The 288,358-nt window shown below is 35.8% G+C and overlaps 1 protein-coding gene, 1 long non-coding RNA gene and 1 pseudogene across 3 annotated transcripts; 2 read left to right on the top strand and 1 right to left on the bottom strand.

The window, feature by feature from the left end:
- Nucleotides 1-30,395: 30,395 nt before the first annotated feature.
- ADGRL4 (adhesion G protein-coupled receptor L4) lies at nt 30,396-140,792 on the bottom strand. Its single transcript, XM_042952346.1, has 16 exons — nt 140,582-140,792; nt 139,019-139,168; nt 82,707-82,859; nt 75,846-75,995; nt 75,248-75,318; nt 74,066-74,245; nt 73,767-73,950; nt 72,337-72,453; nt 67,357-67,562; nt 64,987-65,160; nt 63,356-63,559; nt 60,658-60,878; nt 60,469-60,535; nt 34,508-34,599; nt 32,749-32,917; nt 30,396-32,391 (listed from the first exon to the last, which is right to left on the bottom strand). The coding sequence occupies exons 1-16, from the start codon at nt 140,601-140,603 to the stop codon at nt 32,329-32,331; spliced, it is 2,223 nt and encodes a 740-aa protein (XP_042808280.1). The 5' UTR covers nt 140,604-140,792; the 3' UTR covers nt 30,396-32,328.
- Nucleotides 68,928-69,409, top strand: LOC122227672 (annotated as a pseudogene).
- An 8,324-nt stretch (nt 140,793-149,116) lies between the features above and the next one.
- On the top strand, nt 149,117-206,115 carry LOC122227528. 2 transcript variants are annotated; one of them, XR_006206097.1, is made up of 5 exons: nt 149,117-149,284; nt 150,207-150,361; nt 189,141-189,274; nt 198,048-198,173; nt 205,936-206,115. It is a non-coding gene; the product is annotated as an uncharacterized LOC122227528 (long non-coding RNA). The 2 variants fall into 2 exon arrangements; XR_006206098.1 differs by having other exon boundaries at nt 189,141-189,251.
- The last annotated feature ends 82,243 nt before the right edge of the window (nt 206,116-288,358 follow it).

The following is a 288,358-nucleotide window of genomic DNA, read 5'->3' on the forward strand; positions in this document are numbered from 1 at the left end:
ACTCTAACGCCTATTAGTGTTAATGGGAATTATATGTGTAAATCCCTAAGTCCCAGTGCACTGAGATGAAAATCTCCATAAGGATTTTAAAATCGTATTTGTATTGCTTTTGCTTATGAAGAAACTAAAAGTACGGTAGTTGTTCTTGTATCTTTAAACTTAGTAGGGAGAAGTTGCACCTGAAACAACAGACCTTGAAGTGTTATTTATTCGAGTTAAACATTCAGTTTTAGTGTGATGATCAATTCAGAGCCAAAAACTGGAGAGGTTTCTCAGATTGCCAACCCTGAGTTCTGGAATGTAGCCATCCCCAAAGAGCTACCACAGCTGTTCCCATAGTAGCAGAGAGGTTGCTCCTGGGTCTAGCTTCCAAGAAGAAATATCTTCCTTTTGATGCCAGTTCAAGCACATTAAAAACAGCATAGCTTTCTTCTCCCTTCCAACCTTTATCTCGGCAGTATTTCCGCCTCCCCCAATAGGGTTGCACAGTCTCCTGGGCACCTGTTGTTCCTGGGATCTTTGGAACACCACCTGAATTTGAAGCTGCTCCCCAGTGACCCTGTAGAAGTAGGTTCTTTCCAGAATACCTCGGGCCCAGTCAATGAGGAGTAAATGTCAGCTGCACCATGGCAACCAGCTCTTCATGATTGACAGTTCTGGTTTGGCGCTTAACCAGGAAAGTGAAGAGAAGGTTTTGACAGCTGGGAGATCTTCTGCCCTACAGGTCTAGAAGATTCTTGTGCCAAGAAAGAAACCCTTCCATGCGGGAATGCAAGGAGCCAGCCAGTCTTCTTCTCAGCTGACTGTCTTTCCCAGCTCTGCTTTTTTGAGCTTCACCCTGCCTGGATGACTACTAAGTCTGATACCTTGAAGAGTCTGTGTGGCCTCCATCCAGCTGCATTCTGCGCCTCCCCTGGTCCCAAAGGCTTTCTGGCCCTAGTTAAAAGCCCTCCTGTTCTTGCAAATATATTTCCAGTAGCCGGAGTCTTCAGTTTTCTGTCACTGGATAAGTTGATTAGCCAATATTTATTGAGTATCAACAACGTGGCCAGCACTATTTTATGCCAATTATATGAGGGATAGGGGAAAGGATTCCCATTCTTTTTCAATTTTCTCAACCCTCTTGATTCTGATGAACCAGCTCTGAAGTAAAATAGCCTTTTCTTTTCTTTCCTTTCCTTCTTCTAGGTTGGCTATGTCTACCATTTCTGTCTCTGCTTGCTGTATTTGCCGAGGTGATCGCTGTCACGTATTTATCTGACCTCCTGTATCTAATGAGCGGGTTTTTAAATGCATGATTGGAGACAGTGTATATGATAGATAGAGAATTCCCCCTCTGGTTTGAGGAAAAGATGAAAAAGAGTCTTTTATGTTAGCCTGGAAATTCACTCTCCTTTGTATCTTGTCGGATTTTAATTCCTAAAGCAAAAGCAAAAGAAAAAAAAATTTCTTTTCCATTTCATGCTCAAGACAGACTGGAGAAGTGCGACACCAGCACCATGTGGTTAGTAATGATCTGCTTCACTGATAGAGCAAATTGGTTGTTGACAATGGCTGACTGCAACTGACACTGCCTAATAAGGGAAAGAGGCATTTTATTGATTATAAGACAAAAGTGCCCAAACTGGGTTTTGTCCCTTTAAATTTTATGGACTATAAGATGGAGACCTTGTACCTTTTAAATTTGAATGTAGTCTGATATTACAATTACTTTTACTATCATTCTATTCATGATCTCTAAAAGGGTATACATATTTATTCGCAGGAAAAAAAATCCTACTCTTTAGCAGGTATGTTGCTGTGGAATACTTACATACAGTCTCATGCAGAGAAAAATTCAAAGGGAAAGATAAATGTTTAAGGGGAGCTCTGAGGTCATTGCTAAAATTTTTTGATTTGAAGTCATTACTCCAAGTTGAATATGGCAATATTTCTTTAGCACAGGATTCTCAATCCATATCTCATTTACCATATTTAAATCTTTAATCCTCTAACACCAATTCAAATAACAGTCCACTTGCTAGCTTCCAGCTTCAGGTCACTATTCAAAGAGAAGTGACAGGCAGTGAAATCAGAAAGGCTTAGTGGCAGGTAGGTAACGGATGTCAAAGAAAGCCCGCATGACTCATAAACAGCCAGAACTTATAAATTATCTATTAAACAAATATTATCTGAGCACTGTGCAAGGCAATGGGGGCAGTGACCGAAATAATCACCATTTTCAAAAATTGTCACTGTTCCCAAGGGACCCATGGTCCGGCAACAGAGGTTGATAGTGAGGAAACTACAACACCGAATAACCGCCATAAAGCTAGTAATTCTAAATGTCACATACCTGCTAAGCACGTAATATATACCGTCTTGCTAATCTTCACAACCACCTCATGAAATGTATATTATTATCTCTATTGTGTCAATGAGGCAGTGAGGGCTTAGAAGGATTAGGTTACATGGCTAAAATGTACCTCATTAAGTGACAAAGACATCTCTCGAACCCGGGATTGTCAAGCTTTGGAGACAGGTCTCTCTGCACACGTTGCTATTCCATCTCTTGGGAGTGAAATGATCAAGTCAAACTTTCTGCCAGGAACACTGAGGCAAACAGGTACACAGAGAAGGCATTTTTGGGGACTGGGGACTACGTTTTCTTGGCACATTTCATTAGCTAATTTAAAAAGAAGTGTTGGAGTGTTGCTAGGTAGTTTATATTTTATTCCATTTGAAGTTGGAAAACTACCTTGCTTAAAAGCTTTGTTTTTGTATATATTCTTTGTGGGGTGGATCACATTGTAGGCAATTTGGAGAAAATGTTTATAGTTGTACAGGCTGAGAATCTGGTCCTTCCCCAACACATATTTTAATGTATAGCAAAACACAGCCACAATATAGTCCTGCTGTTCATGAAGCAAAGCTTGATTCTGGGACATAAACACGAGTGTAACTATAGAAGACATGAGTTAATCCTTACAGTTCTTAGTGTTTGTAAAGCTTTGGTAAGAGCCTCGTGTTTAGCACTGACCAAAGAAATTTAAAGAGATATGTAGAACCTGGAGAGAATCCAGGGGAGAGAGCAGGAATGATGTTAAAATTCCTCATGTAAAGAAAGTTGCCTTGTGTAAAGAAAATAATTCAGTTCAGCAAACACTCACGTGCAAGATGTCCCTGTGGGAAAGCCACAGCCCAAGCGGGCTGGGCCCACATCTGTTTTTTAAATTAATATTCCCGTAGTTCTTTGCCCAGTTCTGGGTACATAGTAGCACCTCAGTTCTTATGTGATGAATTAGAGCCTTGGAATCTAGTAGGGATGCAAAAAATAAAGGCAGGTCTGCAATCCACGGGACAAGAGGTCAGCAATACAGTACATGCACAGATAAAGAGGGAAGAAAAGGATTCATTCTGGCTGGATTATCATCGAAGGCTTCACGGAGCAGTCTAGTGTTTGAGATGGGCTATGGACGATGGGGAAACTTGCACAAGATGAAGAGAATGTACATTTGTGGATATGGGGTCAGTCTGAAGACAGTTTATGCTGACCTTGGAATGCAGAATAGAAGAGCTGTGCTCTGAAGTTTATGGGGGAAACTGAAACAGAGAAACGAGACTGGAAATTAGGTGGATTTCAGGTTACAGAGGCTGGAACCTCATGTTAGGAATTTTGTGCTTTATTCTTTAGGTAGTGGAGAAGATGAGCACGACAATCGAGCTATGGTAATACCACGTTTTATAGTGAGTAAATACGCAATTTACAAACACTATCTTACTTAATCCTCAAAACCAAGCTGAGGCTTAGAGAGTTGAAGTAATATTCCCAAAGTCACATATGTGGCTAATAGCATATCTGTCTGAATCAAGATCTATCTGACTCCAGAGCCAGGCTATTAACCATTATACTAAACTGCTTTGTTATCAAAAGCTTTTGGAGGAGGAAGTGGTGTGATTGGAACCATGTCATCAGTGTAAAGAATGCAGTGGAAATAATGAAACCAGTAAGATGATGGCAAGAGTCTAAGCAAAGTGTAATTTAAAGCCTAGCTCTAGGAATGACAGTGGAAGAGAATTTAGGGAGCACGAACTATGTGATATTTACTACTCATGAAGTTTCTTATTTAGTTCTAAGAATCTATTACGTAGATACCATTATTCTGTCTATATTTTGGTAAGGATCTGAGCTACGATTTTGTAAGAGAGCTCAGCTGATGATTTCTTAGGTAAATAAGATAGGATATGAGTCTAGGCAATTGTCCCCTAGTGACAAGATTTTTATACATCATGTTACCCCTTTCATCATGTTTTCTGGTCAGAAAAGCTGGCATAATGGTTCTGCAACATTGGTTGAAGAGGGAGTCGGTTCCTTGAATATATGTTCAGAGATTATTATCTTTAAAAATATTTTTAGGAAGACTTGGAACTTTCAGAAGCAAACATTGGGAAGTTTCATGTAACACTTGTGAGAAATGTCAAAGCTAGTGTGGTAGGCAGAATAATGCCCCTCTTCTCCAAAGATGTCCATGTCATAATCCTCAGAATGAGCAAATATGCCATCTTATAATCAAAGGATTTTGCAGGTGGCTCAGTCGGTTAAACATCTGACTTCAGTTTAAGTCATGATCTCGTGGTTTGTGAGTTCGAGCCCTGCGTCAGGCTCTGTGCTGACAGCTGGGTGTTTGGACCCTGCTGCAGATTCTGTGTCTCCCTCTCTCTTTGCCCCTCCCCCACTCGTGCACACACTCCTTCTCTCTGTCTTCTCTCAAAAATAAATAAACATTACAAAAATATAAAAATCTTGAGATAGGAGATTATCCTGGATTTTTTGAATGTGCTCAAGGTAATCACAAGTGATTCTATAAGGAAAAGAAAGAAGGTGAGGTCTTAGAGATCTTAGAGTCAGAGAAAGACAGGAATATGTTGGATTGTCAGCTTCCAAGGTAGAGGAAGGGGTAGTGAGCCAAGAAAGCAGGTGGCCTCTCTTAGCTGGAAAAGGCAGGGAAACCAATTCTCCCCCAGACCATACGGAAGGAATGCAGCCCTGTCCAGCTATTTTAAACTGCTGACTCTAGAGCTGCAAGGTAATACATTTCTGTTGCTTGAAGTCACTACTTTTGTGGTAACTTATTATAGCAGCGATAGGAAACTGATACAGCAGTAAAGGTGTACATGGGATTTATCTAAAGCAGCTTCATAGCTGGGGGACTGGTGAGGGTGTTCGGAAGGGGAAGGTAAAGCGAAATGAGAAGGGCTCAGATACTGAGCTCAGGACAATTATAAGTTGTCCTCAGGAGGAACTCAAGGTAAGAGGACACAGTCAATGACAAATAGAAAATAGGCAGCTCTACAGGAGAAGAGCTAGAAGTGGGATGCAGGATGGTTACAGGTCTGCTGTGAGCTTGGTGCTGCTTTCTCTGGAAGAAATGGTGAAATTGACTCATATGCCAATCACAGCAATAGAAACTTAAGAAAAATAGGGCATACATATATGGAGCTTTGGCCCAGCCAGTTCAGTAATGATACAACAACAATATTTTATTATTGATAGTTTACCATATACTGGGTACTGTTCCAAGGAGTTTACATTTGTTAATATTTTTAAACATTGCAACAACCCACTAAGGCATGCACTATTATTAGCTTAGTTTTGTAAGTGAGGAAATGATTTGTGACAGCAGACTTTTAAGTGGAAAAGCTAAGAATCCAGGCAGTCTGCCACAGAGTCTATATTCCTAACCCCAATGTGATAAATATTTAAGAGAAATAGAAAAGAATAAGACCATTGTAAATGGGATCGATTCTTTGATTTCTCTTTCTGTTGCTTCATTATTTGTGTATAGGAATGCAACCAGAGGGTATTATGCTAAGCGAAATTAGTCAGTCAGAGAAAGACAAATATCATATGACTTCACTCATATGAGAACTTTAAGACACAGAACAGATGAACACAAGGGAAGGGAAGCAAAGATAATATAAAAACAGGGAAGGGGACAAAACATAAGAGACTCTTAAATATGGAGAACAAACAGAGGGTTACTACTGGAGGGGTTATGGGAGGGGGGGTGGGCTAAATGGGTAAGGGGCATTAAGGTATCTACTCCTGAAATCATTGTTGCACTATATGCTAACTTGGATGTAAATTAGAAAACAAATTAAATAAAAATACAGAAAAAAACCCCCAAAGAATAAGACCATTGTAAGTTCAATTCTGTTAGTCCATTTAGTAGATATATAACCTTGGAGATTTTTAATTGTTTTGCACTTTATTTCCCTTGTTTTTAAAATAAGTGCAATGATAGCAGTACCTATTTCATATGGCTGCTAGGAGGTTCACTATACCAGACCCAATTGGTTGCAGATAGTAGAAACCCAGCTCGGGCAAGCTTAAACCACCCTCGCTTCCCATTGAATACGAAAGGTGGACATATTGGAAGTGTTCTGAGGTGGTTCTGAGACGGAAAGAGGATCAGGGACTCTCAGAAAGGAGAGAAACGAAACTCTCTGTGTGGATCCCAGCAATTCAAATGACATCAAAGCTTTTTTTCCTGCTTGTGTCTCCTCCTTACCTCTCTCTGCGTGGGCAATTTATCTCTCTCCTACAGAAGAATGCTTTCCTCCATTCTGTGAGGAACATGAGATTTTGGACTTCTCAGGCTCTTCCCTGTCACCTTCAAGAGCACAGGCCCGAGATTTGGCCCATGGATATTTCTCAGATCTTTCCTTCCACTCTTCTGGTTCCCCCAGCCAGCGATACTAAGTTTCCTTTTGTCCCTTGAAACTGCCAGACATGCTACCATTGCAAGTCCTCTCCTGGAATTCTCCACCCCAACAACAATAGATAACACTCAACTGTAGAGTATTTATTATGTTCAGGTACGGTGCTGTGCACTTTATGTAGAGAGTAATTCATTGAATACTCCGCATCAAACCTCTGAAAAAGATACAATGTTATCCCCATTATACAGATGAAAGAAACGAATTCACTGAAAAGTGTTTTACTCAATGTCACACAGTCAGTAGCACAGTCAGATTCAAGCCCGGGCAACTTGGCTTCCGAGTCTGTGTGTTTACATTTTCATTTTTACTTCCTTTAGGATGCAGTTCAAATACTACCACCTCAAAGACCTGACCATCCTATCAGCTAAAATAATGTTTTTGGTACTCTCTTTTTTCCATGCTTTATTTTCTTCTAAGCATTTTAGCAGTACTTGGGCATTATATTATATATTTGTTGGTTGTTATCCGTATGCTCCATAGTCACATAAGTTCAATGAGAACAGTTTTTTTTAATTAATTTTTTTTCATTTTAAATGATTTCTAGTTAACCTACAGTGTTATATTAACTTCAGGTGTACAATATAGTGATTCAAAATTCTATACATCACCCGGTACCCATCACGACGAGTGCAGTTCTTAATCTCCGTCACCTATTTTATCCATCCCCTCACCCAGAAGAAAGTCTTGATCTGTTTGCTTGGCCACCTGACACATAGAAACATTCAAATATTGGTTGGATGAATTGAATGAATGAGTTATTGTGCGCTTACTATATGCCAAACACTATTCTAGATATTTGGAATGCATCAAAAATCCTTACTTTTGAGCAATTCATATTAGATGGGGACTTGGGGGAGAGAAAACAAATTAATTATAAAAGTACATTTTTTTTTTGTAGTTTGAAGGTGACAGAGTCAATGAAATGGGAAACAAGTAGAGCAGGGAAACAGGAGATTGGGAATGGTACTGAGGAAGGCCGTTGCTAATTCTACACAAAGGTTTAAAGGTAACGGAGTAAACCATACGGGAGAGCATTTCTGGCAGAGAATATAGCCAGTGCAAAGGCCCTCAGGCTGGAGTTTGACTGAAAGTTGTCCATAATGTGGCCAAATTGAGTGAGGAAGAAATCAGAGTGAGGAGTTGAGGTGAAGGAGATCAGAGGCAGGGGAGAAAGAAAGGGGCCAGTTGACCAAGAGACTTGAAACTGACTGTCAGTACTTGAAAAGAAATGATACAGTTTTGCTGAATGAATAAATAAATGAGTGATTATTTAAAAAAGGAAAAACTATAACATGCTGGTTCTACTTTAAAAAAAAAATCCTTGGGGGTGCCTGGGTGGCTCAGTTAAGCGACCAACTTTGGCTCAGGTCATGATCTCATGGTTGGTGAGTTCAAGTCCTGCATCAGGCTCTGTGCTGATAGCTCAGAGCCTGGAGCCTGCTTTGGATTCTGTGTCTCCCTCTCTCTCTGTCCCTCCCCCACTTGCCCTCTCTCTCTCTCTCTCTCTCTCTCTCTCTATCTGTCTTTCAAAAAATAAGTAAGTGTTAAAAAAAAAATCCTTGGAATACCTGAGCCACTCTGCTTTGGCCTTGGGTCTATTTCTTTCTTTCTTTTTTTAATGTTTACTTATTTATTTTGAGAGAGAGAGTGAGAGCATGCACGTGTGTGGAAGGGGCAAAGAGAGCTGGAGAGAGAGAATCCCAAGCAGGCTCCTCATTGTCAACACAGAGCCTGATGCAGGGCTTGATCCTACAAACTGTGACATCATGACCTGACCTAAAATCAAGAGTCCTATGCCTAGCCAACTGAGTCACTCAGGCGCCCCACCCTGTGTCTATTTCTGAATAAATTCCATGACCATGACTAGGAACGGAAGTAGCAAGGTTAGCTCACATTTGGTCAGTTGCCCACTCCTCAGAAAAGAAAAATGAAAACAAAAGTACTTTTTGGATAGAAAGGTGAATTAATATGAGAAAGTGGTGATTCAGTTTAAGGACATTTACTTAGATTGGAAGAAAAAGATAGTTCCCCAAAAAGTCAGAGTGGGATCCTAGATATTAGCTGGGGAATAACCTGGCAAACAGTAAATTTTAATTAAATGGAAATGTTCTTTTATCTCTTTTGGTCATTGAGAACCATTCTGTTTGCACTTGCGGTATCAACTTTAGATTATCTTTCATTAAACCCACTGTTCCAGGCACTGGGGACATAAAATTAATTGACCAAGATGTGCCCTCAAGAAGCTCACAGTCTAGCGATACAAAATGTAAACAAATCACATTAATATGATGTGCTCCCTGACATAATGGAGAATGCACTGCCTGCTATGAGGACATGCTGGATGGAGCACTTACCTTATAATTTTCACAGATCAGAGTGTCACAAAGTGTCCTCCATGGGCTGCCTGCATCAGAATCACCCGGGGAGTCCTTATTAAAATGCAGATCTCTGGGCCCATCCCAGACTGATAGAATCAGAATCTCTAGGGATAGAGCTTAGGAATCTGTTTTTTATAACAAGGCTCCTAATGACTCTTACCCACACTAAAATTTAGGAATGATTGCCATATATTCTTTCTTTCCTCCCATGCTGCCTGGTAACAGTGCTGAGCACAAAACCAGCTGCAACGAGCTGGTTTACAGCTTCACAGAGTCACAGGGGAATTTGCATGGTAGTCATTCTGCCACAAGGCGCACAGATCTGAAAATTCAGAACTGAAAATAGAACAGCACAGGCCCCCAAGCTACGCTTCAGATTTGTAAGCCAATGCTGTGGTTGCCTGTATTTAGAAACTAAATATTACTGTGGGTGATAGGCTTCATTATTTTTTTATTGTCCATTGTGACTTAATTATTTTTAAAAACACTAGGCTTTTGAGAAAGTCATTCTTTGACCACTGATAAGCCAGTTGTAGTTTTCCTCAGGGTCAAATAGACATAGTTATCCAAGTTAACCTGATTGCCTGATTGGGGGCCTGGTGGTTCAACCAAACTGTTCTTTACATAGAAAGAAAGAAAGAAAGAAAGAAAGAAAGAAAGAAAGAAAGAAAGAAAGAAAGAAAGAAAGAAAGAAAGAAGAAAGAAAAAAAGAAAGAAGAGGAAGGAAGGAAGGAAGGAAGGAAGGAAGGAAAGAAGGGAGAAAGAAACTCTCTTTTTCTGTTTAACTCTCTTCTGTTAAAATTTTGGATGTAGGTGTTATTTATTGTCCTTACAAAGAATTTATTTGTTATCTATGAGTTCAATTAGGGAATCAGTTCTGATGATGTTCAACTCAGTAATCCAGACCTCTCGAGCTTTGTTTCTCAGGATCACACAATAGTGTCTCTTTTTTTCAACATTCATTTCCATTATTGTAGTCTATGGCTCTTATGTTCCCAAATCTAGCTTGCTTCAATATATTCCTTGTGGTTCCCTTTGCTTGTCTTTTACCTAGCTGTAAGATTCAGCAGTACTGCCTAATAAATATGCCCTAATGTATCACTTTCATAATGCCAGTGTACTACTTAGGGTTATTATTATTTTTTTTTTCAATTCTTGCAATGAAAGAACAGACTTCTCTTTATTTGGTATCTTTATTTGGTGTGTTTTTTATATAATACTTTGTTGTCTAGTTGGCTTCTGTGGGTCAGTATTGGCCTTGCACTGGGGTTTGTGGGTATTTGGACCATATATTACTGTGCTTGTGTGGTATAGTGCTCAGTCCAGTTCTAGACATGTAGCACTCAAGTAACCATTGTATAGACAGCGTGAAACAGTATAAGCAATTGGTAAACAGGAAATTACCCAAATTACTGCCACAAGGGTGATGATCAGCAATACTATCCAGAAAGTATCATGTTAATTCGTCAGCCGGAAAGTTATTTTCAATATGAATCCCCATCAGTGAGAATGATTCTTTTTACTAAAGAAAGAGGATTTTTTTTCCCTCCTTCATCAATGCACCTCAAAAAGGTCAATCTTGATTTGTAAAAGCACAAAAACTAGAAAGAAAGTCCCCGGAATGGAGTAGAGGATTTAATTCTAGTGCCAGATGCTGTAGGGGTGAGGTTACTATTGGGCATACAGAACAGTTACAGTGGATCTATGACATGAGTAAGTAAAGAGAAACCCAGATTCAATTGATTCAAAAATTCAAAAATTTTCTTTTAGTCTTCATTTCCAAGGTTTCTTACCAGTTCTTAAGTGAGCAAATTAACATCATAACTTCTGTTGTAGTATCCAAAGTTGCTTTATTAATGTGTACCTGGGATATCTGTATGAGAATTTCTGTCCTTCTATATTCCTTCTCATATAAACCATTTTGATTGAAAGTTATTTCTTGTTAAAGATTTTCTTTCAAGTATTCTTAATCATAGGTGACAGAACTAGGTAAACTTTACTCAGATCAGAAGGACTTTTCAGCATAGGTGTTGGAAATTCAATTTAAATCACTGTGAGCACAAAAGGAAACTTATTGGGTTGTATAAACTGGAAATCAAGGGTAGATCTAGTTTCATGGACATTAGAATCTAGGACTCTAATGATGTTATCAAGCTTTTCTCTTCATCCCTCGACTCTGCTTCTAACTATGTATCAGTTTGAATTTTTTATACACCAGATGAGCTTTTCGCATGCGGTTAGCTAAGGAGGCTACCAGAGGGCACAATTATCTGTTTCTAGCTTAATAACACTAGAGGAAATAGATATTCTCTCTCTAACCTTTGTCTTCAGAAAAGACTGATTGGTCCTGCAAGACATTCAGTTCCTAAGAACTAATTACAAAGGCACTGGGTTTTATGATTAGTCAGGTTGGCTGTGTCCCTCCCCTCTCACTTCCAGTAGCCAGGGTATGCTGGGCCCCACATGTAACAGCACCGTACGATTACACGAATTCTTAGACCAAAAAAAAAAAAAAAAGTTATGTTGGCCATTCAAACTATGTCTACAATTATGATCTGATAGTGGAGATTATGCTGTCCGTATTGGGAACACTGAGGGAAGCAGGACGCACCCTGACAAAATTTATTTTTGCCTTATGGTACTTTGTAAGACAGTATGGTGTAAAGATGGCTACAACAAATCTTCTATCTCATGTATTTTCTTCAGTGTGATCTGACCACATCCTAATCAAGACATGTCGTCTAACTCCTTCCTGCTGCCACCTAAGTCTGGACTGTCAGCCATAGAATGTGGCAGAACTGGTGCTGCAGAGGCTTCTGGAGCCAGGCTAGAAGGCTTGCAGCCTCTGCCATCATCTCTTGGAAAGCTTGTGCTTGGAACATTCCCTCCTGGAACCCAGAATCCACACTGTGAGAAGCCCAAGTCACACGGTTTGGCCACAAGTACATGTTCTGATCGACAGAGCTAGCTAAGCCAAGCCTTTGAGTGATTCCAGCCCAAACACCACCCATGTGAATGAAATAACTGTCTTGGAAGTGTCTGCATCAGTGCCAGCCTTTTCCGCTGCTGGTCATTTGTGTCCCTCTCAGCCGAGACTCCAGACAAGAGTCTGGAGAAGGTAAATGACACCATTGTGTCCCGGTAAATTTGTGAGCCTCCAAATTAGTGAGCCTAATAAAAAAGCAGTTGTTTTATGCCATTAAGTTTGGGTTGGATTGTTCTGAAGCAACAGATAAGAAAAGCATATTTCATGTTTTAAGTGCCCAGCATGGGTTTTGGCAGAGGACAGAGAATGTATTTCCCTCTGGACATCTGAAACACAATTATTCCAGATGAGAAACATATATTCTGGAAATAGCATTATCAGAGAGGAATTTACAGATAGTAGAAGAGACAATCAGATATATTATTTTAAAAGGGTGAGATCTGAATTTTGTGATCATAATTCAGTGAAGGATATTAATTATTGGAGAGAAATGTAAAATAAAATCCAGGATAGGGCAATCAGTGATCAGCACGTACTTGGGAGAACAATGCGATGCTGACTTGATTGAAATGTATGGATGGGAGTAGAGATGAATTTCAAAACAGGATAATTTATTGGGGTCTTAAATGCTCTGCTAAGAAGTTTAGATTTAGATAAAGACTAATAGGAGAGTGTGAAAATGCATTCTATTTGAAAGTTATATACCAACTATGGTAAAAGAGATTGCTATAACCATGTTTAAATGACATAGAGTGAGGAGTAAGAGAAGCAGTAAAGGTAACAATTTCATCATGCAGTGAGTGACAAGAGTCTGCAAAAAATATTAGCATTGAATACATGTAGAAATGGTGGAAGGAAAATAGGATTATTGTGTGGCTGATTGTAATTGGAGGTTAATCATAAATTCTTGCTTCCTATAGATAATTAATCTCCACAGTAATTCTAGAGTCTGGCTACGGTTGGTGGTAGGGAGAACTGGGGAAAAAAGCTACTTTTAAGGGAATTTTAAGCATAAGTGGTTAGTATGGAGATGTAGTTTTCAAAAATAGCAGAGGAAACAAAAATGTTCTCACTTGACATATTTGTGATCTTAGGTTTTTCACACCAGTCTTATCAATTGTGGTTCCCAAACCAGACTAACAGAATACGTTGCACTTGATAGACTGTAGTTTTGGTTTAGGATTTTGAAATCTCTCCACTAGCTATGGGATCTAGAGCAAGTAACATTCTTAGAACTTAGTTTTAACATTGGGAAAATACTAGTTGACTACTTCATTGATTTTGTGGGAGAATTAGATAAATACATAGATGTGAAATGTTTTTGCACACTAACAAGTGGTATACAGTTAGGATTCTGAAGATGAACCTATTTTAGGAGGACTCACAAGAATAAATTAGAATATTTCAGTTATATCAAAGAGTACATTATAGAGATAAAATCTCTGAGAGATATACAAACTAGGGTGGTGTCCTGGATTCTATGTGGTGCTATCAAGAAGGGTGGGTTGGGTGGCTCAGTCGGTTAAGCATCCTACTCTTGGTTTGGGCTCAGGTCATGATCTCATGGTTTGTGAGATTGAGCCCTGCATCAGCTCATGCTGATAGCGTGGAGGTTACTTGGGCTTCTTTCTCTCTCCCTCTCCCTCTCTCTCATTGCCCTTCCCCTGCTCATGCTCTCTCTTTCTCTCTCAAAGTAAATAATTAAACATTAAAAAAAAAAGAAGGGTGGATCAGCCCAGACTGAAGGTTGGGGAACACGACTGGATGTTGGATTAGACTTGACCCATTTTATGGGACAAGGAGCCAGAAGTGGGTGCAGAAGTAACAAAGCATAGGTACCAAAAGGTAAGAAATGAGGAATCAAATAAGGTCAGTCAGAGAAACAGATTTAGATAGACTGAACGACGTCATAAAGATATCATTGGGTATCAGTAGGAGAGACAGAGACACTGGTATGACCAGTTTGTTCTATTCATTGGTCCTCTTGGTTTGGGGCTTTCCCCCAAGGGGTTAATGGGGATTTTCTCATATGTGTGTACTTTGTTATGACCTGTATCCTCTTCATTCTTAACAGTTATCAAAACTGGTGTACCTGAAAGTTTGAGTAAAAGAATTCCTGTTCATGTCTCGAGCTTCAACTCTGAGAGGTAAGGAATATAAAAGCTCTTGTCCTATTTGGCTCAGGCTCAGCATCACTGACAGAACACTTCAATTATGAGGGCAGGGGATACCATAGGCACCATATATAAAGTCTCTGCTTTGTGTCATGAATCCCAAAGCTGCTACTATAGTTTCCTTTATCCCTTTTACAATTCTGTTGCCTCAGAAGTCACTCTACCACCTTGCTGTCTTCTTTGGATTATTCATTTTACCAGCTTGGGTCTTCACCCTTCTTTTGAGCCTAGAGAATGTCCATCGTCTTTTGATTCCATGCCTCACACAGCCACAGACCACCCTTGCTCCACTCAAATATTTTAATTTGGTTCCTGTTGTCAGGGTCAAAACCTTGAAGAGATTAGTCAGCTATGGCAATTACATATACTGGTAGGTAGGCGTTAATGTGGTCAGTTATATTTCAGGTCAAATGCTGAGGTTATCTCCTGTTTCCATATGTTATTTGAGTGATGGAGAAGAATTTTATCATTACCAAGTAATGCTGTGTATCTGAAATAAACAGAGATTGGACAGTGGGTACAGTTTACAAATAAAAAATGTAAGACATATCTTTTACACTTGCAAATATTTTTTCACTTTCTGGCATAGGATTTCAATTACATTTCAAGGTAAAATTGAAGGAAAGATTCATTGAATTAAAAAAAGTCTTTTCTATTTCAGAATAAAAATCCTATATTTACATAAAAATTGTGCAGATAGTACAGAGTTCCTACGTAACCCCAAACCCAGTACATTTGTCACACCCAATGAATAAGTACAGATACATTATTATTATATGAAGTCTAAAACCTAAATAGGTTTTTTGAGTTTTCATCTAATGTCCCTTTTCTGTTTCAGAATTCCACTGAGGACACCATGCTACATTTAGTCTTAGTCTTTTTAGGCTCTTTGTGATAATTTCTCAGATTTTCCACGTTTTGGATGCCTTTGATAGTTTTGAAGAGTACTGGTCAGGATTTTTGTAGAATGTCATTCAACTGGAATGTGTTTAGGTTTTTCTCTTTATGATACTGGGATTATGGGCTTTGAAGAAGACAATCACAGAGATAAATTACCATTCTTACTGTATCAAGATTACAATCTAGCAACATGACTTATCACTGTAGATGTTGACCTAGATTACCTGACTGAGGTAGTGTTTCTCAGGTTTCTCCACTTTTCTTTTTTCCTTTTTTCCATAATGTAATCTTTGGAAGGAAGTTTCTATGCACATTCCACAATTAATATGTGGGGAGTTAAGTTCCAACTACTTTAGTGGTCATATGTATATGAATTTTTTTGAATTATATTGATGGAAGATTTGTTTACTCTCTTCTATTTAATCTTCTTTTATATCAGTATGAACTCATGGGTATCTATTTTACACTTTGGGCTATAATTTAATACTTTATTTAATAAATTTCATTTTAGAGAAGTTTCAGGTGCCAAACAAAATTGAGTGGAAGATGCAGAAAGTTTCCATATACCTTCTGCCCGTACACATGCACAGCCTCTCCCCCATCAATATCACACACCAGCGTATTATATGTGTTACCATAAATGAACCTAAATTGACATGATTATCACCAAAAGTCCATACTTTACATTAATGTTCACTTCTGGTGTTGTACATGCTATGAGTTTTGACAACTGTATTAGAACATGTACTCGCCATTATGATATCATACAGAATTACTTCACTGACCTAATAGTTCTCTCCACTCTACCTACTCATCCCTCCCTCCTGCTAATCCCTGTCAACCACTGATCTTTTTACTGCCTCCATAGTTTTGCTTTTGCCAGAATGTCATATAGTTGGAATCAAACAGTATGAGACCCCATCAGATTTTTTTTTCACTTTAATAATGTGTGTCTAAATTCTCTCTGTGTGTTTTCACACATTGACAGCTTACTTCTCTTTAGTGCTGAATAATACTTCATTGTTTGTATGGCACCACAGTTTATTTATCCATTCACCTACTGAAGGATGTCTCGGTTGTTTGCCAATTATGAATATAGCTACTATAAACATCTGTGTGCAACTTTTTGGTGGATAGAAATTTTCAGCTCCTTTGAGCAAATGCCAAGAAGTGTGATTGCTGGATCATTTGGTAGGCACATGTTTAGTTTTGCAAGAAACTGCCAAACTGTCTTTTGAAGTGGTTCTACTATTTTGCATTCTCACAGCAATGGATGAGAGTTGCTGTGGCTGCACATCCTTGCAAGCATTTGGTGTTGTAGTGTTCAGGATTTTGGCCATTCTAATAGTGATATCTTGTTTTAATTTGCATTTCCTTAATGACACATGCTGCTGAGCTTTTTCCATATGCTTATTTTCCATATGTATAATCTTTTGGTAAGGTGTCTGTTTAGGCCTTTTGCCCATTTTTATATCAGGTCGTTTTATATCAGGTCCTTATTGTTGAGTTGTATGAGTATTTTTAATACTTTGGATAACAGTCCTCTATCAGATACGCCTTTCGCAGATAATTTCTGCCACTCTGTGGCTTATCTTTTTATTCTTTTGATAGTGTCTTTCACATAATAAGATTTTAAAATTTTAAAATTTTAATGAAGTTCAACTTATCAATTATTTCTTTCATAGATTATGCTTTTGGTATTGAGTTTAAAAGTCATTGCCACACTCAGGGCCCCCTAGATTTTCTCCTACTTTATCATCCAGGAGTTTTATAGATTAGCACCTCACATTTAGGTCTTTGTTCCATTTTAGAATAATTTTTGTGAAGAGTGTAAGCTCTGTGCTTAGATTTATTTATTTATTTATTTATTTATTTATTTATTTACATACATATGGGCATGCAGTTGTTATAGAACCATTTTTGAAAAGACTGACTCTTTCTCCAATGTGTTGTCTTTACTCATTCATCAAAGATCAGTTGTGTTCTTGCTTTTACCAACGGGAACTCTTTCCATTGACCAAGTGTCCCCCTTTGACATATTGCCACCATTTCAAATTTTTTTTTTTTTTTTTTGAGCACTTCCTTACCTTCTGGCACTACAAGATACTCCAGCCTCATTTTATATATTTCCTGCCCCACTCCTAGAACAGCTATTTATTCAAGACTGTGCTTCTTTTTATTGTAGAGTGGTATTTGAAACCAAGATCTGACTATGAGATATGCTCATTGTTCTTGGGTATCGTTGTTTTAGTTTACATGAAACTATCTGTATCTGTGTATGATATCTCCAACCCTAATGCACCACATATATCATTCTAGCCTTCTCCCCTTGCCTAACTGTGACTTCTCACTCCAAAGAGAAACTTGGCTACCACCATCCATCTTACTATTACTTAATTTTTCAATTCTGGTAAACATATATAATGATTTCAGAATTATTAACCCATACCTCTACAGAAACCAACATATATAGGATACAATGTTATACACATTTCTTTTTTTCCACTTTAGTTTTACAGATTCTACTCGCTTTCAAAATTCCTTTATGTGGCACCCTTTGCCCTCATCTTCTTTCACCTTCTTTTATACATTTGTAATAGAGTTATATTCTTTCATGGCATTTTGCATTACATCACGGAATCCCTCAACTTTCTAAATGATTTAATATGCATGTGTTAATGTTCACTCTTTGTGCTATAGATGTCTATGGATTTGGACAACTGCATAATATCATGTATCCACCTTTATAGGATCATACATAACAATTTTACTGCATGAAAAGTAATCAATTTTTCCCCTCTCCATAGACCCACCTGCCACTTCTCCCTGGCAACTACTGATCTGTTTATTGTCTTTAAAGTTTTGACCTTTCCATGTCATTTCTGTGGAATTATACAATATGTAGACTTTTCAGTCTGGATTCTTTTACTTAGTAATTAATATGTATTCAAGGTGCATCCATATCTTTTCATGGCTTCATAGCACATTACTTTTAATCACCAAATAGCATTCCATTGTATGGATATCCCACAGTTTGTTATCTGTTCACCTATTGAAGACCATCTTGGTTGTTTACAGTTTTTAGTAACAATCAACAAATCTTCTATAATATTTATGGGCAGGTTTATGTTGACATTAATTTTCAAATGAATTGGATGAATATCTAGGCACACAATTACTGGACTATATGGTAAACTATGTTTAGCTTATAAGAACTGCCAAACTGTGTCCTAGAGTGGTGGCCTAGCATTCCTACCAGCAATGAATGAGAGTTCCTATTGCTCTGCATTCTTGCCAGAGACAGATATTGTCAGTTTTCTGGATGCTAGCCATTTGAATCAGCATGTGATGCTATCTCATTGTTGCTTTAATTTGCATTTACTTAATGCCAAATGATGTTGAGTATCTTTTCCTAGGCCCATTTGCCATATGTATAACTTCTTTGGTTAAGTGTCCAGGTCTTTTGCCCATTTTTAAATTGTGTTCGGCTTTTATTGTTGAGTTTTAGAGTTCTTTGTATGTTTTGGATACAAATACTTTATCAGATGTGTGATCTGCAAATATTTTCTCCCAGTGCGTAGCTTGTCTTTTTATTTTCTTAACAGTTCTTTGCAGTTCAAAAGCGTTTAGTTTTTTTTTTTTAAGTCCAATTTATCATTTTTTTCTTTCATGGTTGTGTTTTTGTTGTTGTATCTAAAAGCTCATCACCAAATTCAAGGTTACATAGATTCCCACTCTCACCCTGTTTCCTTCCAAAAATGTTATAGTTTAAAATTTTATATTCGGGTCTATGATCCACTCTCAGTTATCTCTTTGTGTAAGATGTAAAGTCTGTTTCTAGTTTTTGTTTTTGTTTTTCTTTTAATACAGATACCCAATTGTTCTGGCACCATTTATTGAAAATACTATTCTTTCTCTATTGAATTACCTTTGTATCTTTGTCAAAAATCAATTGACTATATTTGTATGAGCCTGTTTTTGGAAATTAGCCAAATATACAGTCAGAGGACACAGTCCCCACAAGACTACTCTCATTTCAGACACCAGCCATAAGGTCAGGGGTTCCCTAGGATTACCCTCACTTGAGACCAGTTGGCCACTGTTATTGCTAGTCTTATGTGTCAATTAAGCGAGGCTATAGTGCCCAGATATTTATTCAAACGCTAGTATGGATGTTGCTGTAAGAATATTTTGTAGATATTGTTGACATCTGCAATCAATTTACTTTAAGGAAAAGAAATTACCCTCTATAATGTAGATGAGTCTAATCCAATCAGTTGAAGTCCTTAAGAGTAAACACTGAGGTTCCCCAGGAAGAGAATTCTGCCTCAAGACTGCAACATCAACTCTTGTGTGAGTTTCCAAACTGCCAGTCTGCCCTACAAATTTTGGACTTGCCAGCCACTATGAAATTTCATAAGCCAATTTCTTATAAAAAAATTCTTTCTCTCTTAATGATTAGTCAGGGTTCCCAAGAGAAACAGGGTTTATGTATGTAATATAGCTACTATACATGATACAACTACAAATTCAAGGGGTCCCCTTGATCACTCACACGTTTGATAAGCCACTAGAACAACTAATCCAGGAACGCACTATGCTTAGGATCCAAGTTTTTATTACAGTGAAAAAATACAAATTAAAATAAGCCAAAGGAAGAGATGCATGGGGCAGAGTCCAGGAAGGGTCCAAATGTGGAGCTTCTGGTTGTCCTCTCCCATGGAATCATAGGCGACTTTACCTTCTTTTGGCCACAGTGTGAGACAATGCATACAGAGGATTGCCAGAGAGGGAAACTTACGAAAGCCTTGGGTGTACAGAGTCTTTACCTGGGCCTGACTTTATACTTCTTGTACAGCTGACCTTTGGTCTCCAGCCCCTCCTAGAGATTGAGCTAATGCCATTAGTCCCTAGTTCCTCAGGGGTTCAGAACCAATATGGTGTGACTCAAAGCTTCTGTTAGAAATCACACTGTTGGGCTGTCTGGTGGCCAAAGTCTCTGAGCCAACAAAAGCACTCCTATCAGGCAGGTCATTTCAGAGATCTGGAGATAACCTTCCAGAAATTGAAGGCAAAGCTCGTACCTCTCTTCGAGCAAAGTTTATTCTTCATTACAGATCACGTAACAGAAGAAAAAATAAGGATTTTAGATATCATGAAACAGAATTTATATATGCATGGTAGTGACAGTATTTACCAGTGCTGAAAGAATACACACTCTGAGATTTTTAAAGAGCTTACAAATTTTCCTTGTCTAAGTTGATTATAAGTTATAATATGTTTCAGTATTTTGTAACACAAACTTTTTAATAAGAAAGGTGCTTCAAATGGTCAATTTTTATATTTGGACATTTTAGTTGTTGAAGTCTTTCTATAATATCACACGCCAGTCTTTATAGGCTGTTGTTTAGCTCTAACATTGTACGAAAGAGAATAGCCCCACCGGTGGTCTTTCCCTCATGGGTGTATTCTTCCAAGGGTCATAATCCTTTTAAGTTAGCTTACCATTTCTTGCTTATAAAATGATATTTTTTGTGTGTTTTGGTTTTTCAGTGATTGGGTTATTACATAAAGCTCTCTTCATTGGTTTTCATTAGCTTACAGTACTTTCAAAATGCCACCTCTTGAAAACAAATTTAACTAAAAGCAAAATAGCTGTATCTTCATTTCAAGCATATTTTGTGCCTGTAGTGCCACCAAAAGGCAATGGCCACCTACTTGGGGATACAGCTTATTAGAGACAGAATGCTAAAGGAAGACAGGCTAACTTTTGGTGGCGGCTATTTTCCCTTTAACAATGAAAGGCATAAGCTATGGTTAAGGCCACACGATGATGTGTGCGGTGTTCAGAGACTGTGTTGCTTGGGTGGTTTCAGAGGAAAATACTTTCTGAATGTAGGATTTTTCACTCTCCCCCTATTATCTCAGGCTGCCCCTGCTGGGTCTATAGGATGATTATGTCTGATTCAGTAGTCTGTAATACTCTCATCTCACTTGGAAGTGTTGCATACAAATCATCCATTAAAAGGGCAGACTAGAAGATAACACTGAATGCGGTTTTAAGATTCGGTAGATGCCTTTTCAATTTTGTGTAGCTTCAGGGGAGGCATCCCTGAAAACTGCTTTCATTTAAAGCTTCTTTCATTTCCTCACTAATTCATAAGTTCATTTTCCATTAAACACAACTTCATTATTTCCCTTTTCCTTTTGTGCCTTGTCAGAGTGAAGCAAGGACCTGAAAGTTCTTTATTTTCACGGGCAGCACACACTTCATTTTTGAATCAGTCATTTTGTCTTGAAAAAGTTCCTCAACTAGATCTAGGCTAGATGAAATCTAGTGTTAGCAGACCATCTGTTTTAGGTCCTAACCTTTTGACTCAGGTTGTCATGGAATAAGAAAACATGACACAGTTGAAGTTTGGGGTTACTAAATATATCAAACTTTTGAAATAGATTTCTTATATTTATAAATGTTTCTTTCTAATTTTTTTGTATTAAATATTTGTCTTCCCTTATCTCTGGTCAGAAATATTATTCTGTAAATGGCGTCTACTGCCTAGAGCATTGAATTAACTAACATTAGGTCATTCACATTAATTTAGAAAATGTTACCTTGTCACTAATCTTACAATGGTTTGATTTAAAATAATGTATTATGGGTAACATAAGATAATTTATATGCCATTTTATAAAAAGTAAATATTTTCATCTTAATTTTAGAATTGTAGTTTTTTTAAGAACTAATTTTTTGCAAATATGTTCTAAACTTGAAACTATTTTGAAAGGTATCAAGCAAGTGACAGAAAGACATTTATAGATTTTTACACTGACTTCAGATTTAAAATATTTTTTTATGTTTATTTTTGACAGAGAGAGAGAGAGAGAGAGAGAGAGAGAGAGAGAGGATGAGTGGGGGAGGGGCAGAGAGCGAGGGAGACACAGAATCCGAAGCAGGCTCCAGGCTCTGAGCTGTAAGCACAGAGCCCGACACGGGGCTCGAACCCACAGACCGCGAGATCATGACCTGAGCTGAAGTCGGACGCTCAACCGACTGAGCCACCCAGGCGCCCCGACTTCAGATTTTATACTATAACCCGGAATTTAGTATTAGGATTACTTTATTTATAAAAGTTCACCTTGCTTGATATTTGCCTGTATACTGACCAGTGAGGATTTTAACTAAACTATTCTCAAGGTGCTACATATATGGTACAACTCTGGGCTCTCAATCACCCAATCATTTGTTATATTCTCTGGTTATATGCCCATGGTTTGCCTCTTTATAAACTCCTGAGTACTCTTATGTTGTTAATTTTACAAAGAATGCCGACTATATTCTTGGATTGATTGAATGCAAAGAAACATTATTTCGTATGTAACAGGTGCTTAGAGTTTACTCTCAAATAGAGTACTACTCAGTATTTCTGAATGTGATAGAGTCAATAACTGTGGATGAATGACGGTAGAAGGATATGAAAACTGTATTGTATCATATCAGCACCCTCTAGTCCATGTTCTGTGCAGTTTCCCAAATCTTAATTGGTTATCCTGAGTTTAAAAAGGTATGGAAAAGCTATGTTAGACTAGCATCAACATTTTGGTTTGTGTGAGTGTGTGTGTTTAAAAAACAACAGTACTTCTCAAAACATTTTCTATATTAAAAGAATTGACAGACTGATGCCCAGGGTCAGTGGCAGAATTGGATAATGGTCTGGGCAAACTACACAAGTTTTTCAAAAATGTTCACTTGTGGAATACCTTTATTGTCTTATTTTTTCAAATAAGGCCCTATTACCATTAATCAGAATACTGGTGTTCAGAATACTAGGCTATAGTATGGGAAATACTGATATAGACCTGGATTTTTGAATCTACGTTTGGATTAAGATACGATAGCAAACAATAGTTACCTGGGTCATATTACTTGGAACTTTTATAGCTTTATTGCTTTTACTGAATTGTTCTTTAGTGTGATTTCATTGGCTTACACTCAAGGACACTTGAGGAAAACAGTCCTATGAAATTCATTGCTTGGTCTAATGTAAGAATATTATGATATATAGATATTAGCAAGAATATAAAACTTACGACAGATTGTATTTTCCTAAAATGACCTCAATAAGTATTTTCCATTTCCATATACTCTTATGCAATGTGACCTTGCCACTCCACCATTAAAACATGGATCTCTTTCTTCAACCCCTTATATATGGGTGGGCTTTGCAACTGGCCGCTTTGGCAGAGGTCAACTGTATGACTTCAGAGGTTAGGTGATAAGAAGGCTTTCAGTCTCTACCAGGGTCTCTTGGAATGCTTGCTTTGGGATGCTTCCTCAAGGACCCCAGAACCCATGTTGTGTGAAACCCAAATGATGTGCAGAGACCACTAATGGATGCTTGGCTGGCAGCCCCTTTGGAGATGGTAGTGGACAGTTGTATAAGACAGCTGCAGCCCCGGAGAGCATCAGTCTGCAGCTTCATGAGATCCAGGGTGGGAGCTGTCTCACTGAGCCCCATCAACCAACAGAAATGTGAGAAACAGTAATAAATCCTTTTTTTTTAAGGCACGTTTTAGAGTGGTGTTGTTATATGGCAAGGGATTATAGGACAGAACTTGAATGAATAAAGCACTCATGTTTAAAGTTCTTACCTCCATTTTATGACTGTAACTTTGTTTTTCCTTTGACACAACTCTAGTATGTGTTTCACATTTATGCCATCTAGCTTCTATTTTATCCATCTTTGTAAAGTGCCTTAAATTCATTTTGTAAGAGGTTTCAATGGACATAATTCTTCGTGTATAAAATTCACATCATGTCCAAGTCAAAATTATATATATTAATCTACTTACCTTTTTGAATTTTATAAAGAAAATGGAAGCATGCTAAGAAACAACACTGTACTCATAGTCTCAAGGAAATTGAGATTTGGTGAGCAAAAGAGAGCTTCATATTCAACTTGTCTCTACAAGTAGAAAACATGTTTGGCTATGTATTTCACTTATTCAAGCAAGCTCTGCATGCAAATCTACTTGGTAAAAAAAAAAATCACACAATACTAAACATGTCTTATGCTTTAGCACATAGAAGAATAAAAACTATGTTTCTGAACTCTGAGGCTCTGTTTATCAGAACGATGAGGTACGCAGATGAGGGTGACAGATAAAACAAAATGTCTGAATCCCTAAATTTACTAATAGAATTCTTAATTCCTTTATCTCAAAATTTTCAAAATCTGGTTTACTAAATATGGAAACTAGAAATCACCTTTATGTAAAAACAAATACATCTTATTTTTTCAGGAAACAATAATGAATAATATGTAAAAACAAATGCATCTTATCTATGACTAACAGACATTTATTAAAGAACATTTCTCCTTTCCCACTGAAAATTCCTGTATTATTGTTTTTCTCAAGTATTAAAATAGCTCATTTGCTTTTGCCTCTAAAGAAATCAAGACTGTGTTTTAAGGAACATGGTTTCTATGGTTTTACGTTCAGCAAGAGCAAACGAAATGACTACAAAAGTGTCCTGAACAAAGAACACGAAGTATCCAAATAATGCCAAAATTTTTTCTCTCTCATCTGAAGGGATATATGGAAAGCTGAGAATACCAAATTATCTTTGCTTATGTGCACTGTTTTTTTTTTTTTAATTTTTTTTTAACGTTTATTTATTTTTGAGACAGAGAGAGACAGAGCATGAACAGGGGAGGGTCAGAAAGAGAGAGAGAGACAGAATCTGAAACAGGCTCCAGGCTCTGAGCGGTCGGCACAGAGCCGGACGCGGGGCTCGAACTCACGGACAGCGAGATCGTGACCTGAGCGGAAGTCAGAAGCTTAACCGACTGAGCCACCCAGGCGCCCCAGCTTATGTGCACTGTTTAAAGAGATTATACTTTTCAAGTTCACGTAAATGCTAATAGTATTTATATTTAAGTAAAAATATATTGATGTACCTTTGCACAGGAAAGCTATTTTAATCCAACTGTAAGACATTAGCCCCAGAGGGGCAGAGATTTTACATGTAGAGAGCAGTGTGAGGCCTGGGCTGCACCCCTACTTCAAAGATACGGGTCAATAACATTAAGCCTTAGAAATTCTCTCCGCCATCCTACCAGCCTCACAGAGCATGGCAGTAAAATTCGAGGTTGGAGGTTTTGAATGGGGCAGGGTGGGAGTTGAGAAGGCAAATAAGGAGGTGGTAGAAACTAGAGACAGTAACTTTATCATTACCGATTTTTATTTTTACTGTTTCCTTGCTGTTTCAGATGCAACTGGCTGATCAATCAGTACTGTAGAAATCCGCCCGCTGAACAAGAGATTTAGGTCTATTTTTTATTAGTTGGGTTTTACCAGTGAATTCTACCACACACCTAGAACCGCTGCTGGCACCTAGTAGGTGCACAATCAAGAGCTGTTCATCCAGGTTATAATACTAATAGCTAATCCTTCAATGTCACTTGCTATATGCCAAACACTGTAGTCATTATCTTCCATATATTAAGCGATACAATTCTCACAACGGCGTTATAAGACAGGTACTGTCCTTATCTCCATTTCTGAGATGAAAAACTAAAACACATGGCTGTAACTTGCCCAAGATCCTATGTCACCGGAGGTAGAAATAGAACTCTAGCCCTGGCAACCAGCCCGTGGAGTCTGGTGCCAGTATCGGCGACACTGCCGTGCCTCTCTGCACGTTAAGTCCTGGGACGTGAAGGTGGCTGTTTACTTATGCATTCCTTTAGCGGAATCTGAGAAATTGATCTGAGTGGGAAGATCAAATTGGGGAGCACTGAGGTGGTTCTACAGAGGAGACGGGTGGAACAAGAAACAGTGTTGCTTTGTATAATTACCTTCCCCACTCAGGTCGCATAAGGTCTGGCAGAAAAGCCTCCTACATAAGATTGAGTGAAAGATGTAGTTGTCATGATAGCCGAGCAGGCTGAAGTGACAGAGTAAATGACCTCGCTGGAACAGTGCCGCTCTCCAGGAGCCAGGATGCACAGAAAACCAGAAGAATTTTAGGGTAATTTGAACAATATTTTCAGGGATGGCAGCACAGGTTGCTTTCTTCGCAGCAGGCAGGGAGTCCTTTTTAGGGCTCTGTTCTTATCACCTAAAACTTCCAAAGCTTAACTGACTGCCAGGATAATTAGCCCCCCTGCATACTGGAGGTTCTTTTAGATCCACTTCCGATACATTAACGAAAAGAAAGAAAATAATCATTTTCAGGTTGAACAGCCTGGCCCTTGGATTCTGATATATGGCAAATTGCAGCCCAACAGGAAACGAAACCACGTTTCTTTAGGACAATTTTGAAAGAAACCTATGATTTTTTTCCCTTATGTTTGAGTGCGTAAAATGGTAATATACATTATAGATTTTAGTATTTACGATGCTTCCAAATGGGGGGTTGGAATCAGAATCACGGCACATTGGTACCGGAACAGATCGACTGCCGCCAAACCAACCCTCTCATTTTATATTAATCACAACCACCACACGCACCTGTGGTGCGTCACGTCTGAATGAAACACCAAGTAGAATGCCCCGTACTTTCAGATTGCCTACTCATCTTAACGCTTGCTCAAGCCTTCAGTCTAGGGTAAATGATTCAAATCCTTTTCGCTTATAATGCTCAAGGAGATTTGTGGATCTCAAATCCATGGTACGGTTTCACTGAATACTTACAAGAAATAACAAGGAACCTCTACATCAAAGAAAGGGTTACAGTGTTTTGTCTTATCAACACAAGCCCACATCTATCAGAGGAAAAAAGATGGCTGTTGGCATTTGGTATTTTCGTCAACAAAACCAAGGCATACAGCATAGAGAACATTACTTCTGAAAGATACTGAAGTCTTCTAATGTATTACTGTATTAGTCCAAATTGCACATCAGCTGTACAATTTATGGTCCATCCTCAATACTGAATATTATTTAGTCACCCAAAAAGAGTGAGCTATACCTGTTAGCTTCCCAAGTGAGAAAAATAGGTAGAAGAGATGTTTTTATAATGTAATCTCATATTAATGATTTGAATATGATGATATAAACAGGAAGAACAATATGGAAGAGTATGTAACAGGTAATTAAAGTGAATTGCCTAGCTGAGGGTGTGAGTGGGGATGAGAGATAGAAATAAACGTGCAAGGAAGTGGCAATCAAGCAAAGAGAAAAGAAGAAAAGCATTTCACCTTAAAATGTGTGCTGTGTGCATTTCAAATTGCACATGCATATAGAAAAGACATATCAAAATGCCATGTTAAAAAAGCATGTCGTCACCCAAGAGAACATAATTATAAACAGGAATACAGTCCTCATACTATATGAGTTTATGGCCATGGAATGGTGGACCCTCCTATCCGAGAATATGAGCAAGTTCCTGAGTTCACACGAGGGAGCAGAACGAGCTGGGCTTTCAGTTTGAACGTGAACTTTGCAAGTTCCCAGCTCTGTGATATCAAGTACTGTTCACATTGAAAAATGAAGATAGAATTGCATATGTTACTGTGAAAATTAAATGAGATCATGCAATGCAATAATTGAAAACTGTAGCAAGTTTTGGGGAGAAATAATTTTTTCCTCCTTTAAATGCCTTTTCTAAGTGATTTCTCTCCTAGCTGTCTTTTAAAACCTAGAAGTTTTAAGTTTGAACACTGCGTGACAATTTCACAATGACTCCTATCAAGTATTATGTTATCTTGTACACTCTCTATGTGGTATAGCTGTAGTAGATTGGGGAAATCGACAAGGACCAAATTGATCAGAGAGGCTTCGTGGAGGGAGATTTTGAATGACGTGTGGAATTCTCATGGGAGTAGACATTCCAGGTAAAGTAAAAACCTGAACAAGGGTACTCTTTCTGGAACCATAATTTGTGTTTTCTTCAAAGATTTCATGTTGGAGAAATTAGAGAATGATGTTGGTAATGCAGAGTTATTGTCTAACTTTAGGGAAGTGGCATTGAATTGAAAGGGACTAAAGAGATGATGTTATCAAATTATTAAGTACTCTTTGTTGGTTATGTCTAGCGTGTAGATTGTGGAGTACTTGCTGATAGATTTTTTTAAAACACTTTTCCTAATTGTTATATTGTGTATAGATACATTTATATAAATATATTTCTATTGTGTGTAAATATATTTATTTATATACAGTGTAATCAGTCAAGCAACTTTTTTTTTTTTTTTTTTTTTTACAATTGGGACATTATTATATCCAGTTAATAGCAAATTTTCATGGGGAATTTATCTTATACTTCTTTGGTGTCCATTCTTCTCATTGTTTGAAGCCAACCTTAAAGTATCAAATTCTTTGACTGAATCCTATAACCTTGTCTCATTCCCGTATATTTATCAAGTAAAGAAGAGTTTGTAAATTAATATGACAAAACTTGTGATGCGTTTTAGAGGTTGAGGAAATTGAATCTAAAATCCTAATATTTACCTCACTCACCATCAAACAAGGAAGTGAGTGTTACATGAGGAATAACAGCCAAATGGAAAATAAATCACTACTTTATTAGCAGTTTGGCAAGCTCCTTACAAATCCCCAAAGAAGATCTTTCCTGGAAAAACTGAGGTAAAGCCATATTCTGAGCTCACGTCTACACTGGTAGCCTAATCCTTCTGCCTGCTGTACCTCACCAATTTGAGATTGCTGGGCCATATCTTCCCCTGAACACTCTAACAGAGACAAGCATCGAGGGCTTTACCTGAGAAAGCCAGTTCACTGAATGGGCTTCCAGTGTGGAATACTAAAGCAAAAGGCCAGACTATTCAGAGGGTCCAGACTCTCTTATATCAGTCATATGATCACAAGGCAGCAGAGGGCAGTAACACTGATTCATGAAGCAAAAAGGAGAAAAGGTTCCTGTCCTCAATGAAGAACAAAAGTAGGCACAATGAATGTCCTGAGTTTGGTCTAAACAATTGCAATACAATGTAATGAATATTAAAATAGGATAAGTACTAGAGAAAGTGCTGACACAAAAGTGGAAGTGATTAATTCCTCGCATGAATCCAGGAAGGCTTCATAGAGAAGATACGTTCAAGATACATGTAAAGATACATTAGGGATAAATAATGTTTGTCAGAGTAATGATGTTCACAAGGAGGAAATTCTAGGAATTGGGAATTTGGTAACTCATGGTAAGTTTTGGGAAAAAGAAACAGTTTGGTGTGACTAAAGAAATTTTCAGAGGGAAAAAAGTAAAAACTGAAAGGTCTGAAATCTTATTGTTGGAGGAGGTCATCAAGAAGACTTGACATGTGGTTGACCTGCAAGCTGGACATGGGCACTTGGAGGCTCCTCACCCCTTCACTGTCCTTGGAATGTACATCCTGCTTGTCTTCAGTGCTCCAAGAAGATACCCCAACAATGCAATCTTGAGATTGGAATGTGGCATTGAGACCATCTGGATGGTATATGTGACAGTCTCTATATAAACTTTTTTTTTTTAACTTTTTTTTAATGTTTATTTTTGAGACAGAGAGAGACAGAGCATGAATAGGGGAGGGTCAGAGAGAGGGAGACACAGAATCTGAAACAGGTTCCAGGCTCTGAGCTGTCAGCACAGAGCCCGACGCGGGGCTCGAACTCACGGACCGCGAGATCATGACCTGAGCCGAAGTCGGCCGCTTAACCGACTGAGCCACCCAGGCGCCACTCTATATAAACTTTTAAGATTTGATGGGTGGGTGTAAAGATCTACTTATTTGTGGCAACCTAAGACAAATCCCATAAGACAAATTTTCTTGCTTATTGAACCTGCCTTGTACCAATCTGGAGTGGCCTGCCTCTTTCTTCGGTCTCACCCTGTCCTCCACATATGGGGGCTGTTTCAGAAGCCACCCAGGAGGCTCCTAAGGAGGTTTGAACAGTATGCTAAAGAATACAAGCTTTATCCAATAATATCTAAGGGACGGTTGATAAAAACAAGACACTAGAGTCAAGGTTTGTCCTAATGATATGAATAGTTGATTATCTCTAAAGATGTTATACATATTTCCATAATATTCCCTATGGTAGCTATAACAAATTATCAAAAATTATCAATAAACTTGTGACAAATTTTCAACAAACTTGGTGGCTTAAACAATATACCTTTATTATCTTACAGTTCTGGAGGTTAGAAGTCCAAAATAGGTCAGCCTGGGCTAAAATAAGCTAAAAGGTATCAGCACATCTACTTCCTTTTAGAGGCTCTAGGGAAGAATCTGTTTCCTTGTCTTTTTCAGCTTCTAGAGGCTGTGAAGTTTCCTTCATTTGTAGACTTCAGAAGTCTTCAAAGCCAGCAACGGCTGGTCAAGCCATCTCGGGCTGTGTCACTCTCTCGTGCTCTCCTTTCTCCCTTTCTCATTCACAAGGACGCTTGTGGTGACATTGGGCCCACCTAGATAATCCAGGATGATGTCCCCATGTCAAGGTCAGCTGATTAGCGATCTTAATTCTTCTCTCCATGTAACCTAACATAGTGGCCACAGATTCTGAAGATTAGGGTGTGAGAGTATTGGGAGAGCTATTATTCTGCCTGCCATACATCATTCGTATGTATCGATTGAACAGATTAGTTTTTCAATATCACATGCTTATAACCCTGTTCTATAATGACAATGGTAATAATAGGTCACAGGCTTAGCATATAAGAGATCAGAAGATATAATGAAAATTTATCATGGATTCTCTAAAAATGTGTAGGGACATATTGGCAGGTAGCTCATCTTTCTTGAGAAAATGACTCAGCAAACAGTAGCTGTATTCATTTAGATAACATTTTATTTGTTAGAGCAAGTTTTGACAGACTTCATTTTAAAAGCTGGAGAAATTAAAATCACAACATTTAGTGTGTTGGCATACTTCTACAGGCAGGTGCAGACAATTACATATTTTTGAAATAAAATCCCTGCTTCCACATTTTAATGAGAAGATTTGAGGATAGATAGAAACCATACATTTAAGCAGATATGCTTTAATAGATAGTAGAAAACTGTCAGAAAATATATCCACTGTGAACATTTCTACAGTTCTCAGTGATTCCTTTGTTATAAATAACATTTTTAAATGTGTACTTTTCTGAACAGAAAAAAATGGCAATTCACTTTCTGAATACTTTCATATTTACAATGCCCTTTTAAAAATAGTAAGTTAAAAGGGAATATTGTCATGTGAACTATAATATTTCCAAAATTAAAAGAAATAAAGAACTCAAATATACTAGCCTAATGAGATCCAATATTATTCACTACACTGAAAGGTTATAGAAGAGAATACTTCAATTTTTATATACACTATTTTTACATTTACAGCCATGAAAAATATTATAGTTTGACACATTTATGTATTTCTGATTAAAGATTTGAAGTTATAATCTATGAAATTAGTATGGAAACAGCACATACCTCCTTATGATGTTAACCCAAAAACCAGAACATAATTGCCTGCCTTTTCATTTGTAAAGTTTTATGGGGTTTTTTCAAATATTAGGAAAGAAAATAAATATAGAAAAGGTCTAAGTTGTCTTAGTCTAAATTTAAGTTCAGAAAAATTCGTGCAATGGTAAGAAGTGTTTATTCAATTATTTCATCTATAATTTCTCATTTAGTTTACAAAAAAACAAGCTTACTCAAAATACATCTCATTGTTATAATAGCCATTTCCCTTTTACTGCTTTACATTCTGCCCCTTCATTCTCTCATATTCCACTTTCTGTAACAGAGCTCATTACTAAGGTGATAGGGGACTAGTTTCAAAGGCAACATGAGTCACAAAAATATCAATCCAGTGGTTTCCTTCAGGACATTCATATATTTCTTGTGTTAGAAAGAAAGTCTTTCCTTGGGCGCAGTGATATCACTCCTGAGAAACCAATTACTTTTCAAATATTTGCAATACTATTTTGACATAACTAACTATGTCATGTGGGAAAGCAAACTATAGCTATATGGTACATAATTATGGTATCTTATCTACAGTTTCTACACTGTAAACAGAAAAATGGATTTAAAATACTTATCTAGTAATTAATAATTAGATCATTGATTCAAGTCATTTTTATACATTGGCCATCCACAGCTTGGTTTTCTTATGTAGAGCAAAAATTATCCATAGTTCTCTATTTTTACCTTAAACATCCAAAACAACAAGGGACATTTTTGAACAATCTATAATATTCTTCTTGGATCTAAAAAGAAGAAAAAAAAAGAAATGTTAAACATAATTGCAATGGTCACATCAAATTATTTTCAAATCACATTAAATTGTTATATTTCGTTTTCTAAAGTATGATTTTCTCATTATTTGTCAGAATATGCTTAAATTAATATAAGCTATGTTTACATTCCTAAGAGCAAGTTTTTTTTAAAGCATATTTCCATATGAACAGATAGATGTTCCAATTATTTTGATACTAAAATGGACTGCATTAGGCAATAAAGACAGCACAAATCCATGAGAATAAGAATTTTTATCAATTTGGTAGCCGATGCTACATGAATATGCTATAGGGTTGACCGCAATTATAATAAAAGAAACGGCTTACTTTTCTAGATAAGACACACAGGAATAAGAAGATGAACATCCCCTGGAAAGCATTGCTGACGGTGAAGAGGTAAGCTGTTACCACTGATGCGTGCACGACATGGAGAACCCCGAAGATCCAGGTGGTGCCGAGAAGGAACAGGAGAGCAAGGGCTCCTCTGGCACAAGACCTGTAACACATTTGAAATGTTTCGGTTAAGAAAATGACATAGACTCAACACATCCCTAAACTCCTCAAATTATGTGGGAAATGGCTTTTCGGTACAATTAAGAAATCTTCTGCAAAGACCAATAAGGATTTTGAAACTGATACATCATGCTAGTTACGTGGGACAGCCTTTAGGGTATGTTACTGCACCATGACAGGGATGCACTTCCAAAATGAAGGCAACGCTATTAAAATATGGTATTTTTCAAGGAATTTCCTTAATCTTTAAAAAATTTTTTTTTTAAAGTTTACTTACTTTAGAGAGAGAGAGAGAAAGAGAAGGGGAGGGGCAGAGAGAGAGGAAGACACAGAATGTGTAGCAGGCTCCAGGCTCTGAGCTGTCAGCACAGAGCCCGAGGCGGGGCTTGAACTCAAGAACTGTGAGATCATGACCTGAGCTGAAGTTGGCCACTTAACCGAGAGAGCCACCCAAGCGTCCTGGAATTCCCTTAATCTTAAAATATTTTTATCTAGTATACTGCAGCGTATGTGCTTTGATTTCAAATCAAATGTTGTAATAATTCCTGAAGGTAAGACATCTATCTGTTAGGGAGCATTTTCCCTAAGAAACCTTGCAAAGTATACCGGGTGGACTTGGGTGAGTACATGTGCATGACATCAAAGGAAGGTTCTGCTTTCCTTTCAGGTTTAGTAAAGAAGAAAGCATAAGATATAAAACTAGATTCTTTTTTCTGCTGTTACAATACAGTTACCTCAAAATAAATTCATGTCAGAATACCGCTTTCTTAAAAATTAAAAAAAAATACATGCACATACTCTTACATATTTTCAACTTACTGCCTATGACTTCTGGTAAAACAACATTCAATCCTGCTCACTGAGGACATTGCTTTGAAAATGAGGCAACTAATGATTATTTTCTTATTCATTCTTTGTCCAATCATTCTCTCCTGCAGAAGATGTTTTAGCAGTATACCTCAGAAAATGAGTCATTTTCAACTTTATTAAAACCAGCACACTACATGAAGCTATGAATGGAGAGGAGTAAAAGAAAGTAATCGATCAAACGTTTGCTAAATCCTAACTATAAATCTTGTGTAAGGTATTGAAACTACAGGAGTGTTTCCAAGCAACACAAACGTTAGTCGTTTCTAATGTTCCCTATAGTACACTTCAGTTTTTCCTGAACAAACCATTTTCGAGGTCTCAATAAATCAGTTTTAAAGAGAGGGTTGAAGGAAAAATCATGGCAGCATGCAAAGTAGGAGTCACAAGAAAGAAACACAGTTACTAAGCTCTGAGGAGTGTTTTCCAAAGAAAATCGCTAAGGCCAATTTTTGCCTTAAAACACAGCCATCATCTTTTCTTTCAAAGGGGATTATGTTAGAAAAGATGGCTTTACTTACCATTTAATCTGTGGTGATTATAGTCTTATTAAACATATTTAAAATGCTATTTGACAATAAGTTTTTTTAATATGGCAGAAGAAAGTTATAAAAAAAATTAAAAAATAGCCTTTCCAAGAGTTATTTGTGCCTTAAGGTACTCAATCTTTTAACTACTAAAGAAATAGAGTGAAAGAGACATTTACCTTATGTTCTCATAGCAACTAACTTCTGGTTTCAACCCTGCAGTGTGACGAAAAACTTTGTATATGATAAATCCAAAAGCCAAGAGATTAACCTGAGAAAATAAATGAATTTCAAAGAAAAGACCATTTTCATAGTAAATTAGATACATATAAAAGGAATAAATAAATAGTAAAGATTTCAAATAAGATGGAAACTAGAAAATCTTAGAACTTTTATGTATATTACAAAGTACAAACCCTCTGGTAGAAACAGATCTGGGGTTGATCTTTATAATATCACTGAAAATTGTTGGTACAAATGGTAATACAATTTGCCAGACTGTATTAAAAACAACATGTTCAAGAAACTTCTTCAGATGTATGATCACATCTACAGATTGATGATTATCAGCTGCTGCCAATAATAAGATTAATATGCACATTAAGTAAAATTTTGGTTTGAAAAACTTTGTGAACATTTGAGAAATCAAATTTTTCTTCATTCAATTGTGTGCTGTTTCTTCGATGAGAAGTGTTAGTGATAATTCTGTCAGCTTTTAAAAATTTAAACTGGAAAAAGATATCAGAGGGATTAGAAAACCCAACAAAACACCTTCAAATACCTAGAAAATGTTTGAATGTACTTTCTTTTGTATGGTTCATCTAGCAATGTCGCCTAATATTTATGCTGAAATTTCCTTCCCTTAGATTTAACCTCAGAATCTTTCAAAATATCAATCAATGAAAGAAATGTTTCTGAAGGCATATGTATTTTATTAATAAACATTTATCATTCTATTATTTATATTTCTTATTATGGGCTACAAGGAATACACACAATTTTTACTCCTTTTAAAGTGACTGCTTATGAAAAGTTTCCTCTTTCCCGTATTTTTGGAAACCTTTAGGTCATATTTGTGGTCCCAGAAGACTAAATTAAGGGTACTTTTTAGTGTATGTCCACTTTAATATGAGAATACTAACAATTAAAAATATTAAATATTATAAAAATAATTTGTAGATTAATCATTTATTGAATATATTTTATTAATCCAAACATTTTTTCAAAAGCCATTTTGTAAAAATAGCAAAATGCAGTATTTTAATCTAATTCTTATACTAGTATTTCAAGAGCTTATAGCTATGGAAAAAATTGGCTTTTTTCCCCTATATTCTAAGAAGTTTTGTATAACTTCTCAAAATTTACTAATTACTATTATAAATAGCAGTATGAAATAATGGGTCAGATAATTTCATATAGTCACTTCTCCATGGAGAAGTCCTTGAGAGAAAATCTTAGAGGGATGAGGGTCTATTCTGTTCTTTCTGCTTCCAAATGTCTATTACTTCTAATTATATGATTAATTAATTCCAAGTACAATAATTCTTTGATAGAAAGAAAAGAATTCAGCAACTGTAGAGGGGGAGAGAAAGCATATTAAAATTGATTGAATTGATAGTTTCACCCTATCTTAGCTCAAATAACTAACTGAAATGATAATTTAATAATATTTAAGTTTGTAAGGAGACTATACTTATGAAGGAGGGATGCATCATATTTTCTAGGGTTTTATAGCTATAGCTTCTTTAAGTAAATTTGGAAACAACTGTATTTAATACTATAATTATATGCATATGTTTTTAAATAATAAAAAGTATTATAATTTGGCTAGTATAAATAGTATATGTCAAACCACTGTTGGTTTGAGTATTTCCGAAGAATTTTTATGAAGTATTTATATTGAATATGTCATCTCAGCAAAGAGTTGTGAGATAGCTTTAACAAAAAAATTGTTTTCTAGTTGCATACATTTTCCATGTGACTAATTTATAATATTAACTAAAGTTTCTTAAACTGTTTTCAATAAAACAGGCTTGAAAAATAGTTGCTCATACTGCTATGTCTTCTCAGAAATACGTATATATTTGAAATGTTGTTCCACATCATTTTATAAGTATGTAAACTTATTCCCTATGGGTGATCCAGTTCTGGAAAGTACATTTTTGTGTCTAATAGGGAGAATGTTTACATACTTATAAAAACCAGGTGTTGCTGGACAAGCAGGAGACTAATTCCTATTCCATAATTTTATACTTTCCCAATTATAAGAGAACACAGATTAAAATATATTTATCAAATGGTGTTACAGTTTTACGTAATGAATAAAATCACAAACATGTTGATTATATTATCCACATTCATTGGTACTAATTCAAATATATGAAGCTTTTTACATGTATTCTAAACATTTTATAAAGGGCTCAAGTCTCTGGGATAGTGGTGAGAGGTGGGTATATTAATGAACAAAACAGACATTGTCCTTTGTTTTCATAAATGTATTAAGACAATTCTATAGTAAATTATCACATAAATACTTATAAATCTACAAACTGTGATAAATGCTATCAAGTGACAAATGTGGGTTATTAGGAGAGACAAAACGAGGGTGGATTAAGATAAAGGTTCAGGAAGTACTTCTCTTAGGATTTAGTATTTAAACCAAGACTTAATAAGTTATAATACATTAGCAGATCAAAGAACCCATGAGGCTTGAGAGAGTTGAGGATATGGTATACGCTGAAGGAATTAGCAAAGGGGACTGGGGTGTAGTAAATAAAGGGAAGGGTAGTATGAAAAGAGGTGAGTGAAGTAGACAAGGCTGAATGTTACTTAGATTTTATGTTAAATGCAAAGGATTTTAATTTATTCTTCCACTTCCCTTAAAAGAACACTTTTAAGCCTTTTCCGTAAGAAACTTACAGTATAATGGAAGAGATGACCAGTCAATTGATAGGTACAACACTATTCAGTAAGTGCCCAGTGACTGTTTGCATAGTAGTGTAAAAGAACACAGGTAATGGCACACTAACATACGATTTCTAAGCCAATCTTGAATGACCAGTGAAGCCAAAGGAGGCAACGCAGAGAAAATAAGAGATTACTCAGTGTCTCAGTCATCAGATCTATCTATACATACTCATTTCCTTGGGTTATCAGACCCAATGGCTCAAAATATTATCCTTTTTTTGTTAATGTTTATTTTTTTTGAAGGAGACAGAGTGTGAGTGGGGCAAGAGGCAGAGAGAGAGAGAGAGAGGGAGAGAATCCCAAGCAGGCTCTGTGCTGTCAGAGCCTGACGTGGGGCTCTGTCTCACGGTTAGTGAGATCATGACCTGAGCCGAGATCAAGAGTTGGATGCTTGACTCACTGAGCCACCCAGGTGCCCCTCAAAATATTATCCTTAACATCCTACCCAACTGCTTCAGTAGGTCTAGTGGCATCAGGAGTTGAACATGTCAAAAACCAAGCTGCCTTTCTTCCCCCAAAGAACCTAGTTTTGCTTCAATCTCCTCACCTCAGAAAAAAAAAAAAAAGTTACCTCATCCTTCTAGAAGATCAGGCTTCTTCATGAGCAAACCCTTCTCCTCTACCTTTACAGCATATTCAGAATATGACTACCACTTACTGTCTTTGCAGTGCCTCTCCTGGGAGAGGCCACACTGTGTCTCATCTGGACTATTGCAAAAGCCCCCTGATTGGTCTCCCAGCTTCTGTCTTCGCCTTCTATTCTCACATTACAGCAGTCAGACTGATCCCTTTAAAATGTAAGTCAGACCATGTCTCTATTTAGAGCCTTCTGATGGCTTCTCATCTCACTCAGAGTTAGATCTAAGGAGTTCACAATGGCCTCTAGATTTGTCTCACTATACTTCTTCTCTCACGTCCTACATCTCTATCCTTTGATCTCGTCACTACATTCACATTGGATTCTCTGTCCTTCCTCCAGCCCACCAGCGTGCCCTAGGGTGGTTGTATTTGCCGGGCTTTCAGGAATTGCCAGGGCAAATTCCTTCACCACTCCTGTTTAAATGCCACCTTGTTACATACTGCCTCCCAGTGTATGTTTATTGAAAACTGAAACCCAAATGATAAAATCAGGCTTGAGTTCAATTCGATGGCAGTGTAAACCGTGACAGTATTCTCTACTGTTCTGGACAATGAAAATTCTGTATGCAAACACGTTCTTCCCTTGCCTTAGTCATTAGAACACTGACGAAATTCTTGACCAAACTTCAGTGAGCCTCCTCTGAGCTCTCTTCTCAACTAGGCCTCAGCATTTGGCTTCAGTGTCCATCTTTGTAGAGTTCAGTTTTATCAAGAATCCTGCTAAATCAGCCTAGAGAGAATCCTACCACCCTTGATATCTGGTCACTCTCAATATCTAATTAAATTCCTCACCACCCCCAACCTTGGTATCTGATCACACTGGCCTGCCTTTTAGCAAGAGTCCTGTTAAGTAAATTTAGCAAGAATTCTCCCTACCCTTGCTATCTGCTCTTAGTAATTTCCCACGCATCTCCTTTCCCCAACACACAACCTGATCCTTGGCTATAAATCTCCAGCTATATTTATTGTATTCAGAATTGAGCTGACTCTCTCTCCCCTATTGCAATAGTTTTGACACCTATCACAGTAGTCCTGAAAAAGTCTTCCTTACCAAATATAAGAATAGTTTTTTCCTTAACAAAATTCAGAGACAAATCCACCATCATATTATAATATTCAGCAAATTTGGGGTAACGAAAAACTTACATTTGCTGCTTTTACACTGCCTGCATTCTCTCTTAATCCATAAATATATAAGCTACTTTAGATCCATGTTTAAATAGAGTGAAAAAACCATAACTAAAGAATCAGTGTCACCCAAAGGCACATGACTTTATTTACTTAGAGGTGGAAATTAAGTTGAAATTCTGCATTCTACATGGCAAGGAAAAATATTTTCAGGAGGGAATGTTTTATGAAATAAGTACAAATAGTCTGAGAAGATAAAAACAAAAGCCAAAACCAAGATTATATAGAATTAAAAGTTATTTCTGATCATGAGGAATGGTTTGCAATTATTCCAGAAGTAACGACTTTGAGGCTAGATAAATAACTGCATTTTAGGTTAAATAATTGGAAAGGTACTACTAGCACTGTGTTTATGGGCAATTCTGGCTCCATGATAATGGACTTGAATACTTGAGCGATTCTCTAAAATACAAGGAACATCATTAATATGAACCTTAATTAAGAAAATGGTGCCTTTCAAATGATTCACACTCTTGATCATTAATGTTTACCAATGTGTGCTGATTTTATCAGCTGTGGTTCCCTTTTTATTTATCACTAAATATGAGTTCCATGAAAGCACAGGGGCTAATTAATGACCTACAATTGAACAGAGTCATTCATTATCCTTTTTGTTTCAATTAAAAAAAAAAAAAACAGTTTTAGCTTGTCAATTAGGAGTCCTTAATACTTTTCTGGGAATAATAAGCAAGACAAGCACGTTAGGTGGCAAACAAGAACTCTGAAATTCATTGCCGCACTTGAGAATATAGAGAGAATGAAAATAGCTGCGAAAAAAAAATCACTCAAAATCATGAAAACTTAACCCTTGAGAGAAAGCAGTATTTTAAATTTAAAGTCATTCCCCTAGCTTCATCTTAAGGAATATTTATCTATACGGAGGTCTATTTCTTACCTTCGTTGATACGCGCAGTGGCTTCAAAGCCCGGCACACATGCTCTGATGTTTGATGGAGTGCATTAAAAATGTTTAAGTACCTTATTTTTTTTTAAACAAAAAATTTACATAGATAAGCTGGGGAGAGAGCATGAGCTAATTCTGAAAGATTTAAACCTACAGGTACATTCAACCCAAGGGCTTCAAATTCAGACATCAAAATGAAGCATCCCAATCAGTCATTTTTCTTTTCTTAGTCTTTTTCTCAATAATTGATGAAGCCATCTATATGCTGATGTCAGATCTCACCAAAAAGAATGAGAAAATTTCTCTTACAGCACTTTTAGACCTATGCTTTAATTTTTCATATACATCAAATGGAATCTGGTTCATTTAAGAATGTGTCATGATTACAACTGCTATGTCCTTTCAAATAGTTTTATTACCTTTAAATTAACTGGCCAGTTAATCTGCTTCTGCCATGGACAAAGGGTGGGTTTCTACTAGCCTACTGAGAGGGCACTAAAAGCAAAAACAAAACTCACAAAAAACAATGACTCATTTTCAGTCCCTAGATCACTGCTGAGATGGCTCAGTAGTTTGCAGTTGAAGCTTTAAAATGAGAAGATATCATCTCTTACCTAAAAAAAAATTTACTAGCTACACTGGAATCAAGTAGTCAGAGTTTTGTCTTCATTCAGATTTTATTCCTTAATTGGAATCACCCCTTACTTACTTACTATGCTAATTACAGAGTATCAGAAAAAATTAGAATATGTGGTAAGCAAAAAATGTACCCCTCTTCTGAGAAAATTGGCACAGCTAATGTCCGGAGCCTGTGAATACAGCAGAAAGGATTGTGCAGATAGAATAAAGTTATGGGCTTTAAGTTATCCTGAATTATCCTGTTGGTTCCAATGTAAGCACGTGAGTCCTTAGAAATGAAAGAGAAAGGCAGGAGGGATTTAGCAGCGAGGTGCTACGGAAGAGAGGTGGGAGAGAGGAGGCAGAAGTGGAGGTCAGAGAGAACTGAAGACAAAGGAGGTCGTCAGTCAGGAAATGTGGGAGGCCCCTACAAATTGAGACTGACCTCTGTCCGACAGCCAGCAAGGAAATCAATTGCATGAAACTGAAAATGGCCAACAACCTGAAGAAGCGTGGAAACAAATTCTTCCCCCAGAGCCTCTAGAATGGCTGAGGCCTTAATTTTAGCCCGAGTGGGACTCTCAGAAGAAGAAACAGCTGAGCCATGCTGTACCCAGACTTTTGACATCCAGAACTGTGAAACAGTAGATTTGTTGTTTTGCCACCAAATTTGTGGTAATTTGTTTTGACAGCAACAGAAATCTATGCAAGGTAAAAGACATGTAAATATAAAATATAAAGTACATATATATATATGAAATACCCTAGAAATACTGTGTTTCCTATATTTTAAATAAAAATTTAAAATCCAGTTTAAAAAAATACGAACTTATCAATAACTCGTATTTATTATTGATGTTCTAGATATGTGGTGAATAATCAATTATACAAAAACCTATTTGTGGATTCTGTTTCTATGTTTCTTAGAAGATCAACACAAATTATAACTAGTACACAACTTCCTTTTCAGTAAGTCAGAAATACAGTTTATACCTTCAAGCCCCTGTCACATTTTCTTCTGTATAACACACACTTTGATAAGCCCTTCTCATAGGGTTGTCTCATTAGTAAATAAAAGGACAAGATGCCTGTTAAATTTGAATTGCAGTTAGATGACAAAAACTTTTTTAGTATAAGTATCTCCCATACAATATTTGGGGCATGCTTAAAAAATAATTTGTTGTTCATCTGAAATTCCAATTAATTGGGCACCCTGTGTTTTGTACGGCCACCACAACTCCATAGCTTTAAAAAATTATTTTCACATCTGATCTTTTTTGTAACCTGATGACACTAGCTTCTTAGTAGAAACCCCCAAGGACATCACCCTCTCCACATATGACAGCTTGAAAAGAGATCTCAAAGGAAGAGGGGGTAAATTTTCAGATGCTGCAATTGTTGTGGAACCAGAACATGTGTGTATGTGCGGAGACTGATAAAATATATAGTATACAGTGGACGAAAGCACATACAAAAGGTTTGAGCCCAGTAAAGAACACATCCTGGCCAGGCAGAACTTCCCATTAGAAATCCCTTGATGTGCACGGTGACAGTTATGCTGAGAAGTGATGGATTAGGCCAGCACCTGTTAACAAACTTGTGTTAAGGAAATAATGGCTAGAAATAAATTTTCTAAAGCTTAGATGTAAAATTGCATTAGTACAAATTTAGTGAAAACTTGGGGCGCCTGGGTGGCTCAGTCGGTTATGCGTCTGACTTCGGCCTAGGTCATGATCTTGCGGTTCATGAGTTTGAGCCCCGCGTTAGGCTCTGTGCTGACAGCTCAGAGCCTGGATCCCACTTCAGATTCTATGTCTTCCTCTCTCTCCCTCTGCCCCTCCCCTGCTTGTTCTCTCTCTCTCTCTCTCTCTCTCAAAAATAAATAAACATTAAAAAAATTCAAATTTGGTGAAAACTCACAGAAATTATGATGGTACAGTATTTGAAACAGTTGAAGCAATCTGAAAACATACTAAATATTTTTAAACAGGTTCTAAGTATTATAAGAGGAGAGTATCCTTCACAGAACATCTGAGATATTAACAGTATTCATGGTATAAATACCCTGAGGTTCATTCTTTAGAAGATAGCAATGCTCTCCCATCAAGCATGCGCTGCTGGGATTTACAATTGGGTGAACAGTTGTTCTGGGATAAAAAGCATTTTGCAGGTAGTTATAAATTGCTGTAACATTGAAACTTGGGTCCATAACAAAAACAATATTTATGAGCATATCTGTGTGCTAGACATTATTGTTAGTGTTATTTTTAATTCATTTCACCCTCACTCCAACTTTTATGGGGGTAATTCTTAATATTCTTAATATTATCACTATCATTACATTTATTTCACAATTAGGGCAACAGAGGCACAGAGAGGTTAAATAATGTGCCCAAGGTGACACAAGTAGGAAGTACCAGGGCAAAGATTCGTACCTAGTAGACAGGGTAGGGAAGATAATGGCCTTAAGCTCTTTACAAAACTACCAAACCACAGATGAAGGGCCAGTAAAGAAAAATTAAATTGGCATTGAAAATTTCACAAACTTAAATGTTTAAACATTTATTATATTAACTGCTAATAGTTACTTAATTTTAAAAATGGTCAAAAGTAGAAGAGTGAAACAGTAATGAGTAGTGACATGGTCAGCTGTCTGGCATTAGTGTTCATTGAACTTAGTCAAGACATCAGTGGTGAAGGTCTTGTAAACATGAGTAGGATTTAGTGCGTTATGCCAGTGATCCCCTAGTGGAGACGCCTGTCTTCACTGTTCTCTGTGATCAAAGAATCTAGGAATGTGATAGTCTTCAAATGTGGTCCATGTTGGTGGTCAAGTAGAATGCCTTAAAATAATCTACTGGGACATAGGAGAAACACATTAGAATTGCCGTTGATACTTTTCCAAGGAAAATAAAGGTTTATTATTATTATTTTTTAATGTTTATTTATTATTTTTGAAAGAGAGAGTAGGGGAGGGGCAGAGAGAGAGACAGGGAATCTGAAGCAGGCTCCAGGCTCTGAGCTGTCAGCACAGAGCCCTACCCCACGAACCGTGAGATCGTGACTTGAGCCGAAGTCAGACGTTTAACCGACTGAGCCACTTAGGCTCCCCAGGATTTACTATTTAAAATATATATGACACTCATGCTCTCAAACCATTCAGCAAGATGAGTGTTTGTTCCTAAAGGTAGAGAGGTTTGCCCCTGTTGTTATGTAGTTATGTAGTTTTAACAAAGTAACACGAATATGTTTTTAAACTTTATGTAGTTTTAACAAAGTAACACGAACAAAGTAAAAAATTAGGACCTAAAGTGTCTCCAAGTATACTATAGGTTAAAATTAATCCTGATATGGGGCGCCTGGGTGGCGCAGTCGGTTAAGCGACCGACTTCAGCCAGGTCACGATCTCGTGGTCCGTGGGCTCGAGCCTGGTGTTGGGCTCTGGGCCGATGGCTCGGAGCCTGGAGCCTGTTTCCGATTCTGTGTCTCCCTCTCTCTCTGCCCCTCCCCCGTTCATGCTCTGTCTCTCTCTGTCCCAAAAATAAATAAATTAAAAAAAAAAAAAAAGTTGGAAAAAAGAAGAAAAAGAAAAAAAAATCTTTAAAAAATATACACATGGGACAATGACAGAACTATTTTTCTACTTATATGGTAAGTTGCTATCCAAGCTCTAAGTCCATGTAAGTCAACCAAATTAAAATACATAAAGTTCTACTCAGATTTGATAAAATGTCATTTAAAAATTCAAATTATTAAGAGGGCTATTTGAAATATGCATTTAGATCCACAATTTTCAATCATATTTAAAGTAATAATCAATTCAACACATAATTTCTCTAAAGTCAATAATACATGTTTAGCAGTTTCTTAATGTTTTCTACTTCGAGTTTTAAAAAGTCATGCACCATTGGAAAACAGCTTTGCTCTCCATGATGAGGTACGTTAATTGAAATAATATCTGGAAAATAATATGGCACAAACTTAAATGCATTCATTTATACATTTAAATACACATTCCTTTTAGTAATATTATTTCAAAGTGCAATTAGAAAGCATTACTGAAGATGTGAAGAAATGAATGTTAGAACAGAGCACTCAGTGTGATCTATTGGCTATACATTCACACAAAAGTACAGATTTAATGTCTCTTGGTGAAGTATCAGTTCTGATAACCATTAAAACCAAGTGTTAAACTGAACTTAGATCTACACTTTTGGATTGCTGTATTAAAAGTGTAATCAATATTCCATTTAAAAATATAATAATATTTTAGTGAGAATTATTAAATTGAAGCATTGTTATCTTCAAAATTTTGAATTTATATTTTCAGAATGTGTAATAATATATATTGTATATATCATATAATGTGACAGATCATATTAGGCAACTACTAAGTATATACAATTTTTCTTTTTTTTTTTTTTAACGTTTATTTATTTTTGAGATAGAGAGAGAGACAGAGCATGAACGGGGGAGGAGCAGAGAGAGAGGGAGACACAGAACCGGAAGCAGGCTCCAGGCTCTGAGCTGTCAGCCCAGAGCCCGACGCGGGGCTCGAACTCACGGACCGCGAGATCGTGACCTGAGCTGAAGTAGGACACTCAACTGACTGAGCCACCCAGGCGCCCCTATATACAATTTTTCAAGATGTAAACTATTTATTAAGGTACATATATTTTACTGATGGGCTCTTGAGTTGAAAAATTTGGAGATCATTACCTTACATATAATTTGACAGTATGAAAAGAACAACAGATGTGGAGCACCTGGGTGGTTCAATTGGTTAAGCGTTGGACCCTTGATTTCAGCTCACATCATGATCTCAAGGTTTGTGGGATCAAGCCCCACACTGGGCTCTGTGCTGACAGTGTTGAACCTGCTTGGGATTCTCTCTTTCCCTCTCTCTGCCCCACATTCACTTGCATGCTCTCTGCCTCAAAATAAATAAATAAACACTTAAAAAAAGTAACAGAAGCAACTTCAAAATAAATAGGATAAATGGACTCAGAGCCACACTTCATGGGTTTGAGTTTTAGTTCTGATACTTATTTACTGGTCAATTTATTTAACTTTTTGTATTTCATTTTGTCCTATGTAAAATATGGATACTATTACTATTTATCATAAAGGGTTATGTATAGTAAGTTAAATAATATAAAGTACTTAGAATAGTGCTCAATATATAAATTCTCAAGGAACATCAATTATTATCACTAATGGAAATTATGTTTATATAGAAATGTGTTCTTCCAAATTATCTCAACATTTGATGTGCCCAATGATAAATATAACATATTTACTCCACACTTGGATAAGAATTGTTTTGTGATATAGTCTCACTGGACCTATAAAAAGCACCTTATATCAGACTTATACCTTTCAGTCTTTATTTTGGGCAATATGACCTCAATAGAAAACAGATGATCTTTTTCCACTTTCAGGACTTTCCCCTAAAACAATGTTAGCAAAATAAATACTTTAACAATATGTAGTATAATTCAACAATAAGTCAAACATTTATTGTTCATATAAACAATTTCTTATTTTTTGTTGAAACTCCTCTAGGGTAGAACTGAAGTTTCCAGGTCAAAAATCTGGGTATCTTCAAAGGTTTATAGAAAAGGTAGGAGTAATTCAAAAGGCAATCTATAGCTAAAATTACCAGATAACTTAAATATAAGAAACATATTCTTCAGGAACCCAATATTATATTCTGGGATATTTTATGGGAGAGGATAGCTATCTTTTCTTAAATCACTCAAGTGTAGAACAGAGGTCAGGAATTTTTTTTTCTGCAAAGGGACAGGTTGTAAATAGCTTAAGTTTTGAGGACCATATGGTTTCTCTTACAAACACTGAACTTTGCCATGCCATTAAAGCAGACTTAGACAATACACAAATAAGTGAATGTGTTTCAGTAAAAAATAAAATAAAATAAATAAATAAATTTATAACAACAGACTGTGGACTGTGGCCATTGCTGACTCCTGGTCTAGAATTCAGGATCCATAAGGGTAAGGACTTTTCTCTATTTTATTCACTGACATATTCCCTAGGCCTAGAACTATGTCTGGTACATAAAAGATGCTCAATAAACATTTGCTGAATGAATAAAAGGATGAAGGATGGAATACCTAAATCTCAGTTATCCTTTATGATCCATGTGAAGAAGCATTCAACCATTAATTTGATTAAACATTTAAAAAATTTGTTTTGTTTCACTTCATGCAGATTTTGACAAAACAATATCTTATTAGAAATCTATTATCCATAAATAGATATAGCAATAGAAACTGAGGGATATATTATACATTATTAAAATGTAATGACCCTCAAGGAATAATTTTGCATAGAGAAATGATGAAGTTGCACCTCCTTTATTTTATGTGTGGATACCTTGGAGTATATGCAATATTTTGCCTCTAACAGAAAGGTCAGACCCTTGGATTTTATGATGTATATTCATTATTCACAGTCTTGGGCACGTAAGTCACAACAACAGTCTTAATCACAAGTAGGAAGCATATGGCCTCATTCGGAAAATATCTTCCCACATCCTCTCAAGTAATTGCTGAATAATTGCTCCATTTTATTATGGCTAAAAATCCTTTTTTTTTTTTTTTTTAGTGTTTATTTTTGATAGAGAAAGCATGATCGGGGGAGGATCAGAGACAGATCTGAAGCAGTCTCCATGCTCCAAGCTGACAGCACAGAGCCCGATGTGGGGCTCAAACTCATGAACCACAAGATCATGACCTGAGCCGAAGTTGGACCCTTAACCAACTGAGCCACCCAAGGCACTCCTAAAAATCCCATCTTGATATACAATCATCTTAGACATTAAAAAATTCACACTCTGTATTTTTAACATGTTTCCATTAGGAATATTTCAATAGCCGAACTTGTTTTCAGTGTTTGAAAGAGTAATTTACTGTCTTCAAAATGGAATCAAAAGGTGGAGAGAACTAGAAATGTATAAACATGAAGAATAAAGTGATTCCGTGGGTGTAAGTGAATTCCATGGGCTTATTTTTGTAGCTGGTTTCAACTGTAGATGGTTATGAGCTGTAGCAAGATATTAGAAAAGGAACAAAAGCAAATGAGAAAAACTATATGTGAAGAACATTTATAACAGTTCCATTTAATGTGACAATGAAAAGCCGGTGATGAAATCTCCCTTGTTAAGATACAAGCAAGGAAATAATTTCCTTATGTATACTTACTGTGGAAAAAGAAGATAGAGGTTAGTTAAAAAAAAAAAAAAGTGTGTGTTTACACACACATACACACACAATACACACACACACACACAAACTTTATATACACACACCACACACACACACATAAACTTATATATAGATCATTTGACTGTAACTTATATTTAAAATATCTTACCCAATTAAATTCAAAGATGTATCTGATGTTATTGCCAATTTTAAAGGTAAAAATGGAAAAGTCATAAGAATGTCTCCTAAATTATTAAAAATTTTCCTTTTTTAACTTTTGAAGGATGCTTTTATTCTTTTAATTTCATTTCTTTTCTTATAGTAACTCTGTATATAGAATTGGCATCAATATCTTCATGTCAATGTTAGAAATCCAGGGCACAGAAAGAACCCACGTTGTATACTTTTTACCAGTTGGCTTCTGAAATCTGTCACATGATTTGGCCAGGACCTCACTTTATTCAGCTAAACATAAAATGCCAATGTTAGAATTCTGAGTGAAAGCATACCCTAAATAGAGAGATCAATGCAGACAGATACATATAACAGTCATTTCTAAGGAGAAAAGAAATGAAGGAAAAGTGATGTGCTCTAAGGAATGCTTCAGGTATTATCTCTTTGGAGAAGTCCTCTCAAAATAATCCCATTTCTGCGGTGGTGATGATTTCTTTAAATTTCCTTTTGGGGTAAAGGAATGAACATTTTTGACTAAATACTGTGCTTGCTGCATCATTTATTTATTTACCCAGCATTATTGCCTGAGTGATAACTACCTGGTAAACCTCAAGGATAATACAGTGAGAGAAAATCCATAAAGCTGTTTTACTCTCAAAGAGTTTATGGTCTCCTGGAGGAAACATATGAATCAATTACTAATCAGTTATTCACACTAATACATGGGTAATTATAAATTAAGGAAAACAATTTTTAAAAAAGTGAGTTTCTGTGAAGTCATATAACACAAAAAAGTACACTACGGATCAATGAGTCAGGAAGGACTTTCCTCAGAAAGTGTTTTTTGAGTTGATATCTGAAAGACAAACAGGAATTACCTAGATGAAGGGATGGCGGGAGGGAAGTGACAGGGAGCCATTTTACTGCAGAGGTGCTGAGATGGGAAGGTATGAAGCCCTGCTCAGAAAATGTAAAGCAGGAAGTGTGATTAAAACACAAAATCCCATGGGAGGGTCATGTGGCTGACAGGGGCCAGAACATGCAGTGCCCCCAAAGTAAAGTGTCCACTTTATCCCTGTTAGCTGGGCACGGTATTTTTAACGCCTGTTGCCCAGTGTTCTGTTCAGATTAGCATTTGTCTGAGTTTTTTTGTTTACATCTTATTAAGATAAGCCCAGTATGTTTGGTAATCTCCACTTCTACCCTGTCATGTCTCTTGGGGCACTGTGTGTGAGTCACATGTGCTCAAACATGGAAGATAACCAGTAATATCCCACCTCCTTCTCCAGACTCTGTCCAGATATAGCATAAACAGCCCCTTCTGCTCAAATAGGCTCAGGCATGAGTGGTTAGGGACAGCTTTCTCCTTTGTCATCAGGGAGTAGTGGAAGAAGGTTTCAAAATGGCCATCACTGTCAGTCACACGGTGCTCTATTCAAAATCACTGTTGTTGTGTCAAAAAAATTACTTTTGAAAATAGATTTTTGATTGGAGCTCTTTTATGGGTCCATCAATAAAATGAACCCAATCTGAATGATTTTTCATTACCTACTTTCACTAAAAGTGAACCTAAAAAGGTACAGATTTTGGTGATAAGTAAGTGAATATGGTCACCTTACTGTAGGCTTTGTTAAAGATTTTAGATTTGACTCCAAGAGCAATAAAGCCAAGAAAGAGGTAAACAAGGGGTGGAAAGATGTTCAGCTTTGCCTTTCCAAAATATTACCTCAAGTACACTAATGTGTGTTGTCTTAGAATTGTTTATACATGTCAACCTGATACACTTTTTTTATTAAAAAAAATTTTTTAATGTTCATTTGTTTTTGAGAGAGAGAGAGAGAGATAGAGTGCGAGCAGGGGAGGGGAAGAGAGAGAGGGAGACACAGAATCTGAAGCAAGCTCCAGGCTCTGAGCTGTCAGCACAGAGCCCAACATGGGGCTCAACCCACAAACCACGAGTTCACCACCTGAGCCAAAGTTGGATGCCTAACTGCTGAACTGATTGAGCCACCCAGGCACCCCAACCTGATGCACTTTTTGAGAGCAACTGTCTCCATTTACATCCCCTTAGTTTTTCTAGCACAACCTCACCTGGGGATTTGATACTTGATAAAGTTTTGACCTATTCTGAAATATTCAAAGTGTTGTACCTATTTTTTCCCAGGTTTTTTCTTTTCATACTACCTGTACTTTTATTTTGATTTAATACTACCTATATTGGTAGAGTAATGTTAGTTAAATAAAATCATAATAATTTTTCAAAGAACACCAAAGGCTTTTTTTCTAAAAAAATAAATCTTCTAACTAGAAATATGAAATTGAGGACAATTAAAAATGGGTGAAGCATTAAACTCACCTTTTAGCTTCTTCTCAATGACAGAAAATGGAAAAAGGAATTTGAGCAATTAGATGTCAAACAGGGCATTGGAAATTACTTATTGATGAATATGAATTAGTGAAACAGTAAATCTCTATACTATCTGTATTCCACATTCTGATCTGTAGTCTGATATAGTCAGGATTTTAGGTAGGGTATTTTGGTTAGTTGTTGGATATTCTTGGCAAGATTTAGATAAAGCAAAACAAAATGAGGGAAGAGATATTTATAAGGGCCAAGATTTCCCTCATTTTCAACAATATGGAAAATAATTTATTTTGACACCTTCACAAGCAAAATAAAGAACTGAAATTTTGTGAATGATTTTCTGAAACTCTGTAGTTGCTAGATCTTTCACAACTCAACCCTAAGACAGTTTGCCAGAATCTGGAAGAGAGAACAAGATCTTCATGGACCTAACAAAAATCTGCCACCTTCAGAAGGGAAGGACATGTGGTAGTGAAAAGGTGCAGAACATGACTCTGGAAAACATGAGCTTGTCTCTACCACTCAGTAGCTGGGTAATCCTGAGTAAATTGCCTAAGCTTGCTAAACCTTAGTTCTCACTTATTTAAAGTACAGACAAAATGGTGCCTGTTACCCAAATAAGTGTGAATTAAGCTCTAATGACTAAAGGCTGCACCCTAATAGTGAACAACTTGGGGTTTCTTTTTGATCAGATGTCATTGGGAGGCATGCTTTCTTCATCAGAAGGAATTTTAAATGTTCCTTTCTTGGAAAAATCTGAAACTAGACATGACAACATTTACATATGAGAAACAGAAATCAAGACACAGCCACACAGATAGTCCATGGTCTCAGAATGAGTCATTTGTATTTTGCAGAGAATATTGAAGGAGATGGAGGGTTATAATAAATACTTACAAGAAAGATTAAATATTTTCTCATGTGTGGAATAAGATTTCTGCAAATGCTAATAAAGACTGATTGAAAGAAGGGCTCATTTTTGTTGCAGACCAACCAACAATGTCAGCAAGGACATTGTATTATGCTCAGAGTTAGATCAGAGGTACAAGAATGATCAGAACAAGTACTGAACTTTTGGCCAAGTTTAAGGATTTTTAAGTGAGTAGAAGCTTTTATCTGTTGTAGAAGGTTTTATCTGTTGCCCACATAAGAATGTACATAATTTGCTTTAGTATAACCAGTTCTCAAGGAATTGGTATACTTGAAAAAGTTATAAATAGCAGAACCCCCATAGGGATTTATAAATAAGTCAAGGTTATAGTTAATAGATTTAGTGAAAATCTAGTAACACATTATCTCTTACTAAATGCTATTACTATTTACATTTTGTTGTACTACCAAAACTTTTTGTGAGGATTAACTGAGGTGTTAAAAGGGTTTTGTAAAGATTAAAAGACTATACAAATGTGAAGTGAATAATAATTCTAATGATACCTTGCTTTACCAACTCACTTTCACTATATCATGATGTAACATCCCTCACTGTAAAGCTATATTTATAAAACAAAATACCAGTGATGAGCTTCACCTTGGCCAGTGTTTTCTAATTGGCCTTGAGAGACCCAAGGGATATTTTTTCCAGTATTCTTTTTGGATCTCTAATTTCTATAAAGTTATTCAATTTTTATGAAACTTTGTTAGTACAAATCCCAAGGAGATTATCTGAGAAGGTATGAATATAACTTCCACGTATGAGAATGCATTGAAAACTACAAATGTATTATTTATGTTAAGTATTGTTTTAAAACTCCACTTTTTCTTTTTTAAACTCTAGCTATTATTGTTCCAAGAAGGTTGGAATAATACAAAAGAAAGTAACAAAATGTTACAGGCACTGAAATGCTTATTAATATGTAATATGAAGAAAAGGTTAGAATTGTAAAATGCCTTGAACCACAGAGGTCACTAAAAGATGCATCTAACAAACACGATGGTATTAAATTAAAAGATGTAATGAAAATGTCTGTGTTGTTATCCATAACATGTAAAATATACAAGGGCTAGTGTTTCCAGTATAGCTTCAGCGGGGTTATCTAGAGGACATTGCCCAAGTTATGATTTTAATTCTTTTTTTTTTTTTTTTAAATATTTTTGTTGTTTAAAGAAAGCTGCCAAACGCACTCCTATAGAAGATGATTAATGTCCAAGTCTAGACTAGTGGTTCCTAATGGAGAGGATCAGGGATGTCATTCCCCCTGGGATGTTTGGCTGTACTGGAGCCATTTTTGGTTGTCATGTCCAGGCAGCTGTGGTAGCAGTGCTATTGGCATCTGGTGAGTAGAAGCCAGAGATGCTGCTACGCTTCCTATAACGCAGAGGATAGGTCTTCCCACAAGATTTGGTCCAAAGTGTCAGCAGTGCCATTGTTGCAGAACCCCAGTCTATCATAATCCTTCCCTTGGGTTTATATATTCCAGGGTAGCTATACAGACACTATAGTAAATAGTAATATCTAGTGTTGGCAAAAATGTCAGAAAAGGGACATCCTCAAATATTGTTGGTATAAGTATCTACTGAAGTAAATATTTTGGAGACCATTCGTAAATTTAGAACATTGTGTTTTGTTGCATTTCTACTCCTAAGAAGCATTTCTTAACAATTTTATGTAATGGATGTATGTAACTATATTGGAACAAGAATTCCCTGTGCATGCAGTATTATTTATAATAAGAAAATATTAGGTACAAATTAGATGTTCATCAATAAGTGGTAAAATTAATTAGAGCATAATATACACAATATGTAATGATAAAATGGGAGAATTGCATATCATAACAAAGAACGATGAATATGACGTATTGTGGGTTATAAACGATTCAGGGTTTTTTTATTTGTAATCAAATTTTTTGCTTAAGTTTGTATAAATGTGTATGTGAAATGTGTGTGCACATATACACGCACATGCCAAAGGTCTGGAAGGAAGCAGAGCAAATATTAAGAAAAAGAGTGGTTATGAAAAATATTGAGTGTGGGATAAAATATCCACTTTTTACTTTATATTGTTTTATAATATTTGCATTTCTTTCAAGATTGGGCAGTCTGTGAAATTAAAAAATGTAGTATGAATAGCTCACACAATAATAAACATACATGGACATTGTCCCTTGTGTAAAGGTTATGTGAGGAATTCACTTTTGAGGAGGTTTTAATAGGCATTTCCTGGTGAAAGGGAATTAAGAGATTGCAGACATAGAAAGAACAATTAGAGGAGGCCACTACAAAGAACTGAGTGGAAATCTGGGCAAACCTAAAAGGAAGGCGCTAGGAGTAGTAATATAGAAACACTCAATTATAAGGGTTGTGATTTAAATTCAAATGGAAGCTCCCATTTTTAAAAGAAAATGCCTTATTTGGACACAGCTTAATTAGTATTTGCCTCAATCAAGCAAATTCTATTCTTCAATACTGAACATGTCTATGGGAAACTTCAATTTCTACTTAAAAGTTAAATTATTTTCACCAACTCTTTTTTTATATTTGTGTATTTGAATCTAATCGCTTGTGCAGTTTTAGTTGAAAGGATTCAGCATTAAAGATTAAAAATATTGAAGAAAGAAATGAATTATGGAAATTATCTTCAGTTTGCAGCTTGCTTTACAAAGATTTAGAAGCCTCTTTCTTGTACAGCTCCATCTTTCAAAAGCATGGCTAGGGCTTTTTATGTATAGTTACAATCTTAACATTTTAAATGTAGCGATTCCTAGATAGAATCCGAGGGGTCACTGGTTTATACTTCCAATTTCTAAGAGATCCTTAATATTAATGAGTCAACACCTGAGGAAATACTTTCATTTGATCAATGCAGAAAATGTTGCTCCTCAAATACCCAAATCGTTAACACTTATCAGAGGAGATTAAAAGCTTGAGTATTCCTTTGAAGCAACATACCTGGGGGTAGAAAAAGCCACCAATGCTGATTCGAATTCAGTTCTTACTCATTTACATATTGTCTTAAGGGCATTTTACATTATAATCCCAAACCTGAGTACTTCAGGGTTTCATTCATAAAAACAAGCAAACACCATTTGCAGGACTTAGTCCCTCCTCTACAGAAGAAATGCAAGATTCCATGTATGAATGAAAAGTACTGCCATTGCTCTACAGAGATGTCTACTCCAGAGTGCAAGTCCTCCCAGATTTGTTTAGAGTAAGTCACGAAATTAATCATATAACTCGTTTAAAAGGCGAAGCATAACAGAATCAACACTAATTTATCTATTTACATTTGAAGTTTGCGCTTACATTTTGTCTTTATCCTGTCTTTTTATTCTATGTAATTTTGATTGCTTTTAAGATATTTTACACTTTGTTTCAATTTCAGTTAAACTTTGTCTGGCAGAGTGTTCTAGAGACTTTTAACACATTCCAAAAAGTAACAGGCACGTATGTTAAATCTTATCTTGCCATAATTAAATGCTGCCACATCTTCACCAATATTTTAAAAATTAGGATTTATGCTTATATATGTATATATATGTATATATATATACACACACACACACACACACACACATATATATGTATTATATATATATACACACAAATACACAGTATTGGCCAAACATACCTTTCCTTGCATACATTTTTTTTTATTACTGTGCAAACCATGGCTTTAAAATTAGTCTTTATTTTCTAATACAAAACGTATAAATAAGAGAGCCAAAAATTATCCTCCAAATTATTGTGCATTTTCGCATTTTAAGTTTAAAGAATGGATGCCTTTCCTAAAACATTTCTTTTTGCTTTACCGTAGCCTTATTGTATAGGGTGGGCACTGATACCTTCATTTTAGGTGTTGGGCATCCAGGACACGGAGCAGTCACGCAGCTTTAGAAGGATCTCATGGTGTTTCTTCCTGCCCCATTTATTACTGTGGTCTTTATTAATGGATTAATTGAAATATACAGATAATTATTAAGGACTTACTAAATACTCCTATATTCTGGGTGGCCAAAAGAGCCTGTTTGATAGTCTTGGGTTTATAGAAAACGCAATGTGAGTGTTGCTCTGTTAACAGTGATTGTAATTTACTGACCGGAGGCGGCCCCTAAGGTTGTGCAACAAAATAACACTGATTATTGAGCAACATATGGTCAGCAAGTCAAGAAACTCATAGCTCTGTTTGGGCATTTGGATGTAGGGGATGGGTAGCATAACGCATAAAGAAAATTACTGTGTGCAACAAAACAGAGCATTAAAAGTACTATAGAGAGTTTGAATAAAAATTCTATGGTATGTATGTTGGAGAGAGAGATTGGTTGCAAATCTGGAAAGGTTTCCATCACGTCCTGTGTTAATTAATGATAAGATTTCAGGCAGAACTGCAAGGTGGTAGGATTACTGGAGTGCAAAGGAACAAGAAAATATCCAAGAATATCTAACAAGGATGAAGTTTTTGAAGGAGTTGTTTTGTGGGAATATGCAGTGTGAAAACAGGCTGGAAATAGGCGGGATTCAGCTAAATTACTGAGAACTTCACATTCCGGCTTCTAGAATTTGGGCGATAGACAAAGGGAAATATCAGCCCTGGAATTAAGAAGGCAGGCCATGGGTTCAACTTCATGAATGTGAGTTTCAGCTCAGGTGCTTACTAGCTGTTAAGCAAGTTGTGTAATCACTTTATGTCTCAATTTCTCCAACTTCAAAATAAAATACATACATACAGTCATATTTGAGTTGTTTGGAGGATTAGATTAAATGTGCTAAAACATGGAGAATGATTAGGTTAATATCAGGAATATAATGAGGTTTAACATCAATGTTATTTTTTTAATAGTTGCTATTGTTTGAGCTGAGTTGGGGGCAGTTTATTATGGGAAGGTTAAAATGAAATTGATAATGGCAGCAGAAATGTAGGTTGATAAGGCAACTGCAAAAGAGGCAAGATAAAATGGAAAGGTAGTTTCTAGTTTCAAGTTTTCGTATCAATATTTATTTGTAGACTTAGAGCCTTGAGCCAATCACTTAACATTTTGAATCAAATCCTATTTTTTGTTAGTTATAACATGGGATAGATGGTAACAATGTGACTGATTTAAGGAGACTGAGTATTAGCTATGAATGATAGTTGTTTAATAAACTGTAAATTTAAAAAAATCCCATTATTAATACTAGAATCTTAGGAAGGGATAGCAATAGTTTGATTCTGAAAGTAGAGGAGAAATGGATAAGTTTATGGAGGAAAATCTGATAAATAATTAATGGCATCCAGACTAGGAAGTGATGAAGCCGTGAAATGACAATAATCGAATATTCTTAGTAACAGCCAGATGATAATAATTTTGTTATTTCTGGCATTGTCTTATACACAGTGATGACCATTTGTCTGTGTTCTTTGTTTACCTTCAAAGGAAATCTGGCAAATTTATGGGGCCTCTTGTTAGAAACTTAAATTCACATTAAAAATCTGGTGTATGTAAAGCAGAATTTGCTTCTTTCCCCTTCTACAAACAATTCATTCATCTCAATGAAGATCTGTTGAATGATTACCTTGGCCCATATTAATCTCTCCCACATCTTATCCGTCATTTCTATTTTATTATATATTGGTTTTTGTCATTTGTTTTGTCTTGCTTTATCCTCATTGGTACTGTAGTGAGCAGGGGATAATTCTTCTATTTCCTTTTCTCCCCTCATGCCCATACCACCTAATTAACATGGAGAACTTAACTGTATGGCTTGGCATCCTTACCTACCAGAATATACCCAAACATAGGATAATGACTTTCCATTCAGTACATCAATGTAGATGAGTGTGGGGCAGCATAGTTGCTTCTCTCATGCTGTCCCTTCACTGATAAAGCTCAATTCCTCTGCTTCATGACATCACTTTGGTTTAGTTTAGTTTTTATTATTGCTGGTAACCTTGGCTTATGTGATGGCCACCACTTAGAGGTATATGTGATTTTCTTAGTGTTTATAGTATTTCTTTTCCATTTTGGCCCCTTCTATTCTTCAGAGAAGGGCAGTCATGCCACCATTTAACCTCACCTTTCTTCAACCGATTCTCTGAGTTGTGCATAACTTCACTTTGACCTGGCAACCTTCTAGGCAACCCTACAACTTTTGTCCACTTCTCTAAGTTTCCTGTGTTTATAGGAGAGCTGAAGTTGTGTATGTTCTTTCATCATTTTATTCCTAGGCATGCTATATAATGATCCCTTCCATCCCTGATGTCAAAGGATACTCTGGTAAACATGCAGCTTGCAAGAAACTCTGAAAAAAGCAGGTCTAGTCTCTATGTTCAGATTTGGCCCAAAGTCAGGGGACATATATCAAGCTCTCATAGATACTGGATCATTTTTTTTTAATATTTACTTATTTTTGGTAGACAAAGAGACAGAATGCAAGCAGGGGTGGGGCAGAGAGAGAGGGAGACACAGAATCTGAAGCAGGCTCCAGGCTCTGAGCTGTCAGCACAGAGCCTGATGGGGGGCTTGAACCCACGAAGCACGTGGTTTCAATGACCTGGGCCAAAGTTGGACGCTTAACTGACTGAGCCACCCAGGCATGCCAATACTGGATCATTATACTCTGCTCTTATATATCAAGGAGACATGAAAATCCAGTCATGCTGGCATTCAATCTGGAATCAGAATGATAATTTTATTCTTACTATATTTCTTTTTCTTTTAATTATTTTTTTAATGATTATTTTTGAGAAGAGAGAGACAGAGCATGAGCTGGGGAGGAGAGAGAAAGAGGGAGACACAGAATCCAAAACAGGCTCCAGGCTCTGAGCTGTCAGCACAGAGGCAGACGTGGGGCTTGAAGTCACAGACAGTGAGATCATGACCTGAGCCAAAGTCGGATGCCTAACTGACTGAGCCACCCAGGCGCCCCTATTCTTACTATATTTCTGATTCCATTCTGCAAACCTTTTGGAGTACTCATCCACAACTTGTCTTCAAAATATAGGGGAGCACTTAACGTTTTTTTATTGGCAGCAAAAAGAAAAGCTTTTCAAAAAGAACATCGAACTCCTGCAAAGGCCAAGGACTCCCAGTTCTAAGACACTACTCCTGAGGCCCCCATCTCCAGTCCTCTTACTAGGCTACAGCTGGTCCTACTGTCTCTTTAACAGACCCATGGGAAGTGTCAGGCCCAAACTGTTAGGGGCTCTTTTTTCAGATGTTTGGTTCCCAATATTTCTTTTACTTCATCTCTGAACTAGAGATGTATACTATTCTGGGATGACAGGATGTGTTTCACTTAACAGTGTGTCATAGAGCAGAATAATAACAATTACGACAACATATAGCTGAATATAAAATTATAACAAACAACAACAACAACAACAACAACAACAACAAAGATAATAATAAGCCAGTGTTAGCCAGAAAAACTGGGAATAACAACAATAAATGACTTCACTTCAATCTGATAATTATTTAAGGAATTTCTGCTGTTTTTAAAGATACTGAAGAAGATAAACATTGTTCAGTTTTAGAATAAAACTGAGGTGCCTCATCTATTTCTTAAGTAGCCTGACCGTCTGGTTAAATGGAATGATTATCATACTGAAACTATGGAAGATAAATTGCTTCATTAATTCCAGCCTAGGACAGTGTGACGTTATTCATTTAGGCATCTAGGAAAGTTTGTAGGACTCATTTTTAGATAAGCCCATCTAAAGTCTGTGGACTTTACTATAAGATAATCCAAAGTTATCTTTTCCCTTACATAAGCAAAAGTAAAAAAAAAAAAAAAACAATTTCAGGGAACACTTTCCATTTCTTACTTAAGAGCAGAATACTCCTATTTTTCTTGTTTCCACTATAATTTCTAGCTCACTACTTCTTATCTTAGTTATAAGAATTACTGATCCAAAAAACTTTCACTTGTACAAAACAGTACCAGAGATGGCCCATTCTGTAGAGAAGGAATCAGTAAAATCAGAATATACAGGGAGTGTGTTTATACAAAATGCTCCTATCAGGGCAATGCACAAAAATACAGGAAAGGAACAACATGCAGTCTATCTTCTCACGTGGGTTGAAAATTTTGGAATTACAATAAACTATGAAATTATTTTAGCTGAAATCTAGCTAATGATTTCTTGTTATATTACTAGATTCACTGTGAAAATTAGAAATAATTTTCTGTGATGATTAGGAAATACTGCCTCTGAATGCACTCTGTTTCCCCAACACCATTAAAAAATAAACCCTGATGAAACTCTCTGCTTTACATTTCAAGTCTTTCACCCTTTAGCAGCTTCCTTACAACCATAAAAACACAAGGGGAAAGAGTGAGAGAAAAAAACAGTTCAAAAAGGATGGCTAGCTTATGGTCAAAACACAGGTGACAGAGTTGTCCAAAATACTGTTACAGCTTCTCCACTGACAATTCACTCCATTCTAGAGCCTTGTCAGCCCTCCCAGATTCATTGACCGACTATTATATTCAGAATGGCTCTGAAAACTTAACAGCACTTAGAAATGCTCTTGAGATATCTAAAAATGTCTTTCTTTAGAAAGGAAAACATAACACCCGCCAAATTTGTAGGTTTGAAAAACCACTTCCAATAAGAATTAAAAGGCCCTCTTCCTCACTGAAATGGGACTATCAATATATGACTTGTCTGTTCATGAAAAATAGTGGGTTCTTGTCTCTGACGTCGCACTTTAGTTTAAAATCACTTTCTTGATGACAGGGTACATACAGATGATGAAACTATAAAGATGACAGTCTAATCTTCAGAGATCACTGATCATTGATAAAAGATTAAATAACGTAAACATCTGAAACGCCAGATTATCAGCTGGTTGGCAAACTCTCAGTATTGAAGTGTGCTGAGACATTACTGATAAGTGAAAAATGCTTTTCCTGTATGTTATGCAGAAATATATCCTCCTCCAGGAGAGGCAGATGAGTTTTAGTACCTCTGAATTTAATGTGTATACATGTATTTTTTCTCAATAATGATGCAATATGTGTAAAATGTTAAAAAATGATATACTGTAAAGTGCTGAAAATTATTGTTTTCCCTCAGAGTAATGCCTGATTGCTGAGAATTTTGATCATCACTGGAATTTGAACCAATTTTAAATATACGTACAAGAATGATTAGACATGCTGGTCCTATAAAACTCCAAATAAAGTTGTTTTCTGTGCTAAGCCAACATCTGAAAAGTAAATAATAAATCTATAAATATGTTTGTACGTACTTCACAAAGCAACATTTTCAATGATACACAAGCATATTCAGAATTGCATTTCGAATACTTACGAGATCATCTTAACTTACACTTTAGTGGTGCCATAATATCTATATCCTAGTGATGCTGAAAATCCAACTACCACAGCTGGGCTGAGATAGCCAAAGATATAAAAATTCTTGTGCAAAAATCCCTTGTTGTAGATGACACCCACAACAATGAGATAGAGGTGTATGCCTTCAATGCACATCCATGCAAAGGCAGCTAAAAAGAAATAATGCAGCAGCCCAGCAATGATTGAACAGAAGAGCTAGAAACCAAAGAAAGAAAGGAACCATAAGCAGGGTTTGCTTTAACATTAGCATAACATAACATCCTGACTTTCTCCATAAATTATGCCACTTGATACAATGCTTGCTCATATTAAAATATCCTCATCAAGTGCCAGTTTTTTAAGATGTACCACTTCCAGGTGAACTTCTTCAATGTGAAGCACCAGTTGCGAAGCAATCCCGTGACAGAACTAAGTGACTGTTCTTGTCCAGAGAGAGTTACAGTTTTATACATTTATATTATGGGATCGGTTGTGGATTCGTCACAGGTAAAACGTGATCTCTGTGTTATGATTTAAGTTGATTTCTGTTTTGGAGATGCCTTTACCCTCCTCAATTTTATTCATGCTCAAAGAATGAAAATTATTGCTAATACCATGCTAAATGAAATATAATAAATATCTTGATTATCATGACAAACATTAATTTACAAAACGGACGATGGATAATATATTTTACAAAAAGAATTCATTATGGAAGCACTGTAAGCTGTAAGATTATCAGGTAAGTTCAAGATGGATTTCAGTTAAATATTACTTATTAGTGTTTACTTCACAAATAGAATTGGAGTTAGGCTTAGAAGAAATAATATAAAAAGAAGTAGTTACACACTTCTGTATTAATAGAACTAACAGTATCTATTGCTGGAAAAGGAATATAATTCACACTTACATACCTATTGCACTTAATAAAAAGGAGTATAATCCAAGCATAATGAGATTATATACAAAATATATTAGGGGGTACTATATAAAGTTGGGAACAAAGAGGTCACTGGTAATCAAAATTTGGGAGCTACTTTAGTGAGGAATTGAGATTAAACTATGGCTTGGTAAGGAGAAAAACTTGATAAGTGAAACAGAATTGAAAATACTCTAAGGAATAGTTTTAGGGAAAGGATAATGGGGGGATGAAACTGAAGAAAAATAAGGCATTGGAGGATAGTGGGTGGTATATAAAATTGGCAGGTGTTGGGAGCACCACTGCAAAACAACAACAACAAAAACAGTTATGAAGTTTATAGTCTAGTGTATACTATTTAAAATAGATGTTTGGTGGCATCTACTTCTGAAGAAAACCTTGATATCTAGGGGTTAGTGTCAATACTTGAAAGATTTCTACAAGGACGGCGATGTGGAGACAATTGAATGTTTTGTGGCTATGAGAATGCACTTCTCCAATCTCCACCTGCAGGGAGGGCAATTGACCTAGAGCTCCAGAAGCTGCACTAGGAAAGACATTGCCCTGTTCATGTTTCCCATAGGCTGCTGCTACTAAGACCTTCCTCTTCTTGAGATGAGAGACTAAGAGAAAAATTACCAGGTGTACTCACAACTGCAAAGAAAAGACCCCCCCCCCCCCCCGCGCCCCCCCACCATTCCCAAAACCAGCCAGGTCGTGCCCGGTTGTGGTTTGAAATAAAGGCGGGAACCAATCAAGTTCTGCTGAGCGTTCAAATTTAAATGTCAACCAATAACAGCTCTGTAAGCTCAAAAAAATCCCTAACTTGTTGTGCCTGTCTATAAAAGAAGCTGTAAGATCCTTGCTCGGGGCCTCTTAGCGTCACCGGCAACGAGTGCAAGGAGGACCGGGTTCGAACCTGCAATAAACGACCCTTGCCGCTTGGCTTTGATTCTGGACTCTTGAAACCACTCTGGTGGTTTGTTTTCGGGGGGTCTCTCGAATCGGGGCATATTCAGAGACACAGATTTGACTCAAGGTCTTCTCAAAGGACTCCTTGACAACCGTGCTGAACTTTCCTGAAAAGTGCACTGCTGTGTCAAACACTTCCACCTACTTGTCCTTCCTTCCTTCCTTCTTTCCTTTACACATCTTCTCATGCAAATACTCACTTGTGTCTTGGTCTGATGACTCTCCAGTCTCTCTCTTCCCATCATCTCTCAGCCATTCTGCCTAATTAATTTACTGCATGTTTAATCCCATTTTAATGCCTGCTCCTAGGAGGACTCAGACTAATACAATATAGAAACTGGTAAGGCCCTAGATCAATAATGGTGGGGAAGAGGTTGTTAGGAAAGTGTAATGACTAGGTGGAGCCTATTTGTCATAGCTCAACCTATGAACCCAGCTGCTTTTATGTTAAGATAAACTTTTAATTTCCAATTCTCGCTCTGTCCCTTCTGCCTTTGTTTAATGCCCAGGTAAAAACACAGCAAAACAAACAAACCAAAAAACAAACCAAAAGGTTATTTCTTCAGTTTGTAGCAAAGTTTTCACTTGTCCCAATGGTTCATCCTAACAAGGGACACTGTGCCTAATGAAATTCACAGGCAGGTTTTAGTTATGTTAACATTAGCAAACTTAGAAAACACTTAGGAACAAAATATATACTATGTTTGCTCATTAAGCTCTTAATTACAATTCATGATTTTATGACATGTATATTTAGGGAAAAAAATTAGAAAATAAAATAGATTGAGAGAGATCTACATACCTTATTAGTATTTGTATTGATCCCAACCAGAAAAACAAGTTCAGCAAGGAATAGGTTACAGCAGAGATTTTTGTGAATTGTCGTTCTGGTGCTTTGAATTTCACTGAAGAACCAGAAGGTAAAAATGCATATGGCAAGGCAAATCAGTGAAATAATTATTCCTAGTTGAGTGATCCTTGTAAGAATATTATAATCTTTAATACCCTAAGGGAAAATAATAATAAAGCTGTTAAGAGAATAACTCAGTAACTTGTCAAAGGAACTACAACATATAATGAACTTCCTTTTTGGTGTAACATTAATCAAAATGTTCATAAAATGTAAAAATACAAATGTGCATTTAGATGAGAAAAATTTTGTACCTTTGAAAATGCTCAATATTCAGAGAAATATGATATAAATCATGTAGCACTTTAAAAGTTCTGTAATTAGTGATTTTTTTCTGGGCACAGTGTATATTAGTACATGGTTTAACAATGTTATCGTCATCAGTTTCATGATATTAGAAAGGCAATTCATTATTGTAATGTGAAAATGGTTAATTAAAACAGATTTATCAATGGTAATAACAAGTCTTATTTCTATGCAGCAATTCATCTAAAACACATTAAACAAAGGTATCAGAAATACTGAATATATAGAACATCAAAATAGTAAAGCTGAAAGACTTTGAAATGAGAAAAGTTGGTTTTATTCTAACCAGATGAATATTTATATTTTATATACAGAGTAGAGGCTTCTTTTCTCACTTAACATTCAGGAAAAAAAGTCTTTATAACTGACATGGTGAGGTAGATCTATCTGGCCACTTTATATATTTGATGGATTCTCGATAGACATAGAAACTAACCTGATATTTAATGATAATTATGATACAGAGATATAAAATAAGAAATTATATAATGTAAAAGAAAGATATTAATGATATGAAATACATAGCATGAAGCTATTCACTGTAGAGAGATTTTCATGTTTAAAAATCTTGTAGGCTTCTACATTATTAAAACATTGCATTAGTTATAAATATGCTAATACTTATTGACCAGATGTCAAATATTTTTACCTAATTTGTACTCGGTAAAAATAAACTTTCAAGACAAAAGCAAAGGCCCTTAAAAACCGTGATACATTTAAATATGTAAATGGTTTTTTTTCATGTCTTTCTTATTTATTTATTTATTTATTTAGTTATTTATTTATTTATATAATTTATTGTCAAATTGGCTAACATGCAGTGTGTAAAGTGTGCTCTTGGTTTTTGGGGGTAGATTCCGTGGTTCATTGCTTACATACAACACCCAGTGCTCATCCCAACAAGTGCCCTCCTCAAAGCCCATCACCCATTTTCCCCTTTCCCTGACACCCCATCAAAAGCAACATAAGAGTCAATGGAGAGATATTTAACATACAGTCTACTAGCTATTATAGACTGGATAAGTCCTAGACTTTTTTAGGTTATGGTAGGTAAGAAAGCAAAGATTAAAAAAAGATAATGTTGGGGCTTTATCAATTAACTAAATATGATATTTACACTCAAAGAAACACAAAAAATCAATTCTCTTTCCTGAAATAACCAAGAAAAAAGAAGGAAATAGGCAGGTTTGTAAATATGAATTGGAAAATTATCTTACAATGGAAGGACCAGAAGACATCAAAATTGCAAAATGTGTCAGGTGGTTACAGCGGCATGAGGTATGGGTCTCATTTGAGTATGTCAGCTCACAACCCACTGAAGACCAGCTGCCATTCATGGTGTCAGGTGAGTAGTTCCAAAATGCACACTGACTCCTATACTTATCTGTAGTCTGAAAAAGAGAAATTTTACTGATGGAAAAAAGAGAAAAAATTATACATCTAGAATCACATTTGTCATATTTAATATACCATTTTGTATGTCAATATAATTAACACCTTGCCTAAAAGTAAAGTATAAAATCAATGCTAATAAATGAATGCCATTGTTATGTGGAAGGATTGAAGTTACTGCAACAGTGCTACATTTTATCAATTCCTGTGTCACAAAAGTTGTTGTGAGAATTACTTATTATCCAAAGAGATCATTTAGAATAGTGCATGACACATAATTATCATGCAATCTTTATTTAATAAAAGTTTATTGGGTACGTACTAGATATTAGTCACTGACCCAAGTACTAAAAATAAAGTATTGAACAAAACAGTAAAAGTATTTGTGTTGTTGATTTTATATTCTCATGAGATGAGAAATGATTAAACAAGAAAAATAAACCAAACAAAGGAAAAAAAAAAAGTAGTTGAGGTTGGTCTGAGGAGGTCTTAGGAGATGATGTTAAAGCAAATACCTCAATGAAGTTAGAGAGAGTAAACCCCGAAGACTTGGGAACACAGGGTTCCAGCTGGAATGGAAAATGAAAAAGCTCTGAGTTAAGACTGAATAGGAATCTTCCAGAAGCATCTAGATGACAGGGTAGTTAGGGTATAGTGAATGAGATAAGGATCAGTTGAAGATAAGATCAGAGATTGGGTCTGATCACATAGACTACAGGATGGTTGTTTAGTAAATAGAGTTTTCTTTACCATATACTTATATTAAGTAAGCATAACATAATACTATTATGACAACTACTTTTAATATTCCTTTGAGGTAATGGAAAAGTGTATACTAATTGGTGAAATTGCAAATAAATTCTCAGGGAATCAGGAAAGTGAAGCTGTTTTACAGGAGATAGCTTCTATTTTTTTTGGGGGGGGGGGGAAGATAGGATCCAAATTTTATTCTAAGAAAGAGGGAAACCATGAATTAGTGAATGTGTTGTCCAAAGAAAGTGATAAAATTTCAAAGTGGTCATTAATTTGAATGGATAAAAGATTTGAACACAGAGGAAGATTAAGGGCAATCAATTTTCCCATTGGTTTTGGTGAAGAATTTTTATTTAAATGTGTGTTGTGTTTTATTTTGTCATTGTATCAGAGATTGGTGAACTGAGTTGTCCTTGGCATCTCTTCAGCTGCCAAAACATTCTACTAGTAAAAACTGCAGAAAAACCATCAGACAATGTGAAAGAACAATGTTTTGTTTCTAGTGTCTAAAGGTCATTTAGCATCTGAAAATATCTAAGTTTCGTTTCCATTCTTAAAACATTTCACATCTTCTTTTGCACTGAACATAATGCCTACCAATGTTTAGGTTTGAGCTACTATTTTCTTGTATTTTCTATACATTTAGTTTCTTTCTACATTAGATGTCTTTACTTATAGTGACACATTTGTATTGTATGTAAGCATATATGTTCTTTTATTATATGCCAATACAACTGTCTAGCTTCAAGACTCTTCAAATGGAGCATTAAAGGTACCTTATTCAGGTACTAGGACTGAAATTCTATTGAAAGTCCAAGAAACCATCAACTGTAAAAAAGCAGTGAGTAATCTATAATCTTTAGTTTCCTCATTCATTTTTAGGTATATAAAAAAAACTATTTACTTCTTTCTAATGTTTATTATGGTATAATTTTAATTTTTTGGAGCTTCAAAAAGATTTAGAATAACAATTAAAGAGCAAAGTGGTCTCAGCTAATTTCTTTATGAAATATTGTAAACTTCTCTGTGGTTTTATTGTAATCAGCATCTAAATCCCTGCAGCAAATATTATTTCAAATGGCAATTACTAATCAAACATCTTTGTCATTGCACAAATGACATTTATCTCTTTGATACGTTTTTTATAACTCATTCATAAAAGGTACAGACACTTCCAAAGTGAATGATGTAATTAAAAATAAAAATAAAATATAGCTTAATTTCAGAGAATCACATGTGTAAAATTCCTTGATATTTATTAGAAAGTTTAGAGAGCACTGAAAGTAAAAACCTATTTTATAGAAAAATGAGTTGAAATTACTTTACTCTTTTATTTCAATTTTTCAACTGAAGAATTCACATATAATTAAAGTGACACAATAAAAACGTTCACTTCGAATGTTTCACAGTCATAACCAGAAGTCACCAGAAAAACAGCTTACCTTTATGTGACTTAATGTAAATGTTATTTTTTCAAGTTCATACAGTGTGGGTGGGTTCGAGCTAATAGAGACTGAAATCACTGAAGAAACAACTCTTTCTTCCTCTTCAGAATTATCATAACTTTGAGGTTCCAATAAGAATTTGTCAGATGATGAAAACAAGGGACCAATACTCTTATAATATAAAAATGTAACTGCAACATTGCCTAGCAATCAAATAAGTGGATTTAGTTAAATTCTTATAAATATATACATATATATATATATATATTTAAGCTCTCAAACATAAAAATTTAACAGTCAAAATGTTTACTCTAAGGCAGTTGTACAAATACCTAGACACCAATACATTGGTCATAATAAGTCCATGTCTATATAATCAAATCCTATTAAGACATATTCTCTGACCTCTATGATTCTGAAACTGATCATGGACTATAACATCCCCTTTGCACAAGCTATATTTAGGAGAAAAACAGTCTTAGATAAATGTATATCCAACTCCTAAGAACAAAGATGTGAGATGCATTCACTTAAAAGGTAAATTTTTTTATCTTTGCTATGCAAATATAGGAATTAGAAAGACAGTGGAAAAAAGTTATCACTGATTTAAGAGTATTCAGGAACTTTAGAATTAAACAAGTTGTCACATGCCACTGAGTTCCACCTCATGCCCTCTGAAATGTTTCCTATTTAATATTGATGACATACAGTTATGCAGTCTCAAGGCAGGAAATTTATTGCCTTGCCAGGCAGCCATTTATCTGTGCCCCTTGACACTCTCCAAATGCATAGGAGACCCGCATATAACCCAGTACTAAAAATGTAACCTTATCAGTACAGATTACCATGTGACTATCTTCCCCTTAGCTTAGACAGTACACCTATATTAATGGATCTCACATTGTCTTGGTTTTTGAAACAGCTCATTATTACTGATATTAAGTGTGTGAACAACTCAAAATCTAGATCTATTATCTTTTCAAAATTCCTCTTGCCACTTAGATCATACACCTCCTCTATTTGTTGCACAGAATTATGGATACTAAATTTAGAACTTTGCATTCTGAACTTACTCTTGGAATCAAAAGTTCTGGTTTCAGTCATGGCTCCTACTTGTGTGGCTATGGATGAACTGCTTTGAACTTCAGCTTCCTCACTTATAAAATGATGATAGTAATACTCACCCTAGCTACTTACTAGGCTAAGGTGGAGACAAATCAAATGACACATGAGGCTTCTGTAAAATTTAACACACTATAGTAATATGATTATTGTTATATTTATTAACTAGGGACATTATGTTTTGGCTTTAGATTACTGGGACAATTTACAAAGAACTCTGTATTTGTTCCCTCAAATTTGTGACACCAGCAAATAATGTGACAGGCATCAATCAATCAAAACCATAAATACAAATGTTGGTTACATCGCCAAAAAACCCACAGAACTGTGCCCTCTAGCTGCCATCTTGGATCCCCATGTATGTGCACCTAATCTCAGGTGGTCTTCCCGAGACCCCCGAGTGTCAACCCTAGACCCCCATGCTGTGCCATTTCCACTCCAACAAGATGAAAGAAAGTATCATGAACCAGGAGACACTCGCCAAACTGTCCAACTGTGCACTGGGAGAGGAACTGCTTGCTTAAAGAAGGTGGTTCACAGAAGGGCAACAGCAGATGATAAAACACTTCAGTTCTCCTTAAAGAAGTTAGGGGTAAACAATGCCTCTGGTACCGAAGAAGTGAAAATGTTCACAAACCAAGGAACAGAGATCCACTTTAACAAGCCTAAAGTTCAGGCATCCCTGGCAGCAAACACTTTCACCATCACAGGCCACAGTGAGACGAAGCAGCTGACAGAAATCCAACCCAGTGTGTTAAACCAACTTGGTGCAGACAGTCTGACTAGTTTAAGAAGACTGGCTGAAGCTCTGCCCACACAGTCTGTGGCTGGAGAAGTACCATTTGCTACTGGAGAGGATGAGGAGGAGAATAAATTTCCAGATCTTGTGGAGAACTTTCATGAAGCTTCCAAGAATGAAGCAAACTGAACTGAGTCAACTTCTGAAGAAGATAAAACTTGAAGAAGTTATTAGGAGCTGCCTTTTCAATCTTTTTTCTTTAAGTTTATTTTTATTTTGGGAGAGAGCAAGTTGGGAAGGGGCAGAGAGAGAGGGAGACAGAATCCCAAGCAGGCTCTGTGCTGACGCAGCCTAATGTGGGGCTCGGACTCACAAACCTCGAGATTATGACCTGAGCCAAAATCAAGTCAGACGCTTAACCGACTGAGCCACCCAGGTGCCCTGGGAGCTATTTTATATTATGACTGCTTTTTAAAATTTTGTTCACGGATCTGATAAAATCTAGATCTCTAATATATTTAAGCCTGAGCCCCTTGGATACCACAACTATTTTCAGTGTTTGTTTATACACAATTCACTCTTTGCAGCTAATGAAGCTGAAGACGCCTGGGAATAGAGTTTGAAACGAGGTTAATTAAAAACAAAAAACAAAAAACAAAAAACAAAGAACCATGATACAAACCTGAGTCCTTCCACATCACAATATCACATTAATGAATAATATTTTTGGACATTGCTATGGGTATGTGAGCTAGACATTGCCAAAGTATATCATGATTCATGTTTTCTATCTTATCTAAAAAGGTATCACAAGAGAAGAAACATTGCTAAGAGGTTGCTGAAATCTACGTGTATTAGGTAAGAGTATTTTCTTGAACTGTCAGCTTAAGAAAACTTATATGAAAGAAAGAAATGAAGTAGTCTCACATGGTTGGGCTAGTGACATCATGAGGACTCCGAGTGATGGCAACTAGTCCAGCCTTTGCTGTAGACCGACCAGGGCCTGAAGCAGGATCTGAAAACCTCTGAGGTCAACTTGACCCTGTCTGGTGGATGACCCTTTCATGTTGCAGTGACTTCTCAGAAGTTGCAGTAGGAGGTGGTCCAAAACCAAATGAAGCCCCGAAAAGGTAAGATGGGTTTTTAAAGTCTGTTAATCACTCCTTTCCTTTCTCAAGGAAAATATTTAACATTAATTTTTGACTTTGGGTAAAATGTGATTCTTGCTGCATAGAATGCTTCCAAATCCCTTGTTACCTCTGTTCTGAGTACTGTTTCAGTATCTGTCCATTCTCCTCATCTGAACCTCTTCTAATTCTTAGAGGTTTCACACTAAATCTCGGCCTGATCTAGCTTTTAAGTCCTTTATCAGGTATGTACCTTCATTCAGTAAATGAGGAGTTTATTTACTAATGACAGGAACTAAAATTCAGCCTATAAAAAAGACTAAAAATCTACCTGTTTCTCCATAAACCTTCCTTATTTTCCTATGAATGACACTATGCAGATTTTAACTTGAAGCCTGTGTTTTACTAATGGGTTTTTATCGGTAAATGAATCATCACATGCAGACATCATAAAGCAGGTTTTATCAGTTTGTTAGACTTGCCCTTATTTTTAAGATACAGCCCTTAAGGAGATCAAATTTTCTCCTCGTGTTTTGTTGAGAGCTGATATTATGGTCTCTTTCAAGTGTCAGAGTTTGCATGTGTGATCTTCAAATATAACAAAGCTATCATACATTCAGACAGGATCTCTTCGAGATATTAATTCCATGACAATTTCATCATCTGTCACTATAATAAGTATTGTCAATGGCTTTATTCTTAACTTTTAAACATTACTCAAATTGTTTTTGAAATTTCAACAGTTTAACACAGTCTTTGGATTTGCTCCTAAAAATTTTATGTGTGCTTGGTGAATTAGAATATGATGTAATAGGGTAAGAGCCTTGAGTTCAATGGTAGCATGGCCTAGTTATTTTTTCTTTGTTTTGTGGCCTTCCGTGTCTTACTATTGTATAAAAATGACAAGAAAAAAAAAGAGGATAATATCAACAGATTAGGAAAAAATCCCATATTAGTGTCATACAAATTTTTTTAAAAGATATTCTTCTGAGAATGAATGTGCAGGATGTTAAAAAAAAAAAGACACATCCATTTATGAAATGACATCTATAAAAAACCATATGTGTGTAATTAAATATGCTTTTCATTTATATTTATGACCACCCACATATTCTTTGAGAAGCTATTATAATTCATGTCTTTTCTAGGTACTATATTTTGACCTATATGAAAACAAAAACAATTCTTCTATTGGCAGAGATTTTTTTTTTTCCTAAGGGCGTTGCATTAAGAGAGCAGATAAATGGTTAAAATAGCTGCTTGTTTGCCTTTGGTTAGGTGACAAAGACAAGCTGGTCAGGGTTGATTTCTTTGTTAACTTCCTCCCTACTAGTACTGGTTCTGTATTGTTTGTTGATGTGCATGGAGACAAATCCATTAACTTCATTGTGCCTTTGCTCTAGTAACCATAAAATGAGGAAATTAAGTTAGATAATCATCAAGTCACCTGCTGGTACTGGCATTTTCTGATTCCATTTCCTAAGAAAGCCTGCCAGTTGAAAAGTTTACTGTACAAAGACCAAGAAATGACAAGTGGGAAAGAAATCCAAGCCTAAACAATAACTTTCTGTCTTTCTGAACATTATTTGTCTTCCTCACACACTCACAAATTCAGTCTCCCAATGAGGAATATGAAGGATTGCTGAAGAAGAAATATTAAAAGAATTCTATGCAAATTATAGCACCTATGACTGATGAGAAACAAGGAATGAAATGACAGTTCCTTTATATATTTCATTAGAATTTCAACAATATCAGACAGTTTCAGAGATTGGGCATAACACAAGACGGATACAGATACTGGCAGCTAAAATTCTCACCACGTATTTATATCAGAATGAAAATCTCAAGTACAAATACAGAAATTCTGTATAGAAACATCAAATATTTGCTATAAGAAATCACATGGGTATATATGATATAATCAAAGGCATGATAAGTATTTATTGCAAATCACTGACATTGAATATAAGACTATCAAAGTCTTACCATATGAATCATATGCAGCTTTTCTCTTTGGAAATATCTTTATATAATCTCCATCCACATTCATATGGGGATGAATATATTTCATGTGATTTGAATCAAAACAGAAAGCTTTGAGAGCTGAAACAAAATCATGAAAATCATAAATTCTCTGAAATTAGTTTAATCAGTGTATTCATTTAGTTAGGAACATTGTTATCCATCATTATTGTATTTCAACTTTTTTATGGTAGGTAGAATGAACACATTCTGAACATGCCTGGACCTTATAGTTTATATCTAAAAATCTAACTCAAGTTTTAACTTTCTAATTTCACCATAGCACTCATGGTTTAATTTAATCTTTATTGAGTTAAATGAAAGACAAAATATGTATGTACACCAGGGAGCTATAAACTATAATTACTAAATCAAAGATAAGCAACCACAATGGTATAGAGGATGGTGTCTATAATTTACTATACGGAGAGTGATTGAGTTAAATTCTCGAGTGATAATTTCTTTACCTGGGGTAGTTCACCTTTTTTATGCAAGAACATCACAGAAATGCAAGGCTCCTATATATTAGTCATAAAGCTTGCTACTTTAATTTGGAGTAAGTGGTAAGTATATATAACACTCTGATATAACAGAGTGATTTTTGCTTACCTGCTGTTGCACAGCAAGATGTCTCCCAGACAATACAATATAGATGAATGCAATGATTATCAGAAAATATACTTTGTTTCCTCAGAACAACTTTATAGGCATCTTCACTTTGATTCAAGATTCTGAATGTTCTAAGTACGAGATTGCATGAAGGAGGAAACGTTCTAGTTTGCTATGTTGATTGTTTCATATCAGAAAATCTGTCTAGAACTGTCTTTGGTCAAGGTAGACCCTAAGAAGTCCTGAGATGACTAACTCAAAATGACAAGGGAGTATTGTACTCTTAGCATTTAAATGCTAAATAGCTCAGGAATAGGATAAGGTGCAGAAGGTACGAAGGAGGCAATGGTTAGGTACCCATCCTTTTGATTCATACTTCATTCATATTACTCTTGCAATGTGCATTGCCATTAGCTTCTGCATTGATCAAACAGCTGCCAATTCAATTAGCAGTATTCTATTTTTTTTATTTTTATTTTTTTATAATTTCTTTTAAGGTTTATTTATTTTTGAGACAGAGTGAGACAGAGCATGAATGGGGGAGGGTCAGAGAGAGAGGGAGACACAGAATCTGAAACAGGCTCCAGGCTCTGAGCTGTCAGCCCAGAGCCCCGACGTGGGGCTCGAACTCACGGACCACGAGATCATGACCTGAGCCAAAGTCGGCCGCTTAACCGACTGAGCCACCCAGGCGCCCCCAATTAGCAGTATTTTAAATACATTCCCTTTTTAGAATGGCTTGTTTGGGAAACACTATTGTTTTGAAATTGACCTTGGCTTCTTACCTATATCACTTGAATTAGTATCGAACTGAGTGGTCTTTTGGAAGTTCTGAGCTATCCTTAAAGTAGCCTGTTCAGTAGCATGCATCAGTTTTGTAAGATGAGTTCTTCTACGATTCGTAGGTAACTTGTCCCAAACGATAAATGTGTCCTTTTGAACAAAATTATTCACAGTTTTTACAAATTCCTGTTAGAAAAAAAATAGTGTGTCTTTTAAAAAAATGTTGGAATCTTACATGAATCACAGATGTAAGGGAAAGTTTAAAGCTCAGTTATATTGAGTTAAAGCTCAATATACTTACAGTAAGAGTTGAATTAGAAGGAGTGTCCTTGGTTGAATTAGTGCTATTCATGTCACCCAGTAATGGGGATGATTCAGCTAATATTTCTATATATGTAATTATATCCATTGGTGAAAGATCTTTCACGGAATTTCTATAGACTTCTTGTAGCAGAGCCACAGGTTCTTTTATGTGTCTAATCTGTACAAAAATGAGTCCAGAGAAAAGAAACCAAATTAGAGTAGTACTGGAGCTTTTCAAGAATGTCAAATTTATTCTAAGTTTATTTTTCTTGTGCTATGTATTAGTAAGTTATCAGACTACACCTAAACCATAACATGCAGCACTAAAATTTGAAACTATTTACAAAGGGTGACCAAATAAAAAGCACAAAAATTACTTTAGAAAAGAAACTGCATGCTTGAATTAATAACCTTTAAACATTAGCTTTTAAAAGTTCTGAAAAATTATAACTTAATTTGAATTAGATTTTAATCAACCCGAGAAAATTCTTTACAATGTGATATATTGGAAATTTGCTTTTAGTTGATTGTTAATCATGTTGAGAGTCACACTTTCAATCACATGACAATAATTTTGTGAATGTCCTACTTTATTTACTCTTTGAAATATTTCCTTTGAAGTACAAAACCTAGTTGCATTCATTATGTCTTCTTAGAATGTGGGAATGGGCCTGGGGTCAAAATGTGTTTTTACTATTTTATTCATCAACTTTTTTTGTATGTTAAAAATTTTTTCCAGTATACTAATAGTGAAAAAGTAATATATGTTAAATATCTAAAAGTCTTCAATGCTTTGGGGATTTTCGAATTGCTCCTTTCTATGACTCAAACAAATTATTTAAATCTCTATACGTAAATACAAGAAGATCAACTGGTTGTTACTTTTTTTTAATGTTTATTTATTTGATAGAGAGTGCTAGTGCAGGGAAGGGAAAGAGAGAGACGGACAGAGAGAGCCCCAAGCAGGCTCCACACTGTCCGCATGGATCCTGATACAGGATTTGATCTCACGAAATGTGAGATCATGACCTGAGCTGAAATCAAGAGTTGGATGCTTAACTGACTGAGCCACCCAGGTGCCCCTGATTGTTAGTCTTTTTTACATGTGATGCAGGAAGGATTTTAACTGGAACCAAAATGTCAAAATATAATAAATTCTTAATACAACTAGTTTACTTACTTTTGTTAACCTCTTATCAATATTTGCAGCAATACAGGCATTATCTAGATGGCAGTCTGCACTCACATTTTCTGTAGAAGAAAAAAGAGTATATAGTAAATGTTTAAAAATACTTTTTTCCTAAGATGACTATATTAATTCTAATAACTTTGCTCCCTTATTTAAATATTAAAAACACATTCTTAACACTTGAGTTTTGTTTTCATTTTTTGTTTTTTTCATTAACATTTATTTACTTTTCATTATTTAAAGAATCTTACTCATAATAAAATACAGTGTTTATTTTCATTGCATTCATTTATTTTTCCTTATTTATTTCTATCTATTCTTTATTTTTACTCAATAAAATACACAATATTTTATGGCAAAATGGAAGATTGTAGTCACCCTACAGAACAAAGTATGTTAACTATGTGAAACATATGGTGTACCTCTTCCATTAAATAAAGCAATAGCTTTTCTTATTTCATTTTATAGACAATACAAGAATACTGGAATATTTCTTAGAAGATGCAGTTCTTTGTATACTTCACTACTGTGCAGTATTATATTTTATACAGTTCTTCGATAATACATAAAATTTCATCGTATAATTTACCTTGGCAGTAAGTGCCATCATTAGGCGTGAACTGAGATTTTCCTGTGGATGTCTGATAACCTTCCTTGCAGGAGCAATTATACCCACCGTCCACGTTTTCACATACCGCATGATCACCACAGGCAGCTGATCCACTGCACTCATCTATATCTGGAAATATTTAAAAAATTAAATTTTTATTTAGTACTTACACAGTTGCTACCTTGCTGATACAATATTAGGTATGGTTAATGATTTCATATCAAATTTTACAGGAAAGCAATGAAAATCCCATCATTTGCAGAATGACAGAGCAAAGAGCCGCATATCATTTTTTTAAACCCTGATTTGGCCAATCCATTTTGAAAGTGTATTAAAAACTGCCTTTCATGGAACAACCAAACTCTTGAATTATTTTCTGAAAAGAATGAGTCATCCCCAAAGCCATTAAATGAATTTCTATCATTGACAATTTTAACATTGTCCTAATTTAATAAAGAACCAATTTTTAAAATACATCAAAAATTCTTTGTTTTCTAGTATTATGCTAAACTCAGTTTAGGGTAATCTGGAGGATAAAAAAGAATAGCCCACTTTCTTTCCAAAGCTTCTTGTTTGCAACTAAGTTATCCTAAAAATTAGCAGAATGTGTGATGTGACTCCTTTAAAATTTTACCACAACTTATTTATTAATTTTGTCCAAGTTATATTTTACTATGATTCTTAATACACAGTCATCATAGATAAAGTAACAAATTGTGCAGAATTAAGTCTTAGATTTTCAGTAGCCATATATCAAAGTCACAATAAAAATGTTAGGTTTTAAGCTCACATAATTTATATTCTTAATTTAAAATTTTACATACTGCAGTGAAATATGTCTTGAAGTTATAAATGCAGTATAAATACTCTGCCAGTAGGCAGAGTTCCAATAAGGAATGCTTCCAAGGAACGGAAGAGTCCAAATCATTACCTTAAACTAATGCAAAGATTTTTGAGTTCTCAGCCTGGCTCTGACATCTTAGAGATACTCTGTGTTAGATTAATGAATAAGCCTGTAATCTTACGTATAAAATTTGATTAAAAAAAAAACTAATAGAGTGCCACAATACTGTTTGTCATAAAAAAAGGGGGGGTAGTAATCACAGTCCAATTTAAAAAGCCATCTAGCTGGTTATCTTAAAAGTAGCTAATCCTAACTTCTCACTTCCAAAATGTAATGAAGGGACAGGATACCATTAAAAATTGAACCACCCAAAACTGGAACTGACAGTGAGCCTCCCGGCAGTTCTTGAAGAAACTTCCATTAGCCAGAAAGGCAATGGTCTTAGAATTAAGACAATTCACAGGCCTGAAAAAAAAAGGATGAGAAACTCCTAATTCTTCTGTCAAGTCTGTATATTCATAATCTGTATGACCCAGGAATCCAAGTATACTACCTTTAAAGAAACAGGAATATCGTCCTGGTACCCTCAAGCTCTTCCTCTCATTTCTGCTTATGTGTGTTTAAAGACTGCCGCTCTACACACACACATACACACACACAAAGACAGAACATAAAGTAGGAGATGAGCAAAAGCAGGTTGACTCTTAAAATTTAGTGAACCATCCACTAAAGGATTCCAGGTTAGGGTAAAGAAAAGAAGCCAGGTGGAAGTGCAGACTAGCGTTATTATTTTTAATGACATCAATGAAGTGAAAAAAATATGTATAAGAAAACTAAAGAGTAGTTCTTTCTGGATCATGGCTGAAGAAGTAGCATGTACTGTATCCAAATAGGATAACACCCCAATGAAGATGTGACAGACCCATGTGACATCATAGATAGAATCATTTATTTCATGAATAAGAAACTAAGGTTCTCTGAATGCCCATGTTATATATTTTTATTTTATTTTATGTTTTTAATTTTTTTAATGTTTACTTACTTTCAAGAGAGACAGAGAGACAGAGAGAGAGACAGAGAGAGAGTGTGAGCAGGGGAGGGGCAGAGAGAGAGAAGGAGACGAATCCGAAGCAAGCTCCAGGCTCTGAACTGTCAGCACATAGCCCGAAGTGGGACTCTGACTCACAAGCCATGAGATCATGACCTGAGCTGAAGTCAAACACTTAACCGACTGAGCCACCCAGGCACCCCATGCCCATGTTTCATATTTTTAGATGCCTTATATGGCTAACAGGAAATGAGGTATTGATTTCTCTTAATTTTAAAATTATTTAAAGGTGCAACTCTTCTTGGCAACTTTGTCCCAAACCCAATGTCTAAGCAACATAGAAATCTTTGCAAACTCAATTTCCACCCTCTCTTGTGCATTTTGGACACAGGTATATATAACGTTGGTGTTCGTAACTGACGGTGTTTCAGTTTTTCCTTGTGCATCCTCCATGCCTGTGGTGCTTCTTGGGGTCTCCGCTCTAGTTCAAGCCTTTCTACCACCACTCACTTTGCTAGTTATCATCCCAGAATGTCAGCCTTGGATCATGTAGGGTATTTCAAGCTCTAAGTTCACCAAGTGACAAAACAGTAATCAAAAATAATAAGGAGGTAGTAGCTTGGGAGACCAGCATTCAAGATTAACATTATGAAAATTTTCATATTCTGACTCCAAATGTTATACAAGAATATTAATTAACCTACCAAAGTAATCCTTTAAAAATCTTAATCATCCCATTAAAGGACTGTTTTCCAGATTATTTATACTTTTCTTGCTTATACTTTTTGTTTTTATAACTTATTTACTCAAATGTGTAAGTGCAGTTGGCTGAATTTGATATCCTTCTCACTCTGTGCCTTGGTAGTAGAGTTTATTGAATCTAACCTAATAATGGAGTGTGTGACAACTGGCTATGTACCAGACTAGTCAAAAAGCTTCTACTAGTGTCAGGATATCCCTCTACACCCCTTGCAACCGAGTAATGTAGACAGAATCATCAGATATTGAAAGAGTATGCCATGCCCAAATAAGATGCAACTGGTTTACCAAAATGAACGTGATATTTTGCAGTAAGACCTACACTAACTTCTCTAGCATTCTCTTGCAGGGCCTCATTAGCTGAGATCTAATCAAATCACTATGTGTCCTTCTTACAGGTAAAGGCCCTGTAGAGGATCTTAACTCAAATTCTAGCTGTAATACTCATTAGTTTTGTGACTTTGGGTAATACTCTAAAAAATACCTTTTACTTCAAAAGAGTTCTTTTTTAAAACAAATGAGGAAATGTACATGAAGGTGTTTTGAACTAGTGCCCAAGATATAATAGGCCCAGTGATTCTATTCAGACTGCATGTTTTCTTAATAGCAGGAGCCCTGTGAATATGTAAGTTTGGAGAAAACAGACTGATAATGAGTGTCTCATTAGACTGCCATGTCTTGGTACTCCCCAGAGATGTAAAAGAGGAAAAGAACCCCCACCTCAGCTTAATAAAAGTTAAATTGCTACTCTGGAATTATTTCAGTCAGGCTAGAATTGGCATACCATATTTAATAACTGATCCACTTTTTCTACCACCAACCTAACACTGGGCTTAATACTAATAAGGTGATTTTGCCAAACGTAAGCACATCATAACAATTGTTTGCTTGGTTTGCACATCAAAAAATTCACTTGGTACTTTTTCATTAGTGAGGTTGTGCTTGTTTTTCATGTCTACAATGAGCCAACCCAACAGTGTTTTATCATAATCTTCTTTCAAAACATGATCATATGATTGTTTTGATTCTTACAATTTTCATCAATAACTGATTTGTCTAACGTTTAACTCACACACTGCGAAGAAAAGATAAAATGTTCAATTACTGAAAGTAATTTGTGAAGACAAACTGGATGTTAATATTATCCAAAGCCATAAAAAAATCTGAAATTATCAGCATACCCAAGGCAATGCGGCATAAAAAATTACAAGCAGTAAACGCTTGGTCTTAAGCACTTAGTAAATGTGAAGCTTTTAGGTTCTACTCATTTGGCCTTGAGAGAACCACTTTCCTATTGGATGCCTCTTTTTTCCCATTTGTGAAATGCAAGTCTGGAACCAGGTCTCTTGGGAGGAAGCTAGGTATCTGAAATTCTGTTTTACTGTAATTACAGGGGAAGGCAAACACACAGGACACTAAATCTGCCTCAAATCCTTTTGCAACAAAATGATCTTATCTGTGGCCAATAGTATTTGAATATAGACTAAAGGCAAAGAATTTTGCTTGGGTCTTTTCTTGCCCTGAATTGGAGTTTTTCATTATTTATTTTTAGAGATTCCTAATGACTATAATTACCAGACATGTCAAATTTAAGGATCAGGTAAACTTTCAAATCAGAGGCAACACAGTACAAGGTGATACACTAATGTAAAAGGAAACAGAATTATAGTTCTCTGTTCAAGTTCTCCTGAAGATTATCATAGTGCACAATGAAAATTACTATAGGACTAGAGAAAAAAAAAGATACAACTGTTCTAATTCTCAAAAAGCTTAATCCTTAAGGACAACAAAATTGGTGAGAAATAACAATGTTCCAGAGAACAAGTTTTTCAGTGAATAATCCATCAAATGAAACAGGTAGAAACTGAAGGACTCAATATTGGGTACTGGGTTTTAATATAGTTCTTGTGTTTACTGATTGCTTAAAATAGCTAAAAAGGGAATTAGCCAAAACTTAGGGGCATTCTATAGTATCTCAATAATAAATGAGTGTTGGGAGAAAGAGTCATAAATTACAAATATGTTATACCTCCATGAAACGTTGGCATTCAATCATCTTTGTGTGTATGTGTTTTTTCTGTGTCTGTGATTCAATTTTTTTCTAATATAGGAATTCTCTACTTGTAAGAAACACAGAGAAATACAGCGTTTTGTGAATTGAAGCATATTAAAAGTAAAAATGATCAGATGAAAAGACTGATGTCTTCCAGAGACAAGAGGGAATGGAGAACATAGTTAAAATTAAGTGATTAAGATGTTGTGAGTTATATTTCTTCACTAACTGGAACATTTCTAGTAAAGCTTACAGAGCTACGTAATTAGAACTTAACTACTAAAGCTAAAACACACATATGCATAACATTCTAAGAAGACAAGCAACAAGAGCAGAGGTTTGAGAATATCAAATGGTGAGGTATTACAAGTTTTCTGGGGAGCTTCATAGACTAGATCCTGAATATACTGTAAAGCTATATTCCAATAAAATTTTTTGCTGCAAACACTAAAAGTGAAGTTATCGTTCAATTGTCTCATATTTTAAGTCTTTTATGCCCTTGCAAAACTTGATCCTCTGCACTTGCAAGATTCAGATCAATGCATAAGATGTAGATGGCCACCTGCTTTAGCCTCCTGTAGCTTTCTGGATACAAGACTGTGATTCTAATCCTCCTTTTACCTAAACATGTGAATCAGAAGTAGCCCTCACTTATCTTAGAGGTCAAATGAGGAGAACAAACTCTTTTCTGTTTATATAGCGGAGTAAATGTTATGAACCACAGGTACACGAGACAGGATAATTTCTTTGATGAAGACATTTCACTGATGAAGTTTCTTTGAACACTGTCTCCTAACTTCTCATGTGTTAATAAGAACATAGCTAGACTTCTCCTTAGCTCACTAAGGAGAATCTCAGTAGGGAACTAAGCAAAGCTTTAGTGTGATGTAGATTAGCCTGGGTGTCTCTCTTTTAGCTAACTGTGTAAAGTGAAAGCAGCACATTACCTTAGCCACGTTGCATATAGAGTCATGAGTTCTAATAAAATATCTTCTCTTGGCCATGTGATTTCACTCGCAGGGTCTCAGTTCATGTATTCATTTTGCAGATTAGTATCAACCATAATTAATTATACTAGTTGTTGGTAAATTGGACAGTGTTGTATAAACCGTGATTAAGATGATTTATAACTTACTTTCAAAGTTAAAAGTCTTTGGCCCCAGAGAATTTGCCCCTGAAAATTGTTCAACTTTTTGAATTTCCGAAACAATCTTTTTTTTCTCAGACTTTAATCCAAATTCTATAGGATCTGATATATCAAATGCATGACCAAATTACAACAGAAGGACATTAAAAAAACTTCTAGATACTCTCTTCAGACTCAGAATAATATTTCACTTAGGGATTTAACTGAAATTATTATCATCATTCCAGAAAACATTTTAGTAAACCTGAAATGATTTTCTAAATAGGACTCAAGTGTTCAGAAAAACTTAATGCAGATCTTAAGTGTAACTACCTTTCAGCTGACAATACTAAAAGCAGTAGAACAATTCTTTTATTTATTTATTTAAAAAAATGTTTATTTATTTATTTTGAGAGAGACAGAAAGCGAGAGCAGAGGAGGGGCAGAGAAAGGGAGAGAATCCCAAGCCGGCTCCATTCTGTCAGCATAGAGCTGGATCTGACAACCATGAGACCTGAGCTGAAACCAAGACTCCGATGCTTAACTGACTGAACCACCCAGGCGCCCCTAGAACAAGTCTTTTAGAAGTAATGCCTTTCTGAACATTTTCTGAGAAAATGTAGAGCCCATCTCAGAGTGCATATTTATAAAAGCATCAATATCTTGCCATGCAAATCATAGTTTTCTTGAATTAACATATTATTCTCAAGTGTAAATATTTATCCTGTGGTTTGCCACCACACTAGATTTCATACTTTCATGATTTTTTTTTCTTATGAACTGCTTGATTTTCTCCCCTGATTTTTTTTCTTACATCCTTAGATAAATATTCCATAGTAACTGACTAAACAGTGTTAGAAGACTAAAAGAATTAATGAAATTTCTAAAAGTACTGCACATCTAGGGTACGCTCAAAGACTGGCAGAATTTGGTTCAAATATTATTTAATCTCTGGAGGTAATAAGCAATAAGTGAGAGGTACCGATTTTAAGTTAGGTAGTCAAACTTACCTATGCAGAGGGTTCCATCATTTGTGATAAACCTGTCCTGGTTACTGCTGGATCTGAAACCAGGTGCACACATACAGTAGTAACTTCCCTCTGTGTTAGTGCAGTTGGCATTTTCACCACAGGACTGGGTCAAATTTCCACACTCATTATCATCTGTGGACATATCAATTTAAAACATTATTTTTATATAATTGAAATTGATTTCTAATATTTCCTACCAGGATTTGGGAATTGTGACTGTTAAACAGTATAAGGTAATGCGATGTCAATTTCTAGGAAAAATTAATGGTCCGATCGACATTCCACCCTGTGTTATTCTTATTTACAGTGGGAAGCCTTCTTTGTTGTTGCAAAGCAAAATAGAATCTCTTATTTCTGAAACACGGAACATAGTTATCGGATGTATACTGGGACATTTTCCAGATTTTATATGAAATTTAATTATAATAATGTCAATACATATATACTCATTTGTAAGTTTATAATTCTCTTTATAATTAGTCAAAAGCATATCGTAAGTTAAAAAATCAGAGATTACAAATTGACATGTTCTAATCATGTACCATTTGTCTTTATTACTTATTCCCTAGAAGAATTTCGCATTACTAGGTTTCTTCACTTATTCATTAATATTTTTATTCATTACTATGTGCATTTTATTGTCCTATAGAAGAGTACACAAATACAAAAAAATTATATCATCGTCCAAGGTTTTGCCTAATAGTATTGTAATACAACTTATCAGAAAATATATAGGTTCATAAGCCCTTTGTAAAAATTAGAAAGCAAATTGATATAATCTGTCAAGTAAATAAAACCAAAAGTACGTGCTTTTCCATAGTGATCATGAGGGACTGGAAGAGACAGAAAATATTTTCAGGTGGCACTAAATCTTGCTGTAGGTTGAACTATGTCTCGCAAAAAGATATGTTCAAGTCTTAAGCCTGTGTCTTGTTGACTATAACTTTATAAACAGGGCATTTGCAGATGTAATCAAGTTGAGGTTATACTGAATTAGGTGGACCCTAATCCAGTGACTGGTATCCTTAAAATAAATTATATGGGAAATGTGGACATGAAGACACAGAAGAGAAAGCTATGTGAAAACAGAGAAAGAGCTTGAAGTGAATGTAGGATAGATAAGTATTGGGTAGAGAGCAGGAAGGTCACTAACAGGAAGGCAGAATGTTGGGCAAAGATGCAAGCAGAAGGTCATTGAAACATTTCTGAAGGTACAGGGAAGCCTAATTGGGGAACACAGAGAGAAATCATGAGGGAATTGTAAAAACAAAGTTGGAAAAATGCCTTTGATTTTTACCCCCCGTTTTTATCAAACCAAATTTAATTTCTCTTTAAAGAATGAATTGTTTAACATTTAATTCACACACAGGCTATTGCAGACATCTAGTGATGACTAAGAGTTGGAGAATTTTCCAACTGTTTTATAAATATGAATTCACTGAATCCTTACATAAGCTCTAGGAAGTAGCTGCCATTGTTATGCTAACTGCTGAAGAAAATAAGGACTAGAGAGAAAAGTAACTTGCCAACATCACACAGCTATTTAGTTGCAGAGCCAGGTAGTCTGGTTCCAAAGCCTGTTCTCTTAACTGTTGCATCCTGCTGCCTCTATGAGAATTATTTAAAAATGCCAAAATGTATAATAAGAATTCATCAAATGAATTATGGGTCTGTTTTGCAAGATGGAAAGATATCGAGGTAGTGATTTCAGAAGGAAAATGGAAACTTTATTCAAATTCTATTTTTTAAAGTTTATTTATTTTGAGAGAGAGAGAGAGAGAGAGAGCAGAGGAGGGGCAGAGAGAGAGGGAAAGAGAGAATCCCAAGCAGGCTCCACACTGCCAGTGTGTAGCTGGATGTGGGGCTCAAAGTCACAAACAGTGAGATCATGACCTGAGCTGAGATCAAGCATCGGAGGCTTAACCGAATGAACCACCCAGGCACCCCTGCATTTCATCTTTAACTTACATTTTATTTCCACTTCCTCATTTTCAAACATTAAGAATATAAGTATAGAAGTTAACATATGGCAGACAACTAAAGATGAATTCCTCTCTTTTTTCAAAAATGACTACTATGGACAGGTCAGGTAGGATTTGCAAATCCCATTTATATGCTTTGTCACTTTGAATTATTATATTAATTATAATAGACTAACTGCTATAAATGTATCTAAACATGTAATGGCTCAGTACAATAAAAAGATTATTGACTGCTCTAGACAGACATCACGGTTAGTGTTCAGGTAATTTTTCCACAATCAATGGTTCAGGGACACAGGGTGTCCTGTGTAATGTAATGACTCCACCACCCCAGAGGCCTTCCAAACTCTCTGTATTGATCCAGGTAGGGAGCTAGGGTTGAACAGAGCATAAGAGAGTCATGGGTCATGTCTGTAAAAGTCATCTATCACTCAAACCCATGAACCTGAGACTGATCTGAGCCAAGATCAAGAGTTGGATGCTTAACTGGCTGAGGCACCCAGGTGCCCCCATATTATGGAACTATTAAAAGATGTTATGGAAAGAGAAGGAAATAATGTCATTGATGTCTTTTCAACTCCCACCTAACTGCAGGGCAGTTTCCTACCTTGTAGTTTTCAGGAGAACACTTTTTTTATGATTTATTTTTTATTTTATAGAGACAGAGTGTAGTGTGAGTGGAGGAGAGAGAGAGAGGCAGACAGACAGACAGAGAAAGAGAGAATCTAAACAGGCTCCACACTCAGTGCAGAGCCCGAGGTGGGACTTGATCTCACAACCCTGAGATCATGACCTGAGCTGAAATGAAGTTGGAAGCTTAACTGACTGAGGCACCCAGGAGCCTCCAGGGGAACACCTTATAAAACAGGGTTGTATGACTAACATTACTGCCATTCACTGAAGGCTCCCAACGAACCAGGGCACCATACTAAACACATCATATACATTATCTGACACACATTTTTAATCCTCACATAAACCTTATGATGCAGACTTTATTCCTATTTTACAAACAAAACTGAAATATAAAAAGTTGGATTACCTTGCCCAAAGGCACACAAACAATAAGTGGCAAAGTCTGATTCAAGCCTGGACCATTCTGAATGTTGAAATGATCTCATCTTTCTTAAATACATTATAAAAAGAGTTCATAGTGGTAACAAGCTCCCATTTATTGAGTGTTTATTATGTGCTAGTCACTGTGATAGAAAGATTACTGTAAAATGGAAAATACATTGTGACTAACTCAGAAGACTGTCAAGAGGATTAAAGAAATTGATGTTCAGACAATGCTCAGAATAGAGCCTAGCATGTTTTAAGCAGTATATACAGGCTGCTAATGTCTTTATTATTTGAAAAATAATACTCCTACCATTTTAATTGCTAGAAATTTGTTTGCACTCTGCTTAAGATTCTTAACAGCTACTTGGCCACTAGCATGTAATGTCATCCCTTCTCTGTGTAGAGGAAGCTTCCAAACTGTGGGAACCAGTTTAAATCACTTATCTTTATCCATCTGTAACAATAAAGATATTTGTAGGGGCACCTGGGTGGCTCAGTCAGTTGAGCATCTGACTTTTTATTTCAGTTCAGGTCATGATCTCACGGTTTGTGAATTTAAGCCCTGCACTGGACTCTGCCTTGACAGTGAGGAGCCTGCTTAAGATTCTCTCTCTCTTTCCCTCTCTGCCTCTCTCTCTCAATCTCGCACAGACTCTGTCTCTCAAAAATAAATAAATAATTTACAAAAAGAGAATCTCTAAGTTCTCAAAATTAGTTTTCCCATAATTCAGTTTTTAAAAATTTCAGTAATTTAATGCTGCTCATTATAATTCTTTGGAAGAACGCTGAGAAGAAAGAAAGAAAAGAAAAATCATTTGTAACTCCATTACACAAAGATAACCACTCATCTCTTGAGGCATTTTTATTTGAAACATAATTCAGATGCAAAATATCTAGTTTTGTATATGGCTTTACACAGTACCATTATATTAACATTTTCCCCCCTAGGAATTACATGTTATTTAAGTTAGCTGAAATATCAACAAGATGGTGTTATTTCACTTTATGATGTGGAAATATACAGTTTCCTTAAAAAAAAGATCTCTGTGAACAGACTTTTGAATATTTGAGACCTGATCTTGACTGTTAACGATGAGGTCCAAAGCTCAACAAATATAAGATCTTAATGACTAGTAAGATGTCCTACAATTCAGATCTATTTCATGGTAAGACTTGTAGGACTCTGTGTTAGACTCCTTTCCTAGGCCCAAGGGAGGCCTGTTCCTAAAACAAAGGAAGCACTTTGGAGTGTCTTTTGCTCTGAGCACACACCTAAATTTCTACAATGGGCATACTACCATTTCAACTGCTTAAAAAAAATCAGTTCAAGAGAAAAACCAGTCAGCCTTCGAGAAGCAAGAACATTGTCTCTAATATCTAGAGCAGGGCTAGGCCAGGCCTTGCACCTAGATTTGTGTGTGTGTGTGTGTGTGTGTGTGTGTGTGTGTGTGTGTATGTGTGTGTGTGTATTTGCATCAGGCCTCTTTCTACCTTACCTTAATAGACACCTCTCTCTAATCCCTTGTTCACTGAAAGCTCTAAACCCCAGCATAATACCTGATTTATTCTTGTATAAATAGGACAGAGCAGCAAGAGAAGAGTTTTGAATTCCCCTGAGAGGCCAACAACTCAGAGATAGATAAGAACAAAGATTGAGCTCTCAAAACTCTATGCTCTATAGGCCAGGTAGGTGACTCCACCAAGTGTCAGATAACAGAAGGCAGTATGGCTTGTGATACTGGGAAGTACATACTTTACCTAAAGGATTAACATTTTTAAAAATTCAAAAAGCATATTTAAAACACTTAGTTCATGTGTAGCATTTGGCTAGACATTTGTCAACCCTTAGCTAAAACACATGGAGGCTGGAGGAGTTGAGAAAAATTGCTGAGAATCTGACAGTAAAGTCAGAGAAATTTTGAATGGCTTTATATAAAGTGGGCTGAAGAGTTAATACTTTATTAACATGTATGTATTTAATTATTAATTTATTCTGTAAACAGAGATATCTTACACAACTCTAATGACAATATGTACATATACGCTCACAGAGCAAGCATTTGTTTATGTACACATACAAAAAACCTAGTTTATTAAAATTAACTGAGAGTAGCTCACAGATTGAACACAATCATCTAAATCAAGTAAAAGAAAAATATCTCATAACACTAGGTTTGATTCAATCATTTAGTTACTCAAATATTTATGGAGTTTCCTAGTTCCCAAATGTGAATATGGTCTATACTGGGAAATAAGTAAAAATTAATCAAAAAGTCAGGATATGTGCCCTGCTGTCAGAGTTCACATTCTAAAGCAAGTTAACACAGGAGCATATAATTGAGTTCTTATTAAAATAAAAGTTTCAATTTTTATCTCAAAATTTGACTCCTTTTACAGCATACTGGGAGAAGTTTATATTAACTTTAAAAGAAATTGTGCTCTCAGATCAGTTATTGGTAATATAGAGAACGATGAAGATTTTATCCCTTGTGGCCTATAGCTGAAAAATGATATGCAAAAATACAGAGAAAAAGGACTCACTAGGTCTGAGGTATTGGTAAGAGTCCAAGAAAATGAGACACTATATCAACTGATTATGTTTCTAAAAGTAAATTAAACATGGCAATATGTTATTGGACCTCAACACATTTTTAAAAGTCTTGGGTGACATTATGAATAGGCAGAAAAAAAGAGATTAACAATGAGTTTTGTGTCTTTCTCTACTGTGTGGTTTTGAGCACTTGACCTTTTAGCTTTCTTATCAAGAATTGGGAAATAAAATATTTTGTTATCTCTCGCCCAATCTTCTGGACTGGATATACAATAAGGACTAATTCCCTAATGGTCCCAGTCAAATCTTGTTTCATAAAATAGCACTTATCTGGAAGTAACCTCCTCACTTCCCCCAAGATAGTGGAGATAGGCAAGAAATTATCTTTGTGAAGTAATATACAAATGTGAAATATTTAAATAGACTTAAGCTTTCCAGTGTCCAGCCTCATAATAATTAATTCTCAAGGAGAAAGTTTCTTTGGGTGGATATCATATAGGAAAACAGAAGGCTGCTTCTTTTGTGCTCTTATTTCCATTGTTCAAATCAACTTACCAGTTATGCTACCCACTCTCTGGAACTCTATACTGAATCCTTTGTGTGGCATAATAAAATAAATATTTAGATTAGAGTATCACTTGAAAAGTTCATTGTAACACCATTAAGTGGGAAATAAAATTTTTAAAAGTTATAAAAACTGTTAAGGAGAAATAGTAACATTTTTTCAGCCAAAATTTTCAGTGGTTCATGTCTAACACACTGAGTTGAGCACTCCATGCACAAAGGAGTGCTCATAGCCTGTTACGTAACAGGATCCACGGCTACTGGAGAGAAGATGTACAAAGGCCCAAATTATTAGAATGTAGTGTGTGTAACAAATACAAGAGGTATTTAGCAGTGCAGTGGTAACTCAGGGGAATGGTTTCCTGGGCAAATTTTCAGGATAGAAGGGTGAAGGTTATTTGTAGGGAAGGTTTAGAAGAGGAGGGGATGCTGGAAACGGCAATGAAGTATAAGAAATTAGACAAACTAGGGTGCCTGGGTGGCTCAGTTGGTCTGACTTCAGCTCAGGTCATGATCTCACGGTACATGAGTTCGAGCCCCACACTGGACTCGCTGCTGTCAGCACAGAGCCTGTTTCGATCCTCTGTCCCTTTCTCTCTCTGCCCCTCCCCCACTCATTCTCTCTCTCTCTCTCTCTCTCTCTCTCTCAAAACTAAAAAAAACTTAAAAAAAAAAAGAATTTAAATGAAAGGAGCCCCCAATAATCCTTTCAAAGGAAAGAGCTTCCCCAAATGTCTGGAGGCCTGTAGGAACAGCATATTTTATAGGAGAGCTATATTGTTGAACACTGGGTATGAGGGTAGAGATGAAGAGCAAGAAACTGCACAGGTAGGCGTGGCCTGAACTGAGAAAACACTTGCTAAGAATTTGGGACTACATTCAGTGGGTAAGAAAATAGCCATCATCAGGTTTATGTAGTAGAGAAATCGGATTAGATTTGGATTTCAAAACAGTTTTGGAAATATAAGGAAAAATAGCTAAGATCCAAGTAGACCCAACAGAACACTACAAGACATGAAGAACTAACTTAGGGGCACCTGGGTGGCTCAGTGGGTTAAACGTATGACTCTTGGTTTTGGCTTAGGTCACGATCCCGCAGTTCATGAGATTGAATCCCATATCAAGCTCTGCACTGACAGCATGGAACCGGCTTGGGATTCTCTCTTTCTTTCTCCTTCCACCCCTCTCCTGCTCATGCTTTCTTTCCCTCTCTCACAATAAATGAATAAACTTAAAAATTAAAAAAAAAATTGTATCAGCTGGATAATGGTTACATGTGGTTCTTTATATTATTATTATTATTTTTACTTTTGTGTGTTTGGATTTTTCATAATAAAATAATTTCTAAAACATTGGTGAGGATTGGAGACTAATAGGACACGAGTTAATTGGAGATAGAGGAAGTAGGGATGACTCCCAGGTTCCAAATTGGAGGAATTTCACTGACAAAATGATCCACTTACCAGGACAGGGGGAGGCAGAGGAGGAGCTTCCTTAGGGGCTAAGGAGAGAGTTTCCTTTTGGACACGGAAAGACTGAGGTGCCTTTAGGACATTTAGAAAGGAGTATTAACAGTTGGGCAGTCAACTATATAGCCATAGATTGTTTAATCGCCAGGTAAAACACAAGGCTTCCTCCTCTTCCAGGGGATGCATCAGAATCAAGAGCCTGGCATTTACTCAGCTCTAGTGCAAGAAACAAGCCTGCTGTCTTTGTACTTCTCTTTGGGTAGGCCCACTCTCCTGACTCAACCTGCTTTGATCTTCATGGTTTTCATGAGTGTTGCTGTCACCTTACTGCACTCTTGTTTTTCCTTTTGTTGTTGCTGTTGTTTCTTATATGTTTTTACTTGGGTTTGATCTTCCTACCAACTGAGTGATACAGCCCAGAGGTTAGGATGTGAGAGTAGAGGACAAGGACCAAGGAAGCCTTTTAATTTATATTTGTTCCCAGTGCTGGCCAGAAAAATCTTTGGGGTTCCACATGGTTCAATCCAGCTTACCCGAAAACCACACAGGAGTTTAAAATAATACACAGATGCATATGCCAGAAAAATCCTCTTTTAGCATATTTTTGGTCAACTTGTTCCTGTGGTTGGTGGTTAGCTTCTCATTTTGTTACCATGGGCTTACATTAAAAATTAGATCAGCATGATTTATATCTTAATAATCTGAAAGAAGAGAGGAAACATTTCTCATGCATCCTGCTGGATGGCTCATTTTATTTAATTGTTACAATAACACAATGATCGGTATTATTTCTATTTTATGTATGATGAAACTAAACCCCTGATAGCTAAATCATGCAGTTTAAAAAGAAATTCTGTTGTACACAGTTTTTATACTAAAGACTACCTGGCTCTACCTTACATCTCTGCAGTGTAGAGTGACGGGTACTTTGTCATAAAGTGTTCTTTTTTTTTTTTTAATTTTTTAAATTGATTTATTTTTTTATGTTTATTCATTTTTGAAAGACAGAGAGAGACAGAGCACAAGCAGGGGTGGGGTGGAGAGAGAGGGGGACACAGAATCTGAAGCACGCTCCAGGCTCTGAGCTGTCAGCACAGAGCCCGACGCGGGGCTCGAACTCACCAACCGCGAGGTGGTGACCGGAGCCAAAGTCGGACGCTCAACGGACTGAGCCACCCAGGCGCCCCATAAAGTGTTCTTCCAAACAAGGCACAATTAATGGGCATCTAATTCTCCAAACTTAAGAGTGCTGTGGAGTATCCAGGTAATGACACATTTTTGGCAACAAACCACATAATTGTATTACTTTCTGTATAATGAAGTTTTACTGGGTTTGTAAGACACTGGCTTTCTAGCAGTTGAGCATGATTTTAGTTTCTATTCCATTTTTTAATCCATTGATCTCAGTCAGGAATAAAAATAATTAAAGAAGAAAAAATATTGTTCTCTTTTCCAAGCACTTGAGATATTGGCGGGACTCAAATGGATTCTAACAATGTGAAAGCCACAGAACCTTAAGAGCGCATCACTCTTACACACATTTTCCCTCTGGTAATGATCTCCAGTATTGTTCCGTAAATTTGAACACTAAAATGACTATAACTATTATGTGATTCCTTGTGAAACAGGGCCTCTATGTCAAAGGTGAAGCAATGGGAGAGGTTTTTTTTTTTTGTTTTTTGTTTTGTTTTTTTCTCTTTTCTATTTCTCCCCATGGCAGGCTGCCGGGCTTGTGTGTGTCCAGTGGCATTGGCAATTAATACTCTTCTCATCCCAATGCTCTAATGAACCGAGAAAAATCATCATTATCAGCCTCCTCAATTATGGACTTTCTTCGGTTTGTACTTATCTTGGGAATATTAAGGTTTGAAGCAACAAGTATAATTTCAAGGTTTTTGAAAGGAAAAGTATGCCTTCGAATACGGATTGGGAATTTTGCCAAGGATATGCATCCCCCTTCCAATGTATAGAATGGTTTTTGTTGCTGTTTTTGCATTTACTTATTTTCTGAAGGAAATGTAGCACTTACGAAAATGTTCCCATTTTATGCTATGATCATTTTTTGGCCCTTTGTCAGAGCTATTAAAACACACATTTTAGAGCAAATAAGCAAAACCAAGTCTAAGCAGAGTAGGCAAACAGAAAGAAAACAAGCCATCTTATTTCTCTAGACACTGGAAACCACTTCTCTTGCTCATTGGCCGCAGAGGGTGGGATAAAAATCCTCATGCATTTATTTCAGATTATGAATCAATGATTCTAATTTTTTTTCATTCTGTTGTATCTATTAACTATAATAGTAAAGATGAATAATACTCGTATAATCTTTCTGGTACTTAAGTGATGGTTATGAAATACGTTTTGAGAAACTAGTTTTATTGATTTTTGTTTCTAATCATTAAAGTAATACATATTCAAGGGGAAAATCAAATCAATGATAGAAAAATCTTACAAGCTCTCAGTTACAAAAAAAGTCACCAGTTAACAAAGGAAAAATGATTAGAATAGTATCAGATCCTCACCAACATAACTGAGAGACAGTGGGGTAGCATGTGTAAGTTACTGGGATAAAATAACTGATCCTATTGTTCTCTCTCTAAGCAGCTAAAGAAATCTTTCGCTCATGGGAGTGCAAAGCATTTGTAGAAATGCATGGATTCAGATATTAGATCACCCACCCATGTACTCTGTGTTAAGTAAACATTCAACATAGTGTTCTAATCAAATAATAATGTATTTTGTATACAGGCCTCAATACAGAGGAAGATTAGACTGAGGTATAATAATGGTGGACAATCATCCTTACAATATATAAATGCAATTGGATGATGACTGTATGATTATGAATGTGTAAATTAAGAGATAATTAGGGTTCTTATATTTACTGAAATGAAAAACTAATAATACTAGGGACATAATAGGGTTCATAGAGTTGATATTACTTTGATCAAGGTGAGAATAGGGTACAGTGGGCAAGTAAAACACACTGCAGAAAAGAAATGTGGTTACCTAATTTTATTTTTTTTAATTTTTAATTTTTAAAAATTAAAAAAAAAATTTTTTTAACGTTTATTTATTTTTGACACAGAGAGAGACAGAGCATGAACGGGGGAGGGTCAGAGAGAGGGAGACACAGAATCTGAAACAGGCTCCAGGCTCTGAGCTGTCAGCACAGTGCCCAACGCGGGGCTTGAACTCACGGACAGCGAGATCATGACCTGAGCTGAAGTCGGCCGCTTAACCGACTGAGCCACCCAGGCGCCCCTGTGGTTAGCTAATTTTAGTCAAGCACAAAAATATGTATTTGATGATGAGTACCAGGAATAGGTATAGAGGAGCAAGAATTTCCTGTCCTGACAAAATTTATTTTTGTCATCCACCTGTACATAGTATAATGATGATATGCTGCCTTCCATAACTTGTGATTGTAACTGTGACCTCAATATTTACCACATTTAGGCGTGACAAATGGTACTGACATGAGAAAACTATCAGTTTTGTCTGTATTTTCTTTTCTTTTTTTTTTTTTTTTAGTTAAACTAAGATTTTGCTTGTCCTGTGTCTGAGTAATATTCTTTCCTGATGCCTACATTGATGATCCCAACTTCACCTATTCTTGTACATTTTATTATCCATTCCTAGATATATGACTGTATTAATAGCTGAGAAAAAAGTGGCAAAAAACTCAAAACTTATTTCTCTACCAGCCAATAGGTGCATCTTGATGTCGGACTGGTTGATATTAAAAAATAGTATTTGTTTAATGCTCAAACCTAACTTATTTTTTAATTTTTGGTAGGTCAAAGCCTAACACTCATTTTTTAAATCCCTTGATCATAGTACAAGGCCCTGAGAGCAAAGCATGTGCAGGATTGCAGGCTATCTGCAATAAACATTTAATGCATCCCTAAAATGCCTCAGTTAGCAGCCCTTTGTCCTTCTCAGAGATTACATTCACTTTGTGTTTTCATCTTTTACCCCTGGGGACACTCCTACTTTTTTTTTTTTTTCCCTCCACGCTTGATCTCTCTGCATTTTAATTCAATAGCTACTAGATATTCCTAAAGTCTCCCAACAATTCCCTAAATTAACTATGTAAACTTTAAATTTATTACCTTCCTCTGCAAAGATGACAACCATTTTGCCTCCCTCAAGTTCTTTTTATCTACACCATTATTTCACAAGTCCTTGTGCAGAACCATGTTGAAGATACTGTTGATTCTTTCTCTCCCTGTCTTGTCCATCCAAGCATAAACTTTATCTTGACAATGTCAGAATGACACCTTTTTCTTTAGATATTTGCCATAAATCATATCAAACATTCTTCAAAAATTATACTAAAATGTCATTTATGTATTTTTGCTTTAAAACTAATGTATCTATACATATATGTACAGGTGTGTGTAAATGTAACATACATAGTTTTTATTTGTTGAAAGAAAAGAATACAGAAATTTAATTTCAATGATTTTTCCATCTTTTTGGTGACATATCCTTGCAAATCTCACAGATATCTCAATATGTACAAAATAAAGTACAATAGTGGTGAGGGCATATTTAAAAATCTATGGCCACATAAAACTAATCAAATAGCAAATTTTAGTTAATGCAAAATATGGTACTAATCTACTTGAGAAAAGTTGCCACAGAAGCTTACCATCCCTTAAGAAAACTTGACATGCAAAACTATGGTATACAGAAAAGCTTGTCTCATATTTTATGAATATTAAAATAAGATTCCCAGTTTTGCTATTATAAGTTGATGGATTCTCTACAAATAGGTCCTTCATTTTAAACTGTGAGATTATCAAGGAAAAAGACCATAAATTATTGATATTTGTATATTTGGACATTTGTATATATTTGGTACATAAGAGATACACAACAAATGCTTGTTCAATGAGGAGATCGCAGTATGGAATCTTCTTGTTTGCACTCATACCTGAGCATGTCACACACCTTTTATTGTCAAACTGTTTAAAAATTTTAATGTCTATTTATTTTTGAGAGAGAGAGAGAGAGATAGAGAGAGAAAGAGAGAAAGAGAGAGTAAGCAGGGGAGGGGCAGAGAGAGAGGGAGACACAGAAGCTGAAGCTGGCTCCAGGTTCTGAGCTGTCAGCACAGATCCTGACGTGGGGCTTGAACTTGTGAGCTACAAAATCATGACCTGAGCTGAAGTTGGACACTCAACCTACTGAGCCACCCAGGTGCCCCTATTGACAAACTGTTTAAAACTTGGTATGGTGCTTGTAAGAGGTATAAATCATACTAGTGTTCAAACCACAACAGAGGCTGCTCAGTGGACAATTTCCTTCATATTTCCTCCATATTTCCTTTGCCCTAACCCCACTCTGCTCCTTTGTGTACCTGTCCTTCCTACCTGATCCCAAATTCCTCTGATCCTGCCTATTTAGGAGTAGGCTCACTTCCAGAGTGCTGCCAAGATTATCTTTCTTTGCCTTCTGAAGTTTCTTTAGCAAGAGAGAACCCTCTAATTGGATTTGGATATTTGAGATCTACTTTGGGACTGTGAAAAATAAATCCTGTATTCATAGTTTTCATATCATCAGGATTAAATATGACATTGGTTTAAATTTAAATTAAATATGACATCTGCGTTAATCATACAGCATATCACAAAACTATTATTTTATCATTTATGTCTGGCTGGTCTCAAATCATCGGTCACTTGACTGTTTTATGGGATCTCTTCATAAGAAAAAATAAAAATAAATTTACACATAATAAAATCACGGCCCCAAGAAATAATTAAAGCATTTAAAGAAACGCTGTTTTATGGGGCATATAATAAACATATGGACATTTCTTCAATTCTCAGAAGAGTTCATTGACTTAAAACTTGTTGCTATTCAAAAAAAGGTGTGAGTAATTTATAGCTATTTAAATTGAAAATGATACTAGGTGTAATCAAATATCACGCTTCTAGCCCTAAAATAATTGCCTTAAGGGTCAGTTAGAAATTGCTTTCCTCCATAAGTTTTGTAGCCTCATACCACTGGTTAGGTACACTGAGCAGTAAGATGATTTAGCTAATAGTACCGACTCTGGGAAAAGACCTGATGCCTTATTTTCTGGACCAGTGATCTGACCCAATATGGGATGGTAAAACTGATTATATAACTTGAGATACGAATACTTAAGAGCAAGGGAGACTGATTCAAAAACTTTGTCCAACTTGAAAATGAATGTTCAAGATCAGAGTGATCCTGATATTACTGTATAATGTACATTTCCTTATCACTCTAGTGCTTTTCTAGCTCAGAGTATGCAGTTACCGCATTTTTTTTTTATGTTTAATAGCATCCTTTTATGACAAGCCACTGAAGTCTTAGAGGTTTCTCATTTTTATTTCAGACACTATTTCTGATCAAAGTACAAAGCAGAAAAGGTTGCAACAATAACCTTAGAATTAAGTTGTTTACATCCCCGTATATGATGCAAAAGTAAGTGAAAACAGCAAGGACATTCTAGGCAGTTTGGATTGGGCTGCATTCCTGCTATCTACTTAAAATGTTTTCATGTTTATTTTTCCCCAGCACTATTGTTAGCAGTGTCATTTTAAAACCTAATAAAATTCTTCCATTTAAGCCCTTTTTTCCCCCCTAAAATGTTTCATCAATCATAGTAAAACTGTGTTCTGTCATGGGATAATTGCAAATTGGCAAGCCAAAAAGGGCATCTACATGTCCTCGTCCCCCTTATCTCTATACTGGGCAGGAATGACAGCCAATTTATTAGTTGAGATATAGTTAAACTCATCAAATAAAATACTGTTTTCTGCCTCTGTGATGTTTTCTGTTACAGTATCAAAGTTGTTTCTTTCAAAGCCCATTTACAGATGGCTGTGATAGCAGTTAGTTATGCCTAATGACTTTGTTGTGCAGACTTACTGAAAATGAGAACATCTTGGTTCTGGCTAAACGACTCATACTAGATATTCTGGTAGCAGAAGGACATATAATCAGAATAGAATTCTGCTTATTGCTGTGTTAAAAAATTTTACAAAAGCTTTGAGTCGAGAAGATAAGCCCCAGCCCTGGATTTATTTACAAACAGTTGTGTTATTTCAGGCAAGTCACTTAGTTCTATTTTGTCTGTGTTTTTTTCATCCACAAAGTGCTGATATTAATAATATACTGTCTAAATTTCTGCAGAAATGTTCTCAGCAATAAATAAGATGGTGAATATAACTGTACTTAAATAAATAAAACTTTGAAGCTATTTTATTCCTAAGTATTTTAATCTTTAAAATAAGAATTCGCCTACTCATAATAAAAAATATAATTGCTGCTTATGATTACTTAGTCCAGAGTTCTGAAAAAATCCAAGTATATATTTGGGGAGATTCCTGTTTTAATGTGAAATCTATAATTGTTGTATTTTTAAAAATCTTTATAACCAGGGGTGCCTGGGTGGCTCAGTAGGTTAAATGTCCAACTTCAGCTCAGGTCATGATCTTGCAGTTGTGGGTTCCAGCCCTGCATCGGGCTCTGTGCTGGCAGCTCAGAGCCTGGGGCCTGCTTTGGATTCTGTGTCTTCCTCTCTCTCTGCCCCTCCCCCACCTGCTCTCTCCCCAAAATAAATAAATATTTTAAAAAAATCTTCATAACCATCACAGTTAACTATGATTCAAAAAGCCATAACCTGTATAATACTTTGTGATAAAAATAAAACATAAGTGAAAAATTAACTGAGGATTTAATTTTAACTGTGCTAGAAAAGGAATATCTCCTTTGGAGCCCTAACTCCTTGTACTTGCTTGTTTATAGCAGGCAAACCTTGCAGGCTGACATAAAAATATAAATAATATAGACTAACATGCCAACATTTCAGCTTTTATAGTACTCCCAGAGATACCTAAACAATCAGTGTTAATTTAATGGGAAAAAAATGGAACATTTCCTTATCTCATGTCCCAACAATTTTGTAGCAAACAATAAAATGATTTTCCAAGATCAAGTATAACTAGAATCTTCTTTTAAATAACCTACTAAGGCACCTGGGTGGCTCATTCGGCTAAGCATCTGACAGTTGGTTTCAGCTCAGGTCATGATCTCAGGGCTCATGAGTTTGAACCCTGCATTGCGTTCTGTGCTGATGGTGTGGAGCGGAGCCTGCTTCAGATCCTCTGTCTCCTTCTCTCCCTTACCCTGCTCTCACGCTCTCAGCCTCTCAAAAATAAACATTTAAAAAATATATTAAAAAAATAAATAACCTACTCCAAAGACCAATACCTGGAAAGAACAAGAGATTATAAGTATTAAACTACTGGGCCCATTTACATCTATCTTTTTTTTTTTTTTTTAATTTTAGAGTGAGAGTATGTGTGAGTTGGGAGAGAGGCGGGGGGAGGGGGGGAGGGAAGAAAAAGATGGAGAATCTTAAGCAGGCTCCATGGTCAGAGTAGAGCCTGATGTGGGGCTCGATCTCACCACCATGAGATCATGATCTGAACCAAAATCAAGAGTCAGATGCTTAACCGACTGAGCCACCCAGATGCCCCTATCTATCTCTTATAAGAAGAAGAAAGTAATTGCTAACATTTATTGAACATTTATTATGTGCTAGGCAGTCACATTACTGTGTCATTTAAATACTAAAACAAAACTCTGAAGTAATATTGCCCCATTTTATAGATGAAAACACAGAAGGCACAGAGATGTTAGCACACAGCAGGACAGAGCATTAGACTGTCAGAGCTGGATTTTAAATCTGACAGCTGAGCTGATGCTATAAAATATTAAGCAAGACTTATATCATCTCCAATGAACATGGTGACAAAAGAACTATTTTCCAATGAGAAAGGAAAGTTTATTTTATCTTGACAGTAATGACAGCATAGAACGCCCCCCACCAAAAAAACAAAAAAACAAAAAAAAAGAAAGAAAGAAAAAAAGAAAAAAAAACCAGTAATTTGAATCCTGGTTGAAAAGAGCCATCATGAAATTGGGAAAAACACATATTGAAGAGTCACATAGGTCAAACTTTGAATCTTATATGACATGTCCAAAGTTTAATTTCCCCACCAGCAAAATGGAATCAAGGATGTCCACTGGAGGGTTATTGTGAAGATTAAGAATCCATTAAAGAGGAGAGAGGGAAGAACAGGCGGAATAAAGAGGATTTCCAGGACAGTAAAAATGGTCTGTATGATTCTATACTGGTGGATACATTTCATTATACATTTTTTCCAAACCTGCAGAATATACCCCAACAGTGAACCCTACTGTAAACTGTGGTCTTTAGGTGATAATGTGTCCAGATAAGTTCATCAGTTGTAACAAATGTACCACTCTAGTGGGGATGTTGTTGATAATGGAAAAGGCTGTGCATTTTGCCTTAGGGGGTGTATGGACAATTCTATACCTTCCTCTCAATTTGCTGTGAATCTAAAATTGCTTTAAAAAATAAAGACAAAAAGAAAAAAAAAAAACATTAAATATCTTCAGGTAGTACTTGGCACACTGGAGGTGTTACACAAATATTAAGAATAATAAAACATACTAACTTTTGATTTTTTAATGTTTTTTATGTATTTTTCAGACAGAGAGAGAGCATGAGCAAGAGAGGGGCAGAGAGAGAGGGAGACACAGAATCCGAAGCAGGCCCCAGGCTTTGAGTTGTCAGCACAGAGCCCAATTCAGGGCTCGAACTCAAGGACTGTGAGTTCATGACCTGAGACGAAGTCAGACACTCAACCGACTAAGCCACCCAGGCGCCCCAAAACATACTAACTTTTGAATAAATACGAAGGAATGAAAACAATTACTTTTAACCCACTGCTTAGGTTATGCAAAGCCCATATTTATCTTTTTTTTTTAATGTAAAGTCCATATTTATCATCATACTGTATGGTCTCTTTTATGTAAAGCCCATATTTATCATCATACTGTATGGTCATGATGAAAAAGTTTGAATTTTCTATCAGTATGAATTTTAGATTTAATATTTATAGTCAAATCTTCATTAAGACAGGAAATAAAAACTTATAAATTATTGCCTAATTTTAAAAGTAGAATTAATAGATTTAACTATAGATTTTATTGACTTCCAAGTTTTCTGGTGTAGCAAATTTAGAACAAATGGAAATTACAAATATGTTAAAAAGAATAAAGTCTAACACATGAGGAACTTACATTAAAAAAAAAGCTTCATTCCTATAGCAAAGCTTTATAATTTAAGGACTGTATAATTTCACATTAGTACATTGATATGAGTTTGTTAAATTAGAAAAGGAACACGCTGGAAATAAAATTTATTATTTAGAAAATGAAGAGAAGGGTGGTGGCTATTTGGTTTTACAAATATAACTGCTTACTGCCAAAACTTTCTCAAATTCTGCACAACAGTTCTGTTTTCTAATTAATTTCTCGAATTGTAAGACCTTTCACATAGTTTCATGGCCAAAATACATCTGCACATGTTTCCCCTCAAATGTTTCTTATACCACAGCGATACTCCATCTGTTGTCGCCGCCTTGCCTGTGCGGCACCAAAAGTGTGGGAAGTCTGCTTGGGAAATAAGATTGCCAGTGGACCCTGCTCCCACCGGGTGGGGGCCTCTCAGCTATGAACATCAGACTGGATTCAGTTGCAAAGCACATATTTCTGTGGTTTTAAAGGAAGCCAGACAGGTGGCACCCTTAGGTTGTTAGCATTTGCATTTTCTCTCAAATATCAAGTTCTCTCCACTTTATTCCAGATTTAGTTTCTTCTTCTTCTTCTTTTTTTTTCCCTTTGAGTTAGTTTCAAAGCATTTTTAAAAACAAGTTCCTGGTTTTGGTTCAGATTTTAAGAGTTAAACCAAGAACTTTTGTTATCCATTTTATATCTTTAAAATGAATTTAGTTTTGCTTCATGTAACAGAGCAAATATCTAGTAACTCGTTTCTGTATTCACATAAGCATTATACATAAGCTATGTATATATAGAGATTACCTTCAGTTATAAGGAAACAAAGGATTCTGAGTGACTCTTCTGATTATAATTAAAGATATTACTTAAAGGGGCCCCTGGGTGGCTAAGTCAGTTAAGCATCTGACTTCAGCTCAGGTCATGATCTCACAGTTTGTGGGTTTGAGCCCTGCATCAGGCTCTGTGCTGACAGCTCAGAGTTTTGACCCTGCTTCAGATGTCTGTGTCTCCCTCTCTCTCTGCCCCTCCCCTGTGCGTGCTCTGTCTCTCCCTCTGTCTCAAAAATAAATAGACATTAAAAAATTAAAAAAATATTATTTAAAAATACTCACATAAACATTTATAGTTTTAAAGGTATTCGTATTGGAGAACCTGGGTAGCCCAGGAGGTTAAGCATCCCACTTTGGCTCAGGTCATGATCTCATGGCTCTGCTTGTGGGGCTGAGCCCTTGGTCTGGCTCTGTGCTGACAGCTCAGAGCCTGGAGCCTGCTTCGGATTCTGTGTCTCCCTCTCTCTCTGCCCCTCTCCCACTCATGCACTGTCTCTCTCTCTCTCTCTCTTTCTCAAATACAAATAAACATTTAAAAACTTTAATAAAAAATAAAAAAAGACATTCCTATGACTATACTTAAAGTTTCAAATAAGGCATATTTTATGAGCAAGTACAATATATTGTACTTGAATATAATGTATATTTGAATAAAATGTAACATATATCAATTTCTCCTAAGTAATGTGGGATGTAGCATGCATGGCAATAGTTCAGTGACAACAAAAATAAGAAGGAAGTCTATTTATATAATGTTAATTTAAACACATAAAACACATTTTTCAATGAGTTTTGCCACCTAAAATCTTTACAATAAATTGCCCAGGTTATTATCTTTCTCCACTTGTAAACTGTGCTAAAATATCCATTATTGCTACAGGGTTTTTGTTTCATGTCATTTACTCATATGTATGCATATTCTATAGTTTTCCTCTTCAAAACTCTAAGAAGAGTTTTGACTAGTTTAACAAATTGTTTGGAGCAACTGAGGAAATCTTTGGGTATTCATGAACATTAACTTCGATTTCATTATTGGATTATTGAGCCTTTTGTGATAATCTTTAAAGAAAAGTATATTCTCTTTTCTTTGCTTGATCAGTATACTGAACACACACACACACACACACACACACACATACACACCCATTTCTTTCAAGCACCCCTTACTAGAGTGCACAACCACAGACCTTCTCCCCCTGTGATGCTACCTCTCCTAATATTCTCTCAAATATATACACAAACACAAGTATCTTTATTATATTCTAGTTCATCTTTACTGAAAAGTATTCTACTGGATTTCTAATTTGGCAGCAATTAGTCTGATTTTAAATTATTATTTAATTATTACCTATAAAATTACAGGGAAAATCACAACCCTCTGTTTTATCTTCTTGTGGATACAGGTGAATTTTAGTGCCTATTAATTTTAGATTTATTTTCTTCTACTTTTTCAGGTATTTACTGGCAACTTATTCATGCCATTTGGCTTTACAATTTTTTTATACTGTCTCTTTTAAACATATGACTCCAAAATTTTAGGAGGTAAAAAATAATAAAAAGAATGGAAATACATCCATGATGCCTTTCACTTTTATACTGTATTATACCCAAGGAAACAGTATTGCCGTATTAATTTCCTTTTACTGCTATAACAAATTACCACAAACTTGGTGGCTATAAGCAACACAGATTTATTATCTTGCAATTTTAGAGGTTGGAGATTGAAGTGAGTTCAAGGGGGCTAAAATGTGTCAGTGGGACTGAGTTTTCTCCAAGAAGCTCCAGGGAAGAATCCATTTTCTTGCCTTTCTGGCTTCTAGAAAGAGCCTCACTTCCATTGTCAAAGCTAGGAATGGCTAGTTGAGTCTTTCTCAAATCTCTTCACTCTGAAACTGATACATTCTGCCACCTTCTTCCATACTTTAGAATACTTGAGAGATACAATGGGCTCACCCAATCTAAGATAATTGCTCTATTTTAAGGTCACATGATTAGCAACCTTAATTTCATCTGCAAACGTAGTTTCTTCTTTCCATGTAACATGACATTCTTAGAAGTTCTGAGAATTAGGGCATGGATATCCATGGGGGCCATTATTCTGCCTACCACCTATTTCACATGGTGAAGAAACATTAACAAAAGAAACAAATAGACTGCAGCGGGCAGGTGATAACATTTGTCTCTCAGATCCTATTACAATCACAAAGAAAAAAATAAATTAATTAACTTTTTTTTCCTCCTACAGAATTAAAATTGGGAATTTATGTGATTATTAAGCAATCCTCAGTCTTGACCATTGTTTGTTTCTGGATATAACTCTGAAAAGTAGATATGAAATGGTTTCTGAGTTGCAACTCTGATGGAGGAAATGTTAATTATTACTTAGAAAGAATATCCAATGATAAATTAATGATATGACAATTATAACACAAAACCAATGGTGGTGAAAATCTATGGTTAAAACACCAATATAATGAGCAAATAAAGTAGTCAAGTTTCATAGCAGGAAGAAGATAATCCTACACTAATATCGCATTCTTGTTTTACAAATAAAAAATCTGATATGCCTTATGTCACCCAGATGGCTAGTGAGAGAAGCCTAGATGTAGAAAATGAGTCAGAACAACCTGATGTTTGAGTGTGAAAAGAATATGTTTATAGAAATATAAGGTTTTAAAACTTTTTTGGCACAAAAAGTTATTATACCCACATGTAGAAAGGTGAACAAAATAAAGATGCATAGGTCAGTGGTTTTTCACAAAGGAAATATTTATGTAATAAACATTCAGGTTAAAAAATAGAACATTAGCAGCATCTCATAAGAACCCCCGTACCTCCTGCTAATCACTGTGCTAATTCACTCCCAGAGGTAACAACTATCTTGACTTTTATGAAATCTCACATTGCTGCTTATCTTTGTAATTTCATTGCACAAGTATGGTTACCTCAACACTACATACATTTGTCAGGTCCTGAGGTTTATAACACAATGTATATTCTATTATGTCTGATTTTTATTCCATTTGTTTATTTTTACTCAAAAGTATATTTGTGAGAGTCACTCATATGGCTTTATATATATACCTTTGCTCTATTTATTTTTATGATTCTATTTTTTTAATGTTTATTTATTTTTGAGACAGAGAGAGACAGAGCATGAACGGGGGAGGGTCAGAGAGAGAGGGAGACACAGAATCCAAAGCAGGCTCCAGGCTCTGAGCTGTCAGCACAGAGCCCAATGCGGGGCTCGAACTCACGGACCGTGAGATCATGACCTGAGCTGAAGTCGGACGCTCAACCGACTGATCCACCCAAGCACCCCTTTATGATTCTATTTGATAATTATTCCATTATATGACTAGACTCCAATTGGCTTAACATTCTACTGATAACGGTCAATTGAACTGTTTGCATTTTTGAATATTAGAAATATATTTTTTTTTATAAAATTTTTTTTTAATGTTTATTTTTGAGACAGAGAGAGAGAGAGCATGAACGGGGGAGGGTCAGAGAGAGGGAGACACAGAATCTGAAACAGGCTCCAGGCTCCGAGCTGTCAGCACAGAGCCCGACGCGGGGTTCGAACTCACGGACCCCGAGATTGTGACCTGAGCTGAAGTCGGCCGCCCAACAAACTGAGCCACCCAGGCGCCCCGAATATTAGAAATATTGATACAAATATTTTTATGTTTTTTGATGTCTGTGTGGTAGAATTGATGGGTTATAGTGCATGCATATCTTCAAATATACTAGATAATACCAAACTGTTTTCCAAGGTGGTTATATCAACCTATATTCATATTAGCAGTGTCCCACTATTCCCAAATTTCATTTGTATTGACAATCTTTAAAAATTTTACCCATCCTGGTAAGTATGTATATTACCTGGTAAGTAAGTATATTAACTCATTGTTGTTTACTTTTAATCTCTGTAATTATTAACAAATGTGAGCATTTTTCTTATGTTTTCAGGACATTTATCTCTTTTCATGGCTTGCTTATTCAAGTCTGTTACCCATTTTCTATTGGGCTCTTTGCCTTATTATTATCTTTTTATAAGTTATTTATCTATTCTATATAAAAGTCATTGATTATATGTGTTGCATTTATCTTCTCCCACTATATAGCTGGCTTTTTCTTTTTCTTTTGTATTTTTAAGTTTATTTATTTATTTTGAGAAGGAGAGAGAGTGAGAGAGAGAGACAGAGAATGGGGTAGGGGCAGAGACAGAGGAAGAGAAAGAATCTCAGAGCCTGCTTGAGATTCTGCAGAGTCAGTGCAGAGTCTGGACACAGGGCTGGAACCCACAAACCTTGAGATCATGACCTGAGCTGAAATCAAGAGTCAGACACTTAATGGAATGAGCCACCCAGGTGCCCCTGGCTTGCCTTTTCATTAATGATATAGTTCGATGAAAAAAATTAATCTAGTTACATTTATATTTCCTTTTATGGTTACTACTATTCTTTCCTATAAAAGAAATCATTTCTTAACCTCCCAATCTTCTTACCTCCTAACCTCCTAATCTTTTACAAGCTGTTCTGATTTTAATGTCATCTAAAGATGTACAATTCACCTGAAACTGTTATATATGTTGTAAACAGCAGACATGCTTTTCATTTTTCTATATGGATATCTAATTGTTTTATCACCACTTGCTGAGAAGACCATTCTTTCTCCAGAGATTTCTGCAAAATCTCTCTTATTATAAATAAAAACAAGCATGGAAAAGAAATAGAAAATTAACTATTAAAGAAATTGAATCTATAATTAAATATTTCCACAAAAACAAAACACCAGGCCCTATGTGGTATACCATTTGGATGATATAAAGAAATAATGTCATTTCAAAAATTCTTTCAAAGAACAGAAAAAATGGAATTCTATATAACTAATTATAATAAACCAGAAAAATCTAAAAATCTAGAAGCCTGAACAAGGATATTATGAAAAAGAAAAATTACAGTTCAACTTCATTCATAAACATTGATGCAAAATATCAAAACAGATAGCAGTAAATCTAATCTAGTCAAACACAAAAATGGGTAATGCATGATAGCTAATGATTTACTCTGGCAATATAAAGATTGTTGAACAATTGAAAATCAATTAAATTTACCGCACTAGTAGTATAAAGAAAAAAATGGCATGAACATCTTAAAAAAGAAGGACTTCACAAAATTTAACATCTATCCCTAATGAAAATTTTTATACGTTAGAAATAAAAGAGATAATACAATAAATACAATATTTAATGTTAAAAGAAAGTTTTTTCTTTGAGATTAGATATAAGAATGTCTGTTTTTATTACTTCTATTCATCACTGTACTGGAGGTCCAGTGAGGCAATAAAAAGAAATAAAAGGGATAAGTATTAAAAGGAAAAGAGTAATACTGTAGATGACTTAATAAATTATCAGAAATATAAATAAATGTAACACGCTCACTAGATATAAAGTCAAAATAAGAAAAATATCAGTTCCATTCCTTTTATACAGCAATAAAAGCAATAAGCTTTTTAACAATAAGAAATAAGCAATGAAGTTCAAATATCAGTTAAAACACCAAAAAGTCACAGGGATCTGCAAATAAGCTAAAAAAAAAAACTAAACAAAACAAACAAACAAAAAACAAACACACAAATAAAAACTGTGCAAGCTGTCTACAGAGATGATTAACCACTGTTGAGAAATGTCAAATTATTGTAAAGCAGGAATATACCATGTTCATGGATTGGTTACCTCACTATTTTACAGATATCCATTTCAAACTATTTTTATATATAATGCTTGCATTTTGAAATAAAATCCCAGCCCCCCAAATCAAGCATTTATATGGAGCTATTCATGCTATTTTTTTCAATTTACATAACAATACAGAGTGATGAAAATGAATAAAAGAGATCAGATTTACTCTCTTGTCAGAAACAATCAACCTTAATGACAATAACAAAACAAGAAAAATATGTGAAACAATGGTTTTCAAGACCTTGGACAAGATATAAAAAGACACTAATCTCTGGAGATGATTAAAAAAAAAAATGAGGTAAGCTTCCTGCCTTGAGAGAATTTCTTGCCCATGACCCAGATGGAGCCTAATGAACCCTTTGAGTTGAACAGATGGAGCTAATATTCCCGAAGACCAGGGTATCTAGGGTTCACAGGACAGGAAAGAAAGGGAGGGAGGGAGGGAGGGAGGAAGGCAGGAAGGCTGGAAGGCAGGAAGGCAGGAAGGCAGGAAGGCAGGAAGGAAGGAAGGAAGGAAGGAAGGCTGCAGAGAGAAAAACTCCTAGAGGACTGCAAAGGTTCATCTGAGGATTCGGCAAAGTACTGATTAGTGCTGCATGTGAAGAAAGAATCATCTGAAAGGATAAGAGCACAGCACCTCTTGCTCATACAGAAAGTTTCTGCTCCCATAGGCAGATGGAAAACAAGAAATTAGGTAGAATGTTTAAATGTTAAGTTTCAGCAGTTTCTCCCACATGTTCAAAAATTACATATAGACATGGAGGGGCACCTGGGTGGCTCAGTCAGTTAAGCGGCTGATTCTTGATTTTGGTTCAGGTCACGATTTCATAGTTTGTGGGTTCAAGCCCCACACCGGACTCTGTGCTCATAGTGTGGAGCCTGCTTCCGATTCTCTGTCTCTCTCTCTTTCTGCCCCTCTCCCACTCTCACAATCTCTTAAAAATAAAAAAAAAGTTAAAAAATAATAACATAAAAAATACATATAAGCATGGAATATATATATAAAACAAAACAACCTAGAGATAAAATCTCCAATTCTGGTGTAAAAAATAACCTGCATGTCTGTTTTTGTTTTAATCTGAGTTTTGTTTTAATGTATTAAGTTCGGAAAGGAAGAAGTAAAACTGTTTTTATTGGAAAATTATACCATCATCTATTTGGAAAGAATAGTCTTTTAGCAAATAGTGATAAAATATTTGTATATTCATATGTTATAGAAACAAAAACAAAACACTTTAATCCATACCTTATACCATGTGTAAATACTAATTCAAATGGATCATAGACCACAATGTAAAACCAAATGCAGGATGAATCTGTGACTTATGTTATAAAAATGTTTTTTAGATATAGCACAAAAAGCAGAATCCATAAAAGATCAAACTGATAAACTAAACTTAATCAAAATTTAAAAATGTAAAGTCATAGACTGGGAGAAAGTTTTTGCAAAGCATGTATCTCAAGAAAGACATATCCATAATATATTGGAAAAAACTCTAAAAATTCAATAGTAAAAAAGCAACTTGGGGCCCCTGCGTGGCTCAGTAGGTTGATAGTCTGAGTCTTGATTTTGCCTCAGGTCATGATCTCACAGTTTGGGAGTTTGAGCCTGGCACTGGGCTCCACACTGATGAGGAGGAGACTGCTTGGGATTCTGTCTCTTCCGATCTCTCTACCTCTGTCTTTCTCTCAATAATAAATAAATCAACTTAAAAAAATATGAGATAATTTAAGAAAAAAAAAAAGCAACTCAATAATTTTGGGCAAAATATTTGAACACATACTGCACCAAAGATAGGGAATGCAAAGAAGCACATGAAAGATGTTCAACATCATCAGTAACTTGGGAACTGCAGATTAAAGCCACAATGAGAAACCATTCAATATCTACAGAAAAAGCTAAATTTAAATGATGGCCCATACCAAATGACCATGAGGAAGTAGAGCACCTGTATCTCTCATACATTATCTATGGGAAAATAAAAGTCGTTCAACCATTTTGCAAGGCATTTTGTCAGTTTCTGATAGACTTAAACATACACTTACCAAATGAACTAGGAATTCTATTTCTAGGTGCTTACTCAAGAGAAATTTTCCACTCTAATGCTTGTATATGAATATTCATAGTTTTATTCATAATGGCCCCAAACAATAAATAACTCAAATGTCCATCAACAGTGAATAATTAATAAATTGTGAATGTTTCTCAGGAAAAAAAAAAATGGAATAAATTACTGACACATTCCACAACATGGATGAATCTCAAAATTATTATGCTGAGAGAAAGAAGCCATATGCAAAAAAAAGGATATATTTAATGATTGCACACATTTGAGATAAATCTAGTCTAGGATGACAGAAATTTGAGCAGGGTTTGTCTCAGACCTGGCTTGGGGCTAGGGACAAGATTGACTGTGATGGATTAAATGAAAGCTCTCTGGAGTGATGGAAATGTTCTATATATCGACTTAGCACTGGTTACATGGCTTTATAAATTTATCAAAACTCAACAGATACATTTAAAGTGGATGAATATTGTTGTATGCAAACTACGCCACAATAAAGTTGATTAAAACTGCAAATAGCTAAATACTTCTAAGATACTCTTGAAGAAAATAAGGTGAGATGAGTCTAACAGTAGAGACCTAATATAAAGCTACAGTATTTAAGACCATGTGGTACTGATGCAACGATAGACAAATGGACCAATGAAATCAAACACAGAACTCGGAAACAGATCCATATGCAAATATACGTGTGTATAGAAGCAGTAGTGATAACAGTAGTCCTAGTATGTGTGTATACTGGTAAGTAGTTGGGAGAGTAAGTGCTATTTTTCTGGCACTACTGGAATCTAGCTATGGACTATTTATGCTAATGAATACAGTGTATACCTAGGTGTGAACTTCACCTGGAATTAATCAAAATACCAGTCACCCCTATTACTTATTGGTAGTAGAAAATACTAGCAAAGAAATATAAGCCACTAGGCCAGAAAAGAAACTCATTAAATAAAAAAGAATTCAACAAATAATTAACATTTTACCAAGTTAATACTCAAATTAACAGCATTCTCCCCACCAATTTTTGCGACCTTGTAAATTTCCATAGCCATTTCTCCCTTCGGCTCTGTCCTTCCATTTACCATGACTAGGTAGAAAAGCTTTGGGGTTCAGCTTCTTTGGCATCTAAAATAACAAGACTTTGGGGCACCTGGGTGGCTCAGATGCTTAAGCCTCCGACTTCAGCTCAGGTCATGATCTCACAGTTCCTGAGTTCAAGCCTGGTGTTGGGCTCTGTGCTGATGGCTCGGAGCCTGGACCCTGCTTCGGATTCTGTGTCCCCTTTTCTTTCTGCTCCACCCCCAGGCACGCTGTGTCTCTCTCCCTCTCTCTCAAAAATAAACATTAAAAAAACAAAACGAAAACAAAAACAAACACAAAATAACAAGACTTCTATCTGGCTCTCAGACCCTAAGTCATGTGTCAAATCTTCAGTATCCCATTTTCTTCCAGTTTAAGAGTACCCATTGTGATCTTCATTCCTGACTCTACTCTCTGTGCCTATTGTCAGGCCCCAGATTTCTGGAGCTTGGGGGACTGACTTCTGGTGGGTTTTCTTGCCCTCTACAAAGCATCTATTAGACCATCTATTGGCGTAACTGATCCTTTCATCCATACAACTATTTTTGCATTAAAAATGTACTGCCTACTTTATAGCTGACAATCTAAAAGTGAGAGGCAGTATCTTTGCCTACAAGAACATGGGGATGAAAAGCTACAATTTCCAAGTAGAAAATTGCCTGAATAATCAATGTTTCAATTCCTCTCTCGTGTAATTACTTAGGCCATTGTTGCCAGACATTTCTGTTTTTATTATCATTTTTTTTCTCATAACCTTACTCTTAAGTGTATATGAAATATACTTCCCTTTGAGAAGGATTCCCTGAGAAACCTTACAGTATTTTTACAAATATGCACAAGACCAGACTAACATTTATCAAGTACATTCCAGGTGCTGAAATCTGTAAGTGCTTTACATGTGTTGTTTCAATTGATCCTTACAAAAACTCCCATGGGTTGGATTTTATTAGTTCTATTTCACCAGTTAGAAATTAGAATCAAAGAGGTTGATTTTTCATTGTTTACCAAGCTGGAAAGCTTGGAGTCAAGACTCAAATACAAGTTAATGTAATGCCAAAGATCTTATCCATTTTTCTTCTCTATTTTAACATCTATATAATAGTATAGTATTAGTAAAGTATAGTTTAGTATAGCACAGCATATATATTAGATTGATAACTAATATCATTGTTTTATATTTTAATACTTTTGGACTGTTAATACTTACCATTTACCACTAGCAGCAGCAATATTTAGAATTAGTTATGAGTTAAATTTAATGAAAACCCATCTCCAAATGTGCCTAACTTAAATCCAGAAAACATCACAACCTCCTCTAGACCCTGCATAGTTATTTCTCTAATGGGGCTGGCCTTTCTAAGAAAATAAAACACAGTTTCAAGATAATTTGTAAATGGTTAACCTGACCCTCAAAATATAATAAACACTGTTCACAGTCATGACAGATACAGACCCCAAACTTAAATGTCATTTCCTTTCACAATTTAAAAAGCCTTTGTTTTCAAAATTAACTTCAAATCTTCTAGTTGGCTATTTAAGTCCATTGGCCACAGCTTGGTACTGAAACTCCTTCACAAGCCAGCCCTTGGTTGTATCTGCCTGTTCACCGCTCACCCCTTTGTACCCAGTGTTGCAGATCTATAAAGTGCTTGAAGATTTTCAGACAACTCACACTCTCATTTTCAGAGCCATTAAACATATGCTTCCAACATAGCATGTTTTCTTAACCTCACTTGAATAAAGAATACTAATGTTTTAGGACACACTCAGATTTCGTCATTTGCCGGCAGCCTTCCTCCTTACTCATCTGCTCATGCATGGGGTTGGGGGGTAGGGGGCACACATGCGTGCATGGAAGACTGGAAGGCTTCCCTCCCATCGTGTGCTACGTCTTTGCAGTGTTCATATTCACCCCGAGTTCTGATCTTTTGTATTTACTGTATGACTTGTTCATTTGGCGTCCTTCTAAAGAGTAAGGACACCTTTGCTTCTTTCCAGTACTTCATACTTTTTCCAGCTAATTTAGTTAAAACAAAACAAAACACTGCTTCTTACAATATAACATTGTCTTCAGGAGAGACCTATAAATCAAGTCCTTTTGAGTGTTTCATTGAAAACCAGTGCTAACTTCTACAATTAAAATACTTTACTTAATATTCTTAAAACAGAAGATTTTACAGTCACCGAGGAGTTAAAGCTTTATTTATATAGTAAGGTCAGAAAATTCAGAAGAAATCTTTAGTAACTAGTTTACCATTGAGAATACTAACTGAAGCCTAATGAAATTTATGAGCAGCTCTGAAGAAATATTTTATTTCTTCACGGAATTACAAGGCTGGGAATGAACCAGAGAGGTCGCTGAGTTCATCTCTCATGTTTAAATCATCCTGGAGAAATAAAAAGCGACACTGTAAAAGTAGATATGACAACTTCTCTTTGTACTCCTTCCAGTACTTAACACTTTTCACCCTAAGCACCTCTCCTTAAACGTAACCTAAATTTCTATTGCTAGAGTTTAAACCCATTTCCTCTTGTACCATCACTATTCAAGCCTGAGAATAGCAGGTTAATTTCCAGCAGGTGAGCAGCAGCTTGAACAGTATCGTCTATTACTGGAGCCCTGAGCACCTCCTTTGTCTCAGTTTGAATAGTCATTTTCCAGAATTGTGTTACTCTTTATGACAATTCTCGCAATTCCTGCCGAAGGCACCAGCCTCTCTCTATAGCGGCCTTCTCATTTTTACTTCTGTCCCCTCCAAAAGCAGTCCCGTTATCATGCAAACTTCAAAGAGGACAGAATAAAAAACATCTGCTGAAAGTAAAACAAATTAATTAATACGAAGTGACTAATATAGACAAATTGGTCGTAATGAAGCCATGATTATATTATTGCCATTCCCTTCATGATGTCTCCAATTATTTTGTGTCAATTTATCCCAGTGCTGATTCAGGTATAAAATTTAAATTGTAACATTTTTTTTTTTTTTTGCCTATGAAATGGCTACAATGAAACCCCCTACTTCATAGGATTCATAAGGATATTACGAGTGAATTATTGCATTTAGTAGGTGCTCAGTAAATGTTAGTTGTTAGTAGCAGTATTTGCAGTAGTACTGATGATCTTTCATTCTTTTTAAATATATGAATAATTGTGTATATAAACCACAATTTCTTTATCCATTCATCAGTTGATGGACATTTAGGCTTTTTCCATAATTTGGCTATTGTTGAGAGTGCTGCTATAAACATTGGGGTACAAGTGCCCCTATGCATCAGTACTCCTGTATCCCTTGGGTAAATTCCTAGCAGTGCTATTGCTGGGTCATAGGGTAGGTCTATTTTTAATTTTCTGAGGAACCTCCACACTGTTTTCCATAGTGGCTGCACCAATTTGCATTCCCACCAACAGTGCAAGAGGGTTCCCGTTTCTCCACATCCTCTCCAGCATCTATAGTCTCCTGATTTGTTCATTTTGGCCACTCTGACTGGCTAAGTGATAAGTCATACAGAGAAAGACAGGTACCATATATTTTCACTCTTATGTGGATCCTGAGAAACTTAACAGAAGACCATGGGGGAGGGGAAGGGAAAAAAAGAGTTAGAGAGGGAGGGAGCTAAACCATAAGAGACTCTTAAAAACTGAGAATAAACTGAGGGTTGATGGGGTTGGGAGGGAGGGGAAAGTGCGTGATGGGAATTGAGGAGGGCACCTGCTGGGATGAGCACTGGGTGTTTTATGGAAACCAATTTGACAATAAATTCCATTTATTTATTTATTTATTTCATTTCCCATTCAGTCATTCGTTAGCTGGCAGATGCCTTGCAATACATCAGTTTCCGCATCTGAAAGCCAGGTGGTATGAGGATTATATGAGTTAATATAATTCAAGATCCTAAGACAGTTCCTGGCACAAAGTAAGCATGTTATAGCTCTTATTATTTCTATTATGATTACTTCTATTATTGCAAAATAATAAGGACTAATGAAAGGAGCAAAAATAATACCAAACTAAAATACTAGACTATAAAAACAACTCAGACTAGGGATGGACGATTGGTATTGAAATATTTAAGTTCTCATATTTTGAGGGGGATGCAGAGATACTGATTATCTTTGGCTTGTTTAGTTAATTACACAAACTGAAAATTAAAGATACTACTAAAAGAAAAGAAACGGAAAAGGAAAATGTCTGCTGGGCCCACCTGAATAAACTGTGAATGTAGCCATCTAGGGAGAAAAGGCAGGTCATTTGTGAGAGGTCAAAGTTAAACTAGCCTGAATCTTTGATATGTCTGCAGTCAGCACCAGAAGACAGAGAGTGGTGTAGGGAGTTCTAATGAAAAGACAGTTTGACTTAGAAATAGTATGTTCATACAAAATTTTTAAGTATAAAAGGGGTTGTTAGACATCTTCAATGTAGAGGACTGAAAACAGCAGTGGTCAGAAACCCTTCTTGAAAAAACATCTTCAATGATTAAACTCAGTTAATTAGAGATATTCTTAAATCACCTGAAATGGAGAATCGATAGTGAAAATTACTCAAGGGAAGCACTAAAACCTTTTAAACATAAAATCAAGACTAAACTTCTATGGGAATTGTGGTCGAACAGAATATCAATAGTACAAGCTTTGACAAAGTAAAAATAGTATAAACAAAAAATAAGCAGGTAAAAAAGAAAGAGAAGGGAGAAGAAAGTGTTATTATGATAAATGATTCATCTTTTAGTTTTTTCACTTTATTTAATTTGAGAGAGTGAATGAAGGGGGAGGGGCAGAGAGAGACAGGATCCCAAGCAGGCTCTGAGCTATCAGCTCAGAGTCCAAGGGGCTTGAACCCATGAACTATGAGATCAAGACCTGAGTCAAAAGCAAGAGTCGGATGCTCAATCGACTGAGCCACCCAGGAACCCCAACTGATTCATCTTTTATAGCAGTGGACAAATCAGTACTATCTGAAATTAAAACAAATGGTTAAAAAATTATCTCAGCACTCGGATTCTATTTACACATTTTTTTTTTCTTACATTAACAGTTCTTTTAAAGTTTATTATCTTGCAGCTAAAATTAGAAATCTGCAATGAGCAATTCTTTCAGTTTTATTTCATTTTGTTACTTCCAGTAAAATGAGAGTGGGTACCTTTTAGTAACATAATAATCAGTTATAATTATCACACCTATATCTCTCTATCTATCTATCTATCTATCTATCCATCTATCTATCTAATGTATCAACTATTTCCCTTAACTATAGTATCTTTTACAGGTACACATAAAAGGGCCACAGAATAATGTTTATTAAATACATAAAAGCTGATTTGGTGGGGGTATGGAGATTTGAGTGATGTTTTGCTTTGTCCTTCATAATTTTCAAATGGCTTAAAATTTTAATAATGAGTATATATCACACACAAAACAAAAATTTATCTTATTTTATTTTATTTTATTATTTTTTTAATTTATTTTAATTTAATGAGGAAGAGACTGCACAAGCAGGGGAGAGGGGCAAAGGGAGAAGGAAAGAATCCATGACCCTGGGATCATGACCTGAGGTGAAATCAAGAGTCAGATGCTCAACTGACTGAGCTACCCAGGCACCCCACAAAAAATGTTATTCTAAAATAATATTTATAAACAAATACTTATAAATAAAAGAAGTACAGAATTTATTCCTTGTGTGATAAATTTAAAAACAGTATCTAAATCTTTAATTGTCTCACACAACTAACATAATATGCTTCCTGAAGTAGTAATTTCAGGTTTGTTGAGGGCTATTATAGAATCTCTCATTTCCCATCTAAATAAAGACAAGGATAAAAATTACACATAAGAAACCCTCTTAGGTTGTGGAAAATATGAGTGGCCAGACTTAAGCAATATATGAAAAATATGATTCATATTTAAGTTTTTATACAGCAGAATAATAACTAATTGACTGTTTTTTGGCAATGAAATCTACAAAAAATGTTAATTTTTTAAAAAGCAGTATGCATTATTTTTCTTCTCAAACTGTCAAAAGAGGAGAAATAAAATAATATTTTGCAACTAATAAAATAAAATTGAGATCCAAATGCAAACTATGTTTCTACTCAAATTCAAATATTTTCCAAGTTGTTGACTCATCATAACTAAAAGCAGCTGGTGTCCTATTCAAAATGACTGCAAACAATCTGAGTTAACACCTCAAAAGATTATCAAGAATAGAAAAAATGTATCTTGGCAAAGAGATTGGATAAAGTGTCTAAAAATGAATTTGACCATAAGGGAGGTGTTTTGTAGCAATAAGATGCTTTGAAGACACTTTAATCTCAATACATGTGTCAGGGAACAAAATTAGATAAATTATGGCACTATGGTATCATTTAAAAATGATATTTTGGAAGGAGCTGTCAGTGCTATTTTTAATAGCAAATTTTCAATTTCACATGAATTTTCTTAACGTTAGTTAAAAGTAACTTCAACTCTCAATATCTAAATCAATATAACAGCACAATAACCGAATTTTCCATGCATGATTTGAGATAGCCCCATAGTATACATATGACATGCTACCATGGTATACTTGTCAAAGAGGATCTCATTAGTACCAGCTGTTTTCAAATTACCATGGGGGAAATGCACTCCAAAGCGTGTACAAAAAGATCCATGGATACACAGGAAATGTTATTAACGTTTCTTCATTTATTTACATCTTTTCTTTTCTACAATTCAATTTTGGGGTGTTGCAAAATGTAGAGTAGTATAAATATAATTAATAAATGTACATATATTGGATGTGCAGTCTATAAAATTCTAATTTACAGCATAAATACAGAATCCCCCCAAATTTACTATCAATTTAAGTGGAATTGATTTTCTGACAATTCTAATCATTTGATAGTTATTGCACAATATACTGTTCTGAGACAATTGTAAGGCAATGTTCAGTCAATATTGATTAGGGATACTCTATGAATTAAATATTTATGTCCCCATAAAATGTATATGTTAATCCCCATTGTGATTGTATTTGGAGGCGGGGCTTTTGAGAGATAAGTAGGTTATGAGGGAGGAAACCTAATAAATGGGATAGGTGCCCTTTTAGGAAGATGAAGGGGTTGGAGTTTTCCCTCTCTTCCCTGTGAAGGTGCAAAGAAAAAATGGCCATCTGCAAATCAGGAAGTGTTCTCATCAGACATCTAATATGTGGGCATATTGATCTTGGACTTCCCATTCTTCAGAACTGTGTGACAGAAATGTTTGTTGTTTATAATCCACTCAATGATATTTTTTTATAGCAGCTTGGACTGATTAAGACAGAAATGATGATAATTATCTATGGGAGAAGATAAGAAACATGGCCTCATTGGAACCATCTACTGGCATGCTGCTCTAGGTGCTGGCAGATACTGTTTGATTATTTTATGTGGATAATGTTTTTGTTGCTATCCTTTTCTTTTCAATATTGCAAGACTCCTGTCATTTTTTCTAGACAAGCCACATTTATTCCCTCTTTGATCCCCACCACTCAAGAATTTGAAATAGCATGTTAGGATTCTCTAGACGCCAAACTTGTGCCTGTGCTTTTGAGTAAGGCAGAATCTTTTCCTGCTCTATACCCTCACTTAGCTTGGGTGTGCTTTCCTGAGTCTGAGACCCCAACTACTTTTGTCTTCATTGAATCTGTTTCCTCTAGTCTTTTTTTCATCTTCTACTTTTTCTCAATTCTTTCCAATAGCCTTTACATTTGGTCAATTTCCATACTGGGTTTTCTGTTTGCTTTCATAGCCAAACTACCTAAAAGACTGACATTATTTCTCATGCACTGCTCAGCCCATTCTAGATTGGATTCCGTCACCAAAATTGCACCAAAGTAGCTCCTGCTAATGTCATCACTGATCTCTGTATTAAAAGGGTTACTCAGTGATTTTCCATTTTTATTGGACCTCTCAGTAGTGTCTGAAATTGTGAACTCTACTTCTCTCCTGAAATACTCATTCCCTTGGATTTAGTGGTAACATACACACTCTCTCCACATTTAAAGCCATATTTCTAAATACTCTATGCCAATTTTTATTTTCCTACTGATTAAAGATTTGAGTCTCAGAAATTGTGCTTAGTTCCTCTTTATTTTCATTCTATGGTATCTTTATCTATAGGTAATCATATCTGCTTCCATGGCTTCCATTATTACCAACATTCTATTAAGGATTCCAAAAATTTTCTGTCTATTCAAGAATTTTCTAAGTTTTAGACAAATATATACTATTGTCTGCAACTTAGATATATGAAGAGCATGTCAGTCATACCATGTCCAAAACAGAACGAATCATTTTTCTCCATATATATTTCCTTTTAACATCAAATTCATCAACATCTACCCAATTGTTCATACTACAAATCTAAGACATATCGTTCACATCTGTCTCTCACTTAGAACATCCAGTTCATCATTAAGACCTATATATCTCTACATTTTATATATTACTCCTGCCTGTTTTCTTTCATTAATCTTAACTAAGCCAATATTCTCTCTCCAACCAATGTAACAGCCCTACATTACAAGCTTGCATCCACACTTTGATGGCCTCCAACTTATTTCCTTTGTAGAAATTAATGTGATCTTCAGAAATGCAAATATCTAAAAATATAATCAAAATTTTTCTATGGATAAATCAGTACCCTACACCATATGGACACTGACCAACTTTTTAGATACATCTTCTACAATTCCAGCATTTTACTAACTTGTAACTTATTTTTATTCTTGGCCCTTGCATCTCTTTACCATTCATCACACCTTTCATGAGTGCATGCAATAATCATTCTTATCCCCCATTCCCATCCTTAAACACATTTTCATCAACTTCATTCCCAGCTCAATCCTCAGCTTAGACATTGTCTCCTTATGAAGGTCACTCAGGTCACTCAAATGATTAAGTAATCATTTGTGTGATTTTGTTTTTAATGTTTCTTTATCCTTCTAGAATCCAAAAGGGCCACATGTTTGCTCACTGCTTTACATTTAACCCTGTAAAGTGTCTAATAAATCACAAATGCTCAACTGTATATTTTGAGTGAGCAAATGCATGAATTTGTGAATAGTAATTATAAATATATTATAAATTATAAGTAAATATAAATAAATTAAAAATTAGCATCCAATTTGATTCAATATGACTGCTCTGTTGTTAAAAATTATGCTAATTATAAAATGGAATTTTAGATTTAGATTTATTGTTAGGTACTATTTATCCTATCATTTAAAATAGTTTTTCTCAGGGGCGTCTAGGTGGTTCAGTAGGTTAAGTGTCTGACTTCGGCTCAGGTCATGATCTCACAGTTTGTGGGTTGTGTCAGGCCCTGTGCTGACAGTTCGGAGCCTGGAGCCTGCTTTTGATTTTGTGCCTCCCTCCCTCTCTGTCCCTCACCTGCTTGCTCTCTCTCTCTTTCTGAAAAATAAATTAAAAAATTCTTTAAATAGTTTTTTTAACGGCAACTGCATTTTTTGTGTGTGTCTGTAATTCAGGAAAATTGACAAATTAGAATGAAAGTTGCAAAATATATTAGAATTAAAAATAACAAATTTAAAAGTGCAGAAATTTAAGATATAACCTGGTACTTTTTTTCTAAATTATAAAATGAAAGGTAATGGAAAACAAAGAAATGTTATTATATCAAGGGTTTAAACACTCTATTTCAGGACACTTTTTAAAACTTATATTGGTCACGAGTTCCTTGATAATAATTTTAAACAGTTTAAAAAAAGTGAGAAGAGTAAATTTAGACTTAAGAGAGCCTAATGGGAGTTTTCACCACTGGTCAAGTGCTTAAAAGTCTGTTTTGACATTTAAAAAAATATTTAGTTGAGATTTAATCTCAAAAGGATGCCTTTTCATTCTTAATCAATTGAATTTGTATTTGGCCTCCTTACATTTCTACTGGAAAAATTTCCAAGAAATTACAGAGGGTTCAAATGCAGTGAATAAATATTTGATCATCCCAGGTTGACATAAGTTAAATTGTAACTCAGAAATATTGTTGAATTGAATAAGGGTGTCTAGACATATTTCCATTCAAATCTATCCTGATTCAGGATGAGATATATTACACTGATGAATGCTTGGACAACCACAGAACAGCAGAATCATGATAGAGTAATTCCAATCATTCCTCTCAACTAGTTTCTGTCAGTGAACGCACCTCACTTCTCCCAGGCACTGAGAATACCGGTAAGTGCTGTCCTGTGAGGTAACTATGGATCCGTGATTTCCCTCAGAGTTGAAGAATCTACGTGGAGATTATATTGAAAGGTAAGACACCAAATTCCCATCTTTGAAACAAAGTTGTGCCAAATATGAAAAATTACTTTCCCTTATACTTTTCTTAGAGTGATCCTACTCAATGAAAAGTAAATCTTGTTGTTATATTTGATGATTTTATTACATATATAGTGATCTTATATATATATTATTATATATATTATGTTATATATATTATATATATTATTATATATATTATGATCTTATTATATATAATGTTATATATGTACACACAAACATGTATATTATGTATTTCTCTATTCTAATAAGTTTTATAACAAAGCATCCAGCCAGTCTTTTTAAACGTTGCGTAATAATAATTAAAAGCAACTATGTATGTATACATATCATCTATTTTTCTGTTTCTATTTATCTTCATATACTTTGAAATAGCTAACTTTAGTTAGAGAGTTGTTAAACAAAAAATATATAGAATTTCATAACAGAGAGAAATGTTCACATTTTTAGGTAAACCTTATTGTTTTCAAGCTGTAAAAAATGATATTAATATATTTGTTAATCAATAATGATACATAGTCATAGTAAACAAAATAAACTGTTTTCTGAGAATTTATGCTTCTTAAATCTATTTCCTACTATATTTTATATCATTCATTAGATACTATGCTTTCAAAGCTAAACATTTCAAAATAATTTTCTTTAGGTATGTGTGTGTGTGTTTGTGTGTGTTTTAAAGTTTTTCTTCAGACAAAACAAGCTTAAGATATAAGTTAAAGATTAATAAACTGTTACTAGGTCGGGAGTAATATGCCTGTATTCCAGATATATGCTGAAGTGCACATATGCATTGTTTGTTCATGGAGTCTCAGAAAAGCAGAAGAGTGTTTTGGTATTATAGGTGTAACATCATCCTCAGACCTAGCTACCTAGATGATCTTAACCTGGTTTCCCAAATGGTTTGGGAAAGTAGAAAGAGAATGAACCTACCATAAACAATTTGGCAAGAGGTGACTGACAGATTTATGTTAATAACCGTTATCACTTATGGCCAGCGTCATAATTAAGTGCTGTATTTGTATTACCTTCTATAATCCTCAAAAAGTACTTTGACATTGATAAAACTATTTATACGGCAAAGATGTAGAATCTGATCCAAATCTGATAGTGAGTAGTAAATGACAGAACCAGGATTTAAGCCCAGGAAAGTCTTCCTCAGAGGCTGTGCTTCTTTCATGGCCCTTCATCTCCTAACAAGCTGTAATTCTACTTTTGAGGTATTTTGGTTGAAATTGTCAATAGTGTCTGAATCTAAAAAGTTGAGGCCCGTAGTTTCAAAGTGGGTCTCCATTACAACATTTCGTCATCTGAAACCAACTTCAAAATAAATTAAAGTCATTCCTTTTCTCTTCTATATTTATTATCTGTACTTGATATCCTAGTTTTGAATACTACCATATGTCAAAATTTTATTTTAAATTCTACTCTCTAAGTGTATCATACTTACATTGATTATAAGTGTTGTTATAAGGATAATTTCTTTTCCCTTAATAAAGGAAAAGATCTGCAAATATTAAGGCATTAGTAGTAGTAAGTTCTTGGATCACAATTTATGAATCACTGTAATCTTTTATTAAAATTGTATCACCAGTAATTAACAAGTCATAAGTTTTCTTATCATAATAGTGGAATTATACTATGGGTTATAATCTAAAGCCTTACTTAAAGTCAGATTAACTCTATACTTATTTATTCTTAAAGCAACCATGTGATTTTTTTTCAAAGGATAAGTATCAAGAGATCATTGACTATAAAACAACAATTAATGCCTCTACCGAAAATTTTCTGACATATTTGTCTACTAATAAACTGAAATTCAAAGTGCAAAACACATTTAAAAAACCATTCTTCTCCACATGGTATTCCATTATGAAACTGCAGCAATGAACATGACATTAGTTGAACAAACATAACACTATAATCAAGCATCTGCTTGACTTCCTGCATTGCATACACAACAGAGATTTGTTATAGCTTTTTTTTTTTTAGTATTCTCAAAAGGTTTCTGTGTTTATAAACGTCCAGGAATTATCTTTGGAACTTATCCTCCATATGGCACTAGGAAATGTGGCACAAGAACCTTTCTGACACAAAGGATACACAATTCTTTTTTTTCAAAAAATTGCTTTAAATACAAAACTATCAAACGACTGTTAGGACGACGTCAACTTCTGTTCAATCTCATCAAAATTGATTTAGTTGTCTGTATATGTGAACTTTAATTCTCAAAAATGCGCAAAGGCCAGCACATTTCTTTCCTCAAGTTCTAAATGTTAAACACAATTATATTTTTAATAGCAAATTATTTCAGACTTAGGATGTGTTCTTGTTCAGCACAGGGCCAACAGCATGACATTACTGAATCAACATGACCCAAATTTTGGTTCTTTTATTCACAAAAGAGAAATAAAATACAGATATCCCCTTTGCTGGATAATTCTTGTGTAGATAAGTGACCTGGATAGTTAAGTTTAAAAAATCTCATGGAAATTATATATTTGGGCATTCTTTGGGAAGATTTGCCAAATTGCATGATTTAACTCTTGTCTGCAATCTATTTTTCCTGAGTAAGCACAACCTGAGTCAATAATTGTTAAATAAGCTTATATTTAAAACATATTAAAGACACTTACAATGTAACCACCTTCATTCTATTTTAACTTCTTACAAACTGCATTCTAAAATGCATTGAATAATATCAATAACAAATAACATTTATGTTTTAATGGGCTTATGTGCACACACATTCTTATTTTTGATTTTAGAAATATAGCCTTTAAAATATTAGAAAATATAAATTATTGCATTTAATTTGTACATAATATCACTCCTAAATAACTTAAAGGTCTCCACCTTCAATATATTGAAACCAACTAAATACAATGTCAATTACGTAAAACCCACTTGTTATGCAATACAGGGAGATTATTCAGACACCACACCAGCAAAAAGTAGTTTCTTCCTTACATGGGTAACAAAGTGATTAACTTGCTAGTTCAACGTGAAGGAATATATATGGTTCCAAGTACGTATGGTTTCTTAAATCTAGGCAAGACACATGGCCAGATATTTCAATTAATGTGTAGCAAGCTCACAAAATCAATTTCTTATCAGTCAAAAACACTCATACAGTAAATTTTATTTTCAAACCATAATCTCTAAATTAAATCTGTGTACCTAAAAAATACAGTACAGAAACTCAGTCATTGGGTTTTCTCCCTGATAGCATTTTCACAAATGGCACAAGGCTTTGTATGCTATATATAGCCTACACTGTTTGGTTAGATTCTAATCTTCCTAGAGAACGTCATTATCTCTTTCCATGGCAAATAAAGGACCAAAGTGTTAATTTCCTCCTTAAAGTAAGTACTAGGTTTGAACAGTTTTGACATTCTATCTTCCAGCAATTTATCTGGGAACTTTTAAACAATTATAAAGAGAATCTCTGAATCTGTATACTTATCCAGACTTCTTGGTAAAGAAATTAATTATCTAAGAATATAAAATTGTGGGGAAAATCACGTTATTATAGAAAATAGTGGCACTTTTCAGTAAATCCGTATAAAGGGACTTTGTAGGAATTGAGCTTGTCTGACCAATGACACTCAAGATAATCACATTTTCAATGAAAGCTCTTTGACTTGAATATAAAATACAATCTGTTATATTCAGGTTGAAGTTCTTTCTGTATATTCCAATTTCTTTACACTGAATCTTTTTTCTCCTAATATCCTCATTCTTACCTTACTCACACTACACACAAGACTATAGTAATTTAAGTGTTAGTACCTTTTCTCTATACTCAATGGTAATGGACCAAAATAGTTAAAGGAACTGAAATACTTCAATAGCCTTGCCTTAATATTTTAATATTCAGAAAATTACAATTTCCATGCCAGATAAATGTGCTGTGTTCGCTGTTTTTTAACATTGCAAATGTTTGAGATAGTTATATAAATGCTATATACACTATCCAGTGGTGTTCTCTCTTGCAACTGGCTAATAAATTATACAAATCTATTGTAAATTCAGATTGTTGGGACCAAGATGATGTTTGATGGTTGATACAGGATATAAAATTGTATCTTAAGCAGACAGGAAATAGAAAATTATCTGAGATAATACATTTAGAGTTGTTAAAATCATTTTCCCACAGCCTTCTAAACACGTAATCTTTTTAGTTGATTCCAGCACTGTCAAACGGGATAAGAATCTTTTCTAGAGCAAGAAAGTGAGTCAGTCTAGGGAAGGGTTAAAATGCATTAAAAAAAATTTTTTTTGTAGATGGAGACAATAGTTTCTTGATAATCTTTATATTTTGGAAATATCAACATTCTAAGGAAATGATTTAAAGATACAGAGAGTTAAGAATATTTCTTCCCTTTTCATGTGATCATTTATTCTATTTTAATCAAATTTAAAGTTTGATAAAAAAAATGAAACAACAGTGCCTCACCTTAAACACATTAATGCAAACCAGATAAAACTTCATCTTAAATGGTTAACTAAATAATAAACACAGTTTCATATAAAGTTGTGTTTAAAAAGGTCAGTTCATTAGAAGGAGCAATAAATGAGGCAGGTGTTTTCAGTAACACATAAACTAAAATTCTTTTTTTGCAATTTAAGAAAGAACTATCAAAGTACTCTTATGATTAAAAGTAAAAATATCAGTTTTTTTAAAGTTTATTTAAAATTTTTTTTAACACTTATTTATTTTTGAAAGACAGAGTGAATCAGAGCATGAGCAAAGGAGGGGCAGAGAGAGAGGGAGACACAGAATCCAAAGCAGGCTCCAGGCTCTGAGCTATCAGCACAGAGCCTAACGTGGGGCTTGAACACACGGACTGTGAGATCACGACCTGAGCTGAAGTCAGATGCTTAACGAACTGAGCCACCCAGGTGCCCCAAAAATATCAGTTTTAAAAAAAAATTTTTTTTTAATGTTTATGTTTATTTTTGAGACAGAGAAAGAGCATGAACGGGGGAGGGGCAGAGAGAGAGGGAGACACAGAATCGGAAGTGGGCTCCAGGCTCTGAGCCATCAGCCCAGAGCCTGACGTGGGGCTCCAACTCACGGACCGCGAGATCGTGACCTGAGCCAAAGTCGGACGCTCAACGACTGAGCCACCCAGGCGCCCCAAAATATCAGTTTTTAAGTGCCAGTATTTTCATACTTCCTAGGATTTTTGTAAAAAAGGCATTTTTGATAACATAAGACACAAAAGGAAATACCACAGTCAACATAAATAACTCCTGGGACTTAAACATGAATACCAGGGGATCGTCCTCAAAACTAGGGGATGATCATGAAGGATTAGTGCCAAAATTGCAAATGACCCTGCCTAACACATGCTGCTTCCTAACTCATGAAAATTCTCAAAAGTGCAATAAATAACTTAATGAACATTCAGTATTGTATGGATGATCCTCAAAATAAAGTAGGAAAACAAAGATGTTATGGAAAGAAGTATGTGAAGTTTATGATGTTCACTGATCACACAAATCTTCCATATGGCTACATTGGACACTATGTATAGCAAAATATTTGTGATGGGATCATACCTAAGGTAACCTTGCTATATCAGCGTTTTACAATGCGTAAAATTCAATGAAATCTAAGCACAGATTCGTACAAGTAGAGATATCATTCATTGCAATATCTTAATACATTCAGCATAGGGAAGGAACAATAAAAATAGTGCACCAACCTGTCAGAGTAGCACCTGAAAAATAGTTCATGATATTTTATATATTGGATCCAATTTTGGTAGTTTTCAAGGGTACAATCAAGAATAAGGACTAGTCACTGTCCTCAAGCAGCCATCACTGTCCCCAAACAGCCATTCCCTCAGGTACTATTAAAAAGCAGTTAGACCCCATCCAAACTTACTCCAACATTATGTATTAGTGCAAAATAAAAAGGAATTATGAAGAGAACATGAAAACATGAGCAATTATTCTTAATAGATAGAAATGAAAAAATCTTCCAAAGAGAATGACATGTACTGTGTCTTACACAATGAGTCTCAGTTTATAGTATTTCCAACATGGAAAGTGCCCAATTTCTCCCCTGAGCACAAACACAGTTGATTATCCCATCCCATTTATTGGGCATGACACAAAGCTACTTTGATGCCTATAAACACAGGTAATCCTCAGAAAGGAGAAATTTGGTCCAGGTTTCCAGCTGAGAGGATTGCTCTGGTCAATTCCATTCTCACTGTCCCTGGCTCATCACATATTCATAAACACACAATCATCAATGTACTTTTGGAATTGCAACACAAAGACAAGTTCCATTTGTAGCATTTTGTTCCAGATGTCAGTTAAATGGTGATTATAAAAGCACATGAATCACAACCCTCTTACCCACAAAATGGATATGCACACCATCTTATTCAAAGGGAGGTAGTCTCAATAACATATAAAAGTAGCTAAACCTCTCCAATAGGAAAGCAAATATAAAAATCAAGATTTTATAGCCTTCTTGATTGTTTTTAATGGTTCAAATCACTCCGCTACAGTACTTAACTTTCTGGTTGCATTATATTTAATAGCTTAGCTTCCAGCACTGCAATAGTGCAGTGCTCCTGAAGACTGGTCCAGAAATTCCTTCCAAGAGTGGAAGGTACCAGAGAAAACATGGAAAATAAGTTTCACCTATGTGCCAATCCCTATTCATTTGTAGCACCTGTCTTGAGAGGAAATTTGAGGTCACATCCTGGCTCAGCAAGAAAGAGTATCAGGATGTGTTATGGCCATGAGTCAGAGGGAATGGAGCAGAAAGAGGAGATGAAAGCATTGCTTGCCTAGGTCATGCCAGCTCCAGAGATCAGAGTTAAAAAGCAAACAAACAAAAACAACAATGAAAAGTGTACTGAGTTCAGAGGCAAGAGACCAAAATCTCTGTTTCACTTTCAGGTTTCAAATAAAGCCCCAAATCCAGGCTATTTACCTCAAAAGCGATTGAACTGGAAATTAACTACAGTTCAAATACATGTCTCACAATAATAGACCCAAATAATTTTAAAACCGGAATAGACATTGATAGTGATCCTGGTGAAATCTGCTCATTTCACAGAGAAACAGGCTCAGATGCACTTTGTGACTTATCATGAGAATCCCAGATGAACAAGACTAGAATATTGAAAACAAGTTTGGAAACCCTGCACAGCAATATTAGAATTTATATCAGAGAATCTAGTTACTAGGCCATGGCATAACAGGAAGGCTCCAATTTATAGGGCTGGGTCTTAGCTACTGCAATATAAGGATATAAGGGATGGATCTAACAATGGGAACTTGAAAAATAAGACCTTGATTTAGAAATTACTTTTCATGCCAATTACTTTTCTTGATTTAGAATTACTTGATTTAGAAATTACATGCCTGGGTGGCCCAGTCAGTTAAGCCTCCGACTCTTAATTTCAGCTCAGGTCATGATCTCAAGGTTGTGGGATCAGGCCCTGAGCGGAGTGTTGAGCATGGAGGCTGCTTGGGATTCTCTCTCTCTGCCCCTCCCCCACTTGTTCTCTCTCTCTCTCTCTCTCTCTCTCTCTCTCTCTCTGAAAATAATAAATACACTTAAAAATTAGTTTTAAGATAACGATTAAAATCACAGGACTTTTAAATATACTCTCCCTCCCTTCTTAGGGCTACAATTAGTCTCAGAAAAGTGATGAAATGAAGTAGGGGTTAAATGAAAGTAGACTAACGAAGAAATGAGGCTCAAGAGTTTGACAAAAACTTCTCCTGTAGTAGGCATCTACATTTTTAGGCTGCTCGGCTCATCTATTCACTCTCCTGATGGCCACAGCCACCCTAAAGTCCTTTCTCTCTCTGTCCCTATGATCTGAAGAGGTCCTCACCCTAGGCTCCAGGAATGGAGTAGCCCGATAGCCAGTATTTCCATTATTATTTAAGGACATGAAGGTAACAACTTGAATGTATGAATAAAAGTGACAATGTGAAGTAAATGATACTCCTCTTTTATAGCAGGATATCAATCAACAGACATTGAAGCTGAGAAGGCTTCAATAGGCAATAAACTGAGAAGTGAAGGCATAAACATATTTTGTAGAAGATAGGTTGGATTAGAGGGCTCTTTTTATTAAAGACTCATGTCTGTCTTAAGCTCTGGGAAATTGTCAGACCTTTTATTATTTCCTTTGCTAAAGTTTGTCTTATCCTTTCTTCAGTAAGACTTCTATTACATGGATGTTAGGTTCTCCATGTCTAGTCCTGTTTCTCTGTTTTGTTCTCATAATTTTCGTCTTAACTTTTAGTTTTGCAATTCCTGGGTTATTTTTTTTACCACTTTTTTACTACTATATATTATCAATTCAACTTGGGACTAATATTGATTCAATGATAAATATATTTTATTGGAGGAGAAAAATACATTAGGTGTGTCTGGCAGGAACCATCAAAAGTATGAGCAGGTGAATTCAGGAAATCACTTGGGAAAACAGACAATATAGTGAGACTGCATAGGGGTTCCATCGCTGTATTAATGACATTATAATGTGAAAACCACAGATAAATCAGGCAATTAGGATCAGAAAACACATCGGCTACCTAGTTTCACGTTGAGATAAAGCATGGAAAGAATTTGGGAGAGGTTTTGGCACAGATGAAGGAAAAGATCACAAAAGGGTGAAACTGTGTTATAAAAAGGATGATTGTGTTGAGCTGATCGGCTCAGAATATCTTCACTTCTTGAGTCCTGATGTATCTTCCACTGATTTGTTAATAAATTTGATATTTATAACCTCCCTGTTCCTTGTGTGACCATCTTGGTAGGGGTGGAAACCCAGGAATGGAGACTATGCTCTCAATCTTCTGGTGACTTTGAAACATTGGCTTTCATTCCTGAGAATTACAGCTATTGTCTTGATGCCTCTTGCTACAAAATGAGAGCAAAAACAGGGGATAAAGGTACGAGGAATTGAGCAGCACAAAGGTTTAAAGACATATTGAAGAAGAAAATTTTTTGTGGTATGATAATTTTTCTGTACATAGAAGCCTATTCTACTTGTTTTTGTTTGTTTGAATGCAAACTTTTTCAGAATCTCTTTGAAGATATAAGCTAGACTTTTCCCTTCAACTTCTTTTCTCTTCCTAACAGTATCATTTTCCAGGCCGATTGTTCTATTTATTCAACTTTGTGCTTTGTATTATTGGCTCTTCTCCAATGACTGATTATTCTTAAATGATCCTCATGTTTTTAAAGAGCAATGTTGATTATCTCAGGTAGCTTGGCCCAGGTTTTGCCTGCCAGCCATTACAACCTCCTTAGTACATACAAGACAGTTCAGAATTCCCTACATCTGAGGGTGGAGGGGCAGAGCAATCTCCAAGAATTATTCCTGGTGGCATAGATGGGGTATAGGCAGAAAGGTGACATCAATTTTTACTCTCAACAATTCCTTTCAGGCAGATGCCAGAGTTCCCTTTAAGAGTCTTTTTTCTTGTCTTTATTTGGGCTCAAATGCCAATGGGGAATAAGGAGCCCAATCAGGGTAACCTTTGGAAAATCACATCTAACTAAACCAGTCACCGAGACTGACACTTCCTTTCTGGGAAGGGTATAGGATATCACCACAAGGAAGAGCTGCCATTTTTGCAGAAGCCTTCTCTGATTCTGCTTTGAGAAGTTCACTCCTAATTTATAGAATTCCCGTGCCCATCCCCCTCACCCCAATCTCACTGGTTGTATTGTCAATACACTGGGTTTTAAGGAGGTCGATGAACAGGAGTTAAACAACTTTATCTGATCTATGAGTTTCATCAAGATATTGAAACTTGTAAATAGTTTTAACTTGCTTGCACTTATTCCTAAGGTATCTTAAGTATATACACCTCATACTTTTTTGTTTTTAATCAATTTCTTTGATAACGTAGTAATCAGATAAATCAGGTAAAAAGCAGATTCAAGGTGGGGGCAACAACCAAAATAATTCATTTATGTCTCAGGGAGATTCAGTTTTCTTATTTGCAGACTTACTTCACAGAGTAGCTTGAGAATTATATAAAGCAATAGTTTGAATGTGCTTTCACTGGAAAATTATTTAATCTATAAATTGAGGGTAATACTAGCCCTCATTTCAAAGAGTTGTTATGAGGATTAAATTTATAAATTCATGTAAAGTGCTTAGAGCAGCATTTAGCTCACAGAAAGCACTAAAATCAACATCAATATTATTACTCTTTTTGTAAATAAACTGTAAATATGCAAGTTACTTCTTTAAGCATGAAAAAAGCCTAAATAAGGAAAAAGAAATAATGGAAAAATGGATAATCAGGAGACTGGATAATTTGCTTCTGAAATAAGCAGGAGTTGGCTGTAAAGTATGCTGATGTCCTATAAAGCTGGGGCTGTAGATAACTGACACGCCCCGGGACACAGGAAGTATCAATTTAGCAACATAAAGTTTGCGATCTTAAAATGCTGACAAAAGATCAGAGCTACAGTAAACAAAGCAGAAAAACAGGAACTCGGTGAGTTACTTCGTGGAATTGAAAGTGCTATCCCTATGATCCTTTTGTTCTTATTGCTACCAGTAGTTGTCTTGAAAAGCACAGAGGATTAAAATGTATGAAAATTCCACATTGAGAGCACAATTTCCATGTAATTTTAATTTCCTAGCAGTTCCTAAAGATATGGCTGAACAGAGAGTATAAGATGGTGTAGCTGCCATGTTCACTCTGCATGCAAAATGAACACTAATTCTAGAAAAACAATATCCATTTCCATTTTTATTGATGCCTTAGCATCAGCACATATCATAGGGCGCACACACACACACACACACACACACACACACTTATACATAGATATATACATACTTTGTGAACTGATGTTTTAGCCTGGAACAAAAAACAAAAATGGCAGTCTTAACTTAGAAAAAAAAATCAGGACACTAATAATGTCAAATCAGATGGTAAGTCTTATTTAGAATTGATTTAACTCAGAATTTTGAACAACTCTTTGTGATTGTTTAAAACAACTCAGAAGCAATGTGTTTATTGCTAAATCTCTATGCTGATATTACTTTTCTGATTCTAAATATGCAATAAATCCACCTAGATAATACTGATTTAAAAAGATTACAGGGCGTCTGGGTGACTCAGTTAGTTAAGTGTCCACCTCTCGATTTTGGCTCAGGTTATGATCTCATGGTTCATGGGACCTAGCCCTGTATCAAGCTGTGCCCTGTCAGTGAGGAACCTGCTTGGGATTCTCTCTCCCTTCCCCTCTGCCCCTCCCCAACTCATGCCCATGTGCTCTCTCTCTCTCTCTCTCTCAAAAATAAATAAATAAATAAATAAATAAATAAATAAATAAAAGATTAAAATGATTACAAATAAAAGAGATTTTTACATGAAGAAAACTTGTCATGATATTTCAGTATAAATTACTTGAAAAAACCCAAAATCATATGTTCATATTAAAACCTCTTTTAAGATCTCAAAATATTTCTTAGTTTGTTATCTCATTAATTCTTATAATTATCCTGTGCAATAAACATGAAAACAGGATGATTTAAAAAAATGATTTCTGAAACAGCCTGCAAAAATGACATTGTCAAGTCAGATGAGATAAGTGTTTATTTATAAAATTGTGCAGCTTATCAACAAAACTCAAATGGCACAAGTAGTAGCCAGGACCAGAACTTTCTTTCATTTTCCCTGCCTTCATTTCCCTCCCTCTCCCTCTTTCTCTCCTTCTTATTGCAATCCCTAGAGGGAGGTGGCTCCTGATTTATACATAATATTTAAATAATATTTGAACAATCAACTGGAGGTTCTAGATGGAAGAAAGTTAGATAACTCCAAGATTCATTTTCCTTCATATGTGATATACTAATAAAAAGTATTGAGGAAGCAAAGTTTTTATTTTTTGGTAAAACAAATGCATTTTTACATACTCCAGATGATCTTCTTAGGTACATGAATACAAATACAAACTTGAAAAAGTAGGAACTCTAGGGGCGCCTGGGTGGCTTGGTCGGTTAAGCGTCCGACTTCGGCTCAGGTCATGATCTCACGGTCCGTGAGTTCGAGCCCTGCGTCAGGCTCTGTGCTGATGGCTCAGAGCCTGGAGCCCGTTTCAGATTATGTGTCTCCCTCTCTCTCTGCCCCTCCCCTGTTCATGCTCTGTCTCTCTCTGTCTCAAAAATAAATAAACATTAAAACAAAAAAATTAAAAAAAGAAAAAGAAAAAGTAGGAACTCTAATGTGCTTTTAGATAGTCATGTATCAGATGTATTTAAAGTGAAGTACATATTTCCTTGGGATGTCTTGTACTGAATGGAAATGTAACCTATTTAAGAAATGACAGTCTAAATTAACCCAAGGCTTACATTCCAGGATGCATGATTTTCATGAACTTCCTCCAAATAAATAAAGTGCCTTTGCCAATTCCAGAAATCCTTTTCCTTGTACTAGAAGTATGACCTCTTTCGTGTGTTGACAAGAAGAGGTTACACATTAGAGAGAACAAACTCTACCACAATAATTAGGTGGAATTTCCTCAAAAATATCCACTTCATAAGATGACAAATACCTTCAACATATAGGAAGAAAAAAATAAAAGCATAAACCATTTTAACACTTTCCTTAAGCTTATATTCTATTTTAATTTTTAATTCTTTAATTTATTTTGAGAGAGCCTGCAGTGTGCATGCACCCCCTCCTGAGTGGGGGAGGGGCAGAGAGGGAGAAGAATCCCAAGCAGACTCCATGCTGTCAGATGTGGGGATTGATCTCACAAAACCTGAGACCATGACCTGAGCCAAAATCAAGAGGCAGATGCTTAATTGACAGAGCCACCCAGGTGCCCCACTAAAAATAGAATTATTTTTAAAAGGAAAAGGAAAAAGAGGACTTGCATCATTTAAGTTTTGCTGATCACGTGTCTATTATGGAAATTACCAAACTGTTTTTTTGTTAAATATTTAAAACTGCAGTTATTTTTTGTAGGAGATAGTTTAGATAGTATATCTGTGGCAACTGGTGATACATGATGTACAAACACATGCACACATTTTGTATGCTTTGCATCTGTTCTGATGACATTCGGTTTGCCCATTTTGATAAGCATCCTTTCATTACTAAAAAACAAGCTATTATGGAAGAAAATTACATGTCCTTGGTACTTATATTGTAGCCTGGGCAGAATGATGCTAGCAGATTATTCTAATGAATATTTCTCCCACATTCTGAACGCGCAGACCATTTCTTCTTCCAAACTCTTAGATAACTATTGCGACATTGTTCTCTCTACATTTACTATTGTCACAATGCTCTTTAGTTTATTATGATATTCTCCCAGCTGAATTTTGCAAGCATATATATGGCTATTAGATAATGAAGAAAACTGTTTTTTAAGCATAGAGTATGTCTCCCTGAGTGCAGGCACTGAGACTTCTTTATTTCTTATAAAGTGCTTGCGATGTTATTCATAACAAGCATGTCCCAAGCTATGAAAGATTTTTATACATGCATACAAGCTGTCAATTATATCTTTCCTGACCTTTCTTATCCTCATCTGGGACAACTTTTTTCTTACCCATTCTGACTCCATGAAATTTTCCCAAACACAGCACCACTTACTGAGTTCAGATGTGAGTAGGAAGAGAAAGTCTACTACCTTCTTCCTGACGCCCACACCCAATCAGGCACTGTACTGCATCCTTCCCCTTGTTCTTGCTTCTTACCTCTCCCAGCTCAGTTTATTTCAAATCAAGCAATATCATGTTTTGTACGTACACAAAGATTCTTTCAACTTTTCCAACCTTCCAAATTACTGAGGGGAGATGGGATGTCTCACTTTTTAGATTTATAACTGTGTTCCAGAGAGTAACCAACACTGTGCTGAGAAGCAAAACATATAGCAACAATATTTGTTTAAAAGACTAAAATAATCCTAAATTTTAGGAAAATATCATCAACAATTTCAAAAGCCATTAAATATATCCCCAAATTTCTACACTTCTCCAGCTTCTGCCTTAAAATACACTCATTGTCAGCATAAAGATAAGTGTGTAAATAAATTCATGTTAATACCTCAGTAAGGTTGTCGAAAATAAACAATTCCTATTCAAATGATACTGTTTTACCTATTTGATTTAAAAAGCTGTACTACACTAATCTAATTACATCAGCTGATTAGTAATACTAGTGACATTTTTGGTAATCTAGAGAAGGTTGAGATCCCCAGGGTTTGAGTCCTAGTTTTGTCACTGTAGCCTTGGGACACTGGGAAACTCACTTAAGCTTCAGAGTCCTGCTTCTCTCATATGCAAAAAGCTATAGCATTGAGCTTAACAAACTAGTTATAACCATTCAAAATGGTGTTTGTAAATAAAAGACAGCATCCATACATTTTATTTCAAAAGCTTATGAAAATTAAGATATATTGGATAGAAGTGACATAAACTATAAGAATTGTACAAAGTACTATTGGATTTTTTTCTTTTTTCTTTTCTTTTTCTTTTATTATTATTTTTATTATTATTATTTTTTTTTTTTGAGAAAGAGAGAGAACAAGCAGGAGCAGGGAACCCAACTCGGGGCTCAATCCCATGACCCTGGGATCTTGACCTGGGCTGAAATCAAGAGTTGGAGGCTTAACCAACTGAGCCACTCAGGCACCCCAGTGCTACTGTTTGTATAGGTTGGGTTGACTTTTGCTAATTCATTCTTATTCTACCGAATGGGGTCATCTTTCTAATATACACTATTTATCATGTAACTGAGCTACTTAATATTTGTCAATGGCTCTTTTTTTGTTAGGAGGAAAAAGTCCATATCTTGACACCCAAACTTAATTCCCACTGACCCCCTCAGTTAATATGCCCTGTGATATATACATCCAGAATGAAATACTTGGGGCTCCCTAAAACATACTACACATGTTCAACTTCTAGGCCTTTGTTACTGCTGATTCATTTTGCCTGGCTTTGTCACTTTGTCAGTCTTAATGAATCCTATTTATTCTTTGATTCTCAGCTTAAATGTCACCCCCACTTGGAAAGCTACCCTGCAGTTGATTACATATCTCAAATTTACCTGTATTTGCATATTTTATAACATTGCATCAAGTCGTTAATATAGTTCTGAAGCTGTCCCTAGATATCCTGGAAATCAAGGCCAATTCCTTATTTATTACTTTAACCAAGGGCATAGCAGTATTTGTTAAGTGGAGGTCTTATGGCAAACATAGTGAGTAAGAGTACAGGCTCTGGAAACAGACTTAGGCTGAAATCTCAGCTCTATTACTTATTTGTTGTTATCACTTGTGATATTCACTTAACTTTTCTAAGATTCTACTTTTTTATAGATAAAATGAGAATAACAACCGATGAAGGTGTTGTGCTAATTAATATCTTAGATATTAGCTATCTTGATGTGATGGTGATAATGATAATGATGACAATGAAAATATTCAATAAATATTTGTTCAATAAAAAGATGATTAAATGAAATAAAGTCACTAGTATTAAAACTTGTTTCAGGGCACCTGGGTGGCTCAGTCGGTTGAGCGTCCGACTTTGGCTCAGGTCATGATCTCAACGTTCGTGAGTTTGAGCCCCGTGTCAGGCTCTGTGCTGACAGCTTAGAGCCTGGAGCCTGCTTCGGATTCTGTGTCACCCTCTCTCTCTGCCCCTTCCACTCATGCTCTGTCTCTCTCAGGTTCTCAAAAATGAATAAACATCAAAAAAAAAAAAAACAAAAAAAAAACACTTGTTTCTACGGGACTAGGTTACCCAAATTCTAAATGACTTGTATAAAACTAGTTCTTGGAACAGAGTTCATTTAAGTGAGGTCTGGTTACTACCATAACATTTATTTGACAGGTCTCTGAGGGAGTCAAATTGGATGGAGATGAGGAAGATGATGGTAATGATACCAAAAAGAAATTTACTTTCACTCTTCAAGAAGTAGCCATCCTTTATAACAAAACTGTCATCTGGTCATTTCTTATTGACCTAATACCAATTTTAGAGAAAGATAGGAAAAGTGGGAAATCTCTTCACAGATGAAGAAAGCCAACTGTTCAAACCCAATATATAATCTAGACAATTCAGCGGTTGAGAACATAGTGTTTTAACTCTAAAACGCATGTTAAATATACTTACTGACATAAATTTCAAAAATCTACCAATGAATTAATAAAAGGTGCAAACCACTGTTTGAACAGTTTTAAGAGGACATTATAAACCTCACATAGTGAATATTAAGACAAGTAAATTTATTTATTTATTTTTTTAATTTTAATTTTTATTTTTTTTTCAATATATGAAGTTTATTGTCAAATTGGTTTCCATACAACACCCAGTGCTCATCCCAACAGGTACCCTCCTCAATACCCATCACCCACCCTCCCCTCCCTCCCACCCCCCATCAACCCTCAGTTTGTTCTCAGTTTTTAAGAGTCTCTTATGCTTTGGCTCTCTTCCACTCTAACCTCTTTTTTTCCTTCCCCTCCCCCATGGGTTTCTGTTAAGTTTCTCAGGATCCACATAAGAGTGAAACCATATGGTATCTTTCTCTGTATGGCTTATTTCACTTAGCATCACACTCTCCAGTTCCATCCATGTTGCTACAAAGGGCCATATTTCATTCTTTCTCATTGCCACGTAGTACTCCATTGTGTATATAAACCACAATTTTTTTATCCATTCATCAGTTGATGGACATTTAGGCTCTTTCCATAATTTGGCTATTGTTGAGAGTGTTGCTATAAACATTGGGGTACAAGTGCCCCTATGCATCAGTACTCCTGTATCCCTAAGACAAGTGAATTTATAACATTCTTTAAATGAGGGATCTGTTAAAAAGAACTTGAAAAAAAAAGTGCCATTACAAATTCTGTTCTGTGTGAAAAGAAATTACAGGCCAAAAGACCTTGCAGTATTTGTTTTTTTTTTCCAACAGAAAGTTTTTTCTGCCCTTCAGCTGGCTATTGACTGAGGCAGCAGGGCAGGGGGGGGGGGGTGTTGTGGGGGAAGAGTGCATTGGATAATGGAAGATGTGTTAAAAAAAACATTAAAAAGATGATTATGATCTGGTTAGCTGCTGAAGGTCCAAATTGTGAAAAATTATTGATGTTAATGATGGTAATCATGACAGTTGAAAAGAATCTAAATAACAAAAAGGCAACACCACTTATGAAGTATCATAGTGCAATTTGTAATGATTAGTGGAAAAGCACACTAATATATTCGATGCAATATTTTGAAGGTCACTCGACTATCAACTTGCTATAATGCCATTCAATTAAATACACAGTAAAAATCTAAGATTATTTATAGAAAGAATTTCGTAGTGCTTGTGGAATAGTATATTACAAATTCTGGCTGTATGTACAAGCAGAAATGCCTGATCTAATGCACCATTAAGCAACTGTAGCTTTGCTCTACATTTTTTAAACATTAAACTAATTATGATGAGGTCTGGTCTTACTAAGAACTGCATATTTAATCTTTTTTAAGAGCCTATCAAATTGAATCACGAGATACAACTTGTTTACGCTATAAGCAAACACATGCAATATTAACAATGTACAATATCCTGGCTTAATTAGAAAAAGTCCATGTTATCTTAAATACATTTAGGAGTATAATACCACATAGTTCTAATTTGAAGTTGTCATTTAATTATATTTTAAAACTAATTTATATGACTTGGAACTGCTTCTCTCTCTAATACACAGAATGTTTTTCCATTGACCCAGTTAAAACTAGATTCTACTAAAAATGAAAGAGAGAGGAAGGATAGAGTGAGGCTTGAAGGAAGAGAAAGAGTGGCGGTTGAAACCACAGACAAGAAGTCACTGAAATATGATTTTCGGACAAGGTCCTGTTTATCAAATCAGTGGGCTGAATTGCACCCTGCTAGGACCTTTTCTACCATTCTTGCTCTGGATTGTAGCCTCAAGTTCTATAAGTGAGATCTACTTTTTCAGAAAAGAATACATTTTCAAAATTCTCTCTCTCTCTCCAGGGTATCATGCAGGATATACAGGCAAAACACTTGAATCTCTTAATATTATCCTCAAATTTAAGTAGTCAGGTAGTAAAGAAGGTACCCGAAGGCAACACATATCCATATAGCCTGGACTTCATGAACTCTGTGTTCTTTCGTTTCCAAAGGTATTGACTCTGCTCTCTGCAACTTAGTTTTCCAGCTTAAGTTCAAGGACAATGTTCAATAGTTACACCAAAAATAAGATATACATGGACTCCTCAAAAATCAATAATCAAGTATACATTTTCAAGTGGGACCTTCAAACTTGTTTAGTTAACTAAGCTTTTTTTTTTTTTTTTTTTTTTTTTTTTTAACCAATAGCTTGAAATCATACAGCTTAATGTAAACACTTAATTTCTGGACAAGGGAAAAACAATCATATCAGAATTTAATCTTACCAAAAAACCCAAAAGAGGTAATAAAGGTTGTTTACCTTCACAAATTGTGACACCATTTCCTGAAAATCCCATGTTGCAGTAACAGGCTTCAATTCCATTTCGTATTTCACATTTTGCATTTGGAAGACAAGGTGTCTTGGTGCAGTTCTGAGTGTAGGAACAATTCAGCAAAGTGGAAAAACCCACTACGGAAAATAGAGAAATATACCTTTTCAAAAAAAGGAAGAAAGAAAAGAAAGAGAAAGAAAAGTTTCTCCCCTGCCCCCCCCCATTGTTGAGTCATACTATAGTAAACACAAAAACCCTTCTTTCTTTCCATCTAGATAAATGGATTATGAGAATTTCCCAAGAGAGTATTTAGCTAACTAACAGCACAAGAGCAAGTAAGCAAAAAGATGAGCACTTTCTTCAATGTCAGTATTTATTGAGTAAATCTCAACAAAGCTATAATGTAGTAAACAACCCAGCTCTATACAGAAAAGAGTATTCCTAGATCACTGGACTCTTGGTTCTGAGACGAAATATTGTTAAAGGGGATTGCATGATTGTAAAGCAATTTCTTGCCTCTGGGAACGATTCTGTGCAGAGATCAAGGTGACTTGATGGTCTGGGTCTTGTCAAATTCAAATCTCTGTAATTTTTAAGATGAAGAGCAACATATCATAACATCAGGAGGACAAATGCAATTATTGTTTTTTTTCTGTAGTCTAATTTTCTTTTAAATACTGCCTTTTCCATAGTAAAATTTATGCTACATGTTCCCCCAGTAGGAGAATTTAAGATAAACTCAACATATTGGTCAAAGATTGATCTTCTGGGAACGGACACCATACAAACACAACCAATAAAATGAAGCAGAAAAGAGAACGAGGCTTTATTTTGGAGTAATTGAAAACAAAGTTGGAAATGGTATTTTGTGGGCTGTTCGGAAATGATAAGGCAAAGCATGGGCCCGTCCTTTTTTATTGTTGTCCCAGGTCTTCTGAAGTCACACCTGCTTGAGGATGGACAGTCAGGAGCCATGCAAATCATTGTTCTTAGAACAGTCATCTGAGATAAACTGTCCTTATCTGGTAACAAGAGAGTGTTAACATTTGATTCTAAATCTCGGCCTCACATAGGGCTGGATATACTGTCTAAACCAGAATTAATTCAGCTGCAAAGATGTGATTTATAACCCTTCTGCACAGCATCATCCAAATGGTATTTTAAATGAACCCAAAGTCTGGGCTGGCAGTTCCCTTAAAATGCCGGGAAGCCTCCCTCAAGCGTTACCGGGTTGGATTTCCCAAATTTTTTGAGGGGATATCGGAAAAAAAAAAAAAAAAAAAAAAAAAAAAAAAAAAAAAAAAAAAGGTCAAAGGAGACGTTGGGGATTTTGCGGACTTTGTATTCAGGAATAAAAAGGTGACTTGGTCCCTGGGCCCTGCATATCCAATTCCAGAGTTGAAAGGCCAAGGAGAAAAAACATCCTGAGAAGTACCGCCGTCCACTCTTCTTGGAACCCGGGCCAAATCCACTTGGCACGCGAGTTCCACCTCGGAAAAATCCCCTTCCCTGCAAGCCCCGGACCCTCCGCGACCTCGCTGGGCACTCACCTAGGAGCGGGAGGAGTTTCATTGGCGGCGGCCGCGGTGCAGGCGGTGGCGGCAGTGCGGCTGGGTGTGCGGGCCGTGTCCCCGGGACGCAGCTGGGCGGCCGCGGCAGGGTCCCGGCTCCGTCCCCCGTGACGCGCCGCTTCCTCCGGACACTTTCCGGCCTCTTTTGTGTGAGCCTGTGGGTCAAGCCCTGAGTCTGCCGGTCACGTCCGGCCCCCGGCCGGTTGCTCCACGCCACCCTGACCTCCATCCCCGGCCTCTTGACCGCCGAGCACTCTTGCTGACCCTTGGAGGGATCATTGTGCCCCCGGACTCAGCGTCCAGAGGGCCGCCCTCAAACCCCCAGCTCGGTAGCCAAAACAAGGGGGCCGCCCACGGAGTGTCCCTCCCGGGAGAGCATCCAGCACCGCAAAGGTCGAAGGGGTACTTCCGAAGTTCCCGGACACAGCGTTCTTTTGTTCACGAGCACATTTCCATGAAGCCTTCGCAGGTAGGCTGAGCCCTGGCTCCCGACAATGGGACACTCCTGGCCAGTGCCGAGTCCTCACCTTGTTGGGACTCAGGGTTTCAGAGGGCAGAAGGATACCTTGTCTACAGGTGAAGATTGGGCTTCGGATGACTGAGCAAAGAACAAGCAGACAAACAAAAAAAAACAGTTTCAAAAGTCCACGCATTTGTCGGAACTCATCAAGTTGGTGCATCTTATTGTGTGTAAATTATACCTCAATAGCTTTGATTTAAAGAAAAGAAGTGACTGAAATTTGTGCCATCAAGACAAGCTATTTTTCCTTTACACAGCTGGGCACCCCCTTGTTGTTTCATTTACATTCTGTTGGATTTAACAAACATCTACTGAGAACTGACTTTGTATACAGAGTACAATCACCAAGAGGAGCAAGCCCTGCCTCCCACACCCCCCCCCCCCGTGGGGCAACAACTAAAACCGGTCACAATGACACAAGTCACAACGACCTAAGTACTTAGGTATAAATATATTTCCCTGGCTCTCTACTGCATTTGCTTAGACCCTTTCTAGCTTAACTTAACTCCCACCAGGGGCTCCTGAGAGTGGGTCTGCAATAGATGAGGGAAATGAGGAACAGAGGTAGTGTGTGAGTTGCCCGGTCACACAACTAGTCTTCAGCGGCTGGTTTGATTCAAACCCAGGCTGTTTTGCTCCTGAGTTAGTGCTCTTAGCACCTCAGAAGGCTGTTGGAAAAATGAGGGGTCACCAGTTATCCATTATCGCTATTCAGGGAGTTTGTAAAGGTGATTTAAATGCCCCAAATGCCACGAAACATAAGTTTGGGATTTTGTTCTGTTAATTGGTTTTCTTTTAATGATTACTCCCCCCCCCCCTTTTTTTTAAACTAGACAGTGATTCAGTGAAAAAGTCTGGCAGCAGTCTAAATGAAGGATATTAAGGAGACATCAAAGGCAGGGAAGCCAGAATAGTTCAGGAAATAGACTACAAATGTTTCAACAAAGGTAGAGGTATTTGGATGAAAAAAAAAAAAAAAAAAGGGAGGGGTGGGGGGTGGGGGGCGGACAGAGTCCTGAAAGGATTAAAGAAGGACAGATTGATGTCTGATTGACTAGTTCAGGCTGAGAGATATGTTTGAGACACAGAGAGTAGAAAGGTTTTCAAGTTGTATGACTAGAGGAAGGTTGGAACCATTCACAAAAATTGGAAAAGTAGGAGGAGTGGCTTTGTAGGGAAATAAATAGCGAGCTCAGTCTCTTAATTTAAAATTTGAGGTGTTCCAATGGCCTGATTCGTTTATGAAGAGTTTTCCCACAGTCATGGTATAGATTCATCATAAGGAGTCATTGAACATACTCATCATTCAGAAGGCATAATAAATATAGAAATACATTGTTTTCTGAGACAACTTATAAACTGAAAGACAGTACCTACTTTTAAAATCATTGCCTTAAAATGGTTTGCTTCCTATGTCAGCCACACATGCTTACTCTTTACCCTTAAGATAACAGAAGATGAGCAAATAAAAATGATATATTACTCTTCTCTATACATTGTTTTAAAATTAACAAAAGTAAGTTAAAATTCAGTTTAAAAAATATTTTCCAAGCTTTCTTTTTTCACATGTGTATTTTTATAAAAAGTAAAATTGTATTTATATATCTTTATCAAGAAAATGTAGGAGAACATAAGGGTGAACATGAACTTTTAATGATGCTTACAGTTTAAGATTGCTCTGGTAAAAATCAAAATTACTTAAAAATTTATTTGAAGTAGTCTATTTTCTTAAGGAATAGATATAAGATAGTAACTGAATAATTTTGGACCCACTGTCTTTACATTACTAAAAAAGAAGCATTGAGAATTTTCAATCCAAGAAAATATTTCAATTGTGAGAGAAAAGTGTATTTTAAAGAAGTATTCTCAAAGGGATATAGTTTTAAGTTTTACATTTTATCGGTCATCTTCACTTGGGTACCACTGAGACATGTCTAACTTTTAAAAATATAGCAATCACTTAGAGCTTGACTTTAGACTAAGTATAACACATGGAAGTTAAGTCATTCTAAGCTGCCTACCCAGTTGTGGTCATAATACATTAGTTTGAACCCTCATTCTGCAATGTGGGGTCTTAGCAAATTAATGGTTAGTTCTATCTTGGGTCTGTCTATAAGATTCGAAATCAAACAGGCTTTCCTTGAAAAGTTCTTAGTCAAGTTAAAGTTTGCATTGAAAAGTATTCACCGTGAAGATCTGGGTGTAGCTCAAACTTTTATCATGAATAGATTTTTTTAACCTCTTTGGGAAACAGCTCACCCATTATAACATGGAAATAACAATGCATGCCACATTAGATCACAATTGTTATGGTCATTAATATACATGTCAGAACTCTCAGGCATTCCATACCTTTAGTACTCAGCACATCAAAATATAGGAAATTCGTGCACAGTTGAAATAAAGACCTTCTCCAAAGATGTATTTATCATGTGCAAAACGTATGCTGCTTCTGGACCTCCCTCATGAGGCCTCTGTGGGATTTTCTAATTCCTATCCATATATATTAATAGTGTGATTGGATTCTAAGTGTTTGACCAGCTCTGTGACTATATTCTAAATATTGTCATTACACATCATTTGATTTTTCTTGACTTAAGGAAACTTTATTACCAGTTTGTTAATTTAGGTGGTTCCTCATTCTTTTATATTATCTCTCTTCCCATAGGATTCTCAATAGGATTACAATTTACTAAACAGATTTTTCCACCACAGGTTAATTTTTAGTCAATCCCAGCATTAACAACATATGCTTGGCAAAAGGGCTATAAAAAAAAAAAAAAAGTAAAAACAAGAAAAAAGGAATTATGTGTAAGGATGGGAAGAATAATCTGATGGCAACATGCAACACTCAAACAAAGAAAAGCTTTACCAAAGTGGAACATCAGCCACTCAATGTAAGACAACCTCTAGGAATGGGTACCGATTGGGTTTCCACAAGGTGGACTTCTCTGATGAGGATTCCTAACCTGGTATCTTAGAACTTGAAGGTAAGAAACTTAGTTTTGCTTCTTTGTTTTCCCCTCCATGATACCTCACACAGTAACTTGAGAAGGATAGGTATACAATAAAAGTTTGTGCTGATTAGATGAGTTAATAAATTAATAAATATCTAGAACAATGAATAGTAAAATTTATCACAAATGGAAATCTTTATTTTGGGAGATCAGCTAGAAATTGTTTGCCTCAAATGTCTTTTAGGCTTCCAGATACATTTCATGTTATTGCAATATAGCAGATGTAAATATTTTGAATTTAAATTTGAAGAGAAGTCCAGGAAAATCTTTAGTTATTTGTAGAGTAATTAATGATTCTCAAACAATAGGGAACTATGTCTTTTTGTCTACTGTTAAACTAATGGTCTTAAATAATCAATATAGAAATGCTACAATTTTGGGGGTGTCTGAGTGGCTCAGTCAGAAAAGCCTTTGACACTTGACTTTGGCTCAGGTCATGATCTCACAGTTTGTGAGTTTGAGCCCCCTGTTGGGCTTTGTGCTGACAGCACAGAGCCTGCTTATGATTCTCTCTCTTTCCTTCTCTCTGCCCCTCCTTGCTCATGTGTGCTCTCTCTCTCTCTCAAAATAAATAAGTAAACTTTAAAAAAATAATATTAAAAAACAAAGAAGTGCTATGATTTTCAAACTTAGCTATCTGGAAACTTGTGTCTCTCTAATCTGTATTGAATCTATTTAATGTCTGTCAATATTTTGTATGAAAATTAATTTTAATATTGTAATAAACATTTCTACTTAGGCATTTTTAATAACCCATAACTATAAAACTCTAGTATTTTAAAAATGATTTAAAAATTGACTGTCTGAGGCTATGAATAGCAACACTTGACTAGTTTTAGGCTAATTTTTTTTTTAGTGGAAGCGAGTGCAAAAAGCATCTGGTAATTTTGGATGTTGACTGGAAAGGAGATCTGAGTTCCTTCCCAGCCTGGTCATTCAATTGTTTTGTGACCTTCAGAAAACTCACTAAATCTTTCCATTATTCTGTTTAACATTTTTGCAAATGTCCCTGTTTTTTTTATGATTTTTTCTCTCCTATGACTTCTGTTCTTAAAGATTTATAAATTAGCACCAATGCTTAGGAACTGATATTTTTAAGCCAGGCATTGATTTAAAAAGAAAGAAAGAAAGAAAGAAAGAAAGAAAGAAAGAACGAAAGAAAGAAAGCATGTGTATTATACTAATTGTTTGCATTATAACTGACCTCTAAATACTTTATTAATGTATCTTCCTTTGTTTGGACTTTTTCCATGTTATAAAAATATTAAACTTAGCTATTTTTTTAAAAAGTGTGGCACTTCTAAAATAGAAATCATGCTAAAATCATCTTCTACTTAATATTGTTACACTTTTTAGCTATGCTTTTAATTAACATGTTGTAATATTGATTTAATCATAGTTGGTTCCTCTGCTTCACTGGATTGTGCAGAAGAATATCCTAAGAAGTTACAGAATCCATCAGGATGTACAAATAATTTAAATTATTTCTTTAGTATGTAATACAATGTACTTTACATTACATTTCATCTACTTTGTGTTCTTTGATCATTAGTTTATTATACCTTTTTACAATTCTCCATAATTGCTCAAAATTTTTAAGGAAAATTAAATATTGTAATTACATATTGTCAGCATATTTCAGCTGCTTGTTATTCACAATCATCCATTATTATTAACATGCATATTGAAAATACAAGTCTCTTGTTCAGATCTCTAGGGAGCATCATTATTAACTTCCTACTACTTAGAGAATTACCTTTTTATTCATACTCTTTACTTTTGACTTTGTCACAAATCTTTATTTCAGACAAGATTTAATTTTCCTATTGTAATCTGTTATTAATAGCCTTCTATGAGAAAGGATTAGCTTAAAAATATAAAGTTATTTTGAACTCTAAATAAAATTCATTAGCTTATAATCATTTGTAATTTATCTCATTTTTAAAACTTTTTTTATGAAGGTGCATATCAGGTGGTCATAAGTTTTCCTCATATTTCTATGTATAACCATAAATGAATATAAATAGTATAAATAGTACTGTCTTCAACCAACTGCTAATATGATTTTGCCTAAACAGAAATAATAAGATAAATTTGAAGGTAACCATTACTCCCCTAAAAGTTATGGTGACAAAAAGGCATCATTGACACATAACTTATAAATTAGCATTGCAAAGCAAGGGCTAAGATATAGAGTTTAGTTCTCATATGTGTCTTAAAAATTATTCACAAACTAGTTGCACTACTTTCTCTTTCAAAATTCCTTTTTTTTACCATTTTTTTTTTTTATTTTTTAAAGTAATCTCTACACCCAATATGGGGCTGAAGCCCGAGATCAAGAGTCACATGCTCTACCAACTGAGCCAGCCAGGCACCCCAAAAAATTCTTAAATAGCAATTTTCCAAATGTAATTATACCAAATTCCACTACAACTTTTCTTATAATATAATGGAAATTTTTAAATGATAAATAAAAATTGATTTATTTGTCATATGAAATTACACACTTTTATTCAATGACTTATAAGAAAATGATGAAAATCTAGAATGATGATCAGTTTTGGTGATAATTCTGAAAATAATTCTTTGTCTGAATTAACTTCTAGAGAGGGAAAATATTTAAAATAATGTCTTTTGAAAGTGAATCTTATCTGTGAAATGTAAGCAAAGTTATGTAAGGTACAAAGAATAATTTTGTGGAAAAATAGTCATATCATTTTATTTTTGTGACAAATACAATTACTGAGCCCAGTACATAGGACAAATGAAGAGGTTTTTCTTTCATTAGGTGACATTCAGGTACTTATAAGCAATTTTGCTAATGTAAATATGTATGTTTAAAATGAAAAGAATTCTAAACTATAATAGTATAACATTGTTTAGGTGTGAAATTGCTTAGCTCTGAAAGATAGAGGCTGTGGTTAAATTATTGTCAACATAGCTGACCCTTTAATCTTGAGGTTGAGATTTTATTTCAAACTATTTCCTCACTTTGTCTAATTAGATCAGGAGGTACAAATAAGGTTCTAATATAAGCAGTTAACATTTTCCTTGATCTGGGCACTTCCTCTCTTTACAGAAAAAAAAAGAACAACAAAACTACATATAGAACATTTTCTTAAGTAGCTTTTATTTTATTTCTATTATTTTATAGTATTGGGCAGATTTTTTAAATAGTTATTTTTCACTTTATTTTTAATAATTTCAGTATTCTGTCATTAGCAGTGTGTCTTCTAAATATGTCCCTCATTGCTCTCATATTTGTGAGAATAAAAAAAATATTTATACTTGTAAGAAAGTACTTTTGAAAACTTAATACAATGCATAACACTTTTTAAAATTGTGAGTCCTCTGTTGACTGTTTTCTTTTGGTTTTTGAAGGCTGAAATTAATATTATGCATTGTTTATTCCTTCAGTGCTAAGACTGCTAAGGTTGATGTGCACAATTTTTAAGTGATATGTCTTGTTTACAGTGTTCTGTGGTCCATTACTGTAGCATTTGAGAGGAACCATATGATTATGGTCTTAGAGGTTGTCCTGTAAATACACTAATTTTGTTCCATTTCCTTACTATCCTTGTCAATAGAATGTATTTTTCTTTTTGTTTTATTTTTTCCTAAAGGATTTATAAGGCTGTCAACAAAATGGATTAATTTTATACCTCTGCATCATAAAATGTTTGACCCTAACAAAGAGTTATCCTTGAATTTCAAGTGTACCTCATATTTTCACTGTGCAAAAAGTTTACTGGGAGAAAAGGGGTCAAAATAATTATCTATTCTTATCAGAATCTTTAAAACCTAGCTTCTTGGTTCATGTTGAGTGCTACACAGAACTGAAGAAATACGACTATGGTAAAATAACTTGCCCAGAGGTAACTTTTCTCATCCCAGTAATGTTACTGGAAAATCAAATCACTCTAGCACTGAATCATCTCCAAATATTATCCAGTAAAAACAATAGTTTACACAATGTGTCTAATAATTAACTAAGATACTGGGAACAATAGAGTAGAATTTACTTCTGAGGCGCCCTGTTGTATCTGGAGAACTGTGTTGCAGTTCATTTTTATCACAGCTACTATTACATCCTTACTGCCTCTAGTGGCTTCGTATGCCAGGGGATATCAAACTTCTTCATCTTCTAAAGCCAAAGACATCGCTTCATCTACTTGGCCTGATATTCACGTGAGAACAGGAGGCTCAGCAGGGTCCATGTGTGGCTTTCCCACTTTTGTATGTGCCTGCAAACCAGTTGCAATGGCTTCTTTATCTCTCCAGTCCTCAGAGAAATTGTTTTACAGAGAATAGTTTTTCCTTTAAGATTAGAAAACACTATTCCAATTAGATGTTTAGAATCAGATTGAAAGAAATATATAGTAAGTTAAAAAGGAACAGCATGGAACAAGCTTCCATTCTGATGAGAAATACCTAAGACAAAGGCTCTTAGCATTACTCCAGGAGAGCTCACTCTGTACTTCCCTTGGTAGTGTCATAGAAAGCTTAGATCTTTCATGAGAAAACACCCACTGACAGATTAGGATATCTACATAAAGGTGGCTTTTTCTTTCATTTAAAGGAAATAACGAATAATTCAGATATTAATGTATTTCCCAATGTTGCTATCAGGTGTAACATTAGATATCCTCTATTCATTCATTAATTCTCCAGCCAACATTACTGAGTGTCTACTATTTGCATATTCTCTGTGACACTGGAGATTCAAAATTACACATGACAAGCAGAAATATCCCTAACTCATCCTATAGGCTGATTCTGGGTTTCCTGGACAATGAGCTAGCTGGTAGTTGAAGATGCTCCTCTACTTTCTTCATCAGAAGGGGCCGTATCTAATCTGGCTTCCCATGGGGCCACAGGGTGCCCAAGTACTTTCCCAAACAACTCTTGTCAATAGTTGATATCAGAATTCTGACCTCTGTCAACCAAATTAATTGAAAATTCCTTCCTCTACAACTGACAAGGTTATTGTCCTACTCCTCACCACCAAAAGGGAAAGCAGGGCCCTCCCTACTGGGTCTGTACTTCATGCATAGCAGAGAGACCGGGACCAGCCGTCCCCTCTTGGAGGGGATGTGTGCCTTCTTGGTTATTGCTGAGCATGGGCTTGTGAGTTTACCTAAATAGGTACTGTTCAGGACACGCTGTGTGGGTTTGGATTCCAGTGAAGGGGATTTGGCCCTCCATTCTCCCTTATGTTTTTTTAAAGTTTATTTGTTTGTTTGTTTATTTATTTATTTAGTGAGAGAGAGAGAGCTTGAGCAGGGAGTGGCAGAGAGAGGAGAGAGAGAGAGAGAGAGAGAGAGGGAGAGAGAGAGAGAGAGAGAGAGTCCCAAGTAGGCTCCTCACAGTTCAGCATCAACCCTAATGCAGGGCTCAAACCTATGAACCACGAGATCATGACCTGAGCTGAAACCAAGAGTCAGATAACCTGAAGAAAATAGCTTTTTCACAGAGAGGAAGACTCCTGGAAGCCAAGTAATCTGAATTTAGGTACTAGCTGCCTAACATCGGGGATTGTAGGGCTTTTCGGAGGTTGTTAACTCCTCTAGGTGGCTGGGGTGGGAGAGAAAACTGCCTTCTGATGGGAGAAGAAGAATCCTTAATTCAAAGTCGCTTGCTAGGTATCCCAAAATGAATCCTCAGGGTAACTTTCAGGCAGTCCTGATCTTCTTACCACAAAACTAGACATGACATGTTACTGACCTCAGTAATTCATTAAGCAAGGATAAACCAACCATTTTAATACAAATAAATGTCAGTATGGTACAAAGAATGTAGACTGCCATGAGGGTGTGGCAGGGACTGCTGGTTGCTTCCCTAACAAATATATTTTCCATCTTTCCTAATAATAGTAGCCTATACTTGAAGCTGTGAACTTAGCCTACCAACATAAAAATTGCATTTTCTGATCGACCTTACAAGTGGTTCTGCTGAGACTAAGTTCTGGCTATTGGGGTATAAGCAGAGCTCTGGATTTTGCTTTTAAAGCCTTGTTTAAATAGCCTATTTTTTTTTTCTCCCTGCTTCTTCTTTCCTGTTACTTAAGACACTGTGCTCAAATCGGAACTCTAGCAGTTATCCACCAGGAGAAAAAGTTGCAGCCTGGGGATGCTGGAGTGATAAAACAGAGTCATCCCTGAGGACCGTAAAGCCAAAGCCACCTGCGAGAACTGGCAAAATTGGCCATGCCTAGTCTTTAAGGTGAGAACAATTACCTCCTATCTTATGTGAGCAATTGTTGTTTGGGGGATTTACTCTTAAGCATAATGTTTTTAGAACTATTGATGTTGGATTTGAGGGAGCTGAACATGAAGACAGTTTTGGCACATCAGATTAAAGGCATGGCTACCAGGGCATCTGCAAGTGTATTCTTTGTACCTACGTAATGCTGGGCCTCCCCCTAATTTGCTTTTGGCATCTAGTTGGTAATGATCAGAGACTGCCAACAAAGGAAGTCAGAGGCTCAGGTAGGAGTTAACATTAGGATAAGACAGGGGGCCCTGAACCGCAGTTTAGGGAATTAAATACCATACCACACACACACACACACACACACACACACACACACACATGAATATATACATATATATGTATATGTGTATATGTATGTGTGTGTGCATATATATTTCTATAGACACAAATAAAGCAAATTTTGAAAGTATAACTTCTTTTCATAGCTAAATACAACAAAAATATTTAAAATTACAATCTTTACTTTCATGTTATTTTGTTTTCCACTAATTTATTGAGTCCAGAAATTAAAACAAAGTTAGGGTACATATGTATTTTTTCAATATTTATTATGAGATAATAACTTCAATATTAGATGTCTCTTTATCTTAATTCTTTGAGTATGTTGGGTTTATTATAATAGATCTTCAAGTTGTAAATTAAACTAAAGAGATCCTCCTTGATTAAAATATGAATGCTACACAAAAGTACCTCATTGTGGCAAGTGCAAATCCAAGTGATTTAACTGCTTGTGACTCTATCCTTTGAGTGCTTCGCTTAGTCTATTAAAAATAATGACAAACCTTCAAGATTTCAAAGAAATCCTTAAGGATTTTGTTTAATCAAAGGGTTACTGAAACATTTCTGGAGAGTCGACATGGTGGCTTTTATAGATTATGAAGACAGTCATTAAAAAATAAGATGGTATTTATCAGAGTAACATGAAAAAAAGCATCCCAGCATGCTGTAAGTGATAATGGGAATTTTTATTAATTTGTAACTATCACACGGTGTTTTGTAACACAATCCTGGGCTTTGAGTGAAGCAAATGTGGCTTATTGATAAAGTCTTTTGGTTTCTAAGTGGTTGACATCTTAAGTGAAATACTTAGAACTAATAGCTTTATTAGTAAAATTGTCAGTTCTGGTTTTCCTCTCAAACGCAATTATTAGATAATATTAGCTTACTGATATTAATAGATTTTTATACAAAAGTAAAAAAAATGGTAACATTTAGATATTGATAAGAGGTCTCTGCAGTTTTTATCAAGTACATTAAATCTTTTGTTATACTTAACATTTATTTTGCGTTATCATAATGAGCTTTTTTAAACAATTTTTTTAATGTTTATTTACTTTTGAGAGAAAGAGACAGAGCACAAGTGGGAGAGGGGCAGAGAGAGAAAGACAGACACAGAAGCTGAAACAGGCTCCAATCTCTGAGCTGTCAGCACAGAGCCCTATGTGGGGCTCGAACTCAAACCATAAGATCATGACCCGAGCCACAGTCAGACACCCAGGCGCCCCATAATGAGCTTTAAAAAAATTCACGTTAGAAATGTGTTGATATTGATAAGGTTGATCAAAAATTAAATTTAGGGGACAACATGAAGAAAAATCTGAGGTATACTTTTCAGTTATAAACAAACTAGAGACTCAGTATAGTGGTTTAATAGGAAACATGGTAAGAATAATCTAAAAGTCCTGGGGCACCTGCGTGGCTCAGTTGGTTGAGCGTCCGACTTCAGCCTAGGTCATGATCTCACAGCTCGTGAGTTCAAGCCCTGCGTCGGGCTCTGTGTTGACAGCTCAGAGCCTGGAGCCTGCTTTGGATTCTCTGTCTCCCTTTCTCTCTGCCCCCAACCCACTCGCATCCTGTCTCTGTCTCTCTCAAAAATAAATAAACATTAAAAAAAAATTAAAAGTCTTTCCACATTATGAGTGCACATTTGTGATGAGGGATACCATTTCTTATGTGCTTTCTGATTGTTTATGGAATTTAATTTCTTCATTCTCTATGTCTTGACTTTATTTCTCTACTTTGATTCTTACTCTACTTTGATTCTTTATTTCTTATATAGAATGTGCCACATTAGACACTAAGTTCCCTCCAGGACAAACCCTGTCTTGTGCAGCTATAGATAAGTAACTTTGAGTCCTATTGTATGCATACTCGTTGTTGCCCATTATTAAAATCTATTATGGGAATATTGCTACAGCAACAATGCTTAGGATGCCTTGACACAGGTGGCCTAGTACTACAATTAGTTCAACAAACAAACAAAAACAAAACACAACACTTAGGCTGATATGGACAGCAATCTCTCAGTGTTTATAAGCAGCTTTAAAAGCATTCTCATTTTTTGACTAAGTAGTTCCCATTCTTGACATAGATTCTAAAATAAAAATAAACACCCTTAGATTTTGACAAGGTTTACACACTGAGGAATTTACACCCACTTTGTAGCTTTCAAATATTGCAAACAATTTAAATACTCGACAGCAAGGAAATAATTAAAGAAATCACACCACAACTAGTCAATGTTATTTTATACATTCATATAAAATTGGTGATAGTAATAGAGTAAAATGGATATTTTGGGTTTTTTTTTTTTTTGGTTATTTCGAGATGCTGATATACGTGCTAGTTTTTATTAAAACACAGTTTTGAATTCTTAAAAAAATGAGAGTAAATATGTGATACATTTCAAATACAATAAATTATAGCTATATTGTAAGTCAGCTATATTATTAAAACACAGTTTTGAATTCTTAAAAAAATGAGAGTAAATATGTGATACATTTCAAATACAATAAATTATAGCTATATTGTAAGTCAGGGAGTAGAATTGTAAATTTAAATTTCCCACTCAAATATTAATTAACATAATAAAATATTTTTGGTGAGCCAAAAAAGAATATAAACAAAAGATTTAATTCTAAAATATTTAAAGGAAAATGATATTGGATCTCTTTTTTTTTTTAATTTTTTTTTTAACGTTTATTTTTTTTTTTTTTTTTTTTTTTATTTATTTATTTTTTTTTTTTTTTAATTTTTTAATATATGAAATTTACTGTCAAATTGGTTTCCATACAACACCCAGTGCTTATCCCAAAAGGTGCCCTCCTCAATACCCATCACCTACCCTGCCCTCCCTCCCACCCTGCCCTCCCTCCCACCCCCCATCAACCCTCAGTTTGTTCTCAGTTTTTAACAGTCTCTATGCTTTGGCTCTCTCCCACTCTAACCTCTTTTTTTTTTTTTTTTTTTTTTTTTTTTCCTTTCCCTCCCCCATGGGTTTCTGTTATGTTTCTCAGGATCCACATAAGAGTGAAACCATATGGTATCTGTCTTTCTCTGTATGGCTTATTTCACTTAGCATCACACTCTCCAGTTCCATCCATGTTGCTACAAAAGGCCATATTTCATTTTTTCTCATTGCCACGTAGTATTCCATTGTGTATATAAACCACAATTTCTTTATCCATTCATCAGTTGATGGACATTTAGGCTCTTTCCATAATTTGGCTATTGTTGAGAGTGCCGCTATAAACATTGGGGTACAGGTGCCCCTATGCATCAGTACTCCTGTATCCCTTGGATAAATTCCTAGCAGTGCTATTGCTGGGTCATAGGGTAGTTCTATTTTTAATTTTCTGAGGAACCTCCACACTGCTTTCCAGAGCGGCTGCACCAATTTGCATTCCCACCAACAGTGCAAGAGGGTTCCTGTTTCTCCACATCCTCTCCAGCATCTATAGTCTCCTGATTTCTTCATTTTGGCCACTCTGACTGGCGTGAGGTGGTATCTGAGTGTGGTTTTGATTTGTATTTCCCTGATAAGGAGCGATGTTGAACATCTTTTCATGTGCCTGTTGGCCATCCGGATGTCTTCTTTAGAGAAGTGTCTATTCATGTTTTCTGCCCATTTCTTCACTGGGTTATTTGTTTTTCGGGTGTGGAGTTTGATGAGCTCTTTATAGATTTTGGATACTAGCCCTTTGTCCGATGTGTCATTTGCAAATATCTTTTCCCATTCCGTTGGTTGCCTTTTAGTTTTGTTGGTTGTTTCCTTTGCTGTGCAGAAGCTTTTTATCTTCATAAGGTCCCAGTAATTCACTTTTGCTTTTAATTCCCTTGCCTTTGGGGATGTGCCGAGTAAGAGGTTGCTACGGCTGAGGTCAGAGAGGTCTTTTCCTGCTTTCTCCTCTAAGGTTTTGATGGTTTCCTGTCTCACATTCAGGTCCTTTATCCATTTTGAGTTTATTTTTGTGAATGGTGTGAGAAAGTGGTCTAGTTTCAACCTTCTGCATGTTGCTGTCCAGTTCTCCCAGCACCATTTGTTAAAGAGACTGTCTTTTTTCCATTGGATGTTCTTTCCTGCTTTGTCAAAGATGAGTTGGCCATACGTTTGTGGGTCTAGTTCTGGGGTTTCTATTCTATTCCATTGGTCTATGTGTCTGTTTTTATGCCAATACCATGCTGTCTTGATGATGACAGCTTTGTAGTAGAGGCTAAAGTCTGGGATTGTGATGCCTCCTGCTTTGGTCTTCTTCTTCAAAATTACTTTGGCTATTCGGGGCCTTTTGTGGTTCCATATGAATTTTAGGATTGCTTGTTCTAGTTTCGAGAAGAATGCTGGTGCAATTTTGATTGGGATTGCATTGAATGTGTAGATAGCTTTGGGTAGTATTGACATTTTGACAATATTTATTCTTCCAATCCATGAGCAGGGAATGTCTTTCCATTTCTTTATATCTTCTTCAATTACCTGCATAAGCTTTCTATAGTTTTCAGCATACAGATCTTTTACATCTTTGGTTAGATTTATTCCTAGGTATTTTATGCTTCTTGGTGCCACTGTGAATGGGATCAGTTTCTTCATTTGTCTTTCTGTTGCTTCATTGTTAGTGTATAAGAATGCAACTGATTTCTGCACATTGATTTTGTATCCTGCAACTTTGCTGAATTCATGTATCAGTTCTAGCAGACTTCTGGTGGAGTCTATCGGATTTTCCATGTATAATATCATGTCATCTGCAAAAAGCGAAAGCTTGACTTCATCTTTGCCAATTTTGATGCCTTTGATTTCCTTTTGTTGTCTGATTGCTGATGCTAGAACTTCCAGCACTATATTAAACAGCAGCGGTGACAGTGGGCATCCCTGTCGTGTTCCTGATCTCAGGGAAAAAGCTCTCAGTTTTTCCCCGTTGAGGATGATGTTAGCTGTGGGCTTTTCATAAATGGCCTTTATGATCTTTAAGTATGTTCCTTCTATCCCGACTTTCTCAAGGGTTTTTATTAAGAAAGGGTGCTGGATTTTGTCAAAGGCCTTTTCTGCATCGATTGACAGGATCATATGATTCTTCTCTTTTTTTTTGTTAATGTGATGTATCACGTTGATCGATTTGCGAATGTTGAACCAGCCCTGCATCCCAGGAATGAATCCCACTTGATCATGGTGAATAATTCTTTTTATATGCTGTTGGATTCGATTTGCTAGTATCTTATTAAGAATTTTTGCATCCATATTCATCAGGGATATTGGCCTGTAGTTCTCTTTTTTTACTGGGTCTCTGTCTGGTTTAGGAATCAAAGTAATACTGGCTTCATAGAATGAGCCTGGAAGTTTTCCTTCCCTTTCTATTTCTTGGAATAGCTTGAGAAGGATAGGTATTATCTCTGCTTTAAATGTCTGGTAGAACTCCCCTGGGAAGCCATCTGGACCTGGACTCTTATTTGTTGGGAGATTTTTGATAACCGATTCAATTTCTTCGCTGGTTATGGGTCTGTTCAAGCTTTCTATTTCCTCCTGATTGAGTTTTGGAAGAGTGTGGGTGTTTAGAAATTTGTCCATTTCTTCCAGGTTGTCCAATTTGCTGGCATATAATTTTTCATAGTATTCCCTGATAATTGTTTGTATCTCTGAGGGATTGGTTGTAATCATTCCATTTTCATTCATGATTTTATCTATTTGGGTCATCTCCCTTTTCTTTTTGAGAAGCCTGGCTAGAGGTTTGTCAATTTTGTTTATTTTTTCAAAAAACCAACTCTTGGTTTCGTTGATCTGCTCTACAGTTTTTTTAGATTCTATATTGTTTATTTCTGCTCTGATCTTTATTATTTCTCTTCTTCTGCTGGGTTTAGGCTGCCTTTGCTGTTCTGCTTCTATTTCCTTTAGGTGTGCTGTTAGATTTTGTATTTGGGATTTTTCTTGTTTCTTGAGATAGGCCTGGATTGCAATGTATTTTCCTCTCAGGACTGCCTTCGCTGCATCCCAAAGCGTTTGGATTGTTGTATTTTCATTTTCGTTTGTTTCCATATATGTTTTAATTTCTTCTCTAATTGCCTGGTTGACCCACTCATTCGTTAGTAGGGTGTTCTTTAACCTCCATGCTTTTGGAGGTTTTCCAGACTTTTTCCTGTGGTTGATTTCAAGCTTCATAGCATTGTGGTCTGAAAGTATGCATGGTATAATTTCAATTCTTGTAAACTTATGAAGGGCTGTTTTGTGACCCAGTATATGATCTATCTTGGAGAATGTTCCATGTGCACTCGAGAAGAAAGTATATTCTGTTGCTTTGGGATGCAGAGTTCTAAATATATCTGTCAAGTCCATCTGATCCAATGTATCATTCAGGGCCCTTGTTTCTTTATTGACTGTGTGTCTAGATGATCTATCCATTTCTGTAAGTGGGGTGTTAAAGTCCCCTGCGATGACCACATTCTTATCAATAAGGTTGCTTATGTTTATGAGTAATTGTTTTATATATCTGGGGGCTCGGGTATTTGGCGCATAGACATTTATAATAGTTAGCTCTTCCTGGTGGATAGACCCTGTGATTATTATATAATGCCCTTCTTCATCTCTTGTTACAGCCTTTAATTTAAAGTCTAGTTTGTCTGATATAAGTATGGCTACTCCAGCTTTCTTTTGGCTTCCAGGAGCATGATAAATAGTTCTCCATCCCCTCACTCTCAATCTAAAGGTGTCCTCAGATCTAAAATGAGTCTCTTGTAGACAGCAAATAGATGGGTCTTGTTTTTTTATCCATTCTGATACCCTATGTCTTTTAGTTGGCGCATTTAATCCATTTACATTCAGTGTTATTATAGAAAGATATGGGTTTAGAGTCATTGTGATGTCTGTATGTTTTATGCTTGTAGTGATGTCTCTGGTACTTTGTCTCACAGGATCCCCCTTAGGATCTCTTGTAGGGCTGGTTTCGTGGTGACAAATTCCTTCAGTTTTTGTTTGTTTGGGAAGACCTTTATCTCTCCTTCTATTCTAAATGACAGACTTGCTGGATAAAGGATTCTCGGCTGCATATTTTTTCTGTTTAGCACACTGTAGATATCGTGCCAAGCCTTTCTGGCCTGCCAAGTTTCAAAGGAGAGATCAGTCACGAGTCTTATAGGTCTCCCTTTATATGTGAGGGCACGTTTATCCCTTGCTGCTTTCAGAATTTTCTCTTTATCCTTGTATTTTGCCAGTTTCACTATGATATGTCGTGCAGAAGATCGATTCAAGTTACGTCTGAAGGGAGTTCTCTGTGCTTCTTGGATTTCAATGCCTTTTTCCTTCCCCAGTTCAGGGAAGTTCTCAGCTATAATTTGTTCAAGTACCCCTTCAGCACCCTTCCCTCTCTCTTCCTCCTCTGGGATACCAATTATGCGTATATTATTTTTTTTTAGTGTATCACTTAGTTCTCTAATTTTCCCCTCATACTCCTGGATTTTTTTATCTCTCTTTCTTTCAGCTTCCTCTTTCTCCATAACTTTATCTTCTAGTTCACCTATTCTCTCCTCTGCCTCTTCAAGCCGAGCCATCGTGGAATCCATTTTGTTTTGCAATTCGTTTAAAGCGTTTTTCAACTCCTCGTGACTGTTCCTTAGTCCCTCGATCTTTGTGGCAAGAGATTCTCTGCTGTCCTGTATACTGTTTTCAAGCCCAGCGATTAATTTTATGACTATTATTCTAAATTCACTTTCTGTTATATTATTTAAATCCTTTTTGATCAGTTCATTAGCTGTTGTTATTTCCTGGAGATTCTTCTGCGGGGAATTCTTCCGTTTGGTCATTTTGGAGAGTCCCTGGCGTGGTGAGGACCTGCAGTGCACTTCCCCTGTGCTGTGGTGTATAACTGGAGTTAGTGGGCGGGGCCGCAGTCCGACCCGATGTCTGCCCCCAGCCCACTGCTGGGGCCACAGTCAGACTGGTGTGTGCCTTCTCTTCCCCTCTCCTAGGGGCGGGATTCACTGTGGGGTGGCGTGTCCCGTCTGGGCTACTTGCACACTGCCAGGCTTGTGTTGCTGGGGATCTGGCGTATTAGCTGGGGTGGGTAGGCAAGGTGCACGGGGGCTGGAGGGGCAGGCTTAGCTCGCTTCTCCTTAGGTGATCCACTTCAGGAGGAGCCCTGTGGCAGCGGGAGGGAGTCAGATCCGCTGCCGGAGGTTTGGCTCCGCAGAAGCACAGAGTTGGGTGTTTGCGCGGAGCGAGCAAGTTCCCTGGCAGGAACTGGTTCCCTTTGGGATTTTGGCTGGGGGATGGGCGGGGGAGATGGCGCTGGTGAGCGCCTTTGTTCCCCGCCAAGCTGAGCTCTGCCGTCCGGGGGCTCAGCAGCTCTCCCTCCCTTTGTCCTCCAGCCTTCCCGCTTTCCGAGCGGAGCTGTTAACTTCTGACCTCTCAGACGCTAAGTCGCGCTTTTAACGTTTATTTTTGAGACAGAGAGACAGAGGATGAACGGGGGAGGGTCAGAGAGAGGGAGACACAGAATCTGACACAGGCTCCAGGCTCTGAGCCATCAGCACAGAGCCCGACGCGGGGCTCGAACCCACGGACAGTGAGATCGTGACCTGAGCTGAAGTCGGACGCTTAACCGACTGAGCCACCCAGGTGCCCCTTGGATCTCTTTTTTAAAAGCACTATTCTAAAAAAAGTGTAATATCATCAATGTTAACTCACGAGTATATTTTTGTGTAGATTGTTCCCTGTTGCTGTAAATGTGCATTTTGACTTTATACAAGTCAAGAGAATGATGCAGAGATAGGCTATAAAATAACTCCAAATACTTTATTCTAAATCTTTCATCTTTACGTAATAGATCCCTTAGTTGATAACTTTGAAAAAATCATTTAAAATAAGATTTTAAAGGGTCTTTTTTTTTTCTGGCTCTGCAAACTTTTTACTGATGGCAAGCTGTATATTTTGTTTTTGTTACATGAACAGTTTCCTGATTTGTCTTTTTATACATTTTATCATGAATAAATGGAAGTTTTGAAGCAGCCTTAACTATATAACAATTTCCATATTGTTATGTTTGTATTCCATTTATTTGGAATGTTTTTGAAGTAGAGTAAAAATTATTTTTGAAAAGAGTTGCAAAACATAATACATTTGCCTATTTAGATTCATGGGCACAGAACTGGCTAGGCTTATAGAATAGTAATTGATTTGTCTTTTCACATCAGTAGTATAATAAAGTCAGTAATTTTCACCAGAATAAAATAATGATACAGATTTCAGATTTTTAAAATGCTAGCATGATGACATAATGCTAAAAAACAGACCGGTGTTTAATTTTTAAAAATAGCCTTGAATACTGAAATAACTGAACACAAGAGTATGCAAACCGTATTTTAAATGTTATCTATAAAGACTGTTCAATGACATAGAGGATTAATATGATATAATTACAAGTAAAGAACAGAAGGATACAAAATTTGCAAACACAATAGTATTAACAATAATAAGTACTATGTAGTAAATGTTTCTCATGCACCAGCCATTCGAAAGCACTTAGTGGATATAAATTCATGTACATTTTGAGATAACTCCATGAGCCAAATGCATTACCATTTTAGAAATAAAGATCTGAGGCTTAGCAAAAAATAGAATGTGTCCAATTTCATCTATTGGTGATTGGTGGAGTCTGGATCACATCTGATAGCCCATGGTTTCACCTGTCATTATCAGTGTTGTTTTGCAGGCAACCCCTAAGAGATTCATTTAGCATTGCAAACTCAGTATGTGGACACACACTTGTAAACGCTCACATAACTTTGTATATCTCAATATGTAGTTTTCAAGAGTGCTATATACTAACTTAAGTCATCATTTTTAGCCTGTGTCCTAATTGGGTATTGCATTTTGGAGAAGTAGATCCTCCTCTTCCTGTCAGAGCAACAGGAAAACAAACTTCCTCTTGTCAGAAGTGGCCTTAAGAACTAGCCAAATATCTTAGTCAGTTTTTGTCAGAAAAACATGAATGCCAATTATGGAAAAATTAGAGTTGTTTTTATGCAAAATCACCTGGTATTCTAACATAAAACTAAACTGTGTTCAACTTAACTTTTTACTTACTCGGAGGTCTGTTTTCTGACTAACATCCTAGCTGACTCACAAGAATATCACTGTTGAAAATCAAACATGTTACAGGAAACAAATTGCTTAGTGGACAGAGGTCAGAAATGAGTGAGTATATCTGGAGTTGCATTCTAAGGAAATTCCTGGCCCTATCCTCAATACTATTACTGCACAACCCCATAGAGGCAAAATCATGGCAGAATTTTAGATATTCATAGTAAAACATTTGCTTCTTCATGTCTTGAATATTTATTGAACACCTATGCAAGGAAATAATGATATAACGGCAAACAAGACGATGAAGCTTATCTATGTCTTTGTTGTTTATTCTTTCCATGTTTAGACTGTATCACCAGCACCTAGAACTACTTTCTTAGATATGCCATTTGAATGTCTAAAAAAAACTTCCTCTCTTCTCCTCCTCTGTCTCTCAAACAAAAAAAAAAATCCAAAACTGTTTCTGCTTCCACATTTGATTTAAGGACAATTCCATCCTAACTGTTTCTTGAGACACAAGCCTTAAGATCACCCTTGACTCCTCTCTCTCTCACCCAGCATATAACCCGTCAGCAAATTCTGTGAGCTCTACATTCAGAATCCATTTAGAATTATTTTACTTCTGACTGCCACCACCAACTTGATTGTGGTCCAAGCCACCATCATCTCTTTCCTGGACTTCTCCATAAAAATGGGCTTTCTTTACTGGACTTTCAATTCTCACCTTTTGTGCTCGCATAATCTGTACCCAATACAGCATACAGAGTGATCTTTTAAAAATGTTACTTGTGTAATGACACTCCTCAACTCAAAGCCATCTAATGGCAATCTGTGTTCATTCAGAATCAAAGCCAAAGTCCTTCTACTGACCCACAGGCCTTATATAATCTGCTCTCCTTTTTATCTAATGTTACCTTCTATCATTTCTTTCTCCCTCTTCACTATTCATTTCAACTGTAGTAGCACTGGCCCCATTGGGGAATTTATTCTGACAGTCTCCCATCTGAAAATGTTTTCCTCCTGGTTTTCACATGGCTTTGTCTATCTCTGAGCACTGACATATTGCTTTTGCACTTCAGGTTATTTGCTGAAATGTTACCTTATAAATGATACCCTTCTCTGAACCGCAGTCCTAAATTTACCACTCGTTTCTCCCCATTCTCCTCTTTATTTTTTCTCAACAGCATTTGCACCCATTTGAGAAACTTTATATTTAATTATTTATTTTGTTTATATATTATTTTCCTGATATATTTTAGGAGCCATGGGAATAGAAACTTTGGTCTAATTGGAACTCTTGACTAATTGGACCCACTGCATGTAGGACAGCACCTGGTCTTTAACCAACGTTCAGTAATATTAATTGAATGGTTGAATCAATTAACCAATCATTAAATCCATCAAATCTGAATAGTAAATGAATATAGACCCTGCGAATGAATAAGAGAGACAAGATTATTGCTTTCTGGAGTTCACAGTCTAGGAGAAGAGATCATTAAACAAGCATCTATATGTAGTATATGTATACAGACTCACATATATAGAAGCATGAAGCAGATCCATAGAAAATTGAGCATGTTAGGGGCGCCTGGGTGGCTCGGTCGGTTAAGCGTCCGACTTCGGCTCACGTCATGATCTCGCGGTCCGTGAGTTCGAGCCCCGCGTCGGGCTCTGTGCTGACAGCTGAGAGCCTGGAGCCTGTTTCAGATTCTGTGTCTCTCTCTCTCTGACCCTACCCCGTTCATGCTCTGTCTCTCTCTGTCTCAAAAATAAATAAACGTTAAAAAAAAAAAAAAAAAGAAAATTGAGCATGTTAGTTGCCCTGCCAGGGCTGCCTGCTACAGATTTCTTTGTATTAGGGACCAAGGCACTTTCTGAAAGAGCACCTCACCTAAAAGAGCAGGGCATCAGGCAGATAAATACTCGTCATTAAGAAAGTTATGAAACAGTCCCCAAGACCACTCTCATTTCTGACATCACCTGCAGATTTCAGGGGTTCCCTAGATCACCCTCAGATTTGATAATTCACTAAAAAGATTCACAGAACTCACTGAAATCTGTTAAACTCACAGTTAGAGTTTGCGAAGGATACAGATTAGAATCAGCCAATGGGAAGAGAGATGTGAAGTTGAGTCTAGGAGAGATTTCTAGTTGTCTTCTCCCAATGCAGTCATGGATAGTGTCAACCCTTCCTAGCAATGGTATGAAGATATGCAGAGTATCACCAAACAGGAAAGTTCCCACAAGCCTTAGTGTCCAGAAGATTTATTGATGTTCAGTCATGTAGAGATGGTTGGCTACCTGCGTGACTGAATTTACTCTCCAGTCTCTTTGGTTGTCACACTGATTCCGCATAACCCGAAGTCCATACCATACATCACATTGTTATCATAGACTGTTTGATGTGGTTGAAAGCCTTCACATAAAAAACACAACACAACACAACACAAGAAAACAAAATGAAACAAAACAAAATTTCATCACACAAGAAATTCCAAGATCTAGGGGTCTACCTCTTTGGAACCAAGGACAAAGGCCAGACTTCTCTTTCAGCCAGGTAAAAAATCTTTACATATACACAAAGCTCCACTTGTATAAGGGAAATTTTCTTCTGAGTATAGCATTGTTTTCTGTTTTTCAGATATTTTTCCTAGTCCAGTGCTTGTGTATACCCAGAACCTCGACCATTTTCTATAAATGCAACTCTCTTTATCTTGGCAGCTTCTTTTAATATCACTATATTCTCATGTAAGAATGGGAGCAGTCATGTTGCTATAAACCCTGTCATCCTGACCATAGTTGAGTGGAGGGTAATATCCAATTAAAGACCTTTCTCAGGACTTTTAAAATTGGAATAAAAAGGAAAGATTGAAACTCCCCAAGTTTCAAGGCAAAAGATATAAACCATAGGACTTCTGGTCAACAGACAATTCTAGTGGACATAGGCTCTGGAGCAAAGTTATGTAGATATAACTTATGACTTTGCTATTATAAGCTAAGCAATTGTTCCCATGCCTCATTTTTTCATCTTTAAAATGAAATAATGATAATATATTGCTTCTAAGATTGTAACAAGTATTATATGTATTATATACAGGAGAATTAGCACTTTCAACAAGTACTTTGTGTTAGCTATTGTTATTGTTGCCAGGAAAGATATGTGTTTGCTAGAGGAAAATAAAAGCAGCATTCTCTCACAGAAAAAATGAAATACAAATCATTTTACAGATGAGTTTTATCAAATTTTCAAGAAATATATCATTTTAAGTAATCTTATAAAAGATTTAGAGAATAGAGAATAAAGAGGCAGCCTAGTCTATAAGCCCTATATAACATTAGTACCAAAATTAAGCAAGGATAGTACGAAAATATGGTAACAGTCTAATACATCAATATATATCAAAAAAAAAAAAAAAAAGACCAGTTTGGGTTTAGCCCAAGAATAAAACTTCAGAAAATCTTTAAGTAAATTTACCATATTAGCTGGCTAGAGAAAGAAAATAACATAGTGTAGTCAATAGATATAGAAAATAGCCATTTGCTAAAACTCAATACTCATTCCTGTTTTCTTTAAAAAATGTATAATAGAATAAAATATTTATATTATAGCAAATATCATTGTTGTGGCAAAAAGTATAAAATCAGGGGGAAAAAAAGACAAAAAATGACTTATTATCACTTCTTCCAAACATTATACTGAAAGCCTGGCCAACAAAATAAGAAAAAGAAATGTAATGTATTAGGACTGAAAAGAATAGGCAAAGCTGCTATTATACACATTATTTTATAACATATACATTATTAGAAATAGTAAGAAAGATTGACAAAGTGGCTAAATATGGGATCAATATATAAAAATTGATGCAGTTTGCTCCAATTAAAAATACCATTTACACTATCAACAAAAAAACCCAATCCACTTTAAAATATATCATAAATTATGAAATTTTAATGTAAGTAAAAATTTTAATGTAATGTAAGTCTTTATGGAAAATTTAAATAGAATGATGTAATTCTGTCACTTCTCCTTAAAAATGATCTATACGTGTCTCCTGCGTGGCTCTGTCGGGTGAATGTTGGACTTCAGCTCAGGTCATGATCTTGGGGTTTGTGAGTTCAAGCCCTGCATAGGGCTTTGTGTTGACAGCTCAGAGCCTGGAGCCTGCTTCGCATTCTGAGTCTTCCTCTCTCTTTGCTCCTATTCCACTCTTGCTCTCTCTCTCTCCCTCTCTCTCTAAAATAAACATTAAAAAATGGACTATAGATTCAATTAAATTGGACACAAAATCTCAAGAGAGTTTTCAAAAACCAAAAATAAAATAGTCTCAGCTCTACTGGAACGCAATATAGATTAGCAGCAAGTAAGCTTAGCAATATCAAGTATTCGTGGGGTGTAGATCAAGTTACATTTTATATTTTAGTGTATCCACTTAGGAAGAAAAAAATCTACCCTTTATCAATTGTATTCCTAGATGTATAATTAGAGAAACTCTTGTAAATAAACCCTGGGAGACAGAAACAAAAATGTACATAGTTTGTAATACTAAAAACAAGCAAAAAACAAAATACTAGAAACAACCTACCTGAATATAGGGAAGATAACTGATAACTAAGATGAAGTTTATCCCCATAATGGAATATTTTTCAGTAATAAAAATTAATGAAACAAAAAGTGAAATACATTGATAAGTTTTAGAAATGTAATGAGGAGAGGAAAAAAAAGAAGTCACGGTAAATGACATAAAGTATGATGCCATTTTTTTGTAAATACCCCCCAAACGTGAACTTCCTGTGCAAGGATAGTGCTAAAAACATAAAAAACGAGGGAATCATACTAAAAAATCCAGGATAGTGTTTACTTCCAAATGAGAGATAAAAATAAGACATGCAGAAGGAACGGACAATATATATGTGGTAGTAGCTAGTTTATTCTTATGCTTTATAGCTTGTATATGCTTACACATGGTCTTTCATCTGTTTCAAATATTTCTTATTTAAAATAATGAATAAAAATTAAACAAAAAGAATGAAGTAGTATGTGAATAATGCTTGCTACAAATAAAACAGAGTCTATACTCTAGAACTATTAAAATCGTATCATGTAACTTATTTTTCCTATGCTGTTGACCCATGATGTTCTCCCTCTCTTTAAAACTCTTAAAAGCATTTATCATAGTTATATCCACTTAGCAGGCAGCCAGTGAATATTAAATGGTGGCAATTATGACATTTATGCTTATGTTAGTTTCTGTTGTATTCTTTGGGCTGATGTTACCTGAACAATTTGTTCCCTCATTTAACTATCCTGGTGAGGTTGAATTGCAATGAGCCACACTGTTTTTCAGTCCATGTCAATACAAGTTCCATGATTAATTACACATAAAGAAGAACTTGCTTTTAGTTCAATAAATTACACATCTGACCTTTTTATTAAGAGTCCATATATTCTTTAAATTAAGCACCTTTAAACTAAGAATTACAGTGTGCTTTATGAGTATTAACTCATTGGTTCCCATAACATTTCAAGAGAGGTTGTTAAAATTACGATCCTGAAATAACTTTAAAAATGTTCATTTTTATGAATGTGTATAACGGAAGGAGATTAGTGGTCAGTTGTTACAGGTGTATTTTCAGGTATTTTTAAAAATGTATTATTAACCCTTACAAATACTTTGTATTCAGTTAAACAAAGCAGTCTTAACATTTCTTGACAAACCTTGAAATTTTATGAGTTTATGATAAGAAACGTTAGAAAACACCATCACAGTTTACTTCAATACTCAAAAATAAAATACTGAAATACTTACCTCTACAGGCAAGAGGGACCACACTCCTAGGCTAATTACCAACATGATTCTTCCTCTGTGTCATACATTCACACTTACTGTTTAAAAGTATGGGCTTTGTATTCAGAAAGCATGAGTTTGAATCTCACTTTTGCTACTTACAAATAATTGATCTTGGGTAGCTGGGTCTGGGTTTTATTGGGAAGTACAAAGATCAGCTTCAGAGTTCTGTATTAGCCTCATAGTTTTGCTATGATGATTAAATGAGATAATACATATCAAGCACACTTACTGCATGTAGCAATTTTCAATAAATGGGAGCAATTTGCAATCATTATTTTATAATAGACTGGCAAATATTATTGTGAAATTCTTCCAGCTGGCCTTCTGTTGATAATTGTTTTGATTAATAAGAAAATGGAGAAGTAATTTTAGATATAAAAATCTATCCTCCAGAATGAAATAAAATTTATCTCTAAGATTGTATTTAGGACCAACACTAGATAAAATTGTGAAATAGGCAAATTGGGTCTCTATTCTAACTTTGCTTTCAGTCTTGCCATTCTTTTGATTTGTACCATTGACCAGGCCTTTGCTTCTAGTCCTCTTCCAAACATCAGCTACCCTTCTCTACATTTGGCACATTGTTACATCGTGCAATAATGCACATAGCATGTATTCTTACATTAGCTAATAATAGCTGAGCCTGTTCAAGTATATTTAAGCTTTTGTATCAAGACATAAAGGAGTGAATCACTTAGGGTAAAATTATAGGACTAAATAGATCAGTAAAGGATAGATTCTCACTTTGAGCTGCCTGTTCTATTTCTATTTCCTGACTTTGGTGAGTAGCTAGGGTATATTTATCTGTACCTATGTTTGATGTTTGGAATCTCTTGGCCACTTAGTAAAGCTGTCAAAGTTATTCTGTCTACAAATGCAAATGTAACTGAGTAAGCTTTGGACTGTGTTCAGTTCCACTGACCCCCAATTTTTTTCCTATTTCTTCTTTTTACAAAAATTTAAAAACGTTTTATTTATTCTTGAGAGAGAGACAGAGAGAGACAGAGAAAGAGAGGGAGAGAATGAGCAGGGGAGGAGCAGAGAGAGAGAGAGAGAGAGAGAGAGAGAGAGAGAGAGAATCCAAAGCCGGTTCCAGGCTCTGAGCTGTCACAGAGAGCCCAACATAGGGTTCAATCTCACAAGCCATGAGATCATGACCTGAGCCAAAGTTGGAGGCTCAACTGACTGAGCCACCCTGGTGCCCCTTTTCCTATTTCTTGTTAAAATGGCACCAAAACCGTGGCGACTCATAGCACTGGATCTTCTCAAAGTAACATGAGCCGCAGACTAGAAGAGGAAATGTCTGTCTTTGTGTGCCCATTTTTGTGTTTCTCCTAAACTTTTCCAGAACCTTGCTGCGTATGGATTCCCCCTTAATGTTGTACAGAATCGCTTCACACAGCCATTCCTGAAGGGATGCTGTTCAGAGGAATGGAAGTCTCCCTTCCAGCTTGGGCAGAGGCAGGGCTGGCTACCACTAGGGGGAGCCTTTTATGCCCACCTTCTTGTCTCCCCATTCCCCGCCCTTGGCAGTATTCTCAAAGGATTTCTCACAGACTCAGGTGCTTAATTCATGTTTCTGTCATGGCATGTTAAACATATTTTTATCATACCATGTCTACGTTGTATTCAAATTGAATATTAACAGTCTTGTCAACACAGCATGGGCTCCTGAGAGCATGGGCTGTGTCTTTCTTATTACTGCACCCCCAGAGGAGGCTTTTCATGTCTAATGAAGTGAATGAAAGACTGAGGGAGTGAATGTTTCCCCCCGACCAAAGCATGTTTCCATTCTGGAATTTTGTCATTTATCAGAGTTTTTTGTGCATATTTATCTCTAGAGCTCCTCTTGAACACATGCAGCCTTAAAATAACTCTTTCTGAACGTCAACAGCTTCTGATAAGAACAATGAAATGAAATAAAATTGAATTAGTAGAAAATTCTCTGCTGTTTAAGCATTTGGATCTTGAATTCAGACTTGTATTTATTTGTAAAACATTTGAGCAGAACCCACTAGTGACACAGGCAGTCGGAGAGAATCAGTACTTCCCAGAAAATCAGCCAAGTACTCCCCCAAAATGTAGATGTATAAATGCAGAACGAAAAATGCAGGCGATTACTGACTAAATCAGAGTTAAATTTCCTTCTTCCCTAAGTTTTACCCGATGTATTCTGATAACTGTGTATTTTTTCACTTCTTCATCTTTTAAGTGATATTTTAATTTCAAAATATTAAAATCCGTAATGAAATGCTTACTAGTTTTGTAGTCATAATTTCAAACTTGCTGACTTCCTTTGCGATATATACTGTAGTTCAAATGTTTCCTCTTAAATTGCTATCTAGTTCCTGATAAATTGCTGTGATAAAAGTGCTTGGTCTGGTGGGAAGAAGTGACTATTCGTTTTGCTAATGTACCTCACATCTGTCATTTTCACTCCTAAAATACTTTGTTACACTACAGAATATAAAGCTTATAGAGTAGGCCTATGAAGTATATTTTCATTTGAAGAGTCACTATCTATGATGTAATTTGGAATACTGGAATGATTAGATCAGTCTTTTTGCTTTTCTATCACCACTAAGGAATAAGCTTGCTAAGTATAGAAATGTCAACTTTCATATTCCTTGATAAAATGAGCACTATTTCCAGGATTTATTTTAGACCCAGATTGCAAGGGTGGGGATTGATTCTTAGTGCCCATTTATATACAGTTCAGTAATTCTTTGTGGTTGATAAGCACTACTTATTTTCTATGAACTTAGAAAAAGTGCATTTGCAGAAGGAAAAAATGTCAGGAAATGTGGGTGGTACCCTGTTAATTCAATTAATTTAAGACTGAGAGTATATAAAAGAAGGAAGCAGATATCAACTTTTGAAAAAGGAATCTACAGTACTTGGCATGGTGCTCATAAATAATAGGTATTCAAGTACCTTTTTAGTAAGTGAATGTTGAGAAATGGATGGTATAAAATGTTTTTTTTTTTTCCAAAAGAAAGCTTTGCTCAGCATATTAAAAATATTTGGCAGGGAAATTCAGAAAAGAATATCTTTGTTAACAAAATATATTCTCTTTTAATCTTTCTTTTTATCAAATGACTCAGCCAAAGGAAAAGATATAAATAAGATGTCAAGTGAGTATAGAGACATGAGTACAGTAAATCATCTTAATACTTTCAGCAAAGTATATGTTTATAGTACTTAACCTAGGAAATATAAATAAATCAAGATGGAAGCATTTTAGAAATTATGTGAAGGTTGACTGGGACTAAAGAAATTGAAATATATATCTATTTAAATATACATGTAAAAGTATTTTTGTCTTTATATCCCACTGAGAAATTGTGATTTAGGCTAGATTCTACCCAGTCCGAAGTTTGAATGGTTGATGAGCCATCTTCATGAGGTACATAATAATAACCCAATATGTATGTATGTAGGTGTGGGTGTTTTATAATATATAGACTGCTGGTTTTGAAAGTGGGATGTCGATACTTGTACTATGAGGCATTTTAGGAAATAAAAACAGGGACTAATCAGTCCAAAATGTTTGGCTAAAACAAACATTTAGCCAAGAAACAAAAGTAATCAAGAATTCATTCTGAAACAAGATTTTACATAATATATCATCGTTAATTATAAATCACACCCAACCATATAGATACTCTGAAGTCACATCAATAAGGAAACAGTAAGATATTATTCTTTACATCTTTGTTTTGTCTTTATTTTATTTTATTTTATTTTTAAGTAAAAGAGAAGAGAGAGTGAGACAGAATCACAAGCAGGCTTGTGCTGTCAGCACAGAACCTGACACAGGGCTCAAACCCACGAACCACGAGATCATGACCTGAGCTGAAATCAAGAGTCAAAAGCTTAACCCACTGAGTCACCCAGGTGCCCCTGTTTAGTCTTTTAAAGTCCACTTTTGTACATGTTTATGTTATATTTAAGAGATTAATCCTGCATGGTATTATATACAAATATACATATATGGCAGAATACTAAAAAATGTAACGGATATGTGACTCTAATGACAGAATTTTGGAGGCAACTGATAGACTATAGAGGTTTGATGGAGCTTCAGAACCTGGGAGGGTTTAAGAAGAGACATCAGGGAGCTTCAAAACTTCCTGAAATTGTATGCAAATCTAAGCGCATGTGCTGACCCATAAAGAGAGCCTGCAGAGCTGTCGTGACATTATCATGGAAAACAGTGACTCATTTTCACTTAAAAACAACCACATGTTATCAATCCCTTATAGATTCGGAGTGAAAAATATTTAAATATATTGGGAACTAATATTTGGTATATATTAAGATGTTTGAATAAATTTTTAATAAATTGGATTCATTGCAAAATAAATAAGGCTTCATAGAATGATATAGGTTGCAAATATATATAATTATACCAACTGGCGGAAATGCATCAAATAACAGGTGTGACAACTGATAGCTAAAATGATATTTAATAGAAATTCATATGGTAGAATTTCATTTTTTCTTTTCCATTTAGTCATCAAAAATACATGATAGACAGTATAAAATGAAAACAGATGAAATGAATTTCCACATGGGTTCTGCCAAGTTTCATCTTCTCAGTGAGTCCTGAGGAAGTCCAGAATCCATTCCCGCAAGTATGACTGGAATCTGCAGAATCTGTGAATTACTTCTTCATTCTGCCAACTGACAAACTGCTCAATGTGCAGGAACACGAGGCAATGGAAGGCAAGTTAGTTTATTAGGGTATCAGGATTGTTTTCCTTCCTCACCTCTCCCCTGCCTTTCCATTTCCCTTCCTTATCTCCTTGCAGGTCGCCCACTCTCCCTCCCTTTCAGTTTGCTTTGTAGTTTAAAAAGTTATAGTACTTTCAAAAGCTATGACCATGATATTTTATTTTCACAAATTGTGTAAGAAACGGAGACATTAAAATGCAATACATTGCTCACTATGTTCTGAGTTAAGACAATTTCACTGTACTAAAATAAAGAATGGAGTCCACCCAGGATAAAGTGTTAAAGTTGCACTGGAAAAAATGAATTCTTAGCCAGTCATAGTATCTCCTCAGTCTATAAGCTAATAACCTTTGGCAGTTATATACTGTTACTTCCTGTCACTCAATCAAAAAAAAATCTACAAGTTATCATAAACTTTCTAATTGAGCTTATTGAAAGAAGCAAGTAGTTTTCACTGTGTCTTAATTTGTGGGACCCATTAGCTACCTGCATTACATTGTAATATATTATTTTTCACAGGAAATCAGTAATAGGGCTTAAAGAAAATTTTCAAGAGTTAGCATTCAAATGTCTTTGACATATAAATGATACACAGTTGCTATCACTGTATTTCAAGTTTTATAAACTGCATCAAAACTAATGACATATTATAAAACATGGAAATTTAGAAATAGAACTATCATGATTATAAAATATTATACATTTATCTTAAAGCAACCTCAAGAAATGATTACTTTTTTGAATCAAGTAAATACTAATGTGAGATATCTAAAGGCAATTGATATTAATAGTATTGACAGCATAAGTTCCTTTCTATTAAGTGAACTGATTGGCTTTAAAATAAAATATGAATATAATTAAAGCTGATTCTAATCAACTCTAGAGGTTTTATAATTAGAACATGATTTACAAATATTTGAACTCAGAGAAAAATGAATACTTTTGAATATTATAATAATTATATGTATTTTTCAATTCTGACATACTTTTAAAATGCAATACAATGTACTAAAGAGAAGTGTCTAATACCTAAAAATTGAAACAATCATTTCCCCACTATTTGCTAAAATATTTAATGAAGAATAAACAAACAAGATTAGTCTTCCTGCTTTTATGTATTAATTTTAGAGATTAGAATATTTCAACCTTTGTGTATTTTAGTCTATCCCTTAACTCATGGGAAATTTTATTTTTAATAGATACCAAAATGCTCTATGATCAATGATTTTTTTTTCATTTTTGAGAGAATCTTTTCTAAGAATCCTGAAAGACTCCTTCTCTTGCAATGAGAAAAAATCTGTATTCTAGCCCCAGTTGGGCATCTTATGTTTCTATCCACGGCACATTATGCAACTTCACTCAGCCTTTGTTTTCTTACCTGTAAAATGGGGATTGTACAGTCTGTCTTGGCTCCCTCATAGCTTCTTTTTGAGGAGGTGGAAGGTAGGGATCATTTGCAATGATGGATATGAAACAATGTTTGACTTAAAAAGTACAATCTACCATCTGCATTGCTATGTTATTAGTGATTTATAAAACTATGGATTTCTGATTGTGACAGCTAATGTGGAAGTTTATTGTTGGATGGATATTTGGGGACCTAAAATCCAATCCATTTATTTTCCAGACCAAGAGAAACTGACTCCATGATTTGTTGAGTGACTAGATCTTAAAATTCTTTACTTCACTCACTTTATTATGACATATCAACTTTGTTAATTCCTTATTTTATTATTATCAACAGATTTCCATTAAGGTTCAGTTATCTGATAAATCTAGGCATTTTATCTGGCTTATGCAGGGTGGTTTAACTACCAAAAATGCATTAAGATGGGATGAAAGTGTATCTGTTAAATCGGGGTTAAATTTGGGGTTAAATGGGGTTAAATTACCCACAAACACTAATCATCACCATCCGCAGAATAATCTATTATATTCATATAGAGCTTTATTTGGCAGTGTACTTTACAACTTGAGTCAATCCTCACAAAAATGGTACAAGATAGAAATGTTGGAGAGTGCCAATGTTTTGTCCAAAATTCTTCATGCAGCAAAATTGTTTTTTGTTTGTTTGTTTGATGTTAAATTTACTGATCTCCAACAACACAATAAATTAGAAGCTGAGTAGTTTCAAAGTAAATTAATTTAAAATATTGAAATATCATTTTATAGGTATACTGCAGTATAATTAAAATATGACTTATTCCTGTCCAGAATCTAATAGTGTCTTGTCTAAATGAATTTCCTAGAAGTTGTTCTTAGATGTGCTTAGCTCCTGCATATTCTTAGTTCTATCATGCCATGTTGGACCTTAAATTAGGTAGTTCCTAAAGAAAATTTTGGCACAGACATGACACTATAAAAATGAAGGTACTGTTTGGACACCAGAGAAACTTAATTTTGGAAAAGGCTAAGAACTTGACTCTTTGTGCTTTTATTCTTTTATTAAATTTACTACAAATTTCATCCTATCAGATAGGCTGGGTGGACTTCTCTACTATTACATTTGAATTAAAAAAATTTTTTTTAATGTTTATTATTTTTGAAAGACAGAGAAAAAGAGAGAGACAGAGACAGAGACCAAGCAGGGAAGGGGCAGAGAGAGAGGGAGACACAGAATCTGAAGCAGGCTCCAGGCTCTGAGCTGTCAGCACAGAGCCTGACACGGGGCTCAAACCCAGGAACCCTGAGATCATGACTGAGCTGAAGTCAGATGCTTAATCGACTGAGCCATCCAGGAGCCCCATCTACTGTTGCATTTGAATGATGTTTTATGAAATGTTAGCTTGAGAGCAAGTGGAGTGTTGTTATGGGAATTATATTAGTTCTTTTTGTGATTTATTAGAACAACTGAAAATTTTTCCTGCCCACTTTAAGGTACACAGCATTTGTGGATTTTTGCTACCAGGAATGGTTTTGACTGTGTAATAAGAGATATACAGTTGCTCTCCTCTATCCATGGGGAAAAGTGCCAAACAAATGACAGGTATGACACTAAATAAATATTCACAGCATTTGAATCCTAAATGATTTATTTTTGAGTAGCAATCGAGTTATGTTGTCAAAAGAAATGTCATTCTGCAATGATGAATTCTTAATCTTTGAGTTTTTCCTAAACCCTTTCCTTTTCAATCTGAATTTTAACTTAAAGAGATTTTTGAATGCGAATAAAAATGTGTCCAAATTTATTATCGGGGTCTACGTTTTACACATGATTTTCTGAGCATAAGTTGTTTTTAGAGATCAAAATGATGGTGGAAAATAATTTTCTCTTACCTATTGCATAGCGAAGTAAAAATAAGATTATTTGTTATGACAAAATGCCAGCAAGTGTAATCTCATAACATTGCATTATATTTAACTGCTTTGTTTAACTGTGAGTAAGTTTTGGGGCTATGTATAAAATAATTGCTTAATTAATTCTTTAAAAGGCAAAGCAATCTTTTTGTAAAAACTGCCCTTTCTAGATTTTTTACATGAATTTGATCATGACTCTAATCATTTCATAAAAAACTTTTTAAATTTTTTTTAATGCTTACTTATTTTTGAGAGAGAGAGAGAGAGAGAGAGAGAGACAGAGAGACAGCGTGCACAAGTCGGGGAGGGGCAGAGAGAGGGAGACACAGAATCTGAAGCAGCCTCCAGGCTCTGAGCTGTCTGTCAGCACAGAGCCTGAGGCAGGGCTCCAACCTCTGGACCAGGAGATCCTGACCTGAGCCGAAGTCGGACATTTAACAGACTGAGCCACCAGGCATCCCCATAAAAAACTATTTGATGTAGTGGACATTTTAAAAATCGAGTGTGATAATTTTATGAGGAACTATTTCATATTTATCTGTTTAAGGAATCAGATATATTTCTGATAATAAGTGATTTGCTTTCATGCTGTATGCGGTAAAAACAAAATACTATGTTTTTATCATGTGCCTTGGTTATAGACTATGAGTTTGCTTTGTTTTGCTTTAATAATACCGAGTTTCCTATCAGCTGCTGAAGAATAAAACGAAACATTTTTAGAGTAGTATAACATTTAGGTGTTCTTTATTAAAAGACACTGCTGTTCCTCAAAGTTTCAATACTTTCAAAAGAAATCAACACAATATATTTTTGTAGACATTAAATACAATCTCTGAGTGAGCAAGAAAATGCTGCATATGGCAGTGTCTTAAATGGGAAACTCTCTTGCTGTCGTGTTTCTAAAAAGGAGTCACAGCTTGCATTTAAAAGTCTCTTCAGACAGCTGAGGATATTTTCAGAAATATATCATTCTTACAGTTCTGAGAAAGTGTTGTTACTAGTTCTTTGGAAGAGCTACCATCCCAAATCTAAATGACTCGTGTAGAACACACACACATACACACACACACACAAAATTTAAAATCTTTAAATGATGATTATCATCAAAAAGTATGTTCAGGAAAAGCTATTGTCGGGTTATAAAAAACTCATGATCTTTTCTCTGGAATAAAGTCTAGAAAGATAAAAAACGATCTAACAACTTTAAAACATTTCAAGAAGCAGCAAGGGCAGACTATGTTACAACTTTTGTTAAAGTTTATAACAAGAACAAAGACAGATGGTGTAATTTACTATATAATTATAATAACTTATGCTTATATGATCCATTATGGTTTCCCTGCTTTGTTTCCCAATTAGGCATCTCATAGCAGTGCTGTAAAACAGTGCAGGGAATTTTTTGCCTTTTTCAGATGAGGAAACTATGTTCAAAACTTTGCCTAAGGGTTAAGCTGGAACTTAAACCCAAATCAGAGCTGAGTATTTTTTTTTTTTTCCTCATAGTACACTCACACACATTATTCTGTTCTTAATTTTCCTTTCAAGTTCCTTTCATGGAGAATGAGCATGCGCAATGGCCGGAGGTCCAGCTGGTATTCTGTTCATTGAACACACCTGTGCTTGATCTCAGGGTCCTCATTTGTAAAAGAGAGGCTTGAATTTCACGCTCTTCTTTAGCTACTCCCCACTCTCCCATCTAAATGTGAAAATGATTTTCAACCCAGAAGGCACACAACATTTATGATCAAGGGACATTGTAGATATGAGATATAGAGGAGTCTCTGAGATTTTCTAAGGGCCTTACGTAAATAACGGAATAACAGAGGTGCAAAGTCATGACTGCCTGATAATTCTTTCAAAACTCTTGGAGAATGAGAGTTTCAAAATACTGAGGAAAAATGACCTCATGACCAAAAGGAGATTTAGAAAACTCTAATTTGGTTGATTCTGAGAAAAATTGCTAGAGAGTTAATGTTTGTGAGCGTTTAGAAAATAAGGTAGTGATAAGAGGGGCAAGCATGGTCTTTACCAGTAGGCATGTTAAATTAACTTTTAAAAATTACAATATGAGACTGGCAGATTGGTTTATGTGTGTGTGTGTGTCACCATGGAATAACTTGCTTGATGTTCTGTGGTCAAGATGAAGAAATCAATGCAGGCTAGATCAAATTCAGGTTAGGTTGACTTTTAGGAGAATAAGCAGCCCTAAAGTGTATTGACTGACAGTTCAACTTAGCCTGGTAAGAGATCTCTAATCTAATTGACCATATGCTATGGTTAACTTTTGTTTGTTTGTTTGTTTGTTTTTAGTATATATTTTTACCTGTTACTTAGAGATCTGTTTTAATATTGGTATTACGTCTTTCAAAAATTCAGTCTTATATTTGACCTTCTGTTTAATGAAGAAACAATCTTTTAAAATATTGGTCTATACACCTTGGACATCCCAATGAGTAGTTTTCGTTATTGAATCAGTATTTTCTCTTTAAAACATCCAACAAATTGGGCCTCCTACATTTATTGCCTTGATGTGGCTTGGTGTCAGAAGATCTCTGAGAGATCTTTGATGAATATTGCTAAATCTTTCTAGGGTGTAAATGTGTTGTCACAGCCATGACTTTAATTTGGTAGTAAATTTACTGTTCCTCTCCAAAGCAAACAGACAAAACATTCCATTTATTTGACTAAATGGAGATAATTTCCTTTCTCTTCTCTCAAAATACCTGCTTTTGATTTTTTCCATTAAATAGTTACTTAATTTTTTTAATGTTTATTTATTTTTGAGAGGGGAGAGGGGCAGAGAGAGGGGGACACAGAATCTGAAGCAGACTTCAGGCTCCAGGCTGTCAGCACAGTGCCTGACCCAGGGCCCAAACCCACAAGCCATGAAATCATGACATGAGCTGAAGTCGGATGCTTAACCGACTGAACCACCTACGTGCCCCTAAATAGTTCTTTAATTTTAACAGCCTTTCCATATGGAGTTGTATTTTACATATTTTAATTGCATGACTGAAGGATTAAAATTTGGGCGTAGACTTTCAGAAGAAAAGTAGTATGCACAGGCTATCTGGAGTGTTTCAGGAGAGCAGTATTAGATGTACCCCAAAACAAAAGTTTTCAACCGACGGAGAATTTGACTTTTGCAATATTATACCTGGCATTGGAAACTTTATTTCTCACCAAGCCAGCGTATATTACTTTTAAAGATATTTGTATGAATGTTTTACTGATGTGTCTTTATGAAGAAAAGAGTCAATAGCTACATTAATGCTAAGCTCACTTGAATGTCCCATTGCCTACCCTACTTTGTAATTTGTAGTATGGAGCCCAAACAACAGTAATCTGCAGTGAAGACAGTCGTTTAGGATATTTTTAAAAGTAATAAATAACAAAGAAACTAATTTTAAAAGTGAAACGTGAAGTTTACTAATCTAGCAAAACTTGTGCAACCTAGAGATTTCAATCTGACATCAACTTTGTCGCTGGGGATTAACCATGCATCTTTAAGTAAGTTAATACGAAGTGTATGTTGTTTGTGAAATATCCTTTATGTGCAAAGGTATAAAAGCACAAAATAAGTATTACTTCTAGTTTATATTACCATATCTTTCGTTGTATGAGCTTCTATTTTAAGTGGCTGATCAAAATTAATGTGGTTCTTCTACCCAATGGCATTTATTTTGGTTATAAGATTAGAAATGTAAATTTGCAATAAAAGAAGAAAATAGGAAGCTGGTTTTAATGAATATTTTACACATGACTAATTAACAGAATCCCCTACAGGAATTTGGAAGTAATAAGGAATTGACTGAAAATAAATTAAAAATTAATAAAGGAGTCTCCAAACAACTTTGTTTATGAACATTTAACAGTTGCTTTCTTAGTTATGAATATTTCAAGCTGTTTTGTTATTCAGCATGTATTATTCTTGTAGAGTTCATAATTTTAGAGGTGATTAGACAAAAAGGGAGTAACACACAAAACAAAATGTCTTAAAATGATAAAAACCCACCTTGGGAAAACTTGCTAATGGAAAAATAATGGCTTAATATTCATGATTTTTGTCTAACAATACCTGCAAAATGGGAGTCTGATTCCATATAAGGATCATAAACCTTGAAAGGAGTAAAGGAAAACCCAGCAGTTGAGTTCCATGAACAATGTAATTGCTTTTGGAGAAGAAACTTTTGAGCAGAAGAAAATGCTTCTTTTTGCCAAACATGTTGAAAATTAGTTTAAATGATAGTGATTCATTCTTGCGTGTAAATTGTTGAGAACGTCTTTCAAGAAGGTATATAATCAAATCATCTTTCTTTAGGTATATTTAGTCTGAATTTATTAGGTAGCTAAATATTTATGGACACCTCCTCTCAGTGTTGGCAAACTAAAGGCATAAATTGAAGAACTTTAGCTACAATATATCAAAAGACACATTTTTAAGCAACTTCAATTTATTCCCAAAATTGAAAGGGAAGAATCAAACAGAATAAGTGGCAATGATTCCTTCTACTTATCGTCTCTTGATGGAAACAACACTGAAGGACTTTCAATTGTGCTCTGTACGTAAAGGGTGGAATATGTTTGGAAAACATGCTGCGTAAAATAAATGTGAAATACACCTTTCAGATATACACAAATTATCAGTTGTATTCAGATGAACAGATAACATTTTGAATGGTTGAATTAACACACATGATAATAGATTCAAGTATTGAGTAAAAAAGAAGCAGTTATAAAGTTACCTCAAGGATAAGTCATCAATCTCTTGCAATATTAAAATCTCTTAATATAGTTTAAAAATTAGTAGATGTACTAGAAATATTTCATAGGAGAAAATAGACATATGAGACTGTTGTAGCCCTGAGAGCATTTCAAGAGAAAAGAAAATTCTATTACTAAAGTTAGATATATCAATATTCTTTAACATTCTTCCAACCCTGAAATTCAGTAATAAAAAATACCTTTTTTGGTTATAATATTACTTTTAACAAGAAAAAAATGTTTCCTACATCTACAAATTCCAGAACCAAATTTCATTATAAATGCTCTTATGTAAAGTGTTCTCATTACCATTAGTTCAACTATCAATCTATCTACAAGATAAACATTTCAGTTCAAAGAGAAAAAAGAAAGCTTTCTCCTTCGTATTGGTGATCAAAATCTGAACCACTGATACCTTGCGTATTTCTTACTGTAATTTGGGATTTCAACTATAGAGTGATTTTCTTCTGAAAGATAAAGAAGCAGAAAGACTTAAGTCAGCATGATGTTGTGCTTCACATGAATAGATTGCATTTGATCAGAAATGGAAATGTTGAAGGGACAGAGAGGAGAAAACCAAGAGAAACAAAAAAAGTGGTATGAGAGAGGAAGGGAAGCAGGAAGGAATCCTGCCTTTACCTACTGGGAATTAGATGTTGTATGTATTATATGCCAAGATCCTTGGAAATAAATTCCGTAATACTACATAATTGTACTTTGCTTAGCCTTCTTCCTTTAGCCAAAACAGAATACAGCAGGAGGAGCGCTGTGTTTTCCCTGGTGATCTCCTCATTGTACTCCTTTACTTCTCCTTCTTTTCTTTTTTTCCTCTTTCACTCCTCCCCTTCTTCCTGCATTTTTCCTTTCCCTCCCCCCTCTCCTCCCTCCTCTTCCTCCACACCTTTCTCCTTCTTCTTCCTCTTCTTTCTCTCTCATTCTTTTCCTTTCCCCTCTCACCGTCATTCTCCTTATATTTTCTCTGGCATATTCCTCAAACTCAGAGAAGTAGAATTTATGATTAAAACTCTAGAATAAATTTTGTATTTTGAAATTAGCAGGCAACAATTATAGGCTCTAAATAATATTACTATTAAGAATTGTTTTTCTCTCCATCTTTAAATAAAAGGCCAAGACATCTTACTTTAGTTTTGATCTTGTCATATGCAAAAAATTTAACTTTATCAGAATATCAGTTACCCATGAATGAAATTCACTAAATAAAATTTGCTTCAAGAATATAGATGGTTGCAACCGAGTCATTTAAATACTTGTACTAAATTTGAGTTCAGATATTCATTTTGTTGCAAAAACAATTAATGATATAAGAATGTATTCACCTGCCAACTTTTTTATTAGCTATAGGACCAGACATTCCAATTTTATCATTTATGAAGTTTGGGATATTGAAAGAAGCCTAGTCTTCAGTAGCAGATACATAATGTAATTTAAAGTAGAAAAGAAAACAACTTGAAACTCTGGAATTGCAATTTTATTTGTCATTGCTGTCACTTTCATGTTATTCCTTCCTTGAAAATGTATACAGCTCAGTGGGAGAGGGAATGGAACACGCAGGTTTATGATTTTCTGAACTCCTAAGCCAACAACAAGCAAATACAGACATGCAATTAAAGTTATATTTATTTCAAAAGATGAAAATTAATGATAACTTCTGATTCTAGAATGAGCCAAGGTCTATACAATACCTTGTGGGTGTAACTCTTCTTTCTTGTAACTGTTTCAGGGAGTCAGTATCATGGTGGGCAAGTAGCTTCTTCCTGAGTGTTTTAATGATACCCTCATGCCCTGAAAGAATTAATGATCCTTTTCAGTTAACAATATATCAGGGACTCTAGTGAAAGAATGGTCCAAACACGGGCTCAGTAGTCAGGAAACCTGATTTAGTTTTAACACCACTTGTAATGCAATTCTCCAACTCTGAGTAGCTCAGTTAAGTGATAGTATCTTAGTTCCTTAGTACTCTCACAGGAAAAACAGTTGCCTGGATGATTTAAAATAATATCATTCATGGGGCACCTGAGTGTCTCAGTCACTAAACATCTGCTTTTGGCTTAGGTCATGATCTCACAGTTCATGGGTTCGAGCCCCCAGCCAGGCTCAGCACAGAGCCTGCTTTGGATCCTCTCTCTCTCTCTCTCTCTCTCTCTCTCTCTCTCTCTCTCTCTCTTTCTCTCTCTCTCTCCCTCCCTCTGCCCCTCCCCTGCTCTCTCTCTTTCTCTCTTTCAAAACAAAAATAATATCCTTCAATAATTATTGTTTACTAAGGAGACATAAAAAGGATTGTGTCAATTTTGTGTGATTTTTCTGTAAAGAAACTACTGGAGAATTCCCCGTGAACCAATGGGAACTGCTCTGTTTATTGACTTGAAATTTCCTTTCTAGGTGGTGAGAATTGGGTACGTGACCGTGACTGCTTATGCTAGTGTCAAATGGACTGATAAAGAGTTGAACAATGAATGATTTTACTTTGCTTCCAACAATATCAAAGGCCAAGAAATACAAAACCAATTATTTTCCAGGCAGCATACGTCCGGAAGGATGGCATTTGATAACAGGTGCTAGAAATGATTGGAGATCATCATGTGGAAACTTGCCCATTCTGCTTGTAGGTGCCTGTTCCTAAAAAGCCACTACATTCCTCACCTATACTTGTTTATGATAGTCTTTTCAAAAGTATTTGAACACCTTCCAACTAATCTATTTATAGGCAGATATTTACTATATTTAGCAGGTATTTACCCACTTATTTCATTTTAAAGCCCAGTAAAGAAGTAGCCTAGTCTTCTTAATTTGCATATAACAGAGAGCCATTTATGAAATGCCGTATTTTAGAAATTAAAGTATGAGGCTTTAGAAAGCCAATAACAATCATCTTTCATTCATGTATAGTATTACAGAAGCTAAGTAAACAAATGACTTTCCTCATCCCAAAAATACTTATGTATGTGATACATAGTGGAATTTTTGGCATATGGGACGTGTTCAAAATTATGTTGCTTCTTGCATTTTTGTTTTTTGTGAGGGTTGGGGGTAGTAAGAAGAAAATGGTGCTGTGATTGGAATTATTAGCTCTACAGAAAAGATGGTGGACTTCAAGTATTAGAATTCTTTCAAACCAAAACAAAGTGATGACAGGAAATCCTTCCAGTCTGATTCTACATGGTACTTCTTGGGATTAAAAAATTTAAATAATCATTGACACAGTTAGCTGAAAATAGCACAGTCATTTTGTGACAATTTCAGACAGGAAGTATTTGCGCTGGATAAGTCAAAGTTACTATTTAATCCAACTTCTTTCACTAAGAAATTACCAGATTAATCTAACATCCTTTCACTAAGAAAATATTTATAACTTATGCTATGGCCATGCAGGAGTGAACAAGACAGTCAGAACTTCTGCTCCCCTGGAGCTCATTGTCTAGTAAGAGAGACAGTAGATAAATAAACCAATAAATCCATTAATAAAGGCAGCGAAGAAAATAAAGCACAAGGTGTGCATGGAAGTTTGACAGGTGCTGCTAGTTGCTTATTCACTCTTCCTTCATTGCTAACACAATATCACTGCTCTTCAAGGTGGCAAGAATTTTACCTGTTTAGGCATCCTTTGCAGCTAACGGTAGTCATGACACCATTCTGAATAATAAAATTTAGAAAGACTTCTGAAATTTCTGGGACATTTTTGCTTTCCATATTCAGGTGTGCGCCCTCCTCTGCCATTTACTTCTTCGCTGGAATGCAAAAGTGATGGCTGGCACTAGAGAAGCCACACTGTGACCATGTGAGAAAGACAGGACAGTGTCCTGAATTAAATTTACCAATTGCCTACCTGTTTCTTATGCATGAGAAAAATAAAGTATTAATTCAATTAAGCTACTCTTTGAATTTTCTGTTGGTTGTGGACAAATGTGAATCATACTTTACACAGAAATGATGGGGGATGATTAATATATACTGGATAGTTTAGGGAGGCATCACTGATACATTAACATGACAAGAAGTGGCGATGGCCATAAAAAAATGAAATATATGAAAAAACATTCTAGGCAGAGGGAAGACCGAGCATTAGATCACGTGTCAATCTTGAGCTTGACCAGTGTTGCCACAGTGTCATGAATTATGATGAAATTCTCTGTGACTATGAGGTAAGTGGTTAAAGGACACTGTCTAGTAAGTGCTTGGATAGAAATCGGGTTTGAGAAGGAGGTATGTAAAGCAATGCTATGGAGAGGGAAGATGCATGGAAAAAGAGAGGAGTTATTTCTTTAGAGAAATATTGCCTTGAGTGGTCAGCCAAGCCACAGATCCGAAGCTGATAAGCTTATCCTTTACCACATGCATAAGGAGTGTAAATTACCAATTATTCTTCTAGTTATGAACTGGTGATGTATTTCTTTTAATGTAAGCAGGCAGACAATATTTAATTTATTTTCTTTCTTCCAGAAATATATTATTTCCTATTTGAAAGTGGCCTACATATTAAGAATTTTATGTTTAAAAGCATATTATATTTATGTCCATTTATGAATACAAACAAATCTTATATCAAAAATCTAAAAATGAAGGTTAATATCTGAAATTCAAAAATCAAACCGGTATCTAAAAATCTACTTGCAAGTGAAGCTACTGATACTACCTTGTCCAGGTTTAAACTCTTACACTTTATACTCGTGTGACTATATTCTTATTAAACTGGGTCTATATATTTTGGATCCAGAGAAACGTGAATGTACAGAAAGACAAACACGAGTACTGGAGGGAATACCCAATTTGATGTCAAGAAATCTAGATCTGCTAATGTGGAAAAAATGGCAAACTTCTGTTGAGGGGATTCATGGATTACAGCAGTTAACCCGATCTTATTGAAACTTTGGAGCTACAAAACAAAATATAATTGGGGCGCCTGAGTGGCTCAGTCTGTTAAGCATCCAACTGCAGCTCAGGTCATGATCTTACAGTCTGTGGGTTCAAGCCCCACGTCAGGCTCTGTGCTCACAGCTCAGAGCCTGGAACCCGCTTCAGATTCTGTGTCTCCCTCTCTCTCTGCCCCTCCCCCACTCACACTCTGTCTCTCCGTCTCTCAAAAATAAATAAATGTTTAAAAATTAAAACAAAAACAAAAACATCATCAAAGAGATCTAGATTTTAAAACAAGTCATTGTATGCTTTTTCAGGAACACTTGTGAAACTGTTGAATTGCTAAACCTCGTAACCATTCATTTACTATAATTATTAGTTGGTGTCTTTGCAAATTTAAATGTTATATATTATTGTTCTGCTTTTAATATGAAAGTCTACTCCTTTTCCATTTCCTGAAGTAAAGCCGTTAAATACCCTTTCCCAAATGATTTATAAATGCAATTTGTTTTTAAATAAAAGTACCGTGGTACAATGATACAAATTATTATCACTAAAGCTTTTAATTAAAACCTAAAATATGTGTGTCACTGTTAAAGAAATTAAAATTTCCAGAGCCTTAATAAGAAAAGCTATTTGTTAAGGGGTCCTGAAGCAATTGTGCTTTTGAAGATAAGACCTAAAACGGCTTCAGCCTGGCTTTTTTTTTTTTTTTTTCTTTTCTTTTTCTATTTAGCTTCTGAATCTTGCTTCCATGGAAATTTTTTCTATTCTTTGTGTGGAAAAGCACCAAGGATGTATCTGCCTGGAAGGGAGGACCTTTTACAAAAACTTAGGAAAAAGGGTTCAGATGAAAATGTGGAGAGTTGCCCCAGAAACTCTGGCAGCAATTCCAAAAAGACATGATTTTTTTTAAAAAAAGAATCTTAAGGGATTTATCTTGAGGGATTTCATGCATTAAACTGTAGTATAAGAGGAACGATTTTGTACAAACTCATCAGGGTGCAGTGTAACCAGCAGTATTAATAGGGACTTGATGCTACAAGAACCTGCAGGTAGTGGATGAACAGCTGGGGAACAGTTTGACTCACAGATGCTTCCACGTTGGTAGGGGCCTGTGGTGAAATTCATGGATGTTTTACAAATAACAAATCCATTGCCATTCCAGCTGTGCGTTCTCAAGCTGCAGATAATGGTGGAGGGTCCTTATGCCAAGTGCCCCAGAACTAAAACAGAATGGCTTGTATAACACAGAGCCCGTACCGGATAATAACTTTTCCTCAAGAGTCAGATCATTCATCTGTCAATATTGAAAGCCAAGGTTCTCATTTAACATCATAGTGAAATGGCAGACTACCTGGGATGCAAATAGGAACCTTTTCCTTTACTTGAGTTTCTGCCTTACCCTTCGTATTTATCAGGTGTGATTCCTGAATATTTAAATATACAGAGATCCCCAGTCCTCTCTAGGCTCATCCCTTGGCAATTTGTTAAGGCTTAGGGTCTCAGCATAGATTTTCTTCACTGAATAAAGCTGTGTAGAAACGTGGACTATGCCAGTTAAGTGAGTCCGGCAAGAAATAACCAAGCAGTATGAAAACCATTATAATGTTAGGTTCTGGCGGCAATTTTGAATTATTCATTACCCTTCCCCCCTTTACCCAGCCGACATATGGTGCTGTGTGGGTGTTACTTTTATTAAGAACCGGAAAATTTTACTAAAATACAAAGCTTGCTTTTGGTTTTAAATCCTTTGCAAATATCTAATCTAACTTTAAAAATATGCCTAGTACATTATCAAAAGTTTAAGATATCTCATTGCTATATATCATTAGGAAATTTTGGATTATTTCTTCTATAGAAAGGCAAGAAAAAGAAGAAGTTGGATATCTGGAAAGGTTGGGTTGAGTCAGTGACTTGTAAAGCAAAATGCTTCTACAAAATATCATTAATTTTGAAAGACTAATGTTTGTGTTCATTCTCATGAAGAATATTCAAATGTGACAAACTATAAAGGTGATGATGGCTTTTAAATGCCATGAATAATTTTAAGAGCATATCCTATTGTTTCCTGCAAGTGAACTTGCAAAAATTTATTTCTTGTTGAAGCATTTATTACTTTAGTTTTACCCATGTACTTACAGGTGCGTTAATCAATGGATGTTATTACATGTATCCAGGAAGGCGATTCAATCATTTGAGGGTGACTTATTTTACTTGGGGTTAATTTGTAGGCAGCTCTGGAGCTATATGGCTTTAAGGAGTTACTGAAGGTGACAAAATGAAAATTAACAGCTTTAGCCCTGTATGGCTATGTTACACAGCTGAAATGGAACAAAGTGGAAATAAGAGGTTATTGCAATCCCCAAGATGGACTTGGCTTGAGGCATGTCAATGTGCTTTGGGTTTTAGTGTCACTGCTGGCGGCTACTTTTATGCAAGCAGATCACAGAAAACCTGTGAACCTAAAACATGTGAGTAAAATGATTTTCTTGGAAGGAATTGTTGATGATTGGCTGCATCTAGCAATTAATTATGCATTAGCATTTTAAAGTGCAAGTGCTTTGCCCATTTCAGGGGAGATATAGATATAAATACCGATGATATAGATGTAGGTATATAGATTAGATATACATATAGATATAGATACAGATGTAATTTGTCTCTCACTGTCATTTTGTAGTTATTCCCATTTTACAGTTGAGGACGTTTGTGGTTCAGAAGAGTTAAGGGACCTACTTACATTCCTTGTTTCTTCTCAGGCATAGAAATAGAATGATGAATGTCAGGGCCATTGCGATGATCCAAGCTAGAAGTAACGAGACCTTGAGCAGTGAGTGTGTTGCAGAAGACAAAAGATAGTGCCCACATTGGAGGAGTGGAGTGGAATTAAGGATGAAAAAGACTCTGATATTTCAACATTGACTATGGCTATAGAAACATAGGGAACTTTTTTAGCTTAACTGTTTGCTTTGGAATGAATTAGACTTACGGAGGAATTGCAAAATAGTGCCGAGTTTCTGTATTCCCTTCACTTTGCTTCCTCTAATTAACATCTCACATAGTGCATTATCAAAATTAAGAAATTTTTATTGTTGCAATACTACTAAGGAAACTATAAATACCATTCACAAATGTACATAAGTGATAATCACAGTTAATTATTTGAATAAGTATTTATCCCCATTTTATTATTTTTTTTTTGCATTAAAATAAAACACAAACGAATGCTTAGCAGACTGTAGACATAAGACATCAGTTTGCTATTGATTGGATCTTACCGAGGAACACTCCATTTTTAAAATCTGAAGTCATTATGGAGAGAATACCATGGTGACTCATTTTCTGGTCCTGTGATCTGATGTATTCAGCTTATTACATTTGATTGCAATGTTGGATACTGTGACCAGTACAGCTCTGCTCAAGTCCATCTTTTCAAAAAGTTTGACAATTCGTTTAGAAGAATTATTTCAGACTTCTGCTTCCAGCCGAGATTCAGTAACAGTGGCTAGGTTTACCCTTTTGCCTGAAATAACCGAAAATGGGATAAAATATATGAAACGTTGCTTTTCAAGACACTGTGTTTCAGGAGAAGACGTGTTGATCTTGCCATAGAACTGATTGCAGTATGGGCCGGCCAAGCAGGGAGCTCAGCTTTCATCATCTGCCTGGCGAATGCAGTGGTGTTCCAGTTTCCCTACGAGGATAGTGTTAGGGGGTCTAGAGGTCAGCTGAGCCTCCATGGCACACCCAGAAGCAAAGAGCCTGAAGGAGGTGGTGTTTGTATAACTGGTCACCATTAGAATTTACATCCTTCTCCTCCATAGTAATGGGAAGAAGAGCCTCCACCCTACATGGCATCAATAAAATGAAACAAAGTGGTGGAAGTAGGTGCTAAGAAGTGGCTCACATTTTCCCCGATCCTGGTGTCATTAAGGCCCACGGGGAGCTGAACTTCCATGTCCAGCAGGCAATGGTGGGATACCATGAGAAAGTGGTTTGAAGCAGGGTGGGCCACACTCCTGATTTGACACACAGCTCCCCCATCTCCAGCATGGTTGCTGAGCACCCGCCTCAGGAGGTGCCAGGAGGTAGTGGGGGCAAGACTGGTTGACATTCCACTCGCCCCGCTTCCCCTCTCCTGGTTTCTGGTGGTGGGGGTGATGGTGGGGAGGGCCAGTAAAGAGTTGAGCTTCTCCAAATCATACCAAGAAAGAAGGTTTTGGGCTTGAGTCCTTCACTTCCCACTTCCTTGGTGACAGCTGAGATCAGGGGAAAGCTGATCTACCCCTCTGCTCAGAGGTAATGAGGTGGTGTGAACGGATGTTCTATATTTAATGGGAACGTAGGGCAGGGTCAAGGGGAGGCTAACCTTACACCCTAGCTGTCTGCAATGAGCAGTGGGAGTCAGCGCCCAGCTGGCACAGGAGGAATGCCAACCAGGCATGTGAGAAGATGGTCATACACACCCAATTGGCCTAGTGTGACACCTCACCTGGGGACTGCCTACTAAAGAAAGTTAAATAAGATTCATAGTCTCATAGCGTAATATCGAATGTATCTAGACAATAGTAAAACTATAACTCTTCTTCATAGTAAGAACGAGGAAAATCCCCCCACGAGAAAGCATAATCAACAGATGCCAACACAGAGATAAATCAGATGTTGATATTATCTGACAGGATTTTTAAAGCAGCCATTGAAAGTTGCTTCAGCAAGCAATTACAAATTCTTATGAGCAAATGAAAAAATGTGAAAAATATCAGCCAAGGCATCATCTCTAGGTATTTATTCAAGCATATATCCATAGGAAGGTTTGTTCAAGAATGTTTATAGCAGCTTTTTTATTTTTATTTTATTTTTGTAGGTTCAGATGTCCTACAACAAGTGAAAAGATAACAGATTTTGGAATATTCATACAAAGGAATACTGCTTAACAATAAAAGAGAACGAGCTATCGACGTGTGCAGTAACACAGGTGAATCAAATTGATGCAACCAAGTGAGTGAAAAAAGAATACATATTGTATGACTACTTTCTTTTGAGAGAGAGAGAAAGAGAGACAGAGAATTTCTAGCAGACTCCATGCTCCGCATGGAGCCTGACACAGGGCTCGATCCCACAACCCTGGGATCATGAGCTGAGTCAAGATCAAGAGTCAGATGCTGAACCGATTGGGCCAACCAGGCACCACTGTATTATTACTTTTATATAAGACTTGAGGAGATGCGAAGTAACGTGTGGTGTCAAAAAGCAGGTTAGTGATTGCGTGAGGACTGGAAGGGGCAGGAGATAGGAGGGAGTGGTGACAAAAGAGCAGGAAGAAACCTGGGTGCTGATATGCTGAACATTCAGTATCTTGGTGGTTTCTCAGGAATATATATATACATATATGGAGAGAGAGAGAGAGAGAGAGAGAGAGAGAGAGATTAAATTGTAACTTTAAGTATGCTCACTGTTTATTTCAAATTTACCTCAATAAAACTTTTTATTATGGAAACAACTCTGCAAACTTCTTGCTTTGGGTTACTTATAAGTAAAAAGTAAAACGAGAAAAAAAGAAAGAAAGGAAGTTAACCAGATTGTATGTTATTATCTCCCTGTACAGGTTAGAATCAGTAGGATCACTGAATCCTGCAAAGAAAAACTGCATATCAACTTTGCAAAGGTCACAAGAAATAGCATCTGTTAGGGAACCAGAGCACCTCCTTCTCTTCCTGTGGGTCACATGTATCACACTGTGCCCCAGATAACATATCTATAATATTAACAAACAAGACAGTAATTTTATGCTCTGTTACCATCTGCCATGTTAAATAGTGGGTGGATTGCCTTAAAAGATGTGTTCTGGGCATCTGAAACATTGTATCCAAATAAGCACATGACTTCAGTTGAAGAGTTAAATTTTCCTTTTTGATAATTTAAAATATTACATGACAAAAAACATAAAACAACTATTAAACATGTAGAACATTTAGGATTTAAAATGTCGAAGGGAGAATACTTAGCATTTATTGAGGGTTTTCTTTGTGCTGAGTTTGTGCCAAGAACTTCATATATATCATTTTATTTGTCTCACACAGAAATATAAAGTAGATAATATTATTGCTTACTGCAAAAAGCTGAGAACAAGACAGATGAATACTTCAGTCAAATTAATAGCGGTAGATTAAAAAAATTTTTTTTTCAAGTCCTTTTTTTTTTCAGAATTTATTCTCCTCATAGATTTCCATTTTGTCAAGTTTCTGTGAATGGTGCATATAAAGAAATATTTCACAGAATATATATGTATTTCAATATATATATATTCCATAGTCAATTTAAATATTTATTTTATAATAATATCTGTGAATTTTCTTTATTTAACCACATTTAATATACACTCAAGCTTATCTAATCACCTCTTATATATAAAAAGTAAACTGATAGGTTTAATAGAAATTTTACCTATAATCCTGTCGAAAACATTTAAATGATTCAGAGGTTGAGCTGAAAACAAAACAAAAAGCAAAACCCCGCATATCTTCCTTTCATATTCCAAACATTTAACTTTATAAATAACAAAAATGCAGAGGATAAATAGGAAATCATGCAGATGGAAGGAAGCATCTAACTCCCTCTCTTCCTCCTTTCCTTTCTTTCCCTCTCTTTAAAACACAAGCAAGTGGGGTGCCTGTGTGGCTCAGTCTGTTGAGCATGACATCTTCAGCCTAAGTGGTGATCTCATGGTTTCTGAGTTTGTGAGTTTGGGACATGGAGCCCTCCGTCGGGCTCTCTATCAGAGCGAAGCCTGCTCGGGATCCTCTTTCTCTCTCCTCTCCTCCTCCAATTGCGCTCTCTCAAAAATAAATTAAAAAAAAAAAAAATAAAACACAAGCAAGTGGACAGGAGAGAAAAGGAAACCAATTCCTCAAAATCACCACAATTTCTGAGAAAGTCTGAAGGATCAAGATTAGTGTCTCATAAACCACAGCTCACATTTATGGAGATTCCTTTGAGATTCTCTTAATGTAGAAAAACACACTTTGGTTGGAATATTGTCTTTGTAGTGCTAAAACACAGGAAGTACCCCAAATCATTTTTGAAGCTTTTAAAGTTTTTATCTCAAAAATCAACTATTTAAAGCTATAAAAAAAAGAAAACAAAAACCAAAACAAACAAATGAATACTAGCCCCAGGGAGATGAGAGTTTTTACAGTTCCTATAGGCTTCATGATAGCATTAGAAAGGTTTCATTATGAATGTTGGATTATGAAACTAAAACAAAACTAAAAACCTTATGGGTTCTTGTGGTGTCTGGATTTTCTCTTAAGTCGAAATTGGGATAGGAATGAAATATTTACTGTGAAACAAAACAGAAACAATAAAAAATATATTCTTTTTAACCAATTTGAATTTTGGAATTGTTTTAACCAAATTTGGTATTTCTTATTTCAGGTTTAATAAGCAATGAATATACAATGTGAAACTTTTATATTTGATTATAGGACACTATGGAAATATCAAACCCTAGAGAACAGAGTGAGAGGGTAAGAATGAGGAAGAAAAGATTCCTAGAGTAATTATCGGGTGATTCTTAAATAAGAGTTAGCTATGTTCCCCAAGGAGGAAAGGAATCCAAGTGCGGGGCGGCCGGTGGGGGGAAGGCACATGAAATGGAAGGTATTTGTACGAATATTTGTGTAGCATGGTTGAAGGGGAGGATGAAAGTGGAGAATAGGGGAGGACAACAAAAATATAGGACAATATTTTGAAGACAGTTAAATCGTTCGTTGAAAAGCTTTTGGCAGAACCTTAATTTGACCAGCTGTGTGTTTGGGGGGAAAATATCTATTTGAGGGGCAGATTTGAGACAAAAAGACCAGACAAGTTCTGAAAATACTTCAAGACAGATTGAGTGCGTTGGGTTTTGCAAATAGAGAGGAGGAAAAGTGTTTAAGAAGCAGAATCTGCATAACCTGATGACTGTGGATAAGCAGAGGGAGAGAAGGGGGCAGTGTAGAATAATTCCCTGAATGACTGAGTATAAGTAGATAGACAGTCATTGCCCAGATTCTCAAGAAGGTTTTGGGGAGAGATGAAAAAGCTGAGTCTTGGACATTTTAAGTTTGATGTGCCTATATGAATATAAGCAAGTATCTGGAAGGCCCTGAATACAGTTTATGGTATGATAGGAAATAGGATAAAAGGGGTGAAACAAGAAAACAAAGTGAAGCAGACATATTCTTACTTTCATGCAATTCCCAATCTATGGGAAAATACAGGGCAAACAATTATGAAAATTAGTACAAATGCCATGCTATTGTTACAGAAGGAAGTGGGCTATGTAATAGAGGTTCTATTGGGTAGAGTTAACTTAGCCTGAGGCACGGGTCTCAGGACTCTTCACTGTAAAAGTTATACTGAATTTGGCCCTGGAAGTGAATGGAGGTTGACAAGGTAATGAAGGATATGGGGATAGCGTTGCACAGAGGTAGAAGAAACTTTGACATGTTGTGTACAAAATAAAGATGGATGGACTGACTAATCACTCTGGTCTCATAGAAACATGGACTAAGTTCTATGAACTAGTAGAGAACTTTGAGGGAATTCAAGAAGAAAGTGACATAATATAGAGGTTTAGAGCTCAAAAATATTAATTAACAGTCCAAAGTCATGTGTAGATGGGTGAGATTAGATTGCTAGAAAATATTTCCAGAACAGTAGGGTAAGAATCCCTTTTTTTATGTGAAAAGGAGAGGGTTATCTAATTTGCTTTGAGATGTAATGCTATGAGATGATAAAATCCAAGATGAATATCAATAATAAACATATTAAATATTAATATATAAAATATCAATATTAATAACTACATGTGTTAATAGTGATAATTAATATTTATTGAATATAGAAAATTATGTTTAGATCTTGGTCCCATTATTTAATGATGATAACTTAGGTAAATTCTTTAAGCTGCTAAAGTTTAGTTATTTTGGGGCGCCTGGGTGGCTCAGTCGGTTGGGCGTCTGACCTCAGCTCAGGTCATGATCCCATAGTCTGTGAATTCGAGTCCTGCATCGGGCTCTGTGGTGACAGCTCAGAGCCTGGAGCCTGCTTCAGATTCTGTGTCTGCCCCTCCCCTGCTCATGCTCTGTCTCTCTCTGTCTCAAAAATAAATAAAAACATTAAAAAAAATTTTTTTAAGTTTAGTTATTTTTATTTTCAAAATGGGGATATTAAAAGTAGCTTTGCCATGTGGTTGTGTGAAGTTAAACTCTGTATATAATACTTAAAAAGTTCTTAGAAAGTGCCTGTTAACACAGGCAGTGCTCAGTATATGTTCTCTACTATTATTGTTAATATACACATATCCCTCAGAGAAGTTTACACATTAAACTATCATTCAATATCACCTTAATGTAAACCAGTGTATCAGATGACTTCCCACCCTGAAATAAGATGAGAAGCAGAATCTTATGTATTGCTAAGAAGATGGAGTTATTTAGCATTTGCTTCCTGTGTTGTCACCAGACTCAACACATTAGTCCCACCCAGTTCAGTGTTACAGTGAAATCCACACCATACATAGGCATGAAGAGCTTACACACGGAAGGAGTCTATATACCATGGAATCAAAGTTACCACCTGCTTCTCTGCAGCAGGGTACTTAACTTTTTTTTCTGGAAATATCCTCATTGATACCTGAGAAAATCAAAGAGGGAGGGGTGGAGTTTAATATTTATCTAACTCAGAGTTCGGAAAGATTTAAGGAGACTAGAGTCCATGGAGTATATCCATAGAGCCTATTATTGGTCACATAGATATTTTTTCATATATAATCTAGACAACAATCCCTAAAGGTGGATATTATCGTCCTCAATTATTCCCAATGAATCAGTGTCTCAGAAAGGAAAAAGTAGTTTCCCAGTATCACACCACTTAATTATTCCAAGATACTGGATTTAAATCCAGTTTCTAAGGCCTCCTAGTAAAGTGCACATGTATACCTTTCATGTCTGCTTTCTTCTGGTTCCCATGCTGTCTAGTCTCCTTTTCCATGCCACATTAACATATACCTGATGCTGTCTTGATTCTTAATCCCTCCCAGGAGTACTACCACCATTAGAGTGTGTTTATGTGCATGTGTGGGGCGGGGAGGGGGGTTGTAAGGGGCAGGATTTACCAAGGTTCAAAGGTTTGCAGGTGTTTCAATAAAGTATGCTAAAATAATACCATTTTCAAATGTTCCTCAGCCATTTCCCCAACCAGCAACTTGTCACGAATGTGCCTTGACTTGGTTCCTGGCTCTTCTTTTTCAGTCTCACTTTTCAGCACCTTCCCTGGTCCTGATTTTCCAATGTTTTTACCAACAGAGCAATTCAGCTTTGATTTTTCTTTTTCTTCTCTCTCCCCACCCCCAGAATATTGAAGCCATGTCCATCATGGTTTTTTAGAAAAGTTATATTCTCAAGAGGGATTTGTCTTTTTCTCTTTCAGACATATATAAAACATTTAACTGAGCACAGAATAAGAGCTTGATTCTCTGTAGCTTTAAAAATTGCAGGGAAGGAGCTTAAGAATATTGACTACCCTAATAATGTGTAATTCTAATCCTTCTACCCCTACCTCAACCACTTTTTCTCCTACATAAGAATACATGAAAAAGTGACAGTGACCTTGTTATAGGGAAAAGTTTTAAGGGGCTCTAATTTACTCTTTAAAAAGTTAATTATGTGAAAAATTGAAGGTAGTCTTTTGGGCACTTTCTCGAGAGATTATAATATCTGATACTTGAATAAGTACTTTGAAATGTAAAGACAATTTTCACATCTATTGCCATCTGTGAACTTTAGCCATTATTATCTCCAGTTGATTTTAATACCAAGGTAGAATGAGGTGCTCATGATTGAACAGCTGGTAAGCAATGGAGAAGGGTCAGGACCCATGCCTCTGCCTCCGGGTTAGGTATTCTTTCTTCCCCATAATGTGGACCCAGTCGATGTTGGATGAAGTAGATTGTTGCAAATTTTCAATAAAATAATTTGTAGAAGTGTATAGCATAGTCTTTAATCCAAGAAGAATTTAATATATGAGATTTTTACTCCATTTCTTTGAGGCTCTGTATTTAAAGGGTAAGATTGATGTTGTGTTGACTACATACGTGGGTGTTTGAGAAAACTGCTGCTAACTGATTGATCAAAAGCTGGACTCAACGTTTCAAATTTTCAAGGGATTACCATGAGGAAAGTTCGTAAAGAAAGAGTGTCACCCTTAGAAACAAAACAGATGTTTAACAGCACTTTCAGCACAAAGCCAGAAGGAAAAAGGGAGAAAAGCAAAAGGGAAAGGAGGCAGACAGTCAGGGAGACGAAGGAAGGGCCAGGGAATCTTTTGGACAGGATATGGAAGCAAGAGGAATAAGACTGAAGGTATGAATGCTGAAGTTAACAGGGATATTCAGCAGGCAAATGGAAGCCACGTGGAACACTTGTTAGGTAAATGTAAACAAAATGAAGCGTAGACAGTTGCGAGGCTCTTGATCCATATTTACCTTGTGCTCTCTGTTGTATCCAGTATCTGTTTTCCCCCTATGGCTCCACAGATAATGTGGCATGATTACCATGGGTAATTCATTATCTATACTTCAGTAACTTCTGAGATAGTTTTGAGAAGTGACTTTCCAAGTGGAACTGATTTTAAAACAATTTAAATAAATCTCCTAGGATTCCACTTTTCAACAGTCACAAATACTTAGAGGTTTCATCTGTTATTCTGTAAATTCATTGCAACCCAACCTTTCCCTTCCAAGAGAGTTCCTAAACACTGACACTGTACAGTAATGACTACTTATGAAATTCTGATTGAGAGATAAAATTGCCATCAGAAGCATACTACTTGGTTACCAGACTTAAGGGTATTTAAAATGTTTTCATTTATGTTGCTCACCCAACCAAATACATTCGCATGGGTTCTAGAAAGACTCTCTGTAGCTGAAAGAATACCCAGGCAGGGTTTTGCTGCTAATAAAATATGTAGGGAATATCCCAGAAAGACTAACATTAAAGAGGTATAAAATGTAGGCTTTTCTAATATAATGACCTAATATGTTCCTATTACAAGTCTTCCTATTATTTAAACAGCTGAACTGGCAGCTTTAAGACCCTTTAAAAGTTAATAGTGGAATTTCAGTGAGACTCTTAAGTCCATATGTGTTTTAATGGATGTTTTAATTACAGAATTTTATACTTGTTCTTATATGTGTCTAGAATTATATGTTTATAACTGATCATATAAGTTACATTATTGTAAATTCTTATGTTTAACTTTTTGTGATTGAAATAGCATTATATTTCACCTTTGTTATTTTTCAGGATGTCTGTAATCTTTCCAGTTGTACAATATACAATATTTTCACAGCTTTCTGAACTCACATAAAGAGTCCTTCCGAACACTATGAGGAAAGTGACTTGCCAACAAATCGTTTTAAATTAAAATGGTTACTTCTCTTTCTTTTATGGACTCATGCTTTCCTTTTAGTGTATTTTGGCTTGAAAGAGAAAAGAAAGAAATCTCTTTTAGAAATGCCTCAGCCACTTTATCTGAGTTTCTGAGCAAATATTCATGTGATATCTACTGAGCATAAAGCTATGTTTTCATATCCTATTGACTTTAACAAAGTTGTTTTAGATTAGTTACAGTTTCTGAACTTTTCATTTTCTAATTTTGTTTTTTAGGGTTAGATTTAAATAGCATACATAATCATACTATTAGAGGTATATGAAAAATCTACAAGTAATTTTTTTTATTTTTCCCTCTCTCTCCCTTTCTTCCTTCCTTTCTCCCTTCTTTCCTTCCTCTACTCCTTTCTTCCTTTCTGCTTAGCTTAAAATAACAGTTAATAACATCAACCCTATTAGCTGAAGTTTTATTTATCCAAATATCTGCAGTTTGAATCAGGCACTTAATGGCACCATCTCCGACCAATCTCCGGAAAACCTGAACCCTATAACTGCCACAGAATAATAGATAAAAAAGGGAATTTTAGCATCAAAAACTGTAAAATAAATATTCCTTTTGAAAAGATAGGCTCAGTCTATGAATTCTGATTATGATGCTTATTATGAAAGACATTTAATAAGCCATGATCTGGTGTCAATATAATTATAGGCATCATGCATCGGAAAAGCTGTGGTAAAAAGCCTTTTCAAGTATTTTAACTACATAAAAACAAGTACTGTAAGTGCATGTGGTCAGTTGCTGTATTTTGAAACTGTACAAAATGCATTTTAACATATGTATGAAATACAAACTATGTCTTTTTAATCATACAGGTCAAGGGCTAGAAACAATCTCTCATATAAGGGGAGACCAAAAGCTGTGATGATGAAGTACTTACATGTTTAAAACCTCATTTTACAGTATGAAACTGTGAAAAATTAAGAATATGTCCAAATCACCTTAAGTAAACTTGAAATCTAGTAATGGAGATTTAAGGCTTGATATACTTGAAGCCAGAGATGCATCTAGTTGGATTGATCATCCTCCAACGGAAAAAAAAATTAAAAGAAACAACTCAGACTTCCAATCACGAACATGCCAGCAATAATGATAATTCCACAGAGATCACTGGGCTATGGGTTCCATTTCCTGAGAAATGATGTAACTGTTATACATCAGTGTGCCAAGGAAAAGGAGTCAGTGGAGGGGTCTGGGAGATGTTGATGAAGAAGGTGCTGACTTAAACCTTATCAGCTTCTAAAGATTGTTTGGCCTGTTGTTCTGGTTCCTTCCTCAGGAAGCTGAGATGTGCATGGCTGCTTCTTAGATGAGTCATCACCAAACTGTGTTGTCCTGTGGTAAGGAAGAAGCCTATGTCAGGAAATCTGGGACATTCAATAACACTCTTGCATGTCTATGGCTGGTAAGCACAGTTGATTCGGTTCTATGCATAATGAGGCCGAGGTCAGGGGCTTGAGCCCCATATAGGCCAGTTAACTTTTTTTTTTTCTGTACAGTGATCACAGACTGCATACTGAACCATGGCCAGCCAGGTGTCTTACACGTATAAACCACTCATAAGAGGCTGGAAAAGTTACTATATTCACAATAATAAAAAAATTCCTCTTAGTTCTGGAAAAACAACTCAAGCACATTTGTCATCACTTTGTTAGCACCAATTTCATTTATTAGGTCAATCTGATCAGGCTGCTTAGAAAATTAAAGTCATTTTTCAAATGGAATTATCATTTCAATAAAATAAATATTCTTAAAATCATGCTGTTAAACTTGTTCTCAAAATAGTGACTTGTGGCCCTAAATTTCAGGGAAAGTTATGATAATAACTAATGCTTTCTCCACATAAACTACTCCTTTAAATTGGATACAATTAATTACTAAAAGACTAAAATATTGACATCAAAACCACCAATGACCATTAGAAATAGTTGAGACACCCCTGGCAGGATTGCAATGCTGGTAAAATTCCATTATTGAAATGTACTAAAATGTTGGATTTATCTCAGGTGAGATTATGTAGTAGACACATGTTATGTAAATAATGCTTATATTTTACTTTGGGACATCACTCCTTCACTCTTAGTCCATGTCTTTATGAAGGATGACTTCACTTCTGAAATCTAGGAGAAGCCACAGGATTCATGCCTGGCCATTGAAGTACCACCAGTAATGTTTTTTGAGAATTATTGGAAAAGAGGGATTTTCCACTGCCTTGCTTACTAAGTAGCAGCATGGAATTTGGGAACTTCCGGGGCCACTAGAAAGAAAGTACCTACCTGATGAAGGTAACATGGAGCAAAGAAAGCATGGCCATGGTGGGGGACAGGTAGGGTGGGGCAAAAACAAAAACAAAAGAGTCCTGATGAGTTTTGAGTCCCTGAATACAACCATACCTGAAGGTAAACTGTAGGACTTCAGAGTTTTATGAAGTCAATAATTCCTATTCTCTTTTTGTGCTCGACTCTATTTGATTATATTTCTACAACTTTCCAACTTCAAATAGCTAATTAATAGAAATAAGAATTCAGAAATTTTAGCTAATCTAATAGATGTTTATTGAACTCCTACTTAGGGCTTTAGACTTAATCGCTCAGCTCTGATTTTATATAATCTAATAGAATACTGTTTTCATGTTCTATATGATGTAAATTATAGTGATGCATAAAAAAAGTGTACTTTCGTAAAAAATGATAAAATTTACGTTTGTTTAAATCGCATAAAAAGTAACATCTCCAGGCAAAAGGAACATGCACATTAGTTTTCCTTCTGTTCTTGCAACAATAGTTGTGTCATTTTTGTTTACAGACCTAAAATGCTAATAAAGGCAAATCGGTTTCTTAAAATTAAAATGTAAAATTACACATGAATATTGGAATGATGCGGCTGGAGGGCTGGATGCTTTGTAGAAAAGATCTTTTGTAGCATTTAGTAGCATTTAGTCTGCCATGTCAGCCAAGCTTGAATGAAGCAGCAAGTTCAGCGAACTCAGTCACATGCAATATCATCTTTTGCAACCATATTATGTACCATTACTGATACCTTTTATATTCTACTGATGTTTATTATGTTGCATGAATGGATTGGCTAGTTCATAGAGACAGAGGGTCACACTGTAGAAAATAACATTCTTATTTAAAAACAAATAACAAATAACATAATGTCCTCAGTGTGGTTAAATCACACAATGTCAACATTATCTGTAAATTATAATGGCTCACTAATGTTGAAGACATCAGGATGAGATATCAAAGCCATCTCACATTTGAACCAGGAATACAACTATTTTCATTATGAAGCATTAACATCCAAATAACTTTGAAAAAAGAAGCATCCATTCTAGTTTCTCTCCCCTTTCTACACTGACTTTCTAAAACACATCAAATTTGTTGAAATCCACAAAAAATTTGAGAGATGAGGTACAGAGCAAAAGGGTGAATGGCTAGAATAAAAGTGAGAATTGAGCATACTTTTGATATTGCCCTTTGCATTGTTATTCTTTCCTCAATTTCTCCTATGAATGAGAACTCTTAATAGAAAATAAAGTGACTTTTTTTGGTCTCTTCCTTCCATCTTTCACATTATGACATTATGTCACATTTCCTTTCAAACTTTCCCTGTCAACTTGAATAGTTAGTAATTCAGAAGGTTCTTTTATGTGACGGCTGGTGGGGGGAGTGAGGTCATAATTCAGATGTTATATTTTCCTTTGGGTCAGTGCACAAATTTCTTTCCTATCTAACAAACAAATGATGACTCTAGATCAGAAGGATCAAGATCAAACTCAAACACCCTAAATGGATGGGTTTCCTTTTTCATCTAACGAAAGAGGAAATGCCACTTCCCCACCCCTTCCTCTGAAAATGCATGGCCCACTCCTTTCCTCCCAGGAGCTGGAGAGAACAGGGGGACAGAACAGATAGCTCATCTATTTGGTCGTGGTGTTTTATGCACCTAAATTAACATGCTTCTTGGGTTCACTGATAACCCTTCAAGGAAGATGTAAATCTATTTCCTCAAGGTCCTAATCGGGAGTTTTTTGTCTAGAATAAATCTGGAAGTCCTAATGACAAGAAGAAATTCCTCATGTACAAACAAATAAAACACTACCACCACAACAAAATCTTAGAAATAGAATGAACTTGTGTCCAATTATCAAGACAAAAAAAATGTGTGTGTGTTTGTGTGTGTGTGTGTATGTGTGTGTGTGTGTGTGTGTGTGTGTGAGAGAGAGAGAGAGAGAGAGAGAGGGAAACAGAGAGAGAGAGAGAGAGAGAGAGAGAGAGAGAAAGTCTTGATTCTTTGTATCTCTTGATAGATGGATGACGTTTGCCTAGGACAACCATCATGGTATTACAAAACTGTCTCAGCAATGTCATATATTGCTAAGTTCTTGTTTCTTTTTGTTTAGACACAGTAACAATTAGCTTAAATACAAACTCTAGTCCTCATGTTGAATTTTCTCTGCTTTGTTTCAGGATAGTATGAGCATGACTGTAAGAATGACAGCTCATTATTTCATGTGAAAGCCTTCTTATTTCTTTAAACACCAACCATCATCCCCACAAAAATAAAAACTAAACTACACTGAAAGCAATTCAATGAACAAAGGGTAGACATCTCTGATGCATGGTTTAGAAGTAGAAACCAATTTGAAATTAGGCAAATCTGAAGTTGGCTCATAGTTTCTCCATTTATTGAATGTGTGAAGTTCTTCATTTCTAGGAAGGAAGAAAAGACACCATGGGTATTCAATGAGGTGCAGTTATTAAACCCTGTGGCTCATATTGCATGCATACAAAATATGTTAGTTCTTTCCAATTTAATTTGAAAAGATTTTTGAAAGTCTTCTGCATGCCAGACACAAAGCCGAGCCGTGTGGATAAGATGGGTGGGAATGTGGTCCACTCTGAGTGACAGGTCTCTGCAGAGCCTGACCAGGAGGGCACCACCAGCTCCCTGGACACAACAGGCCCGTTCTTTCTCAGAGCCCTCTTTCTCTTCTAAGTGAAGACTTTCCTCAAGCCTCTGTCCTCTACCCTATTCTCTCTCACATTTTTTCCTTCTGTGGTAAACTTACTCATTCTAATCTCAGCTCTGTGAAGCTAATTTCCAAACCCAAACTGGAGTTTTCTCCAACTCTCAAAACCAACTCCATGAGATTACAGATCTGTAATTGGAAATATAGAAATAGGAATTCATCTTCTTTTCTGCCCAGAGCAGTTCCTCCTGATATCGAGGTTTTTGTTAATGACTATCGCTTGCAGGCCACTCTCCCAATTAGGAGGTTATAAGAAGTGAGAGAAGTATGGTGCAGTGATTAAGAGCAAGGTTTATGGGGGAAGGCTGCCCAGGTCCAACCCAGCTCTGTCATTGGAATAATAAAGTGTCTTAACACCTTAGCCTCATGTTGCTGCTGTACAGATGAAATTTTATAGTTAATAATACTGTGTCGTATATTTGAAAGTGGCTAAGAGAGTGGATCTTAAAAGTCTCATTGCATACAAAAAATTAAGACCGTTTATGGTGATGGGTGTTATTACGATGCGCATTTTGCAACACATACAAATATTTAATCATTATGCTCTACACCTGAAACTATACGACGGTAACTGTCAAGTATATCTCAATAAAAATAAGAACATTTTATAACACGCGTAAGGTTCTTAGGATAGTGCGTGGCATATAGCTAGCACTGTAAAGGTAGTTTATATTGCAGCAAACGCTTTTATTTGCTGCTGTATAAGTATACACTCAGGATTTGTGCCAGGATGGAATTAGGCTCCTTTCCCCTGTGTTTCTGCCTGTCTGATCACCTGATAATCATGAAACTCTAATCATCATTCTCCAAAATCTACCAATCTGCTGACAACTATTTCTAATAGATAAGATAGATAAGGCTTTTCCTTCTTTACCCTTAACATATTTAATAATTTCTGTGCTTTCTGCTTCATAGTAACACTGTTTGTATGCTAATCTTATCCATTTTAATTAGTAAGATATTAAGATCAATAAACTCTTCTTTACCCAGTTTTGAATCATCAAAATATATATTTTTTGAATCTTCAGAACAAAAGATCCTTCACTGCAGGGATTGGATTGTAAAATTACTTTGAACTGAATGAAAAATATTACTCTACAAAATGTTAGAATGGAATCACATGTCACTAAGTTGTATACTGGATGTCCTGCAACTTCTTTCAGTTGTAGCTGCATAATTTATATGAAAAAAAAGCTATTTGGGATTTTACTATGTTATTGTGAGCAAATTCCACTTACCTGAGAACGTATTGTGAATGGACACAATGAATAATTGAGGTAAAGTCCCAGGGCACTCATGTGGAGGAGTTGATGAATTACTTAACCCATCAATTTTACAGCCCTTCACCCCCCTCTCCCCCCCAGAATAAGACTACTAATAACAACTGGTGACTGGACTTTATTGATTAAGGAATTTAAGTGCATATTTAAGAGAGAGATCTTAAGATGACTGATGTTCTTTGCTTGGTATGACCTTTATAATGTGAAGTTTTTTCTTCTTAAAAGTTAATACAGGATTGTTAGGGCAGGGGACATTGCAGGATATGTTCTGCACTCAGTGTAACATTAGGAAGGATGAGAGAGTCGCCGATAGGAGGAGACAGAGACATGAACCCAAATCTGGCAGAGAAACAACTTTTCTGGGGTTGGGACATAGGGTATGAGCTCTAAGCTTTCACTAACACTTCCACTTGGGCTTGTATGTCATAAGAGATCTTAGTAGGCAAATTGGGAGGAAAAAGCTACTGATTTTGTAGTCTTCTGAACTTCCTTCTCAGTTTCCAACCGTTCCTTATCCTATGTTGGAAGCATGTGGTGTTTTCTGCCTGGGGCCACAGCTAAGTTCTCCATTTATTATTTCACTAATTCCTTTTCCCAATATATTTTAAGCACCCACATCGTTCATACATAACAGTAGGTACTAGGGGTAGAATGATTAATGAGAAAGGGTCCCTGCCCTCACAGACTCAGAGACAGGATTAATTTTAATTAATTAATTAAAGACAAGATTAATTTCAATACTCTGAGATAGTCTCCCTCCTATTTCCAAAGTAATTATACTTTTCATTCATCCAGAAATGTGAAAACTGACAAGTCTTGCTTTATGAGTGAGATTCATGGTTCTGCAGATGTTGTGCTGGCCTTTAGCTCTAGACTTCACGAATATTGTTTAGTTTTGTTGGATTTTGGAAAATGTCTTATATCGTCTCATTTTCCATTAACGGTTTTTAAACCCGATAGCTTCTGCAAACCAATAATATCATGTCAGCATTCAAATATTTACTCAAAAACTCTATTTAATCACAAGAGCACTGAATCGTTTCTTTTTCTTCTACTTTGGGTATATCTCGGGATCTACCTGTGAAAATGAGATATTGGTGAAAGCACTGGCAAATTTTGAAAGCATATTTAGTCTCAACTTTTGTGGAGATGCCCCTCCTTTGATAAGAGGCAGCTGTTTGGGTACAGGAACTGATTATTCTTGAAGTGGTTCTTAATAGCTTCCTAGTTATTTTGCTGACATTTGTCAAAGGCTATACAAATTTAGCTTTCTTGGAACAGGTATGGAAGAAATGTTATAATAGTAGATTTCCTGAAAGCCCCATGGAATTTATCTTGATGCTATCATGGACACTTGGTAGCCACAGATGTGGTCACACAAATCTTTTGTACCAATGATTCAATCTGTATCTTTGTTTGAGCAATAATATCCAGAAATCCAGAAGATGAAGCAGAGAAGTTATACTTCAACAAAATGGAAGAAGCAGAAAAAATCAAAAGTATAGTTGCTGAGCTGTTTAGAGGGAAGTTGAAAAAAACGCCTAGCCTTATTTACCACACCTTCAAAACAAACAGTTGAAAAAGACCATAATTTAGCCAAAATAGTCATGTCTGATACAGTATCTGCACAGTGTAATGTAAATAGTATAAAAATTAAAGTGGAACAGAATCAGGTTTAAATTCCTGTTTTGCCATAGCGCTACTTTTGTGGGACATTACTTACCAACCTTCACTTTCCTCAGCTGTAAAGTTAGAATATATAATACTTACTTGTTACAAGACTTAAGTAAAACTAAGTATGTAATATATGGATCATAGCATCAGATGCACTCGATAAACAAATGTAGTCTTCCCTCTCCCAACAAAGGAAAAAGAAAAAAAATAGAAACCAATTACAAAGAAAATTTTCCAAAATATTTTTTTTCTATTAAGTACAATTGTTGTTTGTGAGGAAATAGTTTTTAAAAACTCTGCCAAATAATTGAGGAGAATGGTCTTTCTAATTCATTTCTAACTCTGTTCACAATTGGATTTCTGAGCAGCAACATGACATTTATTCTATTTTCCTCCACATTGGAATAAGCACACTTTAAAATGTATCTTATTGATCAGGAATTGTCTTGACTCCCATGAGCAATCTTTTCACAGCTGTGTCTATGTAAGTAAACAACACAGAGAATTATGAAATTCCTTCAGTTATTAGAGTACATGCAAGAGTTCCCTGGCTTCCATTTTGAACTAATATGCATCAATGGTGGATACAGGAAGAGCATCCAGGTTAAATATGGCTGTCTGTTAAACAGCTCTCCTGAAGAATTGAACACTTGTGGTTAATGGTGACCCTCCTTGCACTTTGCTATTGGGTGTGAATTTCAGTGAAACTTCATATCCAATAAGATCTCCCTGGGGAAATCAGTTCTGAACATTGGAACTCTGCCCTCAGCTAGATGGGGCCATGTTTACAGATACACTCTATCAAGGCTCTCCCAATGGTAACCCCTATTTGATAAAGTTGAAGAGATATGCCCTTAGATTGCTCAGTCTAGAGAGCAAAAGAAGAAAATTATAGTCTGTATTTGTTATATTGGGGAAAAGTACACATATGTGCCTCATGTCATGCAATCTTGGCAAGAAATCTTTTACAAAGGCTTCACTAGAGATATATAAATATATGTCAATTCACATTTGTCATGTTAGAATAGTTTTGAAATTGCATCATGTACCTCTGGGTTGAAGAATCATTATTGGAATCTTCATGACGGTAAGTGTTTATATAGCCCTTACTATATGACAGACACTGAATATACAAAGCTCTTTACAAATGTTAATTCATTTAATTCTCTCTCCAGCTTTATGATCAGTTTCATCAATTATGAAGGAAATGTCAGCTGGGACCCAGAGGAGGAGCCATCTCAAGGTCATTGAACAAGTGTGGTTCCGCCTTGTCCTTGTTTTTCTACATCAAACCATCTTTTCAAAAAGTGACTTGATTCTAAAGTTGAAAATAAAAATGTTAAATAAAACCTTCTCCTAATGTAGCAGAAAAATGTTGTACCCAGAAAGTTCCTTTTGCATTTATTCCACTATTTTATCGGACATGTTGAAAGACCAGACAGCTGGGTTTTTTAGCGGGGGAGAATTAGAGAAAGGGCATATTTGTCACCTTCCTACTTACATACAGTTTGCAGATTGGTTGCCAACATTTTAAATCTTCCCCAAATTACTTAAAAGTAAAGAAGGAATTTTATCGAATATTAGGACATGGCAGCATCTGTAGACACAGTGTTGTTGTTGTTGTTGTTGTTTTCTGTTCAGGACATAGTGATTCAGTTTGTTTTCCATATATACATGAAATAACGGATCACATAGGTGGGAACTTAACCCAGAAGTGCTATAAGAAAATACACTGTCAACTAATAGAAAATATGTCTGCAATCCTTGAAGGAAGTGATGACAAACTGGAAGCATCTGTGGACATAGCAGTATCTATTTATTCTATTTTAATAATAGAACAGGGTCTTTTGGCTTAGAGTACACTTTAAGAGGTAAGGAGAGAATATATTTTGGAAGGAGAATGGATGTAAATGTTTTCAGAGAACACGAAGAAAGAGAAAATGACTCGCAATGTGACAAAGCAGGTATGGGAGAATTTTAGACAGTATCAACCAAAGGTTAGCGTCTCTCAAAGTCTTTCTACCGGGGCACAGATCCAAATACATGTTTTATGTTGTAATTTTGAGTTTGATGAAGGTCAGAGCTATGTTGTAGCCATGGTCTACAATGGTAAAATGACGTCTCTATTATTTTCCTCCTCATGTTACCTTTGAAAAATATTCTTGCAAATACCTAAAAGTCATACACGTCATCTACATTTTTTTCATTGTTAAATACTTATTTCTCCCTAACATTTTAGGCATTCTGGTCTCCTGCTCCATATGCCATTCTGAGACTCCCCACACCAGAACCAATTTTTGGTTTTACTTTATTTCCTCTGATGGGAATATTTTTATGCATTTTTTATGTTGGAAATTGTAATTCATTTTCACTTCCATTAACGATTTTCAGAGAATTAATTTAGGGTCTGTTCCTAGGTGGGACTTTCAACTGGTCTTTGCAGTTAATTTGAGTTATTTTTTTTTCTTGCAAAATTGGGATTTCCCTTTAAAAAGATAAAATGTAGTAACAGAACTGGGGGAAAAGCGAGTTTCACCGAAGACGTGTTCCTGTTTGTGCATACCCTTCAGGACAGTATTTCAAATATTGCATTTCTAAGCATATTTCATATTTTTAAGGAATTGCTCTTTCTAATAAATAAAAGATTAATTCATTTAATTTTACTGTTGTATGTACATGTTTCAGAACCAGTTTTTTTGTCATTCTAAATCTTTCTGCTTTCCAACAAATTACATGCCATGGAGTATAATTTCTGCTGCTGCCGTATACCACATCATGCCACACTGACATATCACTGCAATGAAAGGTAAACCTTACAAACGCATGCTAATTTAAAGATGCAATGAATGTTTTATAGACTCTTAAGTGTTTTCTCTCTGGTTTTCATATAAAAATTATATAAATGAAGGAAATAATTTTTGAATACTTGGCTTACAATTTTCATCTTTATGTGTATAAATGTTCCCTTTTTATTTTTTTTTCTTTCAGTGGTTGGAGAATAACTTCTCCAAATGCACAATCTTATTATTATTATTTACTATTATTTACTTATTATTTACTATTATTATTATTTACTATTATTATAGTAAAAAAGATATGCTTAAAATACAACATGATTATTATGTAGTTTGATCTCCATGATAAATATGCAGCAGGTAATTAAGTATAATAAAAATAATTTTGGAGAATTTTAAAAGGCAATTTCCATACAAATTTGATGGTCCATTTAATTTAAGGAGCTGTGGGTTATGAGAAGTTCCATCATGTATGACACAGGGCCATAGAATATTGACCAGTTTGAACAATAATAATGGTAAAAAGTGAAAGAATTTGATTCCGATGAGAGTGTGGCCATAATAATAGTATCAGGATGAGTAAATTCAAACCAAGTTATTTTCTTAAAACTTACCTACAATTCATTTTTTTTTTAAAGTTTATTTATTTAAGTAATCTCTGTGCTCACCATGGTACTTGAACTCATGACCCTGAGGTCAAAAGCTGCACGTTGTACCAACTGAGGCAGTCACGAGCCCCTACAATTCATTTTTAAATTCATTTATTTAACAATCATTATTGAACCCCTGCTAGGTTTTAAACACTGTGCTAAGAGACAAAGTGCTAACTAGAACAAACACATTATCTGCCCTCATAGAACTTATAACCTGGACTACTATAATTTCTGAGCCATGATATTTCTGGACTTCTTAAATACCTATAAATTCACTGTGCTAGAGTGCATCAGGGAAATAAAAATGTTCCTGGGACAATTTAATTAAAGCTGGGAAAGTAGAGAGCCAAGATTTATGAGCAGAAACCCAATGTGCCAATGCATATTCTGGAAGACTCCGTAAGTCTAAAATCAGCCATCTCTGGGACAAGCAAACTCAGAGTAATTTCCACAGGACCTATGTGTTAGGAGCTTCTGATATTATCTTAAAACAACAGTCATAATTTGAAGAGGCAGCTGAAAGAAAAGAGAGTAGTTGAATAATGTGACATAAAAAAAAGGAAAGAACAACAAGAATAAAGCTCTAAAACTTGTAGACAACCAGTTCATAACTATCCATTTCACTCCTTTATGCATGTGCATGAGAAAGAGTATAACACTACTAGGTATTTACCCAAGGGATACAGGTGTGCTGTTTCGAAGGGGTACATGCACCCCAATGTTTATAGCAATGCTACTGACAGTAGCCAAAGTATGGAAAGAGCCCAAATGTCCATCGACGGATGAATGGATAAAGAAGATGTGGTATGTATACATAATGGAGTAATACTCAGCAATCAAAAAGAATGAAATCTTGCCATTTGCAACTATGTGGATGTAATTAGAAAGTATGACGCTAAGCAAAATTAGAGAAAATTAGATATCATATGATTTCACTCATGTGAGGAATTTAAGATATAAAACAGATGAACATAAGGGAAGGGAAGCAAAAATAATGTAAAAACTGGGAGGGGGACAAAACATAACAGACACTTAAATATAGAGAACAGAGGGTTGCTGGAGGGGTTGTGGGAGGGGGGATGGGCTAAGTGGGTAAGAGGAATAAAAGAATCTACTCCTGAAACCATCGTTGCACTATATGTGAATTAACTTGGATGTAAATTTAAAAAAAAATTAAATAAAAAAAAAAGAAGATGAACTTGGGAAAAAAAAAGAAAGAGTGTAACAGTTCAGAGATGCTCTTTTACAATGATTTAACTTTGTTGTTGTAATCGTTTAGAATGATGCTTTGGCCATAGTAGCCAAAATCACGCACAAGTAATGTGACTGACTCAGAGTAGTGGTTCTTAACTGGATGTACAATTCCTTAGAGGTCCTTTGAGAAGTGTGTTAGGACATTTTGATGTTACGGTAAGTGGACAGACTCTACTATCACTTGGTAGGTAATTGTCAGGGATGCCAGATGCTCTGGATATGTATGGAAAAGTCCTGTAAAATGACTGGTTGAATGTCCCTGTCTGACTTTCTTTAATGCCCTCTGAGTATCCATGTAAGTGAAAGACCTGTTTATAAATAACCAAGCCTGGTAAAATCAAGTGTTTTTATGAATAGTTTTTGTCCCAGATTTTTCCAGTATTGCCAGCGTTGTTTAAATTGAGGAAAGATTGTACTTTGTTTTGCTAAGAATTATGCCAAGAGTGGTTCTCTGTTTCTCAAAATCACATCACTGATGGCATTGTGTTTCTCTGGTTTTTGAGGCAACAATACAACAAAACGAATCGATTTGTATTTTCATCTGTAGCATTTGAAGTGATGATACCTATAGGAAGGAGCATTTACCTATTCTATTGTGGTTGCTTGCATAGTCATGTCTAAAATTTACATATTGAATGTATATTTTGTTATAAATTAATTTACTTTTCTTCACTGTTATACTTAATGATTGATGTTTTTGAATTGTGTGCTGATAGATTATATTAACTGTGAATTTTTTATTGGGAGAATTAAAGTGACATTATAAAAATATTTGTTATATAAAAGAAGTATTGAATTGATCAGATAGAGAACCAATGGCCTGTAGTCTTGCTAGTTCTGGATAATAGAATTTTCTAAGAACAATTCTGTCTGTAAATATTTTTTTTCTGCAGCATCATATGTTCCAGACTTTTCTTGTCTCTAATTTTCAGTTGTGTGTTTGTGTGTGTGTGTGTGTTTCCAATGATAAAAGTCAGTGAGGCAATGACTTGAAGATTTCAATAATTTAATTTATTGTATTCACTAGTTGTTTTGACTTTGTTGTCTTTAAAAATAAATGGATAAAAATACCAAAGTACATTAGATGAAATATAGAACATTTTATTGATTGATATATTCTTAATCTTTTAGATAATTTAAGAACACCATTAGATACTTAGGTTTGTTGACTAGTTCCATCAGGAAATGATGATGCCAGGAAAATCAGAAACCTGATTATTAACCAGAAATATGATCACTCAGGTCATTCAGTAAGTAGCCATTTAAAGTTTGCTTTATAAAAACAATACTCCATCCGAAAATCACCATCCTTTAACTCTCTGATTATATTGTCATGTTGTTATAAACAGCTCTGCAAAAATTCTAAATTTAAATGTTTGCAGTGATATGAAAAACTCTACACATGCATTTATGTTTTCAATTCCTGTAATAGTTTTACAAATGAAAACAGAGGCAATAAAACCAGCCATAGGTTGTTGTGAAGCAATCATTACAGAACTATGGAAAATTGATTATATAGAACATCAAAACATTTTAGAATTGACTTTATAAGAAAAATCTTATTAAAAACCACTATTGACAAAAAGGGAAATGTGAAAACAATGGAAATATATGTGACTACTAGTGAAATAGAAAATGGAATATAAATGTCATATTAAAATGTGAACAAATAAAATGCAATATTACTTGTTTATATTACTATGAGTGTCTTAATGGAGAGAAAAATCTTGAAATGGCAAGGAGATGAACTGGACGCCTCAGATTCATTTTCGGTGACTATTAATGAATAATTACGTTCCGTTTCAGAACCACATCTTTCCCAATACTTGCACGTGATGTGCCCTTTCTCCAGTAAGTTATTTCCCAGCAACACTGTGTGTTCATCAAGCCTCAAGAAAAGATCTCAAGAATAACAGACTTCAAATCCATAGACATCAGTCTGACAAACCACAGAATCTAGCAAAAACCCAAATTGCTTGAAAAACCAGTCCTAAAGTCAAGAGAGAGCTCCTTTATTTTCAGACATCTTCAGTCTTTGCCCTTAGAGTGTTTTATTTGTCCTTATATGAATCTTTGTGTAATGTTCTTGACCATTTTTAATCAATAGTTGTTACCTTCAGTGTTTAACCAATATTATTGAAGCCCCTGTCTAGAATTTAGCCTTTAAGAAAAAAAGGAAATTCTGCAATATACAACTACATGGATGAATCTTGAAGACATGATGCTGAGTGAAACAAGCCAGTCACAAAAGGACAAATACAGAATGATTCCACTTATATGCTTTATCTGCAATAGCTAAACTCTTAGAAGCAAAGAATTGAAAGTGATTGCCGGGTGCTGGGGTAAGGGCAAACTGTGGAATCACTTTTATAATCTACGGTTATAAAATTTCAGTTATGCAAGATGAATAAGTTCTAAAGTTTTGCTATTCAACATGGTGTCTATAGATCACAATACTGTATCATACACTGAAAAATCTGTTAAAAGGGTAAATCTCATGTTAAGTGTTATTACTACAATAAAAAATAAAATTCCATTACCACTTACATTTCAATAGAAGCTCCTTAAAAATAAACATTCAAGCTTGTTCTTTGGTCAACCCAAGAGGAACGTATCAGCAGAAAATCCTGTTAATAAGTAACAATTGCTGTAATGCATCCTGAATAAGGTATCATCATCGACAACAATAATAAAATAATATATAGTAAAGAGAAAGCAAGCTTTCGGTCTTGGAATACTTTATAATCTAGTAGCTCCTGATTGTGCTTTTACATGACTAAAGTAAAATGATTCAAGCAATAATTCAAATAATATTCAAATATTATTCAAATAATTCAAATATTATTTGAACATTTTGTGTTCTGGTAAATATTTTTGTGTTTTGTACTAGCGTATGATAGAGAAATTTCCAAGTCAGTTAGGCTTAGTTTGTTGACTTGGAAAATATTAAAAATGCTTTGGAGATTAAAAACATAATTTACTAGGTTCTGTTGTTGTAGTTTCTCTATTGTATTGATTGTAGTAATTATGGATTCTAAGAAAAAATATTCATGGGAAAGTTTTTTCTATTTCCCCATGTAAATGCTCACCATCCCTCTCCCTTACCTGTTTTCCATCAACTCTAGTCATCCCTACCGCCACGTTCGTATACCCAGCCACGTATCTCAATTTAATCCTCAGAGAAATTAAAAAAAAAAAAAAAAGTGGTGGCAGAAATACTAAAGTAAAAAGGACGAGATATTTCCAGAGCAGACCTCTCTTCCTGATGTTCTGCAACCTGAATTTAAGGTCACCATCCCAGCGGGAGTTCGGGGGACTCAAATGCTCCTAACTGTGTTTGAGCAATCGATGATGACCAAACAGCTGCTTTGTTTGCCCACATTTTCTCCTGCACTGGGACCCAATTGCTCTCTCCTTAGGTCGGAAGGGAAACTCTGATTGATCTCATTGGGAGGTTTGCCAGGGAAAGGACAATAGTATCGGGCTCCTGACATCAAACTAATTTTTTACAGAATAGCTGCGAATCAGATTACATCCTTAGCAGCATAGTGGAGACTAGAGAGAGAATAAAAACAAGGTGGGTACATATTTGAGAAGAATGATGTTCTATGCAATTAATTCATTGCTGTCAAAAGGAGATCATACTTTGCATTACCCAAAAATAAGTGTGTTAAGAAAGTGAAAAGTTCCGACAATTAAATAATACTTGAACTATTTCATATTTAAAAACTCATTAAGGTTTTTGAGACAATGTTATTTAGAGGAGTAAAGATGTGTATGTGCGTGTCCCAGACATGGTTCGAAAGTTGCACTTTTCACATTGGAACTGTGGATCTATGAACATCCCCTTCCTTAGTCTCTACCAGGAAAATGTTCCCCTCTCCCACTGCTGTTGGCCATTATTTGGTAGAGTTGATTCCACCCTGAAAAACCTCTTGTTTTTAGCCCATGATGCCTCATACCGTGCTGTTGCTCTTATGACGTGGTTGAGAGGAATAATGAGGAAGGAGGCTGCCAGGCCCCACAATTGCAATAATGCTTGACATTTATTTGGCCCCAATAAATGTATCAGGACTATTAATGGCTGTTCTGATATTTTCTTGTTCGGAAATTAACATGAAAGACTGCAGAAATAACTTTTTATTCTCCTAAGAATCAGTGTTTCAGACTACATGAGTTTCTTTAAATTTTGTCCTTGCAGATACATGCTCACATAATCTTATGCAAATACAACAATTATAGTGAATTATATACATGCTTGGAACTTTGGAAAAGGAGTGTTTTGTTTTGTTTTGTTTTCTATTTCATCTCTTGTCTCTTCTCCCCTTTTCTATATCACCTCTGACCCACTACCACAACTCATGTTCATAAGTTTATGTTCCTGCAGGCTTATAAAATAACAAAAGAGGTCTACCTAACATCTATCTATCTATCTATCTATCTATCTATCATCTATCATAATCATAGTAATCATCTACGTGCAATCATGTAGAGGAGTTATTTTTGTCATTATTTTACAGAAACGAGATCTCATACAAACTTTTCAGTATCCTATTCTCTTCTCTCAGTGCTAGTGTGAAATTTGCCATTTCAGACAACACCACGGGGGAGGAAGAGTAAGTATAAAGGCAGAGTAGCCCCGCAGAGGAAAGCACTCATCTACTCTTTTCCACTGGTGTCCTTGGCAGGAGATTCAGGGTCATTTGAGACTATTCTAATTAGGAAATTTGGCTCTAAGGTATCTACTACTCACAGTGCTATTTGGGGACTGAGCTCACTGTCTCATTTAAAAGTACAGAAACCAGTTAATCTTGTTTTTAGTATACTTTCCTCAAAATGCCCAGGTCCTGGTGGTTGGACTGCCCCTCATAGCAGAGCCCTTGTCCTCTCTTCCTGGGCTTGCACGCTATGCAGGACATTGGCAGACCTCTTTTGTAATAACCACTTTGGAGGAAGAGGTTTAATTAACATAATGCAGCCTGGCAGTAGTAGGTAGCATATGGAAAGCTGAAAATTCCCACGAAGCCCAGACTGTTACATGTCCTCAGCCTCACTCATGATCAGCGCAGGGGCCGGGAAAGATCCTTCTGTCTGAAACTGCAGGGTGCCCTGTCTCACGCCTGCTTTCAGTGCTGTGAGAACCATACTTCTGGCAATCTGGCCTCTCCCTGGGTTCTTTGCCCCCATCCTGTAATGGGTTTTCTTCTCTTTGATGCACTCTCAGCAGAATAATCCAATCCCTCAATTACCCTGAAGTTGGAAACACACATCACTGCTCTCCTTCCCTCTTTCATGTGTCTTTCTCAAGTGGAAAAACTGCAGTAACAACAAAAACCTTATTGGAAGACACCAGGAAGCCTTCTGCAGTTTTCATTTACTACACTTTTTTACTCCCTCTTAGCAATAGGACCAACAAGGTCTCTACAATGATCACTTTACAATGAAATATATTATATCCATCTCTTTTCTATTAAACAAATGGTTTGATCTTGTACAAATACGATGAAGATGGTATTAGAAGGGCTAAAAATAACCATTCTCCCAATGTTTTCAGACATCAGTAAAAGAAGACAATGCAAATTTAGAATCAGAACATAGAGATGCTATAATAGAGTGTCACTGAAAGATCAGAATTGATGGGGAGAATTAGGACCCATTTCCTTCAAAGGGAAGGTTGCATTTCAAGAGAGGTTAATAAAATCAGAAGACACTATTAAAATAATACCAAAAACATCCAAGCGTTGGTGGGAAAATGACTCGACTCTCTCAAGATTATTAAGCAGCGTTTTATTGCTAATTGTAACACAGGGACCTTGGTGCCTGCTCTAAGGACATGGGTAGCCCACAGTGAAAATGACAGCAACCCAGATTTTTCCCCTTCTTTCTTAGATTTAAAGATTTTGGTTTATGAAGTCTTTCTTTTTCATCTTTATTTTATTATTTTTTATTTTTTAGGTTTATTTATTTATTTTTGAGAGAAAGAGACAGAGAGAGCAGGGGAGGGACAGAAAGAGAGGGAGAGAGAGAATCCCAAGTAGACTCCACACAGTCAGCACAGACCTTGATGTGAGGCTCAAACTCATAAATGGTGAGATCATGAACTGAGCCCAAACCAATAGTCAGACGCTTAACTGACTGAGCCACCCAGGCGCCCCTCTCTTTGTCATCTTTAAAGCAAACTAGTCCCTTTTCACTACAGGTCACACTACTGTGTGTTCACAGCCTGATCTATTTTGCACAATTGGAAGATAATTCTCATTTAAGCTATATGGTACTCCAGTGCTTTACAGGGGGTTACACTAGACCTGGGGATTACATGGGTCTGTTTTGTTGAAATGTGATGGCTCCATACACACCCACTCAGATGCATTTGTACATAGTTTATCTGGCAGACGTCTCTACAAAGTCTAATAGTAATCCTTGATGATTCCTTAAAATCCCTTCTTTTCCTTCCAAATATATTTTTTTTCTTTTCAATCTATAGATATTTTAAATAATTTCACTTCCTTATTTATTTTCAACCTTCCCTCCTAGTTAATCAAATTCTGAAAATTAAGTGAACAAGGGTGGAAATAGCAGACTGCATCTGATTTTATTAAGTAATTTAATTAGAGTTTTTAAAGATTGATTATCTTTGTTGAAATGCTGAGAACAACTCGGTGATATAAGAAGGTATAGAATTAAAATATCTCTTGTGGTAGATTGTAAAATATAATCACGAATTCTCCCCATTCCAGTCCACCCCTCTGAGTATGCACTCATCTTAGGACTCGCCTTGACCTGTAGAGTCTGGTGGATGTGAACCATGTGACTTAAGATCCAGCACTCCAAGTCATTTTGTAGCTCCCGCTGTTGCCCTTTTCCATGGCTGGCTTCTTGGGGATGCAGCCTGTGCAGTCTCATGGGGGCCCTGATTAAAAGGGCCCACACTTAGTTTACTACTCTGCTGCTCTCATCTTTAAACTCTTAATAATTTTTTAAAAAGGGGCCCCATATTTTCACTTTCTCTGGACCCAAGAAATTCTGTAGCCAGCCTAGCTTTTGTGAGGCTCTAAGATGACCATAGTCTGAAGAAATCAATGGAGTCTCCTTGAAGGACCACCTGGAGAGAAAGACTCAACCAGCCACTGACTGACTCACAGTTGAATGTAAATGCAGGAGTGAGTCCAGGTGAGACCAACAGAAAAATTGTTCAGGCAACCCGTTTGGTTATGAGAAATAATAAATTAAGGTTGTATTAAGCCAGTGAGTTTGGAGTGGTTTGTCACATAACTGAGTCTCAAATACTCAGAATAGGAACATCCATAAATTTAGAAAAATAAATTTGTATTACATACAGAGATAATTTTTTCACCACATTAAATCCTTAGATTCTGTTTTGTTAATAAATATTAATGCATTAATTATGAAAGCATATTACACAATAAGTGGTTGCTTTAAGTTTAGTTTTTAAATGGAGAATACGTAGAGACTAAGACTATGTAAACTTCTACTTGGGACCTATGGCCAATTATTTGCAATATGATTCAGACATATTATTATATTGAAATTTGCAGGTAACACCTATTTATAGTGTTGTTTATATAGATTTTTTAGATATAAAGTTTATGGAACTAGAGGTTCAAATAGTACCAGGAAAAAAATCTTTATAAAATATTATTTAATAGCTGTTATTATGAGAGAAATGGGATTGCTCTAAAATTGAGATAATTTTGATATGTGGGTGATTTGGCTGCGACATCTGTCACCCCACTGATCACCAGGATTGATTGGGTTGATCTGGCTGGCTAGGTGGTGTCACCTGTCTCCCTCAATGCTCCATGTACCTCCCTCCTAGAGCTGTGGGCCCAGGGGAAAAGGGCCACCTTTCCCCACATAGGAGGGCCATTCTTCAGTCAAGGGTATACAAGTAGCTGTGCTCCCTGCCAGAACCTCCAAACAAGTTCTGAAGGTCTGTTTGTAGGAGACTGTAGGGTAGTCAAGCTTCCAAGACTCCAGCCACATCCAAATGGGGCAGTGAACATGGCAGTCTGCTTTTCCTTAGAAAAAAAAAAAAACAAACCCAAAAAACTAAATAAAATTGTGATAATATAAAAAGAACAAAAATCAAAAATGAAACATTTGGACATAGCTCTGAAACTGAGTCAAGGCAGAGTGTAGCAAGTTGACACAATTAAGCGTTATTCAAGTAGTGTAAAATCTAAATATGTATAAACCATTTTTATCAAAAAGGGAATACATCGGTGTTGTTTTTTAAACATTTTCTAAGGAAATTCTTGATAATTAATGCAAACGGTTCTTATGAATCCTCAAGTCTTAATTTTTTTTTAATGTCTATTTTTGAGAGACAGAATGCAAGTGGGGGACGGGCAGAGAGAGAGGGAGACACAGAATCCGAAGCAGGCTCCAGGCTCTGAACTGGCAGCACAGAGCCTGATGTGGGGCTCGAACTCGTGAACTGTGAGATCGTGACCTCAGCCAAAGTTGGACGCTTAACTGTCTGGTCATCCAGGCACTCCTGAATCCTCAAGTCTTAAAAATGATATTGCAGTGATGTAAATAACTGTTGCTACAATTAAAAATAAGGATGGTTAAATTAGATCAGTCTTTGGTCTGTTAAAAAAATAATTATGAGTCTGAATCCTTTCCAATAGTGTTATCTTGAGACAAAAGAGGTAATCTATACAATTCATTAATATAGGCCTGTTTAGACATTTTAGATTTTCGCATGTTTGAAAAATCAAACTCCTCTTAATCGTGAATGAAATGGAGTGCAAATATTTTCAATGTAAGTATTTTGGTATTAAGATAAGTCAACAATTTGCAGCACAGGCATTATCAGGAGCACAGGTCAAAAAATTTCATTTGAATATATGTTCAATATATGCCTTTAATGTTCCTGAGTTTATTGGAATAACAGCCTTCCTCAGTACACATGAATTGGTTTGTAAAAATAACATATTTGTTTCTACTTAGGAGAAGAATCTCTTAGAATCACTAAGAGATATTTTGAATAATAAAATAAATCTTTAATGTAGTTTTATTTATAGTTCTTTACTACTATCCATTTAAGAGGCCTTTGTTACATACACTTAAAAATCTCAATAATGCCTTCTTAGTACCGGATGTTAACTAATCTCACATAAATACTTCCCCATATTCTAATACGTACCTAGAGCCATAATCCCAGGCCAAGATGAAAAAGTGAAATGCTAAGGAGTTTGTTTTGATTCTTCTAAATTGTGAGCAAATAATGCAAATTGCTTTTCAGGATTGATAGCTCATTGAATAAGTCTATACAAAATAGTTATATATTATTTAAAAACATTTCTTAATGCTCCTGGTGTTTGAAACCAATCTATGTTTATATGAACTTTGCTAGTTTTGCAGAGTTGTGAAGTATGGAATATGTCAACATAAATAGTATTACATTTGGTGTTTGTTAGCTGAATACATGAGACAAATTCTGAAGCGTGAATAAAATATATGCTGGTGTAAGGACTTTTCATTGCTTTAGTAACTCAGAACTGTAGGATATAAAATTTAAAACGAAATTCCTATATCTGGCCAGTATACAAAATGGTGTCCAATGGCCTAAAATGATAACATAATATCCACAGAGAGGAAAATGCTTTAATAAATCGTAGCATAGCCGCATAAAGTAATGCGAGGCAATAGTGAAAATGATTGAAATGGAGCAATGTGTTTTAAAATGGTAAAAACTAAAAATAAATAATGCTGAGTATAAAAAAACATTGTAGATGATAAAGAATGTTATCATCACATAAAAATTTTTAAAATGGAAAACACTGCTACATTTTGTTTACAGAAAAATACTTTTATAGTAGAATTATGAAAATGCATAAGGATAATAAAAAATGAGGTTGTTGTTGTCTCTGGAGTATAGCAAAGAAGGAATTTGATGGTAAGTTACACACAGAGGCTTCAAAGGTATTTGGAATGTTTATTTCTTATTTGGAGAGATATACGGCTCTTAATTTTAAGATACCCAATACTTTTATGAAATATTTTATAAAATGTTTTAAAGATAATGTATCAAATATCTACTGCCTAAAACACTAAATAACAACTCTAGATCCCCATGTCTTAAAACAATAAGCATTGACTAAATGTACAAATGCAGGACATCATTACTATTTGGCTCATCTACGCAATTTTCAGATCCTAGCTGGTCACATTAAGTGTTTGGGGATGAGCTTGAAATTAACCGGTATAGGCTGGTCTCAGTTTGTAAGACTAGAGGGACTTAAGTATCCTCCACGTATCTTTGATCTTACTGAGCAGATCATCAGGGTGATGACAGAAGTTCAGGAGAGAGAGAAAACAGAAGCCCACTAGGTCTCTTGAGTTTTGGGCTCACAATTCTGTTGGTCAAAATAGGTCACATGGATGAGCCAAGAGTCAGAGAGAAAGATGACCACAAACGTATGTGCCAGAGTGTGAATCCAGAGAGATGAAGAATTTGAGCCATTATTCAAGGTCCCAGTCTGCTCTTAATGCCACAATTATTCATATTTGTCCCTGATACAAAATATACTTGCCCCTCACCAATCCCACATAAGCTTCAACTCCAGGATCCTGTGGTCTATATCAATTTGAATGCAGTTATTTTTTTTTAAACATTTATTTATTTTTGAGAATAGAGCACATTCAGGGGAGGGGCAGAGGGAGAAGGAGACACAGAATCTGAAGCAGGCTCCAGGTTCCTAGCTGTCAGCACAGAGCCTGATGTGGGGCTCGAACTCAGGAACCATGAGACCAAGACCTGAACTGAAGTTGGACACTTAACCGACTGAGCCACCCAGGTACCCCTGAATGTAATTACTTTAAATTTGGAGTCCTATAAAACAAAGAAGACAAGTTTTCTTTTTCACTAGCATCCAACATACAGTGATCAAACAGAAGCAGGGTGATAACAATAAATACTACTATTTGAAAAGACCAAGAATCTGAGGCTCTTTAGAAGTCACTCATCTGGACTTTTAATGACAGAGAACAAACTGAGGGTTGATAGAAGGGAGGTGGGACATTGCTGTGTTGAGCACTTGGTGTTATATGTAACTGATGAATCACTAAGTTCTACTCCTGAAACCAACATTACACTATATGTTAACTAACCAGAATGTAAATTAAAAATTTGAGGGGAAAAAAAAGAAGTCACTCATCTCAAAATCCAGATATTACAGTTTGTGATGATAGCCAGGTCCTCTATCCTGAGGCTGGAGAATTTTCTTTGGTCCAATTCTGATATCTAAGAAAAGTTTTTCATTCTGTTATTCTCTACAGCTTTTAGTTCTGCTCTCTGGAGTATCTTTCATTTCCCCCGAGGTCCTTTGGTACTTCTAAAGACATCATTGGAAAGTTTGCTCTATGAAGATTATTCAAAACTCGTTTTCTAATTATATAAATTTAGGGCTTTAAAGATCTATCTACATTTTGCAAAATCTCAGTCCAGTTTTGACCAGCTGGGTTATTCTTTTGCCAATACATCTCTCTCAAAAATGTTGAATGCGTTTTAAATATTTGATCCAGTACACCTTAGGATTCAAAGCCACACTCCCTATTCTGTTGTAGACTTGTATCTCTTTCTAGACTCAATTATCTGGCCTTTCTAGCTTCCCTCTACTTGTACACCTCCAGTACCACTCTGAGCTCGTCTCTTGATGATTGGACATTTTCATATATACAGCAGCTATTGTTCTCAACTTTTTGACTGGAAATCTCTGTGTTCGAGGTTAAATATTTATTAGCTACACTTCTAATCTTGTAAGTTAATGCAGGTAAGAGGTTACCAAGTTTTGCAACTACGTAATACGTCACCGTATTTTAGCTTTCCTTGGCAGCTCCCTTTCCATTTTTCCAACCTCCTTTTAAAGTCTCTTTGTTGTACTTACAGCCCCCACCTGCCACTCTGTCCCTAAACCCGTGTCACATATTTTAGATTTTTGCTGTAGTGTCACCCTGCTCTTTGTATCAATTTCCATGTCAGTTACTTCTTACTACAATAACACTCCATGGGCAAACATTCCAAAAGTAAGTGACAGATAAGAATCTTACTATTTAGCTGAATAGGCTGTGTGCCAGCAATTTAGATTTGACTCAGCTTGGGGTTCTTTGGATTTCAGACTCATTACCATGTCCAAGGGTGTGCTGACGACTGTGGGCTAATCTAGGCTGGCTCTAGCTGGAATGACTTGGGCAATTCAGCTATGTTCCACATGTCATTCTCCAGCAAGCTAATCTGAGCATGTTTTTTATGGCAGTGACAGAAGTACAAGTGTTCAAAGACTCATGCGACCCAGAAAGAACTGACACACTGTCATTTCCAATTTTATTGGCCAAGACCAAGTAATTATAAAGTAGCTATGAAGTTACTTGGCAAAAGCAAGGACTTGGGAAAGGTAAATTTTGGTGATGTTTGTGCATTCCATCACACATAACAGAATCTTATCATCAAAACCAGTTTATAGATTTACCGTGACAGTGCTTATGTGCATTACTTTTGTAGTGGGGAAAACTTTCCCAGGTTTAATTTTAAACAGAGTCATTACACTCACTCCTACCTAACATTTTATCTTCCAAAAGAATTATCTGTACTTCAGAACAGAACCATAAGTGTACACACTTGAAACATTTAGATAGTTATTATTTTAAACATGCATTTGTAGACTAGTTACTTTACAATTCAAAAAACTTCCTCATGAAAAGCAATGATATGAATCTTCAACACAACAAAATTATTTCTTGGAGAATTAACTGCTGGTTTCAAAGCAGCCTTCACATAAAAGACACCCAAAAGCCCATATCAAAATATGCTTTTTATGAAAGTGGTTCTGTGTTGTAGAAATGTGTGGTACATTATAAATGGCTGCCAAGCCATTTACTACTCCTCTCATTAAAAGATGGAGTGTGGTTTTCATCACCTTAAATCTAGTTTTTAGTGACTTCTTGGACCAATCGAAAGAAATAAAAGCGACATTTGGGGATTTTTAAGACTGTGCTATTGGAAGCCTTCAATTTCCATACAAATCTTCTATAACCTGAAGCCCTAAGACACTATGCAAAATGTCCTTCTGTACTAAACTAGATAGACCACTTGCAGGCACTTCAGTGGATAGTCCCAGCAGAGGTCAACCTTCTAAACATCCCTGTGAAGTCTTCGGACATGTGTTTATCCATATTTGACAGTCTATATCATGCTCTGCCAGCTGAATACCACCACATAAACTCAGGCAATGTAAGAAGAATTTTCTGGGTCCTGATCTAATTCCTGACCCACAAAACCATGAGACATAATAAAGTGATTATTGTTTTAATCTGCTAATTTGGTGTTATTTGTTTTGCAGGAATAGCTAACTAGAACACAATTTGACAGTAGGAAGTAGGAAACTGAGCACAGGTAAGAGGTGGAAGCTGGAAAAAATCTGAGGAAATTTTCTGAAAGTTGGAAGAGCCTTGAAAAGACTATTAGTGAGGGATTGAAGAACCATAAGTAAAACATTTAGAGGTTAAAGCAAAAATCACACCTTTTATATAGTGGCAAAAGTTTAGCAGCTCTGTTATCTACAGTATGATGGAAAATAGGAAGGTCACCAAATGAAGTCATCGATCTCACTGGAGAGATTTCCAGGCAGAATATAGAAAGTGCCAATTGACTCTTTACAGATCCTTAAGATAAAATATGAAAAGAGAAATAAACTATAGATAAAATATTTCAGTCTTCCAGCAGAATTTAGAGGAAACATAAAGGAGACAGGACATGCTAGGAGTGAAATTAAAACTGTTTCTGGGCACCTGGATGGCTCAGTTGGTTAAGCCTCCGACTTTGGCCCAGGTCATGACCTCACGGCTGCTGGTGGGTTCGAGCCCTGCATAGGGCTCTGTGCTGACAGCTCAGAGCCTGGAGCCTGCCTCCCCTGCATACACTCTGTCTCTCTCTCTGTCTCTGTCTCTCTAAGATAAATAAACATTTAAAAAATTAAAAATAAAATTGTTTCTCATCCTCTCTTTCTTTTAGTAAAATATTCTCAAAGTATAATGTGGTCTTGGACAAAGAAAAACATGAGAATTTGGACAAGAACCTCTTTATAAGTCCTCACAATATTTAAGTTTATGATTTTTAGAGCCTCTCTTTTAGACAAAAGGATTTCTAGTAAATTTAAAGATGTTATTTCACGATGGTCTCCCAGGTAGCCAGTGATGGAGAGGGACTGGTCTCAAGGCAATATGTGGGTGTATTTTTATTTTTTGATTGAGTTCCAATAAAGCATGTAGAAAACACACAAAATTTTTAAGAGCATTATATGACCAGCTTAGACTAAAAGAGAAACTGATAGTACAATAAGAAAAGTGGCTTTAGGACTCCAAACTTCTACAAAAACAAAGCAGGATGAAAAGGCTACATAAGTGTGAAATACTGGCCATTTCTTATAGAAAAGGAAGGGTGAATCGAGGGCTTGACAAATAACCCAGAGAGCAGAACCAAAGAATCACTTCTAAGTTCTAGTAGGAGGTCCCTAACAGATGAATTGTCAACATGTGCCCAAATGTATTTCAGAATTTCTATGAACCATATGACCAGTGGGGGTTCCTGTTCTCCCTCTGCCCCCAAGAAAGGGGGTGTCTATTTTAAGCAACCTACAATAGCATAGGATGTGCTATCTCATCAATGTTTGGTGGACGTGTGTGTGAGTGTTAGATAACTTATCTCATTATTTCATAAGGCTTCAGAATGAATGGAAGCCTATGAGGCCATGTAGTAGGGAAAGCACACCCAGGGAGCCTCATCCACAACTGAGGCTCATTTAGATGACAGCATCCTTGAACCTGAGCATGTTACCCTAATTTGATAACACTTTAGGAAGTCTTTGGAGGGCATGAGTGCGTTTTGGTATTTAAAGAAATGTAAATGATTTGTAATTAGAGCTGGGACTATGGAAAATTATTGGACACTTCCCTCGCGGGTGTACAGTGTATTTCCTTTCCACTGAATCTGGGCAGCTTCTGAATGATAGATTATGGTGGAAGTGACATTGTGCCAGTTTCAGTTCTGAGTCTTAGAAGACTGGCATCTTCTACTCTCTGTCTCTTGTAATGCTCTCTCTGTGGAATGTCAATCATTACATAAGATGTCCAATTACTCTACCATGAGAACACCCAGGTAAGCCATTTTAAGAGGCTGTATTGGAAAATATGGATTATCATAACCCAGTTTTTCAAAGACTCCCAGCCCAGGCACCAAAAAGTGAATAAAGAAGTCTTTAGGTAAGTCTTTTCCTAGGTCCTGTCTGAGTGTCATAGCATGACAGATATTGAATGAGAAACACATAACTGGGGCTAGTAAATCTATAGAGTCATGAGAACTAATAATTTTATCTCTATCTATCTATCTATGTATCTATCATCTATCTATCTCTATATTTCTATCTCTATGCTTATAAACTTTAATTTTTTTAATGTTTATTTATTTTTGAGAGAGAGAGAGAGACATAGTGTGAGCAGAGGAGAGGCAATGAGAAAAGAAGACACAGAATTCAAAGCAAGTTCTAAGCTCTGAGCTGTCAGCACAGAGTCCGTAAAAGGGACCCTGAGATCATGACCTGAGCCTAAGTTGGAAGCTTAACTGACGGAGCCACCCAGGCATCACATGTTTCCCTGCCTTTTTCTTTTCTTTTCTTTTCTTTTCTTTTCTTTTCTTTTCTTTTCTTTTCTTTTCTTCTTTTCTTTTTTTTTTTTGAGAGAGAGAGAGCAAGCAGCGGAGGGGCAGGGAGAAAGGGAGACAGAATCCTAAGCAGGCTCTGTGCTGTCAGCCCAAAGCCAGATGCAGAGCTCAAACTCATCAATCTTGGAATCATGACCTGAGCTGAAATCAAGAGTCAAATGCTTAACCAACTGAGCCACCGAGGTGCCCTTCAAAATAAATAAACTTAAAAAAAAAGTTATTCAAAAAACCGACGTGGAGCAGAAAAATCATTCAGTTAAGCCTTGTTCAAATTGCTGAATCATCAAAAATATAATACAATCAATTATGTTTGTCAACCTTTAAATGAGGTAATTTTTAAGTAATAGGTAACTGATACAGAATGTAAATTATACAAAAGAATAAGTCAATTCAAACCAGAATATATGTTTCAAGATGAAATAAGAAAATGAAACCAACTCCAGGAAATTATAAATTTTTCCAACAGATCCTTGTAGATATCACTATGTGATGAAAAAATAGAGGAAGATAGAATCACATGTTATTTAGTGAAGTTTCTCCTCTTCAAAAAAAAAAAAAAAAGAAATATTGCATTATATTTCACAGCCATTTTGGCCTGAAGCTCTTAACTCTACAAGTTTTCTTTAACATAAATCTTAAATTCCCTGGGCACAGGCTGTCCACAGGACCACTGAATTATAAAATTAGCGCATTCAAAACCCTAATACACATTCCATTACATTAAATCTTCATGTCCAGTATAACCAAGAGCAAGAATATCCTGCTCAAAGTCCTCCACAATTAAACCAGATACCTCTCTGAAATTATAGTCACTTTTTAAATGATTTTGAACTCTTTGGGTTCTTTACTTTCTAATTCATATATTGAAGAGTTACAAAATCTTATACAGAAGAGTACATAGGAATATTACGTGCTTTCAGGATGGTATCACTTGTAAATTTCCCTAGGAGAAATTACTTGCTCTCTCCTCTGTGCTCTCCTGGAGATACCAACATTGCAAGTCTCTACCATCAAAGTACTTATTACATAGTACTTACTTATTACATAGTACCACAGTCATTGGCTTCTGTGCTCTTCCTAAAATATATGTTACAGAAGTACATGTACTGATGCTTGCAATAAAAGGGAAGGTGATTACATAAACTGAGCATATTTTTTTCTTTCCCAATATTAAAAAAATCTTTAAAATTTGGAGAGCATCTTATTTATTATAGGTACCTTAGAATGCTAGAATTTGGGCACATATAAAGCAAAGAAAATGCATTGGAAGGAGGAAATACTTAATGGGCATCAAGAGGAAACAGAAAAGAATAATAAGAAAAATAATAAGTAAAGAATTTTGGGTTTCTTGAGTTACCTAAAATGGAGGAAAGGGGACGAAGGAGATCTGGAATGAGACTAGAGGGAGCTTCTTTAAGTTCCTGCATAGAACTGGTTGTTGGCCACCTCTGAGAGTGCTCCAGGGATCACAAAAAGTTTTATTTGCAAGTAAGGCCTACAGACATTCATTTTCTATCCTAAGTCACCAAGCAACAATAGAGTACCCAAATATGTCTTCTGAATTGCTGTTTCCAAGTAGACAGGCTTGTTCTAACACTATGTTTACAACCACCCTCATCCCAGCCCCTTCCCAGCCACCTTTTAAGGAATATTCATTCTATTGTTAAACAAACTAAATAGAAAACCAACTTCTATATTCTATCCTGAAAAGAAGCAATGAGGGGTTTGCCTTCAGTCACTCAGAATGGGGATATATCAAGTATTCTATGGTATTATGGTTGAAACTCCTAATGGTGATTTGGAAGGATGCTTTCCTCTAATAGAATGTGCAAGAATAAATACATAATAAACTTGAGGCATTAAATATTCAAAGAAGAATCAAAACAATGCTTAATATAATTTCTGTAGTCAAGACTGGATTATGAAGAACAACTTCTGGAATACATATGAAGTTAAACTCAGGTCTCTGCCATCCAATTGCTGCTGTGCAGCTGGAATACTGCTGAGTTTAGTTAAATAGTTTGTGTTAATTATTATTTCCTTTTTATGCCTTCTGAACTTCAGCCCTAAGTAAAAGCAATGTGATATTGTGCAATTCTACATTTTTATTTTGTTTGAAAACTGAAAGCATGTGGATTCAACTACTATATCTTCAAAGTCTGTGGCACATGACATTTCATGCTAAAAAGGCGATAACAGTGACTTGAAATTCAAAGTAGTTCGCTCTGCATTCTCTATTAGCCCTGGTTTTGAATGGAATGCTAGTATAACCCCTTAACTCCAGTGTCCTGGGGAAGCTAACTCATTAATCAGTAGACATTAAGAGATGACCCATTAAGATCATGCTCACAGATACTTAAGTGAACTCTGGAGAAATAGCAGCCCCTTTGAAGCAGTCTGCTTGCAAAATCAAAAAGAGCCATTTAGAAAATGCTCTATAAAACTTAAGTTTCAAAACCACTATCTGGACATTGTTGGCTGCCATTTGGTGTTCCAAGATTCTGAGTGGGTATAAATTTTTCTTCTATCTTTATCCAGATGTGAAATTATTCATGAAATCACCATATCAGCATGTTTATGGACTAAATATATCTATTTGTCATAGTAATATGTTCAACTTCTGTTATGAAAATAAGAATGCATTCCATAGAAAACAAGTTATTCAACAGAATTTGATAGTTTAACTTGTTAATTTCTTTTGGCAGTGGAAATGTTGGCGGTGATTTTACCCAATAACAGATTCTGACATTTAGAACTTGTAGCTATTACCTACAGCAGATCGTGTTTCCTCTATAGCGACTAGCTATTCCCTCCCTTCATCATCTTTTACTCTTTCAGGGATGTCTTTTAGATGAGCTCTAATTTAGGATTTTTATAAGTGAAAGCATCATATTAATGGTACCTAAGGTGACAGAGTGTCTTGATTTTTGCATGTATGAGTATATATTTGGAATAAAAATATTCTTGGGAAAGGGGACTGTTAATATATATTATAAAAAGAAAATTTGCTCTTATTTGGATTCCTGGGTACTTGAAAGGAAAGGTCACTTGAAAAAAGAGCCAAGATAACTTAATGAGTGAACTATTCATTTAGAAGAACTGATTATTTTACAAATTTACTGAAATCGAGTTGGACGAGGGACATTTTCCCCTTCAATTTGTAGGAGTTCAGACTCTAAGATATAGCTTTTAAATTTAATTATTAGATATTTCCTTTCCAATTATTTGTCATGTGTAGTATATTGAAATATTCCATCCTGAGAATTCACCTTGATTTAAGCAAAGCGGGTATAAAACTCTGGACAATTCTTTGGTAAGGGATTCATAATTTCCCCTTAATAAAAAGCATTTAGTACATGATTTGATTAGACAAATTCAATTTGCGTAAAACTTTCCAGGACACATCTATTGCATAAAAGGAAGGCAAGCTTTATTTTATTAATAAAACTGTTCTAAACCCTTGATAATAGTTTGGTATGCGATTTGTGTTTTTGTTCAGATTTTAATTATTTGGAGAATCTAAGCATTCCAGAAATATAATCTCCTACTTTGACATTGCTACTATTTTACTCTTCAGTTGTGCAGTTTGGTACTTGATTCTCTTTATTTTTTGATGGCCTATTATTATCTGGCACACCTGACTAATCAATGAAGCCTAGTAATTTAAAATGAGTTTTTCCATTTCACAGGAGATAAAGTAGCATTCTGATAATTTACAATCATGGCCCAAACAATGGAAAAATAGGAGATGTTTTCCTGAATTCCAAAGCAAACTGTGTATATATGAACAGGAAATAGAAATGCTTTAATTCAGTCTTAAAATTATAACATCATGGTAGTTCTTAAGACAACTATATGCATGATAGCGATTCTCAAAAATTTGTTGAAGAAGTGGATAACCAGCAGATTTTAAACTTATCCCAATTAAAGTTCTGTTGCTTTATATTCTAACAGCCACAAACAAGGACTACTCTTTATTGTTAGGTTGGGTTCTCCAGGAAGCAGACACCAAGGTGGAATTAAATGTAAGAGAAATTTGGGGGTGGGGTGGGAATGGCTATAAAGGATATAGGGGAGGAAAAACGGAAGTAGGCAAAGACAGCCTATAATGTGGGTGTGATATCTGTGGAGGAGTGAGGTCAATGAGAAAGAATGGATAGGAAGAGCCTCAAATTACAAAAAGCTTTGAGAAAATCTTGACTAGACTACTGGGGTGTCTCAGAGTAATGATTTCTCATTAGAGTTTAGCTGCACTGGGCAGGAATGCCTTAGCTCTGGTACCCCCACCATGGTCAATTTATGGGAGTGACCCAACACGAATGTGCCTCACTTTGAACATTGCAGTAGATCCCAAAGGTATGGTAGGTAGAGACTGTCAACTGACTATATTTCTCATTACTGGTTCTCCCTTCAAGGGAGACTGAGAGACTCCTATGACAGCCACAGTCTGTGTTCTCCAAAATATTTAATTACTCAACATAAGGTTTCTGATCCCTTGAATTTCCTGAATTTGTGTTCATTTTGTTCTCTGATATCTTGAAGATGATATCTATCTGTTATATTCTGTGTTCATTCTCTTTTCTCCCATTGGGAGAACATTCAATCATACACTCTTATTTCTGTAACTCTTGGAATATACTGGTTGTAACAATGGTAAAGACAGTGAGGTGTCTCAGCAAAAATACAGGATAGAAGGCAAGGAGAATATTTATAGGTGAAAGAAATGACCCATTGAGACCAGAACATGTATCAGAGTTGAAAATAATATGCCTTACCTTTATGGTATTAATAGAAACACAAATGATGATTGAAGATCTTTAAAAACACAGTGAATAGAGTAAAGGCCAGAAAGAGATGGTATGTTTATTAGTGAGTGGTATTTTTATATAGGGTACTCCAGCCAGGGGACTCAAGTGGCAGAAATAAATGTACAGTTGTGCATGAAGGAGTCATCTAAGCATAGGCAATAGGCAATCAAAGGTCCTGAGCTAAGCACATGTTTGGTGGAGTCAGAGAAAAGTGAGGAAGCTACTATAAGCTGGATGGAATGAACAAGGGGGCAGGGGTAAGCGATGAGCTCAGTGGGGCAACCTTGTCAGGATAAGCAGGGAGATTCTACTGTAAAACCTTGATTTCTATTCTCTCTCTCTCTCTCTCTCTCTCTGTTTTTTTTTTCTAAGTTCATTTATTTATTTTGAGAGAAAGTGCGAGTGGCGTGTTGGGGGAGAGAGGTAGAGAAAAATCTGAGATGACAGTGCAGAGCCCGACCCAGGGCTCAATCTCACCAATCTCGAGATCATGACCTGAGCCAAAATCGAGACTCAGAAGCTTAATCGACTGAGCCACCCAGGCGCCCCATCTTGAATTTGATTTTGAGTCAAAGGACAAGCATCACAATTTTCACCAGATGAGCAACATGCTCTGATTTGTTTTAAAAGGATCACTCTGGCTGGTATCTGGCAAACGGGCTGAGGAACTATTATTAAGGATAGAACATCATAAGCATTGGGGAGGGTCCCTATATAAGAACAGAATGTCCAGTTCACCAAAAAATATAAAAATTCTAAACATGTATACAATCAATAAAAAGGGCTTGTAAAATATGAAACAAAAGTGCCAGGAGATTTAGAAAAATTAGCATAAACATAGGGAATTTCAATACATTTTTTTTAACTTCAAAGGAACAGACAAAAACTCAGGACAACAAAGTTTATCCAAGAGATATAACAAAAATTCTGCATCTAACAACTAGGAAAGTTTTCTCAGACTTACATGGAACATTTATAAATACTGATCATGTAAATAGGCCAAAAAGCAGGTCTCAGAAAACTCTGCGGTAAGATAGGTATGGGATAGGTATATGAAGGTCTTCTTTTCTGGTCACAAAATGATTAAATTAGAAGTACATAGCAAAAGAGATATGAAAATTTCCTGAATAATTAGAAATTAAGTAATTATAGACTGATATTTAAATAAATCATAATTGAAGAAGAAATCCTAATAAGAATTTAAAACTGCCCAGAACTGAGTAATAAAGAACACACTACATATCAAAATTTACACCTTGAGGTAGGCAGACTTTTAAAATCAAAACAATTACGTGTGGCTGTGAAAAAATATATATTTTACTATGTTAAAATGAGTTTTTCCCTTTTTTTTTAGTTAAAAATACTAAAGAAACTAAAACTGACAAGTTAAAACCAGAATGCCTACAAATAAAAAGAATTATTAATACCAGTGATGCACAAAGAACTTCTTAGGATTTGAAGTTCAAGAACTAATTAAAAAATGGTGGAAAAGAAATGAGTCAGCGTATTATTAAAAAAATATATGAGTATGAAAAATATATCAAGATCATAATGAAATGCTAGTTTATATTTATTCTATGGAAAAATTTTCTAAAAATCTGACAATACTAGGCCATGAAGATGTGGATCCACTGGAGAACTTGCGTATTCTAGTGGGAATGTAAATTAACACACCCCCTTTGAAAAACAAAAGCTGTCTTGCAAAATTATGCTTTTTTATACCCTACAACCCTAGGTTTGTTTTGGGCCAAATTCCCTCGAAAAGGAGACAGGGGTTCTTGGGCAATGCTCTGTTAAGGTTGTGCACACAGGAGAAGCGTGTAAGGGAGCGGGTATGCAGAATAAGGAGAGCGGGGAGCCAAGCAACGCCGTAATAGGGGTGATCTCTCCACATCTTCCCTGCCTTGAGGCAGGGTGGCAGGCATTTGTACACTTTCATTGACTCCCAGCCACCCCAGGATGATAAGAAGATGAGGAAGAAATGCAATCCAGGCAACTCAGGTGATGCTGCACCTATTTCCCAAGAACAATTCTCCAGGGAAGGTTGCAGGTCTAAGAATTTAGCGGCAGCACCACAGCAACTGGTAAACGGAATCTGGGGAAATCTGGGTAAGGCAGTACCAGCATCTCCCACAGCCTGAGAGAAACATTCTACATATGCGAGATTGTTCATAGATGCATTGCTCACAGTGGCCCCAAACTAGAAGCAACCTTTGTTTGTTTTTTGTTTGTTTGTTTGTTTTGTTTTTTGAAGTTCATTTATTCATTTTGAGAGAGAGAGAAAGTGCGAGTGGCAGAGTGCCAGAGAGATTGAGAGAGAATCCAAAGCAGGCTACACACTGTCAATGCAGAGCCTGATGCGGGGCTTGAACTCACAAATTGTGAGATCATGACCTCAGCCAAAGTTGGATGCTTAACCGACTTAGCCACCCAGGCGCCCTGTAACCTTTGGGTTTATTGATATGACAGTTCATATATCAACCGTGGGATATTCACATAATGGATTTTTATTCAGTCAGAATGAATTAACCTCAGCCTCATGCAACAATCTGGTTAAATTTCAGCAACATAAATATGAAACAATAAATAAATTTTGATATTCCATAAAAGCCTTTTTATGGAGTTAAAAAGTAATTAAAATATATAGGAATACATATTGATGAGTTTTAAAATATACAAAACTATGGAAAAGAAGTGATGAACAACAGATCGTGATGGTTGCTACTTTGGCTTATGACTGGTAGGAGGATGGGATGGGGGTTGGGGAACACATATAAAATATTCACAGGGTGCCAGTTTTTATATTGAATGATAAATTTAGAAGCTTATTACATTATCAAAAACAAAAAAAATGAATAAAATATAAACACATTTCAAAAAGACTCTGGATGAATGAGTGTGTAATGAATCAATAAATAGGATTAATAAAAATTCTGGGCATCTATAATATTAAAGAAATAAGATTTTCTAATTATAAAATAAAGTTTCTGTTTAAAAGATGAATTAGAGATGGTCTTAAAATTTTGTTTTGCACCACTGGAAGAATGATTGTCTTTTACTTAAGTGGGAAGATTAGAAGGAAAGAAAATATGGAAGCAGATGGATGGTAGGAATTGAGATACTGGTTTTGTATTAGGTTAAGTCTAAAATGCTTATTCAATACTCAAATAAATACAATAGGTAGGCAGTTGAATTTTGACATTGTAGTTAAAGGGATAGTTCTGGACTAACAATACTATTGTAAGTTGCTACCATATAGTTAAAGCCATACACCTGGACAAGATCACGCAGGAGGTGAGTGTAGATGAAGTGTTAAGGTCTGAGAATGGATGCTTGCCAAGCACTGCAGCCATTAAAGGTCCAGAAAAAGAGAATCAAGCAAAAGTATGTGAGCATTAGCGTATTGAGGTAGGAAGAGGTTTAAGACCGAATAACCTTCCAGGAAGCAGTTGTAGAAAGCAGGTAATTCATTGTGTCAAATGTAGCTGAAAGGCATAGTAAGATAAGGACAAAAGATCATTGGATTGTCAATATGAAAGTCATCGATGTCCTTAACAGGTGGTTTTGGGGGAGTACATGTAAGGACGACTGGAAGGAGAGGTTGAGGGTGGAGGACGGCAACCACAGAAACATCTGATTTAATGTGTGTCTAGTGGAAACAGGTTTAAGAATTGGTGCTCTGGCCCATTTTCTTTCCCTGAGACAGTCAGCTTCAGTGTTAGAAGTAATTACAGATATACGGATTTTAAAATCCAGAAAACACCCCTAGAATGAATTAATGCAATTCCATCATTTTTCACATGAAATACTTGGAAAATTAATACCCAGAAAAATAATGCTAGTTGCCTGAGAACATAAAGCTTATGAGTTAATGAGAGAGCCAGACCGAAATCGAAATTTTCTGAATCTTAATTCAAGAGTATTTATATCTCACTGAAAAAGTCAGCTAGGTTATAATTTTAATTTTTTTATGCAAGCAGGAATAAAATGTATTTGATTTAGCTATCAATATAATAGAAAGCTTTGCTGTTGGACATTATACAAGATTTATTCAGCTACTTCATTTCCAGGATGTACCAAGTGTCTCCACTTTAACCCGTCCAAGTCCGACTCATCATTCTGGTTGCAGCTTACATGTCAGGAAGGTAAAGCCTCTGACCCCAAATTATGGAGCACAAAGCCAAATATAATACAATTTGTTATTATTCATGCTTTTGAATTATGCATGAAGTTACCTCTTCTATTTGCAGGAATAATTGAGACGTTATAAGTATATGAGAGCAAATGACTTCTAGCTTCTTTGAGAACCAGGAAGAGCCCTTTTCTCATCCTAGTAGTTTTTTCTTTAGTTATCAAAATGCAAATATAAGTTGAAAAACTTAGAACTGTATTGTCGATTACTTATACATTTAACCTGACAACCAATTCAGTGCTCATCAAGGGGCTTTTACAGTGAAAAATATAATATCCCAAACAAATGACAGATAAGATATACACATTTTGTGAAAAACTGACTTATATGTACGTTCAGGTCAGGATACATATCCACTTACGAGGAATTATAAGATAATTTCTCAGTCATGTCAATTGAAGGTAAAAGGAAAAGCTTCTTTGAAGAAATAACATGTCACGCTCTTTGGGTGCTTTCATTCAGAAGAAACATAATACCCTAGTAATATTAAAATCCCCTAGAGTGTGTGATATGGCTAATGTCATCTTTTTCTCTTTCTCCCTCTCTCTCTCTCTCTCTCTCTGACTACTTTGGAAGTCATCCAATGAGAAAAGTAAGGATTTGTTCCTTTCAGTGCAAGGAAGAGACAACTAAAGCGTATCCATTATTGGAACTGGAAGTTAATGCAGTGCTCCTTAATAATACTCAGGACTAGAAATCAGTACAGGTCCTACATTAGACTTCCCTTTGAAGGATGAGTATATTGATTTCACTGGCATAATGTTCAAAAGGGTGACTATTTGCTAACTGTCTTCATCTTCTTTGGTATAAAATCGAGGCCTTAGCATGTATTTTGAAAATCTCCTTTGTCTTTAATATTTCTCATTAACTCTAAATGTTGGGTACATTTTAAAGAAAGTTTAATATGCTAATTTCTGATTCATTTATACTGAAATCTTAAAACTGTTAAGTTTTGATATTTAAGAAGACTGAAGAGACCTATTAAATCCTTCAGTAAGTGAAAAAAAAAAACATATTCTGAAGAAGATACTGTTAGAATACTTAAAATTTAAGTGTTCTTAATGTAAAAAAAAAATCCATAAATAAAGATGTGTTTTTCATTACGGAAATTTCAGTCCCTTTTCAAGATAGCCTGGTAAGAAAGGGGAAAAGATGGAGTAAATTAATATTTGGGGGACAACTCTCTGCACTTTGGTGCCAGGTACCTTTTGCATATTTCCTATTTAATTCTCACCTTAAAATTTGACAGTAATATTGTTGAACCCACTTACCAGGTGAAAAGACCAAATTTTAGAAAATCTAAGTAGTTTTCTCAACAATACTCCCAAGTAAACTAATTTTCCCACAAAAGATCTCTGAATCTAAATATTGGCCTTGTTACTAGAGCTATATTAATGAATAAATTAATGAATAAGTAAATAAATTAGCAAAAAAATGTTCCCATAATTTCATTTAGTATAGGTCTTATTGTTTTTGTATTATTATCTAATTAATTCTTTCTTCCCCACAAGAATGTAAGCTTTTTGGGAACTTGTTAGATACCTATTTTTGTGTTTTTATAGGATTTAGCCTAGAGAAGGGATCTATCTATCTATCCTTCTATCTATCTGTCTACATCCAACCATCCATCCATCCATCCATCCGTCCATCCATCCATCCATTTATCTATATGAATGATTGACCAATAATCTATGTTTACTCTTTTGCCTCTTGTGTGGAACTCAATCAAGCTTCAGGTATTATGTGTTTTCCTTTCAAAGTGTTACAAATTTGAACTTTCAGGTATGGCTGACCAATCTATCAATTTACTTCAAAACTATCATTAAACACTACATTTTCCAATAATTTACATATAAATAATTGAAAATAAAAACTCCATGTGTATATTGTAATACTTATGATGAACACCTATAGTGTTTTTATATCTCAATATTTGTTTAACTGTGTTCCATGCTGCCACATAGTCTATTCTAGCTTATATCTGTTATAAAATATTCCACTGAATGAATGTGTCATGCTTTATTTAAATATTCTCTTATTCCTAGGTAAAAATGTTGCAATATAACTATTTCCTATAGGTATTTTCTTCAGGATATATTTGTATAAATGAATACCTAAGTCCAAAGCCCGTGAACACTTTGTAAAACTTTTGATAAATATCACCAAATTTGTTTTCCAATTTGATTTTCTAAATTATTTTGCCCTTAGAAATATTTAATATGTCTGCTTTTTTTGAAAGCTTGTTCAAAGTATTACTGACACTTAAAAAATGAAGTAATAATTTTTAAATGGCACTTAATGTTTAAGTATTTATTTAAATTAGTGAGGTATAAGACCTTCACATCCTTTTTACTCATTTTATTTCTTTTAGAACATAACTTTTGAACAAAAATAGATGATTAATTTGTTATCTCAGTGTACACAACTAAATTTCTTTTGTTATAGAGAGGATTTTGAATAAGTTCAGTAATAGTGCCACTCCAAGAATTTAGATTGGAGCAAATTATTTGATAGCCAACATATTATCAGAGTTCATGTACCTGTAATCAGAAATTCTGCTAAATGGCTATTTAATTTATCCTTAAAAGTCTTTTCTGAAATAACACACTGAAATTTATTTCAACATGTAAATTGCCATTTTTTCGTGGTGGGGGGGGGAAGAATCTTTAGGTTTGATAAATGACTGTACTATTTTTTAGAAAAAGGAGGAGATGTTTTTAAGATTTTTAAAATATAAGACATTTCCATTGTTACTTGATATTTGTTAATTAATCCTAAACTAGAACCTAATTAATTCATTAATGGCATCTATGTATCACCAGGGATCTAGGGTACTCAGTTTAATATTTGTAACAAACCAATATTGAAACGAGGGAAGAAAGAACCTGCGACAGGACAGAGATGAACTAATTTATGATCCTGGCAATGCCACTAACTAGGCATAAAGTATTAGGTTTTCTTGCGCAAATTTTGAGAAGTTTCTTCCCTTTCATAATTCACAAAAATGTAGAGAATCTAGAGTGTGAGACTGCTTGTCAAAACTCTTTGTAACATTGCCATGGCTAAATTATTATTACTGAAAGACTTAAAATTATAAATTTCAAAGCTTTGTACTAGTAAAATGCCAGATAGCAGGGTGTCCATAGTTGGATATAAATTGGTTTTGCTGCTAAATCATCCTTATTAACAAAATGAACTCCTCTAAAGTAGTGTTAATATAGAGTTAGATACTCTTAGAACCTGAGCTGCAGACTCCATCAACATGTAGGGAAAAAAATAAACTTATACACAGATAACAAAGTTTGTTCATTTAGATTATTCATTCATGCACAGAATCTGTTCAAATACTATGAGAACACCTAGTATGTGCTAGTCACACACGAGCTATCTCACACACTGAGATGTAATGACAAGCAGAACATGATTTTCTTTTCACATTCCACTGACATGGAAAAGTATGAAAATAAGTACAGCACTAAAAATGGTTCTATTTGATTTTATAGGAATATATCGGATTTACTTACTAGAAGATTTAATAAGTTTAGCCAATTTGAAGTATTTTGTAACTAACTTTAATTGGTAGCTGGGTAATTCCATTTGGGGTCCAGTCATGCAACATTGCCCTCTCTCAGGTAGATAGTGGTTCTGATGCAATCAGTTGGGGGCTGAGGATTTCCATTTCTGTCAACATATACCACACAAAAAGGGTAGAATATACCCTCAAAAGCATTTGATAGGTACTAAAAAGAAAATTAAAAGAACATAGATTTAGGATTAAGGGAAGGTTGAACCCTGCTGGACATGTTGAGCACTGAAGCTAGCATTAGCCTTGAGGGGATTTGCTAACCTGATGACCTCAAACTTTGATTGTCATGGATTTGAGGGACACAAGAGACAGGAGACAAAGCTCAGGAACTAATCACAACAGGGTATCTATTAGGAAAACCTTACTATAAATTAATTATCCTAAGAGCTACACTGTCATCCTCAGTGTACCAGTGGATAAGAAATACCCATTTCCTTAGTATCATCTCACCCAAAAGATGAATTACTACTTGAATCTTAGTATTGAGCAGGAGAAGTATCTGAAAAGTTGTAACAGTAAGGGGGACCTCATAGATTTGTAGCCTATATTTATAATATCTGAAATACCCAGAACATACCTGAAGAGACTGGGCAATTATGCTAAAGTGATCTCAAAATGGTAGTGCCTTGAGTCACCTGACAGAAGAAAATGTAAATCTTTTCTAAGGGAACTCACTTTTACCATGTGTCTCAAGGAAAATGTGCAATCTGCAATCAACACTCAGTAAGTACATCTCAAAACAAGGCTAATTTATTCATTAATTTGTTCAATAAATAGTTATTGAACATCCACTATATATCAAGCACTCAACAGTGAAGAAAATAGTTGAAAATCCTTATTGTCATGGTGCTTATTTTCAAGTGGGGAGAGAAAGAATAAACTAATGAAATAATTAAAATAGAAAACATTTAGATGGTAGTAAGTGATAAGGAGAGTGTATATTATTGGTTTTAAGGATGGAGGACGGGGCCACAAGCCAAGGAATTCAACTAGCCTCTACACCTATCTATCTATATCTACATCTACATCTATATAAATGCAGAATAAATCTTCAATGGAATGCCATTCCCAGCAAACTGGCCAAGACAAACCAGAGTACTGGTAAGGATAAAGTACAGCAGAGATGCTTGCTCATTGTATTCATTTTATTTTGTTGCTGTGAAAAAGTCTTACAAACTTAAAAGGATGTAAATTTATTATTTTACAATTGTGTGGGTTAGCAGTCTACCAGTCTCCCTTTTGGACACTCTGGGGAAGAATCTGCTTCCTTGCCTTTTCCAGCTTCTAGGAGCTAGTTAAATTCCTTGGCTCAAGGCTATGTGTGTTCTTCAAATCTGGCAAAAGTAGGTGAAATCCTTCCCATGTTAAGTCACTCAGCCTCTTCTGCCTCCCTCTTCTACTTTTTATGGGCCCTTGTTTATTGAGTCCACAGCAGGATAACCCAGGGTAATCTCCCAATCTTAAGGTTCTTATTTTTACATTTGCAAATTCTTTTTGCCATATAAGGTAACACATTTACAAGTTCTAGTGATTAGGACATGGATATGTTTGAGGTGTGAGGGGCATTATTACGCCTACTACTAATGGGAACAGTAATTAACACAATTATGAAAAAACCATTTACATTACCTAGAGCAGTTCAACAGGCACATAGTCTAAGACTTAGACACTTTACTCCTAGGTATACAAGCTAAGAAATTTTTCCACATATTCACAGGGAGACATGTATAAAATGTTTTTAGCAGAATTGTTTTTAATAGCCCCAGAGTAGAAAAAATCCAAATGCCTATCAATGGTAGAATGGATAAATATATCGTGAAATGTTCTAAAACAATATTATAGGGGTGCCTGGGTGGCTTAGTCGGTTAAGCGTCCGACTTCAGCTCAGGTCACGATCTCGCTGTCCGTGAGTTCCAGGCTCGCGTCGGGCTCTGGGCTGACAGCTCGGAGCCTGGAGCCTGCTTCCGATTCTGTGTCTCCCTCTCTCTCTGTCCCTCCCCCGTTCATACTCTGTCTCTCTCTGTCTCAAAAATAAATAAACGTTAAAAAAATTTAAAAAAAACAATATTATAGAGCAGTGTCAATTAATGGTTTAACAATTATAGGCATCAACATTAATGAATCTCCAAAATGAGACATTGAGGTAGAGGAACAAGTCATAGAAGAATGCATAAGGCGTGATACCATTATATAGAGTTCAACACATTCAAAATTAAATAGTATATTCTTTAGGGATGGATAATTGTTATGAATTTTAAATAACAGGAGAGTTTTCAGCCTGAGCGATGGGTCCACATACACAAATGATTTCTTGACTATTCTTTTTTTGTTTCATTTACTTGATTTTAAATCTTTTCTGTAAATTATATTTTTTTTACATTTTTTTTTATCATGTAAGGTATATTTTACAATAACTTAAAAAAGATTTGTTGGGATGATCTTAGCTTTATTACATGCATGCCTGTGTTTTGGGGCCAATTATTTCACTGAGTTTCATGGTTAATCATTTGCAAAATGGAGGTAATTATATTTACCAATGTAAGAACAAAATTAAATAATACATATAAATGGCTGAAAAAATAACCCATAATATGAAAGATTTATATATTTAAGATTGATATAGTCAGTAATCATAAAAGAAAATTTGTAATTCTATATATGGAAATCCATCAACTGAGGCTATTAAACCGTTAAGACTTTTTTATAAAATGATGAGCTGACATGATGGCAGACCAGGGGATGCTTAATTTTGAGAAAATTAAAAAAATGATCACATCATAAAAATTTGATAATTGTTTTTATCCTCAGCCTTTTTGTGCATTCTAAACAATAGGTCACAGCCTTCTGTTAGTCTGAATTGCCTTTCTTCTAAAACGTATCACAAGTGTGATTTTTTATTTTCCTCCCAAATATTCTAAGCCTCATTATAATGAATTCCATTATCCAAAATAATTCAAATATTCCTTCAATTTTTTCAACAAGTATTTATGGAGTTAGCCATTGTTTCAGATACTAGAGATACAGCAGTGAACAGACCATACAGAGTCTTTGTCCTGATGGAGTTTAGAGTCATTCTTGTGGAAGGAGACAGAGCATTAACATAACCATTATTGATTCATTCATCTGTCTGTCCATATGCCTGTCTGTCTATCTATCCATCAATCTCCATGTATAGAATGAATTTAGATAGATACATATGACCATGAAGGTAGGGAATGAACTGGCTACTAAGACAAAGAGTAAGAATAGTGGATCAAGGGTTGGCTAATGGCAACAGGGCACTGAGGAAGGCTTTCCTAAATAAGTGAAGAATGATGAGTTGACTGCTGTGAGGCAAGATGGACTTAGGAAACCATGGCAGAAGGTGTGCTGTTCTTCTCTGCCCTGTGTTCATCTTTTTCCACCTGATGGGAGACTGATTGGCATAGACTGCATCAAGAGGCATTCTGACCTCTGACTTCCAGTTGAGTTTAGCCAATGGGGAGTATGAGCAGGAAATCAGAGTAGAGTGGGAGACTGAGGTGTAGGGGATTTATTTTTTCCTAATGGGTATATGTGAGGTGACTCTATACTACTAAAAAAAGTCAAAAGTCCCATCAGCTGGCCCTGAACACTTAGCTTTCTCTCTCTTCTTACTCTTTCAGGCCTCAAATGGCAAAGTATCCCACTATCACTATCACTGGCCATTCTCCCATTCCTTGTAACTTTTCCTAAACCCTTTCCACCCCTTTGTAAATAGTATCCCCAATAAGCTTGAGGATGCCATCTCTTTTTTGCTGAGGTCCTGACTGATGCAGAGGCTGTTGAAGTAGACCATGTGAACAAAGCCAGAGAGAGGAGAATAGAAGTGGCTATGGGGAGAGGTCATTTTCTTCATATATTCTGGAGATACAACCAACTTGATGATGAATTGAAAGTTCTATCTAAAGTAAAAAAAGAGAAAGAAAGACTCCCATGTTGGGTTGTCGTGGAACATGTAGAAAGTGGTACCATTAAAAGAGATAAAGAGCATTGGAGAGCTGGTGAGGAGGAGGATGGAAAGCTGGAAAGCAGGCTGTACTTTCTGAGTATGTTACATTTGGGATTTTTTTGATTTCTCCTTTCTGCTCTTGTCCTCCACGTGCAAAGGTTTAAAGGAGAAGGAACAGGTAGGAGGAAGCCAGGCTCATGAAGATGTATACTGGGTCATGAGGTTAAGGTTAAGGTCAATATTTGTTTTAAGCGAGGTATGGTGGTCAGGGGAAGGTCTTTTCTGTGGATATAAATTTGGTCATTGTCAGCATGCAGTTGATATTTAAAGCCAAAAGTCTTGATAAGATTCCCTATGAGGAGTGCATGTGTCTGTTCCCTAAAACCTACAAGTTCTTAATAAACATATCTACTTTCTTGGTCCACTACCATTGAAAAAAATCTCTTCTGTACTCTATATAGTTTGGGGACTACACAACTGTAGGTCTCTATTAACAGTGACTGAGTGCCAAATTATTTCCATTTTTCTATATCTTTCCCTCCTTTCCTGAAATAATTATGGACAGCCTTTCTTCCTACTCACTTGCTTACCTTAGCTCTCAAATGTTATGGGAGTTACTATATTTCTTCTCACTTTTCCTTGTATATTTTTCACCTTCCCTCCTTTCTATTTATTGTTAAAAAACTTTCATCTTTCAGTCAGCAAATATCCTCAGTCACAGCATAATGCACAATGTTTCTTTAGCTGCCTTCTCTAAGTGAATTCAATTTTTGTGCTTTTAATTTTTTCCTCTATTTTTATGCTTTATTTTTTTAAGCTTTAGTTTTCAGAGCTAACAAACTGCATCATAATGGATAGGTTGGCTCTAGGTTTCCCTTAATTCTCTGCATAGAAAAAAGCAGTAGTTATTTTCCTTCAAAAAAAAAGCCATCATTATGAAAGGATAATTATTATTTTTTTAACTGGAGTACTACCAGGGACACCATCTCCTAAAAACAAAACAAAACAAACACTTTCCCTAGGTTAGTTCCCATATTTTTAAAAATTGTTAATCGTTATTCTATTTCATCTATGAGATAAGACAGAAAATGATCAATTCTTAGGCTTTTAGGTAATGGAATCATGTCTTCCTTTTCTTCCACTGACATATATGGGTTATATTTAGAGATTCCTTGGTAATTGTTGATCCACTGGGGTAATCAACAGTCCTAGTTTGCCCAAGAGAGTCCCAATGTCAACACTTCAAGTTCTGTGTCCAGTGAAATCCATTGGCTCCTGCCGACCAGGACTGTTAGTCACCTTACAATATGTTGGACTTTTTGAATCATTTGAAAGTGCACAGATGTAATGTAGAGATAAAGAACTTGCTGGAATGATTCAAAGTAACAATTAGGTATGGAGCTGATAGGTTTCTCATTTATGAGGATGCAGTTCTTAGAAAATAAACTATTTTTATAAAAATAAAATTAATGGCATCCTTTTCTCATATTTTCATTCTGATAAAAGGGAGTGTAATGTATTCCTTATCTGGTCTAGGGTGTGTGATTTATATGTGCCAATATTTAGTATTTGGGGTACATAGCCAAGCAAAAACAAAACAGAGATAAATATTATATAGCATATATTCTTGGAGTTTTATAAGAACACCAATGTGATGAGAATTAAAACAAAACAAAACAAAACACCACATCCTTCTTGCCTACTATGTCAAAGACAAGTGTATTCATTTTCTATTCAGGGCTCTAGAAAACCAGCTTTTGTGTGTAGTCTCATGTCCTTGGCACCCTGTACACTTTATTTTTTACCTATCATTGTCCTATTATTTTCTTTTCTACAACTTTATCGAAATAAATTGTTTCCATGTTTTATACTGCATCATCCTCTTACAAGAAAGGAAAACTTGGGGCACCTGGGTGGTTCAGCTGGTAAGCATCAGACTCTTGATTTCAGCTCAGGTCATGATCTCCGGGTTCGTGGTAGAGGGCCCATGTTCAGCTCTGCACTGATAGTGTGGAGCCTGCTTGGGTCTCTCTCTCTTTTTGCCTCTCTCCCATTCGTATGTGTGCACATGCACACATGCACATGCCCACTCTCTCTCTCTCAAAATAAATTACGATTTAAAAAAAAAAAGAAAGGAAAACCTTCATTTTCTTAATCTCTATTAAACAATTATAATTACACAATTGTAATTAAACGATTACAAATGTTTTAAGATTGTGAATGAAAATGGCAAGGTTTGAGAGAATTAGCTTCTTTCCATTACCCAATACAAGCCAAAAAATACAAGTTCTCTTAGAAGTATGTAATTTGCTTACAAGCCATAATCATCAAGACAGTATGGTATTGGCACAAAAACAGACATATAAGCCAATGGAATAGAATAGAGAACCCAGAAGTCGACCTACAAATATATGGCCAACTAATCTTGGACAAGGTAGGAAAGAGTATCCAATGGAAAAAAGACAGTCTCTTTAGCAAATGGTTCTGGGAGAACTGGACAGCAACATGCAGAAGAATGAAACTGGATCATTTTCATACACCATACACAAAAATAAACTCAAAATGGATGAAAAGCCTAAATGTGAGACAGGAAACCTTCAAAATCCTACAGGAGAAAACAGGCAGAAACCTCTTTGACTTCAGTCTCAACAACTTCTTGTTTAACATATCTCCAAAGGCAAGAGAAATAAAAGCCAAAATGAACTATTGGGAACTCATCAAGATAAAAAGCTGCACAGCAAAGGAAACAATCAACAAAACTAAAGGCAGACTACAGAATGGGAGAAGATATTGGAAAATGACATATCGGATGAAGGCTTAATATCAAAAATCTATGAAGAATGTACCAAACTCAACACCCACAAAACAAACAATCCCGTGAAGAAATGGGCAGAAGACATGAAGAGACATTTTTCCAAAGAAGGCATGAAGATGGCACACAGACATATGAAAAGATGTTCAACATCCCTTATCATCAAGGAAATACAAATCAAAACCACAATGAGACACCATCTCACACTAGTCAGAGTGACTAAAAGTAACAACTCAGGAAACAACAGATGTTGGCAAGGATATGGAGAAAGGGGAACCGTCTTGCACTGTTAGTGAGAATGCAAACTGGTGCAGCTACTCTGGAAAACAGTGTGGAGATCCGTCAAAAAAATTAAAAATAGAATTACCCTATTACCCAGCAATAGCACTAGTAGGTATTTACCCAAAGGATCCTGGAGTGCTGATTTGTGGGGCACATGTACCCCAAAGTTCATAGCAGCACTATCAACAATAGCCAAATTATGGAAAAGCCCAAATGCCCATCAACTGATAAATGGGTAAAGAACATGTGCCATATATATATATGTATATATTTTATATATACATATATATACATATATATATATAAAATATATATTATTGTAGTATTTCATTGTAGTATTCCGTTATATATATTATATATATAATGGAATACTACTCGGTGATGAAAAGAATGAAATCTTGCTAATTGCAACAACATGTATGGAACTGGAGGGTATTATGCTAAGCGAAATAAGTCCATCAGAGAAAGACAGATCATATGATTCACTCATATGTGGAATTTGAGAAAGTTACTAGAAGAAGGTAAGGGCAAATCAGTTATAAACATAGAGGGAGACAAACCATAAGAAACTCTTAAATACAGAGAACAAACTGAGGGTTGATGCTGGTGGGGGGGTTGAGAGGGTAGCGGAGTTGGGTGATGGGCATTGAGGAGAGCACTTATTAGGATGAGCACTGGATGTTGTACGTAAGTGACAAATCATAGGTATCTACTTCTGAAGCCAAGACTACCCTGTATGTTAGCTAACGTGACAATTAAAAAAATATATATGTAACATACCTACTTTTTTTCTCAAAATTTTATCTAAATTCTCATTAGTTAACATACAGTGCAATATTGCAGGAATAGAATTCAGTGATTCATCACTTACATATAACACCCAGAGCTCATCATAACAATGATGCCTATCACCCATCTAGCCCAACTCCCACCCACCTTCATCCATTAACCCGCAGTTTGTTCTCTATCTTTGAGTCTCTTATGGTTTGTTTCATGCTCTCTCTCCTCCCCCTCCATATGTGCATCTGTTTTGTTTCTGAAATTCCACATAGGAGTGAAATAATATGGCATTTGTCTTTCTCGGACTGATTTATTTTGCTTAGCATAATACACTCTAACTCCACCCATGTTGCTGTAATGGCAAGATTTCATTCTTTTTGATGGCTAATATTCCATCTTCTTTATATATATATAACATCTTCTTTATCCTTCATCAGTAATAGTTTGGCTATTGTTGATAATGCTGCTATAAATATTGGGTTGCATGTACCCCTTTGAATCTGTATTTTTGTATCCTTTGGGTAAATGCCTAGTAGTGCTATTGCTGGGTGACAGGGTAGTTCTATTTTTAACTTTTTGAGGAATCTCCACACTGTTCTCCAGAGTGGTTGCACCAGTTTGCCTTCCCACCAACAGTGCAAGAGGGTTCCCCTTTCTCCATATCCTTGCCCACACCTGTTGTTTCCTGAATTGTTAATTTTAGCCATTCTGACAGTTATGAGATGGTATCTCATTGTGGTTTTGATTTGTATTTCCCTGATGATGAGTGAGGTTGAGCATCTTTTTGTTTGTTAGCCATCTGGATGTCTTCTCTGGAAAAGTGTCTTTTCATGTCTTCTGCCCGTTTCTCATCTGCATTATTTGTTTTTTGGGTGTTGAGTTTGATAAGTTCTTTAAAATTTTGGATACTAACCCTTTATCTGATATGTCCTTTGCAAATATCTTTTCCCATTCTGTAGTCTGCCTTTTAGTTTTGTTGATTGTTTCCTTTGCTGTGTAGTGTAATATACCTACTTATTAATTACTGAAGCTTAACAGAGAAATAGGTAGGCTTTAACCTGTCCTCTACTTACTATCTCCTTCCCCTTAACTCAAAGTGGAGACAACATTTTTTATGACAAATGCATCAGAATGTGCTCTTTTTTTCTTAAGATAACACATATTTGTCTATGAAAAGCTGCAAAATACATCAGTTGGTAAAATTTTTAGTTACTTTGTCTACATTATTCAAATAATCAGAATTCTGAGTCAGAAGAACTGAGGTTTGGCTTCTCTGTTTAATTTACATTAAAATGACATGGTTGTGCTAAATTCTAAATTCCTGTCCTTTAAGTGATCCATTAGTTATCTTTATTATTAATGACTACACTCAGAGAACATCAGTATTCAAAGATAGAAATATAGTCATGAGGGCCAAGTTGTCCTTGAGGTAACTGGAGTTAAAAAAAAAAAAAAGTAAAAGACACCTTTGTCTGTTCTTTTGCACAGACCCACGATGTAATGATGCATGACTATTGGAGTCTGTATGCATTGTTTTCTCCTTTTAAAATTCCCTCTCCCCCTCACAAATCAATTTACTGCTTGGCAAATAAGCACATAGTATATAAAGGCAATTTACAGGTTGATACAATTGAAAGGAGACCATGAATTTTTTGGCAATGGACCACATTTCGCCTATATGACAGTTCTGGTGATGGAAAGCTGTTTACAATGTTTGATATATGATCTATTAAACCTGCTGTATTGTGAGGGAATGAAGATATGGTTAAATGGGACCAAGTAAAAGTTTAGGAATCCAAATTCTCATACATCTTTCTCCACTTGTGTATGATTCTTTTTCACAGTCTTGTCCAAACTGGGAATTGGTTTGTTGTGATAAAAGTAATTTCAGTATCTAAAGACATTGCAATTATTTTACCAAAATGCTATTAAGGTTCATATTTGTTAACAGTTTTCATTATGGTATTTATATAAACAATGGAAGTAATTGGTTACACTTCAATGTCAAAATGACATTTCACATACTTATATGAATTATAAGGGTCTCTTTTGTGAGTTATTTTGTTGTGCCTGTACCCTTGGAGGTCCTGTCTGTGAAGTCAAGGCAAGATAGATGTTGGCTTAATAAGAGAAAGTCTTTCTACGACAGGAGATTCTAATATAGAATTTTAATATAGAATTTTCCCTGTGAAGTTATAAATTTCCTATAAAAGTAAATGAGCAAATGCTGGAAGACCCTCTGACAGGAGTACCATTACAAAATTTCCATGTTGCTTCTGGGATCAAACTAGGTTTCCTCAAAAATCCCTTTTAAGTTTTTGTTAATGTTTATTTATTTTTGAGAGAGAGACACACACACACAGAGTGCGAGTCGGGGAGTGGCAGAGAAAGAGAGAGAGAGAGAGAGAGAGAGAGAGAGAGAGAGAGAGAGAGAGACAAAATCCAAAGCAGGCTCCAGGCTCCGAGTTGTCAGCACAGAGCCTGATGCAGGGCTCAAATCCACAAACTGCGAGGTCATGACCTGAGCTGAAGTCGGATACTTAACTGACTGAGCCACACAGGCACCCCTCAAAAGTCCCTTTTAAATCTAACGTGCTAACATTCTCAATAAGAATTCTATAACTGATATTTACCACAGCTGTATATGACATATAACAAATCTGCCACGAACACAACTTTAAAATTTGAAAATGATTTTGGCTGTTTCTGTGGAAGTAGATGTGAGGATGTTAACCTCTCTTAAAGGTAGTGAGTGCTATGCTTTTTCTTGAACATTGTCTTTTCCATTGTACTGTATGATTCTAATATATATATATATATATATATATATATATATATATACATATATATATACACACACATACATATATATGTGTATACATATATGTGTGTGTATATATATATGTGTATATATATATATATATATATATAAAGAAAACATGTCTGGAGCTTTTTAATAATTCATGCTCTTTTTCATTACAAAACCAAAAATCAACTTAAAAACTTAGTAAAATTTTTATGAAAGCTGGAGCCTATAATAACTTTGACTTTTTTAAAGAGTGGAGACAACAACATTGCTTCCTTATATACCTCTTTTCAATAAAAACCAATTTAAAAATTTACATTTTTCAAGGAGGGCTGATTCTCACAAACAAAACATAAGTATGCATCACACTGCGCCAGGGTGGACGCCTGTCACTCAAATCACTGTCATGCCACAAGCTACCCTGATACAATCAGAAAGGAAAATAGAGTTAGTTAGATGGGTTTACAGAACGATGTCTGCATGAGTGGCAGATGTTTGCGCTATAACAACGTTTTGTGCACTCAATTTTTATTATAGAACAATTGTTCTAATAACTTTTATGTTCATGATCAATGTGTCATAAGTTCACCTGAATTTCAAAAATGATCTAAGAAATCCAAAGAATTGCTCTTCTGTTGTTTTCTCCCAATATATTCAATAATAACAATAAAAAAAAGTAACTTATGTGAGCAGGTATTGAACTGTGGATTCCGACAATCTGTGAGATCTCAATATGTGGCCCAAGTCTTCCTGGTTCATGGAAGACCTGCCATTATATCCAAGATGATTATCAATCATCGCCTGCACAATATTGTCTGCTGTAAGTGGGTCGTGTGACTAATAGCAGCAATTCAAGCATGATCTGGAAAGCTGTGATCTTTATTGACTAAGTGAACTGGTGACTCTCTCTTTTCATGTTGTTTGTACTCAATTTGTGCTGCTTTCAGTTATTGATATAGTCTATTACTATTTCGGTTACGATATCATTCCACATTATATGAAATCAAAGTAAGTGTCACATGAAGCAAGAAACATGTTCATTTATCCTGTAGAAATATTTTAGCCTATGTCTGTCATCCTCAATTTCATTCTGCAATAAGTTGATGGAAATAATCTAGGCTTGATTATCAATTTATTTACATACATAACAGAATTTTACTTTCACATTTGTAAATATTTCTTCCATCTTTACCGCAGACTCTACTGATTCCTCAACATTAACACTGATAGTGACCACCTTTTCAGCTGAATGAAAGCAGAAAACAGGCACAATATTATTTCAGGGAAGTATACATTTGTTTACTGTCTTGGAAATCAACTTCTACCTAACTTTTGTCCTGAGCATATATTTGTATAATCTTTAAGTACAGGTAGTATATTTACATATACACACACATTCATATTGCATTGGTTTCTACTAGAAACAAATCTGATTTAAATTAAATGTCTTCCTGTATTTAGTCTGAAATGCCAGCTGTTAATTAGCCAAAAGAAACACAGTGTAGTCAGAGAGCATAGGCAGGTGGAACCAGACTGTTTAGGGGTAAATTTGGTTAAATAACTTATTAGCTATATAATATTAAGAACTGAATTAAGCACTCTGTGTTCAACTTCATCATCTGTAAAATTAGTTGTTGGGAAATAAAATGTATCAATTCATGTTCTAATTGTTTTTAGAACAGTTTCCGGCTCATAAAAGTACTCAGTTACTGCTACGCTCTTATTAATTGTTATCCTAGTGAAGTATCAAAACTAGGCACTTGGCTACGTGGATTTGGGCTCCGCAACATACAAATGGCATTTAGACATGAAACCGAAGCTCCCGAAGAGAAGCGGGCTAAGAGAAGTAAGCCAAGACTGCATGTCAGTGGCCAGACCAGTATTTAGAGGTTTAGCCAGAAAGTGAGACTAAAGAACGGCTGACAAGATTTGAGGAAACAAGGACACTATTCTGAAAACCCAGTGCAGAAAGTATATCAAAAAAGGAAAGAGTGATCAGCTCTTTCCACTGTGAAGATGAGGTGATGGTAGGATTAAGAATTGTCCATTTGTGGGGCACCTGGGTGGTTCAGTCGGTTGAGCATCCAACTTCAGCTCATGTCATGATCTCACAGTTTGTGAGTTCGAGCCCCATGTCGGGCTCTGCTGATGGCTCGGAGCCTGGAGCCTGCTCCGGATTCTGTGTCTCCTCCTCTCTCTGCCCCTCCCCTTCTCATGCTCTGTCTCTCTGTCTCTCAATAATAAATAAACGTTAAAAATTTTTAAAAAATTAGAATTGGCCATTTGTGTTGGCAACTGGATAATAGCAGTTTCATAATGTGATGGAGTGAGAAAGAAGCAAGGTCATGGGAAAGGATGGTACAGAGTACAGACAACAGATTCTAGTAGCAGAAAATCATGCCAATAGATGGGAACAACAAAAGTATATGAATTTTTTTCCTGTTGGGATGTATTGTAGCATGTTTATTTGCTGATAGAAATGAATCAGTGGAAATTGAAGCTGATGATGCAAGAGATGAGGGGAGTGGTTATAGGAGTGAAATCCTTCAAAACATGCAAAGGACTGGGCACCTAGGTGGCTCAGTTGGTCAAGTGTCCGACTTATGCTCAGGTCATGATCTCACAGTTCATGAGTTCGAGCTCCGCATCTGCACTGACATGCTGAGCCTGCTTGGGATTCCCTCCCCCATTTGTGCCCGCTCGCTCTCTCTCTCTCAAAATAAATAATAAACTTAAACCTGTAAAGGACTGGAGTTACCATGTTCCAATTTACCATCAAGGGTAATTTGTTGTAGTTGTTTTTATTGTCTTCTTGGCCCCGCAAGTAAGACTCTTTGTTGTTGTCCCACCTACAAGAGAGCTAGGAAACAAGCATATAATAAATATTTGTTAAATAAACATATGCACAAATACATGAATGAAAACATAAGTAAACAAATGAAGCAGTGGTATGACCTTAGCTGGGAGGACAGACAATTCTTTCATTGTATCCAGAGGGAAGAGAAGCATATAGGAGTAGATAGATATACATTAGTGGGGTTGTTGATCTAACACATAGGTGTTTCTATCAGACTACTTCTATCATATTACTGAAATATAATATGCATGATTTATTTTAAGGTGGAATAATGAGATACAAAGTTAAGGAAATCTTATAGAGAATAACAAAAAAAGATAATGAGACAATGGGAGAAAACCATGTTTTTTTAATGGTTAGAGATTTGACACAGGAGATAAAACATCTGACTAATGAATTTTAGAAAGAGAAAATAGAAAAAGAGATGGAAGAAAATTATCAAATAAGTATTACAATAGCTAAGTTAAAATAATGTGGAAATACATAATCATCATTAAATTTTCATAATCAAAAATATTAAGTGAAGAGCTCAAAGTTTGCAGAGAGAAGAATAAGAAGACAGTTCTTATATAGAGTTTTCATACAAAGTCAGGAGATTCTCAATAGCAACATTGGCAGTCAGAAAACAAAAAAGAGTAATGATTTTAAAATTCTGAGGAAATCTTGGTTTTATCATAGAATTCAGTACTGGGACAATTATGAATCCAATGTGAAGATACAAAAATACACTATCAGATACGCAATTTCTCAAAAATTATCATCTTTGCAAATGTATTCAGGAATTTACTAAATTGAAAAAGTTAAATAAGAAATGACAAGAACATGAGATCAAAGAAACTGGAAATCTAAACAAAAAGATAGGCATAAGATGACTGGGACACTATTTTGATTTCTATATACATAGTTATGCCTGATTTTGAATGTCATATGAATGGAATCGTAGAGTATATCCGGTTTTGTGTCTAATTTCATTTACTCAAAAATGAGGTTCAGAATAATCCATGTGTGTTGAGGTTCAGAATAATCCAGAATTCTGTTCTGATTCCCCCACTGAGAAAGAACTCACTGTCCAGCTGCAAGAATTCTGGTTAGCTGATAGCCTCTACCTGAAGCTCCTTCAGGATCCACCTCAGGTTTCAGTCCAGTTTACACTTTCCTTGAGGGCAAATCAAGGCAGAAATAGGTTGAGGTCATGCTGTTATTCAGATGGCCTCTGCCAATGATAGTAAAGCCTTATGCAGAGCCCCTCTAATGGGAAGTCCTTGCTCATGAGCTCTCCATTGAGCTGACACAGACTTTCAGGAATGAAAAGGCATGAGACGTCTTGACCAATCAAGTTTTCTCTTCTCTCCTCAGGTGTTACTTTCCAATACTGTCCTGCAGTCAGTCCTACCTCTTCAGTGGCTGCTTCCTGCCAGATGTAACCTGTGATCATGGATACGTTGTTCATGTAATTTTTTTGATGACTAGTATTCTATTGCAAGAGCATATCACAATTTCTTTATCCACTCTCTTGGAATTTGGAGTTGTTTGTGGGTTTGGTTTATTATGAATAAAGCTGCTCTAAACATTCTAGTTCATGTCTTTGTTTATGGACTTACATTTTAGGAGCAGAATGGCCTAACTAGAGGGGAGGTATAAATTCATAAGAGATTTCCTAAAGTAGTTGAATCATTTTACATTCCCACCAGCAACATGGAAAAGTACAAATTGCACCATATTTTCGTCAATATTTGTTGGTGAGAGTCTAAATTTTAGCTATTCTAGCAGGCATAAAGTAATACTTTGTGATTTTGGTTTGCCTTTCCCTAATGATGCTAACATTTCCATGTGGCTATTAACCATTTGTTTATATTCTTTTGTTAAATATCTGCTCAAATCTTTTGTCTGTATATTCGATTGGCTTATCTTTGTTTTTGCTTGTGTTTTAGTATTGACTTGTAAGCTTTCTTCAGCATTCTTTATAAAACCCTTTGCAGGTACAGGTAGTGTGAATAGTTTCTTCTGGTATGTAGCTTGCCTTTTCACATTTTTTACTAGTGTTTAGGCTAACTGATGCTTTAAAATTTTTCATGAAAATATTTTATCATTGCTTTCTTTCATGATTAGTACTTTTGGTGTTCCATTTAAGAAATTTTTGCTGACCAACCAGTTGCAAAAATATTCTCTGTTTTCTTCTAAAAGAAGTTTTATGGTTTTAGCATTTACCTTGAATTTTATGATCCTGATCTCAAATTAATTTTTGTTAAGGATATATTTTGGTTCATTTTTTTCCTATTATTTATCTACTTGATCCAGCAACATTTGTTGAAAATATTTTTTTCTCTAATAATTTGTTTTGGCATCTTTGCCAAAAATCAGTTGTGTTTGTTTTATTTCCAGACTCAGAATACCGTTTCTCTGACCTATTTGCCTATCCTTAAGCTCATATCAAGCTGGTGTATTATTGTAGCATTACAGGGAGTCTTGGAATCAGGCAGTGTTGGCACCCCAAAGATGTTTTTCTTTTTAAATATATTATGGCTATTCTTGGTCATTTGCATGTCCGTATGAATTTTAGAATCAACTTCTCAATTCCTATAAAGAAATGGATATTGATCAGGGTTGCATTAAAAGTATGGACTAAATTGGGAAAAATTGACATCTTAATCATTTCCAATTCATGGCTATGGCATATCTTTCCATTTATTTAGGTTTTTAATTTCTCTAAACAGCATTTTGTAATTTTAAGTGCAGATATCTTCTCTGTGTCTTGTTACATATATCCCTAAATATTTTATGATTCTGATGTTATTGTAAATGGTATTTCTTAAATTACATTTTCTAAATTTATGCTGGAAGTATATGGAAATACAATTATCCTTGGAATATTGCCTTGCTAAATCTACTCTTTATTTCTGGCAGCTTTGTTGTAGATTCCTTACAATTTTATATGAAAAACAGTATCATGTTGTCTGTGAATAAAAAGAGTTTATTTCTAGTGCACTGTTGAATAGAAGTGTGGCAGTGGGCATCCTGATCTTAGAGGAAAACTTTCAATATTGCAATATTAGATATGTAATTATGGTGTTAGCTGAAGTTTATTCAAGAATGTGTTTCAGATAGAGGAAATTTTTAATTTGTTGAGAGCTTTTCAAAATAAAAAAAAATGAGATGTTGAATTTTGTCAAATGCATTTCTTTGTTTTTAATAATAGTTTTGTAGAGATATAATCTACATATAATAAAAATTATGCTGTTGAAATGCATAGTTTTGTGGTATTTAGTATACCCACAGTGTTGTGCAATCATCTTCACTATCGAATTTCAGAACACTTCATCACCCCAAATAGAAAACCCATATCCATTAGAAGTCACTCCCCAGATTTTTGTCCAGCTAGGACCTACAGTACAATGTAAACAGAGGACACTGGGTATCGTCTTGTTCTTGATATCAAGGGGAAAGAATCCAGTCATCACTGTCTAACATAATGTTAGTGTGGGTTTTTTGGTAGATGTCCTTTAACAGGATGACACAGGGCCTTTCTATTGCAAGTTTGTTAAGGACGTTTATCCTGAAAAATGTTCGATTTTGTTAAATGTTTTCCCTGCGTCTATTGAAGTGATCACATGGTTTTTGTTCTTTCTATTAACATCATGTATTACGTTGATTGATTTTCTGATGTTAAGCCAATCTTGCATTCCTGTGATACATCCCACTTTTTTATAATCTATATTCCTTATTATGTGTTGCTGGGTTTGCTTTTTAATATTTTGTTGAGGACTTTTGTGTAATAGCCATAGGGGATATTATAGTTTCCTTTCCTGGGGATTTAAGTATCATGGTAAAATTGACCTCATTGAATGAATCGAGAAGGGTTCCTTCCTCTATTATTTTTTTGAAAGATTTTATAAAAGTTGGCATTAATTATTATTTAAATATTTGGCAGAATTTGCCAATGAAGTCATCTATACTTGAACTTTTCTTTATGGGAAGTCTCATGGTTACTAATTCAATCTCTTTACCTGTTACACATTTATTCAGATTTTCAGAAGATGGTTTAAAGGCAAGGACCTGTATGAGAGTAGTTTATTATGAGGAGACCCCAGAATTCACTCATCAGGGCTGAGGAAGGGAGATATAGGTATTTTAATGAGTTGGTCAAAACTGGGGGGTGCTATTGAGGCTCAGTTCCTCCAGGAATTTAGGGAGATGGAATAGAAAATCCCTCAGGATTATCACACCCGGGGCATGAGGATGCTTGAAATTTTAATATATCTTGGCTGAGGGCAGCTCCTAGCAGCATTAACCCTTGGATATTACCAAAGGGCTATGCCAAAGTTCTCAGGCAGAGTGGACACCATTTGCAAGTCTGGAAAGGTGAGCACCCAGAAGATATGGGTACCAACAGTAATGTACCAACAGTGTCTGTTATATGCCCCCAGGCACAGTATCTGTTACAGTGTTATAACTCTATTACACTCTGCTGCATTAGAAATTCTTATATACAAGTCTGTCACCACCAAATTGTATGCTTCTTTAGAGTTTTATCTCTTAAACATTTCTCATGTGTAACACCTCCTTTCCATTTCTAGCGCTTCTGTCCCAGGTAAGGCTCACAATAATCTTGACTGGGTGATTTCTTTAGCCTACCAACTTTTATCTCCCCTTCTCTTCTCAGATTAAAGGGATAATGAATAAACTCAACTTCTTTTATCTATCTATCTATCTATCTATCTATCTATCTATCATCTATATATCTATCTATCCATCCATTTGTCATTAATATATAATGTTATATTAGTTTCAGGTATACAGGATAATGATTCAACAATTCTATACATTTGTCAGTGCTCATCAAGATTAAGTGTACTTTTAATTTCTTTTATCTGTTTCATCCATCCCCCTCCCCAACCTCCTTTCTCTCAACTACCAGTTTGTTCTCAAATTTTTTTCTTTTAATTTATTTTGAGAGAGACAGAGAGAGAGGGAGAGAGCAAGCACATGAATGGGGGAGGGGTGGAGAGAGACAGGGAGAGAAAGAATCCCAAGGAGGCTCCTTTTTTGTCAGCTGAGAGCCTCACGTGGGGCTGGATCTCAAGAACAGTGAGATCATGACCTGAGCTGAAATCAAGAGTCCTGAGCCACCCAGGCACCCCAAGAGACTCAAATTCTTGATTAGAAGAGTAACAAAGAATTTTGCATCATGTCTTTTCAACTGCCCTATGGGGCAGAGCCCAGCTATAGTAGATCACACGCCTTCAAAGCCAGCCTCCACATTGCCAAAATATTATTTTTAGTATCCAAATTCTATCATTGTCTCCCCATGCTATGCTGAAAATATTTCAAGCCTTCTCATCCATAGTGTGTATATAGGGCTCTGAATGATGTGGCCACTGCTTATCTATCTAGCTTATCACTTTCCTTTATGTACCTACACTCCAACGATATGGAGGTACTTATAATTCTTATAATGCTAGCAACATTTACACATATTTTTTTGTCTTTTAATACAAACCTCTTTTTACTCCAATTAACACCCACACTCACCCACCCCCACAAACACACACACACACACACACACACACACACACAGAGCTCTCCTTCCTCTCTTCTCCCACCATGGAACTGGTACCACATTTCTTTTTATGTCAATAAATATAATTAATACATAATTTTAGTCTGAATATTTGTCTCTGCACTAGATTCAGCTACTTGAGGATATAAAGGATGATATATTTTAATATTTATATTCTTAATCCTAATCGTAGGCCTAACACATAGTAAATTATTAATAAAATACATGAAATGAGTGAATGGATGCACTTAGCATTGTTGTATTTGCTACAACAACAGTGCCTAGTTTTTCTGCAAACCTGGGGGGGTACAAGAGAAGAGAGGAGGATGTAATTTAAAGAACACAGTCTTTCAGATTGACAAAAATGTATCTTCTGTTCTACTTTTAGTTCTGCTCTTTTCTATCTATGTGACTCAGGGCAAGTTACTTAAACCCTCCAATCGGTTTTCCTCTTCTTAAAGAAAGGGATGATCCTATTTCCTAAAAGTAGGATTGTAAGCAAGTGAGTGCACATGCAAAAGGTGCAATGCTTAGTGAGACATTTAGAATTGGGAAATAATCAATATTTCCTCATTTGGGTATGTTACTCCAGCCCTTTCATTGGTAGACCTAAAGAGCTTCTGGTTTTACGGGGCACCTGGGTGGCTCAGTCAGTTGAGCGACCAACTCCCCCTCAGGTCATGATCTCAAGGATTGTGAGTTGAGCCCCTTGTAGGGCTCTGTGCTGACAGCTCGGAAGGAGCCTGAAGCCCACTCGGATTCTGTGTCTCCCTCTCTCTCTCTGCCCCTCCCCCACTCATGTTCTGTCTCTCTGTGTCTCAGAAATAAATAAACATTAAAAAAAAAATAGAGCTGCTGGTTTTGAGTGAGGCTCAGAATGAGAGAAAGCTCTGCAGAAGGTCCAGGCTACCTTGCTGGCTACTTCACTAGGGCCACATGATCCAGCAAATCCAAAAGGGCTTAACTTGTCAGTGGCAGGCAGGAATGCTGTTTGGGGCCTTTGGGAGGTCCTTTTAGGTGAATTACAGCACAGGACCTTAGGATTTTGAAGCAAAGCTTTGCTTTCCTCTGCAGATAACTACTCCCCTGGTGAGAAACAGTTCTTGGCCTGTTACAAAGCTCTGTAGACTTAAGAATCTTGATAACAGATCTAAAATTGAATGAAACATGAGTTAAATGTTTTTTTGTATTGTAGATTGGAGTATTTCTGTTACAAAGAAATAAATCTGATGAGTATGCTAGTGAAGTTCTTCTAATTGTCAGAAATTTTATAGCTTAAAACAACAATGAATTAAATCCTAAATCAGAATTATTTTCCTATGGCTCTCAAAAATTATTTATGTGAAATGTGTTATATATTATAGGAAAAGCTATGTGATATTGGTGATGAATAATTTAGTCAGAGATTAGAATCTGTAATTTAAAAATGGTTGAGTCATTATGAAATGAAAGGAAGTCAAAATCCATCTGGATATGGATGTGAAATGTCTTATTTGTTCCCTGAGATACAAGGAACACTGGGCAATATTTTATTTTACTAGGAAATTTCTTTTCTTCTACATTTAGATGATATTATTCCCCATCCAAGATTTGCTTTTTACTTCCTATATTTTTAATAGGGAGGACATTTTCTAGAGTAGGACTATAAAATGGGATATTTCTTGGAGTATACTTTTGGTAAAATAACCTGGCAGTCTTTGGAAGCGAAATCTAACGTTTGCAAGGTCAATGAACTGTGTCAAAAAGGTTTTTGGTGATTTTCAAGATGCTATTTCATTGAAAAAGTAAATTCCCTTAGGGAATGATTATCTATTACACTCACCTCAGTGTCCCCTTTGAAATGTAAGATATAGAAGATACACTTCAAACAAATACTGAGAATTACTTTATTCTTACTAACTTTTGATTATCAACTATGTGGGAAAACTATATACAATTTCTCTTAGTTATTACTATTTGGGCAGCGTTTATCTTACAAGTAGGAAGAAGAAAAGAAACAACAAGTATATATTTTAATTATTTGTGGTTGCTTTCCCATGAGTATGTGGTTAATACTTCAATGAAACTTTATAAAAGAGATAATTACAGAAATATTGTATGTAAGGCAATTTTCTTAATATTTGAATGTCTTTGTATATTAAAATAATCAAAACATACCTCAGACTTTTTTCTGAAGTTTCAAAAGCAGCAACAATAATGAAGCCTTTCTTTTCCTATTGTCCCCCCCTTCCTCCCCCGCCCCCGACCCCAAGAAACCAGAGCACTGTGTAGAGACTTCTCCGTAGATGTTGAACAGATCTATAAGTGAGCTTTTTATACTGTTCCTTTTCTGTAACATGTTGCCACTGCTGACATGTTATCTTCTATTAGCTATATCCAGTGAGCTTTGGTTACAAAAATGTGGGCGATAGCAGAAAAGAAATTTCTATAGTTAAAATGTTTAAATAAATGCCTCAGTTTGTATGCTGCCTGTTCTCTCTTGAATATGTTTTTCCATTGCTGCCTAAGTGGGAGTCGAACAAGTTCTAAAGTTATTATTATGTATGCATTGATGTATACATGAAGCTATTAACACAGAAATCTTTGACAGGGCAAACTTGTAATGACTTCCCTGAAGCTGTTATCTTGAACTGTCTCTAAATTTTCCTTTCCTTTTTGTTGAACGGATCTTGTTAGGAAAAGGGCATAACATACATAGAGTCAGAAAACATTTAGATTTTGCCTTTTTGTAGGTTCATAGCAGCCAAACTATTTCATTTAAAAAGTGTGAAAAAACTAATGCTTCTGGGCGAAGGATATATGCCAAGTCTACGGCAGCATCGCATTTTTTATGGCTGATTTATAAACCTCTCAAAAAGGATGGAAATGCTGACACATTAATAACTCTGGCAGAATAAGTCCTGCATACTTCAAGAAAAAAAATAGAGAAAAGAAATAAAATGGACAATGGCAGTCTAAAGAAAGGAAGTTTCTTAAAAAGAATAAGAGATATTTTATGTTTTGCACAAAGAATTTCACTTTTTATACTTGCCTTGATAAGAAGGAATTATAGATTATTTTATCTTAACAATAAGTATTTACTATCATTTTACCTATTCCTTTATAATAATCCACTATTAGAATGATGTTCAAAAAAATAAGTGATAGTTTTAATGCCACTGAACATTTTTTTTCTTTTGAAATAGCATGTTAAATATGAACACTGTAAATCTTAAATTATAATAAAGGAAGGCGAAAGTCTTAAATATAGGCATGGTAGTTACTATTTTTAAATTAATCTAGTAAAATATCAAATATATTTAAAAATTATAATACCCAATGTTCCTATTGGTACAGAAAAAAAAAGGTACTACCTTACTACTTACTACAAGGTAATTTGATACTATATAATCATAATCCTAAAATTCATGCACATAGACTCAGTCATTACATTTCCAAGAGTCTGTCCTTAGTTTTTAATCAGAGATTTGGCTAAATATTTATAAGTCAATATTGTTTTATATTATCTTAAAGATTGTAAACAACTTTATGAACAATAGAGACATTAATTACAATGCATAAGCAAATGTAATGTTTAGTAAATTCAAAGAATAATCCTTGAAAGATAATTAATAAGCTGAGGAAACTGGTATAAGGTAAAAAAATAGCTATATAAATATAATGATGTAGATATAGCAGGATGTAAAAAATTAAAATTTGTAGCAGTTGCTGACATAAAACATGCTAAAATGTTTGCCTTATCACCAAATGCCTGTTTACATGTTAATTCTATAGAATCTGGCCTAGAATTTTGAGGTTTCTCGGCCACTTTGAGATTTCATGAGGGTGAATGAGGGATACTTCTTATGAGGACATAATATTTGTGAAGACTGTGTTTTGAGTTTCATTCCCTCCCTCACCCAAGTAGCGAGAGAATTTCTTTCCCTCTTTCGTCAAACCCAGGGTGGAGATCTTCTATGGAGATCCACAAAGAGCTTACCTGTGACCCTCCACCATTAGAAGGCAGGACAAATGATGATCTAACTCCCACCTACAAACATGCAGGATAATTGTGGCCTGACTCACTGCCTTGGTGGCTGAGCTGATCCAAGCACTGTTCAGTGGGGAAGGGCTTAGATGCCTGGACTGGGGTGAAGCAAGAATGAATGAGTGGTTGTCAGTTAGATGAGGATCAGCAGGAGTAGACCATGTGCATGACCTTTGTGGGTCTTGTCTCATTGGGCTGCCCAGAGGGGAGGCTCCAGTAAGAAGAAATCAGACGTTAACCACCTAGGGGCTGAGGAATGAGAGTACCAAGTGATCAACTGCATCACTTACCTGAGAAAGGAGAACTGCTGGAGAGAAAAGTCAGCAGCTGCCTTTTTCAGGGTTCATAAAAACAAGTTCAATAAAGTCAAGCAACTTGGGCTTGCTACAGTTTTTGAGGTAATTTTTGAAGATTAATTCTCTAAAAAACTGCAGTTAGTACAATGATCAACTTGGAGAATGGTCAGTAAACTTTGCATTGAGAGGCCTTATCCAGCTTTACTGTCAGAGAAGTCTGCCTTTGAGTCTGGCCACACTAATGATTAGAATGAATAATCTCAGACAAATTAATTAACCTCTTCAAACGACAGCTTCAACATCCATTTTGCAAAGGGGATAATAATGCTACCTAGCTCCCAGAGTTAGAGTGAGGATTAAGTGAGATAATGAATGCAAAACATTTAATCCAGTGTCTTGTAAGTAGTAAATGCTCAGTAAATCTTAATTACGTTATTATCATTATATTGCTTGTCATGCAGAGCAAACCACCTGGGACAATTAGGGGGCTGTGAGAAGGCCGTGCAAGTGTTGATCGGGATCCTTCCACATTTATGTTGGGGAGACACAGACGAACCCACCACGCTTAAAGAAGCCTTGTAAACCAAGGCCACGTGAATGCTGAACTTCCAATGTTTTGAAAGTGCTAAAATGCATTTTTAAATTAAAACTCTTAAGCTTCCTGCAAATTGCCAGCTAGGAAAAAAAGAAACAAACAAACTGCCGCTTCTTGGAATGCCAGCAATAAATGGAAATTCCACAAAAATATCTATGTCCCCACTGGGAGTGTGGCACCAAACACAACATCCGTTATTTATTCTCGGGACACTTTGTACCTTGCTAGAAAATGACACAGGGGCTCCCTGGCCCTCTTCTGTATTATTTAACTAGGAGGGACGTAAAGTTCATCACCTCTCCATTTGAACTCTGTTCCTGTCGGTGTCACAAATGGTGTCATCAGCAGGAAGCTCACAAATGTTTGTAATTAAAAAACAACATTACTCCCAGGCCCACGTGCAGTCTGTATATAGGAAGATACGTTTTTCACCATATGAACACTCAGGCTATCGCAGAAAATGTGAAAGATTAAATTAGAATATGTGTCTTGTTTTTGTGAAGGCCAGTTAGCGGCTTGAAGTGAGTCTGCATGACTGTGGTTGAGGACACATGGCTTTGGATCCCCGATCTATAACTTACCAAACATTCACGCTCCTTTCATGTATAAATATTCGGCTTGGCAAATCTGATTTCTTTTACCACCAATCCCTGTGATTCATTTTCTACAACTATGTGGTGTGGGCCCCCTGCGGAAAGCCCGATATCATTTTCCTGCTGCTCTGTCCACCTGTTTAGAATTTACATCCAAAATTCATCTAAAACATACCCCTTTTCCCCTGGAGAATAGCAAGTTAATATATTTACAAATTCCAGATGAACTAGATATGTTCCGAGGGCTTTGCAATTTCATATTTTGAAAACTACACTTTGATGGAGTTGGCAATGTGTACTTTTCGGAGAAAAATCAAAACAGACCCCCCTCCTTAAATAAAGCCCAAACGAAACAACAGACAAAAAAGAATTCCTCCCATGCACGGTTCATGAAATGTCTTTCCCTCCTTTAACCATGGCGTTCAACATGCCAGAACCAGACACAAATGATTATATGCATTTTAGGCTAGATTTTTCTTAATAAAAACAGACAGAATTAATTTTCATGGGAATTATGCAATTTTTCTGAAGTTCTGGGCTACCTGGCCCCTCAGGCAAGTCTCCACATATCACAGCTCCAAGCCCCACTTCCTTCTTCCTAGTAAATTGCATTAGCATAGATTGCTTTGGAGTGAACATTGTATGGACTTATTTAATCAACGTCAGGAGAGTCTTCATGCTTGTAAGCTTATTCATAAGTTTCTCTGTTCTGTTTCTTAAAATATTTTTGATGGAGGGACACAAGTAGGGGGCAAGATGGCAGAGCTCCTTTAATTTAATATGCTCCTGCTAGACAGCTCCAGCTTCTGGAGAGAATTCTGAAAAACAGATGTCTGCCTTCCAAAGTGAAAAATATTCATCTGGTTCTTAAATGTCAAAACAATAATAGTAAAGTTACAGCATACACACCTAAAGGTTTGAGTGGGTGTTCTAAAATCCTGTCGCTGGGCCTTATTTTTAGACAGCTGAGAAATCCCCCCCAAGAAAGCACACACGTTATCTTCTCTGGGCACACACATGCAGGGAGAAGGCAAGAAAAAGGCAACTGAGAATGAGGCGGGCAGGCAGAAATGACAATTTATGGAACGGGGTTTTAGTTGTTGGCTGGGATGATACAGCTTTGCTGTGCAATTATGACTGTCTCTTTAAATACCCCTCCAGGGTTTCTTTCCATCACTCTGTTTTAGACTTTACCTGAACTCATTTAGTCACACGTTCCCTATCTCTCCATCATTACAGAGTTTGGTTTCTGTTACCTGTGTACCGGTTTGTTTTCTTCCAGATGCCTGCCTTTATGGAATGTGGTCAGGAACTGATAGGGTCCAGGATAAACTAGGTTGATTATTTCTTCCTGTGCAGTACACGAGCTGGCAGGAAGGAAATCCCACCTTTTTTTTTTTTTTTTTTTTTTTTTTGCCTTCTTCGAAAATAGTGTTTTCGCTGTTACATGAGAGAGAACAGATAAAAAGGAGGTTAGCTAGAGTGTCAATATTTCCTATACTGAATGATAAACATTTTAATGTAATTAAGTGCTAGGATTAATTTGTTAATCCTTATATTTTCCGTTGTCCATTCAAGAGATGTATCTCTAATTAAATTTCCCTTTGGCCACGCTAATGAAAAGAATCTCATCTAGAACTCTAGCCATAGTCAGCATGTGTGGGCAGTGGCGATAAGGCTAGGTAATTGCAGGATTAATAATTGGCTTTTTATTGGGGCTGAAAGCTATGCACTGTCTAGAAACTCCCTGAATTACTTGAAATCACATCTGTAGACTCTTTGCTTTGTGCTGTTTGCTTTGTACTGCTTCTTCTAATAACTCCCTTTTCCCATTTTTGTGTTTCTCTGATTTTTGCAAGCAGGTTAACAATCATGCTACGGCTACTCAATTGTTTCCAGGTCATTTTCTTATTATTGGTTTTACATAATCCCCATAAGCAAGAAGTGCAATTTAAACTGCAGCAGTTCTGTGATTAAGAATACTGCCTTTTAGTATCTCCAACTCAGTTTCCTTATTTAGTGAGTAGACCACAGAGTAATTGCTAATGTGGCAGGTAGACAGGCATCCCTTTCAAATCTTTCAAGGATGAGAAATAATCTTACAATGGTGCTCAGAGCTTGTTAGATATACCGCTAATATATAACAGTAACGTAATTTTGTATCTTTTCTTTGATGGAACTGAGATGGGGTTTGGGAGGGGTGGTGTTACGAGGAACCCTCATCTCTCTTCCGCTTCTTTAATATGGAAACAAAACCTTTACTACGGCTTGGTACAAATTATTTCTGAGAAAATCCTACTGACCCAGGCATCAGTCAGGTCACTTTATAGCAATATCGGAGTGTATTGGAAACAACCCTGATTCTGGGCAGTGGAGAGAATGCCCTCTGGAATTGAAGCTATTTGTTATGGCTTGCCCAGGATATTCTTCAAATACTGGAAACAATAAAAACTAAATGTAGGATGCTGTCTTGCACTAGAAAATTCAGGAACTTGCCACTCATTTCATCTTTTGCTCTGTGAACCTGCAAACATACAAGGTGAGCATGGAATGTTTCCTGGTAGACTTCACTCCTGCTTTGTGTGACAAAGCCTTCTACATTCTGCTTAACACGGTCTATTCCCTTGACTTCAGTATTCATTATCCAACCAAAAATGGGTAATATGGTTAGGATAGAAGCAAAATTTCCAGAAACTCCCAAACCCTACAAAATACTTTTAAAAAAAGAAAGAAAGAAAAAGACTGGTATATGGTAATTTCTATAGAAAAACCCTGATAAAATAGGCTTAATTATCAGCTGTAGCCAACTGAGTCAACTCACCTGGTTAATTACCTCCACTGTCCATTTTTCTTATGGTGACTCAAGTCATAAAGCTTTTAGGATCTACAATTCTCTTCAGGCTCTGCTTTTGTTAATATTTGTAGAGCCCTAAAATACTGAATGGCTTCCCTGAGAACTTTAGGTATATTATTATTCTTATTTGGGGCAGCTTAATCATTTAATATTCCTTTGCTATCTTCACATATTAATATTTATTAGCATTATCTAGTTAGAGCTTTATTTCATACTTGGGGGATACATTTCCTCACATCATTTACATAGTGCTCGTGATTTCCAATGCACTTAGCAAAAGAGAAGATTAATCTCTGTAAGTAAAATGTAAACTAAGTACAGTTAAAAATGAGGTGCTGAAATTCAAGGGCAAGTGAAGTGCATGCATGAGGTTCTTTCAAACCACAGATTAATAAAGTATGTTTTTACGCATCATACTTTGACTACAGATTTACTTTAAAAAATCTTGTTTGGACCCTTCCTATGAGTGCAACACAGAAGTTTCTTTTGTTTTTAGATTCTTTTCTCATGGTTTTACCGTGATGAAAAGAAATGGTCTTCAAAGATTATTTGCTACAAATTTCCATAGAGAATGTGATTTATCCTGCACTATATGTCCATTAACTATTACTGTCTTCAATCTGTCAGCTCTTCAACAATCTTTTCCTTAAATCTGTATGCAAAGCTTGTAAAAAACATCTTATTGACTCTTTTATGATTCAGCATGTTAATTTAATATTTTTTTGAAAGCTAATAAAATCTAAATGCCAAAGGAAAATGGAACTGTTTGCAATTCAGTGAGACTGAGATATATCAAATTTAAAAAAAATTTGAAGAGCATAGGAGATCATTTATTAATAAAAATGTTTAAAGATGATTCATGTAGGGGAAAGGAGAAGAACATTTTGCAATCACTACGATTGCACTTTTTGTGACGGCAGGAAGTAACTTAAAAAACAGTAAGTGATTAAAGGAGAGAACTGAAAAACCAAGTGGACTGGTGCGTTGTAGATGCCTAGATCATATCCAGAGCTATGCGTTATTCTAAGACAGGAGTAGGAAGTCTGCTTTGGTAGAGCCTTCCATCCTTTATATCTAATTGTAGGCCAAACATGCATGTGCATGCACACACACACACACACACACACGCATGCATGTGCGCAATAAATAAATAAACAAACACAACCAAACAACAGCAAAACAACAAACATAAACACAAGACAGCCGGGGCGCCTGGGTGGCTCAGTCGGTTAAGCGTCCAGCTTCGGCTCAGGTCATGATCTCACGGTCCGTGTGTTCGAGCCCCGCGTCGGGCTCTGTGCTGACAGCTCAGAGCCTGGAGCCTGTTTCAGATTCTGTGTTTCTCTCTTTCTCTGACCCTCCCCTGTTCATGCTCTCTCTCTGTCTCAAAAATAAATAAATGTTAAAAAAAAATTAAAAAAAAACAAAAACACAAAAACACAAGACAGCCAATGGGTCAACATATTGTTTATTGGCCAGAATTTGGTTAATGGTGTTAATAACAGTAAAGTCATGATGACTATTATTGTACTGACCCTTCTGCGTGGCATGGAGAAAAACTCTGTTTCACAAATCATGTAGTTTTACCAGTAATTCCAATCATCTATGGCTAGAGTAGTGTAATCCACTGCCATTGCTGGAAAAAAAAAATTCTAAGTCAAGAGCTGTCTGTGATTCAGTGAGATGAACAGCATTGTTAAAAAATGCTGAACAGAGAAAGGAACTCATAAAACAACGGTGCCCAGAAAGGAGTTTTTTGAGTTGTCTTCCCAGAATAAATAAATCAAATATAAATTGAGAGGAACAGAAAAGATAGATTTCAATAGGACTTTAGTTGATTTGGAGCAAATGTTCAGTTAACTGGCTCAGAAGAATGTTGTTATATTTGGAGATGCAATAAGTTGTGGAGGGGTGATCCATAACTAGAGGTACTGTTAAAGACAGGAGCAGATGAGTGGTTATTTAGAGAGCAATTTAATTCCAGCCTTAAAAAAGTGGTTTCAGTTTTATTTTGGAGGTGATTGTCAATAGTACAGACTCCTGAAACAAATGTAAGATAAGTGCAATTCTGAGTAGCATACAATAAAGGATAAGGGACACATATTGTAAAAAGTTCTAGACGCAGAAAAACCATTAATTTTAACCTATGCTGATTATTCTATAGCCATGCTTTTTATAGAGAGGGAGAACATTGAAGAATACAGATGTTAAGAAGGTTATTATAGGTCCAGAGATGATGTAGTTAGAGCATGAGTTGTGACTTCTGGCAGACCACAAAACATAGATTATTCCAAGAATCTTTTAAGGTTTCTAGGCTTCCATTTTTGGTAATATTGGGAGACTAAAAATAATTTCTAAGAGTTTTTAGATTTAAAATTTTTATGATACATGAACCAGTAATATTGCAAATAATCTGTGTATATTTCTCCATGTCAGGTTACTTTTGTGGAGTGTTAGGTATGTCAGTGTTTTGGGACCCCTTGGATCAAAGAACTTGGTAGCTCCATTGATCAAGGAGGGAGATGTGGACTTCTTCATTATAGTAGATTTTCCCTTCTCCTTGTTTTTGCTGGTGTGTGTGTGTGTGTGTGTGTGTGTGTGTGTGTTTATTGAGTTGTTTGTTTTACTATCTGTATTTTTTTTAAATGAATCTTCTGGCTTCCACACAGCATATTCATTTTAGAAAGGAAGGAAAGTGGTGAAATTTGAAAAAATTATAAATCACTTCGCTTTAGACGTTTTTGTGGTATTTTTATGAATGAAATGGGAAGTAGTAGATTTTGTTGATATGATATCCAGGTGTTTGAAGTGGACCTGATGGAACTTATCTAGAATCCTTCTTATAGTTTCTAAAGGGAAATTGCAGTAAAACTTTTGGTCATGATAACCAACTAAACTAGAAAGCCTGAGGCAAAGAAAATCCACTGCCAACTGAAGTAGGTAAGTCCTAAAGTATGGAACTGTTACAGAAACAATATTCCTTACTATCTTTTAAAAAAGAGACTTTACTTCTTTAACATCAATGACAAAGTTTATCTTAATGAAGTTTGTAGGCGTTTTATTTTCCATTGATAACACCTGTGCTTACCTAACTGTTTTGTATACCTGTAGCATCTCAAAGAAATAGAGATACTGAATTAATAGCCACTGTTCTGGATATCAGCTTGATGCCTTGGCAAACAGGAATGTGTGTGCGTGCATGCATGTGCACACACACATGTGGTTTTCTCTGTGTTCTCTCTCATTTTACCCTAGAACAAAACTGGCCCCTCTGATTCAGGGTAATTGTTACCTGGAAGCCTTTCCCCAGACATGTATTGTAAAGACACAGAGAGAACCCCAAATCTAGTATCTATCAACTATATATCCACTGTCAAACTTTGCATATATTTTCTGTCCCTGCTTTGTTTTTCTGCTATGTTTGTTAGCATAGAGACTAAGCATCAAATCTGTGACAACCTTCGCTCCAGGAACATTTTCTGTCTTTATCTTTTTGTACCTTGCTCCCAACACCCATAATCCTTTCTAGCTTAGTTTGGTGTCTAATCCTTTCTATGTGCTTTCTTTACCATTTAGCACCTGTATTGTAATTATGGGCTTAGTTTTCTGGCTTTACAGTAGAGTAAAATGCTCTTGTATTTGCTAACTACTTTGATTGCAATTAACAGAAAGCAATAAACTGGATTAAGGAAAACAGAGGATTCTAATGTAAAGATTTAGAAATGTTTAATGGAACCAAGGGGCCGAAGTACAGAAAGTCATCAAAAAAGAATCTGAAAATTTGACCAAGGTCAACAGAGGTTTTTCTCTCCATTGTCGTTGTTTCTTTGTCTCCATTCTACGTCATTATTTTCTCTCCTTGTAAACCAGCTGTCTATGATTCTATCCTCATGACAAAATACAATATGGCTGACCTGGAGCTCAAGAGTCTACTACAGACTCTATAGTTCTAGCTACATGAAGAATGTCTCTGAACTCCCTTTCCACATTTGCTGGGGAGAGAATGTGAAAATTCCAGCTTGGACTGAGAACTCTCCACCTTTTTCATCAGCAAAAGTAAGGGAGCAGAGGCAAAACATAAACATGACTGCTGAGTGACCACTTTTCCAGTAAAAGTTGGACCAAATCTTTTTGTTAAGTTCCGGAGACAGTATTTTATCTCTGAACCCCCAACTTCCACAATCTTGGTATATACCTTTCCAATATTTTTGAATGAATGAATGAAGAGAAAAATCAAGTTTCTCTTACATTCACTAATATTTATATTCCGAATTCGAATTTCTAAGGTTTTAATTTCTTTGCCATGACCGGAAAGGGCAATTGGCTTATTGTCACAATGATAACATTTTGAAAAAATTGTTTAACATTTTTTGCTTGATTAAATAATTTTTTAAAACCACATTAAAAAAATAACATTTTTCAATGGAGGGAAAACATGTGATTATCGCCATGTGTTCATTTTAGGATTGTGATAAATGTGTTATTACCTCTTTGTATCTAGACAGAATAATGGCCTAATTGTTCCTCTCAGACTTGCACCCTCTTTTGCATTCTGTTGTTTCAAATATGTTTATCTGAAGATGTAAGTGACATTCCAGTGTTTTCTACTTTGAAGTTCCAGCTGTCCCTGGAAGGTCTTCAGCCGTCATTTTAGTGGTTTGAGCAATTTTTTTTTGTTTCTTTATTTTTTTCCCAAGAAGAAGCAACAACATTACTGCCACAGACAATGATCCATCAAAATTACCAACGCTTTCTTAGAAAATTCACCCTCTAGTTTAGACGTTCTTACATTTTTATCATGTAGTCCTTGCAACTAATATATGTATATATCAAATTCATAAATTTAGAATATAATGGTGAGATCTAGTAATGTGAGAGAGCTTCTAAGAAAACCATTAAGAAGATTCTGGCAACCATGTAAAGATAAAGAATAATTAGAAATAATATTGCAAAAAGCCACACTATAAGCATATTATATTAAATTTGGGCACCCATCTAGATGACTAGGTTGTAATTACATTTAAATAGTCTTTACAATTCTAAGCTTTACAATATTTGCATAAATTCTGTGAATTTGAGGCAATTCCTGTTGCTAAGACTAATAACTTGAAAATTGCTGTTTTATTTACTAATACCAGCAAAGATGCATATTCCTAATATTAAAGGGCAGTCCACCTCCCAGAACTTTTTATCTGAAGCTTAGTATCATAGGAATGTATTTAAAGGTCACATTAGCTTGTATTCCCTTGGCTTCCACCCTATTGAATCATGTAGGAAATTAGGGCAGAGTTGATTTCCTGTAGCTTATGAGCAGTCAAAATACATAGTCTGTGCAGATGGTGTTAGCTTGCTATTTAAAAAATATGCTACTTACTTAAACTGAGTAATCAACTCAGGAACCACACCCAGATCCCAGCACCCACTGTAGAAAGACACATTCAAGGACATTAACAATCCATCTATTGTTTTACAGAAGCATTTTTTTTTAATCCTAGGAGTAAGGCATCATAATTAACAAGGGCAGTGGAAAGTATGTTTCAATATTAATATCTCATGCACTAGGGAATTAAGGTTGTGACTTCTCACTTAAAAAGAAATGGCCAGACTTTTCCCCACACATGTACCCACATGTAAAAAGGGAAATAGAAATTTGAGATAATTGTAACTTTTGTATTCTCTAACTCCAAACTTTGTTTTATCCTCTGAGAAAAATCAGCTGTCAGTCTTTATGTTTTCTATTCAAATTGCCTGAAATACTTAGATTTTTGAGTTATCTGGGTTCTTCTTGCAGAGCTCTAGAAATCTAAGAGATGATATAATTGGACAAAGAAACAACTTTACGAATTTCATATTATTTGGTGGAAAATGAATTCTGATCTTCTCCTCCCTTTGTCTGGATGTCCCTATAATGCCTGTACTAAGGAGTGTCTAAAGACAAAACAGAGGGATTAGTAAGTACAAAGGCCCTAAAGTAGGAGTAGGCAAGATCAGAGCATAGATAGAAATGAAAGCATGAAGGGGCTTGACCTCCATGGTGAGACATTGGTTCTTCACTAACAATGGACAGTACTAGAGGTATTAGGACAAGGGAGGGATATAATCTGATGTTTACGTGTTAAAATGATCTTTGGGGTAAGTCAAGAAATTGAGGGCAGTGGGAAGTGGCAGCAGAGTAATTGGTATAATAAAGTTGAGAAAGGATGGTGATTTAGACCAGGGTAGTACCAATAGACATGAAAGGAAGCAAATACATCGAAAATATACTTTGGAGGCAGAGTGAATATGATCTCTATTATTAAGTCAGGTCTTGAGGTAAGTGGCAATTACCCTTTATCTTTACATAATAGATAATTAATATTAACATACATTTGATAAAAAACTTTTTTATTGGTTAATTACACTTGAGGTAAAATAAAAAATCCTTATCAAATCTCACTAAGTCTCTGAACCTAAGTCAAGTTCATTGGGCTCACCTTCTGGTGGTATCTTTTCATTCTTCCTAATCTAGCTGTGCTGGACTTCTCATAATTACTGAATCTACCATTCTATTAACCTCAGCGTCTTTGCACATGATGTATTTCTGTCTGGAAAATCTTCACTTCTCTTCAGCTAAGTAACTCATTTTTCTACTGATTTTATTTCAAAAACCTTAAATGTCATTTCCTACCAAAACTTCCCTGAGATTACTTTTTATATCTTTAAACTACACCTTGTATTTCTTCTTGGCCCTTATTATTCATGACTTCTCAAGGAGACATATATATACATGTCATTTTTGCTTCCTTAGTTCCTAGCCCAGTACCTAGAATATAGTGGTAATTCAGTAAATATTTTGGCTAAATAATTGTCCACACCCTTTTTTGTTCATGAATTGCAATATACATTAGTCTATTAAAGACTAAAATCTTCATGCATATACATACAAACACACACACATGAATGCACACACACACACACACACACACACACACATATGACACACACACAGCTATCTTTGTATAAACCAACATCTCTTGGTGTTTTGTGGGCATGGAGTTCTTTTTCCTACATTGCTTATTATATTGTAATGGGAAAGGAAAACATACTTGGAGAAATGCCATGTTAGGTTATGAGTTTTGAGGGAAATCTTATTTTCTACACAATTTTAACCAGTTAATATTAAAGAATGTTATTTCAATTTTTTATGACCTTGGAGAGATTATTTTAACTTCCCTATGCCGTAGTTCCTCTGGCAAAATGAGGATGATATCAATAATTCTTTCACTGAACTGTGAATGTGTGCTCACATATATGAACAGAGTTCAGAATGGTGCCCTGCACATAGGAAGTGCTCATTAGATATAAAGTATTTTTATAATAAGTAATTTGCTACAATCTAATTGTATCTTTGGGAGGATGAGATCTTAAATTATAAATAAACCTATATATAATCCAGTTTTCCTTGAAATGTGTTTTCTATAAAACAGTTTCATAACAAAATGTAGAAAACCTTGAATACTGTTTAAATTCCAATTCTCTCTCTTTTCACCTCAAATATTTTAATCAAACACTTTTTGATTTACTTCAATTTCTGTAGAACCTAAGATAAATATATAACAATGTGCTAAAATACATATTTTTGGTTGCCTATGTTATAAGTATATAAATTATGGGACTAATATAATATTTGATGTAGAAAAATATCAGAAAATTTATCTGTAACAAAAGAACCTACTAGTATGGGTTTTAATAACATAAAACTGCTGAGGTTTTCATAAAATGAACTTGGAAGTTTTACTTATTCATTTACTCTGGTAACACTTTGCCTAGTTTAATTAAGCATTACAATTACCATCTATTTTCTAAGTTTGCAGTGATTCATAAATTAATAACATTAATGATAGCAAGAGAAAAGTAATAATGAAAACATATTCACATTTATTAAATGCCTATATTGTGTTGTGTAAAATATAGCCTCTATTCTGCTTTGACTACTATTTATTCCTGCAACCTCCCTGAGGTTCGTTTTTGTTTTTCTATAACTTACTTTCCTATGGTTTAACATGTTTCGTTGTTATCTCTTTTATCACTTATTTGTCTTATTAAGTCTCCATCCTACCTCGAAACTTTGCAATTCCAATGGGTACAGTTGACAGTATGGAGATGTAGCTCTTGTCTGAAAAGGAAATATAATTTAAAATCCTAAATTATCAAATTATCTCTGGAAAACAAATACACCTCCTCTTCTCATTTTGTACACAGAATTATATAATAAGCATTGAAAATCTTTCTTTTTCGCTTATGTCTACAATTTTCACAAGGGACATGACCTTGTGCACCTTTCTTTAATCTTATCACACTAACCCACTACAACTGAAGATGCATTCAACCCTTTTCCAGTAAGAGACAACCCAGCCACTACAATAAATCCTCTGCAAACCAAACAATTTTTGTGCTTCTTTCATTTTGAAGTGAATGTTTTGCTCAGAGGAAATTTTGTTTTGATTTGGTTGATCCACAGAAGGGGATGCTAGCAGAGATCTGACATGTAAAGAAACCTGTATTAGTTTGCTAAGCTGCCATAACAAAGTACCACACACTGAGTATCTTCAAATAACAGAAATCTATTCTCTCACAGTTCTGGAGGCTAGAATCCTGAGATCAAGATTTGGCAGGGTCATGTGCTCTGAAGTTTCTAGGGAAGAATCTTTTTCATACCTTTCTGTTAACTTCTGGTGGTTGCCAGCCATCTTTGGTGCTCCTTGGCTAGAGACACATCACTCAGTCTCTGTCTCCATCTTCCTGTGGTGTTCTCTCTTTGGGTCTGTGTTCCCACAAAGGAAAAATACTTCTCTGGGTCTCTACTCTTAACATTACACTCACAGCACTACTGGGCTGTAATTCTCTCTCATCCAGCAAGATAGCAGATGCAGAATTGAATATGAGAAAGGCTAATGTCCTGGAGGAGACAAGAGCCCTGAGTAAGGGTCCTTTCTCCGTACTTATTAGGATCAGAAGGCTTATATATATGATAAATGTGCAGAAAGAGACAATAAAACAGTGATCATTAAGTCATGTGTGTGAGCAAAAGGGGGTCTCGAAGGCATGCGGTGTTAGAGTCAAGGCATTAGAGTCAAGACAAATCAAAATCCCGGAGCCAAGCAGACGGCCATTTACTGCAGGTATCAGGAACCATGTCTGTTTATCTTAACTTTTTTAGGGGCTAAAATAGATAGAGCATGCTACCTAAGGGTTAACAAGACATTTTTCTCTCTAATTAGCTCTGGGTGCTTTTGCCCTGTAGAGGTTTTCCAATCCAAGTCTTGTTAACCCATTGGTGTAAGCTCAGAGAATTCTCAAATTTATTCCCCACACTGGGCCACCAAGTGTGTGTGTGTGTGTGTGCATGTGTGTGTGTGTGTGCATGTGTGTGTGTGTGCATGTGTGTGTGTGTGTGTGCGTGTGTGTGTGTGTGTGTGTGTGTCCCAAACCAAGCAATTCTCAGATTCTTTGGACACCAGCTGGGTGTCCTACAATGTAACTGAATTCTACACTAATTAGAGATTACATCAGATCCCACAATTAAGGGCTCAGTCCCACAGATTGCCTTTCCTCTCCCCCACTTCAAATGCCAACTGTAAATCCAGGTTGTTATCTGTACTTCTGTCTGGCTACAGATCATAGGTTCCTACGACTTCCTTCTTGGGTTCGATTAATATGCTAGAGTGGCTCACAGAATTCAGGAATGCCATTAACTTACTCAGTTACTGATTTATGATAAAAGGAAGTAACTCAGGAACAACCAGATGGAAGAGATGGGCAGTGCAAGGTCAATGGGAAAGGGCTTAGCGGTTCCACACCCTCTCTGGGCTCACCACTCTTCCAAAATCTCCATTTGTTCACTGGCCCAGAAGGTCTCTAAAACATGTCCTTTTGGGATTTTTATGGCCAATTCATTACTTAGGCATGATTGATTAAATCATTGGTCATTAGAGATTAAGTCAATCTACAGTCACTCTCTCCAACTCCAGGGATGGAGCTCAAAGTTTCAACCCTCTAAATACCTAAGTGGTTCCCCTGGAAACCAGTGCAACCTTAGGGGCTTCATAAAAGTAACCTCAGTAACATAAACTCAGGTGAAGTTGAAAGGGGCTTACTATAAGAATAACAAGACATCCATTTAACCTTTAATTGCTCTGGAGCTATTTTAGGAACTGTGAACAAAACTAAGTATTATAACAAAAGATGCCTCTCTTGTTCTTATATAGGAAATTATAATGTTTTAGGAGCTACATGTCAGGAACAGTAGAGGATGACCAAATATATATTTTGTTGACTTTGAAAATAAAACAGCCAGTTATTTTACCAACAAATTGGGTTTATTTGGAAATGGCATGGGTATTACAATTTGGAACATGCAAGCCATGGGAAAGCCATAGGCAAATCCAATGAATAAAGGAGAGGAGCACTACTTGATAGAGAAAAAAGGAGAAAGCTGGGAGAGGCTGCTTTGAATGAAAATCTATTGGAAGGAAGTGAGAGTTCTGGGTGGTGACTTTTTCTGATTGGCTGCATTGTGACAGTTTCTCATTGGCAAGGCTGTGTGGGCATGGACAGAAATCTTCCTCCTGCTGGAGTAGCAAAGTAGGCTTCTTCCTGTAGGTGATGAAATGGTAGCATGTGAGAGCTCCCCCCTTTGGCCTCCTAACTCTATTTTAAGTGAAGTTTCCTTTATTCAGCTTCACAATTTCTTATTTTACAAATCAAAATATTACAGTTTCTGTGCCCACATTTTCCTATTAAGATACAAGTCATATTGGATTTAGGGCCTATCCTAATCCAGTATGATCTTGTCTTAACTAATTACTAATTACATGTGACCTTAAATAATTTAGGGTACAATATTCAACTCAGTACACAATCCAAATTCAGAATAATCTAAATGACTCTAAGGCATTGTTCCAGTGAGGACATAATTCTGTCCTCCTTCAATTAATCAAGCCGACACCAGATGTTCTGCAAGTTTTTTGACATATAAGGAATTTAAAATTGGTTTCTATTCCAAGAAAACAAAAAAACTTGGCAATTAAAGTAACCAGGTCAGTGTTGAAGGAAATATATGGTTTTTAGTCTGTGCATTGCCTTTTTTGCATGGTTGCTTTGTGGTGTGCCCATTTAACAATGAACTGCTCATCTGATTGAGTGAAGAGGATGGCAACATGTAGAGAGTGTTTGCCTGGTCACCTGATTATGAGGAGTTTCTTTAATGAGAATGGGGAATAAGGGTGGAAAGGATTTGATGAGTGATCACATCAAACACAGACATGTTCAAATTCCAGACTTACTTTATGTGGTTCAATTTCCCATTCCCAAATCTTGTCACTAATCCTCCAATCTTGTTTATTCCAAGGTTCTTAACAATTTATTGAGCATGGTAATCTCACTTTTCAGTAAAGTAGGAGACAAATGAACTGACCTATTTTTGTCCACTGAAAATCACTTTATATAGTCCTCAGAGGCCATTCCTTAGTGAAATTGAAAAATCTAAGACGTCTGCTTCCAACTAGAGTTTGTGAAGTTTATTGGGCCTTTTGTAAATGAGGCTAGAGGTTTTTCAGTCTCAATCATGCAGTCATAGGAAATTCTTCATGGGACCATAGTTGTGGACTGTGGAACAGGTGACAATATGAAAACAGTAGCACATATGTAGATCGGACAACTTTCTCATTCACATCTCTGCCTTTACGACTAAAATGGTGTGCTATTGGGTGTTGATCTGATATGCCTAGTTTATGATGGGCATTTGTTGGTGTCCTTGATGGGCATCAGGATATGCTACCTCATAATATGACGTATCATATAGCTTAAGCCAAAGGAATTAAAAAACACAACACACACACACACACACACACACACACACACACACACACAACAGCAGAAGCAGGAAGGTCACTCTGATATCCACCTTCACCACCCCCACCCTTCTTACCTGAATCGGGTCATAAGACTCCCCTGTGAAAGGTGATGTCTATACACCAGTAGGAGGGAAGACATTCTTATCATCAGAGATAGGGAATTTGAGGCCAAGACATCTGTACAAACAAACCTTATTAAACTAACCCTTATCTTCCTACTTCTTCACCATTTACTACCTCTAGACCAAACCCATTTGTCTTGACAATTCTTTACGAATTTATCGTTTCTTGGTCTTAAAGGTTTGAAAACTTCTTTCTTTGGTCACTTCTTCAGGTCTTCATTGTCTTGTCAAGCCTTCCTTGTACAGGTAAAAAGTTAATAAAATATGTATGCTTTTTCCCTGTTACCCTGTCTTTGTCATTTAATTCTCAGTCCCAGCCAGGGATCTTATGAAGGTCGATGAAACTTTCCTTCCTGCATCTTGTCATCAAACATTCAGTCTCCAAAAATTCTCAATATCAAACCAAGAGGTGTGTATAAAAAAAAAAAAAAAGAATGTTTACTTGGTGAAGACAGCATGCTAGTTCCTGTTGCTCCTCTGATCTGTTTGGTCAACTCCCCCCACCCAGCCTTATGAATTACACATTTCCTTCTAATTATTTACAATTTAATATAAGGTAACTTATCTCTAATAAATAGTAGTGAATGATTCTAATACAAAAATTGATACTAGGAGGTAAATATGTAGTAGGTATGTGGCTTCAGGTCAACAAAGGAAGCAGTAGAATATGAGCTAGCATTTCAGCCTTTTGGCTCATTTCAACCTAATAACCAATTCCCAATATTCCATATTTCCAAAGTTAGGTTGCCCATAACCTACTCTTGTTACTGATTTTGAGAGTCGTTTAAGTTGTTTGATAGCAATCAGAAATAAATTCTGGCTAGCTTTAACACATTTTAAGATAACTTAAGCAAAAAGAGTAAATTTATGGGAAAAAAAATCGCACAGCTCACAGAGTTGAAGGAGGAACTGAAAAACCATACATGTCTTTAGGCAAGACAGCCAGGACAGAATGAATTAGCATACAGCATACACCTGGGAAAATTTGCAGAAGGGTGTCTTCTGTTATGCATCTTCAGGACCTGAATTAATGACTGTCTTATGCAAGCCTCTCTCATTACATGTCTCCAAATTAAACCACAATCTCACTTCGTGAAGTCTGTGACAAATTTTCCATTATCCATGTGTGATTAAAGTTCAGAAAGTTTTCATGGAATGTGCCTGATTTGGTTTTATCAATGATATTTGTATATTCAATAGGTGAATATGAACATCTCTAATCCCTAGTTTTAGACTCTGTACCTACAAAAATAAAGCTGACATTTAACCACAGCCAGTGTCATTTACCTAGTATGCAGACATCTTATTTTATTAATATTATGCCAGATTTCTTCCCAGTAGTGATTATTTTGGAGATTAGTTGTATTGTAATATGTTGTATTTCTCTATTCTACCATTGACGATGAAAACAAGATTGACATAGTTAAGTATACCTAGAGAGAAAAATACTCTTACAGCAATATTAATTCTGCAAGATTTAAGAAATATATTATTTTATATTTTTAAATAAAAGCTATATGGTAGATAAATCTAAGCCCTAATTTAAAATATATTCTTTATGGAAAAGCTCAGGTTCTTATCAGTCAACTGATTCACCTTTCAGAAAGTTTTTTTAAAAATGTGGTCAAAGTTTCTGCAAGCAAATTTATAAATAATCTCATTTTGAATTTTGAAAAAGAGATAATGAATACTTTTCCCCTTTTGATTTAATTCTTTAAAAGGTTCTGATGAAAAAATATGCTGATTCTTCCATAGAAGGGATTACCAATTTTTAAACTGAAAATGTAACAATTTCTCCTTTCCTCACCCCCACTAGATTAAATCACTTTCAGTGACTATAAAAAGGAGGTCATTGCAAATGCCAAGTAAAAATACTCATCTACTTGAACTCAAATTATCTGGATATTTGTTAATGTAGACAATATATAGAGGATAACTACTTCACGGTATTTTTGTTATTAATATTATTACTGTATTCATTCCACAGGAAGAGGCAGTTTCTGATTAATGGTTGATTTTGCATCCTTGGATTTTGACAATGAAAACTTGTGCTTCACTGACTTTTTCAGGCAAGTAGGAATTTTTTAAAAGTTCTTTTTATTTCATATTCTAACTTCTATGAAAGCTAAATGACTACTGATAGTGTTTAAATTATGTTAGAGAATAATGTAGGCATGAAAAACTTGCAAATACAAGAAATCAAAGGTGTTTGTGTCCTTTTATTCACTCAGTAATTCACCAGACGTTTATTGTATCATTAGACCTTTGTGTCAGGTACTTGGCTAGAACTTGGGAATCAAAGATTTTAAAAAAGACTAATTAAATACAATTTTTTAATTACAGAGATGAACATTACCAAAACCTTTCATTTTTCTCGGAAGTAAATCTAAATACTAGTAAATAAATACTCTTCCCAGGTACCACCATAGACTCAGAATGAAGACATAGGAATCTATCTTCCTCTGAGGTTTTATCATCATCATTTTAAAGGATATCAATAAGTTTGAACATTGAATGTCTTTTTATTTGTTCATTCATAGACATAGTTAAGCGTTCATTTGGAATTTATACATACATATATATTAACACCCATACATGGAAGCTATTCTTTCAAAGGTGGATTTATATTCTGATCAATTTATCTATTTTGTTTTTATTAGAATATAGAAATGAGCACAGAAATAGATTCTTTGAAATGGATAGGTTGCTTAAATTTTTGTGTTAAAATCAATGCTTTTTGAGCTAAAAAAATTATTACAGCTTAACATCCTTAGATCCCACCCCTTCACCCCCCCCCCCCCACTTTTAATTCTAGACAGAATGAATATTAGCATTTTGGCATGCTTGGGAATATTATCAGGGATCTTGGAATACTCTCAGGAGTTTGTAAATGACAACAATGGTAAACAAAAATATTTATGAAACTCAATAAAAGAATCAAACCCACCTTTTTCTGCACATTTGAAAGTTGGGTCTTATTGTGAAATTCAGACAAGAATACACGTTGAGGCCTAAAAGCAAATTTCTCATACCTGCTGATGTTTAGCAAATGAGAAACACTGAGGACTATAGTGAAATAGTTTAGTCAATTGGGCCCAATTAGTTTCTTTCCAATTCCAACATTCTATGGTTGGTTAGACCAAATTTCTATGATCAAGCTACAGTTTTGCACATACAGATGAAACCATTGCTTTTCCTCTGACCTACAGCACCTCCTCTGCTTTTTTGCCTTTGTCACCTGGGAATTTCCATGGTTTCCTATATTGAATGGGGCTCTAATTTTGTAACCTGGGAGAGGAAAAGGATATGGCTCTTATGAACAAACACAAGGTTACAGAGAAAAAGTTATAAGAATTTTATTTGCATAAAATACCTTATGATAAGCCTTCTTGAGAAAAAAGATGAAGGTTACTTTGGGGGTTGTTGTTCCATTCTCTGGACAGGCAGGAATAATATTTCTTAAAGAAAATAAGGCACAAAGTGTGTGGATGAATGTCTAGATCTTATACCTGAGAAAGTAAGCAAAAAAAAAGGCATGTACTAGGTCTAGAAAAACTATCAGTTGAGAAGAATGTCTTTTAAAAATTATACAGGGATGTCTGGGTGGATCAGTTGATTAAGCATCAGATTTCGGCTCAGGTCATGATCTCGTGGTCTGTGAGTTCCAGCCCCATGTAGGGCTCTGTGCTGACAACTCAGAGCCTGGAGCTTGTTCGGATTCTGTGTCTCCCTCTCTCTCTGCCTCTCCCCCACTAGTGCTCTCTCTCTCTCTCAAAATAATAAACATTAAAGAAATTAAAAATAAATAAAAATCATTTAACAGATTTGCATGAGGGAGAAAGTTAAATGTGAATGAAGAATTTATTAAAAACAAACAAGTGATCATTTATAAGTATGGTATATTGATCCATTAAACATTCACTCCATGTGTGTTCTTCAGAGCCACGTTTTTATATCTATTTCTTTCCTTTAACTCTTGGGTATTTCTGTTCCACAACCTAAAAAAATATACATGCTTATTTACTATTCTGTTAATTTTTATGTGTGCAATGAAGATGCAATGTGAAGATGAAGATTTGTTCACTCACACTGGTCCCTATTTCCTCTTCCTGAATCCACTTTTTTTTAAATGTTCATTTATTTATTTTGAGAGAGAAAGAAAGCACAAGTGAGGGAGGGGCAGAGAGAGAAGAAAAGAGAGAAAGTCCAAAGCAAGTTCCACACTGTCAGCACAGAGCCTGACCTGGACTCGAACCCATGAACTGTGAGATCATGACCTGAGCTGAAATCAAGAATTGGGTGCTTAACCAACTAAGCCACCCAGGCACTCCTTCCTAAATCTACTTCTGAAAGCTTTATTATTGTTCAAGATTTTTTGTTGTTGGCTAACTTACCAAATTGTATACTGTATCTCTAATTTACTTTTTTCTTTCTTTTTTTTTAGTGACAATATTATTTTGTTTGACTTATACACAATGTTCACCTTTGCAGACTATAATTCCTTTCAACCCCTTCCCAAACAACACTCTACTCTCTATCATTACACGTTAGTTTTCATTGTCTTGAAATTTATGCTACCAGAGCAATATAGTATGTACTCATGCCTGGCCTTATTTATTTATTTATTTATTTATTTATTTATTTATTTTTTAAAGTTTATTTATTTATTTTTGAGAGAGGGAGAGAGAGCATGAACAGGGGAGAGGCAGAGAGAGGGAGAGAGAGAATCTCAAGCAGGATCCGTGCTGTCAGCACAAAGCCCAATGCTAGGCTTAATCCCACCAACCACGACATCATGACCTGAACTGAAAACAATCTCTTGAGTCACTCAGGTGCCCCTTTTATTTAACTTATTTTATTTTTATTTTTATTTTAGTTTATTTTAGAGAGCATGAGTTGGGGGAAGGGACAGAGGGAGAGAGAAAGAATCTTGAGCAAGCTCCAAGCTCAGTGCAGAGCCCAATGCGGGGCTCTATATCATAACCCTGGGATCATGACCTGAGCTGAAATCAAGAGTCAGACAGTCAACCAGCTGAGGCACCCAGGTATCCCTGGACCCTTTTATTTAACAAAATGATTTTTAAATTCATTCACAATGTTAAGTGATGTAGTATTTCTTTCCTTTTTGTTGCTAAATAGTATTCCATATGGATACACTATATTTTGTTTATCTTTTCACCTATTCATGGACCCTTGGGTCATTTTAAGTGCTTGGCTACAGCAGTAATAAAATAATTGGTATTAGTCGGAATGCCAATGAATAGAATTTCTGAATTGTATGGTGGGGATGTGTTGGACTCAGAAAATTCCAATTCGTGAGATCATGACCTGAGCCTAAGTCAGATGCTTAACCGACTAAGCCACCCAGGCACCCTGATCATTTGTATTTTAATATATGTTTTAGATTCAGCTTGTCAAATTTATTTGAAAAAAAATCACACTGCAATTTTGAAAAGGATTGTGTTGAATCTATAGCTCAAAGAGAAATCGAGTCTTAACAATACTGAATTTTCCAATTCATAAACATAGCATAGTTCATTATTCATTTGCAACATTTGCCTCTATTTTGCATATTTTGCTAAATATGCTTGAGTAATTATGTGTTTGAATTTATTGTCAATTAAGTCATATTTAAAAAATGAGACCTAGTATGGCGCATAAAGTATGATATCATTTAAATGATTTTAAAGTATGAAAAACAATATTCATATATTTTAATTTATGATGAACGTGTGGTAAATTTATTTTAAAAACATACATGGAAGTGATAGACACCAATTCAGGACAGTGCTTAGTCTTGGAAAGAGAAGATAGGGATACAATCAGAACGAAGTATAAAAGGATTTTAGTTATATTTTAATCTCATTTTTCTTTAAAATCTCTGTGTTATGCTCTGTCTCAAAAATAAATAAACGTTAAAAAAAATTTAAAAAAAAAGGGGCGCCTGGGTGGCTCAGTCGGTTAGGCGGCCGACTTCGGCTCAGGTCATGATCTCACGGTCCGTGGGTTCAAGCCCCGCGTCGGGCTCTGTGCTGACAGCTCAGAGCCTGGAGCCTGTTTCAGATTCTGTGTCTCCCTCTCTCTGACCCTCCCCCGTTCATGCTCTGTCTCTCTCTGTCTCAAAAATAAATAAACGTTAAAAAAAATTTTTAAAATCTCTGTGGTATGTATGACCAAATAAATACCTACCATTGTTTTCAACAGTGTTCTTGATGTTTGAAGATTTCATAATGAAAGTGAGAGAAAGAAGGGGGTGGAACATGAAAAGTGACACTAGTTCAGATTACGGGAGAGATGGTACTTCCTTGAACTGAAGTGACAGCTTTGGAACTGGAGACATATTGATAGATTCCAGACATATTTAGGAGAAAGAATCAATAGCACATGTTGGAGAAAGGAGGCGGTTATCAATTGAATGATGTTATATTCAGTCTTTAAAGATGAATGCATTTGAATACCAGCAGCTCTGTTGGAGGCAACTAGAATCTTATTATATAAGCACTAAGGGTAAAAATGGCAACAAGATAATGGGACCTAATGCTCCAGGTTGATTTCAAGTCTCTGCCCATTTAATTCCTGTGCCAACATGGCTAAATGTAGCTGGACAAAAGCACACAATCGTACTGAAAGGAATAATTTTAATATATATATATATATTATGTATTAAATATGTTTAAATTATATAAATTAAATTATATAATATATATTAAATATATATATGTGTGTGTGTATATATATATACACACACACACATGTACATATAAACTCTGAAAAACTTACCTAATGCAAGTCTTCTAAACAAACCCTTTACCCTAATCTCACTTTTATTTTAGGAAGACGAACAAATAAGCAAAAAGACAAATTGGAGTAATCTGGTCTGAACTCCATTAACAAAACCTTATTGTCTAACATAGTTATATTTCTGCCATACCTGCTTCTATTCAACCTCAGTAGGATATTACTACCTCTGCTTGTCAAGACCACTCCCCTTTATCAGTGCTTTTGATTTCCATTTTCTCTTCCATGATTTCTTTCTAAGAATTATTTTTTCTGACTCCTTTACTTTAATCGTTTTGTATTGATTTATTACATGCAACCTGCAAATATTCTAAGCTTTACATTTTTTTAAATTTATGCCTCATCTAGATTTTCTCTTAAACTTCTTTTCTTCATGTGTAGACTTCTTTAGACTAGTCTTCAGTGTGATTTCCATTTCATCACCTCCTGTTATCCCGCGGACACTTTCACGTGGCTTTTTCTTTCCAACACTTCTTTAAACTTTTTTAACGATGGTACTCAATGACCTTCTAAATGCCATATCTAGTGGCAAGTACCTTCTCATCTTTATCTTATTTTGTACAGTCTTATGTGGCATCGTTGACATTTCTTATTGGACTTTTACGATTCTTTTTTGTCCAACTTCTCTAGTTATTAGGCTATCGTTTCTCTAATAGCTTCGAAGAATCTTCCTCTCCTTCTGACCATTATTTAATTATTGGCTCATTGTTTTTTTTACTCCATATATTCTTCTAGGGCATTTTAATACGATTATCTAAAACTTCTGTGCTGTTGACTCTAATGTCTAGACCTCAGAATTCTCTCTATGCTTCCAACTTATAAATATATGCTTTAGTTTACATATAAAATGGTGTTTTGGACATTGCAATTGCACATCCGACAAGAACCTCAAAAGGAATTTACTCACACTGCATTAGTCATTTCTTCTCCAATCCCAGGTCCATAAATTCTTCTCCTTTGCTTTCTCTTACTTATAGTACACCACTATAGGCCTAATTGCCAAGATGAGAAATGAGGAATTTGTTTGGGTCTTTCTCTCAATACTGGCAATTGTCAAGTCTTGCCCAACTTTGCCTCCTCAATGACAGTTCCTCCTCTTTCTCCTGGCTGTGGTACTGCTGTAATACCTCATTCCCTGTTATCTCTGACCTGAATCTGCAATAACGGTATTGCAGTATGTAGAGTATATTGCGGTATAAGAGAAACCACTCTCTTAGTTTCCTATTCACAATAGAGTAAGTTGTCACATTACACAATGGCATTCACTCTTCTCAATATAATACCACTGTCCATTTTAACAGTTTCCACTTCTTGTCTCCAACTTCAACCTCTAGAAAAATGAAAAATGGCTAGTATTTCATGACTTGCTACATGTTGATACTGTTAAAAGATAAAGTAGGGCATGTTTAAAATGTTTAAAGTTTTATTTGAGCAAAGATTGATCCAGATTGGCCAGAATCAAGTGGGTGTGGCCAATGCTCCACCCTGAAGAAGTTAAGAAAAGACTTACAGAGAAGAGGTAGCAGCAAAGCAAGAAAGTCATTTGACTGTCTATAGCTTGAGAAGTTGCATTATTTGGGAAAGGCTAATTGTCTGTGGCTGTTGTCCTTAGGTTTTGATTTCTTAATGTTGATACATTTATAAGCTTGGGCTTTGGTTTGCTTAGTAGGTTGCTAAAAGCACCTCAGTCTAATGGCCTCTTAATTTAATCAATGAACAATATATACTTCAAGGTCTGTGAAGATTCTCTCTCTTCTCTTTTCTCTGACATCTGCTGTTTTTCTCCTTTCTCTAACTTTTAACCTGAACAACTTTTACTCATCTCTGAGATTTTCACCTCTTAACGTCGTGACCTGTATCTTTCTTCTCCCCCAAACTGGATTAGCATTTCTCCTCTGCTGAATTGTTGCATTCCGTGACTATTTTTTATCACAATACTTATCCCATTGCCTTTATTTACTATCTCTACATATGCCTTCCAAATTAATCTCTCTAAGAGTAGAGATAAACCTTCATTCATCTCTTTATCCCAATTGCCTAACATAAGGACTATAAAGTGAAAATGAAGGATGCCTTTTGTGATAGACGGAATTTTAATTTGCTCTTCAATTTTCGCACCCTCTGGTGTATACACCTTTTATAATCCTTTCCCATTGAGTCTGGATGGGACCATGAATATGATGGATTATCACCCCCATGATTAGGTCCCAAATCAGTTGTGTTTTAATTAATCAAAAAGGAGATTATCCTGGATGAGACTTACCTAATTATGTGAACACGTATAAGGAACTGGGCTTTCCTAAAGTCAGAGAAATTTCCTTGCTGTCATTGAAAAAGGAAACCCCATGAATTCTACAGATTCAAGGAAATTAATTCCACGAATAATCTTGTGAGCATGGAAGAGTGAGTACACAGAAGAGAACTCAGCCCAAGACAACACTTTAACTACCATCTCGTGAGATCTGGGGCAAAGGACCCAGCCAACTGTGTTATACTTCTCACCCACAGAAACTCTGAGATAATAAATTTGTATTGTTTTAGTGTGTTAAGTTGTAGCAATTTATTGCACAGCAATTTTTTTTATTTTTATTTTTTTAATTGTTTTAAGTTTGTTTATTTTGAGAGAGAGAGAGAGAGAGAACACAAGCAGGAGAGGGGCAGAGAGAATCTCAAGCAAGCTGTGCACTTTGAGCATAGAGCCCAATGCAGAGGCTCGAACCCATGAACCCTGAGATCTAAGCCTCAGTCGAGAGTTGGACACTTACCCGACTGAGCCACCCAGGCGCCCTGAAACTAATATACTTTTTTAAAAGCTACCCTGCTGAAAGAGCTATAGTTTGTTGAGTTGGTCAAAAGAATTGTAGTCACAGGAGAAGGCTCTCCCTTTCTAGGATTTCTTGTGGTGTCCATGGCAATGATGGCAGTTGCAGGAAAACTAATGGTGAATAGCTAACAACAGTAGAATCCTAAGTGGAGTCATGATTGATTTCCTTCCAGCGATGACTGAGTCAAGGAAAGCCATAGCAAACCGAGATAGCAAGTAAGGAGTAAGAAAATGAAAAAGGGACAGAGTTTGGAAACAGGGAGCATCTTTAACAGTAAGGTAGAGAGGCCTAAAGCAAACCCCTTTCCTACTTAAGTTCTGATTAGGCCAAGGACAGTTTGAATCCGGGAAGAAGTTATGGCACTAAATGATATTTTTACTCTAAATGATAACGAGTAAGGTTTAAAGGACTGAGGTATGAAAAAAGTGCTTTACAACACAGGTTAAGAAGTAAGAAAAGGTCTGGCGTCTGGGGTGTAACTAGTGACCAGGTTGCTGTGCTGGAGTCTTTGGAAGTTGATAGGAACTTGTTAAATTTGATTCAACTTATGAAATTTTGTTGCAAAGATACACAGGATAGTAGGCTCAGAAAATAGAATCATTTGCATACTTGCAGCCAAGTTTTAGGAGGATCTGATAGGTTTTCAAGAAAAAACAATTCTGCTTACTGTATTCCTGACTCAGCTTTGTTATTCTATTCTAATCTTTCTTTCTTTCTTTCTTTCTTGCTTTCTTGCTTTCTTTCTTTCTTCTCTTTCTTTCTTTCTTTCATTAAAGTTTATTTATTTATTTTGAAGGGGAGGGACAGAGAGAGGGAGAGAGAAAATCCCAAGCAGGCTCCACACTGTCAGTGCAGAGCCCAATGTGGGGTTCGAACCCACGAACCATAAGATCATGACCCGAGCCGAAATCAAGAGTCGGATACTTAACTGACTTAGCTACCCTGGCACCCTGTCTAACTATATTTTCTTACTCTCTTTGCTTTTAGTATTTCCTTCTTCACTGAAGTGGAATCTCCAAAATGCTATGTTCCTCAAATGAATCTTCTAAACTGGGTAAATCATGATAATCCTATTCGCTTTGCTAGTGATTTGGTTTTGAAGGATATGGGAGAGTAAATATCCTGGACGGAATCTGGAAAGGTTTCCTTGCACTGAAGACAGTACAGCCAGGGAAGAAATGGTATCTCTACTTTGTTTTCGGGTATTTCTGGCTCTGGAGGTTGCTTATTAAACCACTGTAGACATTTTGCTTCCATCTGAGAGCAAAGCCATGAACAGTGTGTGTTTCCCTGGGAAGTGAAGCTAGAGCCTTCAAATATTTCCTCTAGACCACACCTGCTTCTGGAATTTTTATTTGATAAAATGTGGTTCTCTCATTATTCAATCCAGTTTGGGATAGAGTATTTTATTAGCTGCAGTCAGAAAGCATCCAAAGTGATAACAGTCCAAATGGTTTTTGGCCTCTAAGGCACTTAGCTGTCTTTGTATTTCTGTGTGTC

Source organism: Panthera leo, chromosome C1, assembly GCF_018350215.1.
Source record: "Panthera leo isolate Ple1 chromosome C1, P.leo_Ple1_pat1.1, whole genome shotgun sequence".
Lineage (NCBI taxonomy): Eukaryota > Metazoa > Chordata > Mammalia > Carnivora > Felidae > Panthera > Panthera leo.

Bases quoted from the DNA above. Each gene is read 5' to 3' on its own strand.
- ADGRL4 (XM_042952346.1), bottom strand. From the start codon at position 140,603: ATGAAACTCCTCCCGCTCCTAG. The intron at 32,918-34,507 runs GTAAATGTCTCT...AATGTGTTACAG, and splicing joins AGTTGCTATGAGAACATAAG to GTCTTGTGCCAGAGGAGCCC. The intron at 32,392-32,748 runs GTAAGCCGTTTC...TCTTCTTTTTAG, and splicing joins TGTGTGTCTTATCTAGAAAA to ATCCAAGAAGAATATTATAG.